The sequence below is a fragment of the Crocuta crocuta genome, unplaced genomic scaffold (genome assembly GCF_008692635.1).
Source record: "Crocuta crocuta isolate KB4526 unplaced genomic scaffold, BGI_CrCroc_1.0 scaffold30, whole genome shotgun sequence".
NCBI lineage: Eukaryota > Metazoa > Chordata > Mammalia > Carnivora > Hyaenidae > Crocuta > Crocuta crocuta.
Genome location: NW_027528345.1, coordinates 6,824,199 through 7,112,556, shown reverse-complemented (window position 1 = coordinate 7,112,556; position 288,358 = coordinate 6,824,199). Strand labels below are relative to the sequence as shown.

The following is a 288,358-nucleotide window of genomic DNA, read 5'->3' as shown; positions in this document are numbered from 1 at the left end:
GATCTACACATTTGGTGGGGGGTGGGGGGTGGTCAGAAGGAAATTGGGATGGAGGAAGATGAAAACATGTCAGCTCACCAGGCATCTTTGTGGAAAGTGTTTCTGGAAATCTCTGTGTTCTGATACGGTGTGCAATTGGAAGTCCAGCAAAGGACTCAGCTGCCATCATTTACAAACTCAGAAGTTCCGACCCTGTCTCGTCTCCGTTTTTCTTTCCTTAAATGTTCTTAGAGGTTAAGTCTGCAACCCAGACTCTTCCTCATTATCATCTAAGTTCACTGTGTTGTGATGTTTCTTATTATTGGACTCAAATTTGCTTCTTACACCTCTTCTGAGTAATTATCAATAATAATGAGCATTTCTTGAGCACAGGTGTTTTTACATATATTGTAAAACCATTTTTCCTTATAACATTGTGCAATGCATTCTTTTGCAAATAAGGACAAGTTTAAAGATGTGTTTTACAAATAAGGAAACTCAGGCTCCGAGAAATAAAGTAACTTGCCCAAGGGCGCACACAGGTCTCTCAGAAATCCCTGGCCTTCTGCTCTATACCGTTGCCTCCAGCTATAATGCTGGGGCATTAATGAAAAAGATTGTCTTTGCTGGTTTTATTAAACTCTACCAGTTCTATTTTAAACTCTATGTACCTGGAGTGTTCGGCAGTCACTCCTGACCTCCACTTAATGGTGCATGGGATTCTAACCATTTCACAACTAGGACACTTTGGTTTCATATTGAAGCCTCATTCCCAAAGCAGTGCAAACCTTGAGGACCTTCAAGTGAGTCATTGATAATATTGTTTAGAATCTGAGCCAGATTTTTAAACATCGTGCTTTCTACACTGAAAATACTAAATTTTTGAGGAGGTTACAGCTTGTGGTGACTGGAAGCATCCATTCTCGCCCGTGGCTTGGGCCCCTTGCCTGGGTGAGCTCACTTCCTCACAGGCTGTGACTAAGGGAGTGAGTGGCTACAGCGGGAGAGCTGGCTGGTGCTGACCGCTTGCTTTGTGGAATTTGGTTCCGCTGCTGCAAATACAGTGTGAGGCATTTCTTTCTTTAATATCCTCTCTTTCACTGACACAGTTCATGAATCTTGCTTCATTCCTGGCTCTAGGAGAATTCAAATTAAAAACAGGATATGACAACGTGAAGCCAAAAAACAAAAAAAGGCAAATTAAAAACAAAAAACCAAAAAAGATACCCATCCTGATTCCTGCAAAAGCTGTACCTAAATACCTTTCACACCTATTGTGGCTTTTTCACATTAGTGCAAGGAAAGTAGGCTCAACTATATGAATCTAAGAGAGCCAACTCCCAAAGCAGTGAGCTTTTAGGTCACAGTGCCACTTTTTAGGAAGCTAGAGAGAATGTTGGAAACAAATGTTGATCTCTCCTTACCTGGCATGTAACTGATAACTTTGCCTGGAAACTCCCCAACAGGATACTATGAGAACCATGTTTTTGGGCCTCCCGGTGGCTCAGTCAGTTAAGCATCTGACTTCTGGTTTCGGCATAGGTCATGATCTCACGGTTTCATGAGCTTAAGCCCTACATCAGGCTCTGTGCTGGCAGCAAGGATCCTGCTTGGGATTCTCTATCTCCTCCCTTTCTCTGCCCCTCCCCAACTTGCACTGTCTCTGTCTCTCTCAAAACATAAATAAATAAACTTAAAAAAAAAAATCATCTTTTTAAGTTTAGTTAAGGGTGTGGGNTCTGGTTTCGGCATAGGTCATGATCTCACGGTTTCATGAGCTTAAGCCCTACATCAGGCTCTGTGCTGGCAGCAAGGATCCTGCTTGGGATTCTCTATCTCCTCCCTTTCTCTGCCCCTCCCCAACTTGCACTGTCTCTGTCTCTCTCAAAACATAAATAAATAAACTTAAAAAAAAAGAATCATCTTTTTAAGTTTAGTTAAGGGTGTGNGAGGGTGATGGGCATGGAGGAGGGCACTTGTGGGGATGAGCACTGGGTGTTATATGTAAACCAACTTGACAAATTATTTAAGGAAAATGAAAATAAAATTTAAAAAGAATAGAGTAGAGCCATTTGGCTATTAGGAGACCTGCCCTTATTCCAGTTCAGTTGTTTTCTTTCATGCCCTAATTTTTGGGTTGTAGTCATGGAAGTCTGTACCTGAAACAGCAAGGAAGTCTGTACCTTTCCAAATGTCCACTAGACCAATAGTGCTGATATTTTAACATGTATATGAAACACCTGGAAACCTTGTTGATCCACGGACCACACTTTAGTGGTAGCAAGCTCTTGACTCTTTCTAGGTGTAAGCTTCTTGAGAGAAAGAGCCATCTTAATCATCTTTGTATCTCTTATACCTTGTAGTGGTATGATATGATAATAGCGCCTGGTAAAGGGTGGATGTTACAAAATATTTGTTAAATAAGAAAGAGAGAGAAAGACATACACACACACACAGACAAAGAACAGTTAGTGCATGGTTTGGATTTAGACTTGTATTGAATTCTGGCTCGATCAATACATCTTGTGCGATCTTGTGCTTTGAGCCTTAGTGCCATCCCTGTGGGACAGGGATAATAATGATGCCTTACCTCATGGGATCGTTGGGGAATATTAAGTGCGATACTGTTATACTGTTTGTAGGTTAAGAATTCAGGCTCTGTATTCAGCCAGCTTGGGTTCAAATCCTGGCTCAACAGTTTTAGTTATTATCAATGTGACTTGGTCAAGTTACTTAATTTCTCTAAAGTGGAGCTAATAACAGTACAAATGCATGTTATTATTGTGAAAATAGAGAAGAAAAGCCATGTAAAGTACTTGGCAGTGTCTGGCAATAGTGAGCCTTTTAGTATGAGAAAAGTCTGTATCAATAATAGTGCAATCCTCTTTCTTTGGCAAGCACTTCTGTCTTCTCCACCCCAAGGAATAACAACACCACTTAAAGTTTTGGATGGCGACTGGTTATTGTTACCTTAAAGCTGTTGAAATATTAAAGTTGTTGAAATATTAGTTGATTATCCTATCTATATCCATGCAAATATTCGTGTATTTTAGTATCTATCTACCATTGTTCTCATCTCATTGTAGAGTTAGTGTTGTTATGACCCCAGAAGCACCTAACAAAATTTGAGTGTCTTATTAAGATTTTTCTTAAAAGAATCTGGGGCAACTCTTGTCACTATATCCTGCACCAGCCTTTGTTTTGGTCCCTCTGTATCTTTCAGAGTTTGTGTACTAAATATGTATCACTTGGAAGGACTCTTGAAAATTTAATTATCTTGTCTAAACCTTAGGAAAGAAGATTCCATAACTTCTTGTGTTCAATTTTCATGTCAGAAGATTCTTTCCTTGCTTTAATGGCTGCTGTTCCAGTTAAAGTCTCGTCTTATCTCGTCTCTTCTCGTCTCTTCTCTTCTCTTCTCTTCTCTTCTCTTCTCTTCTCTTCTCTTCTCTTCTCTTCTCTTCTCTCAGTAGAGTTGACCCATCAAGTAAGGCTTTGTTTACATCTCAGTCTTTTTATTTTTTTTTAATTTTTCATTAATTTATTTTTTAATTCCAGTATAGTTAACATACAATGTTACATTAGTTTCAGGTGTGCAATATAGTGATTCAACAATTGTATGCATTTTGTACATTACTCAGTGTTCATTACAGTAAGTGCACTCTTTGAGCCCCACGCCGTATTTCCCCCATTCCCCCACCCACCTGCCCTCTGGTAACCATCAGTTTGTTCTTTATAGTTAAGATCTGTTTTTTGTCTCTTTTTTCTTTATTCGTTTGTTTTGTTTCTTAAATTCCACATATGAGTGAAATTATGCAGCATTTGTCTTTCTGTGACTGACATTGTACTTAGCATAATACCTTCTAGGACCATTCATGTTGTTGTGAATGGCAAGATTTCATTCTTTTTTTTTTGTGGGCTGAGAAATATTCCATTGTAGATATATACCATATCTTCTTTATCCATTCATCTGTGGATAGACACTGGGGTAGTTTCCGTAAATTGGCTATTGTAAATAATGCTGCAGTAAACATAGAGGTGCATAATATCTTTTCAAATTAGTGTTTTTCATTTTCTTTGGGTCAATACTCAGTAGTGAATTACTGGATCATATGGTATTTCTATCTTTAGCTTTTTGAGGAACCTCCATATTGTTGTTTCCCACAGTGGCTACACCAGCTTGCATTCCCACAACAGTACACAAGGGTTCCTTTATCTTCACATCTTCACCAACACTTACTGTTTCTTGTGTTTTTTAATTTTAACCATTCTGACAAGTGTGAAGTGATGTCTGATTGTGGTTTTGATTTGCATTTCCCTGATGATGAGTGATGTTGATCATCTTTTCATGTGTCGTTGGCCATCTGTATCACTCTTCTCTTGAAATGCCTTCCCCGGGTCTTTCATTCTTTCATGTTTTCCAGTCTCTTTGTTACATGCTTCTTTCCTTCTGTTCTTTTTTTCCTTTTCCTTTTCAATAGATTGTTAGCATTTCAGGGAAGGAACTCACAAAGGTCATTTAAGTTCAACCACTCATCTCTTTTGTGTGACGAATCTTCAAATGAAACACTATAATCTACTAAGGACCTGATTGGTAGAGATTACAATAGGAAGATTATCTTCTTGTTGAACAGCCCATCCTTAATTGGATTGTTGATGTTGTTGATTTATTTTTGGTTTTAAATAACTGCTCTATATTTCTCGCCTCCTTTCACACTACCTCAGTATAACGCCTACATCCTCTTTAAGGCTTTGTCTATTGAAGGTCACCACGACAGCCACTGTAGGTTTTTGTTTTGTTTTGTTTTGTTAGCAGAACAACTGGCTACCTAAGAGTTGGTTGAATTCTGCTTTGTGGGTACAGACCGACCCTGTGGAAACTCTTTTTTAATAATACTTTTATCATCTGACTCCATATGTCAAAGGCAGCCTCACCCATAGTTCAGTAAATAGAAATTTTATTTCAATTTCTTTGCCAGAGGTCAGTGCTTTTTAACACGCAATTGCATTTTTTAAATGGTGAGATAACAGAAACTTGTAATAAGCTGCATGACCCAGTTATTTTGAATAGGCTTTTCCATTACAAAAAAGATTGGTTTTATTTGTTTTTAAATAATAGTGTACAGAAATACAAAGATATAAAAACTAAAGAGGAGAAATATTTGGAACAACACAAAGAGAATAAAGAGGCTCTCTTTCAGTACTTCATTCTTACTGAGCTAGATTTCCCTGCAGCCTAAGCTACTCCATAATTCCTAAAAAGAAGATGCATATTTGGATATGGAGGGTCTTCTGAGTTGCTACTGCACGGGCCAGGTACATTTGGAAGGAGAGGGAGTGAGGACACCACATAACCACTTGGGATGCAAAGTGACCTCATGGCTCAGTCTGTGCCACAGAAAAATAGTAAATAGGTCAGAGTCAGAAAACTCCATTCAGACTAGAGTATAAGAAGACTCATGGAGGATGAGGGCTTTGAACTGGGAGGACAGAGGTGCTTGGGTGGTGCTCTCTTTCTCTCAAAATAAATATATAAACTTAAAAAAAAATCTTTACCAAAAAAATGCATTTTGAATAGGCAGGATGGCACTGGCTGACAGGAGAGTCTCCTGAGGAGAGCGTGGATTCATACTAAAGTTGACCCTCAAACAACAGGTTTCCAACAGGAACTACATGGGTCCAGTTTTTTTAGTAAATACTGTACAGTACTGCAAATAATTTTTTTTATTTTTAAAAAGTTTTTCCTTATTTATTTCTGAAAGAAAGATAGAGAAAGAGAACAGGGAAGGGCAGAGAGAGAGGGACAGAGAGAGAATCCAAAGCTCAAATTGGATTTGAGGGATGGAGGGCTCAAATTCACAAACCATGAGATCATGACCTGAGCCAAAACCAAGAGTTGGATGCCTAACTGACTGTGCCACCCAGGGCTCCCTGGAAATAATTTTCTTAATACAGTTTTCTTTTCTCTAGCTCACTTTAGTGTAAGAATACAGTATATAATACATGTAACATACAAAATATGTGTTGACTGTTCATGTTATCAGTAAGGCTTCCGGTAGGCTATTAGTAGTTAAGTGTTGGGTGAGTCAAAAGTTATACATGGATTTCTGTCACAGATTATGAGTCTGGAGTTCTCTCTTGTCCAGCAAGAGAGTGGATGCAGAATTGAATATGAAAGAGGCTAATATCTGAGAGGAGACAAGAGTTTTGTCTCCATATTTATTGAGCTCATAGGATATTACCCACATGGTGAGCATGAAGAAAACCATATCTCACACACGTGGACATGGAGAAAACAATCAGACAGTAATCATTAACTTGTGTGTGTAAGAAGCAAAGGATCTGGGGGGCAAGTGGAATTTGTGATCAAAGCACAATAGTATATTGGCGTCAGATGGAAAGTAATTTCCTGCAAGTGATATAACAAGTTACTCATGATCCCATTACAATATCTTGCTAGCTAACCTTGGGTGATTTTGCCCTGTGGTGGCGGCTTTCCGCCCTAAGCTTTTTTCTATGTAAGAAATAGAAATTTATGTAAGTAGAACCATTTATGTAAGTAGAACCTATTTCCCCACAGATTTACAACTGCACAGGAGGTCAGCACTCTTAACCCCTGTGTTCAAGGGTCAACTGTACTTGTTTTTCAGTCTCTGTTCTCTTATCTCAGTCCTTATTCCTCTTGGGAAGATCATTTTGAAGAGCAGGGGGAGCTAAGATTGGGACATTGAGACAAAATTAAATTAAGCAGTACAAGGAAACCGTACTTGAAGCTTTTTCAGTGGGGGAGCTAGTGAACATTTTTGAGAAAACCTATTAAGCTTCACCTCTGCAGAAAATAGACTGGAAGAGGCAGTATCAGGGTGATACTTGACACACAATGTTTTCTAATGTGCTTTTTAGTGGTTACTTATTACTGTAACTTACTTAATACTGTAAGTCAGTTTCATCATACTCATCCTGCAGAAGTTCTGCAGAAAAGCCCCAGCAATCATGCAGGGACTTTGTTCTTTATCCCTTTACATTGCAGAATGTTTGACCGTACTGAATGACCCTGGTGTCAAGGTGCCTGCGGCCCATACCTCGCCCACCAGTCCTCTGCCACCAGCTCTGAGGAGTGCCACCAGGCTGGGAACTTAATTCTGCCATCACAGGCTGTTTATTGGTGTTTGGTTTGGTTTCTTTGAAAGTGTTGGGGCTTTTCACTTGACTTAAAAATAATGGAAATTCTTGGGGGCACCTGGGTGGCTCAGTCCGTTGAGCATCCAACTCTTGATTTCTGCTCAGGTCATGATCTCATGATTTGTGAGTTCAAGCCCCACTTTGGGCTCTGTGCTGATGGCGCAGAGCCTGCTTGGGATTCTCTCTCTCTCTGTCTCTCTCTGTCTCTCTCTCTCTCTGTCTCTACCCTGCTCTCAAAAATAAACATTAAAAACAAAATAAATGCCAGCTTTATAGTATCCTTATTACCTAATTATCAGTTAGAGAAAACATAAAAGTTAACTTACATTGTGTATAGTCATTTATTAGTATTGGAACGATTCAAGATTATAGTTCTTTTTGATTTATGGTTCTCTTTGATTTCATTTCAGGATGAGCACCTGCTATTAATAGTGTTTTGTCCAAAGGAGAGTGAGGGGTATAAAAACAAATGAAGCAGTGTCTGCCCTGGGAACACTTAAAGTTTATTTGGTAAAACAAGAGCGTAGACAAGTAACACTGGCATGGACAAAGCAAAACAAAACAGAAAGGTGGTTGAATAGGGCTGTAAACTCTTAAGTAATCAACTGATAACTTTTCCTGTGTGATGTTTTGATTAGTAATAATGTTAATCTTCAGTCATTATTGTGAAATGCAATTATTCTACATGTCTTTACAGCAAGTTTATTTCTGATCGTGAAAGTAGAAGAAGTCTCACTAACAGCCACTTGGAAAAAAAGAAGTGTGATGAATATGTAAGTGTCATTATAAAAAGTCTGCTTATTTGTTTTAATCACATAAGTTGGGACAGGTGTTTTTAATTCATGTAGCATCATACCAAAAGCATAGCTATTTATATTCATCAGGATATTCCATGGATCCTGTTTATTTTCTCCTGAAACACATTTTGAAAAATAACTAGACCACTAAAGAAGTATTTATTGAATTTTATTTCTGCATTGGTTCCTAACAGTGCTTTAAAGGCTTTGACATGATGAACTTTCTTGGGGACAGTTTTGCTTATGTTTGTGTCTGTGTTTAGATTCCAGGAACAACCTCCTTAGGCATGTCTGTTTTTAACCTAAGCAATGCCATTATGGGCAGTGGGATTCTGGGACTCGCCTTTGCCCTGGCAAACACCGGAATTCTACTTTTTCTGTGAGTGTTTACAGTGCCGTGCTTTCCATTTTAAAACTGTATTTTCTGTATGTTCCTGTTCGTGTACAGAAGAAATTGGAAATATTGCCAAGTAGTTTTTATTTCATTTTATGTTTTTACTAACTTGGCTAAGTTGTGAGTACATACTTTTATATTGTTTATTGAAATGATTGTCCAAGTTGCACCTAATGTTTATAAGAAAGTAGAAGGAGAAAATCTTTTCATTAATCAAAAACACCAAAATAAGCATTAATAAAAAGGATTAAAAGATTTCAAAATAGCATTTTTTGGTATTTTTGGATTCTTTACTTGTCACTTTAAATCTCAGCTAAAAGGTCAGAATATTAAGAGGTGTTTAATCTAGCCAGTCGCCACTTCGGTATTTGGATTGCAATGGAACATGTACTATAACCAAAGGTGATCGCAAATTCGTTTGTAATAAAGAGCCAAGAAGCACAGATGAGAAATTAGCATGTACTTTTCTCTGAGAGTTAGTTAAAAGAAATTAGGCAGTGTCGTTTTTAAATAACTTTTTCTCACACTGTTGAATGGGGTTTTCTGCAAATGTACAGAGAGCTTATTTTTAGTTGGAACAAGATGAAAACAGATCATAGAATTTATACCAGGAAAATTCTCACCCAGCCTGATTCCCCTCTCAAGCCTCTAAGGAGCATCAGGGGTGTTTTGCCTGATGAGGCAAGGAGAAAATTCTCTTCTCCCAGCCTTTTCCCCCCAAGACTACACTCACGTCTTTGTTAGCCATGCTGAGTAGTCTGTATCACTGGATCATTTAGATAGGATCATCATTTCCTTGGAAGCAGTGACCAGTATGGCTAGTAATCCTACAAACTGTGTGTATACCTTTAGAATTTAGAAAACTGCGATGAAAGCTCATAGTTACCCATTCCATTATTCAGGGATCAGTGAGTACTGACCATGCTGTGCCATAGTGGTGAGCACTAGGGATTAATACTCCTTATAAATTTTTTTAAAAAATGTTTGTATTTATTTTTAAGAGATAGAGCATGAGCTGGAGAGGGGCAGAGAGAGAGGGAGACACAGAATCTGAAGCAGGCTCCAGGCTCTGAGTTGTCAGCATAGCCTGATGTGGGGCTTGAACTCATGAACCATGAGATCTTGACCTAAGCCAAAGTTGGATGCTCAACTGACTGAGCCACCCAGGCACCCCTAGGGATTAATACTCTTATGTGTAAATCACTAAAGATGTCCTTCTTAGAATGAAAACTCTGTATAGGACAGTGAATTCAATACATTTCTTTATTGTCCACCTAACTCAGTAAATCCAACTGTAGCCTCTTCTCTTTATTGCCCTGGGTGGATCTTGCTATATGGCCTTTTTGCTAATGTATCTTGGGCCAGGTGCCAGGTCTTAGGGTAAAATGATAAGAGTTAGACAAAATATTTCTTTGTGGAACTCTGACCCTCTGAGGCTTGTGTAGCTGTGCTTGTGGTTTTCAGAGCAGTGGCAAGAGACACCTGACTGCTAGTCCCAACTCCTCTTCTAAATGGCTGTGTAACAAGGAAATTGCCCTAGAAAAATCTCAGAACCCTGCCAACCTCTGAAATCCTATGGTTCTGTGACTAATTTTAGTTATTCCAAAGCTGGAAATATGTTCAGCTCAGAAATGTGTTTTACTTTGATTTACTTTTTTTTGGTAGTTACTGCAGTATAGCAAGTAGTTAGTTCTGTGTTAACATAGTGAAGAGTCCGTTCTTTAATGATGGTAACTTAAGAATTCTTAAGTGTTCTCTGCTGAATCCTTGCAAGTCTATGAGATAGGTACTATTACTACTTCCCTGCTTGATGGGTGAGGGAACTGAAGCAGAGAGAACAGACTTTTATTTTGGAATCTGTCTTTGTCACCATTCTGGGAATCCCCTTTACCTCTCTTCCCTGCTAGGTCCCTTGTTCCCCGTGTTCCATTTCTTCTTCTTTCTGGATTTTCTTTCTTACTTTTGTTGCTGAGAAGGAATGAATAGAAATAATTTTTTGAGGCCTCCATGTTTGCAACATACTTTATTCTACCTTCACCCTTGATTAGCAGTTTGGCTGGATATAGAACTTTATATTGGCAGTAATTTCCCTTCAGAATTTTGAAGGTATTGCTCCATTGTTTTCTGGTCTCTTCTGGTGTGAAGTCCCATATCCTCCTGATTCCTGATCTTGTCTATATAGCCAGGGTTTTTGTTTTATTTTATTTTGTTTCTGGAAATTTGTTGAATCTCTTTGTCCTCCATGTTCTGCAGTTTTACAATAATGTGTCTTGATGTGGGCCTGTTTTCATTCATTGTGTTAGGCTGTTGGTACATCCTTTTCTTTTCTTAAAAAAATTTTTAATGTTTATTTTTGAGATAGAGAGACAGACAGACAGACTACATGCAGAGGAGGAGCAGAGAGAGAGAGATAGAGACACAGACTGCATGCAGGGGAGGGGCAGAGAGAGAGGGAGAGACAGAATCAGAAGCAGGCTCTAGGCTCTGAGCTATCAGCACAGAGCCCAAGGTGGAGCTGGAACCCACAAACCACGAGATCATGACCTGAGCGAAAGTTCAAAGTTGGAAGCCTAACCGACTGAGCCACACAGGTGCCTCAGGGAACATTTTCATATACATTATTGTGCTAATGAATTTCTTCCTCCTCTTTTCCCTTTTCACTCTTTCTGGAACTGCTCCCCAGAATCTAGACCTTTCTGGACTTGTCCTCTAATTTTTATTCCTTTTTAAAATTTTCACTTCTATAATTTTTCGCTGTAGTTTCTGAAATATGTGCTCAAATTTTTTCCCAGCTCTTTACTGATATTATTTCTGTTATTATTTTTTTATTTACAGGAGCTTTTAAAAGTTCTTGGAATGTTCCTTTTTGATATTGTATTATTTTGTTTTATGATTTCAGTGTCTTCTCCAAGGATTTTAATGACAGTTTTCCTCTGTTATGGAAAATTTTAAACATAAAGTAGAAAGAATAGTATAAGAGATTCCCATGTTCCCTTCATCTCCTGGCCTCACTTGTTTAATCATCCCCCTCACCTCCATTGTCTCAAAGCAAATCCCAGCTCTCATATCATTTCATCCATAAATATCTTGGTATATTTCTCATTATATATACATATATATATATATGGATTATTAAAACATAACCATAATTTTTCATACCTAAAAATTATCAACAGTTTCTTAGTATCATCAAATAACCAAACAATATTTGAATTGCCCATTTATCTCATTTGAAAAAGACCAATTGGATTTTCCAAATCAGTATTCAAATAAAGTCCATATAGTGCATTTGGTTGATATGTGTTCAATTTCTTTTAATCTATAGGTTCCCCCAATTTTCTCTCTCCTTTTTTTTCTGTGCCACATATTTGTTGAAGAAACTGGGCCATTTGTCCTATAGAGTTCCCCACAGTCTGAATTGTGCCGATTGTATCCTATTAGTGCAAGTTCATTTTTGGTTTGTCTGTTTGCTTTGGACTCTGTCTTTCATTTTAGAAGCTTTCCTCAGATATCAGGTGGTCCTTCTTTGTCTGTTGTATTTAAAAATAAGGGACGGGGGAATCCAGGCTAATCCAAGCCTGGCACATGTGAGTGGGGGGCTTGTTGGCAATAGCTTCACTTAAAGGGTTGTCCACAGCACTTTACTTGGGAAACCGCCAGTGACAGTAACTCCTTGGCTGTTTCAGATCCCCCAGCATCTGCCCGGAAGGCTGAGCATTTCTGCCGTCTTTCTGGGAACCATGTTGGGGGAAGGGGTTGGGGTGAATATCTCAATCGCATGTGTTCACCGAATCCCAGCTTTTGTGACAGTACTCATTCCTCGACAAGCTGTGTTGAGTCCCTCACCCAGAGACCTATATTTTATACTTTCCAGAGAATGAATCTTCAGGTATATACTTCTGCCAGATGGAAGAAGAGCAGTCACCCAGCTTTTCAGAATAGGTGACTGGTCTGGGGAATCCACTATTTCTTAAAGAGCCCCTTTATTCTAGCTCATCCCTTCCAGTGTTCCCTATTTCCAGTAGTGCTATCAGCAGGGCCTTTGGGGAAAGCCCTTTGGTGAAAATTAGATTCGTCTTGACCTTCTCCACTGCCAGTTTAAGGTTCAGCTTTGTCTGCTTTCCAGTTCTGAAATTTTGTTATTATTGTCTCCTCTCATGCTTTTAGGAGGGAACAAGAGTAAGTTCTCATATTCAATCTACCATTCCTAGAATTCAGTTGATTTTTAATTATGGTGATTCAGGGATAATTGATCTCTTGTCTCATGACTCTCTAGTTTCCGACTGAAGCAAGGAATGGGAAAAACTTGACTCTTACAGTTGCAGGAAGACTTCCCCTATATAAAATTATTATACATCGTTCGGTTATTTGCAGGATGCATGAATAGCAGGCACAACAGAATAAACCATCAAGTGAAAGCTCATAAAGGTAGTTGTATAAAGACCCAAACCTACAAGTTTTTCACAAACCTTAGACCTCTCTTGCCTTAGAACAAGACTCACTCTGTGTGTTGTAAAACCAGCTGCTCCTACAGCTGCTCAAAGCCAAGAAGCAGTTGGCAGGATCAAGATATTTCATCTGGTACAAGGCCCTGTTCCAGACTCATATTAGCCAACATGGAAAAAGAGTCCAAGCCTGTCCAAACTTCTTTAGAAAAGCAGCCGGAAGGCTCCTCCGAGTCTCCCTGAGGCTGGGTGCGGAGCTCTTCACTGGGGTCATCTGAAAACTTGCGGGAGTGATTTCTTTTACTTGGAGGAGTTTGGGGCTCATTTTTTTTTTTGACCTAGCCATAATGGCTGTCATCCCTGTTTAACACACATCTGATTCAGTTGGATTCAGTGAACTCTGCCTTAGTGTAAGAATACAGTTCAGCTTTGTGTTTTCCTGAATTCGGAAGCCCTGTAATTCCATCTGAGGAACAAGAGGTATAGGAGTGGGGAATCTTAGGTTACTGTTGTTCTGACAGTAGGTGTTCTCTCTCGAGAACCAAATGGGGCTGTACCCTGAGGCAGCAGTTTGGGAATGTGCTGAGGTACAAGTGTCTCAGGGTAAAATGCACCCATTAAATTGAATTTTCCTAAGATTGGGCATCCAAGGAAAATGCAATGGGTGCTGAAAAATCTTCCACCTGCAATTTCCTTTTCTACTACTGATTTTTTTTTACATACCTTCTCCTTAACTCCATCATAGCCAAAGTGATATCAAAAGTAAATATTAGCATGGAAGAATGGCAGGTTTTATTTTATTTTATTTTATTTTATTTATTTTATTTTATTATTTCACTCCAACCCAAGACAGGAAAGTTACATTTCTTTACTTCCTTTCTTTTTTTTTTTTTGGAAAGTTACATTTCTAAAAATATCTATTAAAGGCAGACATTTTGTAGAAATCTATTCTTTAGAACGTATCATCTCCTCATAGCAGTAGTTAAATGAGAGAGTAGTTAAATGAGTAAGTGTTAAACTATACAGAATCTGATAAAGCAATAAATCTGATAATGCTTTAGGTTTTTCTATAACTTCTTAGCAGGTGTTATTGTTTATTATTATTTTAATAATGTAACCCTTAGGTATAAACCATGAAAAAGGAGTAATTCAGGATACTTCTGAGACCTCAGTGATGTCGTCATTTATGGTAAACAGTGTGTTTTTAAACCATCTGTTTGAAATATAATTCTAAAACAACGTAACAGTCTATATAGACAATAGCTTAAATTTTATTGTGGTTCATTATAATTCTAGACTTTTTTTAGTCTTGTTTTCTATTTTCTATGGCTATAAGGATGAAAAAGATAAATAGCTAAAAACACACTTTGAAAAGTGGCACTCAAGAAGACATTTACTGTACCAACCTCATAGGGCTGCTATGAGAGAGAGAATGTTGTTGGGGCGGGGGTGTTGTGTGTATGTGAGAGAGAGAAAGAGAGAGATGTAATGTAACACCTGGTATATAATACCACTATATAGTAAGTATTTGCTGAAGTATTAATAAGGTAAGCACTAAATAATGGTTAACATTTATTGAACACTTGCCATATTATATCATTTAATCTCCATCAACACTCAGAAGTATTAGCTCCATTTTACAGATGAAGTAACTGAGTCTTAATAACAACTGAGCAAGCTGGGGAACCAGGGTTCCATCCAGGCTTTCTTGACTCTAGTGCCTGTTTGATATAAAACTATATACTATAAAACTAAAAACTACATATTGCTTGGGTGCCTGGGTGGTACAGTCGAAATGTCCGACTTTGGCTTAGGCCATCATTTCATGGTTCATGAGTTTGAGCTCCACATTGGGCGCTCTGCTGTCAGCACAGAGCCTGCTTTGGATCCTCTGTCCTCCCCTCTCTCTGCCCCTCCCCCATTGTGTGCTCTCTGTCTCTCAAAATAAACATTTGAAAAAAGGGATAAAACACTACACTGCCTTTTAGTGATGCTTTCTTCAGAAATCAAATTTGCATTATTATGTACATCACAAGAGAAATTTTATTCTTATCAATAGATACTTACAAATTAATATTTTAGCTTTAAAATCACTTTGTATAGGAGGGCACTTGTGATGAGCACTGGGTGTTATTTGTAAGTAATGAATCACTACATTCTACTCCTGAAACCAGTACTATATGTTAACTAACTTGAATTTAAATAAAATCTTGGAATAAAAAAATAAACAAATAAAGTCATCTTGTTTAATCTGTCAGTATTCCTGGATTATTTTACTCTGTTTCACCAAGAACCATTACCCTTATTGTAATGGAAACAGTTTTCCAATATCAAGTGCACCAAATGGTAGATCAGTGGTGGTCAAGTTCCTGGTCACAGCCAATAAAGTATAGGCCTAAAGTATATTATAAAACCAATATACCTTCTAAACTGCTTCATATTTGTCATATCTACTCCTGACTTGGCCTCATGTGCTATTTATTTTTTTCTTTAATGTTTTTTTTTAATTAAAAATTTTTTTAATGTTTTTTTAATTTATTTCTGAGAGAGACAGCATGAGTAGGGGAGGGTTAGAGAGACAGGGAGACACAGAATCTGAAACAGGCTCCAGGCTCTGAACTAGCTGTCAGCACAGAGCCCGACGTGGGGCTCGAACCCACGAGTCATGAGATCATGACCTGAGTTGAAGTAGGACGCCCAGCCGAATAAGCCACCCAGGTGCCCCCTCATGTGCTATTTAAGATTCCCCACTGTCTTCATGAGCCCTTGAATTCTTCCAGAGATTTAAATTTTGTTACTGAGAGTTAGAAACCAAGTACTAGCAAAGTCAGATAATACCAAGTTCATCATTAGGGAATTGCTTACATAATCATAGTCATTCCATAAAATATTAGACTATTATGTAAAAGAGTAAACTAGATTTATATTTTATACCAGTAAACTGGTATGGAAAAATTTTCCAGGAATATTATTATGTAAAAAAAAAACCCTGAATGTTGGGTGGAAGTAAGCAGGGAGTGAGACCGTGTCAGGACTAGTCAGGAAGGCACACAAGCAAGCTGTCAACAGCGGATATTCTGGAGGGTGACACGGTGTCTGGGGTGGAGTGGAAGTGCAAAGTTTAAACTCTTTGTATTTTCTTTTCTTTTTTTTTTTAAAGTTTTAATAATGTTTGTTTATTTTTGAGAGAGAGACAGAGCGCAAGTGGGGGAGGAGCAGAGAGAGAGCAAGACACACAATCCGAAGCAGGCTCCAGGCTCCAAGCTGTTAGCACAGAGCCTGATGTAGGACTTGAACTCACGAACTGTGAGATCATAACCTGAGCCGAAATTGGATGCTTAACTGAGCCACCCACGTGCCCCTTTTCTTTCTTAAAGTTTGTTTATTTATTTATCCTGTGAGAGACAGAAAGAATGTGAGCAGGGGAAGGGTAGAGAGAGAGAGAATCCCAAGCAGGCTCCAAGCTGTCAGCACAGAGCCTGATATAGGGCTCGAACTGATGAACTGTAAGATAATGACTGGAGCTGAAACCAAGATTCAGATGCTTAACCAGCTGAGCCACCCAGGTGCCCCTGTATTGTCTCTTCTACCATGTGTTTTTGGTGGATGAATCTAGTTGGAAAGACACCTTGTGTGGTAGAGAACTTAAAACCAAGGCAATAAAACTTTTTTTTTTCCCTTTTGACTACAGGAAATTTGAGGAAAAACAGATTTTCAGTATTGATGTTTAGACCACGAGAGCAAAAATAAGCCATTGGTGCTGTACCACCATTCCAAACTATATTTTCAACCCCATCTCCCTTCAGATTGCCTCCCTTTCAGCCACACTAACCACCTTCTTTTCTGTAAAGGCCACCTGCACTGTCCTCGTCACCTTTGTTTTTCTACCTCCCTATTCTCGTGCCCGTCTCTGTGCTTCTGAATCCTGATAGGCTTATAAGGCCTAGTCGGATGCCATCTCCAAAAATATTTCCCCGATCCTCCTACGTGGAGGGGAAGCTCTCCCTCCCTTCTCTTTCCGGTGGAACCTCTACCTTTCTAACTGCAAGTATTACTTCCATTAGTCAGGCATATATTTTACCTTCACTGTTGAACTCTGAGCCCTACAAGGGAAGGATTAATGTCTGATTCTTCCTTGTTCAAATCATCTCCTCTGCCCCAACGAGATCTAGAATAGTTGCTTGCATATAAGGTGATTCTCAATAAATTTTCATTGAAATGAACGAATGAATGAATATATGAGAATTAGATTTTGCAAAACCAAAAACAAGGCTTTAGGGCAGAACAAGGGCTCTCATGATTATTTCAGACTTATCAGAGGGAAAATATCAACCGAAACGCTTAGTTCACCCTTAAATTTGAAGTGGGCTGTGGAGTTGTAATGATAATAACAAGGTTAGCACAAGACTCACCACCAAGTGGTTACTTGGTTACTTTCCTGGGATTGCCTCCTTCATTTGAAAATTCTAAATAGTTCAGAGCTTGTTAAATACTGTAAGAGTTTGGTATTGCATTGCTAAAAGAGCATTTGTTGTTAAATTGCTACTTGCAAAAAGGACAGTAATTGTCATTTTTTGTTTACAGCAATTACCTTCACTTTGTGGTTAAGTGTTTGCCTCAAGTGTAGGTGAATTCTCTCTGTCTGTTTCTTAATATTTACCTTTGTGGACCATTTGTCATTATCCTTCCACCAAAAAGATACAACATTCTATTACCTATAATTACAGTGTTTACAAACAAACCAGTAAATAGCCATGCCAATGAGGGTAAATCTAAAATATAAGGATCTCTGTAAACCAAGTTCAGACTTCCAGGGGCCTTCTCTCTTTAAATTCAGTGTTTTACAATTGAGCCTACATAAGGGAAGACAGAAATGGAATTAGAGCCCTAGACCCATCAGCACAGTGCCCTAAGTCCTGTTCACGTCTTTTAGGTATTTCATCATAACTATCCTGTCACTAAAAATGGGCTTCTCCTGATATCAGGAGGCTTGCATTCTTAAACAAGTGCCTCAGCATAGCTCTGAAGTCTACATCTTTTCCAGCAAATTCTGTGAATTGAGGTGAGATTGCAGCATAGCTTCGCAAATATGTACTCTGCATGTTCAAGAACCGCCATCGCTTTGTTACTTTATGTAGATTCCCAAAAATTCACAGTCACCAAGAAGATCACAGTAACAAGGATGGTCTGTGTGATATTTATCAAGTTCTTCCTTGTAAATGTTAAGCTGTCTTCCCCTGTGCACTCCTAACCAGGCAGTTCTCTGCCTCCTGAGGAAAGACCACACTGGATCTTGTGATATAAAAATGGTATGATTAAAGAGGAAGTCAAGAGGGAAGCCCTGCTCTTCCGGTGACCCTGGGAGGCCCATCAGTATAGTCACATTCATCTACCCTCTTGTCAATCAGTTACTTGTTTTTAAAATTCTTCGAGTTATAGTCACCGTTCCTTAGAAATGATCTGAAGAGAAAATTGTTGTCCTTCAGTTGGCAGGGAAAATCACTGGCATCAGAGCCTCTTGTTTGGGAATAATAATTCTGGAAGGGGAGAAATGGCACATTCAGGCTTGCCAACATTTGAAATACATGTAGAAAGGACAGTGGCAGTGCCATTGAACTCTATTGAAATTCACTGGATTAAGAAGCTTTTTAGAAATAGGGAAATAGGAAAGTGGTTAGTGTTGTGCTTAAAACGAGTGCCTGTTTTCTAAACGGTTGGCAAGCGTAGGAGAGCAGTCCCACCCATTGTTTTTAAAAGTTGAGCGGTTAAACTTAGTTGGTGAGTCATCTAAGATGTGTCTGATAAAGGGTTCCAAGAAGGCAGTTCTTGAGGCCCCAGAGAGGTGGGTGAGTGTGTGTGGCATGCGCATGCACAAGAGCACGTGTGTAGAGTGGGCTCAGTCCTCTAGAGACAGAGTTGCATCCAGTGTCGGGCTGCTACCCAAGGACAAGAGTGTGGTCTCCATTTTGGAGCACTGTGTTTTTCGTAGACTGCAAGAGGCAACTCAAGTATACTAAGGTCTTACCCAGTTTTAATACCTCCACTTTGCACGACTGCCTTTTCGTTCACTTTTCTGGGTTGCAGGAGCTCAGGTGTGTGTCCACGCAGTAGGTCAGCATAGTTCAGAAATTGGGATTTCCGAGTTAGCTTGAACTTTAATTACTTACAGAGTGGTAGTTGATTTAGTAGAGTGGAAGACTGCCCTTGTGTGGGCCAGTTAGATTTGTTTTGTTCTAAGACCACATGCTTTGCCTCCCATCAGGTACCTGGTATCAGTGATCTATTTTTTTTAATGTTTCTATTTATTTCTGAGAGAGAGAGACAGCATGAGCAGGGGAGGGTCAGAGAGAGAGGAAGACACAGAATCCGAATCAGGCTCCAGGCTAGCTGTCAGCACAGAGCCCAACGCGGGGCTCGAGCCCACGAACCGTGAGATCATGACCTGAGCCGAAGTCGGATGCTCAACCGACTGAGCCACCCAGGCGCCCCTCAGTGATCTATTATATCTATACCCAGGAGTTGGCAAATTATGGTGTACTGACCAAAACTGACTGCAACCTTTTTTTGTGTGTGTGGCTTGGTGGCTGAGAATAGCTTTAATTATTTTTTAAAGAGTTAGAAAAAAAAGAAGATAAAGTATACATGTTTCATGGAATCTTTAGAACAACCCTACTTATCATTCCTATTTTATAAGTAAAGAAACTAAGAATTCGCAAGGCTAAAGAACTTGTTAGGATGACTGTGATTGGTAGTGGGGCCGGGGATGGGAGGAGGGCAACAAGCCCATGGCTTAGTCCTCTGAACTCTTCCATCTCTCCTTAACTGTGCATTGTTACCATGGAAACAGAATAGGAGGGGTCCTTGGGTGGCTCAGTCTGTTGAGGGTCTAACTCTTGAGATCCATTCAAGTCATGACTTCATGGTCATGGAATAGAGCCCCACATAGGGCTCTGTCCTGAGTGTGAGGCCTACTTGGGATTCTCTTTTTCTCTCTCTGCCGCTCATCTGCTCACTCCTGCGTTAGAGAATAAATAAATAAACATTAAAAAAAAAAAAGAGCCTGGGGGTGGCTCATGGTCTGTGGGTTTGAACCCCACACTGGGCTCTGTGCTGACAACTCGGAGCCTGGAGCATAAAGCCTGCTTTGGATTCTGTGTCTCCCTCTTTCTGCCCCTCCCCCTCCCTCTCAAATGAATAAACATTAAAATAAAAAAAGGAAATAGAGTAGGAAAATATGAATAAAGCCCCAGATCCATCATTCCTGTTGGAATGAAAGTCCAAAATACCCACCAAGAAGAGCATACTCCTTTATTTAATGGTTATGTGAAATTTTTCTGTCACTCAGGAGTTACATTTTAAGAGTATAATAAAGGGGACATTACTTTCAAAAGTAAGGGTCTAGATTTGAGGGGAAAGGAAGTTAGTTATTCTTGTGGAGTGGAAGGAAAGGAAGGAGGACATGTCAAGTTATAAATGGAGAGCTCATGAAACCCACAGCCCCCTCCAACAACTGGAGGCAAAAACAGGAAGTGGTGGTGGTGCATGGCTTTCTTTCTTACCAGTAAAGCTTCCTCATTTAAAGTCAAGACCTCCTCCTAACTTTTTTACCTCATAAAGCATCAACTAAGCCGATAAATTCTATCTGCATACCTCTTTTAAGTACTTCTTTCTTTTTAGGATTATAGTAGATATAATTTGATTTGGTCATCAGTGAGGCATATTTCTTGCATTAGACAAAACAAAATACTTATCCAGCAGTGAGGTTAGTTTAAGAGTAGCTGTGCACCAAACAATTTAGATTTACCTACAAGGAAAGAAATAGAAGGGATTGTACAAATAATTGATACCTGCCTGTTCCTGGCTCAGCCTTTAAAAACCATCCCTTTCACTCCCTAGTTGAATGTGTAAATATTACAAATAATTGAATGCTACCAGACCTGGTGTGCTGATCCTCTGTCCCTCAGAATGTTGAAAGTTAATCAGGATCTTGTGATAAGAAGTGTACTTTGGGACTGAATAATTAGATGTTTCCTCTCCTCTCCCTTCCTTCCTTCCTTCCTTCCTCCCTTCCTCCTTCCCTCCCTCCCTCCCTTCCTTCCTACCTTCAGAGCATATGAGCTGGGAAGAGGCAGAGAGAGAGGGAGAGGGAAAATCCCAATAGGCTCCACTCTGTTAGCCCAATGCAGGGCTTGAACTCATGAACTGTGGGATCATGACCTGAACTGAAAAAATCAAAGAGTTGGATGCTTAACTGACTGAGCCATCCAAGAGCCCCTCTGCTCCTTTAAAGTATTTTGTGAGCTCTTTATATGAAATAGGGACTATATGGGATTTAAACAAATGCAACTCTTCCCCTCCAACCCCAAGAAAAGTTTGGAATAATAATACTTTCATTTAAATATTTTTCACTTTCAATACTATTATTGTAAAAGTAAGATAATCATTAAAGGCCATTTTGAAAGTGCATAAAATAAATTAAGTGTAAGGAAATCACCCAGAGTCTTACTATTAGAATAGGCTCTGGTAACATTGTGATGTATTTCATTCCAAGTTTTTTGTCTTTGCTTAGGTTTTACTTTTTACACTGTCATTCTTCTGTGGACATTTGACTTTAGCAGACAATATAGCATGGTGGGTAAGGACTTTGGAATCAGACTATGAGGATTTGGGGCTCTGATGCCTGCTATGTGACCTTAGACAAAATACTTAACCTCTCTGAACTTCAGTTTCCTTATCTGTAAAGTAGAAATAGTACTGCTTATCAGTGAAATACTTAATAAAAAAGTGCTTAGTGTGGGCCTGACATAGTGGAAATATGGTGAATTTATTATTAGTAATGATCAGTGAAGTCTTTTAGTAATTATGTTGAGTCCCTATTTAAGTTCTAGGAAATGCATATGTAGGCATAAGATCATTTTGAATTTTCCAAAATATTTAAAATTTTCACTGAATTAGGGACTCAGACACCTCATTCGTCTCTCCTAACTTTCAGAGATGAAAATCTGGGCTCTCGTTAAAAAGACAATCTTTCCTCTCATCTCCTTCTCCTGGCGTGTACCGCCCCACCTCTACAGTTACCCTCCAGACATCCTACTGCTGACCACAACCCCCTCCAGTTCCAGGCTCTTCCCTTGGATATTCCCACTGTGCCTGTCCCCCAGGGTCATGGAGAACCTCTGGACTGTGCTTCCTTTCCTGTCCCACGTAGATGTCACAAACCCTTACCTGAAAACCCCTCTCTTTCCCACATGCAGAAATTCCCTTCTCCACTGGCTTTCTGCCACACTCGCTGGAAACCCCCCAAAACTCAGCTCTATCTAACCACGCAGATGGGTAACACTTTCAATTCCTCCTCAGTTGGGTTCTTCATGCTGCCCAGCCCTTCCCTCATCCCCAGCTAGTGCTCTGCTCTCTGTTTTTAAGTTTTTACTCGCCTCATTTTGATAATTCCCTTCAGAGGAGTTGGCAGGGAGGGGATGGAAGAGTAGGGAGAGTTAGTGGAGATTAGAGATGAGGGGGAAGACAGGAAGGGGGAGACAGTTTGGAAAGGTAGGAGCAAGGAAAGGGGTAGAAGAGAGTGAAGGAGAGACTAGTAATAGAGGATAAGGACTGGGAAAAGATCGTGGGCCAGAAAACAATATGTTTCCTACAGTTTGTCCAATTCCCTTGTACTGGAGTTTTAAATTTTCTTGTAAGTATTCTGCTCAACCAGCTTACATGTCTCTGAGTTTTGGAGAGAGGGGCTGAGATGATGGTAGATAAAAGCAAGACTAATAATAAAGATTACTTTTCTTCCAGTGCTCAGAGTTTTTATATGGACTATTCTAACCATGAGGACAGTAAAAGTTTTAAAATTAAAAAAAAATTAATTAGTTTTGAGAGAGAGAGAGAGAAGGGGAGAGGAGCAGAGAGAGAATCCCAAGCAGCCTCCACATGGTCAGTGCACAGAGCATGATGTGGGGCTCAAACTCAGAAGATGAGATCATGACCTGAGCCAAAAAGGAGTCAGACGCTCAACCGACTAAGCCACTCAGGTGCCCCCAAAGTTTTATACTTTTAACCGAGTTTAGAAGACGAAGAAATTATATAGTGTGGTGAGCCTCAGATCCCTTTTGGAAGGAAAGAGACCTTGCCGGGGGAGTCGGGTGGGGGGATAGGTCTGGCTTTGAAAATCATTTAAAAATATATATGTTGGTGAAGTAAGTGACGCCCTAATACTCTGAGGAAGTTGACCAGACCTTGCATTCACCCTGAGAGCCAGTCAGTGTCCCACAGGGACAATAATGATTCAGCTGTATATGCTTCCCTTCACTGCAGTCTCACCTGGATAGCTGTGGGGGCCGTGTCATAGGTAATCGTGTTGTGGTGTTGGCATGCACCTCACCCACAGTGTGGCAGGTGATGCGGCACTGGTTCAGTGGTTGTGAGAAGCAGAAACCCTAAACTGTGTATGCCACAGGACCAGAGCCTGCAGCTTTACATACGTGCTGGACCAGCAGCATCCACAATACCTGGTAGCTCGGGAGAAATGCAGAATCTCAGGTCCCACCCCACACCTTCTGAGTTAGAATCTTCCTTTTAACAAGATCCTAAGGAGATTTGTATAGAGCATTAAAGTTTGAGGACAGCTGCCTTAAACTTTGGCAAGGGAGGAAGACAGGGAGAGTTATGTGGGGAGGGTTGGGAAGGGTTTCCTTATGTTTTAAGAGGAATGGGTCCTGGAGGAGTTGAAAGCACTCACCTGCAAGGCAGCCCCGAACACCTCCTTCTGCACACCCCCATTGAAGCTATTTCTGGATCAGCAGCAGTGACTGCTGCTTCGTCTCCACCTCTTTCAAGGGCTCTGATGCTGGGTGGGGAGTATGTCATATGATTTCTTGTTATTCAGCTAGGCTTTTAAAAGATAGTCTCTTAAAGTGGTGTGGCATTGGTCCTTTTTTGTTTTCTTTTAGGTATAATTTATATACAATAAAATTCTCCAATGTAAAGGATAGGATTTGATAAGTTTACACAAATACAGTTGTGAAATCACCACCACAGTCATGGGATAGAACGTTTCAATTGCCTTAAATGTTTTGGTTCCATTTATTCTCACAGTTTTCCATTTTTTAAGTATATGGTGCTTTAAGAAATGAAATTTATTTAAGGTTACCCGTGTAATCTTTGGGGAAGTTATGGAAGAGCAAAGAATTACTGCCTTATCAATGTGATTCAAAACAATAAATAAATGTTTTCAAAATAGATGTTTAGATGTTACTGTTTGGTGCAAAATTTTCTTGCACCAAATACAGTAAATAGATCGTGGACCATGGAGAACAGTAGTATTGCTAGAGGACTAGAAATGGGCAAATTTCATCGCAGCTTTCAAAAGTGGTAAAAAGTAGATCCCAAGTAATATTCTAGGGCAGTTTATTAAATAGCTTGTTTATGTGCAAATACTGTAGAAAATATTGCTCCAGAGAGGCCAATAGGGTTTTCCTAAATAGTTGTGTTAAACTAACTTCATCTTTTGAGACAACAGTGAACCAGTAGGTAACAGGACTGTCTTCGGCAGATTTTAGCAGGACATTTGGCATAATCTCACATGACTTACAAATGAGATTCTAATATTTTATAAATGCACTTATCCTTAGCTAAGAGTGTGCTTTCTTTGGTATTGTATGTAAATAGGCGAATAGGATGGGCCATGACTCCAAATTAAACTGTCATGGCCTGTCCAGTAATGGAGGAACATAATAAAGCAATGAAATAAAAAGATTACATGGGTGCTTGTGTGGATGATGGATCATTGGGGGCAAGAAACAGGAGATAGATAGAGATTACTATAGTTGTCAGAAATTATGGGTGATGGTGGGTTGGACTGGAGTAGTGGCCATGGAGATGGAAAAGCATACGGATCTAGGATATGTTTTGGAGGTAGAAGTGACCGGACACTTGCCAGTGAAGTAGGTATGAGAGATGAGAATAGATAGAAGGTCAAGGGTGATTTCCAGGTTTCTGGCTTGAGCAGTCGACTGGAAGGTGGGCTGGTTTCTAGATGGTCTTGTTCTATTCAGAGTTAGTACCAGTGACTTGAATGAAGGCAAATTCAAGATATGAAGCTTGATGAGGTAGTTGGTATGTAAGTAGAAAGTATCAACAATTTTAAAAGATATCACAAGACTGGAAAGCTAAAATGTAATGGAAATAAGTGCAGAGTCCAGCACTTAGGTTTCAAAAAAAGGACATAGGATAGAACCAGGAAGAGTAGCCTAATAGCAGTTTACAGCCGAAGCTCAAGAAGAATGAAGAATATGGCATGGCAACCATAAAAACAAACACCGAAATTGGTTGCCTTAAAGAAAGCATGATGTCCAACTCAAGTTAATAATCTTAACATGCTTTGTACTGTTGGGCCCAAAACTGAGATGACAGCATTGTGCTTTTCTTGGCACACAGCCATTAAAAAGTACAGTCGAGGAACTGGACCATGACTGACATGTAGATCCTGAGCGATCCATCACAGGACGAAAGCTGGAAGAACTGGAGAGGTTTGGGCCAAAGGGTACAGTCTTAAAATGAGTGCCATCAGATGGACCGTTTGGTGGAAGAAGGTTTCAGGTAGATTCAAGTAGGTTCACAGGGTGAAATGAGGACCCAAGAAGAGAAGTAGCAGCAGTAGTTTCAGCTCAGCTTCAGTTCCCATGCATGGCATTTCCAGAAACATGATGGGTTGCATATGGGTCTCCTGTAAGATACTTTGCAGATCTGGATGCCTGTGTGTTGGATGGAGCATAGATGTTTCCTGTGCTGGGTGCAGAGCTGGACAGGGTGGTCTCTGAAGCTGTCTCCCTGATCCAGGAGTCTACAATTGTTTCCTAACAGTCCTCTTTCTTCTCAGGGGACACAAACTCTCCAAGGATGTCCCCGCACCCTACCTTCCAAAGTGTTAATGACACAAGGGTTCTTAGAAGTTCCTGACCACATTCTTTACAAGAGAACTCTCATGCCGCTGCTTCCCCAGTGCCCATGTCCAGCCAGCTACATGTTCTGAATCCCCTTCTCTTCAAGGCTAAATATAAGTCTGAACTATCAACATTGACAAGCACAGTTCCTATTGCTGAGGTGTTCCCCCCAGAACACCTTTTTCAGCATGCAGTTTGTGCCATAACCGTGTTAAAACTTTTGGTCAATGATGACAAGAAGTGTGTCTAGATGTCCACATGAGATGAAAACATTGCATCACATGTTCCCCTTAGAACACAAATTCCAGCTTATATTTCTCTTCCAGCAAACCACAACTGTATACAAATATTTATCTGGACAAATAGAGGCATAATCACAATGCTCAAGACAGGAGAAATGTTCGAATAAGTCATTACATTCTCTCCAAGTCATTCCTCCTACTCTTGTTGATGTTACGTTTTGTGTCTTTGACATCTCTGGATCCCTTTACACTATTCGAGGATCTATTCGAGCCAATTAGACAACTTAGTGTTTATGTCTAAGAACCTAAACAAGAAAGTGTATGTCTCTAAATTTTAATTCTGTGAATACTACTAAATTCTCTTATAGCCTAAAGTGGTCTTAACATTTTACATACTGAATTTGCCTCTTATGACTTGATAGAAGAAGGGTTTTGTTTTATATTAATTTTCAGTGAAGAGAGATCTGTATTTTGGGAGGGATGGAGAAGATGGTCTCTAGAGACTGGGTGGTTAAAGGCAGAGGTTGACAGGCTCTCACTACAGGTCCTTTTTGGGGCGGGGAGGTGCAATGCTATGTCTCTTAAACATGGGAGTTGGAGGGCTGTTTCCTTCACTGTGGGAGGACCTCACTCTGCTGCTGTTAGTGTGGGGAAGAAAATAGGTGAACTCCCTGGTAACATCTTCCCTGACCAACACTTTCCTCCCACTTGCAAAAGAAAAAGAGGTGATAGTGCTCGCTTCAGCAGCACATATACTAAAATTGGAAAAAGAGGTGATAGGAGTTTATGAAGACATCCTTTTCTTGCCAAGGGCCACAGGCTAGCTGAACATCACCTACAAAGAGATTCAACCCAGTAGAACGTGTTAAGAGGCAACCGTGTGCGAGAACCATGTGGTCCCAAGGGCTACTTAGCTGAGTGAACAGATGTTTCCTTATAATGCCTCTTTTTCTAATAAATACCCTGTTCTTCTATGCTTAGGACCTTTGGTTAATCATTATGTAGATGTTGGTAATTCTCTCCCCTGCTAGGCACATAGTTCATGCAAGGTCATGCTCTTTACTCATTAGCCTGGGGCTTAGTGGCAAGATCCCTTCTCCTCCCCAGGTTAGTCCCAGGAGAACAGACCCAATGGGGGACACGGTCACTCCAGCACAGCACATAGCAAATCCTAAAATTACGTCTATCCTATCCCCAACTGGAAGCCCATGCTCTTCTGTGTCACACAGAAATTCTCTGTGGCTTATTGCATGCACCTGTAGGAGTTGAGAGTTTGTGTTCAGTGTCCCAAAAAATATGAGTGAGCTCGGAGTGAATTTCATAGCTTGCTTCTTTAAAATAAATACTGTTTATCTCTTACAATATGAAAGAAAAGTCATACCACAATTGTGTCCTATATCTTCCTATCTGGCAGAGCATATCAAATGATGTTCCATTACCATATCTCAAAACTACTGGATTGATTAATATATACTTGCTTTCAGTTTCTCGAGTCCCTTGGCCAGAATAGATAATAAGGGACTTACCCTCTTAATCACCCTCCTACTCAAGGATCTTAGCTAGGTCAGTCTGTGTCTGAATGCACTTTCTTACAATCCTTTCTTAACCTAAATTCCCCTTTTTATTAGCTGGTCAGTTTGGTCTTCACCTAAAGTGTTAGATTTCTATTCTTTCTCCCAGTGTTTTCTTTTACCTCTACTGAGCTCTGCCCCTCTTTTATGTTTAGTGGCCAGTCTCTGGCATTCCATCTACTCTGCAGTTGACCATTCTGTACTCCCCATTTATCTCCTGATGGCCACTCTGCACACAGGAGAAGCAAAACGCCATGAAAGATATATGACAAGAGAGAGCCACAGAGCTTTCTCCCTGGGGCAACGGAAAGGCCCGAAGGAGGTGACATCTGAGCTGGGCCCAAGGGTAGTGGTTCAGCAGGCGTTGCAAGGGTTGGGAAGAGAGAACCCACACATGGTGTGCCAAGTACCTCTCAATGGCACTTGCTAGAAAAATCATTGCCTCAATTACTCAAACATGGAATCAACTGCAGTAATGTGTTGTTCTAGGGATATATTTCCCTACCTCAGGAAGTGAGTGGTTTCATTTGGGGGACTGGAGTTTTTTTCTTTTCAGTAAATAGGCTTTATTTTCAATTACTAAGTCTGAACCAAATGATTCAGAAATAATCTGTGTAATCTTCCACATCATTTTAACTGTGCTTTTTCTTGAGGAGGGTTTGATAATGAGCCGGATGTACTAAAACAAAAGCATGAGGTTGTCATTCAAAAAAGCCTTTTATTTTTCTTGTCAAAATTTTCCTATCAGTTAAAAGAAGTGCTTATTCTTTAAGAATAAGGTACCAGGTGCAAAAAAAAAAGGTGGATTATCTCTGTGGTCCAGTGTATAGATTGAAAAATAGCCACAGAGTAATTAGAGTAATTGGATGAAAAGTACCTTAGACACAGTTGAACCTGTGTCCATGCTATAGGTAAGGAATCTAGCGATGGGAGAAATTGAGCAAGTTGCCTAAAGTCACATGGTCATTGACCTAAGAGTCACAAAAGCCTTTTCTTAAGCACCCAACCCTACCCTATCCCCGCACCCCTTTCTCACACTTTCTCACTCGGATATAATGGAAAGTGCCTCATAGACCATAAAAGCTTTCTTTCATAATATTGTTTGAAAGTCATCTCAACTGAAATAACCTCCAAGAGCTATTGAGAATTTGAATTATGTAGGTGATTTGTACTGTTCGGGTTACCCTGATTCTAAAGAACAGTTCTTTCTTGGGTAGAACATTTTTATTGAGGATTTTAAAGATGGTGTGACTAACAGTTCCCAAAATTTGGGTACTACTAACAAATAGTATTAACAATATAAACAAGCCTTGGCCCTTTTAAAAAAATGTAAGGTCAGAGTATGTTCTTTTATAGTTATTACAAGACTTATTTTCTTTGCTTTAGGATACTTTTGACTTCTGTGACACTGCTGTCTATATATTCAATAAACCTTCTTTTGATCTGTTCAAAGGAAACAGGTAAGCTAATAATATGTCTATTTTGTGAAAGCCAGGGTGAATGAGTTGCATGGTGATACTGTGAGCAAATGATGCCCTCCTGATTCAGCCACTGGTCATTGAAGAGTATGTTGGCCTGCAGTCACTTGAAAACCTCTAGTGGTATTTACCCAGAGAAACAGACACAGCACCATAGAATTTAAATTGTCGTGAACAATGAGAAAATAGCGTTGCCATTTAAAGTGAACCCTCCCTCAATTATACCTGTTTTTCTAGTTTAAGATGACTTCATTTGAAAGTCTTTGGTTTTTCCTTAGGTCTATATAAATTCAGAACAAGGATCCCATGTTTTGATATAATAGCCTTCATGATTTTAAAAATAAACAGAGCTTTCATTCCTTTTTGTGTATATTCCAGGGAGAAAATGTTACTCCCAAGGCAATGTTGGGAGGAGTGAGGGTGCTGTGGAAAGGCTCCAAGTTCTGGGCAGTGTCCTACCTGAAGTGTTTATTTTCTATTCCTGGGACGGATGGATTCTGTTTGTAATACTGTGACTTTTACATTGGCTAAAACCACATTGGCCAACTATTATTGTACATAGACGACTCTATTTAACTGGGACATTTTGTAATAGATTGAGGATCTACCATTGTCTAGTTTAAACACCAGTCTCATGAAAGATTAAACAAAGGTTTAATTATAGTCTGACCCATATTGCTTTCTGTGAACATTTTGAAAACATGAGCTGAACTGTCATAAAGAAATATAAACATGTTTTTTTAATGAATGGTTTAACAGTTTAGTATTTACTGAGATGAGCCAGTTGAACACTTTAGGATTTTGCTGTAGCCAATTTATTCTTTTGACAGATTTATCTATTGGTCTCTTTTGTGAGTGGCATTTCTTTCAAGTACGTTTTACAAATGATCAAAATTCTGGTGTTGACTATTATATTTCTAAGCCTGTTACTCTCTTTAGGACACTTGATATTACTAAGATAATTCCTTGTTAGCCTAATCAGTTCATGTAATTAATTCAAAAGGAGACTTTTATCCAAGTCATCAGGATTTCTATTTAAATCAAATCTTTATTTTAATGATACGCACTAGACCTGAGAATGAGGTCAGAGTAGAAATTTCCCACCAGTAAAGTAAGAAGACTCTTTGAGATAGTCAAAAATAAGCCTTATGACCTACAGTTTAATTGGAACGCTTTTGTAGCCACTTGAAAAAGGAGAAATAGTGGTCACGTCCGACATTTTAAAATGTCAAGAGGTTGCAACACCTTAACCCTTGCAAAGCCAAAAAGGCCATTTGTGTGATTTTTGAGAAAGACACAGAATAACTTGGGGAATAGTCACTAGAACGATGAGATCTTGGCTTTCTTTAGCTTTTAGAATCCTGTCATTTCTTGTGCTCTCAACTATGATTTTTAAATAGGCTGCATGGTTTATGAAAAGCTGGGAGAACAGGTCTTTGGCACCACAGGGAAGCTCGTAATCTTCGGAGCCACCTCTCTACAGAACACTGGAGGTAAAAAGAACTCACTTTTCTATACATAACTTTGCAGTATGTGAATATTATTATCTTTTCTAATTCTGGTGGTTGAGTGGCCATATGAATTTTAACAAAATGGAAGCAGTGTCCTTCTCATTGCTTAAATGGCACACAGAAAGTGAAGCAGAGAGAGCACTTACTTAAAACCAAGTATACTGAGTATCTAAAACTGTCTTTGTGTCCTGTTTAAGGTCAGTGTAAGAAAAGGCTGGTAGCCTTTTATGCAGCCTGTAACATGAATCTTAGTATCTCCTTTCTGAAAATGTTCTCATTTTCCTCTAGCAATGCTGAGTTACCTCTTCATCGTAAAAAATGAACTACCCTCTGCCATAAAGTTTCTGATGGGAAAAGAAGAGGCATTTTCGTAAGTTACAGACTATTTTCTTTGTCAGATAACTAAAATATTTTTAACTTAAATGTGCACTGACCAAAGTTTTTGCTTTATGAAAACCACAGAAACCCTAGCTTTCCCCTAGGATGTTTTTCTCTTTCTTTGTGGCTCCAGCAAATTTCCCTGGGGTTATGTAAATGAAAGAAGCAAGGAAAGCCATTTGAATATGAACATTTAAAAAGTAGATATATCTGTCATGCTGCAAACCGTAGATACTGCATCTCCCCAAGAGCCTAAAATCTATGTCTGATTTCTAGAAAATAGAACAGATAGGGAGTATTTTTAACACATAAGTATATTTAACACAGAAGTGGAACATGCAACAACACGAAGACCCTAGTCTCTTTCTTGAAGAGGAGAGAAAATTTACATGAACCAACTGGAAGTCTACAGCTGAACCTGACACATCCGTTGTTTTGACTGCCTCTTGTTTGACTGCTCTTGTTGGACTTAGTGTCTCTGTTTTCTTTCAAGGGCAAATCCTAGAAGCCAGAGTTCCTAGTGTCCTAAGCACCAGGACTCAAGGTCAAATACAAGAGATTAGGGAGAAAGCAAGGCCTACCTGTGGTGACTTGTTTTTCAATGGTGATAGCCAAACAAAATAAAAAGGAGCGTCTCCTTAAATAATTGATAAGACATGTTGTAATCTGACAGAATGCAGTGTATGCATTCAGCTTTGAAACCACGTAAATAATTCAAAGGAATGCCACATTTAGCGGACGGGGGAGGGGAACAATCCCTTTCTTCCATCTCGTCGGAGAGACTATAGTAAATGAGGAGTGGTTGGGTTGTAGTGTTTGGATAAACCTGAATAATGATAGAAATTCATGGTAAAAATTAATAATAGTAAAAATTAATTAAAACATATTGTGAAATTTTACATCTGAGAAAAAGTGTTACTTTCTAAGAAAATATGACCTAACCACTTAAACACTTTTTTCAGAGCCTGGTATGTGGATGGCCGCGTTCTGGTGGTGGTAGTTACCTTTGGCATAATCCTCCCTCTGTGTCTCCTGAAGAACTTAGGTAAGGAAAGATCTTGCTTTTACCATAGTCTCTACAGTACCCAACCCAGATGAATCAGAAACCTAATAAAAATGAACAACTTTGCCCTCTACTTTCACTTGTAGGGTCAAGACTAAGTGAATGATAATTACAAGTATTAATCAGGCTTGACTTTAATATGGTATAAAAATGCTGGTCAATATGTGACCTCCTAAGCACTCCTTCTACCGAGCTGTGGAGGGGAGAAGGCAGGTTCCAGGGCCAGCAACACGCACAGTGTCCAGTAGCATAACGTATAGGCTCCTCTGAGTAAAGTTCAGAAAATGGAATTCTCCTTACACAGGATTTTATATATTCTGATTATTTGGATAAGTAGATTTAAAAATCTGATATCAAGATAGAAAGTTGCTTATATTTATCCCCCAAAATATTATGAATCACTCTTAAATTATCAGAGTCTAACCATTTTCAATTATTTGCTTTATTGAGGGGAGAGGGAGAAGTGAAAAGTCAAACACAGTAGATAATCACTATCCTGTCCATTTGGTTTTGACATGATTTTGTGTGTATTCAGAGACAAATGTGCCTGATGTTATGGGAATTTTATACGTTGACTAATGTGTCTAAACTTGTATCTAGTCCAAAATGCATTTCCTTTAATTCTGGGCTAACTCAAGGCAGACATTTATCTTTAAAAAAATGTTTTTTTTAACGTTTATATTTATTTTTGAGAGAGACAGGGTGTAAGCAGGAAAGGGGCAGAGAGAGGGAGACACAGAATCCGAAGCAGGCTCCAGGCTCTGAGCTGTCAGCACAGAGCCTCACATGGGGCTCGAACTCATGAACTGTGTGATTACTAACCAAAGTGTTTTGTATGAAAAATATCAAGCCTCTGTAGCTGTTCTGTAAGATGTATAAATAGATATTTCTCTCTTTAAAATGTTTTTATTTGTTCTAAGAGAGAGAGAGATTGAGAATGCAAACCAGAGAGGGACAGAAAGAGAAGAGAGTGAATCTCAATCTGTTGATAGCGTGGAGCCCACTGCGGGGCTCGGTCTCACAAACTGTGAGATCATGACCAGAGCCAAAATCAAGAGTCGGATGCTTAACCACCTGACCACCCAGGTGCCACGTAGATATATTTCTTAAAAACAATTTTCTGGTTTCGAGGTCTGTGCTTTCTTGGGCTTTTCTGTGTATATAAACATAGCTCTTTATGGTTTAAGAACGGAAGGCCTCTTCTTCTCCAGCGATAAGAATAGTGCATCCTCTCTGAAACTACTTAACTCTGCCCATGTGGAAGTTACAGTTGTTGCGGGATTCCAAGGGGAGCAAGATGAAGATCCCCAGAGGCTCAATTTATTCCTAGAAATCACTTCATCTCCTCTGTGCATGCCCCTTGTCTGGAAAGACAAGTATTATAGCTGATATTCAGTATGTACACAATAGGTGCATAGTAAAGAACTATTGAGTAGACTCAAAGGGTCAAAGAGTAAATAGATTTGATAATAGGAATCCAGCAGAGTATAGCAACAGAGAGCTATGGCCAAATTTGGGAGGCTCTTTTTCCCTGAATCTGGGAATCTGCATCGTGTGGTGTGTCAGCAAAAACTGGAATCAAAACAGTAATATAATGTTTTTATTTAAAGTCACCTTTGTATTGCCAAATAAAGTATCACTCTCAAATATCTCTTGTATTTATATAAGCATATTTGTATATTATTGGAACTATGCTTGAAACAAAGCATTGAAGGAAACAAGGTGATATGTGAAATAATAACAATACATTTTTTCAACTTTTCTTTTAGGGTATCTTGGCTATACTAGTGGATTTTCTTTGAGCTGTATGGTTTTTTTCCTAATAGTGGTAAGTACTGACGAAAACAGTTGGTTTGATTTTGCCATAGTACAATGCTATGCAGCAATTATTCATTGTTTGACTTTATTTAATAAAGTCTATATTGTTTCTCCTATATTTCTTAATACCAGGTCATCTACAAGAAATTTCAAATTTCCTGCATTGTCTCAGAGCTAAATTCAACAATAAGTGCTAATTTAACAAATCCTGACATGTGTACGCCAAAATATGTTACCTTCAATTCAAAGGTAAGTTTCCCTATTTTTTAAATATAAAAAAGAGCATTTTATTGAGGGAATTATATTTGTAATTAAATTGCCTTGATGAAAATATTCATTCATAATAGAATAGCATACCACTACTTCCAAATTCCATAATCTAGAGACCTTTGAGAAATGGACAAATATCATATTTCATGCTCTGTCTTGTCCAGTTTATACATAGGACAGCCTTAAGTTTTCTCTGAGAAAATCTCTCTCTGGATAATTGTCTCAAGTCCTCTCTTGCTTGTAGATCTTTAAAAATGATAAGTAACATACTTAGCCCACTGCATCTTATCTGCTGGTGACAGAAATACAGATACCACCACAAATTGGTACTTAAGAAACTTGCATACTGTTGAGATATTGTTAATAGTATGGGGAACAATGGGCTTGGATCTAAATCCTTAGGCAAATTACCAAGCCCCGTGTGAAAAACAGGATTCTGTTCTGCATCTTACGGGATTTTTTAGAATGTGCCTGGTATGGTGCTTGGGCAGAATTGGAGCATGATATATTTTTCTTCCTTCTTTTTGCATAAGAAGTCTCACTGAGTTTGAGGGTTTTAAAAAGTCTTATCTAAGAAAACTAAGTAGATCGCGCACTCTCTCTCTCAACTCTAATGATACAGCCAAAGTAGTGAATGTGGAAGTAGTTTTCTTTTTAGATGCCATCTTTTATGTCTCATTTGAGACACCCTGCTAAAGCAAAGAGCAGTGACATAGAGGTGTAAGTCCTGGGTGTATCACCTAACCTGTTGGAGGGAGTCAGGAGAAAAGCAGTGGTCTGTTTATCAGTGTTGTTGTAGAGACTCCGTGAAATAACTTAGGGAACATGCTAAAAACACAGTTTACATGTGTGACTGGCCAGCACCATGTAAATATGGGTAGATGCTCTGCCTGAATTATGTGAAATATGCTATAGGTGAGGGGAACCTCAAACCCCTCTGTGCCAGTGCCTAATGTCTCAAGCTAGATAAGCCCTCTTAGAAAAGCTGCTTCTATTTTAGAGATCACAGCCCTCCTAATAACCAAATAATCCAGGGATCTGAAGAGCTGTCAGACAAAAAGCTCAGAAAGGGGCGCCTGGGTGGCTCAGTTGGTTAGGCTCAAGTCATGATCTCACGACGGTTCATGGGTTCGAGCCCTGGGTTGGCTCTGTGCTGACGGCTCAGAGTCTGGGAGCCTGCTTCAGATTCTGTGTCTCCCTCTCTCTCTGCCCCTTTCCCACTCATTCTTTGTCTATCTCTCTCTCAAAAATAACTAAACATAATAATAATTTAAAAAGACAGCTTGGAAATACCAGAGCTGAATAATGTTTATGGTAAAAATGCTTTTTCTTAATGTTTATTTTCCTCTTTCCAATAGACCGTGTACGCTTTGCCAACCATTGCGTTTGCTTTTGTCTGCCACCCGTCTGTCCTGCCGATTTACAGTGAGCTTAAAGAGTAAGAGATTTGTTTTCTCCCCTTAATCATTTTATACATCCTCTCATTAATGGAAAAGTCCTGTATTAAAATAAATAGACTTGTATGATGAACCCCCCTCCCTGCGACAGACTCATCACTCAGCTTCAACATTTACTTTCTCCCATTCTTGAGCAAGTAGTATATTATTTAAAAAAAAAAAAAGAGCAAGAAAAATAATAAAGCTGCAGGATATTTTTGCCATATATATTATAAAGTGGCCAGCTATGTGGACTTTTTTGTTAAATTGATTTTTCAGATACTGTGTTACTTAGGAGAGTTCAAATATTTGTGTTGCTTTATGTAGCTTTATGCTTATTTTACATATGTATAATAATAATCAGATTCATCTGTAAATTGCAAAATGCGCTGTGTCTGATTTGCCTCTTCTTGGTTTAGATGGAAACAAAAGGCTGCTCAATCAGGCAGAAAGAAATTAATGTTAAGGCCACAAACTGGACAAAAGTATATTATTGTTCATTTTAAACTCTTAAGATGATTCTATAGATATTTTTTGATTGGTATTCTTGAGAAAACTAAAGTCCTGCTTAGAAATTCCATCCTGGGTTCTCTTTTTAGTCTACTCTTAGACTTTCCATACAAAAATAGTCATCATGGCATAGTCTTAATTTCAGCAAAGATATACAGTATAGCTATTTCCATTTTGAAACCAAAATAAAATAGATGTCGTTTAGCATTGATTCACTCAGGACTCTTTCTCTTTCATATTTAATTGATATATGGGTAACTTTTGAAATACAGCTACGTATGTGTACATCAATCATAATGTATCTCAATCATACTTTATGATCCTATACTTAAGGTATTTAAATATGTCTTTAGCATTTGTTACGTTTAATAGTCTAGCTTTTAATTTGTAATGTTCTGATGTGTGCACTTCTCAATTCTTCTTGTTTTCCATATTCCCTGTTATGACACAAACAAAAATTAGGACTATTGTGGTCTGTTATTGAGTACAAGTCTTGTAGATTAATTATTTGGGCCATTAAAGCAACTTAAAGGTTCGTCCAAACTCTCAGAGTAAACATGATCTAAGAGTTAGGAGCCCTTCATCATCATAGCTGTGACCACTTGCATACTTATCATTCTGGAAATGGAGACTTCCAGGTGCATCCCTGGGGCTACTCAGTGGAAAAAAAGGAATGTAAACTGCACCTTTAGCAACAGAACACCTGAGGTTAAGTTCCAGCTTTGCCCCTGATCTCTGGGGCTGGGAGAGCAGCATCAGAATTTATTCTGCCCTTCCTCCCCTCCCAACCCCATACATACTGAGTGTAGAAATAATATCAAAAACAAATATTAAAAAATATTCTCTGCCCTTCAGATGAGAACCTGATATTCTTTCAAAAGAATGGGAAAGAACACTCAAGGGATTGTTAGTTCCATGAATCTCTTTTTCTCACAATACCCAGTTAGTATAAAAGAGTTATTCTAAACTGGCATAATTGTAGGGGGCAGGGGAGGGCTTCGGACAGGGAGGTAATTCTATCTGTCCTAGACTCATTGAAGGTTGTTATTATTCTTCAGTATTAACATTGGTGCTTAAATTCAGTAACATGGTTTTTAATTTTTAAAATTTCTTATCTTTGTTCATAGTCGATCACAGAAAAAGATGCAGATGGTTTCCAATATCTCCTTTTTTGCCATGTTTGTTATGTACTTCCTGACTGCCATTTTTGGCTATTTGACATTCTATGGTAAGTGATTTCTGTTAGCACATAGAGGTATTTGTAAATAAATCAGTGAAAATCAATATCCAAATAACTTTTAACGTGATAGCCCAGAAAAGCAACAAACAAACCCATTGATTTTGCTGGTCTTTCCTTCTATAGAAAGCAAATGGTGATGATTCCTTTACATGTTTGTGCCGACTGCATAATAGAATAATTACTGAAACAAGATACTGTATTTTTTTTTCCCTCCTAATACTGTTCTTAAAAGAAATTGCATTTTATAAGCATTCCACCTTTACCAAGGAAAGTTTAAAAGTATACCAGAGGAGGCTTTCCTAATTGCTTTTGCGAATTGGGTCAGATTCCATTAATAGAAAAGAGACAAGAGACAAATTTTGAAAGTGAGAAAGAGCAGGGCGCTACCCTTCTGACACTCGTGTTAATTAAAAATAAAGCGCCTGATTGTTCACTGCAAGTTGGGGCCCTGCAAAGATTTGAAGGAATGGCAGAGAAGGTTAAAAGGAATGAAATCTGAAAAAGAAAACAACTGCATTTCATTTGTAACTTATTGACCTTGTATGAATAGTTTACCTTCTTTTACTAGGCCTTCATCCTCTCCTATTCAAATTATCCTTGAGCTGTATTTAACAGGTTTCATTATCATTATCATTTGGGACCTGATTTAAATTTTAATACATACATTTCACATTGTTCTCTATTAGATAATATTTCTCTGGGGCATGTTTTTTTTCATAAACACAAAATGCCTCAAAATTTAAACACATTTAGAGGTGATTAATTCAGCCTGGAGAGAAAGGCTACCCTGATTATATGGTTGTACTACTGTAATTTTCACAAGCAATGGCAAACAGCATTGTCTGATGCATCCATAAATGCCAGATTAAATTTCTGCATAAAAATGGTGTTTTTAAGTTTCCTGTAGAGTTGTAGTCTTGGAGAGGTGGGTAAATGGAGGGAGGGAGAGCTTCATGTTAGTTGAACAGTCTCACTGTTAATCTTGTTCAAGCTATGAGTTTTCTTTGCAAATCCATTTTTTTCCCCACGTAAAGTAGAATACAAACCCTTTCATACTCTTAGGTTAAAGCAAAAGGTTCAGTTATTTTTAGTTGGTTATGAGTTTTGAATCAAGAAAACTAAAACCAATGAGATTTTTATTATAACCTCGGCTCCCTTTTCCAAAACTGAGACCAGTCTATGGCACAGCACAGAATTGGAAATCCACCTCCAGACTCTTGAGATTGGTTCATTCTAGCTTTGATTGTCTTTGAAATAACATTCTGAAGCTCAGAGTTAAGAAAATATTCAAAGTGGTACAGAAGCTAAATACTTTTTATAAATAAGAAAACCATACATGAAGGAGAATTACTTCCTGATGGTGGTGAAGTTCCATTAGCACCTCTGTTGCTTGACCACTGGAAGTTGCGTGAAAAGAGGAGGGTTTGGGGCGCCTGGGTGACTCAGTCAGTTAAGTGAGCATCCGACTTCGGCTCAGGTCATGATCTGACGGTTCATGGGTTCAAGACCTGCATTGGGCTCTGTGCTTACAGCCAGCTCAGAGCCTGGAGCCTCTCTTTCTGACCCTCCCCTGCTCACACACTCTCTCTCTCTCTCTCTCTCTCAGAAATAAAACATTAAAAAAATTTTAAAAAAGAAAAAAAAGAAAAGAAAAGAGGAGGGTTTGAAAGAGAATCTGTGTAGCTCACAGTCCATCCAGCAAGACTGTGGTGATTTGGCGTTGTTTGATGAGTAGCAACAAGGGAGGGAAAATCTAGATTAAGAAGGGTTTTTAAAGCATTTTAAAACATTTTAAAAAATGTTTATTTATTTTTGAGAGAGAGGGAGTGCGTGTGAGCAAGGCAGGGGCAGAGAGAGAGGGAGATGGAAGATCCAAAGTGGGCTCTGTACTGAGAGCAGAGAGCCCAACGTGGGGCTTGAACCCATGAACCCTAAGATCATGACCTGAGCCAAACTCGGATGCTTAACTGACTGAGCCACTCAGGTGCTCCACATGGGTTCTGTTCTTCAACTGTATGTTTTTTAATCTCAGTTTACATCTAAATTGAATTTAGTATAAATTAAGCATGCCTGCACTGTGTAGCTTCTTTCTAGTAATTTTACTGCAAATTCCTTTTCAAGTTACATATGGACAGGTGGAGCATGTCTCACACAGGGGAGTTTTCTTTTCAACTTTATAATTGTTTTAATAGTTACTTTGACACCCAGAACATTGCTTTCCTTGCCCTTTGGTTTACAGCTTCTTTGATGTTCAGAAAAATTGTCATTCAGCAATGTGCTTTCTTTCTAATGCTGTCTTTTTCTCGGTTTAGAAAATGTGCACTCAGACCTCCTTCACAAGTACCAGAGTAAAGATGACATTCTCATCCTGACAGTGCGGCTGGCGGTAATTGTTGCTGTCATCCTCACAGTGCCGGTGTTATTCTTCACGGTGAGTAAAAGGCCTCGGTGCAATTTGAGAAATGCTGAGGTCTCGCCTTTCCTTCCTGTGTTCAGGAGGCTGTTCCAGAGAAAGCCTGCTGCACGTTAACTATCCTGTGTCACTGAAACTCTATCAGGGAAGGACCCCAAGACTCGGTTGAGGCTCTTCAGAAAGAAAGTAGGATCAGTGAGATTGGGTAGCCTTTGATGGAATGAATCTTAATTCTAATTAATCTATTCCTCCTTTACAGAGAATTGTAGATAGAAAGTTTGAATCTGGATCGTCCATGATGAGAGGACATAAAAGGACCAGAAGAGAACACTTAGTCATAGATAAAAACAGAAATGATCAGGGGCGCCTGGGTGGCCCAGTCAGTCAAGCAACCAACTTTGGCTCAGGTCATGATCTCGTGGTTCATGAGTTTGAGCCCGGTGTTGGGCTCTGTGCTGACAGCTCAGAGCCTGGATCCTGTCAGATTCTGTGTCTCCCTCTCTCTGCCCCTCCCCCGTTTGCACTCTGTCTCTCAAAAATGAATACATGTTAAAAAAATATATTTATCAGGGCATCTGGGTAGGTCAGTCAGTTAAGTTTCTGACTTGATTTTGGCTCAGGTCACAACCTCACCGTTCATGAGTTCGAGCCCTTTGTGACGCTCACACTCCCTCCCTCTCACTCTGCCCCTCCTTCTATTCTCTCTCTCTCTCTCTCCCTCTCTCTCTCTCTCTTTCTCTATCTCAAAATAAATAAATAAACTTTAAAAAAAAACACAGAAATTATTCCCCACAAAAGGAAACTACCTATTTTAAAATAAAAATATCTCTCTGAAATCAAGGCCCCTGCTTGTAATACTGCACAAGGTCTTAGAAAACGTGTCACAGATTCCCATGTACCAGTATGTAGTTTCTGCTGAGAATGTGAGGGCTGCTGTGCTGGAGGCCCTCACAGAATCTTTGTTTTTCTCTCTTGTAGGTTCGTTCATCTTTATTTGAACTGGCTAAGAAAACAAAGTTTAATTTATGTCGTCATGTCTTGGTTACCTTCATACTCTTGGTTATTATCAACTTGTTGGTGATCTTCATACCCTCCATGAAGGATATTTTTGGAGTCGTAGGTATGGCTTTATTTTTCGCTCCTCATTCTACAACAGGTGCTTAGAATGCTACAATTTCAGCATAACAACCTCAAACTTTTTTTTTCTTATTTTACAGGAGTCACATCTGCTAATATGCTTATTTTCATTCTTCCTTCATCTCTTTATTTAAAAATCACAAGCCAGGATGGAGATAAAGGGACTCAAAGAATTTGGGTATGTCTCATGCTGGCCACTCTAATTTTTCTGATTAGTTTTTATTTAAATTTACCAAATAAATAGTCCGTCTCCACCACCTAATCCTACTGTTAGCGACCTCAAAAGGGGCAGCATTTCTATAGTTTTCCCCTTTGGGAGATTTAAAATATATCAGAATCTTCTCTATTCTCTCAAAATGTGTTATTCTTACTGGGCCTTAGCTTTTGCTCTGAGCTAGGGTCACGGCCAGCTGAGAGACTGGACATTTGTCATCCTGTGTGTCTGTAAAGCAGTGCTTTGTCTTTATCAAGACAGGAAAGGGAAAGAGACTCAAAGATTTAATGAAGCCCACTGTTTTCTGTAGAATTTCTCGTCATGCAACTCCTTCCAGCATCCCAGGGAACATAGGACACCTTGATTAAAATGGCTGAGTTAGCTTAAAGAGCTTTATGACTTGACAAAAATACTTTGGAACAACAGACCTGGATTCAGAAACTACCTTTCTATATTGGGATTCTTGTTTCCAGGTCTGGTGAAGTTCAAAGGCATCTTGGAGGTGGTGCACTTGGAGACAGTGAGGGAAGCAGGGTGAAGTGGCTGCTACATGAGTACCTTCTGGAGCACCATTTTGTTTGGCCTCGGAGAAGGCTTCTCAGCTGCCCTCCCAGATAGTGTAAGCGCTCCAATTGCACTTATTACCTGAGTCAGCAGAAATGTAGGCAGGAGGGATCATCCTTGTGCATTTAGGAGAAGCAGCGTTGATACTGGTATAGCATCTACTTCCCCAACAGGATTATCCCTGAAGCCATAAGTCCCAAACCTTTCGAACCCGTCCCAGTAGGGGCTTCACAAGGACAGAGAAGGAGCAGTCACTCTGGCACAGTAGTAAAATATACTCAGATTAAATCAGAAAGTGGTAGAGGCCTATTGCCCATGAATTCTCTGGGCCTCCCCAACTCTGCTCCCACCTTAAAACTGGTAGTGGGATCTACCAGATCGCATTAGACAAAGGTTCCTGTCCATGTGGGACCCCAGTGGGAGCCAGACCAGCCCCTCCGATGTATGGCCCACCATTCGCCTCTTTTCCTTCCCTTAGCTCTGTCCTCCAGGCTCCAGTCCAGCCCCCTTGGCTCTCCTCTTGCTCCATCCTTCTCCCTGCAAAGCTCTCATTGGATATGTTCAGTTTCTAATCTCGTGTTCTCCAGATTGTGGATTTAGTAACCTATCCCCACTCTGGCCTTCCTCAACCCTTAAAATAACTTAGTTGTGGATACTTATTTCCTACTTCACTTGATCAAATCTACTTTGCTCTTATATATCTTTCCCCCCTACATTGTCAAACAGAAATGTTTGCCTGCCAGTGATAACCTAGGTTGGTTGGTAAAAAGTAACGAAATGACTTGTGTGTTTTTAAAGGCCATTATTTCCTTTTAGCTGTAACCTGAGTTTGAAAGAAACTGTAAGGATACCCAGTGAGCTACAGAATGGATGCATTCTGAGGTGACCTGAAGTCAAAGAACTAGAATGGAGAGGATGGCCCTGCATAGCTTAGTTCTTGTTTCCCTACCCTTGGAGAGTCAGATCCATACAGGCTTGGGATGATTCCACAGGTCAGCAATGGCTGTAACAAACTCCAAATATAAGGGGACACAAAAAGAGGAGGAAAGCGTTTCAATTTTTTCCCCAGGTGTATGTGGTTGGCTTCACTGAAAATAACCCTTGCCTTTGTGTTGCTCCAGGCTGCTCTCTTCCTGGGCCTGGGGGTGTTGTTTTCCCTGGTCAGCATCCCTTTGGTCATCTACGACTGGGCCTGCTCATCAAGTAGTGACGAAGGCCACTGAGACCAGCTGAAGACAGGAGACATTTCCAGCCCGCTGCTCGGCCATGTCACCCCACATCAGCAATCTCTCATCACTTCTTTTGCAAGTTTACAGAAGCAAACAGAAATTCACAAGATGCTTAAAATGGAATATCATCTTGGTAGCAAAACAGAAACCAGTTTCTATAATGGTTCCTGTCCCTCTAAGATTCGGATCAATTTAAGGATTGTGGATTTTTTTTTTTAAGTTTCATGCAACTGTATTTCTCTGTGCTCTTCACAGTTATTTTTCACTCTCCTAACTCTATCTTTTGTGACTCCCTGGTCCCTTAGAACTTGGAAAACATGATCGTCAATCATGTTTATTTATTACACATCCAGATTCTGAAATAATTTTCCTGCTGATGTTCCACTCACATCATCTGTACCTTTTTAAAAGAGAAAAGAATCTTGAATTGTATATAGTTATTTTGCTTTACAGAAAAAAAAAAGGTTTCATAAATATTTTGCCTACTTTGGTTAACATAGCACACAAGGATAATTGTAAGAGAGTGACAGGGTGTGTGCTATTGCTGGATCAGAACCTGCCCAATATTTGAGGTGGCTCTGATCACCTGTCAGCCGGGCTCTGGTGGTCCAGTGACCTCACTGGCATTACATCCTGCTTCATGCAGAGACATCCTCCAGTGAGTGTTCTTAGCTGGGAAGGGGGGTGAGAATGATTTCTTAGCTTGGGAAACATATTAAACTACACACTTGGGTTATCTAGCAAATGAAATTTTGTTTCCCTCTTGGCAAATTGTGTCAAAGTTACTCTAAGCTGAGTCACCTTCCACTGAGGGAGACCCAAAACACCTTTGTAATAAATTGAGAAGCAAGAGTATCTCGAAAAGAGTATCCAAAATGCCTAAGAAAATATTCCTCTGATGCAAATAGCCTTCAACCGTACACCTGTATTGTTGAAGGGAGAAAACACATTTTTTTACATTATAAACCCAGCAGCTTTTACTCATGTCCACCAGCTTTTTGCACAGGGAAAAATGTGTATCTTACCAAGGAGATCTAAGATAAGTAATTCCTGTTTTATATTGGGTACTTTAGGGGGGTCTTTAAAAGACTTGTTTTATATCTATAAATTTAGGTTATTACAAATACAAGATTTTTGTACCTTAAATATAAGCCTCATTCCTATTTCTTCTTCATTAACAATCCACCCAGAGTCTTGAAAAAAAGAAAAAGAAAAAAAAAGAAAGAAACATAGAAAGAACCCTCGGAGATAGCCTTTGAGAAGAACTTGTGACAAAAACAGTGTCCCTTCCTCCCCTCAGGTGGGGACTCTGGTGCCTGTGTTGTTTCTTCTTCTCATCCCTAACCAAGGGGTGGGCCATTACTGCCTGCCTGATGTGACGCACACAGGAGAACAGAGTTGCCACACACTCTTACCCCAGCCCCACTGTCTCCTAAGTGGGGTGGAGGGAAAATCCACAGACATTGAAAAAGAAGAGAGCTGGGGACAAAGTACAGCTTAGAAAGTTGGGGGACAGTAAGGAAACCTAGAACCACATGTTCCCTAAGCTGGACCATCACGTGTGGTTGGACTGTCTGTCTGTATCACACATTAAGAAATGTTTGTGCTCTGTGAGCTGGTCTCCTGAAACAGGATTTGTATTTCATTTATATTCTGGTTGAATTTCTCAAACACCTAAATTCACCGAGCACAGATTTCTTATCCAGAGATCAGTAGACTCCAACTGCAGACTCTTAGCAGGATTTCCAAGCACTTAGCTCTGGGTTCTCTTCCTCCTTCACTCAAATCCTCAATGGCCTCTGCTCACCATTCACTGGGAGTAACGAGGAACTGTCCCCTACCCCCTTTACAGACTAATGTCCCATAGAAAAGGCAGCATCAGAGTACCTTGTTGTGATCCTCTTGGGGAAGAAGAAAAAGTTGTTTCCTGCATTTCCTGGTAGGATCATTATAGCTTTAAATGTAATGCTCCAGAATTACATCCACATTAGGTCAGAGTCCAGGTAATTAGATATGAATGCCTACCCATACATGAACACCTAACCTAGTAAAATCCACCGCCACCTCTGTCCCTTTCAGCAGTATCTTCCATAGTAAATGAACATGGAGAGAAACTGAGCAAAGCAAGCCCATTGGCCCTTGGAGGCTTGTCTAGAGCACTGAGTAATGAAATAGCCAGGTAGTGGACTGACCCTCCATAAAAAAATACATAGTTTAGTTTGCAAGCAATATTAGTCTAATTTCTATTTTCCTCATTAATTTATAACAATTCATTTTACACTCACAAAGTCAGTTTAGAAAACTACCATGAACTCTCGGGATGTGTAGTGATATTTTTGGATCTCTGGATTTTATGTATCAGCACAAGGAATTTTTATTATTATTTAAACTATTTATTTAGAAGAGGCATGTTGTTGATGTCTGTGATACCACGGGTTTTTAAAATCTTTTTTGTGTGTTTATCTGAGTTCATTATCAACTGAATATAATAGACTCAGCTGTCATTTATGTCACATACCGCTGATTAATTACATCATTTGTGTGGGATAAGCTGTCAATGTACTGCAATAATTCTTGTTCAGAATAGTGAACTGGTAGCCAAAAATACATGTATCACAGATGTTAGGTAGAATTTAAACAACAGTCAAGTGCTATAGAAGTTTTTTCTGCTAAATTAGTAGACTAAAGAATATTATACCTTAGCCATTGGGAGCAGCACGTTTTCCTTTGGTAGATAGAACCTTAACACTAGTGAACAGTGACAGTTTCATACTTTGGATTTAGAACTGTTCTCTAGTCCTTATAACACAATATACTGTAAATCCCTAATTTACTTAATGTTACTTACTGGGAGTGGCGTAGTAAAGTGTGTACAGAAAAGAAATCTAGTCTTGTTAAACACAGGTCGTCCCCAATTTATAAGCAGGTCATGTTACAAAGCCAGGTTAGTTGGATATTTGCAAGCTGGAATGTATTTTCCTCTGGGAACTAGGTTATACGTGGTGCGTAGGCCCCAAGAGCAGCTAGGAAAGATGGTCTGACCCATCGTTTAGCAGAATAGGAAATGTAACCTGATTGCTAAAAAGCCTAACCACCAAACATAATATTGTTTCTAAGGAGTATTTGTTCGGTGTTGCCAAGAATATGTCCCTTCTGTGAATGGGATCTGGACTGCTCACACCAGTCACACACCAGCTGCTGGATGGTGGCGGTAGAGCCACCACCAGTTAGTGGTGACCACAGTGGCCTGAAGCAGGGTGTCCAGCACAGGATGGGGAGACTGAATCCAGGGCCACCAGAGAGTCTGGTGGTAGAAGGAGGGTGAAAGGATGAGGGGGCCTCTCGTGGGTTGGAAACCACAGGGACGTGCCTCCCCTGCTCTCCTTTCTTTTGGCTGGAGGTCTCGGGCTTGGCCTGACTCTGCTGTTCTTTGGACCTGTTGCTCCTATTGTTTGTCTCCTTTCCTGCCCGTTACAGAACAGGATGTTGCTGCCTAGCTTCTCCTATATGCCAGTCATTGAAGCACACAGCACTTTTAATGGGTTTAGTGCTAGCGAACCATGGTTTTACTGCCTAGTAATCAGATCAGTGTAAAAAAGCTCTCTGCTGACCTTCCTTCTTTACATTTGCAGACCCTGTTGAGAAAGGTGCACATGGGTGATGGTCATGGGGCTGGGGGTGGACAAGAGACTGTGGTAAGATTCCTCAGTGTCTCAGAGGACACATGAGACAGTTGCACTGCAACGGACTTCTTTCTGCAGTTGGACTCAGGCCTTTAAGCCAGTGGTTCTCAAAGTGTGGTCCCCAGATCAGCAGCGACAGCATCACCTGAGGACTTATCAGAATGCAGGGTTTGGGGCCCCACCACAGAACTAATGAAATCAGAAGCTGTCAGGGTGGAAGCCCTCATCGGTCTGGGTTTGAACAAGCCCTCTGGGTGATCTTGATGCACATCAAGTTTGAAAACCACTCCAGGTCACTTTGTCTCTCAGTTTTTTCTCCCCATTAGTCCTACCTCAGAGTATGTTTCCTAGGAAATGCTGGTGCAGGTGCACAATCATAAAGGAAGGCTGCCTACACTCAGGGGGTACCTGGGCTGAGGCACACTAAGATTACGTTTTTTGAAGCTGCGAAGGAAGTGAGGTGTTCTTGTTTTTGTGGAGGATGAGAAGAAAACATGCTTTGTAAATGCATTCTTAGATGGATACTGAATTCGTGTCAGGAGTAAGCTCTCCACAGTGTTGGTGTCTGTTGTGTGATGACCCATCCTGTCCTTTCAAAGTGAATTCTCTAGAAAGGTCTGCACTGTATAAGCATCTCCAAGCTGCTCAGAAAAGGACGTAGAGCTCAGATCCATTTCAGTAGATCACAATGCTGAATGGCACCTTTATTGGGGTGGGGAGGAAGTTGATAATATGATCATATTTTTTATTTTATGCCTTAGAGCAAAAGCCATTAGTTTCTCTTAGTTTATCAATGTAAATGGCTTGAGGCTTAGAAAGGGCATAAACTATAAGAATAGAATTCCTCCATTCTGGTTCACTGTAAACTTATAGCCACTTTCAAAACAAAGAAGGTGCAGAGTATATCATTAAGCAATGCTAATACTTGGTTTTCCTTAAGGGATGGCAGATCTGAGAATGCTTTAGCAAAGAACACACTTCCTCTAAAATACAGTGAATTATTTATGACGACATAGGGCTTTCAGGTACAAATTGGGAATGGGGTGGCTAACAACTGAAAAATATCACTAAATCTAAAGGGGAAAGTTCTTGAAAATTGTAAAATTCACAAGGCTCAGACGCTCTTCTTCTTTAGGGTTTTCTCAGAGGAAGGGCTGTGAACTGGGCCTGGCTGTCTACAAGCTTGAATTTGTGTTTTTAAAAGGAAGAATCTATGCAGCTGAGGTTTATTGTAGGAAATACTTCGTTTGTATGTAAATATGTTGTAAATAAATAGGAGGCTGTATATTTTTGCAGTCGTTGGTCCACACTGAAATAGAAATCTGCATATCAAGAATCTAGTCTCTTCATATCAAGAATAAATGTTGTCCTAGATAGATATTAGTGGATTTGTTTGGGAACTAGACAAATTTACATTCTCTCCCAGGTAACATTGTTCTCTCAGTGTAAACTTGGGATCTAAAAATCTTACTTAATTGTTTAGAAAGCAAAATGTCTGCGAAATAGTTTTATTGATTTCTTATACTGGTATTAAGATCAGTTATTTAAGAGATAATCCTCAACTACAAATAAGGAATATTTAGAACCAAATTATTGTCATATAGAAATAGATACACCCAAAATGACAAATTGTTTCTTCATACTGCTCTTTCACTGTTAACACTGATACAACTATACAGTGTTTATGAAAACAGAAGTTGGGGGGAATTTTCCTTTTCAAAATTGAATTGCTGCCTTTCCCAAACTTTGGGATCTTTGAAAAGGGGGAAAAACCTGAACATTAACTATGAACACAAATTTGAAGGGAACAAAAAAAAAGGAGCATTATTTTATCAAGCTTTTGAAAGTCTTGCATGTTTGCCTTTCATTTTCAGTGTTGACACCAACATAGACTGTCTTAAGCCATTTTTACCCAAAACATTTGAATCTTGATCATTGGTACTTAATCTACTCTCCAGAGTACAGTTGTATTTTAGACTTCATATAAGTCCAATATATGTAGCACACCACTGTTTTATTAATGTAAAAACTTGTAAATGACTTTCAGATGGGTGATAGAAGTGAGTCACAAGTCACAAAACTTTGCTATTCNGATGTGGTGTAAATAAAGAAATATAAGAAGTTCTGTTCTAAATTGCTCTGTTAACATAGTTTTTAAACATTAAAAATGTGAACTAAAAGTATTTTTGAACTTGCCTTCATTCTTTTGGGATGCGATACTAAAATGGGGGGTATTTGATTGTTGGAGACAGATCTGCACACATTTGTCAGTGTTCTAGAACACTATGTTCATGAAAGCTTATATGTACCTACTCAAACTTAAAGTACTTCTGATAGAAATCTATCTGATCTGAAACATTACATATTTCTCCATTCCTCGTAATCAGAGTAGGTTGAACATAATACTTTCTTTTTAAACTCAGGCTCATCTTTATGAATATTAATTTCTGTGCTATATTGTTAACAAAGACTCTACTCTTCCTCTACTTATACTGTAGCCACATAAAACAGAAACTTCCATCAATACTTCCATTTCTCCAGGAACTATTAAGGGGAAAGCTTCTGCAACCTGGCCTTTGCTTTGTCCATCACTGACTCCTCCTTTCCATGATCTTAGGAAAGTTTTATCAGACAAGCAACATGGCCAGAGTCTGATATTCAAATTCCTTTTGTGGACTGTGTCAGTGCAAAAACAACCTGGGCCTTCCTGGTATGACTGGGTATGAGGCCCTTCTTGACTCTCCCTGAGCTGCCTGGGTAATAGCCCATTCAGCAGAGCACATATGGATCTCAAGGTGGAAATCTGGGGCACAGGAATCCAAGCTGTGCGTTCCAATTTAGCTTCATCAGCAATAAAGCTGATATTGTTATCCATATGAGCTTCTTGTCTCTATGTCTTAATTGATCAAAACCCCAAAGGCAAAGGTGTAAGTAATTATTACTTTTCAAACTCAAGCAGTTGTTAAAAGTGTGAACATCCATTGACTGTATGAGCAGGTTTTGTTCTGAATCAAATGGTCTAATCCCCCAGTGCTTTTGATAGTTCTGACTTCTTCCTCTATCCATGAATGTCTGCCAATACTGTTCTATTCTGCCCTATTTTATATATAATTGTCAGGGTAAGGGTTATTCTCTACCTCTCCTATGGAATTAACTTTTGACTTACTAACTTTGCAACCAGAAGACTGTTCGCTTACCTTCTGGATCCCTAATTATATTCTGTCTGAGTACGATAGTCTGGAAGGAGTTAATAGGCCCAAATAACTGGGTCAATTTTTTGTATACCAATGTTTTATCTTTAAATGGTTTACATTTTAGACTAATCCAAATAGGCAGAATAATCTGTTCTTCCTCTGTGGGCTCAGTGCAACATCAAAATAACCTGTCAGATTATCAGAGTATTTTATAAAGCTACCACACTTACAACAGATTTATATTGGTGTGGAAATAAATGAATAAATCATAATAGCACATAAATGACCCAAATAACACCAGAACAATGGCCTTTAAATCAATAGGGAAGTAAGGGTTACTCAATAAATAGTGAGAAAGGGACTACTGGAAGAAAAGTAAAGCTAGGTCCATGTATAACCCCTTATATCTAAAGAGAGCTCAAATATATTTAAGACTTTAAAAACACAACACACAGATTAAATACGTTTTTTTCACAAGTGTAAATCTATGACTCTCCTAAAGCAGCCATGTATTGGAAATTTTATTTACCTCATTATTAATGAAGGAACAAGTAAAATGTTTAACAAAATGGTTCACAAGGAGACTTCAAAGAACAGACACATACATAAGCAATCAGGACCTGAAATGAATTTGCTAATAGATGCAAAACTGGCCTCCACAGCGAAAACAATTGAATTTCCACCAGAAAAATTATTTTATTTCTCTGGGCAATGCTCATTTCTACACCAATTTACTATAATTTGCAGGGCTATAACATAACTAAAAAACAAAAATAAATAAATAAATAAATAAATAAATAAATAAATAAATAAATAAAAAGGAAAAATGTGTATAGAATCAGATAACCCAAAAGAGATATCTGGTATACTATCAAAGTATTCTCAGTAATTTTTTTTGCCCCTTTCAAAGTCTTTCCAATTTTCCTAACATCTTCCCCTTTTATGATCATAAAAATCCCAAAGATTATTTTTGGTAATAAAAAAAGGATGGGCTTATTTGGTTTGGCCTGATAATTTTCATAGGTGCAGCAAGTATTAATTAATCATATAGGATTCCCTGGGTTTGCTTTGAAAATTGAGAGCCATGCAGTATTGGACAGCTACTGAAGCCACAGAATTGCACTTTTAAAAGATTCTATTTGGTAGTTCAATGCTAGGGAAGCAAGCCCAAGAAACTCTACCATGTTTCACTTGCAGTATCTGTAAATCTGGGTGAATTTCCCTCTCCTTGAGTTCCTCAAGAAAGTACCCCCCTACTTCTTACCACCTTGAAGAGCAGTAGTGGGATGGTTTTGTAGGCATTGGCTCCATAAGTAAAATCAACCTTTGTTCCTTAGAGCTATGCGACATAACTGATTACATGAGCATCATTCTCAAAAATGACATTTGCAAGAAAGGCCATGGTTATACAACCAATTTTTTCCAACTATGTACCAGTAGAAAGGAAAATATTATTGTTGAACCTATGCAAATAAGTGTATTGTTGTGAAAAAGTAAGGGAACTCAGAACTTTTTAATTTCGGAGTGGTAGGAAGTTCAATGAGAGCCAGAAAAAAATTTTAATTTCACTTACAAAAGCTGAGTCTATTGGATTGCAGATCAAAAATCTCTTAAGAAGAGTAATGGCCTCCTCATATATCCAGAAAATAGAGCATTGAAACAGCCTCCACAAACTCACAGTAAAATTTCCCTCATCAGCTCATTTCATATTGTGAAATTCTATTCTGTGGGATCTTAGGGTCAGCATTCTGCTAAAGTTGTCTGCTTCTGGAATAGAGTCCTGGATGTCCACAGTCATGCCACAGGTACAGCCTGTAAGTTGTTGAAGCTGTGGCTATTAAAGCTAGTATCCAAGGGTCTATTCTTTGAAGCGTCAATAGTTAAATGTACTTGGTACGGTCCAACTACATGAGATTCTAGGGCAGTCTGTCTTTGGTCAAGAACCAGAGTTTGGCCTGTAGTTAGTTACAGAAACTTAGGCAAAGTTTTGGGAAGCAGAAACCTATTTGATAGAGACAGGATGGCTATGGCTAACATACTATGGTAATTAATGGGCATCCATTCTGTCATAGGTATCCTTTCACACCAGTGTGCCACTGAAGGATAGCCCAGTAATCTTTTTTGCCCACTTCAAGGTCTTTCAAAATTTTCCTGGCACTATCTATCTGTATCTCATATATATAAAATCTTAGAAGAAGGGAAGGCTTTTCTTGGTACAAAATACAGGAGTCAAAAAGAAAGTAACTGACTAATAAATATTTTTAAACTCTCCATGACTTATAAAAGTGCCAAAATGCAAAAACAAAAACAAAAATCCAAGATTAGAGATGAAACACATTTGCCACACATATGCTGCACCTAGTAAGAAGTGACTCTCAAGTTTAAGGTAAAAATCTTCAAAATATTCCCTCGGTCAAATTACCAGACATTTCTTTCTTGATATTCCCACCTATCAGAATACCCAACATCTCTATTTTGATATTCCCACCTCCAAATTGTCTAAAAACCCTTGAGGCATTTGATTCCAGAGCTGCCTGCTTCCGAATTCCAGGTAAAAGAGAACAGGTGAATTTAATCTGTTTACATCAGGCCCCCTTTTCCACTGCAGTGCAGCTTCTGTTGCTGCCACATGGGGTCACTGTTGAACACCAGCCTTGCACAGTTTGTTACATGTGTCTACTACGACAGTGGTGCCCTCATAGTCACCATCCATCACCTCACAGGAAGGAGGAAGGATGGCCTTAATCCATGTGTTGCTATGATAGCTGTCACCTTGAGAGCTCAAGCAATGAATAACTCCTCAGTTTGCCAGAAGTTTGCTCCCAGTTCATGCCCTCCAGGCTGTCTGACTCAAAGGGGGCTCCAGTTAGAGCTGCACATTGTAGCAGAGCCAACCCTTCCCCTTTCCAAATCCATGGGGATTTAAACATGATATTGATCTCAGGTCTTGATTCCAGATGTTCTTATGGTGAGTTTCCCTTTGAGATTCTTAGGACTGTTTCCTGCCCCTTCTGAGATCATCTCAATCTATAAGGTGGGTTTGAAAACTAGTTAAAACTCAAAAGGGAAGGAATTGGGTAGAAGACATAACACTATATTCCCAGGAGATTTCCTGGTGCCTCTGCAAATTTTCCTGACCCTTTCAACAGTTCCTGTGTCAACACACCAAGGGATGTTTGGCTTTGGACAGTCATAACTAAACCACAAAATGTTCCAGTTACATCTTTCCCTGGGGGGATGCCTGCCAGTTTGGCTCCTATATAGAACTTAAGAGGGGCTCCAATTGACTCTTCCTTGCTTAAAGGTGACTAAATTGTCTTCAAAAAAAGTACTGAGAAGTTTAAGGTTTTGTCTACGCAGTCCTTGACTACAGCATAGAGCTAAACTCCTTAATAAATCAAGTTTGAAAAATCACTAAGGAAAAAAAAATTAAAAGCCCAGTAGAAAAATGGGTTCCACAAATATCAAAAGCTAACAGAAAAAGAAACACTTGAAAAGATGTTCAATCTAACAGTCTAAGTGATAGGTAAATATATGGAAATTAGAGGGGGTGCCTGAGTGGCTCAGTCAGTTAAATGTCTGACATCAGCCCAGGTCATGATCTCACACTCATGTGTTTGAGCCCCACGTTAGGCTCTGTGCTGACAGCTCAGAGACTGGAGCCTGCTTTGCATTCTGTGTCTCCCTCTCTCTGTACCAACCCTGCTTGCACTCTCTCTCTCAAAAATGAATAAACATTAAAATATATATATAACAATTAAATGAAAATCAAAACATCTGTGTATGCCTTTTAAAATTATTCCTTTCATATTGGCAAAAATCAAAACAGTTGTTGTTACAATTCTGGTAAGAATAGAAGAAATATCTATTTTCATATGTGGCTGATGGGAGTGTAAACTGTTAAGATTTTTTGGACAGAGCTTGGCAATATCTATTAATATTGTAAATGTTCTTAACTTTTGCCTTATCAATTCTGAATGCAAATTTTTGTAACTCACAAGGTACAAAAATATGTGAACAATATACTGTCAGATTCTCTTCCTATCTCTTTATCTCAATTCATACTCTGGCCTTTCTTTTAACTGTTTCTGTTGTCCTTTGTGCTGTTTCTTCATCTCTTCTCTTAATAAGCCCTAGAACAGTCCATATGTTAACATTCCTCCCAAATAAACCCAGCCCCCTCAGGCTTCCAGTTAGCTTAGTTCCATATCATAGATAGAAATCAGAGACATTTCCTGGTATTATACATCAGAAAATTTTCATCGGTAGATCCCTGTTCAACCACAGCTTGGCTCTTCATAGCCAGTTCCAAAATGGCGGTGGATAGGGTTTTATGTATTTTATGAATTTAGGACAACTTTAAAAAATAATTATGCCAGTATAAAAACTTAGATGGAGAAGGTCACAAACATGGCGGCTGTTAGGATGGGAAAGCTGACAACCATACCTGCAGGTCTGATATGTGCATCTATAAGTGTGCATGCAGCCAAAGAAGAAGAATTGAAAAAGCATCTAGTAAAACCAGAGCAGCTCCCCATATATACCACACCACCTCTGCAGTCTAAATATGTTGAAGAACAGCCTGGTCATTTACAAATGGGCTTTGCATACATTCGCACAACAACTGGTCATTATATTGACTGGTGCAAGGGTGTTTATGTTTTTGTGAAAAATGGGATAATGGATACAGTACAATATGGAAAAGATGCTTATATCTATCTGAAGAACCCACCTCAAGATTTTCTTCCAAAAATTGGAGTGATTACAGTTTCGGGATTAGCAGGCTTGTTTTCAGCAAGAAAAGGTTCTAGGTTTAAGAAAATTGCTTATCCACTGGGACTAGCCACTTTAGGAGCAACTGTTTACTATCCAGTTCAGTCAGTAATAATCGCAAAGGTAACTGGGAAAAAGGCATATACTACAAGCTAGCAAAGTTACGAAGCAGTTAAATCATTGTGGACAAAAAACAACAAAAAAGAGTCACTTTCTAAACTGAAAGAAAAAACTAAGATAGAAGAAAACTCTGCTGAAATAGAAATACCTGCAAAAACAACTTAGAACCTGAAACACTCAGTGCCTTTGCCAAATGAACTCATCTTTGAAACAAAGACAGAATCAGAATCTACCTCAGGTGCTGCACAGTTTATGCCTGACCCCAAGTTCATGGATCATGGGCAGTCCCATCCAGAGGATGTAGATATGTACACCACTAGAAGCTGAAATAGTCTGGATAGAGAACTACAGGATGTGTGAAGTTGAAAATAATGATGAAAAAATCATGTGAAGGGTAACTGTGACACATAGAATATAACCTAAACCAAGTTTTCCCCTTACATCTTCTAATGTAATGTACAATTTGACTAATCACATAAGTAATTAAAGCACAAACTGTGCTTTAACAGCTATATTAGAATGTTGTGTGGAAGGATGTGTTCCCCACTTTTTCATTTCCCAGAGCTGGAATAAAATATTCATATTTTATGACAAAAAAAATTATGCCAGTGTCCTTCTTCAGACCAATTAAATTATAATCTCTAGTAGCATGGCCAGAAATGTTTTAAAAATTACCCCAAATTAAAAAAAAATTACCCCAAATTTAGAAAAAAGACAAAGAAAGGACATAATATTGGACTAGGATATTATTTACCAGTTCCACCCATGTATTATTTAATTATCTAGAGGAATGTACTTTTTAAACTTATTATTATTTTTTTAACATTTATTCATTTTTGAGAGACAGAGAGAGATAGAGCAGGAGCATGGGAGGGGCAGAGAGAGAGGGAGACACAGAATCTGAAACAGGCTCCAGGCTCCATGCTGTTAGCACAGTAATGGATGTGAGGCTTGAACTCACGAGCTGTGAGATCATGCCCTGAGCCAAAGTTAGACACTTAACTGACTGAGCCACCCAGACACCCCTAGAGTAATGTGCTTTTGTTTGACGTGCTGTTTACTCTTGGTTAAAGGCCCAGATTTTGTAATAGACCTATATGTTGTAATATTATATATTGTAATATTTAAATGTAATATGTAATTACATATCTACATATGCGGTTTTTAATATATAATAACATAATTACATATATAATGTTTACATGTAAATATTACATGTTATGATGTGTGAACTTTCCATGTTAAATGTTAACTTCTCCATGTTTTGTCTAATAGAGAAGCAAATGATTTCTGTCCAACTGAAATATAACCTCAAAAACTTCATATCTACTTTAGCAATCTTATTCTATCATTCCTTTTAAAATGCCTATAAACAATCAGTTTCTCAAAATGACCCTTAAATTGATTTAACTATCTTACTTCAGATTGGCTATGTGTTACCTTTGGCTTATTTTTTTTTTTAAGGGAACTATCCAAAGGATGTGAAATTCTCATCTCTGTTGTGATATTTTATATTGCCGTATTCACTATCGCCTAGCATAGGCTAGTTTTTTTAAACAAGGATCCTTTTTTCTTAATTTATTTATTTTTTATGAGAGAGAGTATGGGCACACACACACATACAAGTTGGAGGAGGGGCGGAGAGTGAGAGAGAGAGAGAGAGAGAGAGAGAGAATCCCAAGCAGGCTCCATGTTGTCAGTGCAGAGCCCCACTTGGGGCTCAATCCCATGACTGACGGATCATGACCTGAGCCAAAATCAAGAGTCAGATACTTAACCGACTGAGCCATCCAGGCACCCCAGCATTACTAATTTTATATCTTTGATTCTCAACCTTTTATTCATAATATGAACACTCTGAACATAGAATAAATTGATACATTATTTGGGGGCAAGATATATGGAGACAAATATTACAATTCCAATTTTTAAACACATGCAGCTGAACAAAGCATGTCTGAGAGTAGGACAGGTTCCTGACCACTAGTGGATGCCTTCTTCCTCAGGCAGGCAATTGGCAACCTTGTCTGCCTGAACAGCACAGCACTTGGATATTGGGCATCAGAGAAAGTATTATATACTGTCTATACCTTTTGAAAAGACAGCTCTTCTAAGTAGTTAAAAAAAAAAAAAGCTGTCTTTTTTGCTGGGAAAGCATCTTGCTTTCACTCCTCAAACATCTAAGATGATGTTGAGGCAAAGTTTTATTTTCCTGTGGAAGCATGATGGTTTGGAAGAGCATGAAAGGAAAAGAGAGATATACTTTCCATTAATAGTTTTCAAAGACCTCTATGGCAGTCAAATGATGTCCTTATGCTGGATCTTTTCTCTCAGAGACTTTCAGGGGAGTACACTCTGTGATCTGTGTGCCTGAGGATTTAGCACTTCCTCCCTTCCCACAGCACTTGACCAATGACTGACATAAGGTGTGATGTAAATAGCGCAGCCAACTTGCCTAATGGGGCCAACATGGAGTTGTGCCTACTGTCTGCAGAACTCTCCTGTGCCATGGCAGCAGTTTCCCTTCAGGCTTTCTTGACACTTCATGCTTCCTTGCTTGGTTCCTTCCCTTCCCAGCCTCCCTCTTTGATCTCTTGTAGGTTCTTCTCAGGAACACTCTCCAATAAATAATTTTAACACAAATCAGCCTCAAGATTTGCTTCTGGGGAACCCAACCTAGGACACTAAGTTTGCCTGGGCCTACAATGTGTAAAACATATTTGAAATAATCATTTCCCCCATAATGTTCCGAGCTTTCTTCACAAATCAAAATCCTGGGGGTTTTCTTTGTCTTGTTTGGTTTTGTTTGGTTCAGACCTTAGATAAGTCCTGTGAACGAACCATCTTACCTTTGCTAAAGTCTAACAAACAAACAAACAAACAATACTCCTTGAATAAAACGTCCTTATCAATTTCCCAAGGTTTTTTTCTGAATGAGATAACCACAAAATAAACCACAGGACAGCATATTCTGTCAGCAGGGTCCCTTCAAATGAGGGTGTGATTTCTAATCGCTCAATGGGATCCCACCTGATTGCCCTCTCAGACTTCCCTGAAAACATTCCCAGGCCAATTGAAAATTCTCTTTTCAAATAACGCTCTCAGGAAACACTCACTGCAGCATTTGTGGGTGCTGTATAAAGTGAATGGCAAATACTGTACTACCTTCAAATTTGAAATAACCAACTAATATCCATCATCAGTTAGTAAGTGATATCATGTCATTATCTGTTCAACATCCTCCAATTGGCTTCCCATATCATTCATAGAAAAAGCTAAATCCTTTATTTACATGGTTTTCCCATGATTTCTTCTTCCCGACCACTCCCACCCCAAAATGATCTTCTTCCATGAGTATACCAAACATACTGACCTCAGACACTATTCCCACAGTTATCCACATGGCAGTTAGCCCTGTTGCCTTCAGCTCTCTTCCCAAACATCACCTTATCCCTAAGAGCTTCTCTGACCATTCTATAAAAGCAATTCACTGACCTACAGTACTCACTCATCCTATATTCCTTATCTTGTTTTGTTTTTGTTGATAGAACCCTTATTTCCATCTGAAATGTGTTAGGTAGCTTGTTTATTTGTATGTTTCTAGCTAGAATTTAACTCTGTCAGAGCAGAATCTATGTGTATTTTCTTCACTGCTATATTCCCCAGCACCTGGAACAGGGTAGGTGTTCAAAAATATTTGTTGAATGAATGAGTGAATAAATTAAAGGGTTTATATTAAGTCACTTTCCATCTGTAAGTGGAATAATTAGATATAGGATTCAACATCATGTTCCCAGATTTGTTTTTCTTCCACTTTTTAATTTTCTTTTTAAGGTTTTTTATTTTAATTCCAGTTAGTTAATGTATAGTATTATATTAGTTTCAAGTGTACAGTATGGCAATTAAAACCCTTTTTAATTTTTAGTTTAATTTTAAGATATTTTTCTTTATAGAAAATAATAATTTATAAATTACTTAAACCCCTCCTTGCAACAAGTCAAACATTACAGAGATGTCTTGAGAAACGGTTAATGAAGGGTGCCTGGGTGGCTCAGTCTGACTCTTGATTTTGAGTCAAGTTTCTGACCCTTGATTTTGGCTCAGGTCATGATCTCACAGTTCAGGAGTTCAAAACCCTACAGGGCTCTGTGCGGACAGTACAGAGCCTGCTTGGGATTCTCTGTCTCCTCTCTCTCTGGCCTTCCCCATCTTGTTCTCTCTTTCTTTCTCAAAAATAAAATAAATAAATAAATAAATAAATAAAAAAAAAAAAAAAAAAATGGTTGCTGATTCTCTCTCCCTCTTCTTCTGCCCCTTCCCTGCTCATGCTTGCTCATGTGTGCACACTCTCTTTATCTCTCTCAAAATAAAAATAAATCAAGTCAAAAATTTTAAATGGGTAATAATCTTCTTTCTCATAATCCCACACGTTGAGGTAGCCAAAATTATCACCTTTATTCCCTATGCTCATACAGATCTACATAGATGCAGGACTGGCTTTGTTTCCTTTTGGAACACTAGATGGATACTAAACAACCAAAATATGACATTCAGCATGATGGTTGGATATACGGATTCTGAAGTCAGACTGTATGGATTCAAGTTTATCAGATCTGCAAGCTCAGACATGTTACTTTAGTATCTTAATGCCTGATTTTGCCTTTGTAAAATGGAAGTAATAACAGAACCTCTCCAGAGAATTGCTGTGAGGATTAAGTGACTTAATTAAAATAGGAACAGAAACTCAGAATAGTATATATCATAATGTAAACACTAAGTAAATTATCTAGTTTGTTCCCCATTTAACAATAGATCTCGGATATCGCTCCAACCCAGTACCTATAGATTAAACTCATTCTATGAAGAGATACATTAGCAGTCCCTGGTATGAATTAGTCAGGGATGTATGTTTTTTCAATCTTTTTCCTGTGAAATACATAAGATTTTTACAGTAGATATGCTACAATAAATATCCATGACTGTAGGACCTTATAATTGGTATGTTATTTCTCTAGGATAAAAATCTCAAAACTGAGATTGCTGGACCAAAAGGTCTGTGTTATTGAATTTTAATAGAAATTACCAAATTATTTCTAAACTATTAGTAATAATCCACACACCCACAAATCATATATATCTGCCCCTTTTTCGGCCTCCTCACTAGAAATGAAAGTTGTGAAACTTTTATTAAAGTTTTTGTCAAGTGATGACCAAAAAATGGGATATTGCTTTAAAAAAAATTTTTTTTAATGTTTCATTCATTTCTGAGGGAGAGAGAGAGAGGCAGTGTGAACAGGGGAAGGTCAGAGGGAGAGGGAGGCACAGAATCAGAAGCAGTCTCCAGGCTCTGAGCTAGCTGTCAGCACAGAGCCCGACGCGGGGCTCGAACCCACGATCTGTGAGATCATGACCTGAGCCGAAGTCAGATGCTCAACCAACTGAGCCACCCAGGCGCCTCGGGATATTGCTTTTATTTTATTTTAAATTTCTATTAATGAAGTTGATCATTTTCCCATATATTTATTGCCATTTTCTTTATTATTATTTTTTTACCTATCCATTTTGAAAGACAGTGCATGATCAAGGGAAGGGGCAGAGAGAGAGAGGAAAAGAGAAATCCCAAGCACGCTCTGTGCTATCAGTACAGATCCCAACTGCAGGGCTTAATCCCACAAACCATGAGATCAGGACCTGAGCAGAGATCAAGTCAGATGCTTAACCGACTGAAACACCCAGGTGCCCCTATTTATTGCCATCTTCATTCCTTTCTTACGCTTATTCAAATTCTTTATCTATTGTTCAATAGGATTGTTTGTCTTTTTCTTATTAATTTGTGTAAAAGGGACAAGGAATGCTTTGTTCACAACATGTGTTGAAAATATTAATGTTTCCCCAGTCTACCATGTTTGTTTTGGGACTTTTTGACATCTAGCATCCTTTTATTTTCTGCTTTCATACAGTCAAATAAAACTACCTTTACTGTTTAGGTTTTGGCTTTCCTGCTCCTATATTTATAGTCTTTGTAAAGAAAGTCTCTCTTTGTAGTAATAAACATATCCTCCTAATTCCATTCAACATGTTTATCATTTTATTTATAATATTCAAGGTTTTAATCTATCTGTAGTATATTTGTGTATGTTAGGTGGGACTAGAAATTTTTTATAGATGAATTTGTAATTGACTCAGCACCACTTATTATATAAACCACTATTTGTCCATTTTTCATGAAGTTCCCATAACTGGATATGTTTCTGGACTCTATTCTTCCTATCAATGTTTGTAGTCCTGTGCTAACAGTATGAATTACACTCTTTTTTTAAATTTTAATTTGTTGGTTTTCAAATGTTTTCAATTTACTTAATGTACTTTCTTTTTTCTTTTTAATGTTTATTTATTTATATTGAGAGAAAGGGAGCACAACTAGGGGAGGGACAGAGAGAGAGGGGGGAGAGAGAGAGAGAGAGAGAGAGAGAGAGAGAGAATCACAGGCAGGTTCTGTGCTGTCTATCAGTGCTGAGCCCCGACGCAGAGCCTGATCCGGAACTGTGAGATCATGACCTGAGCCAAAACCAAGAGTTGGAACACTTAACCGCCTGAGCCACCCAGGTGCCCCTCTTTTTTCTTTTCTCAGCTTTATTGTGCTATAACTGACAAAATGGTAAGATATTTAAAGTGTATGACAATATGATTTGATATGTATATACCTTGTGCAAGGGGTCCTCCCATGTAGTTAATTAACAAGTCCATCAATTCACATATTTACCTTTTTGTTGTTGTTGAGAATATTTAATTTCTACTCTCTCAGCAAATTTTAATTACACAATATAGTGTTAACTATAGTCACGGTTGTTTCACATTGTATTTTAATAATTGGTGAGACATGCCCTCTCCATCCTTCTTTTAAATATAATTACTGGTCACTTTTAAAAAATTAATCTTCTATTTTCACTCTAAAATATTTTGTCTAGCTTTTTAAAAACTTATTGAGATTCAAGTTGGAATGCCAATATGTGACTCTTATTTATTTGGGAAGAATAGACATTTTTCTTATAGTGGATCTTCCTCCCATCCAAAACAAAAATGTCTCTCAATTTATGTGAGTCTTATTTTATATCTTTCAGGAAGATTTTCTAGTCTGCCTCATTTAGGTCCTATGCCTTTCTTTTTTAAAAAATAAATTCCTAAGAATTCTATAGTTCCTGTCAGTATTATAAACTGAGTATTTTTTCTGTCTTTATTTCTGATTATAAGCAGAGTCCAGATTCTTTGTTTTATTATGTCAGTTAGAAGAAGCACTTCATTCCCAGAATTGTCAAATTATCACTGACATTCTTTTCTTTTTAGCATTATCATTATTCTAGATCCAAAAATCTATAGTACATTTGGTAAGCTATTTCTGCTTTATATCATGTGCTTTATATATAGACTTTCCTTAACCAGAAAGGTTTCACATAGTGCTTAGTTTTTAGCTATGGACCAAAAGGAATGTTATGTGAACCAAATATTTATGAGAAAGAACTCTGGGTGTGGAGGATTTGGAGTTGGATCTAGGATTCCTCTGGAAAAGACTGTTATATGTCTAGTGCCTGCCACTCTTACTGTGTCCATTTATAGATCCTCCCTTTGATAGTATTCATAACTCAGTCTTCTGACTCAAGGTAAAATGGCCTGATAGCATTATAAACAGGCAAGGAGGTGAAGAGGCTTTGCATGAGGATAGGCTCTTGAGGGAATACATCCAGCTGCCAAAACTGACTCTGAAGGTTTGGGGAGGTGAGGGAGGCCCAGAAGGAGTGTCATACCAGTTTCAGTCATGACCAGCCATCTGTCAAAGCTACAGAGTCCAAGAGGAAAGTGGCCAGGTTCTTCCTAGCAGTGCAACTCTACAACAGGAAGTCAGAAGTGATTCCTAGGTCAGGAAACTATAGGCCTTGGCCAGAAAACTTTTCCAAAGACAACAGAGCCACAGTCAACTTCAGGGCAAGTCTCTAGAAAGGGATCAGAATATGAAACAGGGTACTGGTTGGAACTTAGAAACCAGAACTTAGGCAAAAACCAATGCCACTGGTTGAGGCAGCAAGTGGCAGAGCAACAGGAGGACCTTGCTGTCATAGCTGATAACACCAAGCAGTGGTCTGGGAGTAGCTCTTGAGCCCAGTGGCCACCAATATACCGCCAGATCCTGGGTTTGACCTCTTAGTTCCTTGACCTCCCCACCCTTGATGACTTGGTCTTTTACCCTACTCTAGCCACTCACTCACAGCTCGTGCTGTCATTGTCATTACCTGCAATACCTCCATAATCCCAATTTTTACCTTTTTGAACACCAACCACCTTCTACCTTTACTTCCTGTCTTCACTCCTTCTGTTACCTGGAGGCCAACTATTTTTCACCTTCACCAGATGGCAATTCTGTATTCTCACCATCCCTCATGCCCTTGATGTCCTCTCTTCCCTCTTTACCCATTTGGATTCCATAGGCAACCCTTATAATCACTCCCTTGCATATGGCTTGACTCACTTGCCCCTCTCTCACTCCAGTGTACTCATTTGGCAAAAGCACAATTCTGGTCCAGCTGTGTTTGCTCCTCCAGATCCACTCTCCATCCTTCTCCACTCTGCTCCATCTGCTAGGAGCTGCCCTTTACAGGTGGGTCCACAATGCTCCTTTACCCTTTAGCTACCAGTTAGGTTCAGCCAATGAGAGGTGTCAGCAGGAAAGGGGAGGGGGGAAATGAGAAAGGGTAATTATCCTCTGAACCCTCCCAGGTCAGGCTGCAGTTCAGCAGTGGCTGTTTCTCTAAGGCCACAGCCCTGGTTGACAGGTCCTTCTCCTGCAGCTGCACCTCTCGCAGAGTTCAGATAACTAATCATCTCTTGCCCTTCAGCCTGGAGGTGGTAATGGTTTCCTACTATTGTTAACCCTGATGTGCTGCACCACCCTTGCTGATTTTCTTGACATTACTGGCACTTTTGAAAATTGTCTCTCCATTACATTTTCTTCAATTAACTCCTCTTGAGAGTGCCTTCCCTTTTCTCTCTGGGGTAAATCCAATCATCAGCCTATTCTGTGTCTGCACCTGTGTAGCTAAATATGACTGGAGAAAAACCACAAACTCCTGACAAGTTGCACTTTGACTTCATACCCAGAAACCACAACTGGGCCCCTGACGCCTATAGGCAATCATACCATAGATGTCAAGATCACTCATTCTCCCGCTCAGATAACATTTTCACACCTTCTCTTCTTTTCTTAAACCCCAAAAACCTCATCCCCATCTTCATTCTTAACAGATGGTTTTATTTCCTACTTCACTGAGAAAATGGAAGCATCAGAAGAGAACTTCCCCAAACTCATACCATCTCAGGTACCCAAATGGTATCATCTCTCACATGCTTGGCTTTCCTGCCTATTACCATAGATGACCTACCTGAACTCTCTTACAAAGCCAGTCCCTCTTCCCTCTACATGTGGATTCCTACCCTTTTCATCTAATCAAGGATGGTCTAGCAATTTTACTTTGTCTCTCCCACACTTCAATCTTTTTCTATTGGATCATTCTTATTAGTCTCCCACTTAAAAATGACAATCATAATAACACCTCTCTTAACCCCATATTAGCTTCTGCCCCATTTCTTTTCCTTTCCATTTGTAGCAGGATTCCTAGAAAGAATTGCATATATTTATTTGTCTCCACTTACTTCCCTTTTATTCCATTTGAACCTCCTCCAATCAGGTTTTACCCCCATTCCTCTGTAGAAATTGCTTTCAGCAGCGTCATCAATGACCTTCATGTGGTTAATTACAATGGTCAAACCTCAGACCTTGACCTGTTAGCAGCTTGTGATGCTCTCCCTCTTCGTTAATATTCTCCCAGCATACCACATTCTCTCATTATGTGTCCTGTCTCTCTGATTGCTTCCTTTCTGATGCTGTTTGCTTTGCTTAGTTCATCCTCTTAATGTTCAAATTCCCTGAAGCTCAGAATTTGAACCTCTTCTTTATCTTTATCTTGATGATTTAAATCAGTCCCATGTCTTTAAATAAAAATTATATGCTAATAATTCCCATATTTACATTGCTCTTGAACTCCAAGCTCAAGAAGTCAAGTGCCTACTCAATGTCTCCACTTGGAGGTCTGACATTTCCAAAACAAACCTCTTGATTTCTTCCTATTCCCTAAACTTGCTCCATATCAGCTATCCTGCCCACAGCCCTCCCTCCCTCAGCTGATATCAACTTCAACCTTCTAGCAACTGTCAGAAAAAAGTTGATGTTTTCTTGACTTTCCCTACCATTACTTCTTATTTTGTCTTCTTCTATTAGCCTCTTATTCGATCTGTTTCAGCTACAGTGACATCGTGACTATTCTTTGAGCATGCCAGCCACATCGCTGCCATAAGATCTTTGCCCTAGCTCATCCCTCTGACTACAGTGCTTTCCCCACAAATATCCTTGAACTCCCTCCCACCGTCTAATCCTTACACAATTCTCAATTTCTCAATAAGGTCATCACTCCATGTAGTACTGTAACAAGTGAAAATACGCACACATACTCATGGATGTGCAAACCTCCTGTTCTACTTTTTCATTTTCTCATAGCACTTGTTGCCTTAATTATGTTGTTTGCTGTCTGTCTCCTGTACCAGAATATAAGCTCTACAAGATCAGGGATCTTTCTGCTGGGTTCACTAATGTATCCCAAATGTTTAGAACAATGCCTAGCACATAGTAGGCAGTCAGATATTGAGGAGGCACTCATGTTGTCGAATGAACAGAAGGTGATTTAAATACTAAATCCTGCTGGTTTAGAGTAGGAATCTAAATCTGTTAACATCCTGCTTACCTCAGACAAAATGGGATCAGGAACTGGGCCAGGTCGGAGCTTATAAATGAAGTCTACCTCGACGGATCTGAACTAGAGAGTCTAGTCAATGCAGAAGTAAATATAAGGAAAGAAAAAAAAGGGGGCAGCAGCTTCCTTACACCCCCACAACCTTGGAGAAGTGGAAGTGTTAGCTGAAACGTCCCTTGTCAGTGCTGGTTGGAGTTTGCAGAGTTCTACATGGTCCAGATACGAAGGAAGTAAGAAAGGTCAAAGGTTTATTCAGTGTAAAGAAAACCTTTGCTAATGTTTATTTGCACCTTAGAATATATTTGTAGAAAATATTAATAAGTCTAGAAATTGTAGGGGTGTGTGTGTGTGTGTGGGTGTGTGGGGGTGTGTGTGTGTGTCTGCATGCATGTGTATTATTGTTGCTCTCATCTTTTCCTGGATGTAGTTGATCTAATCCAGAGGGAATGAAGCAAAGGTGGGTTCCCAAGATTCTCTGCGCAGGCTTCTCTACCTGAAGTTTCACTCCCTGAGGAAATGCTGTCTTAGTATCTACAGACATTAATCTTTTCTTGAATAGTTTCAATGTCTTTCAAAGTATGATCTGTGGGTTGCCTGAAGCAGAATAGTTGGTTGTCTCTTAAAAATGTAAATTCCCAAGTCCTTCCCAAATATATTAAATCATGTGGTAAGGCCAGGAATGTGCACACTCAGTCAGCTCCCTACATAATTCTGATTCATACTAAAGTTTGAGAAACACTGCTACAAATGAAGGGAATTATTTTGCCCTAGTTTAATGTGTCTAGGCTGTTTCATTTTTTATTTGATGTTTCATCCTTTTTATTGTGCTTTTAAAAACATAAAAATAAGACTTCATTCTGAAAATAACCCATGTTTGGGATTCATTAGGAACTTAACAGATGAAATTGACTTGATTCAATAATTTCTGTGACCCATTTTATTCTGCCCCACTTACTGTTAGATGGAGGATTAGAAGTGCCAATCCATATACTAACCAGGCATATGAATTACTCTTTTCTTCTGATTGAACTTTTAAATTGCCTTGTCCCCAACTTCCTTTGAATTTAAGGGTTGCATCCTGGAGAAAGGAGACAGCTTCACACCAAATACAAGAACACAGAAGAAACTGAAGCTAAAATATGACTCCAAATATCAGATAACTCAAGACCAAATTATGCTTAGGCAGACTATCATCTGTAACATCATCCATTATTTATGACAAATGTATTCACAAACTGCAGTCCTTGGCTATGTTCCCTTGCAGACCAACCCATGGACTGAGCAGCACAGATACAAGGTCATATGTCAGGAAGCTCCTCCAAAAGCTATCACTTAATTTTATTTTAGCAAAGAATTGGATAATCTTAAGATCCTCCAGAATATTTCTTAACGAGAACTTCAATAGAAGAAATTTAGGTACTGAAATTCCTATCATTCCAGCTTTTCTCTAAAATAAAACAAGTCTGCTTTCATCAAAGGGGTCTTCAAAGGGAGCTTTTTGCCCAATTCATCGCTCTTATCTTTGAAGCTAAAGAGAATTTAGCAGACACTGGGATAATTCCAAACAGACCCATTTTTGGTGTTGAGTTATCTCACTCTCCAAATCATACCCCAACTACCTATGGCAATCAAGCAGAATCCGAAAACCCTTACAGAGAATAGGAAACTTTCATCATACCCTTTTTCTTCAGAACCCACCCAGTTGCCTTGAGAAAGAAGAGTTCTCTTTATCACCAATTTAGAAAAGTATGCTGAAATGTCTGTCATTTTGGAATTCCTATATATTCAGTATGTATGTATGTATGTAATCTTTACACCCACTGTGGGGCTCTAACTTGCGACCCAGAGATTAAGAGTCACATGATCTGCTGACTGAGCCAGCCAGGCATCCCTATTTCTGTATTATTTTTTAGTTTTCAGTTCTCAAAATAGTACTGTAAAAATAGCTACTTTTCCAATTTTCCTGTCTTTGGGGGAGATGGTTGAATACTTTGTAAATGAATTAAATCTAGGCTAGAATTGCATACCACTAGTTACTACAGAGAGGAGTTTGGTAAGCAGGATCTGTCTCACATGGAGAGTTGGTAAAGAGAAGTGTTAATGACAAAGGAGGCTGTCCTCATAAGGTAGGGTCACCTACACATCAGTACTACAATACTGCCTCCAATGAAGCCTTAGATCAAATCTCCACGTAAACTGAGAATAACACAGGAAACATGTCTTCCATGTTGCCAAAGAGGCATCCATCAGACCCTGTTTTCTAGGAAACCGGCTTGAGTCTCCCATTTGGAAAGTCGTTAGGTCCTTAGGTGGTTTGGGTAGGGGAAAAGCTGCATTCTTGGGGTGAAGAGCTGCCCTGAACAAAATGGCATATCAGGACCACCCACCACCAGCTGAGGCTTCAGGAAAGGACTGTCTTTTGGAAAGACTGATGCCCTAAGCAGAGTGGAGACTCCCCCTCAGTCAACTCTGCAAGTACTAATCCCATGTTGGATTGGGAGCAAACCTAGAGTCTAGTGTGTGTGTGTGTGTGTGTGTGTGTGTGTAATACCCGATCTTCTCTTCCTGGATTCCCCACACAGCACAAGGACAAATGTCTTGCCTTGGAGAACTGTACATGGCTTTGACCTCAGACTGACCTTAGCTGGAATCTGGCCTCTACCACATACAAGCTATGTGATTTGGGGCAGGTTTCCTTAATCTTTCTCAGTCTCAATTTCCTCAGCCATAAAATGGGAACAATAATATCCATTCCACAGAGTGGCTGTGAGGAATAGAGGGGACATTGTATGTTGTTCAGTGCAGTACCTGTCACATAGTAAGCCTGCAACAAAGGTTACCTGTTATCACTGTGACAATCTTATCTGTGGGTCTGTGTTCTATGTTTTGGCAGAAACCAGTGAGAAAACTCTACTCAGCAAGAACAAAATGACTGTGTGTACCACATTTGAGGCCAGAAGAAAAGCCAAAAGAATGTTGTAGTTGAGAGAGTCCAAATGCAACCGTAACTCTTCTGGATTCCCAAATGGGCTACTTAAGGTAGAGTTGTCACAGAGCTTGTGACTAGACCGTTGTATAAAAGCCAAACACTGCACGCTTTGAAGGAGCTCTTCTCACAGGGGCAATTGGCAGGGACTGATGCAGTCAAGAGTAAAAGCAAGGTAGATTCTCATCCAGAAAGCGTGCACACAGCAGAGACTCCTGGCAGAGGACAGGAAGCGTTACACTGTAACATCAGATCTGTGGTCTGCTGAGCCATAGAAGCAGGGCCAGAAGGCAAAAGCTTAATGTAAAAATTAATGCCAGTGGAAGTTTATGGACATGAGTCTCCAAGAAGCATGAACAATTCACATGTGCTGTGGGACAGCCTGTTCCTTCAGTGTCTGAGATCACCGTCAGATTCAATCTTTTCCCATAATAATATATTACCTCTATTAATTTACAGATTCCTGGGTGAGATAATATGAAAGTACTAGATGCTGTGCAAATGGCCACTTATCCGTAACTAGAAATTACGTATGTGGTAATTAGTTTGCTGTAACCGAAACCGCGAGCCCCAACACGTCAATCTTGTACTCCATGGCATTAGATGCTTGAGCAGTTTTATTTTTGTTTATTTTTAAAACTGTCTTTGGCAACTGTCCAATAATACTGAGAGTGAAGCAGGGCCCCCATCCCAGCCCCACATTTGGCCTGTTAAACAAGCTCCTTGAGCAGTAAGGGCAGAAGAGTTAAACCTTCCTCCCCTTCAGTTAACCTTTCCTTAACTGGGCAACAATGCATATTTCCATTCCTGACAAAAGAGAAATGCAGTTTTGTTGTTCCGGGAGCATACTATTAAGACTCCAATTCACTTATCTGAATTCTAGCTTCTTGGGCACACAGAATTTCCACCAAAGAAACGAGCTCGCTTAGATATACATACTCATTTTCATACTTCATCCTTCAGACCTCTTGCTAGCTTTTTCAGCAAGCAGATATTTAAAATCATCAGCTCAAATACAAAAACACTCTTAATTGTTTTTTAAAGTTTACTTTTTTACTTTGAAAAAGAGAGAGAGAGAGAGAGAGGGAGAGTGTGAGTGCAAGTCGGGGAGGGGCAAAGAGAGAGGAAGAGAGAATTCCAGGCAGGACATGGAACCAAAATGAACCATGAGATCATGACTTGAGCCAAAGTTAGAGCTTAACCAACCGAGCCATTCAGGAGCCCCAAAAACACTCTTAATTTTTAGACATTAGCCTTTTATTCACCTCAGGGTCATTCAGATTTGTGATTGAAGTAATAGCCAAAAACAGGTATTTGAGTGATTATAATTGCACAAATATTTCTGAAAGAATAGTGAACTCAAGTAAGACATTATTGGTGAACTGTTCCGAATAATTAGTTGCACAGGTGTATTTACAATGGAGAGTTTTTGTTCACTTTCATAGTGATAGTAGATGCTGTTTAAATATCTGGAGTGGATTTGAAGATTGAAAAGTTACAAGCTACTCCATGGACTAGGAACAGGGATTTTTCACACATCTTTTTGTGTGTCTCAGTGCTGACCCAAGATCTGATTTTCATTGGTAAAGAAAAAAAAATAAGAAAATGGAAGACATTATAGTGAAAATGTTTATATATTTGAAATTTAAAGGGCTGACCTTTATTCCAAGATTTTGGTTATCTATCTTCGTATTTCTTTTATTTTTTAATTGTACTTGGCCATGTAATCTACATTCTGGGAACCACTGCTGGAATGTCTAGAAACATGAGAGCCAGTCAGTTGAGAATTGGCTGAGCTCAGTATCTTCATATTGTGCAGGCCACAGAAAAGCTGCCAGCTTTAGGTTAATAACAATCTGGCTGATCTAGCTAAAAATTGCCCCAGATGGAGTCCAGTCTCTTGTCCTTCTCCTGGTCTATTAAATCCACCCCCTCCTTGAATCCTGATCATCACTAGGTGCCTTCATTTAAAAAACAACTTCTTCTTTAAGTTTATTTATTTATTTTGAGAGAGAGAGAGAGAGAGCATAGAAGGGACAGAGAAAGACAGAATCCCAAGCATGCTACACACTGTTAGCACAGAGCCTAATGTGAAGCTTGAACTCACAAACCATGAGACCATGACCTGAGCTGAAATCAAGAATCAGACACTTAACTGACTGAGCCACCCAGGCGCCCCTTAAAATATATGTCACCTTGAACAAAACTCATCCTTTATTTCATTCCAAGAAGAGTAAGTGAGGACTGGGTAAACCATGCTGAAACCTGTATGACAAAATAATCCCTGAATGACAATGGAGGGAAACAAATATCCAAATATTCTCTCCTCCCTAAAGAAAAAACAAAAACAAACAAACAAAAAAAAGAAAACAAAAAAAAATCCCAAAAAACAATGATTGGCTAACATAATAAATCTGTACCCAGGCAGCACCATTTTGATTCAGCTAGACATTTTAACACTAGTAAAGAAAACATTTTGGCAAAGAATTATTTTAACCAAGAAGTAAAACACAGAATTCCAATCTTAGCTAAGGCCATCTGTTATAACCCACATTAAAGCACACTGGAAGGAAATCTCTGTATCCATTGCATTGTAGTATTATTGATGCTCACTGGACCTCTTAACATTGAGCCCTGAAGTAAGTACTGTAATTGTAGCACATCTCGGGCTGAACTGTCTAAGAAACTGCATTCCCTAAAGAAAGGAAGAGCATGAGAATTCTCTGAGGAGAGGGATCCTCGTGGGGACCCTGGTTATGAGTCTAGCCCAAAAGGATTTTAAATTGTTTGAAGTGTTTATGGTTCTATCCAGTTTTTCATCATTGAGGGGGAAAAAAACCCACTACAAAGTCTTCACTTTATAGAAGATATTTTCAAATCCATATTTTAGATAATTCCAAGTTATTTTACACAGAGATAAGACACATATAAAAGTGTCACTTTGAAAAAGTCCTAGGAAAAAGTTAATCTGATTTTATAATCCTATCTACTAGGATTATATCAATGGCCATCCCTTTCCCTCTTCTCCCCCATAACCAATTATCTGCTCTGGTTAAATGAGAATCTTCACAGTGATTCTTTATCTTTTTTCTTTCTTTCTTTCTTTTTTTTTATTATCGAGACAGAGAAACAGAGCATGTGTGTGGGGGGAAGGGAGGGCAGAAAGAGAGGGAGACACAGAATCTGAAGCAGGCTCCAGGCTCTGAGCTGTCAGCAAAGAGCCCGACGTGGAGCTCAAACCCACAAACCGTGAGATCATAACCTGAGCCCAAGTCAGACCCTTAACTGACTGAGCCACCCAGGCACCCTTTACCAGTGATTCTTTTGACTAGATTTTATACTAAAAGGAAAGTAGGGTTTCTGGATTTGACACACAGAAAATCTTAGTTTTAAATAGTCTATGGAATTGAGAGGAGAGATTATAAAACAGACATCTGGGGCAAGAGCTTATGGCAATCTCTTCCTCCCCCATCTTGGCTGTTTTGGTCATTTTGCATTCTCTCCTACTTTCTCATGTTCTTCTCCTTTCTTCATGTAGTACTTCCCACTCCTCCCCACCCCAGGGTCTGAGGAGGCATTATTTAGTGTAATGAATAATGGCTTTTCAGTAGCTCTTTGACAATCAAAAAGTATGTCCACTTTCCTGCCATATTTCATCCTCACAGAACACATGCAGCAGATGATCTTATGACCCTCAATGTCTTGATAAAGAAATTGAGGTTCAGAGATGGGTCACAACACCTATAAAAAGTGGCAGAAGTGGAACTCCCATCAGTTTTCCTAATTTCATATCCCACATTTTAATTAGCATTTGAGGCTAAAGAAGTCAGCACTATATAGTCTGAGGTAGGATCCCAACTTTCTTGGTTAAACATACTTTCTCTTTTTCCTCAAATTTGTGGAGATTTGTAACTCCCTGAGTTCCTAAAACATGCTAAAACAACAACAACAATGAATCTGAGGGGAACAAAGACCTCATCATCCAATTCTCCTCTTGTCTCAGGAAATTTCAGCCAATAACGGGAAAGGGGCAGTGGGCAAGCCAAGGCAGGCTCTGAAAGGTATAGGGAACTGTACAAAATCAGGGCAAAAGTAGTAGTATCAACCTATTGACTAAATCAGAAAGCTATGCCCTGGAGCTGGAGAAGCAGGGGAAGAAACCAAAAAGAGTGGCCTCTAGGGGTGGGAGAAGACAGGCTACCAGCACCAACCTGAACCCCAAGCACATCTTGTCTGTCCCATGCAATGTTTGAACAGAACCGACAAAGGTACTGATTCTCAAAAGACGAACAACCAAGATTATGCAAACATTTGAGGAAAAGTTAACACCTTGCAACAAAGACCAAAATTCAACAAATATAGAATTTTGAAGAATAAGATGTAAGAGACTTCACAAGGTTTCAGAATAAGTGTAAAAACATCTCTGGAAAGGTGTAGGATTCTGTAACTAAAACAGTTAATTAACTGAATATTGTAGAAATAAAAATTTTGATAATTAAAATGAAAGGATCAGTTTGGGAGTTAATAGTAGAATGGACACATAATGAGTAGCATTTTGAAATACCAAGCTGAGAAACTGTCTCAAAACATAGTGGGAGGGGCACCTGGGTGCTGAGTCTGTTGAACATCTGACTTCGGATCAAGTTGTGATCTTGTGGTTCATGGACTCAGGCTCCACGCTGCATCAGGCTCTGCACTGATGGTGCAGAGCCTACCTAGGATTCTCTCTCTCTGCCCCTCCTTCACTTGCTGACATGCTCTCTCTATCTCTCTCAAAATAAAAGAATAAACTTTAAAAAAAACATAGTGAGAAAAGACAAAGAGAATATGAAAGAAAAGTTAACAGAACATAAAGATTGAGTCACAGGTTCCCATAGCCATTTAATAGGGGCTCCAGAAAGAGAACAGAGAATATAAGAGAGGAAATAATTGAGGAATTAGTAAAATAAAATTTCTCTGGAACAAAAATTCATATTGGTATGTAACGGGGTTTTTTTTAAATGTTTTTTTAAATTTATTTATTTCAAGGAGAGAGAGAGAGAGACAGTGTGAGCAGGGGAGGGTCAGAGAGAGAGGGTGTCACAGACTGAAACAGGCTCCAGGCTCTGAGCCGGCAGTCAGCACAGAGCCCGACGCGAGGCTCGAACCCACGAACCGCGAGATCATGACCCAAGCGAAAGTCGGACGCTTAACCGACTAAGCCACCCAGGTGCCCCTGTAATGGGTTTTAAGCAGGATAAATGAAGAAAGAATTTATATCTAGATCCATTCTTGTCAAATTTCAGAACAAAAATAATAAAGAGGGCATTCTAAATTCTCTAGAGAGTTCGTGCACCTGGTTGGCTCAGTCGATGGAGCATGCAACTCTTGATCTCGGGGTTGTGAGTTCAAGTCCCATGCTGGACGTAGAACTAGCTTACTTAAAAAAAATAAATAGAGGCTTTAGAGGGTAAAAACCAGATAACCTACATAGGACAAAGATAATTAACATCAGACCTCATCAATAATACTGAAACCAAGAGGAATTATAACAACTTCAAAGTTCTAAGGAAAACAATTGGTCCCCAAATTTTGACCTAGTCCAAGTATAACTCCACTTTGAAAGCAAAGACATTTTTGTAAATGCAAAGATTCAAAAAATTTATCAACCATAAACCATTTCTGAAAAAAATTAGTAAAGAATGTACTTTCAAACAATTAAAAATAAACCCAAGGAGAAGACCTATAGGATAGATAAAACAAGAAAGGGGGGATGTGTTAAGAAACCAAAATAAATTATACTTAAACCTTAATAATTGTTGGAGGAGCAATAAAAAAATAACCATCAGAAATTAAAATCCCAAATGATCTCAGTGCAGGAGCAGAGGAAACTAGTAAATGAAAGTTCATCTCATCTTAGGGCGAAGTTAAATGCCGCATCATTCCAGATATAGATTAAAAATATGCTGAATAGGGGCGCCTGGGTGGCTTAGTCGGTTGGGCGTCCGACTTTCGCTTAGGTCATGATCTCGCGGTTCGTGGGTTCGAGCCCCGCGTCGGGCCCTGTGCTGACTGCCAGCTCGGAGCCTGGAGCCTGTTTCAGTCTGTGACTCCCTCTCTCTCTGACCCTCCCCTGCTCACGCTGTCTCTCTCTCTCTCCTAGAAATAAATAAAACATTAAAAAAAATTTAAAAAAATGCTGAATAGGCATATTACACATATAAAAGTAAGAAAAGTAGAAATAGATTTTGTAACTTCCAAGCAGCTAGAGAAACTAACTGTAACTGAAACCAAACCAAACAAAGAAACATAAAACTTCAACAATTGAATAAAAGACCAGGAAGAAGAGCAAACAAGCAATGAAAATACAAAACCCACAAAACAAGATGATAGGAAACCCAAATGGAGGTACATTCTAGGATATAACTGGCTAATGCTCTTCAAAATGTCAAAATTGAGGCGCCTGAGTGACTCAGTCAGTTAAGCATCCAACTCTTGGTTTCAACTCAGGTCATGATCTCATGGTTCATGAGTTCAAGCCCCATGTGGGGCTCTGAGCTGGCAGTGCAGAGCCTGCTTGGGATCCTCTCTCCCCCACTCTAGCTGACCCTCCCCCATGTTTGTGTGTGCACACACATTCTCTCTCCTCAATAAATAATTTTTAAAAATAAATAAAATGTCAAAATCATGAAAATAAAAGAAAGCCTAAAGAAATGTTCTGAATTAAAGAATATTAAAGAAACATGACAACTAAATGCAATGCACAATCCTGGAATGGAAGCAGGGGTGGAAGAAAAATTGCCATAAGCATATTACTGGGAAAAGTTTGCAGATGGATTGTAGATTAGAGAATAGTAACAACAATGTTTAATATCCTTATTTTAATAATGGTACCGTGATCTGTAGGATAATTTTCTTTTTCTTAGAATATTCACACTGAAGTATACAGGAATAAAAGGGATATGATCTTTGCAGTGTACTCTCAAATGGCTCATAAATGAAATATAACTATGTATATATGACTATATAATACATACCTATGACATAGGTCTGTGTATATATCAAGAGAGAGAATGATAAAGAATGTAGTAAAATATTAACAGATGGTGAATCTGGGTGAAAAGTATATTGGAAAAAAAAAAAGAAAAGTATATTGGAGTCCTCTGGACTATTCTTATAAGTATTCTATATCGGAGTCCTTTGGACTATTTTCACAAGTATTGTATAAGTATGAAACTAGTACAAAAAATAAATAATAAAATAGTAGGGCAGATAGGAGTATAATAATCATAATAATCTAAATGGATTGAATTCCTTCATTAAAAAGCAGAGATTCTCAGACTGGTCTAAAATAAAGTGAAATAAAATAAAGAGACCTCAACTACATGTTATTTGTAAGAGACACATCTGAAACAGAAAGGGAAAATAAAGTCATTTTCCAGGCAAGTGCTAAGAAATAGAAAGCAAGTACAGCAACATTCATATCAAGCAAAATAGCATTCAAGATGCAATGTACCAAGGAGAAGAACAAGGGATATTTCACATTAGTAGAAAGAACCATTCACAAAGAGGATAGAGCAGTCATAAATCCATTATGATTCTAACATTACAGCATTTGTAAATAAGGGAAAGACTGGTGGGCATGCAAAGAGATGTCAAAAACTCCCAATTATAGTGGAAATCTCTAACATACTTCTCTTAGAGATGGATAAAGCAAGTTGGCCAAAAGTAAACTGCATATGATTTGAACCATGGTTAGAAAGCAGGTCTAATACGTATAAAGACGCTTGTGCTCAGAAAGCAAAGATTATACACTTTTTATAAATTTACCTGAAATATTGAGAGCAATGAAAACAGACCCTTAGATGGACATTTTATTTCAGAATATGTCATCCTAGATGGAGGGACCCTTTGGTCTTATAACTTTTGTTCCAGTAAAGGATAATATTGATCCCAGTCCTATCCAAAGCACCTGCCTCAAAACCAGATACTTGAAAAGTCAGATTACTGTTTTGCATATTTTTACGTTTCCTTCTCATAGAAATCACACCTTCCTATAATATGTTATGTGTGGGGCAGCTCCCAGATCATGCTGCATGCTATAATGCCAAGGAATTATCACAGGAACTCCATGCTACTTTAGAGTTTATATATATGTATATGTGTATGTGCATATACACATGTATACATATATGGTTGCATATATGTTAAATTTTATTATTATATAATTTATATACTACCAAGTGCACTCATTTAGGGTGTACAATCCAATGGCTTTAGTATACTTTCAGAGTTGTGTTGTCATCACTACCACCTAATTTTAGAACATTTCATTGCTCCTGAAAGAAACTTTTCATCCATTAACAGTCAAATCCTACTCTACCCTCTGCTCCTTCATCTTCCAAAGTGGCTACACCATTTTATATCCCCATCAGCAGTGTGCAAGGGTTCTAATTTCTTCATATCCTTATCAAGATCTGTTATGTCTGTCTTTTTTATTATAGACATTCTAGTACATTTGAAGTGGTGTCTTAACTGTGGTTTTGATTTGTATTTCCCTTGTGAGTAATGATAAGATCTTTTCATGTGCTTATTCGCCATTCATGTATCTCCTTTGGAGAAATGTCTATTCCAGCCCTTTGACTATTTTTAAATTGGGTTATTTTTAAAATTATTATTAAATTGTAAGGGTTCTTTTTATATTCTAGATACAAGGGTCTTATTAGATATATGACTTTCAAATATTTTCTCCCACTGTGGTTGTCCTTTAATTGTCCTTTGAAGCATGAATACTTTTAATTTTTATGAAGTCCAATTTATCAGTCATCTAAGATATGTACTTTTGGTGTTGTATCTGAGAAGTCATTGCCTAACCCAAAGTCATGAAGATTTATTCTTGTTTTGCTTTAGGGGTTTTATAACTTCAGCTTTTACATTTAGATCTATGATCCACTAGAGTTAACTAAGTGTTGTCACACAACAGCCTGGGAGCTGGGAAAGGGGCCTGCTGGGTTTGGCTGGGATAATGTGATACCATTCAGCTGTGATCCCTTTGCTTTCTTCCAGCTCTGGTTGAAAAGGTCAGAGAACTGTGAAGGAAAGGTATGTAGTGACCCATGAATACACCTTGTCATGATTCTTTAATACTGTGTCTCACTACGAAAGTAGGAATACCTTAGGATTTGGGGGACAAGCTCCAGTAAAATCCCATAACCCAGGATTTACTGATTCTTTGCTGATGACCAGTTTTCCAATTGATCAAAATCTCTTCTGTAACATTGCTCTTCAACAAAAATTAATTTTCCTTCTGTATACACATCTCATTCTATGAGTAAATAATTCTGATTCCAAAGCAGAACTTTGCTTGAATTCTGATAAGTAAATTCTTATTCTCTTCTTTCCCTAGAGAATGGTGTTGCTAACCAGGAACCTGCCCCTTTGTGGGCTTTTCTACTAGATTCCACAATTCTGCTAATGCTCTCCTTAGTAACTCTCCCCAGTCACTTGGCCTTGATGTTCCTAAATATGATCAGTTTGACATCCTTCTATAAAATGCAAGGTTAGGGGCACCTGGATGGCTCAGTCGGATAGGTGTCTGACTTCAGCGCAGGTCCTGATCTCATGGTTCGTGGGTTCAAGCCCCGCGTCAGGCCCTGTGCTGACAGTTCAGAGCCTGGAGCCTGCTCCGGATTCTGTGTCTCCCTCTCTCTCTGCCCCTCCCCTGCTCACACTCACTCTCTCTCTGTCTTTCAAAAATAAATAAGCATTAAAAAAAATTTTTTTTAAACCCACAAGGTTGAACACTCCTAGGGAACATTTCACTTTGTCAGAGTCTACCTTATTTTTGACATGTCTCAGATGATGAATTTTTTTGAAGACAATGAAATCTACTTTCCTCAAGCTTCATGTGCATTCCAACTACCCATGTAGAGCAACCCCTTATTTGATTATGAAAACTTTGAGATGGTGCAACTGCTTTCTCACAAGGTTCTGGTTGCATCACAGGTTCCTTTTTCCTGGTCAGAATTCAGGCTAGGATGGTCTTTGGAGTCTCCCAAGAGACAAAACTGGTTAGCAAGAGAAGCTTAAAAAGTGTATCCTATTCTCTTCATCATTTCTGTAATATCATGCCTTAGTTTGGATAGGAACACGTCATCTATTCCTTCTACTCCTTGATCTCTGCTACAGCAATTTTTTTCTATTCCTGTTTCTTTTGATTTGATGCTCACCACATGTTTTTCATCATCCTCTACCCTAAAATATAATGTTATTTGACAAATATTTACTGGGAGTCTACTGTGTGCTAAGTACTACTCAGAAAAAACATAAATTTACATATAGATATATTACTATTTCTACCTTTTCACCACTTCAATGAGTGTATTTTTCAATACCCCTTTTGAAAAAGGTTATGTGTCACAATCTTCTCATAGAAGAGAAATGTATATACTTGTTTTTATTTCTCTTGCTAGTCAGTTTTCTCTTGGGAAGCTCAGAAATTTTGACCAACTATGGATATAATATATACCACTAATATGGGCACAACTAATGAGCAACTGCTTTTCTCTTTAAGCTTTGGATACAAAATTATATGAAACTTTAAGAATTACCTACAATCAAGCACTCACTTGCTCTCTCTCTCTCTATCAGATTTATAGCATTATTTTTATGATAATCCTGCCAAGGGGCACCTGTGTGGCTCAGTTGGTTAAGTGTCTGACTCTTGATTTAAGCTCGTCATGATCTCACAGTTTGTGAGTTCAAGCCCTGCATCTGCCTCTGTGCTGATAGCATGGAACCTGCTTAGGACTCTCTTTCTCTCTCCCTCTGGTCCTCTGCTGCTTGCGCTCTCTCTCCCTCTCTTTCTTTCACGCTCTCTCAAAATAAATAAATATTTTTTTTAAAAAAAGAAAGAATCCTGCCCCAAAAATGCATCACCTGGATCTAACCATGAGGCAACATCAGACAAACCCATATTGAAAAATATTGTACAAAATAACTGGCCTACAAACTTCAAAAAGTTTCAAGTCATGAAAGTCAAAGAAAGACTGAGGAATACTGTTCCAAATTGAAAGACACAACTAAATGCAACACACAATCTTGAACTGGATCTTAAAACTTTAAAGAATGTTGTTGGGGGGCGCCTGGGTGGCTTAGTCGGTTAAGCGTCCGACTTTCGCTTAGGTCATGATCTCGCGGTTCGTGGGTTTGAGCCCCGCGTCGGGCTCTGCGCTGACTGCCAGCTCAGAGCCTGGAGCCTGTTTCAGTCTGTGCCTCCCTCTCTCTCTGACCCTCCCCTGCTCACGCTGTCTCTCTCTCTCTCCTAGAAATAAATAAAAACATTAAAAAAAAAAAAAAAAAAAGAATGTTGTTGGAACAACAGATAAACTTGAATCGTTTCTGAGAACTCAGTGGTAGTAATGTATCAGTGTTATAATTTCCTGATTTTGATGGACATATTGTAATTATATAGGAGAATATCTATGTTTGTAGAATAATGGGGCATCATGTTGGCAATTTAAGACCAAAAGGTGGTGGGGTGGAGTTATTATTCTTGCCCCAGCCCTAAATTAACATGTGATGTTGAATATGTGACTCATTAAACAGTCACACCATTATTGATTAATGGTATCTATTACGGGTACAGGATATTTCTACCCATGCAATATATTTCTGATCTTAGTCTATAGACGTGATGACATCAAACAAACCCTATTTAGCAGTGTGGCTGGCCCTGTTGATTGCCTACCTGTCATTCCCTCCTTCAGTTCTTTCCTGTTTAATAAACCCTAATTTCATCGAAATATGGATATCTAGTCCTTTCTTCCCCCAGAAAGTGAAGTTTTTATTGGTCTAAGCCAGTCATGGTTTAGGCATGGACATGTGATATATAATTTTGGCTAATGATATACGATATGTGAAAGCAGGTCTGCAGGGGTGGAAATAGGGGTGCTTTATGGAAAGATTTGCCCTCTTAATGACAAGAGGTCACAGAATGGAATGGCTCCTCTTCTGTGTGATGAGGTCATGCCTACATGTCACCTAGAAACTATAGCAGTCATTTTGCAACCATGTGAAGAACAAGCCTAAGGAGAAAAGCCAAGATAGTGAAGATGACAGAGCAGAAAGATAAAAAATGTTCTTGATAAGGTCACTGACAGCTAAATTAAGCAAGCCAGTAACCACTCTATCCCCTTCCTGTTTTGGGAAATAATAGACTTTGCTTATTATTTAAATATATGTTTAATGTGTGTAATTAACATATAATTAATAAATTTACATTTCTATTAATGTCTTTGACTTAGAATTATAGATTTGGAAGTGGCCTTAGAGGTCATCTATATTCCAGTCCAAACTTTTTATTTATTTGTAAGAACAGCTCAGACAAGTAAGGCACCTTGCCCAAGACCAAAAGGTAGTAGTTGATGAGATTCTAGAAACCAAGTCTTTGGATTCCTCTCTGTGTCCACCATACTGTCTATTCCTCTAAACACAGAAAATAGTTCCAAAACTTTCAGGACATTTTGACTGAAGGAAGGGCATGGGGAATCTAATGTCTGGATAGGGAATGGCTGATTTTCCTACAGCAAGTGTTCCATTCAATCATGTTTATATGGTTTTCTTCTGCCAGGATAACAAATTCCACACTAGACACTAGCCCTTGCCCAGATTCACAGAACTGCTGCAGATCTTTCCCAAGAAACATTTGGCTTTTATCTAATTTAAGTAAATATGTGGTGATATTTCTTCCCTTAAGCATCCACAAGTATTCAGAGAACCACATTAGTTCAGGCATTATTTCATATAGGAAATTTTATAGAAAGAAATTTTCACCTCTTGGGAAGTGACTTTTGAAAATAAAGACATGCAAGCATTTACTTTTCTCTCTTTACGACTTTCACACCAAGGAGGCCAAACTGAAAAACACAACACACAATAACAATAAAGCGTTATCTAAGGTAAAAAAGCATTATTGGCAGTTACATATTGTGTGGCTTTAACATCTGCTTCCTTGTTTGCATTTGAATAGCACTGCCATTTTAACCACCTTCGACATGCTTTTGTCTTGAATTTTGCACCTTTTCTATAGGTTTTTATAGCTTCATAAATGCAGCACTGTGTTTTACAAAGATAAGGGCATTTTCTGGGCATTTTGCTTTTCAAATACAAAGGATAGTGATGCACATTATTACATTACTAGTCACTATAAATAAATATCCCACTGTCTTTTTGCTAAGTACATTACTGATTAATCACTACAGATTAAAATAATCCCATATTGAAACAGTAAATTTTTTAAGGTTAATAGAAACTGTATCCATATGGTATTGTTGTTTTAATAGCTTAATTTGCAAATAAAGGAGCAATTATAATAATTTACCTCTTAAAATAATACAAGATTTATAGAATATTTTCCTTCATGAAAACAGCACCACCATCTGGAACCCTACAGTTTGTGCAATGAAAGAATTAAATTGCAAGGTTTCGTCTTGTTTTGTTTTAGCTGGTAGAAAAGTAATTTGTCTCTTCCTGAGAGATTTTACCAATAAAAGTAATGCAGAAATAGCATTTTGTTATCAAGTAAGAAATAACTGTGTTCTCTGACCGACCCTCCCCAGTCCCACCACAAGAGATTCATGTAGTTTGTGTCCTACAGAAATTTGAATTTGAATGCTATCAGACTCTCACATGGTTTCTTTTTTAGCTAAAGTTATTATAAAATTACCGTTTCAACAAGGATTAATTTTATATGACCTCCTGAATGCATTTTCTTCACTACAGAAAAATAGACTTTTTTCTTTAACCTCATGTTAAATAAGTTTGATGTTCCAATCTTTCTCAGGAGATTAATCTGTACCCATGATGAAAAACAATTGAACCAGCTCTCAAACATTAGAAACTAAAAGAATTTTAAGTACTATACAAGTATACAGAATTATTGTTATCATTATTATATAAATTAAAGGGACCATGAATAGTGTAGCATATATAAGTACATATATGCGGCTCAAATATAGCTCTCTATAATAGCTTTACTAAATAGTACATAAAATTATGCAAACTTTAAGTTCTTCAACAATGGAAAACACTAAATAATGTTTGTTAAAATCCCTACTATTCTCATGAATGGAACAAAGCAGTTCATTCAAGAGTAAAAAATCACATCCAACACTCTAAACAATCATTTTCTTGTATTGTTGGATTAGGATGTTTTAATCAATGGCCTTATTGCCATTGTTTTTTCATAAATCAGCCTTAAAACTGAACACTCCAGTGTTCCATTCAGTTGCCAAAATCAGTCTCATCCTGCATTGAGCCATGTGCATCCTCTAAAGTGGAGCCAAGAACAACTGACAACTGTTTCCTGAAAAACAAAGGCAAAAATTCTCCAGCTATGTCAGATGAACACTATGGATAAACATGCTTTTTTATCTATTCCTAACCCCACTGTTGAATTTCAGCTTTCTAGTCTGTGAATATGTTCCCAATTAGCTCATTTGATCATCTTTTCTCCTATTACGAACATTCAAATGACATTTAACCTAGTGACTGAGTTACAGAGCTACAGTGTATCAACCCTGCTCTAAGTGTTTCATATGTATTCATTCATTCTCATACGATTCTATGACTTGAGCACTATTATTTCCTCCCACATTTAAAGATGAGGAAGCTGAGGCCCAAAAAGTTAAGCACATTTGCCCAAGGTCACACAACTAAGAAGGAGAACACCATGGATTTCAACACAGAAAGTCACATTTCTAAAGCCCTAATTTAAACTACTCTAAGGCCACTTTCTAACCAGTATACGATGTCAGGGTCTTCAGTGATCTTTGACCTTGGCTACCACTCTACATTTTATTAATTTTAGTCCCAGCTTATCTTATTTTGCAGTAAATATCAAATCAATTTGTAAGCCTTTTTTCCATATATATTGTATTTGTTTTCATCTATACATTTTTAAATTGCTCTTTCTTCAAAAGTCTTTCAGTATTCAATCACTATTGAAAGCCAACTATGCAACTTCTAAAATATTATCTAACTTTCAAAAATCTATGGTTTCGCTTGGCATTATCTATCAAAATTCATCATGCATACATACTTTGAACTAGCAATTCTACTGCTATAGCTTTATCATATATATATTCCCCCGTATGTCCTTAAAGACAAATGTATAAGAATGTTCATTTTACCAATGTAAAAACAAAAGTTTGGAAGAAATCTAAATGCCCACCATAGGGGACTGGTTAAATAAATTATGGTTCATCCTTGCAATGGGATATTATAACTTTATTAAAAAGAATGAGCTAGAGCTTTATGTATACATATTAAACTAAGTTCAAGATATATGAATTGAAAAAAGATACTTAGAATATTCCTATTTACAGGTAATAAAATGTACATACATATACCTATATTTAAATAGAAAAATGTCTAATAAATGCTTTTGGAGGGCATTTGTAGAAACAAAGACATATTTCAGTGTTACTCTTGTGCTATTACCATGAGAATATATCATTTTCCAATTAAAATAGAGACTAATCATAGAGAAAGGAATCATTTATGCTTCTATGAGCAAAGCACAGCATTTGGAGCAAATATAGTTAATTCTCTGTCCCTGCCACCAAGGAAAGTGGCATTTGTTTGGAATAGGAGCCATGTACACATGCAGTTTTACTGCCAAGAAGGAATTTAAATGCTGTGAGTAGGAAGATTTCAAGTCAAAGGAGGGAAAGCTTTCCTCACTAGGGAGAGTAGAGAAGGTATGGGGGAAGCAGTGTTAGGACTGGGTCTTGAGGTGTTTCACTGAGGCAGCATAGGTTTAGGTGAGTGGATTCTGAACCTGAGGTCCCTGGATTCCAATCTGGCTTCAGCAATTATTTGCCATATGATCTTGGGCAAGTTTCTTAGCTTCTCTGTCCTCGGTTTCCTTGTTAATAAATTGAGGATAACAATAGTACCTACTTCACCATGTGGTGGCAAGGTTTAAATGAGTTCATATGCACAAAGTATGCAGAACAACTTGTATAATCACTATTGAAGTATTTGCTATAACAATTTAATTGAACAGGAGAAGGGTTAATTAATTTTTAAAGGGGGTATGATAACCAATTTGTATAAAAGTAAGTTAGAACTCTATTTTGTACCTTACCCCAAAATAATTGTCAGGCGGATCAAAGATTTAAATATTAAAAAAAAGGGAGGGTCCAACTCTTGATTTCAGCTCAGGTCATGATCATAGGGTTGTGGGATCGAGCCCTGTGTTGGGCTCTACTCTAAGCATGGAGCCTGCTTGGGATTCTCTCTCTTTCTCCCTCTGCCTCTCTCCCAATAAAGGTATGATAGAAAACATAGGTGCATTAATTTATCATAGTCATGAAATACACCTTTCTAAATATGATCTCAAAAGCCAATACCTTAAAAATATGACAGATTAAACACATAAAAATGAAAAACTTTTTACACACACACACACACACACACACTGCCATAATCAAAGTTCAAAGAAAAACATTGAGAAAATATTTTACCTCACTCATAATCAAAGAAATACAAAATAACAAGAATGATAAAACTCGGTGCTATAGGTTAAATGTAGCAAAATAGGCACTTGCCTACAGTGTTGAACAGAGTAGAAACTGGAAAATTTTCTGGACAAAAATTTGGCATTATGTTTCCTAAACTTTAAAATGTATGTGCCTTTTGGCCTAGCAATTCCACTATTAGGAATTCATCCTAGGAAAATAATTAGACAAGTGCAGAATTCAAGATAGCAATCCCAAGACATGCTTTTATATCAGTGAAAAATGAGAAACAACTCAAAACGTCCATTAGTAGGAAATCAGTTCAATAATTTATAATATATCCAGATAAGAAATCATACTAAGAGAGATGATTCAGATCTATACTTATTAATATGCAAAATGACCAGATTTATTTTAAGTGAAAAAAATCAGGTTGCAAAATAGTATGATTAATACAATCCTTTTTTGTAAAAATATTTGTGGATATGGGTGCACACACACACACAGCCTGAAATACATATTGCTAAATGCTTACTATATTAATTGCTGTGTAATAAGATTCCAGGTGAGTTTCACTTTCTTCCTTATAAATTTCTGCAGTATGTATTCTTTTTTTTTTTTTACAATGATTAGGTATTACTTTCATAGCAACTAAAATTTTTTTTATGTTTTTTATTTATTTTTGAGACAAGACAGAAAGCACGAGCTGGGGCAGGGCAGAGAGGCAGACAGGAACTGAAGCAGGTTCCACAATGACAGACAGCAAGAGCCTGACGCGGGGCTCAAACTCATGAGCCCTGAGATCATGACCTGAGCTGAAGTTGGACACTTATAGCCAACTGAGCCACCCAGGCACCCCACACAGCAATTTTTTAAGCAATATTTTTCACTGGAGAAATAAAAACAGAAGTAAACCTTAAAGGTGGGTATAATATACTCCCTCCCTATTGCTGCCTTTTAGGTCTGTCAGCGATGTTTGTTTATGTTTGGTAGCAGAAGAGTGAAGGCAGAACTAGGGGAAAAATCTATTTTTATTACACATGTAAATACTTGATATGAGGGCTTAACCTCTCAAGGCTAATTTAAATATAACCATCCTAGGGATTTTTTTTTTTCACTAAGGTTCAGCAGAAGAGGGTTTATAATTTCCTTAATCATCAAGTTTTTAAAAGGCTGCTGACTGGAACAATGCTATTTTTGAACAGTGCCATAAATAGGCTCATGAACTCTACCAGACAAGGTCTCTCCTTCATAGATTTAGCCTCTTCACTAAACAAACATTTATTAAGCCCTGACTCTATGCCAGGCACAGTGGATACTAAGTAAGTAAAACACAGTCTCTATTTTTAATAGGTTTACTTTCGAGCAAAAGCCAGACAGAAAAGGGAGCAAATACCATGTTAACTCTGCTAGGTGCTGAAGTAACAGTAACAAATATAGGAGTGCGAAAAAAGTCTACCTGTGCAGCAAGTGTAAAAAGCTTCATAATGGGGTAACTCTTGAGCTGGAGCTGTCAAGATGAAAATATTTGTCTTCAGTCAGGAAGAGGAAATAATGACAGAATATTAACAGCATAATGAAAGAAAGATGAAAAATACACCAGGGTTGGAGTGCTCAAAGAACAGGTTGTTTTAGCTTACAAAAGTAGTATGTGCTCCTAACAAATTAAATATTATCAAAAGCATTTTTTTATTTTTCAAATTTTTATCTAAATTCTAGTTACTATATAGCATAATATTGGTTTCAGGAGTAGAATTTAGTGATTCATCAGTTACATACATAGTGCTCCTCCTAACAACTGCCCTCCTTAAAACCCATCACCCATATAGCCCATCCCCTCCACCCACTTCTCTCCATCAGTCCTAAGATTGTTCTCTATCATTAAGAGTCTCTTATGGTTTGTTTCTCTCTCTCCCTCTTTTTCCCCCTTTCCATATGGGTACATATGTCTCTTAAATTCTACATATGAATGAAACCATATGGTATTTATCTTTCTCTGACTTAGTTTGCTCAGCATAATACACTCTAGCTCCATCCACATCGCTGCAAATGGCAAGATTTCATTCTTTTGATGGCTGTGTAATATTCCATTGTACATATATGCCACATCTTCTTTATCCATTCATCAGTCACTGGACATTTTGGCCCTTCCCAATATTTGGCTATTGTTGATACTGTTGCCATAAACATAGGGGTGCATGTGCCCTTCAAATCACTATTTTTGTATCTTTTGGGTAAATACCTAGTAGTGCAATTGTTGGATTGTAGTGTGGTTCTATTTTTAACTTTTGAGGAACCTCCATACTGTTCTCCAGAGCAGCTGCTCTAGTGTGCATTCACACCAACAGTGTAAGAGGGTTCCACTTTCTCCATATCCTCACCAACATCTGTTGTTTCCCGAGTTGTTAATTTTAGCCATTCTGACACGTGTAAGGTGGTATCTCATTGTGGTTTTGATTTGTATTTCCCTAATGATGAGTGATGTTGAGCATCTTTTCATGTGTCTGTTAGCCATCTGGATGTCTTGTCTGGAAAAATGTCTATTCATGTCTTCTGCCTAATTTCTTCACTGGATTATTTATTTTTTTCTTGGGGTTGAGTTTGATAAGTTCTTCATAGACTTTGGATATTAACCCTTTATCAGATAATGTCATTTACAAATATCTTCTCAAAAACATTTAAATAAAAAATGCAAAGGTTTCATTATTTTTCCTATTCCCATTCCTCCAGTCTCACTTCCTGAGGTAGTAGAGTTAACAGCTTGAGTGTTTCCTTCCACACTTTCTCCAGCAAACACAAGCCACATGCTTGCTTTTGGTTTCTTTTACTTTGGCAAACGTGGAATCATGCGACACACATTGTTGTTCAACTTTTAGAAAATTATCTAACGGGGTACCTGGGTGGCTCAGTCAGTTAGTTGCCTGACTCTTGATTTTGGTTCGGGTCATAATATCACAGTTTGTGAGTTACAGCCCTGTATGGTGCTCTGCACTGATAGTGCAGAGCCTGTTGGGGATTCTCTCTCTCTCTCTTCCTCTCTCTCTGCCCCACCTCATGATAAATAGAATCTTTCTCAAAATAAATAAATAAAGTTAAAAAATTATCTAACAATCTACCCAAGGATATCTCTCCTGGTCAGTGAATATGGATCTGACATATTTTTCAAATAATTGCGTATTATTGCTAAGTGTGGACTGTATTTAATTATGACCCTATTTGTTAGACATTTAGCTTGTATTCATTTCATTCTTTTCTTTTACCCTCCCAATAAAAACAATGATTTTATAACCACCACCCTTTTGTGTGTCCTAACTTTTGTGTGTAGTTTATTTGTATGGGATGGATTTCTGAGTATGTAGTTGCCAAGTCAAAGATTGTGCATACTTTAAATCTTAAAGATATAGCTAAGGGAATAGGTATGTTGGCATCGTTTATTAAATATTTCACCTTTCGGGCACCTAGGTGGCTCAATCAGTTAAGTGTCCGACTTCAGCTCAGGTCATGATCTCATGGTTCGTGGATTCAAGCCCTGCATCGGGCTCTGTGATGACTGCTAGCTCAGAACCTGGATCCTGCTTCAGATTCTGTGTCTCCCTCTCTCTCTGACCCTTCCCTGCTCATGCTGTCTCTCTCTCTCTCTCTCTCTCAGAAATGAATAAAATATTTAAAAATATTCCACCTTTTCCCACTAAATTGGAATATCATCTTTACCATGAATCTATTTCTGGACTCTGTTCTATTCCAGTGAACTGTGTATCTATTCCTATGTCAATATCATACTTTTTATTGCTATACTTTTTTATGACCAGCTTAATAATCTTGAACAGAATGGCATTGTGGTTAAGGACATGGGCTCCTGAAACCAAAAGCCTAGGTTTAGATCAGACTTCACCAACTTTGTGATCTTGAGCAAATTACTTCAATACCTTCATCCATAAAAGGAGGATAGTAACAATATCTAACTTACGAGGTTGTTGTGAGGATTAAAGGACTGATGTAAGTAGAGTGTTCAGAGCCATGCCCAGCTCAGGGTAAATGGGAAGCATTAGCTGTGATTAGGGTAACTGGAAAGGCATGTTATTGATGGGGTTTAGGAAATGCTAGCCCCGCAAATGGCACCTTGGCATATTAAGTATTTTGAACTGAAGGAGTTTGAGAAAACAGCAGAGTCATGGTCACTCTCAACTTCCTTTGCCCTTTCCCACTGAAACAGCTCATAAGACTCTCAAGTGAGAGGTGCCCTCCCTACTCTCAAAAGAAAGAAGCATCCTTATCTCTGAAGACAAAGGGATCTCAAGAAGAATTCTGATGAACAGGCTTGCTGTTTCCCCCAGTTTACTATATTTATCTCATACTCTTTGATTATCCTGTTTCTTTACACCTATCTAATCTTCATCAAAATAAAAAAATACATAAAAATACTCAGGTCTACAGGCACCTCAGTGGCTCAGTCAATTGAGCATCCAACTCCTGATTTTGGCTCAAGTCATGATCTCATAGTTGTGGGATGGAGCCCCACATCGGAATCCACATTGTGCGTGGAGCCTGCTTAAGATTCTCTCTCTCTCTCTGCCTCTCTCCCTTACACTGCTCCTCTGCACTACTCATGCTCTCTGTCTCTTTAAAAAAAAACAAAAACAATTCATATCTAACTGTTTCTCCCAGTCTTCATTTTCTTAAGAGGACTCTTATGTCACATGAAACTGACATTAAATAAATTTGCATGCTTTTTGCCTGTAAATCTGTCTTTGTCAGAGTTTTGCCAGTTTAATTTTCAGGCTCAGCCAGGGACCCTAAGACAGTTGAGAAAATTTTTTTTTCTTCCTCTACATCATCTTTCACTATTCTTACACAGTTTTCTTGTGTCTTCACTGGCTTTTATGTTTCTAAATGAACTTCAAATAATTCTGTCCAGTCCCTCCTCACAAAAGTTTTAGGATTCCTATTCATATATTCATAGAATATGCATTTGGAAAAGATTACAACAGACTTATAATCACAGTTTCCTCTAGGGAAGAGAGTAAGCTGGGACTTCACACAACTGAATTTTTAACATGCATATATTACTTAAAAAATAAAAATATCTTCTGAGTTTTTCTGTTTTATATTAGTATTCTAAGCTTAGTGTTTTAATCTGAATTACATTCATATATATTCTAGACTGGTGTTGTGCCCTTAAATAAGAAATTAGGTGCTCCTGCACACTTGAAAATGGGTTCCTGTGGCTGAGGACTGGAAAGCTTCATAAGCAAGAAACATGTGGTCTAGACCTTGAAAGATGAATGGGTGTCCTCCTGACAGAGAAGAGTGATTAGGACATTCCAGAGTTTGAGAATAGGCTTGCACAGAGATATGAATAAACACTGCATGTGAGGGGGGTGGGAATGCGGGGAGAAGAGAGAACACTGACTTTGAGCAGAAGCCAGGGCTGAGTTCTGGAATCTAAGAATGTGATGAGATGGGAGAAAGTGCTTTTTCCACCCCGTCTCACCCAGGGAATTTCAGGGTGAATTAGAGAAGGGCAGAACAAAGATAGCCAGGACAAGGTTAGGCTGTAATCTCTGTGAAGACAGGACCACACCTGTCCCATTCAGCATTCTGTCCCCAGTTCCTAGGATGGTGCACATAGAGGCCCCCATAAGTATTTGCTCAATGAATGGATAAATGAATGAATGACTAAAAATCACATCTAACACAGCAGTAAATTTTTGAGAAATAAATGAAAGCAAATGATAATTTTGAGTAAATTTTACTTATTTATTTATTTTTTTAATTTTTTTAAATGTTTTATTTATTTCTAGGAGAGAAGAGAGAGAGACAGCGTGAGCAGGGGAGGGTCAGAGAGAGGGAGACACAGACTCTGAAACAGGCTCCAGGCTCTGAGCTGGCAGTCAGCACAGAGCCCGACACGGGGCTCGAACCCACAAACCGCGAGATCATGACCTAAGCGAAAGTCGGACGCTTAACCGACTAAGCCACCCAGGCGCCCCAATTTTGAGTAAATTTTAAAAAGCAAATGATAACATATGATGATAAATGGAAGAAATATCATCTGTTGCATTACTAATGATAAATATGTGATGAATACCTGCTCTATCAATGAATGCACATAATATGGGCATGAGAGCATTAGGAAAACAACTTATTTGAAGGAGATGTTTTTCCATCAAGTTCTTACTTGAAAACTAATACTTGAAAATGAGCTTTTAATAGCTCATTTTCACATATAACTACAATAATTGAGATGGGATGGAAAAGCAAAATTGAGGGACTTTGGACAATAGTCAAAGATGCAGAACTCTCCAGAGAATCTGTTGAGCAACTACTTTATGGTGTACTGTCACCGCTGCCAGGCTGGAGATAACAGGTAAATGAATGAGACGAAGAGGCTGCCTAGTCTGGTGGCAGCAGCTCTTGTGTGGAGCCAGGAAACCTGGGCTTGCATCCCAGCTCTCATGCTCACCCAGCAGCCCCTTTTCTCAGTTCCTCCAGCTGCTTATGTTCTCTAAATTCCCAGCCAGCTCTAATATTCGTTGATGCTAAATCATGAAGGAAAAGGAGAGAAGTTCCACAGGCTGGCAATTGAAAGCTAGAACATTATCCTCTGGCCATTGCAGTCATTTTAGGAAAGAAACATCCATTTGGTCAACAAATGTCTATCTCATAAGGCAGCATGCAGTGTCCAATGATATAAAGTTAATACAGCATAATGCCCACCGTCAGAAGCTTACAGTTTAGTAGAGGAGAAGAAAATAAATATGTAGGAATAAGTAAAATTCAAGGCAGAGGGTATCAGACACCATGGAAGAGACAGAAAATGCTACTGAGCATGTAAAGGCTATTGGGTGAGGCTCCCAGCCACTGTGGAGCAGAGCATGGAGGTGAGTGCTGGGGAGAGGCTGGTGCAGCTCACCCTGCCATTCCTCTACAGCTGTGCCCCCTCAGTTTGCAGACAGCATCAACCTGCGGAGCTGCCTTCCTTCCTAGAGCTTCAGCTGCTTTCAGTGTAAACAGTTCCCAACCAGCAAACAGTTGAATTCCATTCATTAGTTAGATACTTGGGTATTCAGAAGTCACACGTGATTCTTAATTGGTGGTCAAAGAGCAAATTTAAGCCATGGGGTAAGTGAGATATAGTACTGGCAAGACTGTTTTGACATCATTCAACCCCAGACATTCAATATTGTACAAAATGCAATTTCAAAAATAAGAATGTATAATTTCAGGGCAGAACAGCCTTCCCCAAAAGCAGCCCCTAAGGAGATCGTTCCACTTATCTATTGCTGGGGCACAAACTACCTTAAAACATAATAGCTCAAAACAACAACTGTTTTGTTATATCATGATTTTATGGGTGTGAACAGATTTGAAAGAGAAATTTTCTCTGTTTATATAGTTCCTAATTAAAAACTTTCAATTGAAATGGAATTTTTAAATGAAATAAGCCATAATAATTGAGATGAGAAGGAAAGGCAGTATTTTTGAGTGATTTTGGGTTATCTATATGTTACTCATGGTGTTGATGGGGGCCACTCAGTAGTCATCTGGCAGAGAGTAGGTTTGGAGGATCCAAGACAGCTCATTCGCATGGCTGGTGCCTTGGCAGGGATGTCTGCAAGGCTGGAGTCAGTGGGGACTGTCCACCAGAGCACCTACATGTTTGCCTCTCATCAGGGTGGTCACAGTCGTGAGACTTCTTACATGGCAGCTCAAGTTTTCAAGAGACAAGGCAGAGGCTACCATGTCTCTTGTGACTTAGCCTCAGAAGTCACACAGCACCATTTACACACATTTACATCTATTGATTGAGAAGTCACAAATCTCCTCAGATTCAGGGAATGGAACATAGATGTCCCCTCTTAATGGAAGGTGGAACAAAGAATTTGAGGCCTTGTTTTTAAAACTACTGAAGGGATAGAATCCACTGGAGGTTAGAGGCACATATATCAAAGCATAAAAGCTTGCTCATCGTATGTATTGCAGCTCCTAAACAAAGGGACTTCTATTAATGTTTAATTGTAGGGAAAAGGGCAGTTATCCTAATGAGGCAGAAGATTTCTAAACTCTCCAAGTACCTATTAATTCATATGTACCAATTGTTGGTGAAATATGTTAAAGGAAAACTTGGCCTCATATCTCTTCCTTTAAGTACCTCTGACAATTTGAAAATAATTCTACCTATTTTTGAATTAGGAGTGATTACTTAATAAAACAATTTAATTAATATTTCACAGTTCAAATCTTCTTTATATTTGGCAAACACAAGCTGGGTTTTTGTGTGTCATATTTTATTTTCTTTCTCATTGGTGCCTTCTTATCACCCTAAAAATGAAGGTACATATCATAAAATTGTGAAGAAAACATCGTACAATAGGAAATCTTAGCCCTTATTCCTTTTGTTCCCATTTGTATGTTAAGTGATTTATTTCTTACATTTATCACTAGAATGTATTCCAAAGTACTGTTCCTGAACTGGGGACTTGCTTTCATGATTGACAATGTCAGATGTTGTACAAGACGAACAGCCTACAAGAGAGAAGTGCCTTATTTCACCCACCAAAGAATAGTGTCTTAGAATCAGTGATGAAGCTAAGGATGGCCGTCTTTAAAAATGCCACTGACATTATCCCTCCCCTGCTTTCCACAGGCAATGATACGTGTATATCAAGACAATGAATCCTGGCTTTATCTATTTAGGATTACAGTTTGAAAGAGAATTGAGAGAACTAAGCAACTAGTTGATCCAGTATAAAGGGCATCTAGGCAGAATTGGACTGGAACTGGGAAAGAAAGGTAACAAAAAGAAGAATTTGATTCAGGTTTAAATTAAGAGTTCTTCCCAGTTTGTGCATAGAGAATTCATTAATATTCATACTGAATCCTTATTGTGCTAAGCCCCCACCAGTTCATAGAGGAACTCCATTGTGAGATCCTTTGGGAACTTATGGAGGCTTCGAAGGAAAGTCTTTCGATACACTTAAGAATCAGTGTGGGTCTCCATTTTCACTGGTTTCTATAACACCATTTCAGGCAATATTTGTGAGGGATCTTAGACAATGTCTAAAGGTGCAAAACTAGAGAAATACCATGGAGAAGGTGTGCTTCGGCATATGGCTCTCTCTGCTAGCTCTGGCAATCCAAGCCATTCAGTCCTACTGGCCTCACTTAATTCCAAGCTCTGGATGGTCCCTACTGTGATTCAGATTACTGCTCATTGTCTTGACTACTAGTGCTAGACATCTTCACTGTGCTCCAACATCTCTGTCATCTCTCACAAAGAGGAGATGCACTTTATTCTCTGTTGTAGGCTCTTTGGAGGGTCCCACTGTGGAGAGTTCCTTGAACTTCAAAACAAGAGAAATTTTAATTCACACAGAGATCCAGGGATGCTGGAAAAGGTTGAATAAGTACAGAGCCGATTCCCACACCATATATGAAACAAAAACTTCCCTCCATCCCTCAGTCAGTCCTTTTGCTAAATTTGGGTCATCATATCAGAGTCACACTGGAATGTGACTGTATCATGTTCCCTGACACACTTCAAATATGGCATGCACACACACACACACACACATTTGTACCATATATGTTTGCATATATCTATATTCAATTTTAAACACATTTCCAAGTTCTCATCCACTCTTTTGTGCAGATAAAGTAGATTCTGGAGGAAAGAAACGTTGGTTTATTTCATACTTTAAAATTAGCCAGTCTTCAATTTCACCCTAACTAGGATGGCTACTCTGCTCCTATTTTACCATTTCAATTTAGAATCATTACTCCTCCCTTACTTGTTTATTTTCACTTCTAAACTGTGACCTACCATAGGGGAGGAGACAAAGCCAAGTCTCTTGGTCCACAAATACCTTTCTATATTCCCAATACCCAGTGTGATCTTAGGCATAAAATATTTGTTGAATAAATGACCAAGGAGAATTCAAAATGATGCTATATGTCTCCAAATCACAAGAATTTCAGTCCTTTAAATAACTGTCAATAATCTGTCTTCAATAGTAACCATTTAAAACTTTATAAAATGACAATGTATCTTACTTATAATAAGTATGTCATAAAAGATGACAACAATATCAGCTAGAATTCTAAGCACAACCTCACCAAAATGTGGGGTTTAAGAGTCTATTCATCTTTGTATCATCTCTGAAATGTCATTGTTTCACACATATAATCAGAGCCCTTCTTACAAATGATTTTTTGTGTTGGAAGTAAAGAGAACAGAGTGCCTGAGGAGGATTAAGTTCAAGAGATATGGTGCTCAAAGTCTCTGGATGGGAAGGAGCATTAAGATGTGAGGAGGCATCTATGATTTTTTACTATAAATGAGTGACATATAAATTTAATGCAAGTTATATGCACACCAGAGTCTATTATTTCCAATAAACATCCTAAAACTGTATTTCTATAATAAGGCTACTGCAGCAAAATCACATTACTAAAAATAATCTCTCCAAAATTGTAATCAATATGATAGTTTTTCAGTGGGACTTGGGAAACGAGACATTCCCTAAAGTGAAGTCCATCAAACAAATGAAAGGCAAAATGCACTGATTCTCCTAAGTGATGTGTAGGCTTGAGTTTACATTTCATGCCAGAACTGAGGTGCCCTGGTACTGTTCATTTGGGGACCACATGCTCAGGACAACAAGCCTCCTTACAATGGTGTACCAGTGTTTCCTCACCCGGGTGCAGAGATAGAGTGATGATTACCCTGTCCCTGGCCTCCTTCTGGGCCTTCCAACAATGGTACTACTTGGTACCAGCCCTGAGGCTCTGTGGCACTGAGACAGGACCACCTCATTTCCCATGGAAGAGCAAATAGTCTGCAGATGTCCACAGCCAAGTCATCAACAACCTAGGTTGGTTTTAACATAATCTAGAGATCCCCAAAGTCAACCTTTCAAATAGTACATGCTTCTTAGATTAACAACCGTCCTTCAAAGGACATGTTTGTTTGACAAGTCTAATATAAAGATCTTCCGCTTGGTAATTTGACCTTATTGGACCATAAGGAAAAGCCAGGAGACACGCAAAAGCCTGAAATTATCTTAGGCCCCAAAAGAAAATAAAATGCACAGCACAAAGGATAATTTAAATCACAATTAAAAAAACAACAATACTGGATTGTGGATTCTTTTAAACATTTCCATACAAAACTGGAAATGTACACAAAACTTTATTATACTGTGATCTGACAGAGAAAAAGAGGCTGTCTGTATCCACAGGATTAACAACCTCGACAGAACTGATGTCAATTCTCTTAAGCAGCGAGGCAATTCAGATAAACAATGAGTCATTTAAATAAATGCTTGGTCTGATTATCTCTTTTTCAAAGAATTAACTGGTTGCTTGATGAAAGTGCTCAAAGGGGTCTGATATTTTAACATTGGAAGACCTAAGTTGAGAATCTTTGTTAACTTTTTTTTTTTTTTAAGATTTTAAGTTTAAGTAATCTCTACACCCAACTTGGGGCTTGAACTCACAACCCTGAGATCAAGAATTGAATGCTCCACCAACAGAGACAGCCAGACACCACTTTGTTCACAACTTTCTTAAAAAAGAAAGAGAAATCAAAACTACTTACCATATATTTTAGGTGCCTCTGTAGGTAAAATACACCACCATAACCACTACCACTTCTCATAAAAACGATTGGAAAACCTCCCCAACCTTTCACCTCAATTGTTCAATTCAACAGCATTACAGAGTGAAATGTCTGCTGTATGATCAATGTCTGATTTTACTAAATGGCATAGGAAAGAGGATTAAAATAAAATATACTGTAGGCCAAACCATTCTCTTCCACAACAAAGTTCCTGCCTTGGCCCAGTCAGTAGGAGTGTCCTCCCTCTCTTCCATCCCTATCATTGTCCCTGCCCAAGGGAAGAGAAGTGACTCACCCAAGGAGTGTGACTGCAACACCTGGCAAGCAGGACCTGAGGTCGCAGGGGCAGCCTCTGTCTGTCTGTTTCTTTCCGTCTCTCCATGGCTCTGAATGCCCTGACCTGCGGACAAACACATTCTTAGCTCAAACATTCAGGAAGTGGAGGGGGCCTCATAGTCTGTGATGGCCCAGCCCTGCCTGCAACAGGATGTGTGAACTGTGTGTAGAGACAAGGAATTAGGAAGCCCACGTGGGCACAGAGCTATGATGTGACCTCTAATCAGGTTTATTAGTAATTAAGTTGAGATATTGGTCTTCTATCTTTCTGTTGGTTCCAAACTCAGGAGGGAAAGAGAGGGATGTTATTTATTGCCCTTCCCTGAGAATCCAATACATTTAAACTTTAATTATCTATTATAGTAATATTTTGATTCTCCATTTGACCTTCTAATGCTGGCACCAGATTAAACCTGAATAGAAGAATGGGAATGCCTTGAATATCTATCAATGAATATTGATGTGCTGGTAAACATTCAACAACCAGCTTTCTGCATTGGGGGTGGGTGGTGGATGGGGAGGAAGTCCTGGTTTGTCATACTTGATCCCTTTTGTGGTGTGAATACTGCTACCATGACCCATTTCAAGCTGCCAATGTGAGTGACATCACTGCTCACAATGGGCTCTCAGAAACTGGTATTAACCGGCTATAACACCCCATTATCTATAAAGTATGAGGAGTTTCTGTCATATCCTGAAAATTAAATGCCAAGAATTATTGTGCTAATTTTATAAACAAACAACCACTTTATCAACTATGGAAACTAATAAAGTACTATAATACTTATTATCCAGCTATATATTAAAGAAGAATCACCCACTTCAACATCCAGTTCAAATAAAATAACAAGTTGAAACATCCTTCCCTTCTTCTCTACATCATTTTATTTACCTTTCTCCTCTTTCTTCTACAAATCAGGGTGTTTGGTTTTAAGAAGTAGCAGCAGAAACAACCCTCTGAAGGACTATTTGTGGCAACGTTCATGAAGATTAAGAGTGGAGACACATTAAGAAGTATGAATACTTGTGAAGTCCCCTAGCTAGGAGCTCCTGAAGTCTAGAGAAAGTATGGTGCATTGGAAAGAATGGGATTGCAAGTGACAGAGCTGGGTTTGAATGCTAGCTCTGGCGTTTACTGGTGTTGCCACCTTGGCAAGGTGGTTAACAGCAGGCCTATAACACACTCTCTGTCATTCCTGAGGAAATGTCCCTGGGAAAAAAAGAAGGAAGATAATTTGGTCAAACTTCCCTGTAAGCATGTAATACAGACATCCAAGAAAACACACTAACACTGTTCGTAGTGGGAGAATCCTTATCTGTAGAATGCTTTGGGCAGGATGAGCCTGATCTGTCTAAGATTGATTACGAGAGTAATCAGATCTACAATTTATGTAATTTTCCTCCCTAAAAACTGTCATGTAATCCATTTTACTACTGAAATATAACATGGAGATGTGTCACGAAAGAAATGGCTCTCTTCTGTGTAAAGTAATGTGACTGCGTATATCATGTAGGGATCCTGTTTGTTACTTAGGACCAAAACTAGTCCCAGTGCAGCAGGAAATGACCTGGGAGCTGTGTTGGTGGGTCCCAGACTTCTCCCTGCTTCATTAGTGCCTTGAAGTTATTTGTATCCTTGAAACTATTAGCAAAGCCTGCTACTGTGTGAGATATATGATTCTGTGGGCCTGATTTGATTATCTGGACCTTTGTGCTATCTCACACCCTAGCAAGTTAGTTAATCCTTTGATCACCAGTTTTGTCATCTGTAAAATGGGGATGATGATGTTTACCTTCCATAAATGTTAAAAAGAATAAACCAGATATGTACTGATGCATAGCAAAGTACAATAGATGTCTCTAAACCCTCTCACTCTCCACTACTGAAATGATGTTCTTGGGTGTAGGTATTAAGTCTCCAGAACTCATTCTGTGATATTGTGATTTATTTATTTATTTTTTAAATGTTTGTTTATTTTTGAGAGATGACAGAGTGAGAGAGGGTGACCCAGAATCTGAAGCAGGCTCCAGGCTCCAAGCTGATAGCACAGAGCCTGAGGCAGGGCTTGAAACCATGAACCTTGAGATCGTGACCTGAGCTGAAGTTGGACACTTAATTGATGGAGCCACCAAGGAGCCCCTGTGATATTATGATATATAATAAAAAATAGGGCGCCTGGGTGGCTCAGTTGGTTGAGCGTCTGACTCTTGATTTCAGCTCAGGTCATGATCCCAGGGTGGGATTGAGCCCTGCCTCAGACTTCCTGCTGAGTGCAGAGACTGCTTAAGATTCTCATTCCTCTCTGTTCCTCTCTCTGCCCCTCCCCTGATCACTGTCACCCTCAAAATAAATAAACGAACTTATAATAAGGAATTAGGAAGCCCACATGGGCACACAGCTATCCATAAATGTGGATCTTTCTTGACTTGTGATGGGGTTATGTCCCAATAAAATCATCATTAAATTGAAGGTACCATAAATCAAAAGTGCATTTCAAATCCCTAATCTACCAAATGTCATAGCTTAGCCTAGCGTATACTAAATATGCTGAGAACACTTAGCCTACAGTTGGGCAAAATCATCTAACATCACATCTATTTTATAATAAAGTGTTGAATAACTCCTGCAATTTATTGAATACTCTACTGAAAAGTGAAAGACAGAATGGCTGTATGAGTACAAAGTGGTTATAAGTCTATCAGTTGTTTACCCTTGTGATTGTATGTTTGTGACCGGGAGCCGTGGCTTGCTGCCACTGTCCAGCATCATGAAAATTGGACTTAAAATTGGCATCTAAAGTAAGAGGGCCAGTAGTGGTGAGGGGTGGGGAAAGCAGTACTGTGAGACATCCCTTAACCTGTGGGACCTGATGATATTTCCAGACAAGTAGAGATGAGGTTTTGGGGTGATGGTAGGGTTTGGAGCTGATGGCAAAGAAAGAATTCTTGAAGATGTCTTTGGTGCAAAAAGATTATTTTATTAAAGTACGAGGACAGGACCCATTGTTAGAAAGAGCTGCCCAGGGACCACAAGGAGAGACTGATTATATACTTGGGAACTGGGGGAGGCAAAGTCAAGGGGAAGCTTCCAAAGGGATTTTCATATGCTAAAGAAGATTTGTAGGATACTGAAGGCTTAGCTATTGTTAAGCTAAGGTTGCTTTTCCCTCTAGCAAAGTATTAGAATTAAGACAGTAGGGAGTTCCTGGAGAAATGTTCTACTCTGCCTGCCTCAAGTATCTGTTAATGGGCTGCAGGTTATAAGAAAATTTAATTTTACTCCCCTTTCCCTCTTGCCTTTGTTCCCACATCACTATGGAGGGGAAGGTGATACTAGGGACTCCAGGAAACTGAGTCTATAGGTTTCTGGATATTAGGCTATTGATAAGATTGCCTTTTTCTTGTAATTTGCTAAGATATTTGTAAACCATGTCCTGTATGACTGTGTTCTCTATCAGTTAACCATTTGTTTTCTTTCCTTTCCTTTGTTCTTGGGCAGTCAGGAATGTCTGAGGAATATCGCACATATCCCACCTGGGGGTGGGGAGTGCTAGCTTGTATTTTGCCCTCAGCTTGCCTTATGCTCCCTCAATAGGTAGTATCAGAATTGAGTTAAATTGCAGGAAACCCAGTTGGTGTTGCAGTATGCTTGGAGTAAAGAAAATCCCTGAAACATTTGGTATCAGAAGTGTTCAGAGAGTACTGTATATAATGTAAATGAAAACAATAGAGTTTTTCTTTAGAATTAACTGTATTAATAAAGTATCTGATGAAAGAGAAAAAGTGGGTCAATTATGCAAACAGTGGAATATGTCAACTCTTTTCTCTATATTCTCTATTCTCCAAATTATGCACAAATCAATGGGGTGTCAACTGTAAACATACTTTTTTCTTTTCTAAAAAAGAACCCCTGCTCTTTCCAGCTCTCACTGCCTCAGCAAGAGGAGCTGCCTCCACATTCAAGTCTCTACAACAGCTATTCATGGGGAATGCCTCTTGATTTCCAGTCAAGGAGAACAAGCAGACATAGCACCAAACATAGCAATTGGAAGACTCAACCCCTGCTATTAACAGGTGTGATACACCACAAGACTGTGGGTGAGGAGCTAGCAGCCCAAGCCAAAGGTAACCCTGGTGGTCATGAAGTAGAGATCTGGCCAATGAAAGTCAGCCGCCTCCAACTTGGGGATCACCATCAACCAGAACACCCAGGCCACCCTCAGCAGCACCTGGCACATGATCCGCAAGAACAAGTACTGTTCCCCCTCTGTAAACCACAGCCATCTGCAGAATGCATATCATCTGTGCAGCCAGAAGCCAGTGACACTGAAGAGGAAGCAGGTCCACCCACGAAGAACTCCAGAGACCACCCCTTCAACCCTGACAGGAATAAAGATATCAGCTGGCTTGTCAAGGAAGGAAAAGGAAAGGAAGGCAAGAAAAGGAAACACATGAAAAGAAGGAAGGAAGGAAGGAAGGAAGGAAGGAAGGAAGGAAGGAAGGAAGGAAGGAAAAGGAAAGGAAGGGGAAAGGGAGGAAAGAAAACAAAAGAAAAGAAAAAAGGAAGGACGATCCTAAAATACCAATCTGCTTAAAAACTTCTAAATTATTAAAGTAGATTTCTGGATTAAAACTCTGTGTAGCATCACTAAAATTTTTAAATAAAATAGATGATCTGGTAAAAGTAAAAAAAAAAAAAACAAACTCAAAAAACCCCAAAAACAAAAACAAAAACAAAAATCCATTTGTTTCCCTAAGCATTTACTCAAGAAGCATTTATTAAGCACCTCCTATATGCCAGGTACATGCAAAGCTGTGATAACAGAAAGGTGAACAAAACAACATGATTCCTGCTCTTTCATACAGCATTTATAATCTGGTAGAGGAACCATCTTTAAACAAATACCACACAAGTAAATTTATTATTACAAATCCTGTTCAATGTTGAGAAGAAAAAGTATAGACAGTATGAGAGAGTAGACAGGAGGACTATTTTTATATTGAGGCTCAGAGAGCAGGACTTTGAAGCCAGGGCTCTAAGGACTAAAAGCATTAGCCAGGAGGTAGCTGAGGTGTGGGGAGGCAGGAGGAAGAGCCTCCCCAGTTAATTCTAATGTTCAGGCAGGCAGAGAACAACTACACACATAATTTCCCCCTTCTTGGTTTCCTCTTGGATGCTAGGCATCCACATTCTCTGTTTTCCTTATACTTCACTGGCCACTTCTTTTCATGGTTTCTTCTGCTCAATCTGCCTTCTCTACTGATCTCTACATGATAGAACTCTACAGGATTTTCCCATTCTCTCTTCTCTTCTTTCCATTTAAGATTTCATCCACCCATTGCCTTATATAAAATCTATATGCTGTTTAAAAATCAAATATATTTTTAAAAAATTTTTAATGTTTATTTATTTTTGAGAGAGAGAGAAACTGAGAGCAAGTGGGGTGGGGGGCGGAGCAGAGAGAGGGAGACACAGAATCTGAAGCGGGCTCCAGGATCTGAGCTGTCAGCACAGGGCCTGAACGCGGGGCTCGAACTCACAGATCATGAGATCATGACCTGAACTGAAGTCAGACATTCAACCAACCAAACCACCCAGGCACCCCAAAAAATCAAATATATTTTAAAGACTGTATTGTCTTTATTCAATGATTCATGAAATGAGCACCATCCAATCTAGAAGACAGAAAGGAGTGCTGAGGAGCTGTGCAAAATGAAAGACTTTTTATAGGCAGAAGAGAGAAGAAATAAGGAAGTAATACGAGACAAAAAGCAGATTGGTCATTAAAAGGTTACTTTCCTTTAAGGGATGACAGGGGTCTATCAGGCCAATTACCTAGGTAGTAAAGATCAGGCAATTCCTGATTGATTGGCTTAAGATTCCATTTCTGGGAGAGCTGAAACTATAATTAAGTTAAATCTTGGTTTGGTGAGGTGAGGCTTAGCATAAGCAGCTCCATTTTGAGCCTGTTGTCTTGTTTGTACCAATGCTGACAACGTCTGACCTCCAGATCCAAATATTCAACTATGTGCTTCAGTCTCTACCTGAGTACAGGCACAAACATGCCTGACTTAACATGGCAATACTAAGCTCTCATTCCCCACCTGCTGCTCTTTCCTATCTGCGTCCTCTCCTGAGCTCTGCATCCTAGTAAATGGTCCCACCAACCACCAGTCACATATGTCATAAACCTATGAATCATTCTTGACACCTGCCTCTCCCCTCATCCAATCAGTCACTGAATCCTATTGAATCTGTTCTCAAATGCATCTTACTTCTCCCTATCCCCAAGGCTGCAATCTTAGTTCAACTCATTATAATCAAATTATGTTATTCTCCTACTTAAAGCCCCTGAGTACTGCCCATTGTGTTAATAATAAAGTTTCACCCTAGACCAATTAAAACACAATCTCAGGAAATCTTTTTCTCTGGGAAAATATCTGAGGCCTGGATATTTTTTAAAAAATTCTTTCTGGGTGATTCTAATATGTTGGCCTACCCTGTTGAAAAGCTCTTGAAGGTTCCAGTAAAACTCCTCTCACTGGTGTAAGGCCCTTGGTGGCCCAAGCACTACCACCTTCAGTGGCCGGTGGGGATAAAGCTAGAGGGAGTGAAGTGTGAATGAAAGTGAGAAAGTGGTGGCCACTTTCTGGAGGTTGCTCTTTCCAGAAACCTGACTAAGAAGGAGATCAGAGATACTAAATGGTAACTACAGATAGGTTTGGTTTTTTATCTTTGGCATTTACAAAATGTATAGGATCTGCACCAATATATCATGATATAAAATTTTTTTTTTTTTTGAGGGAGAGAGAGAGAAAGCAAATGTGTGTGCACTTGTGCAACCTGGGGAGGGGCAAGGAGAGTCAGAAAGGGAGAGAATCCCAAGCAGGCTCCATGCTGTCAATGCAGAGCCAGACATGGGGCTCAAACTCACAAACCATGAGTTGTGGCCTGAGCTGAAAACAAGAGTTGGATGCCTAACCGACTGAGCCACCCAGACACCCCACACGAGATGAATTTTTAATTAAATATAAAATACAAAATATGGGCAAACTCAAACTGTCCAGCAGAAGGCAGTGCGGGAAAGTCAGAAAGTTCAGAAGCTCTCCAATGACATCCTGGCATCACCACTTTCTAACGATGTGTTCTTGGACAAGTTAAGTTATCAGAGCCTCAGCTTTTTTTCTCTCTAAAATAGAAAACAACACTTAGCTCATAGAAGGTTGTTGTGAGATTTAACAAAATGACCTATACAAAGAATATGCAGCACTTGCGACATCAGTTCCCAAGCTCTCCATAGTACTCTGGTGCCCTCGAGTGGCTTCCTAGACAGCTTAGAGCCCCATAGTGCACCCCACCTTACCACCCTCATGGGCAACTCAATATATTTTGGCACTTTTTGAGCCTCTCCTCTACCACCAAACTTCATAATCTCTTATGCATCCCTACTACACAATCTTAATTGAACTGGACAAACATAAACTAGGTAAACTGATACCCAGAAAGAGATACATCAGCATTGCAGATAGTGCCAGGCACTGCAAGTGAGATATTCCAAACCTGAATAGAAGGATTGCTTAACATGCAAATTTCAAACATTGAAGCCATAAAGAGCTGGTTATTAAACTGAAGGAACTGTTTAGCACCCCCAAAATTGCACCATCAAGTAGTATCTCAAACTCCTACTTTATCTCACATCACAGTTCCACCAGGGTTATTCTTTCTGTGACACATTGGATCACCTTTTTGTTCAAAATCATTTAAAGGCTCTTTTCCTGCTCCCATCCCACCCTCCTTTTCCTGCTTGCCATCCTACACTGGCAGAACATTCCTTGTTAGTGCCCCCTTCCATACCATTGTGGAGCGGAATTGTTAGCACCAAAGAATAGAATATATATTCTCACACTTCTTCCCTTCCTATTTAGACATTAGAGAAGAATCTTCTGCCTGAAAATCTACTGAGGCTCCCTCCAAAAGTAGAGAAAGATTTCTTATCTTTCTCTTCCTTCTTTTACTTGGGGGTGGGGTTGGGGGAGGTTGAGGCAATTTTTCCCTTCTTCATTTTTTACTTTTTTAATTTTAGAGAGAGAGTGGGAGAGAGAGTGAGTGTGGGAGGGGGTGGATGGGGTGGGAGAAAGACAGAAAGAGAGAGAGAGAGAGAGAGAGAGAATCTCAAGTGAATTCCACACTCAGCATGGAGCCCAACACAGGGCTCGATCCCATGACCCTGGGATCATGACCTGAGCTGAAATCAACAGTTGGATGCTCAACTGACTGAGCCACCCAGGAGCCCCACCCCCTTCATTTTTTAATTGGAATTTTTACTGAGAAAATTGTCAATTCAAATGCAGTTGTAAGTCATAATTGAAAGAGAGATCCCCTGTCCAGTTTCCACCAATGGTAACATTTTATGAAACTATAGAATAATATACATTCAACCAGAATATTGACATTGATACCACCTACCTATCTTATTCAGATTAGATTTCCCTAGTTTTACTTGTACTCTTTTGTATCTGTGTGTATTAAGTTCCACACAATTTTATCACCTGTGGGGGTTAGAATACCTACCATCACAGTCAAGATAATGAATAGTTCCAACACCACAAGGATCCTTCATGTTGTCCTTTTATAATCATACACACCTCCATTCCCCCCACTCTCTATTCCTTTTTTTTTTTTTTAATGTTTTTTATTTATTTCTGAGAGAGAGAGAGACGGAGAGAGGGAGAGACAGCATGAGAAGGGGAGGTCAGAGAGAGGGAGACACAGAATCCGAAGCAGGCTCCAGGCTCTGAGCTAGCTGTCAGCACAGAGCCCGATGTGGGGCCCAAACCCATGAACCGTGAGATCATGACCTGAGCCGAAGTCGGAGCTCAACCGACTGAGCCACCCAGGCGCCCACCCCCCCCAACTTCTATTCCTAAAACCTAGAAGTTATTAATCTGTTCTCCAATTGGAAAATTTGCCTCTCATAAATGTTATATAAATGAATCATATGGCATATAACCTTTTGGGATTGTTTTTGTTTTTTGTTGTTTTTGTTTTTGTGGGTTTTTTTGACTCAGAATAATTCCCTGGAGATTTCTCCAAGTTATTGTCTGCATCAATAGCTCAATCCTTCTTATTGGTTAGTAATATTTCATGGCATATATGTACCACAGTTTGTTTAATTAGTCACCTGCTGAAAAACATCTGGATGGATTCCAGTTTTTAGCAAATAACTGTTGCTATGTACATTTGTGTATAGGTTTTTGTATGAACATAAGTTTTCATTTTTCTGGGTCAATGCCCAAGAGTACCATTGCTGAGTTGAATGGTAATTGTATGTTTCATTTTTTAAATAAACTGTCAAACTGCTTTCCTGAATGACTGTACCTTTACATTCCTACCATCAATGTATGTGATCCATGTTTTTACTTTCAGATCTTCTTTATTCCTGGCTTAGCCAAGATATACTATCAGAAAGTAGATAGCTCTTTAATGGCTCTCACTCATAAAGGTTCTGGATCAAACTCTGAAAACAGGAGGAAAAATTGCTGCTGCTCTTTTGGATGATAACAATAGTTGGCATTTATTACATCCTTAACTGTATGCCAGGCACTGTGCTAAAGGCTTCCTGTGTACAAATCCACTTATGATTCAAAACAGCTCTATGGATAGATTCTATTATTTTCCCCAGTTTGGAAGCTGAGGCTCAGAAACAGAAGTATCTTGTTCATGGTTACAGATCTAGTTAGGTTAGGTTAGCTAAATAGGTTCATGGTTACAGAGCTAGGATTTGAATGTAAGGGGCTGTGTTCTCAACCACCATATTATACTTTCTCCTGAATAATAATGAAAGAAACATCCCTATGTTTCCAGAAAGAGCTGTACAGGTTATGTTGTAGTTAGGATAATGTTTTTCTTTTGAAATATAAATGTAGATTTTATCATGTCTGGGAATTAACATATATCCTTGGAGAGAGAGAGAGAAAGGCAGAGACAGAGAGAGAGAGAGAGAGAGTGAGTGATTCAATAGATATACATTGATTTCCCCTCAAAGGCTGCACCCAGTCCCAGCTATGTCTAGTCCCATCCCCTGCACCCCTCTGCATACCTCAGGCAGCAGAAGAATGGTCCTCACCAGCAACTTGGAGGGGACAACAACATATCCTAGGTAGTATAGTGTGGGACGGAACTATCTCAGAGTAAATAGGAGGTCTTGGCAAATGCTTTCTCTGTGAAACATGAAGAAGAGGAAAATAAATGATATGATATGATGATGATGCAAATATACTATAGTGAAAAATAATAATAATTAAAAAAGGGAACAAATAACAACAAGCATATAAAAGGTGATGGATGCAGTCTGAAAGAAAATATGACTCAAAAATTTTAAAAAATTTCCTTCCAATGTTTTCGTATTATATGAAAACCTAATAAGACTTCAAAGACAAAAACGGGTAAAACAGTAGAGGTAGATGGGATAGCACCAAGACTGTTACTTGAGGACCCAAACAACACCATGAGAGAACTAATACATGTGAAAGATAAAGATCAGATAGACTCAGAATGGAATCACAGGTCTGACAGAAAGGGAAGGTGCAGTGTTGTCACTGCACATTCAGAGAAAAAGGATAAAGGATTTTGACAATTAGAGAGGAAGTAACAGATATGAAACAGAGATGGTGATGATCCTATACAAGGATAATTGGTGTCTATGACATAGAGAATAAGACAAATGAAACAGAAAATGGGTATTTTAAGTTTTACTTATTTATTTTGAGAGAGAGTTAGAATTCCAAGCAGGGTTAACACTGAACACTGAGACTGACATGTGGCTCTCTCATGATCGCAATATCAGGACCTGAGCAGAGATCAAGAGTTGGATGCTTAACCAACTGAGCCACCCAAGTGCCCTAACAGGTTTTTTTTTCAATTTTTTTCAATTTTTAATTTTTTTATGTTTATTAATTTTTTTTGAGAGAGAGAGAGAGTGCAAGTGAGGGAAGGACAGAGAGAGGAAGACACAGAATCCGAAGCAGGCTCCAGGCTCTGAGCTGTCAGCACAGAGCCCGATGAGGGGCTCGAACTCAGGGACCATGAGGTCATGACCTTAGCCGAAGTTGGATGCTTAACCGACTGGGCCACCCAGGCGCCTCAACAGGTTTTTTTTTTTTTAAAGCAAACTTTCCAAAAAGTAATGAAGAAGTAATTTTGCAGATGAAATAGGGAGTCTATGTTCCAGGAAAAAATGACATAGAATTATTAAAATAGATACATAGCCTGGTTAGGTCAATTACCTTTGGGGATCAAAAGGAAGAGTTCAAGAAATCCAGTTAGAACAAACAAGTCAGCTATAAGAGAGAACAAAGTTAGACTGGCCAGCCTTCTCCACAACAATCAAGGAGGATAATGTCAATTCTTCATCTACTAAATTCTGATGGAAAGAAAGTATGACTCAGGAATACCCAAATGTTTCTGTTGTTTGAAAATAAAGGCTACTGGTACACATTCTCAACCATGAGAGGCCTTAGCAGATATAGTCCTTCTTCGGAAAAACTACCAGAGATGAAATCAACTTGGATTTGCCAGGGGAAAAGCACTGGTATTCTTTTTAGTATTAAAAGGAGTCAGTGTATGCACTGGGTAATTCAGGAGTTAGACCACCTGAGTTTAAATCTTGGCTCTGTCTATTCTTACTTTTGGCTTTAGACAAAGTATTTATCTCAGTTTCTTTGCCAATAAGATGAAGATGATAATGGTATTGTGGGTAGCAAATGAAATAATCCATGTAAATTTCTTAGTATAGTGCTCAGCATTAGATACTATTATAAAAAAATTAAAACACAATTATTAAAACATTATAGCTTCAAAATTTGATGGCTTTTTATAATCTTTTACAGTCATTTTTCCCTTAATTTTATATTTATTTATTTATTTATTTTATTTCTGAGAGAGAGACAGTGTGAGCAGGGAAGGGTCAGAGAGAGAAGGAGGTACAGAATCAGAAGCAGGCTCTGGGCTCTGAGCTAGCTGTCAGCACAGAGCCCGATGTGGGGCTCGAACCCACAAACCATGATATCATGACCTGAACTGAAGTTGGACACTTAACCGACGGAACCACCCAGGCACCCCTTCCCTTAATTTTAGGAATGAATATTTTTGTGGTAAAAAAATTTTTTTAAACACTGAGCTCTGAAAAGGTGAACCATAAATTGGTTGGTAACATGGATACCTCTGGAGAAGAACACTGGATAGATGAGAGATAGAGTGAAAGGGAGAATTTTCATGGCTTTTCACCCACATGCAACTTTTGAAATTTGTACCACATGAATATATTATTTTATTTTATTTTGGCATTTATTCATTTTTAAGAGACAGAGCCCGAGCACTGGGGGGGTTGCGCAGAGAGAGAGAGAGCTACAAAATCCAAAGCAGGCTCCTGGCTCTGAGCTGTCAGCACAGAGCCTAATATGGGGCTGGAACCCACAAACCATGAGATCATGACCTGAGCCAAAGTTGGACGCTTAACTGACTGAACCACCCAGGCACCTCTATTATCTATTTTTTAAGGCAACTAAAACTAAAGAAACATTTACCTGTTTCCATAACTCCTTCATTTTGATCACAGTTTCTTGTTTTTCTTTTTAAATTCAAGTAAAATTTAATTTAATAATTTATGTAAAATTAGCATGTACTATGGCTCCATTTTTGCAAACCTATTCCTAACAAGACAGCCTTCACCTGTATATCTGCAAAGAAAGGGATCTGAAATGATATCTAATGTTAACAATGATTATTTCCTAGGTGATGTAATTTAAGGTATTTTTTTCCTTACTTTTATTTTTTAGAATGCTTGAATTTTTAACTAAGTATTTATCATTTTAAAAATGTTAATGTTTCAGAGAAAGAAAAATTGTTACCAATTGTTACCTTGGTTGACAAGGAAGAACAAGGGGTTTGTCCCCACCTCATAAGGCTCTGAATGCCAAAGACCACCCTGGAGGGCCCTTAGTCTAGTCCCTTACTCTGAAATTAGTAAATGCATTGGTAGGGGGTTATTATGTACCCACTGTGTGCCTTGCTGATTCCTTAAGTGGTAGCCTAATGCCTTGAGCAACCTTCCTGCCAAACTGGACTATCTGTTGTTTCCTAGTATGCTTTTGCTCCAGACACCTACAAGAGCCTCTACCTTGCAGACCCTTAATTCCATTTGTTCTCCAAAGCCATGGCAGAAACTGCATCTTCCATGTACCTTTCCCTAACCTGTCTACTCGATTTCCCCCCTTGGAAGCCCCATAGCACCTTTTAACAACTATTTATGGCAATTTATTCATTCAACAAATGTTTACTGAACACACCCATGTGCCTTATATTTGTTTGTATTACATGTCTTACCCTCTGACTTAGAATAATTACCAGAGGGCAAGAAGCATGTCACACTCATTTAGTATTTCTACAGCAGCCAGCATAATACCCTTTAAAGAATAAAAGTAAAAAAAATGTTTGCTGGATAATTAAAGGAGCACTATGATATGACAGAAAACATATGTATTGGTTTCTGACCCCAGTTGCTAGCACAAAGCTCCTAAAATCCTTATAAATTCCTAATTGAACGAGCATGAGGAGCATCTTTTGTTCTAATCAGGTGATTCTGGGTATGTCCTGGATGGCTCCTGGATGGGAGCTGGGCATCAGAAACACCAAGCCATGATTAGAAGTTTAGACTTTTCAGCCCTGCTCCACATCCTGGAGAGAGGAGTGGGACTGAAAATTGAGTTGGTAATTGATCAGGCCTACATGAGAAAACCTCCATAAAAACCCAATAATAAGAGGTTTGGATTGCTTGCAGGTGTGGACCTGGATGGTGAGGCACCCAGCTGTATGAGGACAGAACTGCTGCAGTTGGGACCCTCCCAGATCTCACCCTATGTCTCTCTTCATCTGGAACTAGTAAACATTTAAGAGTTTCCCTTAGTTCTGTGCACCACACTAGCAAATTAACTGAACCCAAGAGGAGGCTGTGGGAACCCCTGATTTGTAGCCAAGTCAGACAGAACTTGTGACTGGCGTTGAAACAGGATGGGAGCAGTCTTGTGGGACTGAACCCTTAACCTGTGGAATCTGGCACTATCTGCAGGTAGACATTGTTAGAATTGAGTTAAATTATAGAACACCTACCTGGTGTCACAGAGAATTTCTTTTTAAACTTCATTTTTTTTTTTTTTTTAATTTTAGAGTGAGAGTGGGAGCAGGGGAGGGGGGCAGAGGGAAAAAGAGAGAATCTTGTTTCTTTTAATTTTTTAAATGTTTTTGTTTTTGTTTTTTATTTTTGAGAGAGACAGAGCATGGGAGAGGAATGGGCACAGAGAGAGGGAGACACAGAATCTGAAGCAGGGTCCAGGCTCTGAGCTGTCAGCACAAAGCCCGACACCAGCTCGAACTCACAGACCGGGAGATCATGACCTAAGCCAAAGTTGGCCGGCTAACCACCTGAGCCATCCAGGAGCCCCAGAGAATTTCTTCGTATGGGGAAAAGAACCCACATGTTTGGTGACCAGAAGAGGCAGAAAGAAGTGTTCTGTGTGAGTAGTAAAGGAGACAAAACTGAGTCTTTCCTTGTACAAGCACTTAGTAAGTATTTGTTGAACTGAACTGATTGCCTCATGCTTATACTGTTTTTGAAGTCTGGAAGTCTTTTAGCTTTAAAAACCAAGTGGTTTACATTCCTTCAAAATTATTTTGAGTTTTTCTAAACAGCAAATGTGTTCCCTTTCTCGAAAAACACTGGCATGGACCAAAATCCTTGGAAAGAGATAAGGTACAAAGCGATAAATAATAGATTAGTGATTTTTATTTCCATCTGTTTTGCCCTAAGGAGGTACATCCACAATCCTGAAAACTGACACAGAGAAGACAACTTTTCCCTAGCCCCCTGGTCCCTAATGTCCAACATTTGCTCAGAGATAGCTTTCCAGAACAAGTTCACATTACTCAGGGTATTCATTCCTTAACTGGCTTTTTAATTACAAAAGGCTAATTTCTCAAAACCTAAATAAAGCTAATTTGGTACATACAATCGTGTGTCAATGATGAGATAATGTGAATAGAATTTGAAATAAAGGCATAACAAATACAAAATAATGCATAGAATTAAAGGAATACTTTTATGAGATAATGAAGATTATATATGTAAACTATTTGCCTTTGTTCTAGTTAAGGATGGCTTTCCACAATAGGGTTTGTTGAAAAATAGATTTCCCCCTTTTCCTTCAGTGAACAAAAATAATGTGCTGCCACCTACTGACACCTGAATGAAAATGTAGCTCAGAACACCTAAAAGTAATTTAAAAAACTGCCAAACTAAAACTTGAGGATAGGTGTTTATATTATCTTATTTCAAACACAGTAATTGACACCTGCAAGACTCTTAATTCCAGGGGGGGATAAGCATTATGTATATTGGTTAAACTGAAAAGAAAATCAATGGATGTGTTGTGAATGACCACACAAATTTAAAGGTTAGAAAGCTTAGCTGCATACTTGAGTGGAGGATTGAAATAACAGTTGAATCATTCTGTTAATAAGAAAAGGGGACAAGAGAACATAAACATTTCTAGACTAAGATAAACAAGTGGTCCAGTCTGTCTAACATCATGTCACAGAGGAATTTTGGGCAGGAGTGGATATGGTCATTGGTGAGGACAGGGTAGGCTATTACTCACAGGGAGAGGGATCTGTTTCTAAATAACTCACTTTGCCCTTAATGACCTTTTACATATCTATCGAATGAGCCTAAACCGTTTTTGAAAGCATGCTTCCAGTTGGTCTTCGCTTTGGGTGAGCAAAGTTTCCCAATCAACACACAATGAATGATGTAAACAGAGGAGAGCACGGACCTGAAATTTTAACCTCACCAATAAATGTCCCTACCGCATGGTAGGTACTTTATTAATATTAGTTGAATGAACAAATAAGTAGAGCCTCTATTTCTCTTAAATTTTCTGTGTTTGAGCTCCAAGGAGTACATCAGAATCCAAAGGATCCTATTTATATTTTGCTTTGGTTATTTGAATATTTCTGATGAAAAAAATTAGCTTGGGCCTGAATTACTAAGATAGCTCCTCAATTTTCCACTTCAGTCAACATTATTTATCAATTAAGTTTTTAGTAAATTGTAAACTGAAGTGTAAAACTTGGCTTAGTACTGAAGGTTAACTTTCAATGTGTCACCCAGGGATGACAAAATCTAGGAAGAAGGCTGAAGAAGAGCCTATGTATAATTAGGAGGATTAGAAAGAGCTTTGAAAACAATTTGCTGAGACTTCATGATTAAAAGAAAATTATTTAGTTTCAAGAGGCACTTTCTCTTTTTTAATCCACTAAAACTAGACTCAGATAGCCAAAGTCAAGAAGGGGCCAAGCAATTTTACATTAAATTCATCCCCCCAGTAATCACCTGTTTACATCGGTCAGAAGCCCAACAGTTTGTGGTCTGGATGTCTACTCTATTCGGGGGTCCCCAGTTTTAAAGTGTGCATTGATTAAGAAAATAAATATATAGACACTGGGCAGAGAATATAACACCCTAAGCCATCACAGTTTTTTCTGGGATCTTTGTACCAAACCACCCAACTTAATGCATTTCACAATGCAGGGGTAAGAAAAGAGCTCCTGCCTTAGAAGAGAATGGGATTTAACCAGAACAATAGAAGTCAACAAATGATTATAATACTTGAAGCTTCTTAAGATTCAAGGGAGTATAAGGTCACATCTGGTTGGAGGGTTTGTGAATGATATCATGAAGGAAGCACCATTTGAATAGGTCTTTAAGAATAGGTAGAATTTTGTAGTGTGAGATCATGGTAGGAAAAAAATTCACAAACAACATTTAGGAGACACCAAATACATCTGTGAGTAGGATGTGTTCAATTAGTCTACTAATACCCTAGTCATCACTGCTAAAAAGTGACAACTAAGTTGGGAAAGCAACATAAGGCACAGGCTCTGGAATCAGGTGCCTGAAATTAAGTCCTGGCCTCAACACTTGTTTGCTGTGTGACCTTAAGCAAGTTGCTTAACATCGCTGTTCCTCAACTGCCTTTTCTGTAAAATGACACAGTAGAAGGCCCACCTCATAGAATTGTTTTCAATTTTAAATAAAGAATCCATGTGCTGCAATCTGTGCCTAGAATATAGTAATGTTCAATAAATATTACTTACTGTAATTGTTGAGTTTATACTTGATTTACTAAGCAACAGGGAACTATCAAAGGCTTCTGAGCAGAAGAGCTATATGTCCGAAGCTGAAAACCTTAGAGTGATTAATTTCTCAATGAGAATTAAGAGGAATTAAAGGAAGTTGGTGAAGCTACAATTAAGGTTACCAGATGAAGAATTTTACAATTGTCCAGAGCAGGAGCGACAATCAGAATTACAGGTAAGATGGTAAAAGAGAGAAGGAGGAGGACAGAAAAGAAAGGACAATTTTGAAAAACTTTGAGAGAAAGAATTCATAAGACTGCATGGGCAGTATAAGTGATGGGAAGGAGGCAAGTCAACTCTAAGCCTTTCAACTTGGTACAAAAAAAACTATTCGTGAGGAAAAACAGAGATATGAGGGAAAAGTGCTTCAGAGGAAAGTCACCCAGGTGGAGAGCCAATAGACAGTCACAACTTTAAATATGCACCTTAGAAGAAAAGTCAAACTTAGATTAAGCATCTCCATTTTAAGAGGTGGAAGTGAATCCCTGGATGGAGATAAAATCACTGGGGATGAGAAGGTTGAATCATCTGACTCAAAATTCCTTGTTCTTTCTACCTGTGGATATTACGTGAATTCATATCAACATAGAGAAAGGGGCTTGTATATTTTTAAGTGAGTTTCAGGGGCGTCTGGGTGGCTCAGTCGGTTAAGCCTCTGACTTCGGCTCAGGTCGTGATCTCATGGTTGGTGAGTTCAAGTCCTATGATGGGCTCTGTACTGACAGCTCAGAGCCTGGAGTCTGCTGTTGAATAAATTCAACTCCTGAATTTTCCATCTATTAGCCACATGTCACTCCAGGAATCAGCTCCCTCATCTGGAAAATAAAAACAATGCTAAGATCTTCCTCAAGAGTATGATGAGGCCCTGGTCTCCTTCTGTCAAGTTCAACATGATCGTCCTCAGGTATGAGATGAAACTTCTCTTCCTGAAGGTCCTTAATACCCCGGGCTTATTCCTAAATACCTCCAAAGTCTCTTTCTTTTCTTCACCAGTAAACACTTAAACTCATCTCTCCCAAATCTTCCAAGCCTTGGTCAGATTCTACAGGCTGCTATAGCAACCACTGCTGAATAATTCCAAAGCCCCTTTGTGGGGACCTCTTCTGCCTCACTGCCTCCACTCCCACACAAGTTCAGATGCTTCCACCAAACTACAAAAGATTATTCTTTTAACTTCCTCATTCTCTCCTTTTTCATTGTTTTTTTTCTTTCCTTTTCCATTTCCCTTTTCCATTCTCAGCTCTTTATGAAAATTATAATCCCATAGTCATATCTTATCTTAGCTTATCAGCCTCATAATTATAGCTGTCTGTCAATTAACTTTCACCCCAGTACAAAGTCAGCATTCTCTACATACTTAAATTCGCCACACATACATTCACATGTACATGTAACAAAGTTACCTTGTCCATAGAAAAAATAAGTAGTGATCTCAGAGCAAATTTTCTCTACTCTTTGAACATTGGAAGAGGAGATCTAAAGATACAAATGTGAGTTGATTGGTCCACTGATCCATTCTCCCCTCCCCTCATCTTATCCAACAAATTCTAAGCAAGTAGTTTTTGAATCTGCTTAATTTCATCTTGAGTGGGTCCCAGGGCCTCCATAAATGATATCGTTTCTACTTACAGGACAGCTCAAAAAGGCACCTTCAAATTTATTGCAAATTGCTGCAGACTTGGGATATCTTTCAGTTTCCAGGAAAGCCAGAAGGCTCCTTTCTGTATTCTCTCAGTATGGTGACCTATAATTTCAGAATACTCTGCAGCCTGTATTTTGGTTCCCTGCCCATTCATTAGTCTGACAAATGTCTGTTATCACCTGGAGCATTTACATTCCAAGACTAAAATCAGTCTCCTACTCAGCATCTCTTTGTTCTCTGGAAAGCATCTGGATCCTGCCAATAGATGTTCAAGTAAAAGTACATATTATAGTATATCCAGTACAGTGGGGGCTGGATTCTCACTCCAGAATTCAACACCAGCATCAGGTATAGCCTGGACATGTATCTTGCATCGTGTGATAATCAATAGCATGTGTTATTAGGTGCCAATTATGGGCTCTACACTATTTTATATGATGTGGGAGATTCAAAGTAGAAATAATGCCTGCTTCTGTTTTGAATATGATTATACTTGTATAAGTCCTTGTATAAGTCCTTGGCACATAAGAGATAATAAAAATATCAACTGAATGAGTGAATAGGAGTGCTGAGAAAACTAACATGAGAAGCTATAGAGAATCATGCAAGTTAATTCACAGTTAATGACTCCCTTAGGTGGTGGTGCAGCTATAAGGGATACAGGAATTCAAAGAAGAAAGAAGTTAATATGGACTGAAGCCATTATGGTGTAGCATGCACACATCATTTCAGGTGAAGTGCTATTGGCAGACAGACTAGAAAGACAGCCTGTATTTCAAATGGAAAAAATTGTAAGTGAAAGCCCAAAGGTAAAGTATTGAATCAGTGAAAAAACTGGCTAACTAGACCATGGAGATATGAAGTAGAGTCTAAAAACAAGGTTAGATAATAAATGGGACCATATAATAAAGGCTGTTGAAAGATAGAAGAACTATCAGTAGATCAGGTGTCAAAATTTGTTTTAGAGTTTGTTGTTTATTATTCAGAATATTTTTTCCTATAAAACCAGGAAACAAATCATGATCTAACTCATGAGTAGCCCTATATATACATTCCTGTCTTCATGAGATGACTGGATTAGCCAGATCCATAATTATCAAGCATGTCTGTTCCTTCTTGGAGAATTTGTTTTCATCTTTTCACAGTATTGAAATAAGTTCAGCTAAGCCCCAGGAACAACTCAGCAAATCTTGGAAACAGTCTTTAGTCAGCTCCCCTTCCTTCAGTCCTCAGTAACCATTTCCAACATCAGCAGTCTTTTTAAGATCCTTGCCACTGTGCTTAGTACAAATGACTTGAGCCATCACTCTGTGATTAAATAAAAACCATCAATGTCTCAGCATGGCGCCAAAAGTGTATATATTGCTCTTCTTTTTTATTTATTTCTCTTCCCATACCTTCTATTCTTGATTTTCCCTCCCTGACCCTCCCCTTATTTTCCTTTCCTTCCCTCTCTCATTATCTATTCACCCTTCCATCTTGAGCTCCTCCCCATCCATAGCTCCAACTACAAATATATCAGTACCTCCTAAAATCTGTATCGCCAGGTAATTTTTTTTTTTATCAAGCTCCAGGTTCCTCTTTACCGCTACATATAAGAAGTTTCACTTGCATATACCATAGAGACTTCAAACTCAACTTGTCTAAAATGTAATATGCCATCTGAGGCAGCATAATGGACCCTCAAAGATGTCCACATCCTAAACCCCAGAACCTGTGAATACGCTAGGCTACATGGTAAAGGGGAATTAAGGCTGCTAATCAACTGCACTTAAACTAGAGACACTATACTGAATTATCCAGGTGGACCCAATGGAATCATAAGGTTGTTTTGTTTTTTTTTTTTAATTTCTATGCTCAAAGTGGGGTTTGAACTCAAAATCCTGAGATTGAGAGTCTTACACTCTACCAACAGAGCCAGTCAACCACCTCCAAAAGGTAGTTGGAAAAGGGAGGCAGAAGAAGGGAGTTATAGGGAAATTTAACTAGGGAAGAATGATCAGAGACATGCAATGTTACTGGCTTTGAGGATGTAGGAACGGGAGTCAGACCTAAACCGAAGAATGTGGGCAGCCTTTACAAAATGGAAAAGGCAAGGAAATGAATTCTCTCTTAGAGCCTACAAAAAGAAATACAGTCCTGCTGACATCCTGATTTTAGCCAGTAAGTCCCATGTCAGATTTTTAACCAACACAGCTGTAAAACAATAAATTCATGTTGCTGTAAGCCATTAAGTCTATAGCAATACATCACAGTAGCAATAGAGAATTAATACGTCATTTCTACCCTAAATCTCTGCCCTCAGGTTTTTTATTTGTTTCGGAGAGTAACACTTTGATTGGTCATATTAGTGTTTCCCCTCAGAAGATTTTAGAATGTCTATAAGTTCATAGAATGTCAAAATAAACTCTCTTTATATTGTTAAAATTTCAAGATAAAAATATGAAAATACAATTCTTAAACTTAAAAAGGAGGGGTACAGAAACTTGGTAATATTTCTTCAGAACATTCAAGGTCTAACACTTACACATATCTTCTCTAATAAAATTTTATGCAAGCCTATTTGTTTGCATACAGTAATGGGAATGGTAGCATTCTTTTGATTAGCTAATAGATTTGTAACACAAAGAGTATAAATATTGTTTTCCCCTGTGTTTTGAAATACGCTGGATGAAACTGACACCTTTAACAATATGTTGCCTGAACTGCTGCTTATCTAAAAATCTTTCATAACTGATTCCTTATCATTTTTCAGTGTACTCTTTAATTACCTTTCTGAGAAAATAGTGTATGTTTAAGAGACATCTTTGTTTTGGTGGTTACAGTGTTGAGTGGCTACTCATTCTCTTCATCTCTACATTTGCATTTTTTTTTTTTTACTTATACCTGCTAGTATTTTTGAGGAAAACAAAGAAGTAGGATTGTGGTCAAATTGTAGACCAAGAAGACATGGAGAATTCTTTCTACAGACAGTTAGAAAACAAATAAAAGTAAATGTATATCTGAGCTTGCAGAAAAGGAATAAATTTCAGGTGCAGAATGAAGCAGGAACTGAAAACTGGGGCAGTGGTTACATAAGCAAATGCTGCAATGCTTTGGGGAGTGTTTAATAGTCTCCATAATCCTCTTTGTTTTAACTCTCAAGAAGCAATAGAAGATGAATTCTTCAGGCCCATGGGAGGTGGGGTTGGAACTAAAATCCCTGCATAAAAAGCCAGGAAATTTCAAAGGACTACCCCTCAGTGAAACCACACTCCAGACAAGCAGGGTGCAGGCAAGGAAGCCATCCATTCTCTTTGGTGGAAAAGCACGTCCCTGAGAAATCAAACACCTGGTTCTATACCTTGCATAAGCCCAGGACTGAAACTGCACAACACTCATGGTCAAGGAACTCCCATGCCAAGAAATACACACTAAAACTGTCCCATGCAAGTGCTTCTCTATTTGTGGAGCACACAGAGCTAGTGTGGAGGGGCACTTCTTGAGCACATACTATATGTGATTGTCAAAAAACAAACAAGTCCACAATAAAAAAAAACCAAACATAAGAAAGAACCTACCACTAGTGAGTGCCAAAAGACACACAAAAAAGATATACCCTAAGGACTTGAGATGAAAAAACAGTCAGAAAAAGACTGTAAGACTATAAGACCAGTAAGTCTGAAATTATTAGAATCATATATTGTCAAAATACTAAGAAAATAATACCCTAATATAAAATTTGAGATTTTATAAAGCAATAAATAGAACTTATAGAAAGAAAAAAAATGTATAAATCCTTGAGAACTAGTAAAGCATGCACATTTAACACAGGCATTTATGTCTATTCCTTGAAACCCTACCAAAAGGAAATTGAAGAAATAAAAAAGGTTTAAACATGTAAGGACAAGACAATAGGAGAAAAGATAACAAGTGCCAACAAATTTTACAAGCTGGAACTCGGATCTACAAATAGCAACTGGGTTGGTTATTGGGTTGGAGACAACATAAATCCAAATCTCTGGTGTTCGGTGGTAAGAGGGAGACTGGTGGAGAGGAAGAGAAGCTATAAAGAAGCAAGGTAATTCAAGCCACCTAGCCCCAGGAAGTCTTGGAATTGAGGGCACCAGGCATACTAAAAGGGCCTGAAGGAACAAGGACTGGTTGAAAGCCTTTAAAAGGTAGGATCCAATCCCCCAAATACTCTTCTAACACCCAACTAGCCAAACAACTACTTTTAACCCATCAGGCAGAAGATTTAAAATTAAACCAGAAAAGTTCTGGGCTGGGGGATACCAGGCTTGCTGAGGGCACATCCTTAAAAAAGGAGAATTAAATGAAAGTTTACACACTGGGCACTGAAGCATCCCTTCCCTCTATCAACCAAGTTTATGCACACACTAAAAACAAAGAGAAAACCTTAAAAGTGAGAATAACTAGCAAATACAGGACAAGGAATAAAAATTAGGCACATAATCAGATTTCTCCTAGTCAGAAAATTCCAGACTGATTGGTTTAAAAATTCTACTACTCGGAGGGGCTCCTGGGTGGCTCAGTTGGTTAAGCATCTGACCCTGGCTCAGGTCATGATCTCACAGTTGGTGGGTTCAAGTCCCATGTTGGGCTTTGTGTTGACAGCTCAGAGCCTGAAGCCCACTTCAGATTCTATGTCTCTCTCTGTCCCTCCCCAGCTCATGTTCTCTCCCTCTCTCAAAAATAAATAGACATTAAAAAGAATGTTTTTTAATAAAAAAAATTTCTACTCCTGGGGGAGGGTGAAACTGCATTTAGGTTAAGTATTAAGTCTTGGTGGGGCTTAGCAAAAGTGACTCCATTTTGAGACTATTGTTTCTTTTTAACAATCTGAAACTAATATGTTATGTCAATTATAGCTTAAAAATTCCTTTTAGAAAACCATAAAATAGACCTTAAGGCAAAATCGTTATTAGGAAAATCATCAATAAACATACAAAAAGTTCTTAACTGCACGAGTAATCAGAGAAATGCTAATTAAAACAATGATTAGATACCATTTCACACCTAAGCCTGGCAGAGATTGATATCTGATAACAAGGGTTGGAGAGGATATAAGAAATGGAAACTCTTTTTTTAAATGTTTATTTATTTATTTTTGAGAGAGAGACAGAGAGGGAGAGCAAGCAAGGGGGGGGGGTAGAGAGAGGAAGGTAGAGAATCCCAAGTAGTCTCTGCATTGTCAGCACAAAACCTGATGTGGAACTTGAACTCATGAACCATGAGATCATAACCTGGGCCAAAACCAAGAGTCCGATGCTTAACCAACAGAGCCACCCAGGTGCCCCATGGAAGCTCTTATAATACATTGTTTGGCAGAAATACAGTAGGGAAACCACTTGGGAGGGCAATTTGGCAATAGCTAATAAAGCTGAAGATAAAAACTCTTTTAATCATATACCCTAGAGCAATGCTGTCCATGAGAAATATAAATGTGAACCACATATGTAACTTATAAATTTTCTAGTAGACACACTAAAAGAGTAAAAAAAAATAAGATAAATTAATTGTAATATTTTTATTTAACTCAACATATTCAAAACACTATCATCTCAATATATATAATTAACATTAAAAAGTATTGAAGTATTTATGTATTTTTGTACTAAATCTTCAAGTTAGGTCCCATTCAATTTGAATTTCCAGTGTCCAATAGCCACATGTAACTAATGGCTCCCATACTGGACACAGTATGGGAAATTCTTACACTTGTACCCAAGAGGAAGTATGTATGAGGAGTTTGCAACAACATTTTTTTAAATAAAAGAAAGTGTGTGTGTGTATGTGTGTGTGTGTGTGTGTGTGTGAAATTGATAAATAAATGATAGTTTATCCATACAAAATAATTCTATTCAATAGTTTAAATGAACCACAGCTACATTTACAAACATGTATGCATCTTAAGAACATGACTAGTAAAAAGAGAAAGTTGTAAATAGTCTTGAACTGTAAATCATCATATATATGCAAATTCAAAATACATAAAACTCCAGTATATGTTGTTTTTTTGTATCAATGCATGGGATTGAGATACAACAACTTCAGAAAAATTATTACCTTTGGGAAAGGAGTAATGTGATTGGGCAATAGGACTTTCACTTTAACTGTAATGTTTTCTTTCTTTAGGAGAAAGGTATAAAGACCATAAAGGGAAAATGTTTACATCTATTAAATCTCAACAATGGGTACAGACAGTGGATTAATGGCCATGAATTCTTTGACACTCTTCCCTTCAATAGCTCTGGGTCTCTGTTCCTTCCTCTTGACTCTGGGTGAGCTCTGTGATTACTTTAACAATTAGAATACCGTGAACATAACACTGTATCTGTTTTCAAGCCAAAGCTGTAAGAGACCAAGTTTCTACTTTTGTCTCTTGAGATGTTCCCTCTGGGGAAAACCCAGAAGTTTGACTATTCTAAGATCACCATACTGTGAGGAAACCCAGCTAGCCATGTGGAGATGACGTGCACAGAGTGAGAAAAAGAGGCTCCCCACTGTTCCCAACCATCCTAGCCTAGACACTAAGCTAGTTTGTGAAGAAAACATCTTGGACACAACAGGCCCAGAAGATGTAATGTGAGAAGAAGTGAGGAACCCAGATGAAAGATAAAATTGAGGTCCCAGACATTTAGCCCCACCTAAACTGTTCCAGCTTTCAAAAGCCACCATTACAGAAGCTGAAGCTTCACAAGTGATCCCCTCTGTGCTCAGCCAGAATTCCTCCTGATCCATCATATCATGAGCATAGTTACTATTTTAAGTCTCTATCTTTGGAGATGGTTTGCTGGATAGCAACAGATAACCAATCAGCACACAAATTATGATATTATTTTCTGTACTCCATATTTAAAATAATGTATACTTAAATTTCTTTAAAAAGTTTTTTTAAGTAGACAAACACACCAGATTTTCTGAAAAAGATTAAGAAATAAACCAGAGGCCCAGAACTGACTGAGCCAAAAACACAGCAATCTAAATGAATTATTTAAGACCTTAAACACTGGGTTTTCTTTTTCTCTGTAGACATAGCTTCATTCTCTTTCTTTTCTATAGCTTCAGTTATGTTATTAAAATATACAAGTATTGGTTCTTGCTCAAGTTTTAGTAACTCCACTGGGGAAACAGCCAGAGCTCCAATCAACGTTAATTTCTTTCACAAGTTTCTCTCAAAACTACCATTGCTAAGCCTTCACCATCTATCTGACCCAGGAATTTAAGAACTATCTTATATTCTTCTCTTTCCTTTACCCTTTAAATACAGGGTATTTAAATTATTATTATTATTATTTGCAGATTCTGTATTTGCAAATTTGCCTACTTCCTAAAATTTATTTGTAACCCCCAAATTAATATTTATGGCGCTGTTGTGGTCATTTGTGAATATGTGGTGAGCAGCAAAAAATCTGAATCATCCCATGAGCACATTCCCAGCTGAGGTCAAATAAGGTGGCACTCTGCCTTCCTATTTCAGTTCTCATACTACAAACAAGGGTCTTTTTTACTGTCTATTTAGTGCCATATTTTTCTCTCACACTTTTGCTTTTTGTTGGTGATAACACTGTTTAAAATGGTTCACAAGCATAGCACTGAAGTGCTGTCTCATGCTCCTACCGCAAGGCTGCAATGTGACTTACAGAAAAAAATACATGTTTTAGATAAGCTTTATTCAGGCATGAGCTATAGTGCTTTTGGCCAGGAGTTCAGTGTTTATGAATCAACAGTATATATTAAGTAATGTATCTTTAAATAGAAACACACATAAAACAAGGTTATTTGTTGATCAGTTGATGAAAACGTTGTGGTCTGAGTCTTACAGAAACTTAACCCTATATTTCTCTTAGGAGCGATGGTTCACTATCTGCTCATTGGCTGTTCATGGTGACTTTAAGGAATGCAACTTCTGTAAATGATAAGAACTGACTGTATTTTATTATCAAGGCTCAGAGGACTATGGCTGGGTGATTGTAAAAGATAGAGCTTTCTGGAGATTTGGAGCAATTCATATTTGCATACTGAGGTTAACAGGAACACTTCTAAACTGCACTCACAAGAAAGGGCAGCTGGCATCACATTCTTGCCCACTAGACTGTAAACATCATGAAGACAGACAACAAATCTGTTGTATTATTGTTCAATAATAAGTATCTGACAATAAATATCTGAGTCATTCATTTATTCATTTAAAAATATTAATTAAGCCTCTACTACATGCCAGAACTTATGCTAGACAATGTATACATAAAGCTGTAATAAAATAGGCAACTTTCTTGTCCTCAAAGAGCTTATGTTCTGGTAGTTGAAGGCAGACAATAAACAATGCTGAGAAACATAATATGTCAGGTAATTAAATGAAGAAACATAAAAACGCATTAACAGAATAGGAAGTATGGGGTTTGAGGACGGTTGCTATTTTCTATAACTTGGTCAAAAGGCCTCTCTTATAGGGAAATTTTTGAAAAGGGACCTAAAGTGAGGGAGGTTGTCCATGTGGATATCTGAGAGAAGTGCAAAGAGCTTGAGCCAGGACAGAACCTGGCATATTTGTGGAGCAGCACAGAGGATGTGTTCCATAGTGCCGTGCTTTAAAAAAAAACAAAAACAAACAAACAAACAAAAAAACTCTCAAAAGAAGATGGAAAAGTGTATGACTGGTTCTGTAAAGATACTGAATACTCCTACTTAAAGTCTTTTGTTAAGAAAGTCAAACAGTAATATTAAATAAGAATAGTATTTATTATCAAGTAGAATTATCCATCATGTGAGATGGGGCATCCCTTCTGGGAAGGCAGAAAGGGAGAAACATGGTTTGACTGATATGGAATAAAAATAGAAATAGTCCCATTTCTCATATTATAACCCTACATAATACACAAAATATAATCCCTGGAGGATATTAACTACATAAATCCTTGGATTGTGAGTAACTTGTTCTGCAAGTGTTCGATAGATAAGCACAAATTTCTACTACGTTTAACTTGATAAATGAGTGATGTCTTGCAATACAAATAGTACAGGATGCTGAACGTCACATAATTGAACCAATGGTTCTTCTGTCTCTCTCTCTCTCTCTCTGTCTCTCTCTCTTTCTCACTGTGGGATTGTGGGTAATCATCTCTCATGCTCGGATGCTGGGTCTCAGACCATGGTGTTTCGCAGAAATCAGTGATTTTTCAGAACATTGGAAGGTGCTCACACTGACAATAGTGTATTTTTTGTAACTTCAAAGCACCTAGGGACAGCCCTTTGCTTTTCCATACAAGAGTAAGCTTAGGAATGCTTTGCTTCATTCTAGGTCAGGCTGCCTGCAGATTTAGACCCTTTCCTCTGCTATCTTGTTGCTAGTTACATCAAATACAGTATAGGACAAGAGTTTATTAATACTTTACTGTAATCAACATCCGTGTGAGCATATATAATGTCCCCCATGCAGAAAAACAGTCCACTGGACCAACAGACAGCAGTGATTCTGTTGGTGATAGTGAAAGTCACCCTACACAATAACCCTTCTCTCTCTTGTCTCCCTCACACCAGCCAGGAAGGTTTTCAAAGGTAGGTGCATGTTAATTCATTTATTTTGCTTTATATTTTGTATTTTCTTTATTATTTTGTATCATATTCCAGTATTGTACTCATTTTTATATGAATATTTTTGGGTTGTGGAATGAATCATCTGAGTTTCCATTGTTTCTTACGGGGAAATTCACTTTGATACACAAGTGCTTTGGATTACAAGCCTGTTTCTGGAACAAATTATGCTTGCAAACCAAAGTTTTACTGTGCAAGCCAAATATATGCTTTTAACCTATGACACTTGACTTCTGAGCTAGAGGCTGCAATTGCTGTATTTTTCATAATTTTGTTTCTCAGGAAAGCAAAAATCAAAAAGAAAGTATACAAGGAAAAACAGAGAGCAGTTATAAGCTAACCTTCTGTAATGTTTCAGTTTTATTAGATATACATATCTTTAAGAAAGAAGATATTTCTAGAAGTTGCTACAGCTAATATTTATGTATTGTCTTACCATTTCTAATGTTAATTGATCAAAAAATATGCAACTAAGTAATTATAAACCTTGCCATTAGAGACTATGAGGTTATATTTCAAAGCTATTCACCTTTGTAATGAAAAATTGAAATTTCATTCGTTTTTATAACTTATATCATCACCACAAATTCTATAGTTAGATACAAAATGTTAAAATCTCCATTGAAATAAAAACGGCGAGGCCATAGTATAGTTGTGTAGCTGTCATTTAATCATTGATAAAGCAGTCTACCCTTCTTTGTTTCCCTGAGTCTTTATATATCTCAAAAGAGTAATCCACTAGAGGCCTTCACTTCTGATACATAAGGAAAGGAAAACACTAGCAGAGGGACACTGAATTTTTGGAGAGACAGCACCCAGACATCAGTGCATCCAGCAAGAGCATTCCATTAAAGCACATTACATCTCTGCATATAAACTGCAGGGTAGACTCACAAACACTGAACTACAGCTTTATAGAAATTGTGTGTTCATATTAGTAAATGAAATTGAATTTCAAGCCTCAAGCTAGTAAGTAGTTAAAAGAATTTGGGTCTAGGTACCATAAAAATCTACCTAGCAATTCCACCCAAAGCTACAGGATGAAACCACAATACACCAGACTGATTTCCTATTAGCCAATAGCCAACAGAAATCAATTGCCACTCCACTGTGCTTCTAAAAACATTGTTTTATAAGGGAATGAGTCAACATGGTGGAGAAGTAGTGGGACATGAAGTGTCCTCGTCCCTCAAACACAGCAGTATTGAGGCCAGAAAACTTGGAATTCTAGGAATTCAGGAAACATAGTGACAGAAACATTTCCAGGAGCCTAAGGGGACAGCTTGGCAGGCCACAGGCTTGTGATTGTGAATTGGAAGAGATAAAATGGGCCCTCTAGGCACAGAGGGGAGGAATCCCTTTCTCTGGAGAGACAAAAGGAAGAGAAAGAGAGGCTGTGGAAGTGTAAGATTGTATGTGGACAGGAGAGAAACCATGGACTGGGGAATGGAGAAAGAACCCATTTCTAACTCATTCCAGGGTTACAGGGCTTTCTCTGAACTGGGGCCTGCTTCCCCGTTTGCACACCTGGGGAGGAGGGGAGCCAGCTCTGGGGTTGATAGTGAGCTCAGAAGCCCAGTCAAAGAAAGCAGTCCCCTCCCGTGAGTGCTGTGAGAAGAAGGTATATAGCTGCTCCAAGGACAAAAGACCCTGCAAGCGCCCACCAGCCAGAGGCCCTTTGTTGGCTGGGTGAAGTAGCACTTCCCCAGAACCGAGGCACACAAAGCAGGATCCTTTAGACATTGGAGACTGAATCCCAGCCCAGCAAGGTCCCAGTGACTGGAGCAGGACAAACCGGCTTGCTTGCACCCACATTCCACTGTGAGGATGGCCTAAACAGAGTCGTTTGGGTCACCCAGGCCGGGGAGGAGAGACTGGGATGTCACCGTTTTTCTCCACATCATCAAAAAGGTGAGGCTTCAGGGAACAGATAACGGGCCCACAGTGAACGTAGGACCTGCCTACACCAAACCACCCTCCTTTTCCCTGGTAACTGCATATCTAATGGAGCAAGACTGACACTGACCAAACCAGACAGCTCCTCCTTCAGACCAGCACAGCCACCGGTTCCAACGCACCATCAGATATCAGTCTAGCCATTTTGCATTTTCTGATTTGATTCTTGGTCAATTCTTATCTTTATATAAATATATACATATATATTATAATATACATATAATTCTTATTTTATAAGTATATGTTTATATATATATATTTTTTCTTTTTCTCCCTCTTATTTCTTCCCTTCTCTATTATGGTTATTCTGATTGTTGGTTTGTTTAAGCAGACATTTTTAATCTATTCTTTTCACACCTCTTCTGCACCTCTTTCTTCATTTTCCTCTTTCTCTCTCTGGATTAAGCTCTGATTCTCTGTCTGGTCAACTGTTTTTTTTTTTTTTTTCTTTTCCCCCCACCCTTGTAATTTCTCTATTTGTATGGGATAAGGCTTCTTCCACCACCTCCCTCCTTTTAAAATTTTTTTTCCAGGGTTATTTCAATGACCAAATCTAAGCACAACTGGTGGAAGGTCCAAACCACCATTATGAGGAAGGGGATAAAGCAACCAGAGTTACAACAACAGAGAGCACACTACACGCTCCAAAAACAACTCCTGAAGGGCCAGGCCCTGGACAGTGTATGGCCCCTTTTTAATATATTAGTGCTCACAGGTCCAGGACACATAACAGCTATTAAAACACATAGGGGACAGAAAACTAGCCAAAATGACAAAAAAGAAAAATTCTCAAACGAAATTCCAGGAAAAAATGACAGCTAGACAATTGCTCAAAACATATATCAACAATACATCTGGTCAAGAATTTAGAATAATAGTAATAAGATTAATAGCTGAGCTGGAAAAAAGCATAGAAGACAGCAGAGAATCCATTCTGCAAAGATCAAGGAAATAAGAAATAGTCACGACAAATTAAGAAATGCTGTAAACGAGGTGCAAAATAAACTAGCTGCAGTCACAGCAAGGATGGAGGAAGCAGAAGAGAGAATAAGTAAAATAGAAGATAAAAATATGGAAAATGATGAGGCCGAGAAAAAGAGAGATAAGAAATTCCTAGACCACAGGGGGAGAACTGAAGAACTAAGTGATCCAATGAAACATAATATCCATATCACAGGAGTTCCAGAAGAAAATAGAGAGAAAGGGGCAGAAGGTTTACTTGAACAAATTATAGCGGAGAACTTCCCTAATCTGGGGAAGGAAGCCAACATCCAAATCCAGGAGGCACAAAGAACTCCCTTCAGATTTAAGAAGAATAGGTCTTCTCCATGGCATATTATGGTGAAACTGGCAAAATACAAAATAAAGGGAGCATTCTGAAAGCGGCTAGGGTCAAATGGGTCTTAACCTACAAGGGTAGACACATAAGGGTAGTAGCAGACCTTTCCACTGAAACTTGGCAGATCAGAAGGAAGTGGCAGGATACGGTCAATGTACTGAATAGGAAAAATATGCAGCCAAGAATCCTTTATTCCGCAAGGCTGTCATTCAGAATGGAAGGAGAGATAAAGGCTTTTCCAGACAAACAAAAGCTGAAGGAGTTCATGACCACTAAACTAGGCCTGCAAGAGATCCTAAGGGGGACTCTATGAGTGGAATGCTGCAAAGACTACAAAGGACCAGAGACATCATGACAAGCATGAAACCTACAGATAACACAATGACATTAAATCCATATCTTTCAATAATAACTCTGAATGTAAATGGACTAAATGCTCCAGTCAAAAGACATTGGGTATCAGAATGGATAAACACAAACCCACAAGATCCATCTATATGTGGTCTTCAAGAGACTCATTTTAGGCCTGAGGACACCTTCAGATTGAAAGTGAGGGGATGGAGAACTATCTATCATGCTACTGGAAGTTAAAAGAATGCTGGAATAGCCATACTTATATCAGATAAACTAGATTTTAATCTAAAGGTTGTAACAAGAAATGAAGAAGGACATTATATTATAATTGAGGAATCTACTCATCAAGAAGAGCTAACAATTAGGGGCACCTAGGTGGTCAGTCAGTTAAGCTTCTGACTTTGGTTCAGGTCCTGATCAGGTGGTCCATGAGTTCAAGCCCTGCATCAAACTGTGTTGTGAGCTCAAAGCCTGGAGCTTGCTTCAGATTCTGGGTCTCCGCCTCTCTCTGCCCCTTCCCCGCTCACATTCTCTCTCTCTCTCTCTCTCTCTCTCTCTCTCTCTCTCTCACAAATAAACATTAAACAAAAAGAAGAAGAGCTAACAATCTTAAACGTTTATGCCCTCACTTGGAATACCCAAATGTATAAATCAATTAATCACAAACCTAAGCAATCTTACTGATAAGAATACGGTAATTGCAGGAGACTTTAATACTCCACTCACAGCAATGGACAGATCATTCAGGCATAAAATCAATAAAGAAACAATGGCCTTGAATGATACAGTGGACCAGATGGACTTGACAGATATATTCAGAACTTTTCATCCAAAAGGAGTAGAATACACATTCTTTTCCAGTGCACATGGAACATTCTCCAATATAGATCACATACTGGGTCACAAAACAGCCCACAATAAATATAAAAGAATTGAGATCATACCATGCATATTTTCAGATCACAATGCTATGAAACTTGAAATCAACCACAAGAAAAAAATTGGAAAGCCTCCAAATACATGGAGGTCAAAGAACATCATGCTAAAGAATGAATGAGTCAGCCAGGCAAATAAAGAAGAAATTTAAAAATATATGGAACCACCCGGGTGAGGCTCTCCAGGTTGCTCTATCCATTGATTTATTATTTTGTACTGTTTCTTGGCAAAAAGGGCAACTAATGGTGCTGTTATGAATACACTGGAACAGAAGGGTGCAGAAGCAGATCAAATTATTGATATTTATTTATTTTAATTATTTAATTTTTAAATTTATATCCATATTGGTTAGCATATAGTGCAACAGTGATTTCAGGAGTAGGTTCCTTAATGCCCCTTAACCATTTAGCCCACCCCCGCCCTACAGTCCCTCCAGCAACCCTCTGTTTGCCCTCCATATTTAAGAGCCTTTTATGTTTTGTCCCTCTCCCTGTTTTCCTTTATTATTTTTGCTTCCCTTCCCTTATGTTCATGTTTGTATCTTAAAGTCCTCAAATGAGTGAAGTCATATGATATTTGTCTCTCTGATTAATTTTGCTTAGCATAATATCATCTAGTTTCTATCCATGTAGTTGCAAATGGTAAGATTCGATTATTTCTGATTGCAGAGTAATACTCCATTGTGTGTGTGTATATGTATATACACACATATATACATCTTCTTTGTCCATTCATCAGTTGCTAGACATTTGGGCTCTTTCCATAATTCGGCTATTGTCAATAGCATGGCTATAAACATTGGGGTGCCCGTGTCCCTATGAATCAGCATTCCTGTATCCCTTCGATAAATTCCTAGTAGTGCTATTGCTGGGTCATAGGGTAGCTGTATTTTTAATTTTTTGAGAAACCTCCACACTGTTCTCCAGAGTGGCTGCACCAGTTTGCATTCCCACCAGCCATGCCAAAGAGATCCTCTTTCTCCACATCCTTGCCAACATCTATTGTTGCCTGAGTTGTTCACGTTAGCCATTCTGACAGGTGTGAGGTGGATTCTCATTGTGGTTTTGATTTGTATTTCCCTGATGATGAGTGATGTTGAGCATCTTTTCATGTGTCTGTTGGCCATCTGGATGTCTTCTTTGGAGAAGTGTCTATTCATGTCTTCTACCCATTTCTTCACTGGATTTTTTGATTTCTGGTTGTTGAGTTTGATAAGTGCTTTATAGATTTTGGATACTAAGCCTTTATCTGATATGTCATTGCAAACATATTCTCCCATCTGTCGGTTGCCTTTTAGTTTTGCTCATTGTTTCCTTTACTGTGCAGAAGCTTTTTATTTTGATGAGGTCCCAGTAGTTCATTTTTGCTTTTGTTTCCCTTGCCTCTGGAGAGTAAGGGAAGTTGTTGAGTAAGAAGTTGCTGTGGCCGAGGTCAAAGAGGTTTTTACCTGCTTTCTCCTCTAGAATTTTGATGGCTTCCTGCCTTACCTCTAGGTCTTTCACCCATTTTGAGTTTATTTTTGTGTATGGTATAAGAAAGTGGTCCAGGTTCATTCTTCTGTATGTCGCTGTCTGCTTTTCCCAGCACTATTTGCTAAAGAGACTGTCTTTTTCCCATTGGATATTCTTTCCTGCTTTGTCAAAGATTAGTTGGCCATACATTGTGGGTCCATTTTCTGGGTTTTCTATTCTGTTCCACTGATCTGAGTGTCTGTTTTTGTGCCAGTACCATACTGTCTTGATGATAACAACTTTGTAATACATCTTGACATCCAGGATTGTGATGCCTCCAGCTTCAATTTTCTTTTTCAAGATTGCTTTGGCTATTCAGTGTCTTTTCTGGTTCCATACAAGTCTTAGGATTGTTGTTCTAGCTCCGTGAAGAATGCTGGTGTTATTTAGATTGGGATTGCACTGAATGTGTAGGTTGCTTTGGGTAGTATCAACACTTTAACAATGTTTGTTCTTCCAATCCAGGAGCATGGAATATTTTTCCATTTCTTTATGTCTCCTTCAATTTCTTTCATAAGGTTTCTATAGTTTTCAGCGTATAGATTTTTCACCTCTTTGGTTAGGTTTATTCCTAGGTATTTTATGGGGTTTTGTGTGTGTGTGTGTGTGCAATTGTAAATCGGATCAATTTCTTGATTTCTCTTTCTGTTGCTTCATTATTGGTGTACAGGAATGCAACTGATTTCTGTGCTTTGATTTTATATCCTGCAACTTCCTTGAATTCATGGATCACTTCTAGTAGTTTTTTGGTGGAGTCTTTCAGGTTTTCCGTATAGAGTATCATGTCATCTGTGAAAAGTGAAAGTTTGACTTCCTCCTGGCCTATTTGTATGCCTTTGTGTTGTCAGATTGCTGACGCCAAGACTTCCAAAACTATGCTGAATAACATAGAATAACATGGTGAGAGTAGATATCCCTATCGTGTTCCTGACCTTAGAGGGAAAGCGCTCAGTTTTTCCACATTGAGAATGATACTAGTGGTGGATCTTTCACATATGGCTTTTATGATCTTGAGGTATGATCCTTCTACCTCTACTTTCTTGAGGTGTTTTTTTTTTAATCAAGAAAGGGATGCTATATTTTGTCAAATGCTTTCTCTGCATATATTGGGGGATCATGTGGTCCTTGTCCTTTCTTTTATTGACATGATGTATCACATTGATTCTTTTTGGGGATATTGAACCAGCCTTGTATCCCAGGTATAAATCCCACTTAGTCATAATGAGTAATTCTTTTAAGGTATTGTTGGATCCTGTTGGTTACTGTCTTGTTGAGGATTTTTGCAACCATGTTCATCAGGAAAATTGGTCTGTAGTTCTCCTTTTTGGTGGGGATTATGTCTGGTTTTGGAACCAAGATAATACTGGTTTCATAGAATAAGTTTGGAAGTTTTCTTTCCATTTCTATTTTTTTGGAACAACTTCAAAAGAATAAGTGTTAACTCTTCCTTAAATGTTTGGTTGAATTCCCCGGAAAGCCATCTGGTCCTGGACTCTTGCTTTGGGGGAGATTTTTGATTACTAATTTGATGTGTTTGCTGGTTATGCATCTGTTCAAATTTTCTATCTCTTCCTGTTTAAGTTTTGGTTGTTATATGTTTCTAGGAATTTGTCCATTTCTTCCATATTGTCCATTTTATTGGCATATAATTGCTCATAATATTCTCTTATTATTGTTTGTATTTCTGTTGTGTTGGTTGTGATCCCTCCTCTTTCATTCTTAATTTCACTTTTTTGGGTCCTTTCCTTTTCCTTTTGATCAAACTGGCTAGGGGTTTATCAATTTTGTTAATTCTTTCAAAGAATCAGCTCCTGGTTTTGTTGATCTGTGCTACCTTTTTTTTTTTTTTTTTGGTTTTGATGGCATTGACTTCTGCTCTAATCTTTATTATTTCCTGTCTTCTGCTGTTTGTGGGTTTTATTTGGTGTTCTTTTCCCAACTCTTTAAGGTGTAAGGTTAGATTTTTGTATCTGAGACCTTTCTTCCTTCATTAGGAAGGCCTAGATTGCTATATACTTCCCTCTCATGACTGCCTTTGCTGCATCCCAGAGGTTTGGGGCTGTGGTGTTATCATTTTCATTGGCTTCCATGTACATTTTAATTTTCTCTTAATTTCTTGGTTTTCCCATTCATTCTCTAGTAGGATGTTCCTTAGTCTCCAAGTATTTGTTATCTTTCCAAATTTTTTCTTGTGGTTGATTTCAAGTTTTATAGTGTCATGGTCTGAAAATATGCATAGTATAATCTTAATCATTTTGTACTTGTTGAGGGATGATTTGTGTCCTAGTATCCAATTATTGAATATTTAAAGCAGCAAGTTGCTCTTCTTTTCTTTTCTTAAATTTTTTTTTTGTCTTTATTTTGAGAGAGAGAGAGACAGACAGAGAGTGAGCAGGGGAGGAGCAGAGAGAGAGGGAGACACAGAATCTGAAGCAGGCTCCAGGCTCTGAGCTGTCAGCATAGAGCCCGATGCGGGGCTCGAACCCACAGACTGTGAGATCATGACCTAAGCCAAAGTTGGATGCTTAACTGACTGAGCCACCCCGGCACCCCAGCAAGTTGCTCTTCTTAAGGAGAAAGCAATTTTGCAGGCAATTTTGAGAGGAGAGAAGAAAACTTCAAGTTGAAAATGCTAAATTAAAGAAAGAAATTGAAGAATTGAAACAAGAGCTAATTCAGACAAAAATTCAAAATGGAATGAAACAAATACCATTCCCATCTGGTACTCTACTGCAAGCTAATTCCGGGGTTTCCAAAAAAGTGATACAGTCTATACCAGTAACAACTCTATCTTCTGGTGCCAAAGAAGAGATAACAGGAGGAAGAGCAGAAAATATGAAAGAAAAATTGAAATGAAAGAGAAAAAGGAGAAAAAATAGCAATCAATAGCAGGAGGTGCTGACTCTCAGCCAAAAGATGTTTCTTGTCTGGGTCTTCGTGTTTTTTTTTTTTTTTANGGCTCCAGGCTCTGAGCCGGCAGTCAGCACAGAGCCCGACGCGAGGCTCGAACCCACGAACCGCAAGATCATGACCCAAGCGAAAGTCGGACGCTTAACCGACTAAGCCACCCAGGCGCCCCTCTTGTCTGGGTCTTCGGTAGTTGAATCATCACTGCCAGAAAACATCTTGATACAGATTCTTTGTATGTAGAAGAAGTAGATGTTGGAGAAACAGCCCCAAGAACGGTTGTCAGTAATGGTGAATCATGTTCCTCTTGAACAGATGCAAAATAGGATGGTGATTTTATTTTGTAACCTTAAACTTGCAAAGATGACGGGATTAATATCTAAAGCAAAGGTGATGTGTGCTAGTTCACCTGAGAAGGTTGAAATCTTGGCATCTCCTACAGGGTTTGTTCCCGGAGACAGAATTCTTTTTGATGCTTTTCCTGGAGAGCCTGACAAGTAGCTAAATCCTAAGAAGATTTGGGAGCAGATCCAATGGATCTCGACATTAATGATAAATATGTGGCTACATACAAAGGAGCTCCCTTTAAGGTGAAAAGAAAGGGAATGTGTAGGGCTCAAGCTCTGATCAACAGTGGAATAAAATTATATATATTACATATATATTCATTTATGTATATATACATTAAAATGAAAACATGACAGTCCAAACCCTTTGGGATGCAGCAGACGTAGTTCTAAGAGGAAAATACATTTCAATCCAGGCCTATCTCAAGAAACAAGAAAAATCCCAAATACAAAACCTAACCTCACACCTAGAGGAACTAGAAATAGAACAGCAAAGAAACCCCAAAGCCTGCAGAAGAAGAGAAATGATAAACATTAGAGCAGAAATAAACAATATAGAATCCAAACAGTTAAAAAAACAACAGTAGAAAAGATTAATGAATCTAAGAGCTGTGCTTTTTTGAAAAAATTAAGAAAATTGACAAACTTCTAGCCAGACTCCTCAAAATGGCAGAGGACCCAAAAAGATAAAATCACAAATGAAAGAGAAGAGATCACAACCAACATCACAGAAATACAAACAATTGTTAGAGAATATTATGAAAAAATTATACGCCAACAAACTAGACAATCTGAAAGAAATGGACATATTCCTAGACACCCAGACTCTACCAAAATGCAAATGGAAAGAAATAGAAAATTTGAACAGACCCATAACCAGCAAAGAAATTGAATCAGCGATTAAAAATCTCCCAACAAATAAGAGTCCTGGGCCAGACGGCTTCCCTGAGGAATTCTACCAGAGTTAATACCTATCCTTCTCAAGCTGTTGCCAAAAAATAAATAAAAATTTTAAAAAATAGAAATGGAAGGAAAGCATCTGTACTAATTCTTTAAAGCCAGCATTACTTTGATTCCCAAACCAGACAGAGACCCCACTAAAAAGGAAAATTACAGGCCAATATTTCTGATAAAGATGATGCAAAAATTCTCAACAAGATACTAGCAAGTCAAATTCAACAGCATATTAAAAGAATTATTCACCACGATCAAGTGGGATTTATACCTGGGCTGCAGGGCCAGGTCAATATGTACAAATCAAACAATATGATACATCATATTAATAGAAGAAAGGATAAGAACCATATGATCCTGTCAATAGATGTAGAAAAAGCATTTGACAAAATACAGCATCGTTTCTTAATAAAAACCCTCAAGAAAGTCAGGGTAGAAGGAACATATCCTAACATCATAAAAGCCATGTATGAAAAGCAACAGCTAATATCATTCCTAATGTGGAAAAACTGAGAGCTTTCCCCCCGAGATCAGGAACATGACAGGGATGTCCACTCTCACCACTGTTGTTTAACATAGTGTTGGAAGTGCTAGCCTCAACAATCAGACAATAAAATGAAATAAAAGCATCAAAACTGGCAAAGAAGAAGCCAAACTTTCACTTTTCACAGATGACATGATACTCTATACGGAAAACCTGAAAGACTCCACCAAAAAACTACTAGAAGTGATCCATGAATTCAAGGAAGTTGCAGGATATAAAATCAAAGCACAGAAATCAGTTGCATTCCTGTACACCAATAATGAAGCAACAGAAAGAGAAATCAAGAAATTGATCCGATTTACAATTGCACACACACACACACACAAAACCCCATAAAATACCTAGGAATAAACCTAACCAAAGAGGTGAAAAATCTATACGCTGAAAACTATAGAAACCTTATGAAAGAAATTGAAGGAGACATAAAGAAATGGAAAAATATTCCATGCTCCTGGATTGGAAGAACAAACATTGTTAAAGTGTTGATACTACCCAAAGCAACCTACACATTCAGTGCAATCCCAATCTAAATAACACCAGCATTCTTCACGGAGCTAGAACAACAATCCTAAGACTTGTATGGAACCAGAAAAGACACTGAATAGCCAAAGCAATCTTGAAAAAGAAAATTGAAGCTGGAGGCATCACAATCCTGGATGTCAAGATGTATTACAAAGTTGTTATCATCAAGACAGTATGGTACTGGCACAAAAACAGACACTCAGATCAGTGGAACAGAATAGAAAACCCAGAAAATGGACCCACAATGTATGGCCAACTAATCTTTGACAAAGCAGGAAAGAATATCCAATGGGAAAAAGACAGTCTCTTTAGCAAATAGTGCTGGGAAAAGCAGACAGCGACATACAGAAGAATGAACCTGGACCACTTTCTTATACCATACACAAAAATAAACTCAAAATGGGTGAAAGACCTAGAGGTAAGGCAGGAAGCCATCAAAATCCTTGATCTCAGAGTTGTGAGTACAAGCCCCATATTGGGCTCTAGACTGGGAGTGGAGTATACTTAAAAAAAAAATGTTTTAAACAACAATAACAACAAAAAGCACCCTAAAACACTGTTTACTTGAAAGACATTTAAAAGATCTAAATAGTGACATGTGCCATTTTGTGAAAATAATAATAAGCTAAGACAGACACAAATTCTGATCCCAAATGCAAATTTTACAGAAAAGGGAGTAAGGCCATTTGTATTTTGTTTTGGCTTCTCCCCCTCCTGCTCTGCCAGAATTCTCTCACACTATGTTTGCCTTCAGGGCTCATGGCAGCAGCATCTTTGTGGTCTGCCCTGTGCACATGAATAAAAGTCAGTTTGCCATTTGCTAAATTATTTAGGAGCTCATCTGCTGTTTGGATTTTTTATTGCATAATTTTCAAGTAAATATTTTATAAGCAGCCAGAGGCTACTGGTATTTGATATATTTCAGAAAATTAAAGAATAAAATTTAATTTGTTTGAAAAGACAAAAGGATCACCACGTCTTTGTTGATAGATTGCTCACACTACACACACAGTGGATGGATTCAGGCTTTTTTTTTCAAGAGACTGATTATCAAACCACGCTTTTGAATGTAGATAAATTCTCCTTTAATGGAGAAATAAAAAAAACTGTAGCACTTCAGTTTCTTCTTTGATATTTAGTACGAAGTCAGATTTTGATGTTCTTGGTGCTTTCAGAATTAGATGTGGGTTCTGGGTGCTATTTTGCATCTCAAATTTGCTAGTTTGCATTGCTTTAAAACCATTGCTCTAGTAGCAAATTTTATCAATAATAAATTGCTTACTATTTTCCAACTTTCCTGTATTTTGCCTAAAACTGAAAGTTTGGATTCTTTTTAAAATATGAATCTAGTGTTGGAGTGCCAGGGTGACTCAGTTGGTTAAGCATCTGACTTCGGCTCAGGTCATGATCTCACAGTTCATGGGTTTGAGTCCTGCATCAGGCTCTGTGCTGACAGCTCAGAGACTAGAGGCCGCTTTGGAGTCTGTGTCCCCCTCCCTCTTTGCCCTCCCCTGCTCTTACTCTGTCTCTCTCTCTCTCAAAAATAAATAAGCATTAAAATTTTTTTTAATGTATGAATCTGTGCTTGCCAGCTATAGGATGAAATAAAAAAGATGAAGATCCAGAAGTTAAGTGTCTTTAGAAGCTGACTGAATAAGGACAAGAGAAAAGTCAAATAAAACACTGAGATCTCAAACTGGTCTGTCTGGGAGAATGCTGATTCAGCAGCAGAAAAAGAAACATCAGGAGAGGATTTCACTTGTGGGAGAGATGATTAGTTTATTATCAGGAATATTGAAGATGCGGTGCTGACAGAAAGCTCAGGTTATGTCTAACAAGTAGCTGGTAATGTGGGGCCACAGCTTTGAATTGTGGACAAAATCAATGAATGAATGAAACAGTCAGATCCAGCAAATATTCATATTATCAGCCAATCATGTTGCTGCAAATAATCAGCAAGCATTAGCATTGCTTTCTTTTACTTCTACTGCCCTGGACTGCATAGCATAGCATCTTTCATGATGTGAAATATGTTTAGTTTGTGTGAAACTTTAAGGAAAGTAGTTAGTGTTTGACCTTTAAGCTGATTGTTAACCAAAGGCTATTTCTTCATGTACATTTTAGTCAGTGTTTTCACCAAAAGTATTACATTTGTGTTTATACAAAATGTGGATGTATAATGCTTGGTATTTACATGATCCTTTCAACCAAAGAACAAAAATATGCTGTGTTTATTATTTTCCTGATTACACTACATATTGAGAATTGTGTTCCAGAACTGCAGATCTTTATAGAAATTTATCTTGCGCAGTTTTCCCTTGCAATTTGTATTTCTTCTCTAGAATGTGCCTGCTTCCTAGGCTGTCTTCTCTTCACACTCATAGCCTTAGCCTATTCAACAGACTAGAGACAAAGGTCAGAGTTCTTAGTTGCAAACAACAGAGTCCTTTCTGATTAGTTTAAACCAAAATGATTTTATTAGAGGATAAATAGAAGGGTTGGAGAAATAGACTTGAGACTATACTTCCAGGAACAATCCCAAAGAATAGGTCCAGTGAAAAACCATCACTAAAAGCCAGGGACTCACCTTCACTTAAACAACTACCATTGCTACTTTGGTATCAAAAACTCACCCCTGCAATTGCTGCTGCTACTATACCAACAAAATAGAAGTGTCACACAGCACGCACTCCCTATTATCACTCATTTCCAAGCCGAAGTCTCCTTTGGGGTCATCTATTTGGTGAAGAGTAGACCATCCCAGGTGCATGGGCAGCTGTAATTTATCCTCTGACTTCTGGTTCCTGTCTCCTGAGTCTCCTTTGTTGCTCATGAGACCGAGGATTTGGGGTCCTAGTGATGACTATGGAGTTTCCCTGATAATTCTCTGCTGAGTCACAGCTGCCCCTGCTTCTGGGGCCCACGTGCCCAGGACTGGCTCCTGCCTTCAGAGAGAGGTACTGACTGTTCTTGCTCACTTATTTCCCTAGAGATTGGAATCTGGCCTTTCGATTAGCCTAATGCTTGGAGTTCTGCTAACCTGCCTTACTCTGGCCAGCCTTTTTCATAAAGACCTCGGAACTCCAAGGCACATCTTAAATGTACAATAAATGTTTGATAAAGAAAACATTCTATCAATGAAAAGACCTCCCAGACGACAACTACTTATCTTTCCAAATCCTTTCTACTGGGAATCCTGATAATTCTCATCTAGAACCACCAACCTGATGTTTTGCTTGGACAGGGCACTTCCCCACCTGCTACCTTCCAGCGATTCCTGTCCCCTCAATCAGTAGAGACCTGGCTGTTCCAGAACCATATGATATGACTTTACACAAATCTTTAGTCATTACAGACCTTGTGTTTCCTCCCTACAGGGCAAGAGTTGTCTAGATTAAATGCACAGTTCTTTGAACTAATTTTTTAATTGTATACACTATATATACGGGATATTACTATTAAATAGGACATATTTCTTTTCCTTTCCCCTCTCATATTGTGAGGATCTATGATATTCAATACTATCATAGTTTTTAAAACAGGTACATGGATATTCTTGAACTTACAATAGGGGTGATGTCCTGATAAACCCATTGTAAGTTGAAACTATCATAAGTTGAAAATGCATTTAATACACCTCACCTACCAAACCTCATAGCTAGCTTCACTTCCCTTAAACATGCTCAGAACACTTAGACTACAGTTTAATGAAAATCATCTGACATAAAGCCTATTTTATAATAAGGTGTTGTATATTTCATGTAACTTATTGAATACTGCTATGAAAATGAAAAAAAGATTGGCTGTATGGGTACAACATGGTTGTAAGTGTATTGGCTGTTTATCCTTGTTATTGTGTGGTTGACTGGGATCTGGGGCTCATTACTGCCACCCAGCAACAAGATTGAGTATCATTCTGCATATTGCAAACCCGGGAAAAGATCAAAATCCAAAATGTGAAGTATGGTTTCTACTGGATGCATATCACTTTTGCACCATTATAAAGTTGAAAAATTGTTAAGTTGAACCATTGTAAATGGGGACCATCTGTATTGAATTTTCTCCAACAAAGGGGTGATGCCAACCACAAAGAACCCTGTTAGTTGTAGCTGAAACATCTTAGGACAAGTCCTAACTTCTCTACTCACTAGCTGTGTGTCATTGAGCAAGTTAGTTAAAATTTCTGAGTTATCTTTTAACTCCTGTGAAATAAGGATATTAAACCTGTCATGTTGTGATTTTTAATAAATATATTTTTAGGGTTTAGTCCACAGTTCCAGGCTCACAGCTTCCAAAACCCTTGGATTTTCCTGAGCTTTAAGAACAATGGGAGCATCTTTCATCATATTTGGTCTTTTGTCCTCAGTCCCTGAAATTGCTTCAGATCCCTAAAGATGAAAATGGGTGTCTTGCTGTTCATAACAAGCCCCTTTTTGGGGGTGCCAGGGTGGGGGTGGGGCTCAGTTAGTTAAGCACTCGAATTTGGCTCAGGCCATGATCTCACAGTTTGTAAGTTCAAGCCCGGCATTGGGCTCTGTGCTCACAGCTCAGAGCCCTGCTTCAGATTCTGTGTCTCGCCCTCTTTCCATCCCTCCCCTACTCATGATCTGTCTCTCTCTGTCTCTCCAAAATAAATAAAATGTTAAAAAAAAAAAAAGCCCCTTTCAACTACAACAGAGTTTATGTCAATGACATAACTTCTGGAAAAATCCCTAAAGAAGGAGGCAAGGGTACTGGCTGGCAGGGGAACAACTATGATAGAAGGGTTGGAACTTTCAGTTTCATCCCCTGATTTCTGGGAAGAGGGGGAGGACTAGAGTTTGAATCAATTGCCAATGGCAAATGAATTTATCAATCATGCCTTTGTAATGGGACCTCCATAAAAACCCCAAAGGAAGGCATTCAAGAGACCTTCCAGGCTGGTGATCCAGAATCTTACCACAAGCTACTATGCTGGGCCCTAGATTCCACAGGGATAGAAACTCCTTTGTCTGGGACTTTGTCCCATGTATCTCTTCATCTGGCTGCTAATTTATGCCCTTTAATATCCTTTGTAATAAACCAGTAATCTCGTGAGTAAGCTGGTTTCCTGAGTTTTGTGAGCTGCTCTAGCAAATTAATTGAATCCAAGGAGGGAGGTGTGGGAACCTCTGATTTATAGCCAGTTAGTCATAAGTATAAGTAACAATCTGGACTTGCAACTGGCATCTGAAGTGGAGGGCAGTCTTGTGGGACTGAATCCTTAACCGGTGGAATCTGATGCTATCTCTGGACAGTGTCAGAACTGACTTGAATTGTAGGACACTCATTTGTGTTCGAGAATTGCTTGGAAATATGTGAGGGGAAACCCTACCACAATGGACTTTGGAGCAGAATTATCCACTATCATGCAGTTATTGTGAGGCTCAAATAAGACCAAAATGCTCTATAAATATAAAAAGTATAAAACAAACATAAGATGGTATTATTAATGTTGATGTCAAGAGTTTATAATCATCATATTTCTAAAACTGCCTCCAAAATAGGAAATGAGATAGGCATTGACTTACAGGATAAAGTCTCTCTTTTTAATTTAACATCCATAATTTCTATAAAGGAATCTGAAACATCTACCTTGTGAACCTCCTCATGGAAGCTGGGTTTGGGAATAGTCACAAAAGAACAACTGGGTCCATACAAGTCATGCAATGATTGCTATATACCTATAGATATTTGTCATGAGATGGAAGCAGAATATTTAAATTGGTAGCAGAATTTTCATTGAATTCTCTTAATTAGCTCACACCAGGGGAGTGAACATAATCCACTCTCCCCAATTCCAGAGACTTCCAATGTGTCAGGAGTCTATCTATTTTTATTACACGAATTGCTTTACAAATAAGCACAGTGTGAAGCATCAGTGCTTTATAAAAAACTGCATTAATGCACCAACTTGTTCAGAAACCAAGAAGAGAATAAGAGCAGAGCCTGGAGAGAATTTAATGGGCCCAGCTTGAACTTTTTTCTGGCCAGAAACATTGAACACCTGTTAACAATCACAAAAAAGTTACAGAGAATATTGAGTCTATAAGCACACTGCACTACAGTCCATACTCCAGCAGTGTTGATTTATTTTCTCCTGAGGTTCCCATGACTAAACTTTCTTACCAAAGGTTTATCCTTGAAAAAAACGTATCTCTCCCTACAAGGCTTTCAGAAATATGTAGGATAGATTAAAACTGAAAAGTAACCAGCTCAATAAATTGGGCTATGTTATGAGTTGAGGAATTACATAATAATAAAAATCTTTTGCTTGGAAAGAGACACTATAGAAGTTTTAAAAAATGACAAATTGGGAGAAAATCATTCCAACAAATATCACAGAAAAAAAGTAATGGTCTTAATATGGAAAGAACTTCCTTTTTTAATGTTTATTTATTTATTTAGAGAAAGAGTGTGTGTGTGCATGCACATGAGCAGGGTAGGGGCAAAGAGAGAGACAGCGCGAGAGCAAGAGAAAGAGAGAGAGAGAATCTCAAGCAGGCTCTGTGCTGTCAGTGCAGAGCCTGACTTGGGGCTCAATCTCACAGTGAGATCATGACCTGAGCTGGTCAAGAGTAGGATGCTTAACCCACTGAGCCACCCAGATACCCCCTATGTAAAGAACTTCTAAATATAGGTATCAAAAACTCCACTAACACTAGAGAAAAATGGGCAAGAGCCTGAAAAAAAATGGTTCTCAACCATACTAAAAATGCAAATAAAAACATCACTGAGATATTGTTTCTTAAATATCCAAAAGTATATCCAAAGTACAACAAGGTGATGTTGGAAAAGTGTAAGAAAATAACACATATATTGTAATATCTAGCAAAATTACATATTATATATGAACTTATCCTTTATCCAAGAATCCCATACCTAGGAATCTATCTCAAAGACAACGCTAACAATATTATGAACAGATATATATATATATAAGGGATTCATTACACAGTTATTTGAAATGGAAAATACTTAAAGCAAACCTACTGTACATCAAGAGAGGCATTACTGAATAAACTACAGTCCATTGATTTTCAAACTTTAGGTGCATCAGAATCACCTGGAGATATTTTTAACACACAAATTGCTGGGTCCCAACCCCAGAGTTTCTGATTCAGTAGGTATGGGGTGGAGCCTGAAAATTTGCATTTTTATCACATTTCCAGGTGATGATTGGTGATGCTACTGGTCTCAGAGTCACACTTTGAGAACCATGGCTTAGTACGTCCATACATGGGATATTTTGCAGCTGTAAAAAGAAAGAGTATCTCTATATTTTGCTATGGAGTCACCTTTGGGTCATAGTTTTAGTGAAAATAAGCAAAATGGGAAAAAAGTTTGCTAATATTAAAAAGATAGATCATAAAAATTTTTTAGTGGTTATATCTGTGGGAGAGAAAATGGAGTGGAGTTAGACTTCTTGCTATAGATCTTGTTTTATAAATTTGACTTTGGAGGAATATAAATATTTTAGTTAATTATAAAGCAAAATAAGTTTTCAATAAAATCACTAAAAATAAAAAATGATATGATACAAATGGACTTAAATGTGTTTACAGTTGGTGGCAGAGCTACACAAAGAAATAATTCCAAATAACTTTACAACACAGTTACTTGAATATACAGTTCTAGTGGAATAAGCCTTACAAAAAGATGGGTCCAAAATGAAATAAAATTTCAAACACTTTCCAGTAATCATATTTTTAGCAATAGTGTTGGTATAATTATTCAAAGACTGTTATATCTAACAAAGAAATTGAGTAATTATGGCATATTTTAAGATATACCATTCTCAGTGTCATTAATAAATAGGATCCTTGGCACGAGAGAGAAAGAAGACATGATAAGACATAGAAGAGTCTATCTACAAACAATATGATCTTGAATTTTTTAAAAAGTTTTTAAATTTATTTTTGAGAGAGAGAAAGAGAGAGCAAGTAGGGGAATTGCAGAGAACAAAGGATCTGAAGTAGGCTCTGCACTGATAGCAATGAGCCCGACACAGGGCTCAAACTCATGAACCATATGACCTGAGCCGAAGTCAGAAGCTTAACCAACTTAGCCACCCAGATGCTCCATGATCTTGAATTCTAATTTGAAGTATCAGTGTGAACTCATAGTTCATTTTATCTTTCAAGAAACAACACAAAATAGGGGCATCTGCATGGCTCAGTCAGTTAAGCCCCCCACTTCAGCTCAGGTCATTATCTCACATTACGTGGGTTTGAGCCCTACGTTGGGCTCTATACTGCTAGCTCAGAGCCTGGAACCTGCCTCAGAATCTGTGTCTCCCTCTCTTTCTGCCCCTCTCCCGCTCATGTTCTGTCATTTCTCTCTCTCAAAAATAAATAAACATTAGAAAAAAAATTTAAAACCCACAAAATAAAACATTTCTTAGCTCTGTTGTCTAAAAAGGCAACCCAGACTGGGGTCTCTAACTACCATTTCCCACTAAATGGAAATATGGCTACTTGGAAAAATGGTTGATTTCAGGTCAGAGTTAGATAACATATACGATCTCCAGGAAACCCTCAAACACAACTGGGATCACGCCAAGAGGACTCAGGTCAACCAGAGACTCTTACTATCCAAAGGCAAGATATCTTGAGGCTCAAAGAAAATAACTGTAATGGATTGAAGGACATCCCCTATTATCTGAAAGTAGAGCATTCCTATGAAACTTTTTGTAAGCTGAAATGGCAAAGTTAACGATTATCATTAGTTTATACAGAAAATTTTTGAGCATTCCCAGACTCAAAAAATAACCTCTCTTAGGCTTTCTTATACCTTAGGACACATCTTGCTAACTGACGCACAAAATAAATTGAGATAAAGATAAAGCATAGATGTCCAGACACAGTTCAAAACTATGGCAGCTTGATGCTGAGATGTTAAGTGTAGTTCCTGAGGAAGGAGCTTGGGGCGCCACTCTCACTGCTGTGAAGCATGCTGCTGCTGTAATGGCTGGCTGCAAAGCAAATGCCTTTCTTCCTTTAAAAAAAAAAAAATGTTTATTTTTGAGAGAGAGAAAGAGCATGAGCAGGGGAGGGGCAGAGAAAGAGGGAGACACAGAATCCGAAGCAGGCTCTGGGATCTGAGCTCTCAGCACAGAGCCCAACGCAGGGCTCTAACTCACCAATGGTGAGATCATGACCTGAGGCCGAAGTTGACCGCCTAACCGACTGAGCCACCCAGGAGTCCCAGCAAATGCCTTTCTTCCTAAAAGTGAAAATCCTTGTGGGATTTCTCAGAGTTAGCAAAAACAGGTACTCATGTAAATCTTTTGTAAAAGCAAAGTGGTATAATGTGACCATTCAAAAGGCGATTTAAAAACTGTTAAGTAAAGGAGAAGTATTCAAACACTTATCCTTCCTTACACATACAAACTGTACAACTGGGTTACCAAGTAGATGAAAGGAGAGCTCTATTTATAGAAGTGTTCTACAGTGAATTAGAATTAGAACATCAGCATTTGAACCTGTAATGAAATAATAGACTTGGTAGTAATTATCAACAGCTGACAATATCACCAACGTAGAGATCACCAAATATTATGTGCCTCCTAATGAAATAACATACAACTTATGAAGCAGTCTGGCTAAAAACTGAACCTGAGTCTGATTAAAACTCTGGATCCAACAACCAATTTACAGGACATTGAAAAGACAAAGAAATATTACAGAAATACAACAGTAAAATCCACTCTAGGGAATTACCAGAGAAACAAACTGGATTCTTCAACAAATTGTATGGCAAAAAAGAAAAAAGATGGAGGCGGAATCTACATGTTAAAAGAGATAGTCTCTTAAGACATATCTACTAATTACAATAAGTGGACCTTATTTGAATCCTAATTCAAACAAACTTTAAAAAGAGACAGATACCTAAAAATTTGGTATCTTATGAGCAATTTCATCTTCAAGAATTACTATTAATTTTATATAGTATTATGGTTATGTTAAATAAAAGAATTCTTTGGAGGGCTGAAATATTTATAAATGAAGTAATATCACATCTGGAATTTGTTTCAAAATAATATGGGAGGGAGAAGTGAGAAGGGTAGTGGTGTGCTGGTAAATGCTAGCTTGGGGGTGGGTTTTAAGGAGGCCTGACTTGTAGCATTTGTCCATCTCTGATCACCCTGGTATAAATACTCACACCCTGACTGATTTCAAGCTGTCAAGCTGTGAGACAGAACTTGGTTTGTTGTGAAAAGATGCTCACAATCCACTCTTGAAGAGATATGAGTTGATTCGAGCCTTGCACTAGAGAAGGATACAGATTAAAGAAGGTTGGCCAAGAGTTGGTCAGTTGTTCACCTCAGTGGGGGGTACAAGCAACTTTGTCACCTTATCCCATAGGTTTGAAATTCTCCATAATAAAACATTAAAAAAATTTTTTTACATTTATTTATTTTTGAGAGACAGAGTGAGACAGAGCATGAGCAGGGGGAGGGGTAGAGAGAGAAGGAGACGCAGGATCTGAAGCAGGCTCCAGGCTCCGAGCAAGCATTCAGCACAGAGCCTGACATGGGGCTCGAACCCACAAACCATGAGATCATGAGCTGAGCCAAAGTCAGACACTCAACCGACTAAGCCACCCAGGCGCCCCATAATAAAACATTTTAAAATGAAACTCTTTGCTTTCCTTTCCTCAGAAAATATGCAAAATAGTTAGACCATTAGATACCTAAGGTAATAAAAAAACTCAGTAAGAGTTTTTTTCTGTTGTTAAGCACTGCTTTGGACATAAATTGGGTTTTGGTCATCATCTGAATTAAGTAAAAGATTCTTGCTTTTTCCTAAATCACAGGGATAAGAGTGAAATAGTATTAAAAAAAATATATGTATATATGTATGTGTGTGTGCATGTGTGTCCAATCATCTAAGAGACTTTGAAGTCCTTCCCTTACATACCTGATTTAGGCAATGAGGATTATAGACTACCCTCACAGGTATTTCAAGGTAAACCACGCAGAAAATACATCAAAGTTTCCCAACTAAAAATAACTTGGAATATCTCTTTATGCTACTTTCCCAAGTAAAAAAAGTCAGACAAATACTTATAAAAGTAGAGGACCCTATTATATTTGGGACATACTAAATGACACAGCTTTATTGGAAAGTTAATTGTTCCTTTTCTTCATAAATTCCAAGAACACTTCTCAAAAACTCTGATGTTTTATATTAAATTAAACAGTATGAAATCTAGACTTTTAATCACAAATATAACAATAATGACATTTATTTAACATTTACCAGGTACCAGAAAATTGTTCTAGGCATTTTACACAAGCTAACTAACTTGATCTTTTTCAACAGCACTATGAAGCACGTTCTATTATGATCCCCATTGTACAGATTAGGAAACAGAGAGAGAGAGAGATTAAGGTTATACTATAGCTTGAGTCCCAGAGTTAAGCTGGAGACCCAGTCCTCATCAAGGAGAGAGATTTTTCATAACATTTACATCACCACTTGCTCAGTGGCCAGTTGGGGCAGAGTGGAAAGTGCTGGGGAAGATGTGTCCTGCCTTGAAATGACTGTGTCATTCTGAGCACGTTACTAAATTACTTTGGGTTTCAATTTCTCATTTATAAATTTTTTTAATATTTATTTATTTTTGAGAGAGAGAGAGAGACAGAGCATGAGCAGGAGAGGAGCAGAGAGAGAGGGAGATATAGAATCCGAAGCAGGCTCCAGACTCTGAACTGTCAGCACAGAGTCCAACACAGGGCTCGAATTCATGAACTGTAAGATAATGACCTGAGCTGAAGTTGGATGCTTAATTGACTGAGCCGCCCAGGTGCCCCTCAATTTCTCACTTATAAAATGCAGATCTCTTAAGGTTTTTTCTGGGCTCCAAATTATAATGTAATCAATGGCGATTCTGATGATACTGACCATTAGTACACATTTAGTCTATTTCCAAGATTCAAGTATATTTCTGCAACTTTGTGTATAATGAAATACCAGATACCTCACAGGTCTCTTCTGCAATCTAGAACCTACATTTATTGGACTTCATTTTGCTACTATTTTCCCTCAAAATGTTCCAATGCTCAATTTCAATCCAGTATCTCTGAAACTTAATTTTTTTTAATTGTTACCCAAACAAATAAGAAAGCACTGTCCTTTGGGAAGTTAAATTCTGTTTTATCAATTAACTTACATAGAGTCTTTATTTACAAATTATAATGCTATTGTCATTCAGTTAATATTTTAATGGCCAGATTCTAATTTTCCCTATTTTACAAAGTATATAGGCATCTACATATACTTTGGACCCTTTTGCTTGAGAGGGTTAGGATGCACAGAAACAGTCATCATGAATTTATTTCAAATTTCCTGCCTGACATTATCCAATTGTTTCATAGGCAGATATTCTCAATGAACCATGTGTATCAGGATACTTTATACCACATTATTTACATTAAATTTTACAACCTAAAGGGCAGCCTTTTATTTTCTGCTGCAGTTTTTAATTTCTCTGTCTCTTTTTCCATTTTTCATTTTTTCTTTACATTCAAAACTCCCATGAAAAAGGACCTAATTCAACATTTTATATTGCTATTCCATCACCTACTCTATTACTTAAGATATTAAACGGGGAGAGAGCAATCCCACTCAAACCCCACTTGGAGCTTCACATATTATTACCATGACCTCGTTATCTACAGACTCTCAGCCAGTTTTCATTGACTCATTCCATTTTTGATTGCTCATGTTTAAGTCTAATCTGAGTTATTTAAAATTGCATGAGGAATTGGCAAATGATTTGATAATGTTCAAATATAACTGCTGTCCCATAAGGGAATGATTTCATAATTCTATCAAAACTGCAATTGGTTTTGTCAGAAGCAATTTGTTTTATAGAACTGATTGCTTACTCCAAATTACAATTCGCTCAGCCTTTAGATATTTGCATTTCCTTTTAATGTTTCTGACATTATGTGATGGTGCTGGGCTTAGATTAAAAGGATTTATTGCTGCCCCTCATATTTAAACATGATGGTACACCATGTATAAAAATAGCTGAAAAACCTGAAGGTGTCTGTAGGGTCTGAATGTTACATAGAAAGATATTTATCAACTATTCTCTTTGTGTGTTTGGTTTTGCTCTGAAGGCTGCATAGAATTTGTGCTGGACTTCAGCCACCCAAATCTCCAGTTATAGTATCTCAACCTCATCTGCCTGCTATTATCAATTCCTTGTAATAGTCTACCAAGCTCCATTGCCCATAGTGGTCTTTTTCTTGGGCCACTTGTTTTCATTTACTTTTTTTTTTTTCCACTTACATTTCTGGGACATCTTGTCATCATTACCGCTGTTGTTACCATTTCATTGTCATTATAATCACCATCATCAGGCAACGTATCCTGAACTTCTGTATATGCCAGAGTGGCACATATCACAGAGAAGTCTCATTTTCTGCTCTTGAAAGAAGATGAAATGGCTATATAGATTTTTCTGATCACTAACCTTGTTTTACTAACAACTACCATTCATTATTATGTGCCAGATACCATGTTAAGGAATTTATAAGCATTATTTCATTTAATCCTCAAGATAAGAACTTTAACTGCAGTTAACAGATGATAAATTGAAATTTAGTGAGAGTAGGTAATTGACTCAAAATCATACAGACATGTATTGATGGAGCCCCTCTTTAACTCTTGTGGGTGGAGGATAGCTAGAGATGGAGGGACTTCTGATCACAAGAAGACAGAAGAAGGGAGCTGAAGGGCATCTGAGTGGCTCAGTTGATTAAGCTTCCGACTCTTGGTTTTGGCTCAGGTTGTGATCTCACAGTTTGAGTTAAATCCTCACATTGGGCTCTGCGCTTATAGCATGGAGCCGCTAAGGATTCTCTCTCCCCCTCTCTCTGCTCTTCTGGTGCTGGTGCGCTCTCTCTCTCTCTCTCTCTCTCTCTCTCTCTCAAAATAAACAAATAAACTTTAAAAAACAAAATAAGGGAGCTGAAACCTATGTCACATTTATAGAATGTAAAGTATGAGCAGATTAGAGGCTCAGGGAAGAGAAAGTCTCCTAAGTGGATGGATGGAAAGAGAACAGAATGTATACAGAAAAGAGGAACCTTGTTATAGAGGTCATTATTTCATTAATATAAAATATCCTCCTTGGTTTAATTTCATACATTTCACCTTGAATTCTAATTCATCTTATTTAATGCAATAGTTGAATGAGCTGAGCTTAATAGGATAGTTATAAAGCAATTTTATTCTTTCCCACCACTCTGCACTAAACTTGCTACATCAGACAATCCATTCCCTGCCTTTGGATGAAATCTTGGACAGGTCCCATAGTTCTTTTGATCACTCTTAGGTAATATATCAATTATCTTTTCGTTTTGACCCGTAGAGGACCAAACCAGTGCCATATGAGAATTCCAAACTCCATTTTACCTAGTCTCTCCTTTATACAAGTTTGATTCTGCTCCAGTGTGGAAGTCTGCAATAGGGCAGAGGGATATGGTCAACTTCTCTCTCCTTTGCTTACCTCTTTGCACCAGGTCTGGACCTGGAGGAAAGGGACAAGGTATTATCTGCTTCTGTTGTGATCTGGATGTCCCCAGGCTACTCTTTCTTTTGGAAGCAATTTTGTGGGTTTATCAGAGATCCCCCCTCCCCAGTGAAACATCCCACTGTTGACCTGTTGACACCAGCTGGCTGTTTTCCATTTCATTTTAACCTCGGGGCTCCAATGGATTACCATTCAACTGGGTGCCATCATCCCTCTCAGTGGTCCTTTGGGGCAAGGGACCTTTTCTAGACTTCAGCCCAGTTCCCTCAAACTACCCTCAACCCATGTAGTTCATTTTCGGTCCACAGGAAATATGCAACTTGCCCCAGCTGTCATGCCACCATTTACAGCTATGGCTTGCCCTCCTAAGCAGGCGTGCTGTCTCTCCTCTGCTGCTTCAAGTGAATCTAGCCACAGCTTCTTATATAGCCCATATGCTCTCCTAATCCAGAGACTCCAATCAAACTCTCCAAATGAGAGTTTGGCATGAAGTGAAGAGGAATCACACCCCCCACTTTGTTCATGACGGTGGAAGAAGCACACAGCACACAGCATCCAACAACTCTCTCCAATATACACCTTTCCCTCCTCTACTCTTTTGGAGGCTGAGGAAGCAGTTTTACCATTTCTTAGCATGTCCTATTTGGAGAGTCTTGATATCTCACTTTTAGACTGTTGAGTTCCTAGTACCCACTGCATTATTTTTAGCATTTGGGCCCTTAACCAAAATTGAGACACAGAAGTCACTTCTTCTATTCTCTTACAACCACACTGCTACCCCTGTCTTCTTTTTTGTTAGGATTTGCTCATACAGCTTTTCCTATCCTTTATTTTCAACTTCCCCATGTCATTTTGTTTCAGACATTTCTTATAAACAATTAATTGCTTTTTTAACCCAATATATGTCTCTGAATTTTAATTAGGTACATCTAACTCATTTATGGTGATATTGAATTTATTTCTGCCATCTTTTCTGTTTTCCATGGTTTCTGGTTGTTTCTTCCCTCCATCTTCCCACCCCCCCTTTTTTTTCTTTATTGGCTTTGGATGAACAGATCAAATTTTCTTTGTAAATTTTTTTCCTTAAATGATTGGAAAATTGTACAGTTTATTTATTTTTAATGGCTTCCCTTATTTACATATTGATTTTTTTCTAACAATATCTGGCATTAATCAGAATCTATATCTCCTAAACAATATAAGGACCATAATGAGATTTTATTGCTGTATAGACTTGACCAACCCTCCCTGCCATCACCCATGTTGATTTAAATCTTCTTGGATTTTAATTGCAAATTGTTATTTTTACAACCTATGCCAGTTTCTAGGCTATCAGGCCAATTTTATAATGTCATTTTCCTAAACAGGCTCTTGAGCAAATGATTATTTCCCTCTAGACTCCACACATCTTCTCTCTGCTTTGAAGAATTTCTAAAGCAAACCAGGACAGTTATCATTGGGAGAGGCAGAGAGTAGAGCAGCAAAACCTCTGTGGCTGAGCTTTAGCCCCTGTGCTTGCTTTCCACTGCACTCTTGGAAGGAGTATTTTTAACCTTCCCTTGTTTCCTGAACTGCTCTCATCTGAACGTGATCCTGACCACTCTCTACCCAAGCTCCTACACCTCTACCCAATTCTTAGTCTTTATTTTACTTCTTAGAGCTTGACAGAAAAATACAAAAAATGTATTTAATAATTTCAACATAGGATCCATAAAGGCAGGGAGTTTGCTGGTTTTGTTGTGGCTCAATTTCATGAGATGCCAGCTTTGGTCATTGTCTCCAGGCAGAGTAGCAAGTCACTGGTCTGCTGTACTTTATTTTTTTAATTTTTTAAAATGTTTTATTTATTTCTAGGAGAGAGAGAGAGAGACAGCGTGAGCAGGGGAGGGTCAGAGAGAGAGGGAGTCACAGACTCGGAAACAGGCTCCAGGCTCTGGGCTGGCAGTCAGCACAGAGCCCGACGCGGGGGTCGAACCCACGAACCGCGAGATCATCACCTAAGCGAAAGTCGGACGCTTAACGACTAAGCCACCCAGGTGCCCCTGGTCTGCTGTACTTTAAAGCTCCAGATTCTTTGAGACTCTGCTTGTCCTGTTCCACATGGTCAGGCAGAGCAGTATCTTTCTGGTCTATTGTCTTTGCTTCTTGAGTGGCTAATAATTCTGCAGGCTGTGTAAGGAGAGTACTCTTTGGGCTCCCCAACTTCAGGCTCTGGCACCCTCTAGTGGCCATTGACAGGCTTGTAACATCAGCTCTGAGTTCTAGAGTCTAGCCTCTGAGCTGTTCCAACTGCAGGAGCAAGGATAAGAACGGAAAAGGAAAACTCAGCACACTCTCTTGCCATCACCTCCAATATTATCCTTTATCCCACTATCACTCCTCCTGAAGAAATTCAAGGATAGCTTGGAAACTCCAGTCTTCCTCTTTTAGAAGTGGATTTTATCTCTTTTATCTATAATTTTCAGATGGTCCTCCAGGTCTCCAAAATTGAGTATCTGAAGATCAGCACTGTCTCTCTTTGGTAGTGGACACCCAGAAAACCCTCCTGGCTTCTTCGCAGCATTAACCTGCAGGCTTAGTGTCCCTACCTAGTGATATGAACACTGACACTACCTGTGGCTTTACCAGGAATCTGTCAGCGAACTCTACCCACAAGAGAGATACCTCATCTAAAAGCTGAAAAGGAATAATTTAGTCACGAGGTTTTAGTCCCTAAAAGGACTCCAGTAGGACTGAGTGGGAGGAGGAAATGCATACTGCCAGGATTTTGGGTTTGCCTTCCCTCCAAAAGCCCCTACTCTGCCCCTTGCCCAGGGCTCTAGCTACATGCGGTGTTCTACCCTCTCATGGCAATGTGGTTATCGAGGGGCCTTCTTCTCAGTAGAAAGAGACTCAGAGAGGTTGGGCAGGTCTGCACCTCATGTGACATGAGGCTACACCACTAGAGATAAACACTAACAATGGGTCACCGAGGATGTTGTCATGGGGAGAGGAAGTGCTGCTTTTGCTACTTTGTGGTCCTTGGCCTTGCTTGACTCAAAGCCCATGATCAGTGATCTTCTAGGACAGAGGCTTGGAAAGTATGGCTCCTGGGTCAGATCCAGCCTGCTACCGGTTTTTGTATGGCCCATAAGCAAAGAATGCTTTTTACATTTTTAAATGGTTGAGAAAAAAATCAAAAGAATAACATTTCATGACACATGAAAATTATATGAAATTAAATCCTCCACTCCATAAATAAGGTTTAATTGGAACATGGACATACTCATTTATATATTGCCTATGGCTGCTTTCATGTCACAACAGCAGAGGTGAATAGTTGTGACAGAGACAATATGGCCCACGAAGCCAAAAATGTTTACTATCAGTCCTTAAGAGAAAAAGTTTGCTGACATTGCTCCTAGAAGATCCCTATGTTCTAGTTCATCAGACTGCAGGGGCCTGAGTGGATGGAGTAAGAACATGCATGGAGCCTTGCAGGGAATGAAGATGAACTTACATAGTGAAGGTCCTAACTGAAGATTTTGGATTTAATCCACTTGGCTATGGGAAGACTTTAAAGGTGGTGGCAGGATCAAAGCAGTACATTCTGAAGATTTAACATGGTGTCAGTGGGTAAGAAGGATCAAATGAGAGGAGAATTCTGAGGTAGGGGGACCAGTGGTGAGGAGTAAGAACTGAGGCTTGCAGTAAGGAGTGTCCAGGAAGAAGAACTGGTGACATGTTGGGGACAATGGCCGAGGTATCAGACAGGCTGTGACCGAAGAGGTGGAGACAAAGAGGCCAAGGCCATCAAAAGAATGTAGTCATGAGACACCAATAGCACGTGTTCACAAGACATAGAAACATTTCTGAGGATAATATAGTGTTGCCAATAGGTATCATTCTTAACCAGATGACCCTGCAGTAGATTAGATTTACTTTTGCTTTCCACTAGCATCTTTAAAATGCAACTTTGCACCTTACAGATTATGGACATGGAAGAAAGAGATGAACACATGAGGTAAGCAGTTTGAGAGTGATGGGCATCACTGTATAAATTCACAGGTAGAAATGGCTGGGGAACTCTCCAAGCTAATAAGTCTTTTCCTAATCCCCATAAAGTAATAACGCTTCTGCCCAGATACCTCTGGGCTCCTTGCCATACGTTTAGATTTAGATTGAAATTAATTGGTATGATCAGAGTTATTAAGGAGAAGAAAACATAATTTCCAAAGAAAATAAGGCTGGCATAGTATTTCCTATAAAACTATATCAGAAGATAAACTATTATTTCAGCCTTGAAAAGCTCTGTGAGCAAATTTGTTTACTGTAAGGAAGAAGAAAACCATGAAGTTAATATTTTTAAGAGGAAGCACATTGCAAAATGAAAATAACTTTTTCACATTACATGAACTTGGCATATAGTACTATCTACACTACTCACAACTTATCTTTAGTTTGTGAATGTATTAGTAATTATAAGGTTAAAATTAAACTTTGAGTTTAAGACTTTGGTGAAGCAAACTGTAGTGGAAAGAACAGTTAAGTTTTATCTTTTACATTTCCATTTTAGGGTGGAGGACTTTTTCTACAAGAATGGTTTAATGGCAGCATAGATTTTCAAAATAGATATAAATGGGATTTTTTTAATGGCCATTCATTGTTGTAAAACAGTTACACGGCACAAATTTGAGAGTAAGTCCCTAAAATTTTGTACATGTTTCATTTTCTCTTACCACCTTTGAATTTATTACATTACTCTTAGTTCATCAATTTCCTACTACACATCTTACTCTCTCAAGATACTTTTCAAAGTGAAAAGTTTTATTTAAGAGTATATAAGATAAGAAGACAGATTTTTAGGCACAAAAAGCCAGTGATGCCCATAACATGCCCAGTGCTATACTAGAAGCAGTGATTAGGATCAGATTAAGACTTTCAGAATACCTCAACTACACAGATGTAAAAGAGTCCAAATGACTTAGAAATCATTATTTGAATTATATTTTTTTTATTTAAATTCAGGTTAGTTAACATATAGTGTAGTCTTGGCTTCAGGAGTAGAACCCAGTGATTCATCTCGTACATATGACACCCAGTGCTCATCCTGAAAAGTGTCCTCCTTAATGTCCATCCCCCCATTTAACCCACATCCCCCCACTTACCTCCCCTCCAGCAGCCCTCAGTTTGTTTTCTGTATTTAAGAGTCTCTTATGGTTTGCCTCCCTCTTATGGTTTGCCTCCCTCTCTGTTTTTATCTTATTTTTCTTTCCCTTTCCCTATGTTCATCGGTTGAGTTTCTTGAATTCCACATGAGTGAAATCATATGACATCTCTCTTTCTCTGACTGACTTGTTTTGCATAATAACAAAACATAAACACTTTAAATGTGTATAATAAAATACCACACTGAAAGAGGGAAAGGAGAGGAATTTCAAAATCAGAAAGATATAATAATAAAAGACAAAAACAGGGCAAACAATGAACTATTCTTGATGTTCTTTCTGCCCTGGCCTCTCCCAGCACTGAATGGTTCACATCCATTCTCCTTTCTCACAAAAGGCTGTCAATAAAACTTCTGGTTTCTGGCTACTGTTGGCTATTGGTCTAGTTTGGCTATTGCTTAAAACACAGTTATTTTCTTTGGAGAAAAGCAGATAAGTAAGTCAAAAGTGCCAAGGTAATATATGGGAATTTGAGAGTTCTTAGAAGAGCATTTTACCCAAACTACTATTTTAGAATAATATAACGAAATAGAGTTAAGTGTCCATACTTTGAGGTCAGAGGGTTTTACTCTGAATTCTGTCACTTCCTAGTTCATCTGAATGAGTTAATCTCTCTGAGCCCCAGACTCATAATAGGAAAATACTATGATGTATTATATATTTGCATATAACATATATTAATGAGTGCCATTATAAGATTATTTAGAGGAATAACTGAAGTAAAGTAATAAAGCTTAGCATTGTGTTTTGCATGTAATAAGTACACAATAAATGTAAATTATTATTAGCTTCACTTTTCTGACAACCAAATATAAAGGGTAATGGTGAGGCAACTTGTTACTTTTGCATGATAACAGGGTTTTGTCTCTAATTTTAATAATAGGCACTATAATTTATTAAGCGTCTACTATATGCCAGGTGCCTTATATACTGCATCTCATTTAATCGTCAAAGAATCCTGATAAATATGTATTAACAACCTCACTTTATAAGCTAAGAGCATGAACTAGAGAAGTAACTTTCCCAGAGTTTCATAGATATTAACTGTTAAACCTGGAATTAAACCCAGATATGTCTGATTTCATAGCCCATATTCTACAGCATAGATGGCAAATAGGTTTTAATTCAAATTTTAAATAGAAAATACAAAAAAGCTATCAAAGACTACTGGGTCATGTCAGAAGAACTTAAGATACCTGTTGAGAGGATTCTTACTGGCCAAATATAAGACAACTTCAGGATCAGAAACATTAACAACTGCCTTAAGTTGAAACACACAAGATGTATTATGAGCTCATTATAATCCTTTTCTTTTAAAAAAAGTTTTGACATTTTTGGAGGCTGCTAGAGTACTACCTCATTATTTTGAAAATAAACAAACAAAAGAATAAAGGGAAAGTATCAAGCACTTTTCTTGCTTTCCCAGTACAAACTGTCTGGGAAAGATATGTGAATATATAATGAAAGCATTCCAGGCAAGTGCAAAGGTCCTGGAAAGGAATATGCCTGCCATAATCAAGAGGAGAGAAGCTATGTGGATGGACCCTAGCAAGAGAGGACAAGAGTACTGTAAAATGAAATCAGAAGAGAAATCAGGATTGGAGTTGGTATGTAGAGTTTTCTAAGTCATTGTAAATGTGTTAGCTTTTACTTTTGGAAAAACAGGGAGCCACAGCAGGATTTTGAACAAAGAAATGACATAATCTGACTTTTAGTTTAAGAGCCACTATGATTGGTGTGTCAAGACTACACTGCAGGAGGAACAAGAGTAAAATCAGCGAGGCCAGGTCATTATAACAATTCTGTGTGAGATGATGGTGGCTTGAACCAAGATGGTATCAGGGAAGAAGATGAGGATGGTTGAGTTCTAGATTTATCTTTTTTATTTAAAAAAAAAAAGAAATCCTTTTTTAAAAAATGTTTATTTATTATTTTGAGAGAGAGAGAGAAAGAAAGCGTGCATGAGTGAGGGAGGGGCAGAGAGAAAGGGAGATAGAGAATCCCAAGTAGTCTCTGCACTGTCAAAGCAGAGCCCAACTCAGGACTCCATCTCACAAAGCATAAGATCGTGACCAGAGCTGAAATCAAGACCCAGACCCTTGACTGACTGAACCAGCTGGAATAGCTGGTGCCCCTCTAGATTTATCTTGAAGGGAGATCTGGGAGAAGTTGCTAATGAGTTGGATGTGGGGAATATGAGAAAAAGGAAAGATAAGGATGACTCCTAGGCTTTCGTTCTGAGTATATGGAATTGTGGTGTGTCTTTAGCTGCGATGGAGAAAACCACAGGAGGAGTGGGTTTGGGCAGAAGTTGGTGTGGGGAATCATAGGGGCTAAATTTGGATATGTGAAGTTTGTGAAACTTATTATACATCCAAGCAAAATGACAGATAGATATCTGGATTCATAGGGCCTGAAGTTCAGGGGAGATGTTTGAGTTAGAGATACAGTCAAGAAATTGTTTCCAAAAAAGGGTGTGTCATCTGTGTCAAATCCTGCCAATGGGTAAGAAAGAGGAGGCCTAAAAATTAACCACTCGATTAAGCAACATGGAGGCCTCTGATGTCCCTGTTTAGGAGTGGCTTCATTAGCATGGTGAGACAAAAGTCTGATTGGAGAGAGGTCAAGAGAAAATTATAGGAAAGAAACTGCCAAGAGTCAAGGCATTCCTTTTGCAGAGTGTGCTGAAAAAAAAGAAGGAAAGAAATGGGACAGTAACCAGAGAAGAAGATGGGATCCACAGGGGGGTTTACATTTTTTAATGTTTTTTATTTATTTCTGGTAGAGAGAGAGACAGCATGAGCAGGGGAGAGTCAGAGAGAGAGGGAGTCACAGACTCTGAAACAGGCTCCAGGCTCTGAGCTGGCAGTCAGCACAGAGCCCGACACGGGGCTCGAACCCACGAACCGCGAGATAATGACCTAAGCGAAAGTCGGACGCTTAACCCACTAAGCCACCCAGGCGCCCCCACAGGGGGGTTTATAGGAGAGAAACTGCCAAGAGTCAAGGCATTCCTTTTGCAGAGTGTGCTGAAAAAAAAGGAGGATAGAAATGGGACAGTAACCAGAGAAGATGGGATCCACAGGGGGGTTGTTTGGTTGGTTGGTTTGGTTAAATTTGGTTGTTTTTTTGTTTGTTTGCTTGTTTTTAGATTGGAGAAATAATAGCATGTTTGTACCCTCATGAAAAAAATATATTAGAGAGGGGGAAATTATCAGTGCAGGTGAGGAAAACTGCTAAATGGTGTCACTGAGCAGGTGCTTGTGGACAGGAAAGGCTGGTTTTGCCAGAAGCCAATGGTTCCACCATGATACTGGAGAAGAGGTAAGAAAGTAAGAGACTAGACATATTGTTGCCAATTGCAAGGGGTCTGGATGCATAAAAGGATGAAGCTAAAGATTATAGATGCCTTCCAGAACTTCAAGCAACTACAAATTTCCCAAAAGCAGTATTGCTGTTCTAAAAGGCAGTGCTGTCCTAGAAGGAGGAATCTGCTATCAACTTCAGGTTCCTTCTGGATGTGGAGTCCACAGGGTCAAGCATACATGGCCACCTAGAGTCCGTGTCCACCCCCCCCCCCACTTCCAAGCACCCTCCAGGTACATGAGACTTTACAATTTTCTTCCCCTAAACAAGCCATCTTCTAGAGTCTGTATATGCCTCTTCCTGTTCCTGGAGAGCAGAGGTGTCTTCTCCCACCCGCCTCACCTTACCTCAACAGGTAAGAATAAGAGATGGCCATTGGGTAACTTCTAGGAAGTGAGGAGGAAAGGAGCTTAGACAAGTAAGATAGAGGGTCCATACAGGCCCTTGAGTTATAGAGCAGAGCCACAGAACCTCCATTTACAAATGGATGGGTCTGCTGAAAGGAATAGCTGGTTATTCTTGATAAAGAAGACAATAAAATCTAGTGGTCTCAGCCATCCGTGAGGACAGAGGGTACTATCCTGTAGAGACTCAATTTTACAACAACAGATGATAGGGAAGCAGGAGAGATTATGTTATAATCTATAATCATTATATTAGGTCCAAGCCATCTGACTTAAATTCCTCACTGAAATGAGGTAGGATAAAGGAAGAAGATCCCAGGAGCCTTTGCTATAAGGCCCATCAATCGCTGGAAAGCCAGAAACTGAGGTTAAATGGACCCCCAGGGATTTAAGGGGAAGGGACAGGCAAAAATAAAAATAAAAATAAAACCCTGAGGAAGAGGCTTGCCAGATAAAACATAGTATGTAATATTCACCATATTCTTATACTAAGATATTATTCATTGTTTATCTGAAATTTAAATTTAACTGGGCATCCTGTATTTTAATCCACTATGTCTCATCATCCTTTCTAGGAGAGGCAGCAGGTCTGCTCTGGCGCATGCCTCAGCATTTTACCCTTCCTCTGCTCCCACCATCTCTCCTACCTTATTCACCAAACATGAATAATAGTCAGAAAGGCAGATGGAAAGAAGTGAAGGAGGGAGAGAGAGAGAGAGAGAGAGAGAGAGAGAGAGAAGAGAGACAAAGAGAAGGAGGGGAAAAAAAAGGAAGGAAAGCCAAGGGAAGAAATAAGAGACAAGAAGAAATACAAGGAAGAACTTGAAGTTCTCGAAGGCATCTGTAAGCTTTAGCTTCATCCTTTTATGCATCCAGACCCTTTTGTAATTTTTTAGATGCAAGGCATATATCTAAAAAATGAAAATAAGGGGCGCCTGGATGGGTCAGTTGGTGAAGCATCTGACCTCGGCTCAGGTCATGATCTCATGGTTCATAAGTTCGAGCCTCGCATGGGGCTCTGTGCGGACAGTGCAGGGAGCCTGAAGCATGTTTCAGATTCTATGTTTCCCTCTCTCTCTAACCCTACAGAGCTCATGCTCTGTCTCTCACACAAAAATAAATAAGCATAAAACATTTTCTTAAACAAAAGCAAAAACAATTCCAGAGGTGCTTGGGAGGCTCAGTGGTTGAGCATCTGACTTTGGCTCAGGTCATGATTCACGGTTTGCAGTTTCGAGCCCCATGTCAGCTCAGAGCCTTGAGCCTGCTTTGGATTCAGTGTCTCCCTCTCTCTGCCCTCCTCCGCTCATGCTCTGTCTCTCTGTCTCTCAAAAATAAACAAATATTTTTTAAAAATGAAAAAATAATTCCAGGGAAATATATTTTAAAAAATTAAAGAAATAGCTTCAAAGAAATTACAAACATAACTTTACAATAAAAAGAGCTGGAAAAGGAAGTAAAATAATTCAAAGAAGAGCTTATAAGGCAATAGAAGGAGACAAAAAGTGAGCCAGCAAAGCTTAGGAAAGAAATGAGAGAAAAATTAAAATGTCACTGAGATAAAAAGTCACATTAGAAATAGAATAAACAAATGTTAAATACAGTTCTGGGGAATAGTATGTATAAGAAAATAAAATAGAACAAACAACCGGGATAGTTCTTGTGAACATGTTATGAATGGTAGACACAGCAGATATAAAATAGCTAGTATTTGTATTTCTGAAGCAGAAAGATAAAATGGAAAAAAAATTAAAAATCTAATAATAACATTAACGGTAACAATGATAATTATAATAGCTACTCTTGATTTGAGCCCTTATGTGCCAGGCACTGTTCCAAAACTTCTGACAATTATCTCAGTCAACCTTCATAACAATCCTACTAGCTACTATTGGTCTCATTTTATAGATGAGGTAGTTGAAACAGAGAGAAGTTAAGTAGTTTGCCTAAAGTTACACAGTTAGTGGTAGAGCCAAGATTTAAAACTGCCTTATTTAACAATCTGCACTCTTAAACATTTAAAGTATTTCTAAAATAAGGAAGTCTTAAACTGCAAATCTAAAACGTAAGAGAAATTTGATTCAAGATAAGTAACAATAGTTCATCTCTTGGCAGTGTTTCTAAAATTTAAGGATAAAGAATGATGGGAGCATCCAAGTGGAAAAAAAGCAGGTCATAAGAAAGGGAAAAAATCATATTGACCTTAGACTTCACCATAACAAAAGGCAATGCTAAATGATAGTGGTGCAATGCCTGTAAGGATCTGAATGACAGGGAGTGGTAGATGAAAAGCATATAAGAAGCTGGGTTGTCTTGTAAGTATAAAAGTAATAAGAAATCTTTTCAGCATGTAAAATTTCAGGAAATTCAGTACCAGTTAGCTTGTATTGTTCTTCAGCCTTACACTATTCAAGACTATGGGCTGAAGTCCAAACTATGGTCAGCCTTATAAATTCCTTTACAATCTCTCTTCTATCTGCCTTTTCAATCTCCTATATCTACTCATTCCAGAGTTCTTGCTCTACAGAACATCACGTTCAGCCCTAAACCTTCCTTCAATGTTTTCGACACAACAAATACTTACCAAACGCCTCTGATATTGCAGGCCCTATACTAGGCACTGGGATACAGCAGTGCTGTCCTTAGGCAGCTTACAATCTAGTAGGGAAGTCTGACTAAACAAGCAATTACTGGAAAGTGTGGTTCAACACAGTAACCTAGTAAAACCCCGAACTCACCTCCACCTATGGATACACCAAATCCACAGCTACACATAGGACAATTCTTTTGGAAAAAGACCTGAAAACTAGCTGAACAGCTACTCCACAACAAAGGACAAAAAGACCACATTGAGGTGGATAGAAGAGGCAGAGATGTGATCTTGCCAAAACTCTATCCCAAACACAGTGACCCACAAGTGGGAGAAATCTCACAACTATAGAGTGTATCCTTGAAGAAAGAAGCATTTCAGTCCCACATAAGGCACTCCCAATCCCTAGTACATATACCAGAGAAGTGAACCCCCCGAACATCTGGCATTGAAAATCAAAGTGGCTTATATTCAGGAGACCCAAAGGGATGGAGCAAACTAAGACTCCGCTCCTAAAGGGCTTGTGCACAAACTCATTCCCCTGGGGCCCAGTGCAAAAGTAGCAATTTGAAAAGCACTTAGACCATATGTAAAGAAGATTCATTGGCTAATTGTAAAGTGTCTGCTGGAGGGGCAACAGTCTGATGAAACTCTGTCCAGGGACAGAGGCATGGTGGGCACCATTTTTGTACACTATCTTGATAGTGCTGCTTGCTCTGGTCTAGCAGCACCACCACCCCTGACAGCCCTGCCCCACTAAACCTGGCAGATGGGTCTGCCCTAGCCAATGGCTTAAGTGACCCCACCCTGTTAAATCCAGCAGGTATGACCTGGCCTGGTACCCATGCCCCAAACTGTGGCCCTGCCCCACCAAAAGTGGCAGGCAGGTTTGCCCCAACCCAGCACTCTTCCACAGCCCCACCAAAGCCAGCAGGAGCATGCAGCCCACACAGGGGTCACCCCTTGAATGCCTGGCTCTGTCACCAGGGGGGGGCTTACATTTCTGGGTCTCACAGGACTGAGACAATCAGAGTTCTTGGCAGGCTACAACTCCCTGGGAACTTCACAGACAACAGACAGAAATGCATCCCGTTTCCTGTGACCACTCCTTCAAGACTGGGAGAGAGAGCTGTTTTGTCTAATACATAGAAACAACCACAGAGAATCAAGCAAATGAATCAACAGAGGAATATGTTCCAAACAAAGATCAAGATAAAACTTCAGAAAACAAAACAAAACAAAACAAACAACAAAAAACACACTTAATGAAACAAAGATAATTTACCTGATTAAAAATTCAAAGTAATGGTCATAAATACACTCACCAATCTCAGGAGAAGAATGGATAAACACTTATATAAAGTATAAGAAAGTACCAAACAGAAGTCATAGAGCTGAGGAACACAATAACTGAATTAAAAAATACTCTAAACGGGTTCAACAGTAGTCTGGACAAAGCAGAAAAAAAGATCACTGACATGGAAGAGAAGGTAAGGGAACCTCCTCAAACAGAGCAGCAAAAAGAAAAATTAATTTTAAAAAGTAAAGATAGCTTAAATCAGCTATGGGAAAACATCCATAGGAACATAGTCACATTATAGAGGACCCCCCCCAAAACTTATTGGAATAAATAATTATTGATAACTTCCCTAACTTGGGGAAGGAAATAGATATCTAGATTCAGGAAGCCCAGACAGTTCCAAATAAGATGAACCCAAAGAGATCCACTTCAGAACACACAGTAATTAAAATGTCAAAAGTTAAAAATAAAGAGAAAATCTTAAAAGCAGCAAGAGAAAAATAACTTTTTTTTACACACAAGGGAAAACCTTTTAAGACTATCAGCAGATTTTCAGCAGAAACAGGACACAATATATTGTGTGCCAGAAATGGGACATATAGTCAGAGTGCTGAAAGCAAAAACACTTCCAACCAAAAACACTCTACTGAGCAAGGTTTACCTTACAGAGTGAAAGGAGCAATAATTTTCTAGACAAGAAAAAACTAAAGGAGTTCACCACCACTAAACTGGCCTTACAAGAAGTGTTAAAGGAATATCTTTAAGCTGAAAAGAAGGGGCTCTAATTAGTAACATGAAAACATGTGAAAGTAAAAATCTCACTGCTTAAGTTAAATATATAATAACGCTAGTGAAAGTTAAATATATAATAATGCTAGTGAAAGTTAAATATATAATAATGCTAGTGGATTAATCACTATAAAGCTAGCATGAAGGTTAAAAGACAAAAGTAGTAAAAATAATTGTAACAACAACAATTAGTTAAAGGATACAGAAAATAAAAAGATGTAAAATTTGACATCAAAAACATAAAATGTGGTGGGGGGGGAGAGTTTTAGAATACATTCAAATGTAACTTGCTACTGATCTAAAACAAACAACAGGTTTACATATAGCTGATATATGTAAATCATATAGTAACCACAAAGCAAAATCCCATAGTAAATACACAAAAGATTGAGAATGGAATCAAAATTTAATACCAAAGAAAGGCATCAAACCAGAGGAAAAGAGAGCAAGACAAGAAAAAAAAAAGTTACAGAGAGGTACTACACAACAGATAGAAAACAAGTAACAAAATGGCAATAAGCACATACCTATAATTACTTTATATATAAGTGGCTAAGCACCTCAAGCAAAAGACAGAGTAGCTAAGTAGATAAAAACCACAAAACTTATCTATATACTGCCTACAAGAGATTCATCTCAGGTGTAAGAGCACACACAGGCTAAAAGTAAGGGATGGAGAAAGATGTTTCATGCAAATGGAAACCAAAAGAAAGCCGGGGCAGCTATACTTATGTCAGACAAAACAGACTTTAAAACAAAGACTGTAATAAAAGACAAAAATGGGCTTATATAATGATAAAGTGTCAATCCAGAAAAAAGTACAACATTTATAAATACTTATGTGCCCGACATATAAGTAGCAAAATATATAAAGGGGAGAGTTTTGTGGGATGGGAGAAATGGGAGAAGGGGCTCAAGAGGTACAAGCTTCCTGTCATAAAAAAAAATAAGTCGTGAAGATGTAATGTATAGCATGCTGACTAGAGTCAATAATATTGTGTTGCATATTATATAAATTCAATGGCAAGAGGGGGAACTAGACTTACTATGATCATTTCAGTGTAAACAAATACTGAATCATTGCTCTCAACAAAGCAGGTATAAAGGAGTACCTCAACCTAACAGCGCCCATGTATGACAAGTCTAGAGCTAACATTATATTCAATGGTGAAATGCTGGAAGCTTTTCTTCTAAGATCAGGAACAATAGAAGGAGGACTATTCTCACAACTTTTATTCAGCAGAGAATTAGAAGTCCTAGCCAGAACAATGTGGCAAGAAAAAGAAATAAAAGGTATCAACAATGGAAAGGAGTAAAATTGTCACTATTTGTGGACAACACATTTTGCCCTAAAGACTGCACCCAAAACCTGTTAGAATGAATAAATTCAATGAAGTTGCAGAACACAAAGACAATATACAAAAATCTGTTGCATTTTTATATACTAACAATGAACTATCCAATAGGGAAATTAAGAAAACAATCATACTTGCAATTGTGTCAAAAAGAAAAAAATGACTGTGAATAAATTTAACCAAGAAAGTGAAAGACTAAACTCAAAACCATGAAGACTTTCTTATATGTTTTCTTCTATAAGCTTTATAGTTTTGCATTTTATATTTAGATATATGATATGATTTGAGTTAATTTTTGTGAAGGGTGTAAGGTCTGTGTCTACATTAAATTTTTTGTATGTGGATGTCCAATTTTACCAGCAGTATTTGTTGAAAAGACTATTATTTCTCCATTGAATCGCCTTTGTAACTTTGTCAATAATCAGTTGACTATATTTGTGGTATTCTATTTCTGGGTTCTCTATTCTGTTTCATTGAGTTATATATCTATTATTTTGCTAATACCATCCTGCTTGATTACTGTAGTTGTATAGTAAGTATGGTGGTGTAAGTTCTCCAATTTTAATCTTCTTTTTCAGTTTTGTGTTGGTTACTGTATGTTCAGATCTGTATCTTTGACCTTAATTATCTTTTTCAAACACACCATAACAGAACAACTGCCAGGCATGAGGGGTGAACTTTAAAGTATGTAATATTAGGTAAATGTGTTTGAGAAAGAGGAATAGAGTTATTCCAAGGATCCTTTGCTACACAATCACAAAAAACAAAAGGAAGATGTGTTATAAAGACATAAGGAAGGGCAGAAAACTTACGAGGATTACTACTCTACACCACTGGAAAATATAGTTATTAACACTATGATCTAGATCCCTAGGTTACATATATGATTATCAGTTCAAAGATTTATCGAGGTCAATGTCTGAATTAATGAATCTACTCACTATCACCAAAACCATTTATAACATCTTGTTTGTGACAGAGATCTAATTTTGCTAGAATTAACATATAAAATCTTCCAAATAAGCCTATCCTTTAAAAATAGAATAACTAAGAGTGTTGGATTTTTATCTAAAAGTAATGTCAGTGACAGAAACCACATAAAAGATTGTCTGTAATATTCCATACTAGTTTTTCCAGTGAAGAAATTTTAAAGTGAATTTGTTGCTGGGGTCAACAAGTACCTGCTACTTATTCCTGATGTCTCTGTAAAACTTGAGTAAATCTGAGAAAAAGAGACAATGTGACAGAAGATTCTTCTAAAGGACTGTAAAATGTTCTTAAGCTTAAGGGACAATTCAAGGCTGCCACAGAATTAATGTTCCTGACTCCAAATTAGTCCAAGTACTCAGGATGATGGATTTTCAAACAAGCAAGAAGACTCAGGAAATTTTATTTTTATCACCATTTAGAAAGAAACATAATGCTCATTTCTTCCCTTGAGTAATACAAATTTTAATGTCTTCTCTTTAGTAACTAAGTGTTTCAGAATCTTCAGGAAATGTTAAATGTTAGAACTAAAACAATATGATATTAAAATAATCAGTGGGGATTCCACTTGAAATAGCTTGGTCTCTACTTAAGGAAAACCATCTATCCAATATCTTCCTCAGGAGACAATATGGCAAAATAGCATTATATGGTCAATTACCTAATATCTCGTTTCATTGTTCCTCTAAAACATAGGGGCTCTTTGTTATAGGTTCTGTAATGAGATAACTTTTTCTGTTCGATGCTATTACAATTTCCTTTGTGTGTTTTAATTTGAAAGGAACAGTGTTAATATTGGTGGTCTCTAAGATAGCATTTATTATAAAATGTATTTGTTAGTGGAGTGAGTCATCAATTTTGCTTTAAAAAGTTAGAATGTGTCATTTCTTTAATATGCATTATAAGATGTATTCTAATACGCATTATGAAAATATAAAAGTTCATTCTAAAAATGGCATACTGTGACTTATGGATAATCCATTTGGCTTGCTTTACCCCTTTTGACACTGTCTGTAAGACAACATGATTTTGACTTTATCCTCTTAGCAGTTGAGTGATGACATTTTAGCAGAGGTTCTTTCACTTATTTACTTTATAAACTTATTGATAACAGCTTTAAAGCTGTGAAAAAAAATCTGCTGCTTCTCACTAATGGTAACAAGAGTAGAAAGGGCTTATGTGTCAAGACATTGAATGGATATTAATATAATATAGACAAATTTCACTTGGCATCACAAATTATGTCATGGTTTTATTATGGCACAAATTTTACTTCCTAGTTACTTCCTACTGAAGATATATATCTTCTCTGATTCCTTCCAAAGAGTCCCCTAAGTATTCCTAGGATGCCTCACTTGCCCTAAACTCCCATATTTGTTCTACTGGACTACAAAAAACCTCTCCTACTGTTTCACGTAGCAAAGCAATTCTTTGCTGATGACTCCTGCTGCTCTGTTGAGCACCGGTGGGAACTTAACACCATCACATGTTGTTCCTCTGCATTTTGTAGTCCTCTCTGCAGCTTTGCCAGGCACAGCAGTTTTCCAAAGACAACTACTCTTAAACTCTCAAGCTGCCCAAATGGCATTGCTGTCCATAGCAGGGGTGGGCAGATGGCTCTCCCAGATTTCTAATTTACTCCATAAGTGCAGTGCCAAAGACATTTGGGACTCAGTGGGTTAAAAATTTTAATGAAACAACACTTTTCATTTTTTCTTAAAGCCATTTAGTTTTGTCTCCTTGGGACTAAGAACTGTATTCAGGGGGCTAGACCCAAGATAGATTGAGTAATAATCATTGAACTGTACTAAGAATCCTTATTCTACCACCAGAAAATACGGTCAAATCTCAAGCTGACAATCTACTATGCTTAATTAGAGAGAAGCATCAACAAATTGTCTTTTCTTATTAAATATACAGAGGAATAATGTATTTGCATTGAATATTAATGATATTTGAATTGAAATGTACAGAGGAATAATATTTTTTTGAATTTTAAACTACCTTATGTTTTATTAAACAATTTGTCATGACTCCTTCAGTTTTCTTCATTAAAAAGACATCATGGTACTTCTGGTTTCTAGTCCAATATATAAGGAGCATAGAAGTCACCACTCAATCCTGACAACAAGTAAAAGATGAACAGATTGAAAAACCAAAAACTCTTCTTATAACTGATAAATTTCTGGAAACTCAGTGTGGACAATTCTGATAGTTAAGAACTTCAGGAAGACTCACTCATTGAACGGCTTCATACTTTGGTGAGAACTCCTGGAGCTCTACCCAATTCTCATAGTGAATATCAGAGAAAAATACCCTCATGCTTACAGCAGGGGGAGGGGAAAAGGAAACATTTTTAAATATCCCAGAGCATTCTGTTCTTAACAAGGCCTATCCTCAAGAGAAACTGTTTCAGCAGAGCATGAGCTATTGGATTTCATCAGAGACTAACTGACCTGGAGGAAAGGAAAAACCTAACACCAGTCCGCTCTTCCCACCTAAGGAGGAAATGGGGGCACTGAGAAGCACTTGTGAAGCCCACAGTCCAGAGGGCAATCTTTACTAAAAGACTGAGACCTAATCAGAGTGCCTGGCTGGCTCAGTCAGTAAAACATGCAGCTCTTGGTCTCAGGGTTGTAAGTTCCAGCCCCACATTGGGTATAGACATTACCTAAAAATAAATACTTAAAAAAAGAAAAAAAAGATTGAGATCTAATCACAGGACTATAGAACACTTCCACTCTTCCCTCCATGACTTACTATCATATTCCTAAAGGCCTACTGAAAACAGCTACTTTCACCCAGTATGTCTCAGTCCATTGGGGTGACTATATTTTTGTTATAGTAGCTTATAAACAGAGTGGGTTAGAAACCACAAAAATTTAGTTCTCACAATTCTGAAGGCTGAAAAGTTCAAGATCAAGGTACCTTGTAGGTGTCTACTTTCTGGTTCATAGACTACCATCTTTTGGCTATGTCCTCAAATGGCAGAAGGGCAAGGGAGCTCTCTGGGATCTTTTTTTTTTAAGTTTATTTATTTTGAGAGAGAGAGAGTGCAAGGAGGTGAGGAGCAGAGAGAGAGATAGAGGAAGAGAGAGAGAGCGAGAGAGAGAGAGACTCCTAAGCAGGCTTTGTGATGACAGCTTTGTGATGACAGCCCTGTATGGGGCTTGGCCTCATGAACTGTGAAATTGCAACCTGAGCCAAAATCAAGAGTTGGATGCTTAACCACCTGAGCCACCCAGGTGCCTCTGGAGTACGTTTTATAAGTCCATTTGTAAGGGCTCCATCCTCATGAACTAATCACCTTCCAAAAGCCCTACTGCCAAATATTATTCCACTGGGGGTTAGGTTTCAATGCTTCAGGGGAAAATTTGAATTTAGGGAGAATGCAAATATTTGGTCTATAGCAGAATATATTATAAATGGCTATTAAGAAAAAAATCACAAAGCATAACGAAAGGTAACAAACACAGTCTGAAGAGACAAAGAAAACATCAGAACTAGAACTCGGGATGTGGCAAGGATAATAGAGTAATCTGACCAGGAATTTAAAACAACTAGAATTACTATGCTTAGGGCTCTACTGCATAAAGTAGACACATACAAGAACAAATGGGCGAGGTAAGCAAAGAGATGAAAGTTCTGAGAAACACAAGAAATACTAGAAGTCAAAAATATTGTAATAGAAATGAAGACACAGCTGAGAAAAGGACAGCCAAGCTTGAAGATATCACAATAGGAACTTTCAAAAAATGAAAGGAAAAGAGAACAATAATACTGAAGAAGAAAAAAATAACTCAACGGAACAGACCGTCCAAGAACTGGGGGAATATATGCATATTGGTCTCTTCTTCTAGTTCCTGGTACAGAGATTATAAAAAACCTTATAATTTCCTAAATGATAATAATATTAGGAGCATCTTTTCTTCTACTATTTGGTCTTTGACCCCAGTCAATGACACAAAGCTCCTAAACTCTACTGGAATTCCTGGGTGACAGGAGTGTCTCCTGTTCTAATAAGATAATTCTTGGTGGGCTCCTGGATAGCTTCAGGATGGGAGTTGTTCAGCAGAAATGAACCAGAAATTTCCAATCCCCGTGTCCTGTCAGGAAGGGGTGAGGTACCAGAGACTGAGTTACAGGCTGGTCATACTTACATGATGAAGCCTTCATAAAAACTCCCATAGTACAAGGGTCAGAGAGCTCCCAGGTTGGCAAATACATCCATGTTCCAGGAAGGTGGTGCACCCAACTCCGTTGGGACAGAAGCTCCTGAACTCAGGACTCTTCAGGACCTCACCCAAGGTATCTCTTCATGTGGCTGTTCATCTGTATCCTTTCTCATATCTTTTATTATATAAAAAACATAGAAGTAACTGTTCCCCTGAGTTCAGTGAGCTGTTCTACCAAAAACTGAACCCAAAGAGGGAGGGGTCATGGAAATCTTCAGTTTATAGCTGGTTGGTCAGAAGAAAAGGTGACAAGCTGGGACTTGCAAATGACATCTAAGGTGGGGAGAGCAGTCTTCCGGGACCAAGCCCTTAACCTGTAGGGTTTGCACTAACTCTAGATAGTGTCAAAATTGAATTGAGTTATAGGATACCAGGATGGTGTTGCTGCAAATTGCTTGGTTAGGGGGAGGAAAGTCCACATACCTGGTTTCAAAAGTGAAGTGTGGTAGTAGTGTGAGATTAAAGAAAAACCAAGGATTGTTTTGTCCTAGACAACTACCAACGGTGTAACATACATGTAATGATGTGTGTTTTGAGATTTTTAGTTGAAATATAATAAATAGTGTGATGAATATCAGAAGGAAGGAGAAAAGCAAGGAAGGAAGGAGGAAAGAAAGAGGGAGAGAGAATGGGAGAAGAAAAAAAAGGAAAAGAAAAAAATTTGTGAAGCAATAATGACAGAATTTCCCCCAAATTAATATCTGACACCAAACAATAGATTCAGGAACTCAGAGAACACTAAGCAGGGAAAACTCAAAAAATTTTACAAAAAACCCTATACCTAGGTATAGAAAAAAAACCTGTAGAAAGGTTGAAAGAAGCCAAAGTTAATAACACCTTACCTATAAAAGAGCAAAGGTAAGAATAACACCCAACTTCTCAGAAACTATGCAAGCAAGAAGATAGTGGGGAATGACATTAGTAAAATGGCCAAGTAAGATATGGCTTGCTTGTAAGCACCCCAACAATTTGGTATCCATCCACAGGAAAAAAAAGTTCCATTGTAGGAGCCACAGGATCCAGCACCATACACCAAAGGACCCAGGAGGAGTACTATCCACCCCATGCATTTGGTAGTAGGTATACTGACCTTGGCCTTGGCTATGGATCCTGCGATGGTCCATAAACTAGCTTCAATCCCTCTTGGTTGTGGTCTGGAAGCCCATGAAGAACACTCTTAGACAATCTCCTGCAGAGCCTTTGTGAAAGTCCAGGAGTCTAGCAGACAAGTTGCAGCACACTGCTGGAACAAAAAGATAGAAGTCTGGACACATTGGAGAGGGTAAGAAAAAGTTTGACTTTATTCATGTCAGCCCTCCTATGAGGTAACACAGCTCAGTATCAAGAGAGAACTAATCAAAATGTGATTTCTCCTGCAGGGGAAGTGAGTGTGTATGTGTGAGTACCTGCTTCCTCAGTTGTGCGTGATGCAGCCAAGGTGGTTCATTTCTCTCTCTCCCTACCCAAAGTAGTACTGAGTCGTGAGTTGCACAACTGGCAGATGGGAAGTAGCTGGAAGGATTCTCAGAAGGCAGTAAAGAGACATGGATCCTACTAACAGCATCATGAACTCCATCAAGAAGCCTTCTCATAAGCCACTGGGGATACTTTGTCTGCAGATCACCCCCAACTGCATACAGGTATCACCAGCACTCAACCTGCCTCAACCCACATACCCCATTCTGTGGCTGGCTCCCTATGTGCCTTCTCAACAGCGATGAGAGTAAGCTAGTGAGTACAAACAGAAAGCCAGACTGTAACAGTGAGTCAGAGTGACCACAAACTTGAGCTTTAGCACTGTCCTTGGGAAATCAAAGGGTAGGCTATTGGCGTCTGGCCTGGTGTGTTGCAAGATTGGAAGTAGGCAAAAAAGCTTAAGAATTATGCCATATAATGAAAAGGAAAAGGAAATTCAGCAGGCATATCCATAAAAGGTCTGAGAAAATCTCAGAATCTGTAGCAAGACTGATGGAAGGTATTTCTCTCTCAAAGTAACCCAGTAAGGACTGAAGGAAGTGTGTGAAGACAACAATACAAGACATTGCAGGATATGAAAGTCAAGGTAACATGACACTATCAAATGATCACAAAAATCTTCCAGTCACCAACTATAAAGAAACAGAAATTTGTGATTTACCCAATAAACAATTCAAAATGGCTGTTTTAAGAAATCTCAATTAGCTACAAGAAAACAAAGAGAACACATGAAATTGGAAAAATATATGAATAAAATGAGAAGTTAAGCAAAGAGATATAAATAATTAAAAAGAACAAAACAGAAATTCTGGAGCTGATGAATACAATGGATGAAATGAAAAATGCAATAGATTACATCAACATCAGAATGAATAAAACAAGAAAAAAAATCTGTGAATCAGAAGTCAGAACCTTAATATTATCCAGTCAGAGGAAAATAAAGAAAGAAAATGAAAAAGAATGGATTTCTGACAGTTAAGATGGCAGAGAAGTAGGGGGCTACTGGGCTTGCCACATCCCCCAAGCACAGATGTATTAAGGTCAAATTACTCAGAACATCTTGGAAATAGGTCTGCGGAGTGACAGATAGATCTCCACAGTTGGAGGGAGATAGCTTGGCAGGAGTGAGGTACATGGATGTGAGTTGGGGGGGAGAAAGTGGTGGACCTATGGAGGGGAGGGAACCCCTTCTGTGGAGAGACAAAAGGGAGAGAAAGAGACGGGCTGAGATAGCATAGCATCGAGTTAGCACAAGAAGAAAACCTCTCTGGACTACAAACTGGGGAGCAAGAAGTACTGAGTTTCCCAGTTTTTGAAAACAGCCTCTGGAACTCAAACTCTGAGGTTTTGGAAGTGCATGACTTTCTTCAGAGTGGAGCTATGGAATGCACTCCTTGGGAGAAGGAGGGAGTGCATAGCGTGGTATAGCCATCTTTGGGATGCAGCGGGAGAGAACAATCCTCTTCGTGGAACACTTTTCAAATAGGGTTTATTGCCTCCCCAAGGACACAAGACCCTGTAGGAGCCAGCCAAAGGCCTTTCATCAACAAGGTGAAGGGGCTCTACTCTGGAGCAGGGGAGCAGATCCACACTGCACCAGGTCCTTCAAGACTGTTTTTTTGTTTTGTTTTGTTTTTTTAACTCCAGCCATGCATCAAGTGCATGGGTCCATTAAGACTGGGTTTTGAATCCCAGCCACACACCAAGGAAAAGGTGCAGGATAGTTGTGGCGCAGGGTGAGCTGATAGCCCTCACTATTCTGTGAGGGCTGCCTGAGGAGCTGGGGTTCAGATCCCCTGGTCCAGGGATGAGAGACTGAGGTGATGCCAATTTTCCCTCAACACCAACATGGTGGGTCTCCAAAGAGAAGCACAGTGGCCCCCATTGGAGGCAGGACCCACTCCTCTGTGCCTGGCAACTGCTTATTTACTGGGGCAAGACTGACTCTGAGCCTATGTAGCGGCCTCTTTTCCAGACCAGCATAGCCACCACCCCCCAGGCTCCAACAGATAACTCTTTGTTTCTTCTTTTTTTCCACCTCCTTTTTTTTCTTGTGGAATCAGGCTCAGATTTTTTTTTTTGTCATTTCATTTTATCTTATTTTTCTTTTCTGTTTTTTTAAAATATTTTTAATGTTTTATTTATTTCTGAGAGAGAGAGAGTGTGTGTGTATGTGAGCAGAGGAAGGTCAGAGAGAGAGGGAGATACAGTATCTGAAACAGGCTCCAGACTCTGAGCTGTCAGCACAGAGCCGGATGCAGGCCTGGAACCCACAAACTATGAGATCATGACCTGAGCTGAAGTCGGACGCTTAACCGACTGAGCCATCCAGGCGCCCCTCCTTTCTGTTTTTGAATCAGGTTTTTTTTTCCTCTTTTCTTTTTCATTCTTCTCTCTTTTCTTTAACTGTTTTTTCCCCTTTTTTCTCCTTTCTTTTTCACTGGTACCAGCCTTACAACTTTATGATTCTCTGTTTGGTTTTCTTTTATTCCCTTTCCATCTCTCTTTCTATGAGATCAGCCTTTCCCCTCCCCTTTTCCTTTTTTCCAGGGTTACTTTAACAAACAAATTGAAGCAGACCTAATTAAAGGCTCAAGCACTCCACCACTGCAAGCAAGGAGGAGCTCTGCAGAGGACCAAATAGCGGGAAAGAGCAGCCTAAATGCAACAGCATAGTACACAAAACATACACCAGAAACACTTCCTGAATTATCAGGCTCTGGATAGTGTATGATCCCTTTTTAATACACATGTACTATCAGGTGCAGGAAACATAACAAGATCTTAAAACACATGAAAGACAGAAACTTAGCCAAAAGAACTAGACTGAGGAATTCTCTCCAAAAGAAAAGTCAAGAAGAAATTACAGCCAGGGACTGACTCAAAACAGGTATAAACATATATATGAGCAAGAATTTAGAACAACAGTCATAAGACCACTGGCTAGGCTTGAAAAAAAGCATAGAAGACACCAGAGAAACCCTTCCTGAAGAGATTAAAGACCTAAGAACTAGTCAGGATGAATTAAAAATGTTATAACTGAGATGCAAAATAAGCTAGATACAGTGACAGCGAGAGTTGAAGAAGTAGAGGAGAGAATAGGTGAAATAGAAAATAAAATTATAGAAAATAATGAAGCTGAAAAAAAGAGGGAAAGAAATTACTAGATCACAAGGGAACACTTAGAGAACTACGTGATTTCATGAAACAAAACAGTATCCATATTATAGGAGTCCTAGAAGAAGAGTGAGAAAAAGAGGCAGAAGGTTTATTTGAACAAATTATAGCTGACAACTTCCCTAATCTGGGGAAGGAAATAGGCATCTAAGTCTAAGAGGCACAGAGAACTATCTTCAAAATCAACAAAACAGGTCAACACCATGACATATCATGGCAAAATACAAAGATAAAGAGAGAATTCTGAAAGCAGCTAGGGACAAAATGTCTTTAACCTACAAGGGTAGACACTTAAGGTTAGTAGCAGATCTTTCTACTGAAACTTGGCACACTAGAAGGGAATGGCAGTGTGCTGAATAGGAAAAATATGCAGCCAAGAATCCTTTACTGAGCAAGGTTGCCATTCAGAATAGAAGGAGAGATAAAGACTTTTCCAGACAAACAAAAACTAAGAGTTGACGACCACTAAACCAGCCCTGCAAGAAATTTTAAGGGGAGCTTTCTGAGTGGAAAGAAGCAAAGACTACAAATGACCAGAGAACATTACCAGAAACACCAAATCTACAGATAATACAATGGCACTAAGTTCATAACTTTCAATAACCTGAATGTGAATGGACTAAATACTCCAATCAAAAGACATAGGGTAGCAGAATGGATAAAAAACCAAGATCCATCGATATGCCACCTACAAGAGATTCACTTTATTTTATTTTTTTAAATTATTTTTTAATGTTTATTTTTGAGAGAGACAGGCAGAGACAGAGTGTGAGTGAGGGAGGGGCAGAGAGAGAGATGGAGAACAGAATCCAAAGCAGCTCCTGGCTCCAAGCTGTCAGCACAGAGCCCAACATGGGGCTTGAACCCATGAACCACAAGATCATGACCTGACCTGAAGTCAGACGCTTAACTGAGCCACCCAGGTGCTCTACAAGACTCATTTTAGACCTAAGGACACCTGCAGATTGAAAGTGAGAAGATGTAGAACCATCTATTATGCTAAGAGAGTTCAAAAGAAAGCCAGAGTAGCCATACTTATATTGGACAAACTAGATTTTAAACAAAGACTATACAAAAAGATGAAGAAGGGCATATCATAAATGAGGGGTCTAGCCATCAAGAAGCTCTAACAGTTGTAAATATTTATGCCCCCAACTTGGAAAAAACCAAATATATGAATCAATGAATCACAAACATAAACAAATTCATTGATGATAATACCATTATAGTAGGAGACTTTAATACCTCACTTCCAGCAATGGACAGATAAACTGAGCAGAAAATCAACAAGGAAACAACGGCTTTGAATAGCACACTGGATCAGACATACTTAACAGATATATTCACAACATTTCATGCTAAAGCAGCAGAATACACATTCTTCTTGAGTGCACATGGAACATTCTCTAGAAGAGGTCACACACAAGGTTATGAGTCAGCCCTCAACAGATACAAAAAGATTGAGATCATACCATGCATATTTTCAGATCACAATGCAATGCAATGGACAAATTCTTAGACACTCATGCACTATCAAAACTCAAAGAGGAAGACATAGAAAATTTGAACAGGCCCATAAATAGAAAATGAATTGAATCAGTTATCAAAATCTCCCAACAAATAAGAGTCCTGGGCCAGATAGCTTCCCAGGGGAATTCTACCAGACATTTATTTTTTAAAATTTTTTTTAAGTGTTTCATTTATTTCTGAGAGAGAGACAGTGTGAGCAGGGGAGGGTCAGAGAGAGAGGGAGACACAAAATCTGAAGCAGGCTGCTCTGAGCTGTCAGCCCAGAGCCGGACGTGGGGCTCAAACCCACAAACCATGAGATCATTACCTGAGCTGAAGTCGGACGCTCAACTGACTGAGCCCCTCCCAGGCACCCCTCTACCAGACCAGACATTTAAAGCAGAGTTAATAGGTATCCTTCTCAAACTATTTTGAAAAATTGAAATGGAAGGAAAGCTTCCAAATTCATTTTATGAAGCCAGCATTACCTTGATTGCAAAACCAGACAAAGACCTTACTAAAAAGGAGAATTACAAGCCAATATCTCTGATGAACATGGATGTAAAAATTCTCAACAAGATACTAACAAATTGAATCTAACAGTGCATTAAAAGACTTATTCACCATGATGAAAGTGAGATTTATTCCTGGGCTGCAGGACTGGTTCAATATTCACAAATCAATCAATATGATATACCACGTTAATAAAAGAAAGGTTAAGAACCATTTGATCTTTACAATATATGTAAAAGAAGCATTTGACAAAATATAGCATCCTTTCATGATAAAGAACCTTAAGAAAGTAGGGGTAGAAGGAACATACCTCAATATCATAAAAGCCATATATGAAAGATTCACAGCTAATATCATCCTCAACAGGGAAAAACTGAAAGCTTTCTCCATAAAGTCAGGACCATGACAGGGATGTCTGCTCTCATCATTGTTGTTCAGCATAGTACTGGAAATCCTAGCCTCAGCAATCAGACAACAAAAAGAAATAAAAGGTATACAAATTGGTAAAGAAGAAGTCAAACTTTCACTCTTCTCAGATGACATGATACACTACATAGAAAAACAGAAAGACTCCACCAAAAAACAGCTAGAACTAATATGTGAATTCAGCAAAGTTGCAGGATATAAAATCTACATACAGAAATTGGTTTTATTTCTATACCCCAAAAATGAAGCAGCAGAAAGATAAATCAAGGAATCAATCTCATTTACCACTGCACCAAAAACCATAAGATACCTAACAATAAACTTAACCAAGGATGTAAAATATCTGTACACTGAAAACTATAGAAAACATATGAAACTTATGAAACTATGAAAACTTATGAAAGAAACTGAAGAAGACATGAAGAAATGGGAAAACATTCCATGCTCATGGATTGGAAGAACATTGTTAAAATGTCGATACTACCCAAAGTAATCTATCTATTCAATGTAATCCCTATCAAAATAATACCAGCATTCTTCACAGAGCTAGAACAAATAAATTTAATATTTGTATGGAACTAGAAAAGACCCCGAATAGCCAAAGTAATGTTGAAAACCAAAGCTGGAGGCATCACAATTCTGGACTTTAAGTGGTATTATAAAGCTGTAATCATCAATACAGTATGGTACTAGTACAAAAACAGATACATAGATCAATGGAACAGAGTACAGAACCCAGAAATGGACTCACAGATGTATGGTAAACTAATCTTCGACAATGCAGGAAATAGTATCCAATGGAAAAATTCTCTTCAGCTAATGGTGCTGGGAAAATTGAACAGTGACATGCAGAAGAATGAAACTGGACCACTTTCTTACACCATACACAAAAATAAATTCAAAATGAATGCAGCCTAAATGTGAGAAAGGAAACCATTAAAATCTTACAGGAGAACACAGGCAACAACCCCTTTGACCTCAACTGCAGCGACTTATTACACATGTCTCCAGAGACAAGGGAAATAAAAGCAAAATTGAACCATTGGGACCTCATGAAGATAAAAAGCTCTGCACAGGAAAGGAAATAATCCACAAAAAAAAAAAAAATCCAGAAAAAGGCAACTGATGGGATGGGATAAGATATTTGCAAATGACATATTGGGTAAAGGATAGAATCCAAAATATATAAAGAACTTAACAACTCAACACTCCCCAAAAAATTTAATCCAGTGAAGAAATGGGCAGAAGACATGAATAGACATTTTTCCAAAGAAGACATTCAGATGGCTAGCAGACATAGGAAAAGATGCTCAACATCACTCATCATCAGGGAAATACAAATCAAAAGCACAATGAGATACCACCTCACACCTGTGAGAATGGCTAAATTAACTTAGTAAACAACAGATATTGGTGAGATGTAGAGAAAGGGGAACCATTTTTCACTGTTGGTGGGAATGCAAACTGATGTAGCCACTCTGGAAAACAGTATGGAGATTCCTCAAAAATTTTAAAATAAAATTAAAATACTCTAAGACCCAGCAGTTGCACTAGTAGGTATTTATTGAAAGGATACAAAAGAGCTGGTTCATAGGGGTACATGCCCCCAATGTTTATAGCAGCACTGTCAACAGTAGTCAAATTATGAAATGAGCCCAAATGTCCATCAACTGATGAATGGATTAAGAAGATGTGTTATAAATATATATACATATATATGTATACACACACACACACACACACACACAATGAATATTTCTCAGTGATGAAAAAGAATGAAATCTTGCCACTTGCAACAACATGGATAGAACTAAAGGGTATTATACTAAGCAAAATAAGTTAGTCAGAGAAAGACAAATATATGATTTCACTCATATGTGAATTTAAGAAACACAACAGATAAACACAGGAAAAGGGAAGCAAAAATAAAATAAAAACAGAGAGGGAAGCAATAGAGACTCTTAAATACAGAGAACAAACTGAGGTTTGCTAGAGGGGAGGTGGGTGGGGGGATGAGCTAGATGGGTGATAGGCACTAAAGAGGGCACTTGTAGGGATGAGGACTGGGTGTCATATGTAAGTAATGAATCAATGAGTGTTTAATCCTGAAACCAATACTACATTGTATGTTAAATAACTTGAACTTAAATAAATAAATTTTTAAAAAAGAACAAGAATGAAAAAATTCTAAGTGATCTATGGGATAACACTGAAAGACACAATCTGGATTTGTGGAGTCCAAGGAAGAGAAGGGGGCAGAAACTTATTTAAAGAAATAATGGCTGAGAGCTTTCCAAATTGGGGAGAGATTTGGGCATCCATGTTCATGAAGCTCATAAACATGAGGAAGTTTATCCCACTATAATTGTCTTACTAGAAATGCTGAAAGAAGTTTTTCAAGCTGAAATGAAAAAACATTGAATTAGTACCACAGAAACATAAAACACATGGGTAAAGGTAAAGATATAATCAAATTCAGAATACTTTAATACTATAATATGGTGGTATGTTAATTACTTAACCTTAATATAAAGGTTAAGCAACAAAATATTAAAAATAAAAATAGCTACCATATATTATTAGTGAATACACAATACAAAAAGAGGTATACTGTGACATAAGAAACATAAACAGAGAAGGAGTAAAAGGGTTGAGCTTTTTACACAATCAAAATTAAGTTTCAGCCACTATGGAAGTTCCTCAAAATATTAAAAGTAGAACTACCTCTAGTATATATTCAAATATATTCAAATATATTCAAAGTATATTTGAAGGAAATGAATTCACCATTTTGGAGAGATACATGTACCCCTATGCTCATTGCAGCATTATTTATAATAGTCAAAACATATTCATATTCAGAATATAATACCCAGAATGAATGTTCTGGAATTATGTTTAAACAACCTGATACAAAGATCTCTCAGGAAAAAGTCTCATGTATCTAGGGAAAAGAGCTAGTTTTATATGATGAAAAGAAAAAAAACACCTAAATTATAAGAACTCAACTGATATTAAATTTAGGAAAATTTATTCCTTGAGCTCTTCAAATGACATGATTAGAGAGGCATCAGATAAGATAAACTTATAATTCACAGCTAATGTTTCCACAAATGGCCATAAAATCATCTGGCTTTGATTAAAAACAAAAACTAAAGGGAAAAAAAAAAAAGAAAACCCAGTCCTATTATTTTAAGTTTCCTATTTCATCATGGAACTATTTTCAGTTGACTCTAATGACCCCACCATCCTAAGAAAAGAGATAAGTTACATAAAACTTTAGAGTGTTGTCATAAAAAGTGCTTCATCAGTTTTTTAAATGTTTATTTATTTTGAGAGAGAATGTGTGTGCCCGTGCGTGCACACGCAAGAGAGAGTGGGGGGGGGTGGAGGACAGAGAGAGAGAGAGGGAGAGAGAATCCCAAGCAGGTGGGGCTCAGTCTAACAAACTGTGAGATCATGACCTAAGCAGAAATTGAGTCTGACGTTTAACCTACTGAGCCACCCAGGTGCCACAATCGGTGGTTTTAATAATGTAAAATTCTTTTCTGGGTTTTGATTATTTATAATTGTTTATATTACTCTGTTTATTTATAATACTCTCAGAAAATTCTTTTTGCATGAAGAAGACACTACAATTTCCACTGTAGTAACTCTAATCCTTTGTAAAAAGAAACCCTAATTTTCTTTAACCTAGAAGGATTCTAGATCCGTATTGAGGCTGCTATTCTTCCTTTCTGCTAATCCAGACTAGGGCTGAGTCTGAGCTTGCAAGAACTGAATGGAAATGTTATTTCTACCTTCAAGATATTATCTACCAATGTTCTATATGGATAGTCAAAAATGTAGACTTCTGGAGTTATTAAAAATGTGTTAGATGTATATATGCCAACCTAGAAATCTAAGACATACTAAGCAAAGAAAGCTACATAGTATTAGGTATAGCTCAATTCAATTTTTTAAAAAGGAAAATCCTTTACATTTTAATATAACTGTGTGTGAGTCTGGAGATCTGGTAAGGAGGGAGATAGACTATATTGTTAATAATAGACACTTCCAAGCAGGTGGGAACTAACTAGGAGAAGAAACGGAGGAGTAATTTTTTCTTTGCATATGTCCATGCTTTTTGCAGTTTGAAGAGGGCATTTGAGAAAAAATTTTAAATATATTTCAAAAGAATAAAGTTGAATAGAAAATTATTTAGATTGCTGAGTTAGCTCCTAAAGCACTAACTCTTCTATAGATAAGAGATAAACTTTGGACGAAATACAATAACTTGAAGATTCTAAAGAGTAAGTAAAAAACAACAGGCAGTTTGAGGAGGAAAATTCCAAAAGTAGAAGAGAATGGCACAAGGCAGTTTACATTTTTGGGTGGAAGATGGTTTAGCCTGGTCAGGCCAAAGTTGGGGCACTGTGCAGGGCTCCAATAATCTGTAGCCTTTCTGGCCTGAAGACCCAAAACAAAGTACAGAGTTCAGGGCAGCCTGTATCATTACAAGGTGAGAGTGGAAAGTTAGAAATGACAGAAACAAAGAAGGACTTCTAAATTCTGTTTCTAAAATAAAACCAAGTTTCTATCTGACCCTTGAACTCTGCAAATAACTTAAGATATAGGAACTAAACTGAAATTTGAGCTGTCACCAAAGAGTTTGCTGTCTTAATCCAACTGAATAAATTGCACACTCGAACAAAAAGATCAGCACTCTTTCGATGACTATGACAGAAAACAAAATCTCTACAACATTAAATTCAAAATATTCAAGATACAATCCAAAATTATATGACATATAAAGGATCAGGAAACTGTGATGTGTTCACCAAAGAAAAGCTAATGAATGGAGGCTAATTTAAAGATAAGTCAGATGTTGGTACTAGCAAATTTAAGCCAGCAGACAAGCACTTAATCAAGCTATTATAACTATGCCTAATGAGGTAAAGAAAAATTCATGATAATAAATTAAAAATGGAAAGCCTCAGAGAAGAAATAAAAATTATGAAAAAGAACCAAATGGAAACTCCAACACACAAAAAAACAATAACTAAAGCAAAAAAATTCATTGGATGGTCTTAACAGCAGAATGGTGATAAACAGGGAAAGAATCAGTAAACCCGAAAATAAATCAGTAGTAATGCTACAATCTGAAAAATAGAGAAAGAATGATTGAAAGAAAATAAACAGACATTCATGAACCTTTGGGACAATAATAATGGTCCAAAATTTAAGAAACTGAAGTTATATACAGAAGCAAAATAAAAAGAGGATGAAGCATAAAATAAAGTTTAAAAAGTTATGTCTGAAAATGTGCTCAATTTGTTGAAATAATAAAAAAATACAGATACAAGAAACCTCCCAATTCCCAAGGATAATAAATATGAGGAAAATAATGACTTGGCACACTATAGTTAAACTGGCAAACTATAGTTAAAGATAAAGAGGAATCTTGAAAGCAGCAAGAGAAAAATGACATATAACATATAGATGATACGATTAATGGTTGACTTCTCATCAGAAACAACGGAAGAACACAAAGTACTAATAATAAAAAAAACTCATCAAACCTGAATTCTTTATCCAGTGAAAATACCCTTCAAGAATGAAGGAAAAATTAACAGAGATAAAAGATAACTCAGAAAATCTCCATCAGATTTTCACTGCGAGAAATGCTGAAGGAAGGTTTTTATACTGAAGAAAAATGGCACCAGAGTGTCTTAGATCTTCAGGAAAGAATGAAGATCATTAGAAATGTTAAATATCTGGATAAATACAAAAGGCTATTTTACTCTTAATTTCTTTAAAATACGTGTAGGATAATTTAAAGCAAAAATTGTAATATGTTCTTATGAAATTTTCACTATATGTAAATATAACACATAGCAATTATAGCCAAGAGGTCAATAAGGGAGCAAAAAATGGACCAATACAATTGCAAAGTTTTAATATTTTATGTGAAATGATAAAATATTAATTCAAGGTAGATTGTGAAAAACTAAAGGTATATACTGTAATTCCTAGAGCAACTACTAAAAAAATGCAAAAATGGAACTAACAAGAATAGATAAAATAAAGCCCAGGTAAAAATTTTAAAATACTAGATTAAATGAAATGAAACTTTTAAAAATAATTAAATAATCCAAAAGAAATCAAGAAAGGAGGAAATGAGGAACCAAATAGGGAAGACAATCAGTAAACAAAATAATAAAATGGTAGAACTATATCCAACCATATTGATAATTGTATTATATTTTAATTGACTAAACAATCCAATTAGAGACAAAGATTATCAGAATAGATTTTTATAAAGGAAGACCCAACCGTATGCTCTCTACAAGACACTTTAAATATAATTAACAGATGAGTTGAAAGTAGTTAGAAAAAATACAAATGAAACTGTAAGTACAAGAAAGATGGAGGGCCAAATTAGTATGTTAAATAGCTTCAAATAGTATTTCCAGAGACAAAAGGGGACATTTCAAACTGATAAAAAAGGGCCAATTCATAGGAAGACATAACAATCATAATTCAATAACTGAACTTCAAATTCATTAAGTAAAATTGACAGAATTAAAAAGAAGGATAATACCATAAATACATTTGGAGATATTAATACCTCTTTCTTACCAATTCATGGAACAAATAGGTAACATATCAGTAAGAACATGGCTGAGCCGAACACATGATTAATGGTCTGACCTAATACAGAAAATTATACTCAACAAATGCAGAATAAATGTCCTTTTCAAGTACACATGGTACTTTTTATCAAGATAGAGAAATATACTTGGCTGTAGAAAATACCTCAGTAAATACTGTCTGATTGACTTCACAGAAATTATGCTCTTGGAGAACAGTGAAACTGGGAATTAGTAATAGTAAGATATATACGTTATCAAAGAAAATTTCAAATATTTGGAAATTAAATAACACCCTTTAAACACATGAGTGAAAAGGAAAAGACAAATCAGAAAATATTTAGAATTTGGTAAAACTAAAACCACAATATATCAAAATTTGTGGGATACAGCTAAAGCAGTGTTCAGTGTAAAGTTTACAGCCTTAAAATGTTTATATCAGAAGAGAAGTTAAAACCAATGACCTAAGGATCCCTCTTCAAAAAGTTTTTTTTTTTTAAAGAGCAAATCAGTTCATAGCAGCACTCTCAACAATAGCTAAAACATGGAAAGAGCCTAAGTGTCCATCAACGGATGAATGGATCAAGAAGNAAAAAAAAATAATAAAAATAAATAAATAAATAAATAAATAAATAAATAAATAAAGAGCAAATCAAACCTCAAGTAGAAAGAAGGAATTAATAATAAGCAGAAATCAGTAAAATAGAAAATAACTGAGAAAATTCATAGATGCAATTCTTTTCTTTGAAAAGATCAGTTAAATCACTTAAGTCTTACCTGCACTGATGAGGATAGAAAGACAGCACAAATTACCAATATCAGGCATGAAAGAGGGGTCCTCACCACAAATTTTACAGATATCAGAAGTAAAATAAGAGAAAAACAAATGCCATATGATTTAATTCAGATGCAGAATTTAAGAAAAAAAAAAAAACCAGATGAACATATGAAAAAGTGGGCAGGCAGGGAGAAGAGAGAGAAACAAACCACAAGAAACTCTTAATGATAGAGAACAAACTGTGGGTTGATGGAGGGAAGTGGGTAGGAGATGGGCTAGATGGGTGATGGGTACTAAGGAGGGCACTTGTTATGAGCACTGGGTGTTGTATGTAGGAGATGAGTCACTGAATTCTACTCCTGAAACCAATATTGCATTGTATGCTAACTAAAATTTAAATTAAAAAATAAAAGTAAAATTCTAAAAAAAGGAAAGAGAATATTTTTAATAATATTAGGACAATAATTTCAAAACTTAGACAAAATGGACATCTTCCTTAAGAAATCCAACTTACAAATTTGACACAAGACAAACAGAAGTTATATCTTCTTTTCTAGTTTATTTATTTTAAGAGAGAGAGCACAGAGGCAGGGGAGAGGCAGAGAGAGAAGGAGAGGCAGAATCTCAAGCAGCCTCTGCTCAGTGCCGAATCTCCCATGACTGGGAGATCATGAGCTGAGCCAATATCAAGAGTCAGACACTTAACTGACTTAGCCACCCAGGTGCCCCAAGAAATTATACCTATTATCTAAAATCTTTGTTCCAAAAAAATGTCAGACTCATATGGATTCACTGGTGAATATTATGAAATATTTAAGGAAAAAGTAATACTAACACTATACAAAACTTTCAAAATTCAGAGAGTAAGGAAATACTTCTCAACTCATTTTATGAGGCTAGCATTACTGAAATACAAAATCTGACCAAGGCAATACAAAATCTGGAACAAAACAAAGAAGCTTACTTTTTAAAATAGTTGGAAGTATTTCTGTAAAAAAATATTCACTCCCAAATTTTTGCAGACTCACACTTATGTACCTGTAGGCTTACACTTTTCTACTTAGGTTGACTTATGATAGACGTGGCTGTTTGAAAGTATATACTGGAATGAAATTTAGAGCTAATTAAATAACATGGGTTTTTAGCATATTTATTTACTAAACCCTTTACAAAGCTTTCTTTATTTCTACTTCAATTATCTTTGTATTGTTTTTATATAGCCTCAAATCCTTTTTAAAGTATCTGTAATAGAAACAACACATACATAATTGAAATATTCTAGTAGCTGGAAAGAAAAACAATAGATGATTAAATTGGGAAACATCCTCATAGGAATATTGTGGTAATTTAATTCATGTCAATCAAATGGCAATAACAATAGTTTTATCACATACTAGTACCAGAAAAATAAAATTATGAACACTTAAATTGTAACTATGTGCAATGTATACTATACAAAGAAATATTCAAAGAAAACATGTATAAATGAAAAAATATATTGTATAAGTGAGATGGTGATCATCGATCATTCCTGCTCTGTTGTTGACTGTTCACCATAATTGTTAGAAGGTATGTTCCAATAAGGCAGGTTCTGAGGATGTTTCTTGGAAGTTAAAGCTTAATCAAAGTAAACACTATTTAAAAGTCTTTATTGTTAGGGGCCTCAGTCAGTTCAGTGTCAACTCCTGACTTCAGCTCAGGTCATAACTTAGGGTCGTGAGATCAAGCCCTGAGGTGGGCTCCACTCTAAGCATGGAGCCTGCTTGTGATTCTCTCTCCCTCTCCCTCTGACCCTCCCCCACTTCCTTGCTTGCTTTCTCTCTCAAAAAAAAAAAAATGTTAACAAAGGATTTTGTTGTTATAGAAAGCATAAAGACTAAATTACTCTGAAACCAAATACATCTAAGGAAATGTTTAATTTGGAAAATAACCAATTATTGCTTGCCTATATATTAATAGATTCTTCTGAGAATGACTTCATCTCAGAAATTTGCTATATTATTTTAAAAGTAAATCTATGATATAAAGCAGAAATCAGTGGATCTATTGAATGTTAGTATTCTGTTGCCTTGAGATGTGCACAAATACACTTGTTAAAAATAATAATAGGGGCTCCTGGATGGCTCATTTGTTTAGGCATCCAACTCTTGGTTTTGGCTCAGGTCATGATCTCACAGTTCATAGGATCAAGTCCTGTGTGGGATTCCTTGCTGATAGCACAGAGCCTACTTGGGATTCTCTTTCTCTCCCTCTCTCTGTGCCTCCCCCACTCTCATGTGCTCTCTTGCTCTCTCAAAATAAACTTAAAAAAAAAATAAGCCAAGTTAAAAAAAATAAGAATATAAGATATAAGATTTCCTCACAGATTGTGATAAACAGTAAAATAATTTATGAAGCTTACAAAAGTATTGCTGTCAGCTGAAAATTGGTGTGTAAATAGTTTTTGTATACCAAATACCATTTTAAGAAAGAATATAGCCTTTAAAAAAAAATGATCTGTTTTCAATTGGCTGTAGTATAGGACAGCTCTAGGGAAATGAGAGTTGAGAGAGGTGGCTAGTTTATTAAACTGATGCAAATTTTCCCATATGTTTTCTCCCCATATGTTTTTAAAAGGAATTTCTGAAGGGTGAGTATATATTTGTCCAATAAATCCCATCGTGTCTTTTGGGTTAAAAGTGTTTGAGAGCGTATTTTCTTTTTAGTTTCTAAACGAGCTTCTAGAAAATTGCCCAAATTTTTAAAGGGTAAAAATCTTACTTAAAATTAAAAAAGTATTATTTAATTAGATAAAGTGCTACTCTGTAGGACTGCTTTGAAAAGGACTGCCATCTTCTCTTCTATTCCTAACTTTAATTAGTTGCATGACCATGAGCAAGTCATTTTATTAATCTGGGCTTCAGTTTCTTAATTTTTAATGAATTACAGGTGGAGAAGAAAAGATGGGTAAACATTTATATGATCTTGAGGCCAGAGGCAGTGAGTGGGAGAAGCTTTTCTGAGCATGACACAAAATCTAGAAACCAGAAAAGACTGGAGGTTTTATTTCCTAAAAAATAAAACCAAAATTTTCACTTGGTGAAACAAAAAAAACTCTTTATCATAAACAATGATATGGTGACAAATAACAACCAGGGGAAAGTATTTGCAACAAATATGATCTGTACTAATATTCCCTGTATATAGAGCTTAAAAGTATTTATAAGGGTGCCTGGGTGGCTCTATTGGTTAAGTGACTTTTAATTTCAGTTTAAGTCATGATCTTATGGTTCATGGGTTCCAGCCCCACACTGGGCTCTGTACTGAGTGTGGTCTCTATCCCTCTCTCCCTGCCCATCTGCCACGCAAGTGCGTGCACAGGCATGCGTGCTGTCTCTCTCAAAATAAAGAAATAAACTTTTAAAAATTTACAAAATAACAAGAGAAAGACAAATATTACAACAGGGAACAAAAGTAAAATCACATGCAATTTCCAAAAGAAATGTTAGTCTCCAATTAATTTTTAAAAATGGAATACCCCCGGCGTCTGGGTGGCTCAGTAGGTTAAGTGTTCAACATCAGCTCAGATCATGATCTTATGGTTTTTTGAGTTTGAGCCTCGCGTTGGGCTTTATGTTGACAGCTCAGAGCCTGGAGCGTGCTTCAGAGCCTGTGTCTCCCTCTCTCTGTCCCTCCCCTACTCACACTCTGTCTCTATCTCTCTCAAATATAAATAAACATTAAAAAAAGTTTTTAATAAAAAATGGAATAATCCAATGAATGCAAGTTTTTACAAGTGTGATATGCTTTGTTACATTTCAGATTTGATACAACAAAAGAACGTGGAATATCCAATGTGATGGAATGAAAAAAATTAAGACTGGTTTGTTTTAGGAATAAAAGCTGCTTTTATTTACAAAAAGATCTTGAAAACTTACTTGGGATTGGCAGAAGAAAGCAGAATTAGAAAAAGCCCCTCTACTTAAAAAAAAGAACAGGAATTTTGGGATGTGGTAGGAAGAATTAAAAATAAAGAGAATGGAATAAGGCACTTGTGGAAAGCTGGAGCTGTGTTAGGAGAAATGGCCAAGGTTTTTTTTTTTTAAAGAGAAGTCAAATATTCCATTTTAAATTATTTCCTGTATGGTTCTTTGATGCAATATCTATCATAATCTCCTAAATAAGTAGTACAAATCAAGTAACAGTAATGCCTTGCCTATACTACCAGTTACTGTTAGTAAGAGTGGACTCTGTTTGAATTAATCATAAAGGGATTTAACAGAAGGATATTGGGCAGCTCACCAAAGCACTAGGAGGGCTAGAGAACTAGGCTTGGGACTAAGCAGCTGGTAAAAAACACCCAAGTCATGTCCAAATCTGGTTCTGATAGGGAAACACTTAACAGTGTGTGGAGAAAGAAAGAGCAAGATTGAGAGAATTTAACCTCTTAGTGTCATTAGGTTCCAAATTATATACAAACTAAAGTGTCTCCAATTGATCAGATGCCTCTGCCATAGCAACAAGGGAGGCTGCAAAAGTGAATTGTTTTAATTCCTACAGTGAGAAATGGACTTTGACCCTTACCAAGACTCACAGAGTTCAGATTCTAGGTACCAAAATAAATGAGAAATGATCACTACAGTGATATTTGGAAAAAAATCAATGAGAAACAGCTATGCCCTATATTTGGGCTAATACCTGAACATTGATAAAGAATAAACTACAAAATACAGAGGTGAACTAGTAAAACGAATCCAGCAACACACAAAAAAGGATTGTATACCATGACCATGTGGATTTTATCCTAGAAATGCAAGCTGGTTAATACCCAAGAAATCAATTCATATACCATATCACTAGAATAAATGAGAAAATGGCATGATTGTCTAAACAGATTAAAAAAAAGTATTTGACAAAATTCAACACCCCTTCATGATAAAAACAATCAACAAACTAAAAATAGAAAGGAACTTCATCAATGTAACGGACTTCTATGAAAACTCATAGTTAACATCATACTTAATGATGAAACAATGAATGCCTTCCCCCTAAAGTCAAGGACAAGACAAGGCTGTACACTCATACCACTTTTATTCAACAGTGTCATGGGGATTCTAGCAAGGGCAATTAGGCTAGAAAAGGAAATACAAGGCAACAGATTGGAAAGGAAGAAGTAAAACTATTTCTATTCACAGATGCTATGATCTTATATGCAGAAAATCCTAAGGAATCCACTAAAAATCTTTTGGAACTAATACGTGTTTTCAGCAAAACTTCAGGATACACGATCAATACACAAAAACCAATTGTATTTCATACACCTGTAATGAACAAACTGAAAATGAAAGAAAACAATTCCATTTGCAATAGCATCAGAAAGAATACAATTGGAATAAATTTAACAACAAAAAAAAGGCAAAACCTACACTCTGGAAACTACAAAAACAATGTTGAAAAAATTAAAGATCGAAATAAATGGAAAGGCATCTTATGTACTGGAATGGAAAACTTAATACTGTTAAGACAGCAATAGTCCCCAAACTGATCAATAGATTTAGCCTGATTGCTATCAAAATCCCAACTGCCTTTTTTGCAGAAATTGACACACTGTTCCTAAAATTCATAAGAAAATTCAAGAGAACCAGAATAACCAAAGTAATTCTGCAAAAGAACAAAGTGGAAGGACCCACACTTTCCAATTTCAAAACTTACTACAGAGCTATTTGTAATCAAGACAAAACATGAACAGTCATAAGATCAATGGAATAGAGTTAAGGAGTTCAGAAATAAACCTGCACATTTGTGGTCAATTGGTTTTCAACAAGGATGCCATGACAATTTAAAGAAGAAAGGAAGTCTTTTCAGTAAATGGTATTGGGACAACTGGATATCCACATGCAAAAGACTGAAGTTGTATATACATAAAATTTATGCATATATACATACAAAAATTAATGGATCAAAGTCCCAAATGTATGAGGTAAAATTATTAAACTCTTGCAGGAAAGTATAGGCATATATCTTGGTGATACTAGATTAGACAATTGTTTAGAACACCAAAGCATAAGCAACAAAAGAAAAAATAGATAAATTGGACATCATCAAAATAAAAAAAATTTGTTCTTCAAAGAACACCATCAAGAAAGAAAAGATAAGGGATGCTTGGGTGGCTCAGTCGGTTAAGTGTCCAGCTCCTGATTTCAGCTTAGGCCAGGATTTTATGGTTCATGGGATGGAGCCCTACATCAGGCTCCATGGTGACAGTGCCTGCTTAAGATTCTCTCTTTCCCTTTCTCTCTGTCCCTTCCCCCCCTCAAGACAAATAAACTATAAAAAAGAAAGTGAAGATAATTCATAGAGTGGGAAAAATATTTACAAAGCAAATATATGATAAAAGATTAAGGACTTGTATTTAGAATACTACAAAGCAAATATATGATAAAAGATTAAGGACTTGTATTTAGAATACTACAAAGCAAATATATGATAAAAGATTAAGGACTTGTATTTAGAATACTACAAAGCAAATATATGATAAAAGATTAAGGACTTGTATTTAGAATCCATAAAGAACTTACAACTCAATAATAGAAAAATAGCCCAATTAAAAATGGGGAAATGATTTAATGGACACTTCTCCAAAGATATACAGACAAACTGGTACATGAAAAGATGTTCAGCATCATCATCTGTCAGAGAAAGGTAAATTAAAATCACAATGAGATACAAATTCATACTGGATAGAATAGCTGTAATCAAAAGCACAGAGTTACAAGTGTTGTTGAGTGTGTGGAGAAATTGGAACCCTCATGCACTGCTGATGGGAATGTACAATGGTGCAGTTTCTTTGGGAAAGAGTTTGGCAGTTCTTCAAATGGTTAAACAGAGTTACCATATGGACCCAGCAATTGCACATATAAGTATCTATCCAAGAGAAGTAAAAACATATGTTCACATAAAAACTTGTACATGAATATTCATAACAAAACCATTCATAGTAGCCAAAAAGTGGATACAACCAAAATACCCATCAATTGATGAATAGATAAATAAAATGTGGCATATCTGTATGACAATATCATTCAACAAAATAAATTTTAGACGAACAAAAGAAGTACTGTTACATGCTAGAACATGAATGAATCTTGAAAACATTATGCTAAGTGAAAGCCAGTCACAAGCCCACATTTTTTATGATTCCATTTATATGAAATATCCAGAATAGGCAAGTCCATAGAGGCAGAAAGTAGATTAGTGGTTGCCTAGGGCTAGAGGATTGGGGCTGGGGGACTGGTGAGCTGAGGAGTACTGCTAGTGGGTATAGGATTTGGGGGAAGTGAGTGATGAAAAAACAATGTTCTTAAAACACTGATTGCAGGGATGCTTGCATAACCCCATGAATATACCAAAAACCATTATACTGTATACTTTTTTTTCTTAAATTTTTTTAATGTTTTATTTATTTCTAGGAGAGAGAGAGAGAGAGAGAGACAGCGTGAGCAGGGGAGGGTCAGAGAGAGAGGGAGTCACAGACTCTGAAACAGGCTCCAGGCTCTGAGCTGGCAGTCAGCAGAGAGCCCGTGGGCTTGAACCCACGAACCGCGAGATCATGACCTAAGCGAAAGTCGGACGCTTAACCGACTAAGCCACCCAGGCGCCCCTATACTATATACTTTAAATGGGTGAATTGCATGGTGTGTGAAGTATATCTCAATATAGCTTTTACATACAAACAAACAAACAGAGAAGAGAAAGAGAAGTTAGTTGAGAAATTAAAACTAGAAGTGACTAGGAACAAAGTAAGTTTCTAGAACTTTCAGAATCATGAGGAAGATTCTAGGTTTATCCTAGAGCATAAAATGAGTTTTTTTAAATTTAAGTTTATTTATTTATTTTGAGAGAGACAGTGGTTGAAAGCAGACACACCAGCATGAGCTGGGGAAGGGAAGAGAGAGGAGAGAAATCCAAGCATTCTGAGTGCTGTCAGCTCACAGCCAGATGTGGAGCTCGAACCCACAAACTGCGAGATCATGACCTGAGCTGAAATCAAGAGATGGACGCTCAACCAACAGAGTCATCCAGGTACCCTTAAAATATGAATTTTAAGAAAATTTTATATAGCCCTTATGGGAAGAGTAACCTCTACAGACATCAGGATTACACTGCTGTTGGTGGGTAGTATATGAGGGAACTGGCACTCTCATCTCCTGTTGGCATACAGTAAATTAGTGCAATGTGTCAAAATTTTAAACATGCATACCCTTTAATGTGGCAAAACTACTCCAAAGGATGAAGGCATATAGAAGTTCATTAGTGCATGCTTTGTAATATTGAAAATTGGAATGTCCATCTACAAACAATGCTTCTCAACCCTAGCCAACTCAGTCCCCTTTTTATAATAAATATTTTTAATACTTCCTTTACAGTCCTGAAATGAAAGTCATCGATACCTACAACAAAATATACCTAACTGCAATATTAAAGAGAAATAAAAGGAAAGCAATTAGTAACAATATATGTATTTCAATATGTAAGTACTCTAGACACAAAACATACTCTAGAGGGCAGTACCATCCAGTTAGAACTCATTAGCTACAGCAAGCTAGTTAAGCGATTTATCACATATCCAAACAATGGAATGATGTATATCTAGATTTACTGACATTGTTGAATCAAAAGCAGATTTTACAACAGCAATCTGTTGTAGTTTTAATTATGTAAATAAATAGAAAAAGTTCTAAAAAAGATGTTCACTAGGATGTTGATAATAAGAATTGTCTCTAATGATGAGATTTATAAGGGTTTTTGCTTTTCTTCTTAGGTGTTTGCATATTTGAACTTTCTTGTCTATACAGAAATTTAAAAGTTTATGGCAAGTCCCAATGGGAGAATCACAACATAGATCCCTAGGGTTCTGAAGTGAGGTCCTGTTGTCTGCAAAAAAAAAAATCTTTTTTTTTTTAAGTTTATCTTTTATTTATTTTGAGAGAGAGAGAGAGAGAGAGAGAGGGAATGAGCAGGGAAGGGGCAGAGAAAAAGAGAAAGAATCCCAAGCAGGCTCCACACTCAGCGCAGAGCCCAGCATGGGGCTTGAACCCAGAAACCATGAGATCATGAACTGAGATCAGGAGTTGGATGCCACCCGGGCACCATTGGAGTCTTATCTTTCGTTGAATAGTTTCTTTGGTTGAATAGTTACTGGTCTTTCCCAGGAAGATGCCAAAGATGGTACTGGGGCTAGTTGTGTTACATGGATAGCCAAGGCCATCTCTTGTGTTGTCAAGTGAGCCTGATGGCTATGTAATACAGCCAGGCAGGAAGTTGGTGGTCATGCACTGTGAAGGCATCCACATTTCTAGCAATTTCTGCAAAAACAAGTTGCGGTCCTTGGTCTTCTTCCACAAATGCATGAACACCAACTCATCCTGTGGACCCTACCTCTTCCAGTCCCCTAGTATATCTTTTGGCAGAATGATACAAGGCATTTTGCTACTCAAGACCAAGAAAGGTCCATCCACCCAGGACTGTCTCAGGGTATTTGACAGGATCCCACTTCTGCTCCCATCACCCCTACCTCATGAGAAGAAAAACTAGACGGTGGTTTTTACTACCCTAAGGTTGTGCATCTGAAGCCCACTGGGAAGTTTGCATACCAGGGGCACCTGGCTTGCAAGTTTTCCTGGAAATACAGGCCATGATAGCCATCCTAGAGGAGAAGAGAAAGGAGAAGGCCAAGTTCCATTACAGAAAGAAGTAGTAGCTCATGAGGCAGCAGAAACAGGCCAAGAAGAATGTGGGAAAAAAACCAACAACTGACAAATACAAAGAGGGCCTCAAGACCCTGAAATCCTGGTTTGGATCCAATAAAGACTTTATTTCTCATGCTTGGTTTTCCCTTCTTCTATTGGTACCCTAGGATGTAGGGGACCTAAACACGGCAGTCTCAACGTCCAAGTACCACAGACAGCCACTTAGGAGTGGCCCTGAAAACAGCAGTGAAGAGAATATCTCTCACTGGTCAGAGTTTTGACTTGTGCATCTGGTAGTTTACTTTGAGTGGAAAGTTGTCAATGCTGGCAAAAGGTTTTTCTGCTTGGTCAGTCTGGAGGGAGAAAGACAAGAGAAAAAGAGGTCTGGGAATGAGGCATATGGATGAATCTATAAAAGTGGATATGAGATGTAAAGATCTTTGTTTCATGTGTTAATGCCCAACAGAGAGCATCCGTCACAGAAGAGGGACTAAACAACTACAAGAAACAATAACTTGTCCAGATAACAACACCCAGTCTCTGTCATTACCTACACCAGTGTTTTTCCCACAGGCACACGATAAGAATGGGGACAGGAATGGAGATTATACATGGGCCCAAAAGCATGTGCTCCCACTTACCAAGGCTTATATATCTACTGTCACTGTCAAATATCTGACTTTCCAGCAACAAAGACCAATCAATGGTTGGCCCACAATATGGTACCATCCCTTTAGAATACCTACCAGGTACTAGGTGGCAAATTGTCTACACTGGAATTGTCCAACCCTGGAAGTGGTATCAATCTATCTTGACTGGAACATAAACATATTCCAAGCTAGACCTCCTGCCTGAAGTGTCTGTCAGTACCACTGAGAATTTAAAGTGTTAGATTATGGAATCTACTGATCTTTTATTAAACTAAACCATCTGGACAAACGGCTAGACTGATAGAGCCCTGGAATGACCTGTGGAAGATTCAGCTAAGGTGCTAGGTTGCAAAGGATACCTTATGAGGAGGGACATCATCCTCCAGGACTCAAGGTAAACTTTAAATTGATATTCATTATATGGTACAGGGTTCCCAATAGGGAGACTACATGGATGTCCAGTAGCTGAAGCATACAAGAAAGAATATTTCTGTACACTAATTACCAGAGATCCATTTGGGGATTTTTTTTAACCTTTCCACAGTGGTTAGAGGTTTGGGTAACCTCAGGAAGAGTCTCATTAAACCCCAGCTACTGCCTGGTCACTTTAGGATCTTCATTCCAAGAAACCAGCAGGAAAAGATAATTGACCCTGGTCTTCAGTAGGACAGCTGTTATGCAATAGAGCAGGAAAGAGTACATTTGATACTCAGGTAATCCATTTGGGTGTCTTGGTTTCTACTTGACCAATTTAGATAGTACATGGACAAGTGTAACTGCCACAACTTAAGAAGGACCTGATGATGAAGGGCTGTCCTCTGAGGGAAGAGGATCTAGGTCATTGCACTAAATAAACTACCTTGACAAGCAGAGGGTGAAGGGAATCTAGAATGGATGACAGAGGAAAGAGATGATCAGCTTCAATTATGGCCCCAAGAGCAGCTTCAAGGGCTGTAATTAATCCCACCAACACTTTTTCTAGTAAATTCTTCAGGAAAAGATCCAATAGAACTTTGGAAGAGCTTCTCCTAGAACCTGCTATATATATAAAGGTGTGGATAGTCATGGATATCATGGCACACTGCAGAGATCTCCCCATCCAGGACTGAAATCATTCTACCAGCTCCTAGAAGTATTGGAGGATGATAGATTTCAACTGAATCCTACTTCAGAACTTACCTTTGGCTTAAGAGGGTTACTTTTCTAGGCTAAGACAAAATGACTGGTCACTGAGGTAAGCATAAAGTCCTCAAAACTCTCTGTAGGAAAGGCTTAGGTCTTTGCTGGACTGCATCACAATTCAACTTTTTCCTCTGTTCAATCTTACGTCTTTTGCTCTTTACACAGGTGGTTCCCAAGAGTACTCCCCGATGAAATTTTTGTACCTGAGGCTTCATCTCAAAGTGTGTTTCCTAGGGAATGTGACCTGTGCTAAGTTCCCCTTCCCTGTGTATCTTATAACTCTTAAGACCTTTTGTAATACATCAAAATTTATTAAATAACATAGAGGATTTATTAGCTGCACAGGTATAAGGATTGATTCAGTGGATTAATGATGTCAAGGACCCAGTTTTGCTCCATTTCTCTGCTCTGCCTTCCACAGAATTAGCATTATTCTAAAGCTAGCTTTGTTCACAATGACTGTAGCTGCAGTAATTCCAGGGTTTATATTCTCAGCCCTCATCATCCAAATGAAAAAAGAACAGGCTTTTAGTAGCTTTATTTAAAGAATAAGGAAAAACATCTTTCTCAGAGTCACTAGCAATTCAAGGCTCAGAGACACAGATTGGTCAAAGTCTGGGTTTCCTAAGCCACTTACTGTGGCAAGAGGTATGGGGGTTACCTTGAGTGGTTTACAATAATCAGAGTTCATTCCTGGAATTGTTGGTGTGTTTTAATCTTTGCCTTTTAAAAACGCATGGATGGGGAGGGATGGAAGGGATGTTGTGGAGACAAACTATATTCATTTGCTGTACCCATAGCACAGGGTATCACAGCACAGGGTGCTTAAAGAAGAGAACTCTATTTTCTCTCAGTTCTGAAGGCTAGAAGTCTGAGATTAAGAGGTTGGCAGGGCTGTTTTTCCTGAGGCCTTTCTCATTGGCTTAGATGATCATCTTCTGCCTTTGCATGGTTTTCCATCTGCCTGCACACATATCTATGTCCTAATCTCCTCTGGTTATAGGGAACCAGTTGTACTGAATTAGGGCCTACCCTAAGGACTTTATTTTAACTTAACCACCTCTTTAAAGCCCTTGTCTCCTAATACGATTACATTCTTTTTTTTAAATTTTTATTTTATTTTATATTTTTACAAGTAGTTTATTGTTAAGTTGGCTTCCATATAACACCCAGTGCTCATCCCCACAAGTGCCCTCCTCCATGCCCATCTCCCCCCCGCACACACACCCATCAGTCCTCAGTTTGTTTTCATCATTCAAGAGTCTCTCATGGTTTGCCTCTCTCCCTCTCCCCCACCATTTCCCCCCTTCTTCTCCCTCGTTAAGTTCCTCTNCATCTGGTCCAATGTGTCTTTTAGGTCCATTATTTCTTTAGAGAGTTTCTGTCTGGTTGACCTATCCATTGCTGTAAGTGGAGTATCAAAGTCCCCTACTATTAGCACATTCTTATCTATTAGCTTGTTTCTGTTTGTGATTGTTTTAAGTATTTAGGTGCTCCCATAATCGGTGGATAGACAATTATGATTGTTAGTTCTCCCTGATGGATAGATCCTGTAATTATTATGTNGTTAGGGCCCTTTTCCCTAGCTGCTTTCAAAATTCTCTCTTTGTCCTTATATTTTGCCATTTTTACTATGATATGCCGCGCAGAAGATCAATTGAAATTACGTCTGAGGGGAGTCCTCTGTGCCTCTTGTATTTCAACGTTTACTTCCTTCCCTAGATTGGGGAAGTCTCTGCTATAATTTGTTCCAGGACTCCTTCAGCACCTTTTCTTCTCTCTTCCTCTTGTAGGATTCCTATGATACGGATATTGTTGTGTTTGACCGTATCGCTGAGCTCTCAAACTCTTCTTTCATGTTCCTGGATCAGTTTGTCTTTTTTTCTCGGTTTCCTCTTTTTCTATAATGGTGTCTTCTAAATCAGTTATTCTCCTTTCTGCCTCTTCAATTTGTGGTTTGGATGCCTCCAATTTATTATGTATCTCATTTATCGCAATTTTAAATTCATCACGCCTATTTTTATGCTCCATGTTGCTTGTAGCCATAGTTTCTTTGATGTCCCCTATGCTTTTTTCAAGCCCAGCTATTAATTTTATGATTATTGTTCTAAAATCGTGTCCAGTTATGCTGCTTATATCTGTTTTGAGCAGGTCATTAGCTGTCAATTCTTCTTGGAATTTCTTTGGAGAAGAGCTCTTTCTTTCATCATTTTAGTTGGCTTTCTGTCTCTTGTTAGTTTTAAAGATTTGTTATGCTCTCTGCACCTGTGAGTGCTGCTGTACCCAAGAAGACCCTTTGACTGTCCAGGGTGTATCCTTTCAGAGAGTGTTTTTTGAATGGTATCTCTTGGTCTTTCTTGTTGAGACCTTGGTTATTTTATTTTCCTACTCGTAGTGATATTTGGGACTCTCCACCATGTGTACTTTGGCTTTTTCTTGAGGTAGCCCTTTAGGTCTGCTGTTGGGTCACCACTTGTCGGAGGCCGGATCCAGCAGGTCCAGGGGTCCCTGAAGGATGGACGGTTGGCAAGAGAGAGAGTGAGAGAGCCTGAGATTCTTTCTGATCACCCAGCAGACATCTACAATTACATTCTTAAGTGCTGGGGATTAGGATCTAAATACATGAACTTTGGAGGGACACAATTCAGCCCATAACACAAACTCAACATCAGCACAAATTACATATTGAAATATTTCATTTTTCACTGTTGCATTAAATTGTAAAGTCTTTAAGGGCAAGAACAATATTTTATTTATACCACCTATACCTAGCACAGAGCCTGGTACACACTAGGCAGTTAATACAAGAGAACAACTGGTTTCTGAGGACTAAAAGCAGTTTGTCGCACCTTGCAAATATGAGGTCACTGGTGACTTTTTCCAAGAGCAGTTTCAATGGAGTGGTGGTGACATAAGCCTAATTGTTCTGGGCTTAAGAGTGAATGGACAGGTTTGACAGTATAACAACTATGACTTTTGTATGACAAAAGCCACCATGAACAAAGTCAAAAGATGATTATGATAAAAAATAGTACCTACATATATGGAACACCAAGAGTTAAGAGCTCTGACACAAAGAAATATCTTATAAAAAGATCAGAAAAAGATGAAGACAAACAGTATGAAAACATACAAAGGCTACATACACAACCCAAAAATACGGAGAAAAAAAGTTCAGCCATATCAGTAGTTAGGGAAACACTAACTGAAATAACAGTGAGATAGCATTTAATGTGCATTACACTGACAAAAATGTAAGATTCATGCATCTAGACATTCTTTTGCCTTTTGATCGGCATATAAACTGCAGTAATTCTAGAGGTAATCTGGCAGTGTCTCACTCAGACACCTTTGGTCCCAAGTATGAGAAAACCCAACTCACCCTCCCTCCTCAGTTATTTATAGAGTCACATAACTCAACATCTAGACATAGATAGATGGAATTTTCTTAAATGTTATCATTAGAATCTAGTTTCTTTCCATGTCTTAGTTCTGTCATCCTGAGTGGAAATCATTTTCAGTAAAGGTCTCTCTTCATGAATAGAGCTTATATTCTTAGAGCAACAAGTCTAGCAGAGAAGTCCTTGATCTAATTCTTATTGTCCTGAATTGAGTCATGTGCTCATCCCTGAACTATAGAATATTATAGCTAGTATGATATTATGCTCTTATTGACCAAATAGAAAAGCCAATGGAGGAGTCTGTGCTATTTGTAGCTCTACAGATTAACAGAGGAAGACTAATTCATCTAAAGAAAATGAGGTGCTGTTAGCAGAAAAAGAGGAGATGGATGCTGGGTGTCAAAACAAGCAAACAAATGTACATATATCCTCTACAAACAATATCTATCAAAATGTGCACATATCTTTTGTCTCAACAATCTCACTTTAAGGATTTGATTCTGTAGAAAGAAATTGCACAGTTTAAAAGAGATACATGTATAAGGATACTCACTCTAGCATTGTTTATAATGGTACAAAATCTGGACAAATCTACATTATTTAGCAATAAAGGAATGGCTTAAAAAATTATGGTACATTAATAGTTTATTGTGCAGCTAGTAAAAGAATGAGCTAGGTCAGAGTATCCATGATAAACTTTTCAGTAAGTAAAAGGTGCAGAAAAATATAATGTGATTCATTATTTATAAAAATCAAAACTTCTATTTATTTGTGTTTCTGTAACCATTGGAAAAGTATGGAGAGAAACATTAATTTTTTTAAGTTTATTTACTTTGTGAGAGAAAATGAGGGGGTAGGACAGAGAGAGGAAGAGAAAGAATCCCAAGCAAGTTCCACACTGTCAGAACAGAGCCCCATGTGGGGTTCAATCCCATGAACTGAACCCTAAGATCATGACCTAGGCTGAAACTAAGAGTTGGATGCTTAAGTGACTGAGCCACCCAGGCACCCCAAATCATTAATCTTTTAATATTGATATTACCGAGGATTGGGATGGGGAGAGTAAACTATCCTTTTCTTTATTTGCTTCTGAATATACTGTTATACTTCTGTGTTGTCTGAATTGTTAAAATGAATGCTTATTACCTTTTAAATGAGTAGAAAGTGAAATGAGGAAGTAGTCTTAGATATAAACTATTTTTAGATTTAGAGACAAGAAAGATAAATTCATCTTGGGTAAAGAAGAGATTCAAAATATTGAAGATAGAGTAACCCATAGGGTGGGCCCTGAGGGGATGGAGAGGATCCATTTCAGAGCAGAGTCCCAAAAGTAGCAAGGCTGTAATAGCTTTCCTGTTCACAGGGAAATGCAACAAAACAAAACAAAAAACACAAAAACCCCAAAAAACAAAACAAAACAAAAAAAACCCAGTTCATAAAAATTTAGTTCTTTAGTGTTGAAAGTGCTTGTTTTAAAAAGGAAATCAGGGTGATAAGAGATGGGAGGACTTTGAAAATGTATACTGTTATTTATCAAGATTAAAAGTTTGCAGCTCTGTCAGTTCCTGTTAGAAAAGTTAATGGTCTATAAATCCCAAAGTCTGGGAAAGACAGATCTACAGCACAAGTAGAAAGCTAAGCATTAAGCAGCAGCTAGCACTTCCTCTGTTGTTGAGGAAAACAAGTGTGTGTGTTAGAGGCAGACTTTGTAGGGATAGGGAAAGAAGGTGACGAAGTTAAAGGCTATGGTGAGATCTTTTGCTGGGCTCCAGGTTGAGGGGCTCCACAGCAATGAGTGTGAGGTTGAGACCTGAGGGGAGTGGCAAAAAATGGTAAGAGGTGCTGTGGGAAATGGGAGACCAACCTGAGAGAAACTGGAGTTTTCAATATGGAATAATATCGGACTATATTTTTGTTCAGATTTGGTCTTTTATGAAATTGTCCTTGGTCCTTTTTGTATTCTCTCCCTCATTTGACACTCTTTCCCACCCAGCCCTTTTCTTTTTATTCCTTTTATGACACATATTCTTTCTTAAGCTTGTTTTTGTACTTGTCTTATCTGTACCAACTAAACTATCTCTGAGAATGACATGGGGTCATTCATTCAATAACCACTTCACAGCACCTCTGACACAGTAGACACCCGACTGATTAGTGCTGAAATAAATTTAATTCCATGTAGAAAATGGGTAATCAGTATCATCTTGATTAAAATTCTTCGCAGTTGTGAAAAAAAGGGATAAACCATTTGGCTTTTTTTTCCTTAATTCCTATAAACTTTCCCCCATAGCATATATTTTTCATTCCTTATAAAGATACCGTATATATACATATTCTTTTTTTCCTCATAAGAGTCTTAAACTGTACACCCTTAGAATTCAAACACTCCTGTTATAAAAATGCCACAGAGACCATTAAAATAAAAATCTCCACTGTAATAGATATGAAAAGGAGGACCAAAAACCTTAGGCAATATGTTCAAAACTGCAAAGGTATCAAGTGAGAGTCCATATTGGAGTCATGTTTCCATCTAAATTCAGTGTCTTTACACAGTGATTCCACTTCTTAATTTCAATTTTATTTTGCATTCAACTTATAGCAGTTAAATTAATTATAGAAGTTATCTCTGTTAAAACTCTGTCAAAATCAATACACTGATTACCCTTTATTTTTAAAGATGCCAGTGTGGGTTTCTGTTGCTGTGTGACATGTTTGATATTTTAAGTGCCAGGTAAAATACAACAAGCCATTTGGGCATTCAGTTGAAGGCTGTTTTATGATGCGTATCATTTGTGTTATTTATGGTTATAATCAAATTTTAAACGTTGACAGTGATGGTTGGTATATCAATCTTTACTCCTTCATTTTATAGTTCATCATTTATTTAAAACTCTGTATCTCTTTATTATATTGTAAATAAAATATATTGAAATCACAGAGAGAGTAACAAATTGTCACATGCAAACATAATTAGAAGGATGCTGCATGTACAGGAATACACATAGTCTTCTCCCTGGGGAGGCAAGAGATGGCCTATTACAAACCACCATCCTCTTTTCTATTTGCATATGAAAGGAGAAACCACTCATATGTTAGCATTACGAGTATTTTTCTCTAAAAACATGCTGGCATAATACCTAAGAGGCCAACTGTAAAAGAGTGGAAATTAATTATCTGCCAGAGAATAAATAGATCAAAAGGTTCATGTTGTTCAGTATGGAGCTTACTCAAAAATTAAAAACGGAACTACCCTACAATCTGGTAATTGCACTAATGGGTATTTACCCCCCAAATACAAAAACACTAATTTAAAGGGATACATGCACCCCTATGTTTATTGCAGCATCATTACCATAGCCAAACTCTGGAAGTAGCCTAAGTGTCCTACTGATGGATGAATAGATAAAGAAAATATGGTACATATATACGACGGAATATTATTCAACGATAAAAAAAGAATGAAATCTTGCCATGTGTAACAACATGGACAGAGCTAGAGAATATAAAGTTGAGTGGAATAAGTCTGTCAGAGAAAGACAAATACTATTTGATCTCACTCAAATGTAGAATTTAAAAAACAAAACAAAGGAGCAGATTATAAAGAGAGACAAACCATGAAACAGACTCTTAACTATAGAGAACTGATTGTTACCAGAGGGGAGGTGGGTGAGGATTAAAGAGTACACTTACGATGAAAATAAAATGATAAAGAGGAAATGGCCCCAGAAGGGGGGAAAAACCGATTCATATTGTTTAGTTTTGCTTAAATGTATAGTTATTGTTTTTTTAAAATTACAGTTTTCTATTGGCAGGTATTACCATTTGACCTTTAATTAAATGTAAGGACGAACACTGTTAACAAATAAATAGATTTTCATATAAAATACCCACAGAAGAATGCTGCCCCATTAGTCTCCATCTGAAGTTACATTCCTGGGGGGCTGCATTCTCTCGTTGAAGATGCGCATATGTACATGACAAAGCTACACCCTTATTCTGATGAATGGCTCATCACAGTGCTTGTGGAACAGTGACAGGGAAAGGCGTTTGATAAAAATTTTGTTCCATCAGAAAAAAAAAAAAACATTTTAACTCCTCTAGATCACAGTTCCCTCAAATTTCCCAAACACAGCGAAGCCCATCTAAATCCCCAAACCTCGTACAATTGTAAAACTCCAAAGACTTTGAAACAGAGACAAGGTTGCTATTCATATATTCCTCCAGCAACAGTTACCAAGTTCTTATCGAGTAACAGGCACTGTGCCAGGAGCTGTTGTTATGAAAGTAGTAAGACATTGGCAGTGTGGGGCCGACACGGAGCAGACCGGACACGATGCATACATAGGATGAGGGTGCCATAGAAGCGACCTCACAGTTCGGGGAGTTGGGGGCGGGCAACCGGCCTGGTTTGGGCGAGGGCGGCGGAGACGTGGCAAGCCGGCGGGGTATCGACGAAGCGGGGAGGGTCGTCATTCTGGGCAAGGCTTGGCGTGGTTAGGGGAGCGCACCGCGCACAGAAAAGAAAGGGGAGGGTGTCAGGCTGCAGAGGAAGGTGCGAGCCGCGAGGATGGACGTGCCTGGGACCTGGGGTAAGCCATGTTGGCCGGGCGGCCCCGGGCCAGGGCTGCCTCCCGCGGGAGCTGTTAGCTGGGCGACGGTGCGGCCCCGGACTGGAAGGGCCACCTGGAAGACGAGGGCTGGACGCCGGCGCGGGAAGAGCAGTCAGGGGCGTGCAGAAACTGTACGCCAAACTATGAGGTGGAAGTCAGTGGCTTTGAAAAAGTATAAAGGTGTTTCTGAGGTAAAAACAAAGGATCCAACGACCCGATAGGAAATAAACAAGGCACACGTGTTCCACGGCACGCAGGTCCCGACAAATTATTGAATGATCACGTCATTGCCTGACCACAAAGTGGAGGTCCTCTAATCACAATCAAGTTTTAAATTTTTTGTTGTGGGAATTAGGACAAGGGGATATCCTAGGCTTGATGAGCTACAGGGAAAACCTCTCCCCTAGGCATTTTTTAAATGCCCGCCAGGACGAAAAAAAGAGGTGGGCTTACAAATTACGGGCACTTCAGCCTCCCTGTGGGATGTATTTCAGGTGGGCAACGGTGCTGGGTGAAAACTCAATCCAGCGCCAAACAACACAATAACATTCTTCAATATCAGATTACCATAAAGATAGGGTAGCAAAAGCCACGCAAACCATCTCACGTCCAGGTCCCCAAGGGTCTCCTTCATTATCCACGGCAACTTAGCCGGCTGCGCCGCCAAAGCAGCGCCAACTCTAGCGCCTTACACACGGCGCCTGCGCACAACCGCCGAGTGGGAGAATGACAGCCTGCGAAAGACGTTTCCCAGAAGCCCGCGCCACTCGCTGCCGTCCTCCCTCCCGCTCACGGGCCGCGTGACGTCACTCCGCCCGCCACGTTCCTCGTCGCTAAGGGTGGTTTGCCAGCGCCCCCCAGTGGTCCGGTTGAGCGCTGCAGAGGTACGCGCAGGGCCCAGCAAGCGAGTAGGGCGAGTGCGGCGGCCGCTGCTGCCGCCGTCGTCACCGTAGCGNCAGCCGGTGGAGCCTGCGCCCCAGACGCCCCCGGAACAACTCAAAGCGGACGAAGGAGTCCATGTTGGGGAACTTGGCGTAGTAACTGGGACCTAGGGACCTGCAGTGGGGCCGCCACCGCCGCCGCCGCCGGAGCAAGCGCCTCGACCTCGGCCTGAGGTAAACACGGGCCGACCCCGGGGGCGGATGGGCTCAGGCAGCTGGCGGGGCGAAGTGGGGGCCGTTCCAGGCCGGCGCAGAGCGGAGGAGCGGGCCCGGGGCGACGGGAGGGCGGACAAAGTTTCGGAATTGCGCGCGGCCCAGGCGGCGTCCTGCGCTTGGAGGAAAGTTGGAGCTGCCTCTCGAGGCGGGGGAAGCTGCGGCGGGGAGGCCNGTTCCGCGACCGCGTCGCCACACAGGCACCCCCTCCCTGCAGTGAAAACGTGTCTTGCTGGTCTTCCGGGCGCTCCCCGGCCCCCCAAGTTCGCTTTACTTGGAAGACTTTGCTTTTGTCAGTAGTGTCCAAGCCCGCTTGTGAAACCAAACTTTACTACGTCGTGACCTCTCAGTGCGCGAATAGGGAAGAGCCGGTGCTGCCAGGCATCGGCGTTTGCCCCACGTCCTGAATTTCGAGCTGTTCTCCCACCCCCAATCTTTACACCCGTTTCCTGGGCTGACCACAAAAGGGCCGGATCTAAACTTAGCTTAATGAGTCGCTCTTCCTCACACCTAGGAATTTTGAACCATCAAAGACATTTCTTGCAGATTGCTGGCTGACTTGGCACCCAGATACATTTTGAAAAATTGTTTTTAAAAGTAAGCCCCTGGTTTAATTAGTTGATTAAAACAGTCCCAGATTCAAATGTTGTGAGTTGTAAAAGAACCCCAGCGTTTTTCTGTAGAGTATTTCTGACAGCGTCTACGAGTTGAGTGATTATCACTAATTTTGGATTGCGTTTTAATTAACATCTTTTACCCTACTATCAGTGAACTAAGATATTTAAGCAAAAACTGATCAAAAAGTTTTTCATGTTTGGCTAGTAGATGCTGATGTTAAATTTTTCCAATTTGTGAATTTCCATTGAGTTTTGTTAAAGGCGTATTAATAGATGTATTTTTCATTTTAAAAGTTAATTCAGACATATGACTGCTTATCTCAGCAGAATATTGAAGGCAAAGCATTCTTAAATAACTGCTGTTTTTGTATTTTATTGGTAACTGTATGAAAGTTTTGGTAAGAATCAAGTCTCTTTCCAGACCATTGCTTTCTCCTATTTTTTTGGCAGTTAGCTTAATCATCTCACCTTTTTGCTGTTGGTTAAGAACTGCAGTAAAACGCTTGTGGGACTTTTATTTTTTTGTTGTTTTAATTTATTGAGCAGATGAAATTTTGAAATTGTCTTTGGATTTCTTTTGTTTCATTCTCTTCTTAAAGATTATCTGAATTTACTTCGTATTGTGTTTATGCAATATGGGTTTTTCAAATTTGTAATTCATACTGTGGCTGCACTTTTTCATTATACTATTTTCCAGTGCTTGCAAATATATTAATAATCATTCAGTTTTACTTCAGAGGGTGACCTTTTTGCCTGAGAATTTGAGTACGTTTTAATATTTTTGGTGGGCTAAGATTTGGATGTTTGCTTACTCCTAGTGTACTCACATTATAAAGACATTTCTCAGTAGGTCATGGGGGCATAAAACTGTAGGAAAAAAATAGAAAATTGTTTGTAAATATGCTGCCTGAAACGTATCATGGAGAAAATCTTAAGGGTGATTTTTGAGGTGTGTCTTTATGTGGTGTTAGTGGAGTCCGCGAGATAAGATAGAAATTCTTCAGGGATCACTAAGCTTCCCCATTATTTTTTGGGCACTAGGCAGTGTGGTTAGGCATTTTTCCTGAAAAGCTGTGCTGTTAATTAGAGATAGGATCAAACAGTGCAGTTACACGATGTTGTTGATTCACCATTAGTAGCATGTTTTAGTAGTAGGAGAGTACAGCATTATACTAGTCATTGACTTAACACTGAGCTTTTTAGTTTTTAGGTACACCAGTGAGAGATGTAGTTGTAAACCCTAACTAAAGAGACTGGCTGATGTAGAGGTAATAAAAAGAGTCAATCTGAGAATAATTTTCACTGTAACTTCCCATTAGGAATCTCTGCCACCATCTATCCTTGTCTTTTAGTGATGTTGATTGGATCTTGACTTACCTTGCCCAGTGAAATAAAGAGGCTTAAAACCTAAATTCTTAATTATGCTCTCTGTCTGAAAGAATAAATGAATAGCTTTGCACCTTAGCTTGCATCTGGATTGTACTAACTGGTATTAGTACTGAGTAGAGCTCAGAGTTAAAATCTGGCTTTCCCAAGATTCATCTTTGCGTTGTCATTGTGGTCTTAAAGTTGTGACTTTGCTTTGTAGTACTTAGGTACGTGAAATTTTACAAATATGAAAACAACACTATCATCTCTTACTTGCAAAATTTCCTAAAAAGTCTATGACTTCTGTTTACCTATGATGTTTAACACTCAGCAGCCAGAGTGATCCTGATGAAACCTGTCAAATCAAGTCACTTCTCTTTTCAAATGGCTTCCCTTCTCAGTCATAGTAAAATCCATAGTACTTATGGTCTACCAGGCTCTTAGTGTTTCATGTCTTCTCTTCCTCTCTGACTTGATTACCTCACTCTTTGTCCAGTTAGCTTCTTCTGTTCTACTGAGAGTTTTCTCTGACTGCTCTATAAAACAGCGGACCCCCTTCCCATGTTTCCTACCACTTTTTACACCACATTTTCTCCATAGCATTTATCACTTTCTAATATTGTATAATGTATTATCTTAAGTTTATTGTATTTCTTCTTCACTTTAAGGCAAGTTCTGTGAGAATAGGGGGTTTGTCAGTTTGGGTCATTGTTTTGTCTCCAAACACCTGAACAATGTCTGACACATAGTAGGTGCGTAGTAAATATTTAATAGGTTAACCTACTTTCAGCTGGACACATTAAAGCATTAAAAATAGTAATTGTGGTTTGAAACTTTAAACTATGCAAGTCTCAGTCTTTTGCATAAACTGCTAAGTTATACTTTTATCCATGATTTATGTTCAGGGAACATTTTTAAAGGAGAGGATGACAGAATGTGACCTTGGAACTGATTTATCAGGGTATAGAAGGAACTAAGAATACTTAGCTAAGGGTAGAGTGGTATAACTATCTTACTGTTGTCATTTAGACAGCCAAATTAGACTTATTTTTGGTAGTTGCAAAAAGCAACTAAATGTTGTCATTTAGAAGCTAAATTAGACTTATTTTTGGTAGTTGCAGAAAGCAGAGTTATGGTTATGGTGATTTTTTTTAATAGTTTATTGTCAAGTTGGTTTCCATATAACATCCAGTGCTCATCCTATGGTGATGGGTTTTGAAAGGGAGGGGAAGCAGCAAGAGTGGATGTGGGAAAATTAGTTAAGACTCTTATAGTAGTAGTTCAAAAGAGATGAGGATAGCTTCATTTAGGTTGAGAATTGTGAAGGTGGGCAAAAGTGAATGAGATTTGCAATCACCAGGCCTCTGTTGGGTCCAAAAGTAAGGGAGATAGAAATTTCAGAGATAAACAGCTAGGTTGAAGGTGATACCCCATAAGGACCAAGGTTCTTTTGATTCTGACCTACTGCATTTAAGGTACCCCTGGAACTTTCAGATGGAAATTTCTATAGGCAGTTAGACAATATGGTTCTTGATTTTAGAAGAGAGGTATGGACTGGAAATAGAAGTCATTTATATAGGTAGTTGAAACTATAGGTGGAATTGCCTATAGGAAAGGAATATAACTAGAATGGGATCACAGTGGCCCCTAAATATAAAGGTTTAAGGAAGGAATGTAAGCTACGGAAGAATTCTGTGAAGGTCAGAGAAGTAGGAGTTTAGTGCAGTACTATAGAAAGCAAAGGAAGAGAGCGTTTCAAGGGGAGGGTAATCAGTAGGGTCAATTGTTAATGAGAGTTGAGTAATGAAAGAGCTAAGATTTTTCATTCAGATTAACAGTAGGAAGCTCATTGGCCTTTTTATTAATAAGCAGGATAGTAAGCTTCATATTTTCAAACTGATGCTCCTGTAATTACTTAACTAGATGTAAAAGTACTGAGATCAAAGGTTTAGAAATAATCTGTCCACATTACAGAAGAGATCTAATGTTTGTCAAATATTTGCTATGTGCCAATCACTCTGTTTTAGACATTTTATATACATTTTCATTTGACCTTTTCAGCAGCCTTTCAATGTTGGGTGTATTAATCCATTTTACAGAAAGGAGTCTGAAGCTCTAGAGAAGTTAAATGACTTGCTAAGAAATTCCATTCCACCTGACTCTTAGGCCTTTAGTTACTCATTATATCAGTTTGCCTCTTAAACTCTAGGTCAGTTCTATCTAGTAGTAGACCTTTCTGTGATGATAGAAATACTGTGGGCCTGTGCTGCCAATACAGTAGCTAATGTGGCTGTTGAGCCTTTGAAATAGGACCAGTGGGACCAAGGAACAGAATAGGGGTTATTGTATTCGGCAGTGGGGATATAGATCAAAAGTTATTGAGAATCCCATAAATACTAAAGCAGAGTTTTATAATAAGAAGAGGTGCAAACACATATTCCTCATTTGGAAGGAGTACCATTTTACTTATATGCTAGTTTTAGGTACTATAAATGAACATTGTAGATAATCTTTTTTTTTTAAACAATTTCAAACTTTAAGAAAATTCCCAAGTGCAATACAACTTTTTTCTCTGAGAGTAAGTTGCAGACACCATCCTCCTTAAGTCCCAAGTACAAAGTTTTTTTTAAAACCCTGAACCACTTGAGTAAGCTGCAATGCTTTCTTATCATCCCAAAGATAAGGACTTTTTTTTACATAAAATATATCAAAATCAGGAAATTAACATCACTATATTACTACAATCTAACTCTTCAGACCTCCTTCAGGTTTTGTCAGTTTCCACAGTAATTTCATTTGTTAAGAGGATCCAGTTCAGAATTCTGTATTGCATTTAATTGTAATGTCTTTTTATACTCCTTCAACCTAAAACCATTCCTCAGTCTTTTGTTGATTTTCATGACCTTGACACTTCAAGAGATAAGTTACTTTTTTTGTTAGGTGTCCCTCAGTTTAGATTTGCCTGATATTTCCTCATGGTTGGATTTAAATTGTGTTTTTTGGCAGGAGTGTCTCAGTAATGATGTTGTGTGTTCTCCTTGCATCCTATCCTATGGCATACGATTTCAATTTGTGCCATCGCTGATGATGTATACTTTGATCACTTGAGTAAGATGAAGTCTCCCAAGCTTCACCAAAGTTTTTTTCCTCCCTTTCTTAGTAATTAATAAGTATTTTGTGGGGAAGTATTTTGAGACTTTATAAATATCAGGTTTGCAATTTATTCTCAAAATGTCCCAGTTTGGCCACCAAAAGCCCCTTCCAGCTGGTTTCTGTGTTCCTTTGACTTGCTTTGAGCACTTCTGTACTGTTTGACGCAAGAAAATGTCCCAGGTTCACCTTTTACATACTTTCCCTGCTTCAGCCCTAGAATCAGCTGTTTCTCTAAAGAGTGGTTTCTTAGAGTGAAAGGTATCTATCTATCTATCTATCTATCTATATCTTTGTAGACTAAATCTTATATTTATTTATTTATTTTCTTTCACAGTTTATTGTCAAGTTGGATTCTATAGAACACCCAGTGCTCATCCCAACAAGTGCCCTCCTCCACGCCCATCACCCCCCTTCCCCCCACCATCAGCCCTCAGTTTGTTCTCAGTATTCAAAAGTCTCTCATGGTTAGCCTCTCTCCTTCTCCTCCCCCATGGTCCTTTGTTTAGTGTCTCCTAATACTCCTATAAGTGGAAGCATATGGGNGCCTGACGCCGGGCTCAAACCCACGAACTGTGAGATCATGACCTAAGCCGAAGTCGGACGCTCAACTGACTAAGCCACCCAGGCACCCAGAACCACATCTTCTTGATCCAGTTGTCAATTGATGGACACTTAGGCTCTTTCCATGATTTGGCTATTGTTGAAAGTGCTGCTATGAACTTCGGGGTACATGTGCTCCTATGCATCAGCACTTCTGTATCTCTTGGATAAATTCCTAGCAGTGCTATTGCTGGGTCATAGGGGAGTTCTATTGTTAATTTTTTGAGGAACCTCCACACTGTTTTCCAGAGGGAAAGGTATTTAGAAAACCTAGATTTGGGTACTGTATTCATTTCTGTATCTATATATAGGAAACCATGAGATGGTACCAGTTTTTCCAATTTCTGTATTTGTTTTCCAATGTTTGTTTTCATTTTCTCCCTTTCCAAATTTATAACTCTCTTCTCTTACAAGGAGAAACCTGATTCCCAGTATCCTTAGCGTATTATTTACTTATGGTCAGTCACCAAGATGTAACCAAATTCCTTTTGCCACTGCTGTTTTCTCTCCTGTGTTGGATATTATTTTCACTCTTCTTAGGCTCTGATCTCTTGTGCCAAGATGCATTCCTCACTCTAGGCTCCTCAGATACCTCATACTGAGGATCTCACCATTCTGCTAGAGTTCCAATACCTCACTCTGGGCTTCCTCCCCATCCTTCATATGGACACCTTGCTCATTAACTTGATCTCCAACACCTCCAGGCAGAAAACCAACATGCAGATATGTTTTCTGAAAAACTGTACTTATTGTTTTTATAAGAGATTATCACACTGAAATTTTAATGAAAATTATGATCAGATATGTGCTTACTTTAAAATTTAAACCCTCTTGAGACTCTCACATCTCTGGTGTGATAAGACTAAATTTCCTCATTTTCCCTTTTACCTGAGTTCTCAGATGTACTTTCAGGGGGAGTCTTAATGTAATTTTGACAGTAAGGTAAAAATTAGTTATTTGGGGGGGCACCTGGGTGGTGCAGTCTGTTAAGATCTCGTGGTCTGTGAGTTCAAGCCCCATGTCAGGCTCTGTGCTGATATCTCAGATCCTAGAGCCTGCTTTGGATTCTGTGTCTCCCTCTCTCTCTGCACCTCCCCTGCTCATGCTTTTTCAAAAATAAACATTAAAAAAATAAAAAAAATTAGTTCTTTGGAGTCCATCAGACCCAGCTTTGCATTTTAGTTTTCCCATATACTGATTGTCACCTTTTATTTGTGACTTAATCAGTATCCTCACCTATTTTAAGTAACATTTACCTAAGTCTAGTGATAATAGAAGCTAACTCCATCTCTATTGTCTTACACCCTTAAGTTAACTCCATTTAGTGATTTTTCAAACCCTTTTAATGCAGTGTTACTAGCGTTCAATGTTGGTGGTGTTTAAATTTTTAAAATGTACTGTAGTATGGTATTTTGAGGATTAAATGTGCAAAGGCATGTCAGAATAAATGTGCAAAGATGTAACAAGTGGTTTGGTACTTGAGTATTAAATGTGCAAAAACATGTCACAGTTGATTGCTGGGTAAGCATTTCCCCTACCTATAAACTTGTGCTCCAGGTTTGTTGATACCTATGTGTCTATTAGGTCTGGGAATGAAACATGGCCTTTGCCCTCGAGAGGCTTATTCCTAATTGGCCTTCTTTATTGCTCCCCATTGTTCTTCCATTTTTTTCCTAACTAGTTTTCCATACTTTTCTCTCTTCTCCCACTTCCTGCTGCTGCATTATTTTTAAAACCCCCATTTTAAACATGTCAAACTAGATAAATGTGATAGAGGTGTACTTTTCCTTAGCAATTTCCCACTTTTTACAAAACACAATTTAAGTCCTGCCTTGGACTTTAAGTCCCTTTACATTCTGGCCCATAATTATTCTTTACTCTTATCTGCTATTGCTGTCCTGAATGAATTCTTTCTAACTAAATTAGTCCTCAAAAATGCCTATAGTTCACATTTGGCACTTAGCATATGCTATTCTGTTGTTCATCTTTTGTGTCCTGTTTCTTCAGCTCTACTTTTTGCAGCAGGAAGGGGTGTTGTATCTTAATCTGTCTTTGTATTCCAATGCCATTCCAATGTGGCCAAAGTAGTAGTTCAACAGTTTAAAGTAAGCAAAAACAGAAACAAATATTAAAGAGAGCAGCCATGGCAACACTGCCTTGAAAATTCTCTGGGATCAGTAAAACAGCTTACAAATGATAAATGATCTGTTAAGGTAAATATACTTGTAACACTATTTTGTATGCCTACATCGCCTGTCAAGAAAATTGTTTCCTTAAATTATTGTTCTAATGGGGAATAAATATTAATAACTTAAAAATGTGTAAGCTATCATTCACCTGGAAATCTTATCATAGAAGAGCCTTCAGATAGGACAGCTTTAGTGCATTAAGGCCATATTTCTTTAGGAACTGTAGTACACATGTGCAGTTACTTAGACAGCAACATGAGTAATATGAGGAAGATGCATGAAACAGAAAGTAGCTTTATTGTTTCAAAACTGCTACAAAACAAAATTGCTACAGTAGATTAAAACTGAATGAAGGAGGAACAAAGCCAGTCAAGCCCTTGAGAGAAATTTAAAATATATTTTATATTAGTATAGTTACTCCAACTTTCTTTGACTACTGCTATGGCATATCTTTTTCCATTCTTTCATTTGAACCTATGTCTTTATATTTAAAGTAAAAGCAGACTCAGACCTGTAAATACAGAGAACAAACTGATGGTTGCCAGAGGGAAGGGGAGTGTGGGAGGATGGGCAAAATGGATAAAGGGGATTGGGAGATAGTCTTTCGGTTATGGAATGAGTAAATCAGAGGAATAAAAGGCACAGCATAGAAAATATAGTCAGTAATATTGTAATAACATTATATGGTGACAGATGGTAACTATACTTGTGAGCATAGCATAACATATAGAGAAGTTGAATCACTGTTGTACATCTGAAACTAATGTAACATTGTTAACTATACTCAGAAATGTTTTAAAATTTTTTCTGAGTTTCTAGTAGATAGTATGTAATTTAGTGTTTTTGTAAAATCCAATCTGATGATCTTTTAATTACTGTGTTTAGGTTATTTACATGTAATTATTGATATATACTGTTTTGTTCCCCATTTCCTGCGCTTTATTCAATTACGTGAATATATTTAACGTTCTACTTTAAATTCATTTATTGACTTTTTTACTATATCTCTTTAAATTATGTTTTAGTGGTTGCTTTAGGCCTGCTCTTGACAACTAGAAATGTGGCTACTTTGAATTGAGAGATATGCTGTAGATGTAAAATACACACCAGGTTTCAAAGACTTACTACCACAAAAAGAATATACAGTGTCTCATTTAATAAGTTTTTGTACTGGTTACATGTTGAATGTTAATATTTAAACATACTGGGTTAATAAAATATACTAGATTGACATTTTAACTTTTAAAATATGGCTATTAGAAAATTTAAAATTACATATGTGGCTCACACTGTATTTCTGTTGGACAGTGCTGCTGTAGGGATTAAAATATGTATACCAAGACATTCACAATCTATGTGGAGTTAATATTTTTACTACTTGAAATGAGAGTAGAAGCCAGACAACTTCCCCAGTGACATTTATGTTAAAGTTGTTGCATGTATTACATGTATATGGAATGAAAACCCCACCAGACAGTAATATAGTTTTTATTTTTAGTAATCGTATATTTTTTTAAAAAAGTTACGAGGAGAAAAGTAGTCTCTTATTTTAGCTATTAACTATTTTCTTGTTCTTTGTTAATGAAATTTCTAGTTTCTCTCATATTATTTCTCCTCAACTTGAAGGATTTCCTTTAGCATATCTTTTACAGTAGCCTTGCTGGGGCGCCTAGGTGGCTCAGTTGGTTAAGTGTCCAACTTTGGCTCAGGCTCGTGGGTTCGAGCCCCACATTGGGCTCTGTGCTGACAGCTAGCCCAGAACCTGGAGCCTATTTCAGATTCTGTGTCTCCCTCTCTCTCTGACCCTCCCCCTGCTCGCGCTCTCGCTCTCAGAAATAAATAAAAAACATTAAAAAAAATAGCCTTTTTTTTTTTTTTTTCCTTGACTGAATTCACCTTTTCCACTTTCATTTCTGATAGGTTTCTCTGTTAGGTATAGAATTCTTGGTTGACAATTCTTTTCTTTAGCACTACAGATGTCTTGCTTGGATCCCATTGTTTCTGATGAGAAATTTGCAGTAATTTGAATCATTAATTTTCTCTGTATGCTGTGTTTCCTTATTGTAAATATGTATTTTTTTTTAACCTTCACTTTTTTGCAGTTAATTATGATTTGTCTAAGCATGTTTATCTTTCTTTTGAGTTAATCCTATTTGGTATGTCCTAAAATTTGTGAATTTTGAAATTTGGGAAGGTTTTAGAAATTGTTTCTTCAAAAATTTCTTTAGGTACCCAGTCTCTTTCTCTTATTTTTTCTACAACTCAAATGGCATTAAGTAGAACTTTGGATTTTGTCCATAGGACCCAAAGACTCTTCATTTTCTTTCACTTCTCTGTTCTTCAGATCAGATCATTTCTTTCTCACATTTGCTGACTCATTCCTTTATATTTCCAGTCTGTTGTTGAGGTCTTATTTCACATACTGTATTTTTCAATTCTAAAATTTGTTTGTTTCTCTATTTTTTAAGTATACCTTTTTTAATGTTTGTTTATATTTGAGAGAGAGAAAGAGCGAGCTTGAGCAGGAGAGGGGCAGTGGGAGATGGAATCTGAATCCAAAGCAGGCTTCAGGCTCTGAGCTGTCAGCACAGAGATCATGACCTGAGCTAAAGTCAGAGGCTTAACTGACTGAGCCATCCAGGCATCCTTGTTTCTTTATTTTTTATAGCTACCATTTGTCTCCTGAGAACCTCTGTCTTTCATTTATTACAGAAGTGTTAAAACTATTAATATCTGACTCAGATTAATATCTGTTTTCTTTTCTGACATAGGGCTTGTGAGTTCGTATCCTACTACTTATAACTGGCTTTCTGACCTTAGGTTACTTAATTTCATTGTATATAAGGTGGAGATGTCTTTGCAAAATACTGTAAAAACTAAATGAGGTAACTTAGAAAATGTCAGAAAGTAATAACTAGAAATAGTATGGAAGGCATACCTAAAAGTCCAGCTCCTGAGGCATTTGAAGCATTTATAATAAAATTACATTAGGAAAGAATCCCAATATCTACCCACACCTGATGTGAATGTAAAAGAATGTTCTTTCTTTTTTATTTTTAAAGTAAGTTTTCATCATAAGTAATAACATATTTCCAGATTAGAATAGTAATGTTTTATAGAAGTAGGATTGTAGAATGCCTCAAGTTATATGTGAAATATTCATTAGAGAATACATTGATTATATACCTAGGTAACATAACATTGTATTTACCTGAGATAACTACCTAGCAAGATTAAGAAATTCAGATAATAGGCAGGGCTGGAGTAAAGAGAGTGAATGCCCTGCTTACTACACGAAACAATTGCTTTCTTTTTTCAATAGTTGTTTCACTATAGCAGTTTGTACCAATTTAGAGAGTATTAGAGAGTGGCAATTCCTGAGGAACCAAAGAATGACATTTAACATCTGTATAAATAAGAGACTAATTTCTGGAATTGAAACTGTATAACGTAAGGTTGGTGAAATTTTGTTTAAACAGAACAGAGCAGTATTTCAAGAAGCAGTGTTTTGAACATAGTCCCTTTTTTCCCTGTTGTCATAGATGAAATCCATTTCCATTCTTCTGTAACAAGCATTCATATTCAGTTACTTACTGTCATTAATTCCTCTTCTTTAAATCTTAGGATTTATTTTATTTGCAGGTGTTTCCTGTGCTATATATGTTTTTGGGATGTGGGTAAACGGAGATTGCCATTTCCAGTTGGGAGTCTTTCTAATGTAGGACGAGGGTTAAATTAAAGATATAATTGATAGTGTTTCTGTTTTGGATTAGAAAAGAAGATAAAAAGATACCAGTTCTTCCTCCACTTCCGATACTTCCATCCAGGATGCCTTTCTTCTCTTGGCTGTTCTGCTTGTGAGATACGAGGGTATGGTGTTGATCCCAAGGGCTCCTCTTGAGATAGTTCCCTTGAGTCATTGGTTGTGAGATGAATCTCTTCACACCTCACTATTTTTTGCTTTTTTTTTTTTTTTTTTTTGGCCTTTAATAGGCATAACACTTAATCTTCTGAATGTAAACTCTGCTTTTCCACACTTGTTACTCTTCCCTTCAGGGGACCTGTATTAAGCATTGAGGAATTACTGATGGAAAGAAACCATGTAAGAGCATTAAGTTTGCCTTTACCACTTGAATTAATTACGTCATCGTGTTTTAGTAGATAGGGATGTGAAAATGGAGAGGGGAGTCTTGAAGACCAGTGAAGATTGCAGTCAGCTTCCTATTCCCTCCGCCATACCTTAAACAGCAGTGGAGTTGTTAAATAAGAATTGCATAAATATTAAGTAGGTTTTTTTTTTAAGTGTATTTATTTGAGAGAGAGAGCATGTGCATGCATGAGCAGGGGAGGCCCATGGGAGAGAGGAAGAGAGAGAAAATCCCAAGCAGGCTCCGCACTATCAGCACAGAAACCAATGCAGGACTTGATCTTAAGAACTGTGACAGAATTGCATAAATATATGTATTGAAATTATTGAAAGACATGTGAGATGATACTGCCTTATAATGTTTCTCATTTGGAGAAATAGTGGAAGCCTTTCATTTGATTTATCAAACTCTTTATGATAATGTATCCAGGCACATAGAAAGCACTTATTTTTCTTTTTAAAATAAAGTATTGTGGATGGTTCATTCACTTAAGTGTCAGACTCTTAATTTCAGTTCAGGGCATGATTTAATGGTTTTGAGATCAAGCCCTGCGTCAGGCTCCATGCTGTGTGTGGAGCCTGCTTAAGATGCTCTCTCCCTGTCCCTCTGCCCTTCCCCCCACTTATGTGCACGCTCTTTCTGTCTCTCCAAAGAAATAAAGTACTGCATCGTAGATGTATTCTCGTAGAATGGACACCTGTCACATAAGAGTATAACCCAATTGGGTGTCAACTGTAGTGTTTTTCTTCCCCCAAACGATGAAAAACTGCTCAGCTCCATACCATTAGTAGGGTCTTGGAACTGATCTATTTTTACATCACTGCCTTAGAATTTAGTGGGGTTGTGGGGCGCCTGGCGCCTAGGTGGCTCAGTTGGTTAAGCCTCTGACTAGGCTCAGGTCATGATCTCGTGGTTCATGAATTTGAGCCTTGCATTGGGCTCTGTGCTGTCAGCACAGAGCCTGCTTCAGATCCTCTGTCCCCCCGCCTTTCTGCCCCTCCCCTGCTTGCTCTCTCTCAAAAATAAACATTAAAAAAATACTGGGAAAAAATTTAGTGTTAATTGTGAAATTGTGCTTTTAATCTCTCAGTCTCCATGGGCTATAGAATATATGACCTTTTAGTGTTACAGAAATGTAGGAACCAGAAATAGAAAATTAAAATACCTCCTCTCATCAGTGGTGATAGAACACGGGTGGCCTCTGTGTTGGTGATATTGTAGCACCATTGGAAAGACTGAGACTATGAAGTTGTCAGTGAAACAGTACCTTTGTTGAAAATGTTAACAGTTTATGTTCTAGCCAAAAATTGTTTTCTCATATTAGTCTTAACTTTTAAAACATCTTAAATTTTACTAAATATGTTAAAATTGACCATTTTGGAGGTTTGTAGTTCTGTGACTTTTAATATATGTATTTGTAGTCCTGCCATCAGGGTCAGGATTCAGAATGGTTCCATTACTTCCAAAAAGCTCCCTCATCACTATCTTTGTAGTTAAACCTTTCCCAAATTGTTATCAGGTGACCAGTGATAACAGTTCTTTATCATTACAGTTTTTACCTTTTGTGAATGTCATATAAATGCACTTGTGTAGTATGTGACCTTTTGGGACTGGCTTCTTTCGGTATATTATCTTTAAGATTCATTCAAGTTGTTGAGTGAAGTTCCAGTCCTTTCCTTTTTTGTTTTTTGGGTTTTTTTTTTATTGTTGTTGTTTCGGTTTTTTTTGTTGTTGTTGTTGTTTTGGTTGAGTAGTATTCCATGTATGTCTGAATGCGCCATAATTTATTTAGATTATATCTGGTTTATCAATTCTTTCTTGTACTATCTTTATCCGGTTTTCGTATCAGGGTAGTTGGGAAGTATTTATCTTCCATTTTCTGGAGGAGATTGTGTTGAACTGGTATTACTTCTTTAAATGTTTAGTAAAATTCACCAGGGAAATCATCTGGGCCTGGAGATTTCTTTTTTTGGAGGACTACAGATTTAATTTCTTTAAACAGTACTAGGGCTATTCAGTGGTATTCTGCTTAGTCAGTTTTGCCAGAGGCTTATATTTATTGATTTTTTTTTTCAAAGAATGGGGTTTGGGTTTCATTGATTTTTCTGTTTTTCTGTTTTCAATTTCATTGATTTCTACTCTCTTTATTTCTTTTTTCCCAGCTTTGTACATATTTTTATTTAATTTTAGTTTAGCTTTTTTTTTTTTTAAATTTTTAATGTTTTGTTTATTCCTAGGAGAGAGAGAGACAGCGCGAGCAGGGGAGGGTCAGAGAGAGAGGGAGACACAGAATCCAAAGCAGGCTCCAGGCTCTGAGCTGGCAGTCAGCACAGAACCCGACGCGGGGCTCGAACCCACAAACCACGAGATCATGACTTAAGCGAAAGTCGGACGCTTAACCGACTAAGCCACCCAGGCGCCCCTAGTTTAGCTTTTTAACATAGAAGTTTAGGTCACTGATTTGAGACCTTTTCTGAACTTTCCTGCAGTCATGCTTTTGCTGCATCTTATATATTTTATCTATTGATATATTTGGATTTAATTTTACCATTCTATTTATTTTTATTTTTTGGTTCCCTCTTATGTAACTTCTTTCTTTGGGTTATTTGAACATTTTTTAGTATTCCATTTTGACTTACTGTGTTTTTGCTTGTATATCACTTTTTATTTTTTTATTTTTATTTTTTTAAATGTTTTATTTATTTCTAGGAGAGAGAGAGAGAGACAGCGTGAGCAGGGGAGGGTCAGAGAGAGAGGGAGTCACAGACTTGAAACAGACTCCAGGCTCTGAGCTGGCAGTCAGCACAGAGCCCGACGCGGGGCCCGCACCCACGAACCGCGAGATCATGACCTAAGCGAAAGTCGGACGCTTAACCGACTAAGCCACCCAGACGCCCCTGTATATCACTTTTTAAATGATTGCTCTGAGGATCATAATACATCTATTTATTCAGTTTCCTTAGAATCAATATTTTGTCATTTCAGAATCTTTTAATGTTTTATTTGTTTTTGAGAGAGAGATCACAAGTGGGAGAAGAGCAGGGAGAGAGAAAGAGAGAGAGAGACAGACAAGACAGACAGAATCAAAAGGAAGCTCCAGGCTCTGAGCTGTCAGCACAGAGCCATATGCGGAGCTTGAACCAACGAGCGGTGAGATCATGACCTGAGCCCATGACCTGAGCCGAAGTCAGACGCTTAACCAACTGAGTCACCCAAGCGCCCCTATCATTTCAGATGAAATGTGAAAATCTTTTCACCTGTAGGTCCCTTTAGCCTTTTCTCTGTATGTTGTAATTGTCTTGTGTTAGTTACATTTACATATTGGAAATCTTATTAGAAAGTGTTGTAACATTTGCTTTTAATTTACCAAACATTTAAAAAAAATTCAAGAAGAGGATAGTTAATTATATTTATCCAGATATTTATCACTTCTGTTGCTCTTCCATCATTTCTCGTGTTGTATTTAAGGATGATTTCACTAGATATGAGAATTCTAGGTTTACAGTTCTTTTCTATTTTAGCACTTTAAGAGTGTTGTTACACTTCCTCTGCTATTTAGTTTCTTTTTCTTTTTCTTTTTTTTAAGATTTTATTTTTAATCTCTACAACTGATTTTGGGCTCCACTTTATAACCTCAAGATCAAGAGTTACATACTCTTCGAACTGAGTCAGCCAGGCGCCCCTGGCCAATGTAGTTTCTGATGAGATACCAAGTTATTCATATCATTAACCCACCTTCCCCTCATAATTAATGCCTTGTTTTTTCAATCCGCTTGCAAGATATTTTGTAACTTTTAGCGGGTTGACTATAGGCATGGATATCAGTACCGTTTGGAATTTGTGAGCCTCTTGAATGTAGAGGTTTATCTTACACCAAATTTGGGAGTTTCTGGCCGTTATTTCTCTTTGTCTTCCTTTTTTTTGTACTGCACTCATTTTCCTCTGCTCAGACTCTTGACATGAATGTTAAGGTTTTGTTTCCCACAGGTCCCTGAGACACTGATACTTATTTCAATATTTTTTCTGTTGTTCACATTGGGTACTTTTGATCTGTCTTCAAGTTCATTGACTTTTCATTCTTGCTACTGAATCTGTCCAGTATATTTTCTCTTTTAGTAATGGCATTTTTCAGTTCTAAAATTTTCATTTGATGGTACTTTAGATCTTTTTTTTTCTGTTTGTGTTAAGAATATTTGCTCTTGTGGAGCATTTTTATACCTGCTCTAAAAGTCTCTGACATATAATTCATCCAGTGCTCTAATATCTGTGTTATTTTAGTGTTAGTTTCTGTTGATTTCTCTTTTCCCACAGGAGTGTAGAGATTTTTCTGTTCTCTCTGCCAAGTAATTTTGGGATGTGTTTTGGAGATTTTGAACATTATGATATGAATCTTAGTGTCTTATTTAAATGATATGGAGAATCATTTTTGTTTTGGGAGGCAGTTGATTCAGTTGGCTTTTAGGCCACAAGCTCCAACCAGTTTTCTTTAGGTTGCAGTTTTAATATGTTCTGCTTTCAAAATCTTTGTAGTACTATTTGGATTTCTCCCCTATGTGTACTACTTTGTAGCCAATCTGACCTGCATGGGGGTTTATCTTATATTTTAGTCTTATATTTTATAATTATCTTATATTTTATCTTATATTTTAGAGCCTATGGTATCCTGCTTAGGGTTAAATCTATAGATGTGCAGCTTAGGGGTGAGCTAGGAGTTCATAAACAACTTATACCTTGCTAAGTGCTTTCCCCTCTGTTATGCCCAGGGTATTTTCTAGATCCCTGGGACCTCCTTCCCCCCCCACTTTTTCTGTCCTCTGGCTGGAAACCCCAATCTTCATTTCATTTGTTCCACTGTGGTGCATGGACAATTGCATCTGGAGCCAAGTGACAGAAAACAGGAGAAAAATTGAAAATAGTCCAGTTTCTTCAGTCAGTGAGGATGGTCCCTTTCCCTCAGAGTTTTAGGCTCCTGCTGGCTCTGCTGTTGCCCCTGTTGTAGCTGTCACCGTAAGAGAATTGGGTGGTGGGGAATGAAGAACAGAAAAAAGATGAGATTTCCCTTACCCTTTTTAAGCAATTAAGAGACTCCTTTTCTTCTCTTTGGATAGAAATAGAGGGCTTTTCCTAGAGCTTTCAGTTCCTCTATTGTTACCAACAGCCACTTTCTGGGTTTTAGGCTCCATTAAACACAGGCTGGGGCAAAACTGGATGGGAAAAATTATAAGCTCACTCCCAGTTTGATAATATATCAGATTCTGGGCTCTTCCCCAGTCTACTTGCTATTATTTACTTTCAAAATTTCAATTAGCTGCTCCATTTACTCTGTCTGGGTTTTATAGTTTCAGTCAGTGAGATTAACAAGGTGGAATGTGCTTACTCCATTTTACCCAGAACCAGAACTCCCCAGTTTACTTACTATCAATTTTGGAATGTCATGGCTACTTGAATCTCAATATTTTGGTTAAATATGGTTTGTTAGTTACATTTTTAAAAAATATATGTGTGATCCTGTGTGTAGCAGTGCAAGCTCTGTTGAGATGATGTTACATTAAACGTAAAAAGAAATAGGAACATTAATTTCTCTCTTAGAGCATAGTCTTCATGAACTCTTAATTTTCCATAATTATTTAACATTTGAAAAACTTTTCCTATTTTAAGTTTAATCTATATTTTCTGCCTGAGGATTTCTGGTTTGCCTTTCACTTTGGAGACTTTTAGTCTTTATTCCTTTTAAAAATTATTTGTTTCAAGAATTAGGTTACTGGTGGGGCGCCTGGGTGGCTCAGTCAGTTAAGCGTCCAACTTCAGCTCAGGTCATGATCTCATGGTTCGTGGGTTCAAGCCCCGCATCAGGCTCAGTGCTGGCAGCTCAGAGCCTGGAGCCTCCTTCAGATTCTGGGTCTCCCTCTCTCTCTGACCCTCCCCTGCTCATGCTGTCTCTCTCTCTCTCTCATAAATAAATAAAACATTAAAAAAAATAAAAAAAAAGAATTAGGTTACTGGTCACTGTAGAGCTTAGTATGAGGTGGCATGCCTCATATTAGTTGACTCTTTTGGTTCTCACATGATGTTGTAGACAATGCACAACAATTTCAGAGACATTCTGAAACATATCTTCACTTCCTAGATTGCCTTGTGAAGTTAATTTTGTTATAAGACTGGTTAAGTGTAGATGACTTCCTCTTTTTTATTTTCAGTTTACTTGCTAAGCAACAAGATATGAGATTATTTGTTCATCAGTGAACAGTGCTTGGAAAACAAGCTTTTTTCTGGATAGAGGCCCAGAATGAAGGAACTGAATATGAAAGATTCCTAGAAATTCCTGTTGTTGATCAGCTGCTGACAAGCAACTGAATCACTAATAATCTTCTCAAAAACTGAACCAGAAACTATTTCTAGGGACTGATGTGCAGTAGTAATTTAAAGCGGAGCACATGGCTTCTCTCTTTATGCTGTTGTATTAAAATATCACAAACTGGGTAGCTTATAAGCAATAGGAATTTATTTCTCATAGTTACGGTGGCAGGATGGTTGGGTATGGGACCCCTCTTCCATGTCACAGATTTATCCTTGTATCCTCACCTGGTAGTAGGGGCTTGGGATCTCTCTGTAGCCTCTTTTATAAGACCTTAATCCCATTCATGAGGGTTCTGCTTTTTATGACTTAAGCACTTTTGAAAGGCCCCAGTTACTAACACCATCACTTTTAGGAGTTAAGATTTCAATATTTGAATATGAGTATGAATTTTGGGGGATGCAGACATTCAGACCATAACAGCATGTGAATGAACCCACTAAAACTAAAATTGATTCAAAGTCTTGCATTTCCTATCCATTTCTTTTACTGTTGGTAGTTATAAAGTTTGGGTGAAATTGAAGCTATTGGTAGAAATGAAAATTTTGTTGCTGTTTTTGTAAATTTAAATATCATAATTCTTTATTGTACTTTCTGATCAAGAATAATTTTTACTGAAGAAATGTGATGTTGAAAATACATACATAACTGTTGTGATCATGAAAAATTGGTGTGTTGAAGGAATGAACATTTTATTTATTAAAGGCCTATTATTTTTTTTAATTTATGGTGTTTAGTTAGATAATCAATATACTCAGATAATTGCATTGAAATGTATTATAAAATTTGAAGACAGAACAAAAATAATTCTCTCTGCCAGTATGTATGTCCTAACCATTAATCTGAAAAACTTTTTTGTTTTATAGGATAAGTCTTCACGGTATGGGGTCAGGCACAGTGGTGTCTTTTATGTTTGCCTGATGGTCATTTCCATGTAGGAAGTCCAATATAGCGAGAACATTAACTTACCTATCTGCTCTGATTTGCGTGTATCCTTTCTTTGCTTAAAGAAAAATTAAAATTCTTACTGTCATGTTAAAATTGGTAATTCCAGTTCTGAGTCCTTTAAGGATGGAAATGCTGCAGTAGTACAGAATGGTCAGGGGCTAGACAAATATATTTTTAAATCTTTTGGTCTCAGTTGGGAAGCCTTTTTTACAAATGCACATATGTTGCAAGGATTTGGTATGAATTATATGCTCCTGTTACATCCATCTCGAGCTTACCCCAATTGCAGCACTTGTGGACTGCATCGTAATTGTTGGTTTCTGTTTTCGTCTGGTGTGTCAGTGCAGAAGACCTGATGGTACCTAGAAAATAGGAGCACTGACTAAATACTTATTGAATGAATAAACAAATGAAAGACAAGCTGTAGTAAAGTGGGGAGTGTGGTATAGGGCCTTTTTGAAAAAAGAGAGGGAAAAAGTGATTACTGGTTAAGTGTACTTAAGATCTGGAGTTCAGGAAGTAATTGAATTCTAGTAGTTGTTAAATTACTGTATCTTTTTCTAAATTGTCTTCTCAGGTGATATGACCAGTGCATTAGTTGGGGTAGATTTTTTCTAATTCTTCGTTACGTTGTTTTCAATTGCTTTTTTCCTAGATGCTGAAATGTGACTTTTTGTGCTTCTCTCACTAAGCAAAAATGTTTTTATTATTGTTTTTCTCCATTACCTGTTTGTATCCTCATATTTGAAGGCATAGGGTTAACTCTGTCATACATTCTAAATAAATTGTATTCACATTCAGGGACCTCTGGAATAAATTATTCTTTATATTTTCTTGTTCTCTTTTATTCTAAACCCAAGATTAATATGGGAGTAGCTGGGTGAAAGTGAAGTAAAAGGACTGATTTTCATAATTCCCTCTACAGAATCATTTGATGGAAAACTGATTATATAACCACTTGATCTGAAGAATCTTAAAGGTAAGAGGGCTTGTGAATATTTGTATACTTATTAAAAAAAACTTAAAATGACACTTTTAGGTACCACCTAAGAAATTGTGGTTGTAGCTTTACTTAACTATGACCTCTTTTTTGCTGGAGTTGCCATGCTAAAAGTATTTAGTAGTATTTTATCTCCTATAACTATATAAAATAGGAAATATGATACAAAAATCTTAGTATTATTTTTGGAGTCCTAGTCTTTCTTTGTCTTGCATCAACCTTTTTATTTCCAGATAAATAGGAATTTTGGTGAATACTATCTATGTAGAATAAAGAACATATTTATCCTTATATAAGGTCTATTTGAAAAGCTATTTGACACTTTAAATTTTGTGACCTTTTTACTCTGCACATTCTTTCTATATGTGGATATTTGAAATACAGAAGTTTTTTTAATAATGAAAATCTGTTCTTAGAGTCATATAGGTTTACCAGTCTTATATTGTATGGTATACCTAAGATTTTTGGGGTAGGGTGTTGTTCCTGTTCATGTGTTTGTGCCTCTGCTAGTTGTTGAGTTCTTCTGTGCTAGTCCTGCTGCTAGGCACTTTAAAAGGATTAGTGATTATGTAATTTAGTCCTCACAATGACTGAAGTGGTTATTACTATTATCTCCATTTGATAGATGAGGAAACAGGCTCAAAGAGGTTAAGGTCTTCCAGCTAGGAAGTGGCAGACTAGTTGAAATTTGAACCTAGACAGTTTTATTTTTTTTTTTTTTTTTTAAACCTATACTTGAAGGGCCATTCCTGTCTCTATACTGAACACTTCTGGTGTTAAAGCTCTGACAACAAACATGTTGGTTAGGGATATTTTAAACAAAAACATGTCAGAATAGCTTACTTGAAGCAAAGAAGTCTACTTACAAAGTCTAATAAAATTATACAGTAGAACTCAGGGAGAAAAACAAAACTTTGGGAACGTTTTGTAAGGGATTTAAAAACCAACAGTGACAGAGCAGGACTGAGTTGATTATGTTACAGAGAGACTGGAAAAGAAATAATTATTAAGCTGAAGGAGTTGATTGCCTTAACCCTACTCTGAAGTGAATTAGTTGGAGGCACTAGAGCAAATATCTGTGACAGTTTAAGCCAGATTGATAAAATAAATGTAGATAAATCAACAAAATCACATAGCCTTCAGAGGAGTTTTAAAAGGAACTCAAGGACAACATTGCAGAACCATTGACTCAGGTGTATAATAAGTAACTGTTGTGCCAGAGTACGGGTTGAATATAAATGTAGATAGATGCCTATGCTTAAGAAAGCTTGAAGAGCTCTCTGCAATGAGAGACTGAGCCACAAATGTAAACTTTTTATGGAAAGGGCCAAAACATCATTACCTTAGGCTTTGCAGAGTATATGGTTTCTGTTGTAGTTACTCATCTTTGCCATTGTAGATCAAAAGCAGCCATTTTTTTGACCACTGGCCTACAATAATGGACACTATCCCTTCCTAGACATCAATACAAAATAGCCTTCCTGTGGTTTCTTCAGGTGAAAAATAACATTCTGAAAGGGAGGATCAAATTTTTTATGTAGATGATTGGGTGGCACTTAATGCCTTTATTTAAGACCTGAAATGGGATGGAAGATCCTGCATTTAATAGTAATGGTTCACATTTGAATGCTTATTACTGCTAGATAATGTCATAAGCACAAGTTGGCCTGACACCAGCACCCAAATCATTAATCACTGAAATATACTACTCAGAGTACCTTACTAAAGTCCCCTCTTTTTTAATTGATTTTTTTTGGACAGAGGATTGAATTTGGGGACTGGTTTATATTGGATAAAAGATTAGAAATAAAGTAGAAAGAAATAGAGTAAGGTTCTGGGAGTCACTGGATTCTCTGAATACCTTAGCCATATGAATCAGTGTATTTAGCATTTTCATGAAGATATCCTTGGCATAAGTATACCCAGCACAGGGGAAGTTCTTACTTTTTCCCAAAATCCTTTTCATTCAGACCTGGCTCCCGTTTGTCTTATCTGTGCCCTTCTCTGGTAGAGTCTATAATAGCAGGATTGGGTTTGAAAGTGGGGTAGGAAATAGAGTTAAACTTTCTCATGACTTTTCATATGTCTTCTTTATTTGACCCAGAGGGTCTGATTGTACTTTTTTTTAATTAAACTTTTTTTAAATGTTTATTTTTGAGAGAAAGCATGAGTGGGGGAGGGGCAGAGGGAGAGGGAGACAGAATCTGAAGCAGGCTCCATGCTCTGAGCTCTCAGCACAGAGTCCAACGTGGGGCTTGAAGTCATGAACTCATGATCATGACCTGAGCCAAAGTTGGATACTTAACCAACTGAGCCACCCAGGTGCTCCTGATATCTGTATACTTTTGACAGAATCTTAGTAGACTAGATCAATTTAGTTATTACTTAGAAGTGTTATTTTGTATTTTTTTTTGGTCCTGTATTTGCCTTCGTCTTTCACTTCTGTCAATGGAAAGCAAAGAAATGGGCTATTGACATTTTTATTACCCTTCCCTATTTTTTGTTCTTACTTGCAGTAATAAAAATGATGATAATAACGGCCATTTATTGCATGGCTGTGGAGCTGGGATTTGAATCTAGGTATCTTTAGATACCACGGACTTGCTTGAAGTACAGTAGGGAGGAAGAAAGGAGAGCAAGGTTTGAGGTGAATTGGAGAGGGAAGAAATTCTGTTTTGTAGTAGATGGAAGGAAACAGGTTTTGGAAGAGAAGAGGAGAAGAAGGGAAAATAGGAATTTTAAATGGAGCTAGCCAAAGCCAAAATGTTTGGTTTCCATTATGAGGAACCTCTGGTCCCTTCTCTGATTCCTTAAAACTTGAGGTGCTTCAGCAACTACTACAATAGAAAATACATTGTTAGCATCTCACCTGTAACTTGAAACCATTTTCTTTTATAGAGGATGGTAGTTATATCCTAGAGCTGTGCTATCCACAGTAGCCAGAAACCACATTGGATTACTTAAATTTAAATTAATTAGAACCTAAATAAAATGAAAAATTCAGTTCCTCTTTTAGCCTCATTTCAAGTGCTTGATTGAACAATTCCCTTTTGGGCAGTCCTGTTCTAGAGAACTGAACTCTCTTCTACGCTGCTGTTAACTTGAATGCACTGTAGTGACTGGCCTGGGATTCTCGCTTCCATGTATTCCAGGGTTGGTGTGGGAGAATGAGTTTTGAGTTCCTGAAAACTGATTTCTGTCAGTGCTTTTTTTTTTTTTTTAATTCCATGTCTAAAGGTTGATGGCTTTTATGATAAATAAATTTTTTAAATTAAGTCATTCTTCCCAAACTGCTTATGGACATATTTGGAATAGTATTTCTAATACATACAGAAGCAATATATTATGAAATAAAAAGGGTAACCGGGAAGATATAATTAAGATCATTATGGTAGGGGGACACCTAGGTGGCTCCGTTGGGTGTCCTACTTTGACTCAGATCATTATCTCACAGCTCTCATAGGTTTGAGCCTTGCGTTGAGCTCTGCGTAACAGCTCAGAACCTGGAGCCTGCTTTGGAGTCTGTGTCTCCCTCTCTTTCTGCCCCTCCCCTGCTCACATCATGTCTCTTTCTCCTTAAAAAATAAACAAACAGTAAAAATTTTTTTGTTAAGATTATGTTACAGATAACAAACTTAAAAATACTTTAGCTTGGAAAGGTGGAACCTGGGAGAGACATTAAAGATTGAAATTTGTTAATTAAAGTCAGTGTAAAGTAAACAGAATTAACTTAAAGTCAAGAATGAAGAACCATTCTTTGAAATTTATTTGAGGTAAACCAAAATTAGAAGAAATTCGGTTTAATTTATAGATAATTAATTTACTGAACTTAGCTGAACTCATAAGTAGTCTAGGTAGACTATGACATGATTAAGAGTCATAAATATAGGGGCGCCTGGGTGGCTTAGTCGGTTAAGCGTCCGACTTTCGCTTAGGTCATGATCTCACGGTTCGTGGGCTCGAGCTCCGCGTCAGGCTCTGTGCTGACTGCTAGCTCAGAGCCTGGAGCCTGTTTCAAGTCTGTGACTCCCTCTCTCTCTGACCCTCCCCTGCTCACGCTGTCTCTCTCTCTCTCCTAGAAAATAAATAAAACATTAAAAAAAAAATTTTTTTTTAAAAAAAATAAAAAAAAAGTCATAAATATAGTTAATATCATGAAATAAAGTTATATATAACTTTTTGGGTAACCACAAGGAGGGATAGTCCTGTCCACCCATAGCTTATCTCTTAGGTTTTTTTTATTGACCACAGATTTTACTAGCTTAGGACCATGAGTCTATATTGTATTCCTATGCTCCCTTTACTGGAATTTTAAAGCAAAACATGTATTAAAAACCATGGATCCTTAGATTAAAACCTGGAAACTAGGCAGATAGAACAAATAAACATGAACAAGTTAAAAGTTTGTAAGTTGTTGAATTAAAACTTGTGATTTTTATCTAGTAAAATTCTAAAACCTTATCATTTTGAATGAATATACTGGTAATGTGGCGTAATTATTTTAGTTATGGCAGTAGTTAATTCATGATATATTCAGGAAGCAGCACATTAACTTAAAAGAATTTGGAACACAGTTTTGTAAGCAGATTTCTGACGTGATGAAGGGCAGTCCGTAACTTGATTGAGTGATAAACNTACTTACTGTAAAATTTTAATTATAATTTATATATTAATATAAAAATACAAGCTTAATATTTTTAAGGGAGGGAAGGTGAAAACAGCATAGAATAGACTATCCCGTAGAACATAAATTATTTAGCTACATAAAGCAATGGTGTGTTGCATCTTTTGAGAACTGCCTAGAACTTTAAAATATTGTTTTAATTTTCAAATTAACATTTTATCACATTTAATTAACTCTCAACTTAAATATTTTTTATTCTTAGATATTAAGGATCCCAGGGGAGATGGTATGGTATGAATTTCCCCAAATAAAGATTACACTCAATTATAGATCATACCAGGAATACAGTATGCCTCTAAAATCAGTTAAGTTGGGATGTTGTTTAGAGCAGTGTTTCTTAGGCTTTAACATAGATATGAATCATGTACAAATCTTGATAAAACGCAGATTCTTATTCACTAGGTCTGGAGTGGTGCCTGAGGTATCCTGCATTTGTAACATGTTGTCAAGTGATACTGATGGTGTCCTTCTGAATGAATATCAAGTAGAGTAACCTATGACTATCTGAATATTTTTAAAGTAATCTGTCAGTTTCACTGTTGTGGTTGCTCAGGTCAGAATACTTTAGAATTATTCTGTACTCCTACTCTGTAACACATAGATCATATTCAGTCTGCCTAAAATCCTGATGGCTGTAATTTGAAAATAGCTGGAATTTGATCACTTTTCATCACCATTGCTACTATTCTGGTATAGGCCACTGTCTTCTCCCTCCCAAGATGACTAGTCTCCTTGCTTTTTCCTTGGCCGCCACTGCTACTTAAAACCTGCTACTGGCCTATATCACTCAAGAGAAGAAGCCAGTGTGTTTCCCTTAGCCTTCCTTTAAGGCATTGCATGAACTTAATACCTCTATGTCCTCATCTGCTGCTTTCCTCCTCTTTCATTATATTCTAACTACACTTGCCTGTTTTTCCTTGAACATATCAGACTTGCTCCCCATCTTGCCTTTAGACTTTCATATTTGCTGTTCTTTTCTGCCTAGAATGCAGGTCCTCTAGGTATTCACATAATTTTCTCTCTTCTTTCAGATTGCCAGTTAAAATGCCACTTTATCAGAAAGGTTTTCCCTAAATACTTTGTATGAAATAACAGTTTCTCTACTTTTTCACTTATTAACCACACTAATTGTATGCTTATTATTTTATTTTTCTCAACATCTCAACATACTAGATATTTTAGTTTATTGTTTCTCTCCTACTTGAATGTAAAGGCAGAAATTTCTGTTTTGTTCAGTGCTATACTTAGAGCACTGCCTAGTAGTATACCTATGGCATTCAGTAAATCTTTGAAGTAAAACAAAACAAAACAAAACCCACAAGGAAGTCTTTGGACGTCTACTTGATTAACTTCATTGATTCTGTCTCCCTTCAGGATAGCCCATTCCATTTGAAGGTAACTGTGGACCTTTGCCTTAAGCCCTCTGTTCTTCCAGGCTAAACATTCTACTACTTTACATTTTATGTATGATACAGTCTCCAAGGCTGTCATCTGAAGTTTAGTCCTCTTTCCTGGACATTCATCATTTTGTTGTTTCTAAAAAACAGCATCAGAATTAAAACAAATGTTGCAAATGTAGGCTGAGGGGAAGTTTTCTCTTGTTTTTGACTTTCTGCTTTTGTTAAGGCAGACTGTTATTAAATTAACTTTTTAAAGTAATTCTAATCCTTACTGATTTTTGCTTTTTTAAAATTTACTATAATCTGTAAATCATTCTTCTGTGTTCTTATCTTCTGCTTTATAGTTGGTTTTTGAACCAACGTATGGGTCTTTGCATTTCTCCTCATTTAACCTAAAACAGAATTTTCCTGGGCAATACATACATAATACAAAAATTACTTTATGTAAATATGGGAGAATCATAACTGGTGAGATTGGGAATTTCTTGTGCCTAGATATTGTGAAATGTATTTGAACAGCTTATTGTAATCATGTGTCTTACATTCAAAAAATTCTGAATTGACTTAAAAAAATAATTTTTACCTCCTAAACTTGTTTCCTTTGACTAACAAATTGATTTCCCACGTTTCTCATTTTGCCTCATAACCACCATTTTCTTAGTCCTCCAGGTCAGCAAAATCTTTGACTTCTTCCCTGTGTTTATTTAGTCACCATATCTCAGAAATTCTTCAGTTTGCTAATTCTTTGCTTTTCTATTCACTTCACAGCCAATTACTCTAGCTGTGCAAATCTCCCTGGTTCTAATCTCTCCCTGCTCTAATCCATTTCTGTGCTTTCCTGGCAGATCATTCTTTTAAAATATTCATTTACATCACTTTCATCATGTTCAGAGGAATATATAAGATTGGATCTAAACTTTTCAATCATTGGAGATCATCTGTAATCTGTCTCTATTTGATTTACGTTGCCCTGCTTACTTATTGCTTCACTTACCTATTACTGTAGTCTTTCAGATGAACTTGGCATATATTGCTCCTTAGTACACACACACAGTTTCTCTCTCATACCTTTACATACTTACCTTTTTTGCTTTTGTCAGATTGGCATAGTTAAATGCTATTTTATTCCTTTATACTGTGTTGTATCTTAAATGCGTTAAGCTCCAAACACAAATAACCTATTACCTTCAATGAAAACTCCAGTTCCAATTGATCTCTTTTCCCTAAACTCCAATTATATTTATGCCTATACCACAAAATTTATCATTTAGTCTTTGTTGCTTAATACTTGTATAAGGTTTTTACTTTCAGTAAGATTGTGCTTGAAGGCAAAGAATATAAAAGAGTTACTGTATTATCCATAAATTTTACTGCCTTGGCTTGTACTGTCTTTTATGTGTAATTTCTTACAGTTCTGGGTTTTTGTTTCTGTTTTTCATTGATATTGGGAGAAGGCAAAAATAAAAATTCTGTATTTTAATCCATCCTATAGGAAACCCTTTTTCAAGGAGAAATGAAGAAGAAAACTATATATACCCTAAATGTGGGAGATCAGGAGTATGAAGACATGGAAGGTAACCTTTTATTTTTATAAAGCTTGTGTGTGGGAAAGCAAAACTTAATATTTTAAACTGTTCATTTGTATGCATTTCACAGTATACAAGGAGTTTTTTGTTTTCACTTATTTTTATTATTCTTAAATTCTGAAATCATCTTCCTAAATAAAAAGTGCACACATTTTTACCCCCTCTTCCTATGTCTTATTTGTGATTGATCAAGGTTTTAGGTTTGTTTAAGCTCTTTCTTTTTTTATTTCATACTGGTTTACAATATACTTTTTTTGGTCTTTGTTGTTGAAATCTTTTTTGATTTTTAAAATAGCATTAATCTTTTCTTCTGCTTCTATAATTAATATTTTAATATTCACTCTTAACAGTAAAAGAATCTTAGAACACTTTAGCTCTGACCTTCCTACGCTTGATTTATAGGTTATAGTCATCCACTATTGATTTTTTTCAAGCATCACAAATTAGTTGATATTTTAATATAGATAGTATTTAGGGAGATTTCTTCTCCATGTCTTTTTTTCTTCCTGAAAAATACTTTAAGTTCCTTTAGTGAAAGTCTGTTGGTGGTAAACTTTTAACTTTCTGTATTTATTTTATCTTCTTCAAAACTGTTCAAAGATAGATATATAATTCTGGATTGATATGTTTCTTTTAGCACTTTGAAGATCTTATTTAACCATTTTCTATTCTTTCTTGCTGTCAAGAAGTCTCTTTTCAGGCAGACATCTTCTCCTCTGCTGTCCTGTCTGCTGCTCCCTTGGGGTGTATTCAGTAAACTTCTGTCTCCTTTGTTCTGACTCAGCTGAAACCTTTCACTGCCTTTGCTACTGGCTTCTACCCAGTCACTGCCCCAAATTTGGGGGCCCCCCATCTGATTGGACAGACACCCTGTTTAGATACCACAGGAACCCTAAAGACATGATGAAAGTAGCTCGCAGCACACAATTCCTGTCAAAGCTGGCTAGATCCTGTATTTCCCTATAAAACCCCCAGCCCCTTCCTCAGGCCAGGGTTGAAGGTTTTTTGAAGTCTTAGACTGCTGCGGCCTCCTTTGCCTAGCAAAATAATAAACTATCTTCCTTCTTTATAAAAAAAGAAAAGAAAAAAGAAATCTCTTTTCAGACTAATTGTCAATCCCTTATAGATGACCTTTTCCCTCATTTTGCTTTTTATTTTTTTTAAGCTTATTTATTTTGAGACTGAGCACACTTATGTGCCCAGGGGAGGGGCAAGAAAGCTGGAGAGAATCCCAAGCAGGCCCACCTGGGGCTCAGTCTCAGGAACTGTGAGATTATGACCTGAGCTAAAATCAAGAGTTGGATGCTAAATGGACTGAGCCACCCATGGACCCTGCATTTTGCTCCTAGATCTTGCTTTATCTTTAATGTTGTACATTTGCTACATTTTATCTGGCATGGATTATTTTTATTTCTCTTGGCTAGCCTACATACCTATATGTCCTCTCTCTGTTGAATCTTTTTTGTTTGCTTTCTCATTTCTCAGCCATTACTCCTTTAACTATGGCATATTCTTTATTGTCTTCTGGGCTTCAATTAGTGTGTTAGGTTTTGTTCTGACTTCATTTCACACTCTCCTTTCTCCTTTTATGTCTCTTTTCTCAGATTTCTCTTCCAGTTCACAAATATTCTTTCCTTTTGGGTCTAACATGGTGTTTAATTATTCTGTGTGGTATTTGAAAATTCTGATATTTGAAGCCAGTGGGTATCTAAGTGAATATATAGTAAATGAGAATAATATATAAAATATAAATATAAAAAATAAATCTAAGTAAATTCTTTTTTCTGCTCATTCTTATTCAAGGCACTTTATTTTGTTAGATTTGGTATTGTTTGATTATGAACTCACATTTGATAAATTTAATCTGTAGAATTCTGAGAGCCTAATAAGGAATGTTTTTCTTCAGAGGATTTGTATTTGCTTTTCCTTGAAATCCATGCTTTACTTTAGTCACATTGGGGGTCTTAATATTAAAGTCTTTTAGGATCAGTTCCCCTACCTGGGTTGGTTATAAGGGTTAGTCTCTAAATGTGAACACTAATATGGACAATTGCTTCCAGGATAATCCCCATTCTTCCATTTGCTTTGTGTATATTTGCATTTCAGCTGACCATTTCTTTATTTTTGTTTCATTTTATGTTGAATCTTGGGAGTTTCCTTTAATTACTTGTAAGACAAAATGCATACTCTTGTACGTTGGTTAAATTGCTGGTGGGCATTTAGATTACTACAAACCATAAGGGATATAATTTGACAGTATCTGTTCAAATTACAAATGTACATACACGTTGATCTAGCAATTTCTTTTTTAGGAATTTATCCTATAGATGTGCTGTTAAAAATGTGAAATGACAGTTTTTCATTGCAGCATTGTTTGTAATAGCCAAAGGTGGAAAACAAAGAGAATGTCTATCGGTAGGTTAAAACAAAAAAAATGCAGACTAATGTGTATAGTGGGCTAGTGTTTGTGTGAAGAAGGAGCTTTAAAAGGTATGTCTTAAGAGTTTCTTGTCTATGGATTAAAAAAAAAGTCTTTGGAAGAACTTATAGTTGTTACTCGTTGCATTTCAGTGTGACTGGATGGATGGAGGTAGATTTGAATGGGAGATTGGTCACTATAACGTTTTTTTACTTTTAAAGTCTTGAACCATGTTACCATTACTTATTTTAAAATTTATAAAGAATTCTTTTTCCTCCTTCATTAAACAGCATAGATAAATGTTGGAGGTAATTATGCTTAGGGAGTATGTTTATTACACTTACCTAAGATCTAATTACTTTGTAGTAAGAGGGCCCTTTAGAATATCTGGTTCTCATAACTACCACAAACATCTGTTATTTGGTCTGGAGAACTTAAAAGCATATGTGGCTGCTTTACTTTATAGGTGAAGAAAACAAAGATAATACTGCTACCACTGGTCTGTTGTACAGTGCAGCTGACAGATGTCCTATATGTCTTAATTGCCTGTTAGAGAAAGAAGTTGGTTTTCCAGAAAGCTGTAATCATGTCTTTTGCATGACCTGTATTCTTAAATGGGCAGAGGTGAGTATGGCAATAAATTAAATATTACTGTATTTTAGTTCCCTAAGATGGTATCATTCCACCTAGTCTAAAGAGTTGGTAATGCCTTTTATAAATTATTTCACAGTAACGTATTTTCCCCTTACTATGGACAGATTTTCCTGTATTATTCAAATTGTTAGTATATTTTCTTCTAGTTTTTTTAACATGTATTTTTTGTTCTTTATAATTAAATTTAGGTGCATATCTTTAAAATAATCTTACGAGAACAACATTAAAGTTTTTTTTTGTAGAAATGCAGTAATTCTTTGTTGTACTTGACCCTCTTGGGATAATATCTGCTTATTACTAATACTACCTTCTATCTGTTTTATGTTTTTCAGAGAATTTTAATTAATTAATTAATAACAAATATGTATTATGTATTTAATAATTATTAATGTAATTAATTTTATTTAATTTAGTTAGAGAGCGAGAAAGAGAATCCCAAGCAGGCTCTGTGCTATTAGTGCAGAGCCCGCTGCAGGTCTTGAACTCATGAATTGTGAGATCATTACCTGAGCCGAAACCAAGAGTTGGATGCTTAACTGAATAAGTCATGCAGGCACCCCTTTCAGAGAATTTTTAAATAGATTATTTGATTTCTTCTTTTGTCAGCTTTGTGGGATAAGAGCAGATGTAGTAGTGTCCTTCGTTTTTATGGATGAGGAACTTGATTTTGTATTCTAGAGCAAGACCAAGATTTCATTGCTTAAAGAGGCAGAGGTGAATTTAGAACTGCATTTTCTCATCCCGTTTTTAATATATTGTGAACTAATTTCAGAGTCTGAATTAGAGCTATTACTGAGATTCTTCATAGATATATAGTAAGTGATTAAGAAACAATACATTTTGGTCTTATAATGTGTTACAGTTCAGGCCAAGTAGATCATAGTACTGGTACCTTGAATATGCGTTATAAACTCCATTGTTATGAATTGTGAAATAAAAATTTATTGTCATAGGAATCATACTATATTTTTTGAGTTCGTAGTTTTTCAGTGTGTAAAAATCAGTAAAGGAGATAAATCTCAAAAATATTTTTAACAGCTACATTCAAATTGTTTGATGTCCTTATAAGAACATTGGAATTAATTGCTTATTAAATAGTTGGGGTTTTCAAAGTTCTGTGTTTTAATTACATTTTCATTAATAGTGTAGAAAGGAGAAGGTAACTATATACTGTCTCTGTGACCTAGTTCTGGAAGGAGGAAAAAAGATTTGTTATACGAGTTGAATTCATAGTAGTATACTTGGAAACAGTTCTAATTAGATTAAAGCCTAAACTGTTCTTGCCAAGAAGGGACTAAGGAGAGGTATGAATGTATTTTGGGAAAAATATATTGAGTTTAATTTAATTATTTAATATGTGTAAATCTCCATGTATTTGCAGGAGCACTAATGAAATAGGAATGCATATTTTTCTGTCACCAAATTAAAGATTTAATGCACCTTGGTTTGGTTTGTGATTAAATATTTTAAAACTAGAGACTTTGCTTCCAGTAGAGAAGCAACATTATGAGATGAGTAGAAGGTTTTAATTCAGTGCTTTTATAAGATTGTATTTAATGATCACATAATTGTAAGGTTCAGCAGCATAGTCTGAGTATGTGCTTTTTCTCTTTGAAATTAGAATGTGTCATATAGACCTGATTTTCCATCTTCACACTCTACATGCATCTGTAACACAATCATACAGTTTATCATGGCCTACACTCCAGTTTTTTCTAGGGTCTATATCTAGAAGTGGAACTACTAATGGTTGTGGACTGTACATATATTCAACTCCACTAGACAGTCCTAAACTTAATTATGTTTTTAACTCTTTTGAATGTTTTTAAGTTGAAAATACTTGATAACATGTAGTGTTGCAGTCAGCACCTTTCTTGCATGTAATATTTTTTTTTGTGTTACTGCTTTGGATTTAAAAATTTTGCTAAAGCCAAATCACTTTTAATTAATTAATTAATAACATTTATTTATTTGTGAGAGATAGTGTGAGTGGAGGAGGCGCAGAGAGAGAGGGAGACACAGAATCCAAAGCAAGCTCCAGGCTCTGAGCTGTCAGCTCAGAGTCCCACGCAGGGCTCAAACTCACAAACCCTGAGATCATGACCTGAGCCGAAACCAAGAGTCAGATGCACTCAACTGACTGAGCCACCCAGGCACCCTGAAATTGCTTTTATTTTTATTNAATTGCTTTTATTTTTAATGTATTTTTTTGTTTATTATTTTGAGAGAAAGGGCACATGCATGATGGAGGGGCAGAGAGAGAGAGAGAGAGAGAGAGAGAGAGAGAGAGAGAGAATCCCAAGCAGGCTCCATGCTCAGCGTGTAGCCCAATGTGAGACTCAAAACCAGGACCTTGAGATCATGACCTCGGCTGAAATCAAGGGTTGGTCGCTAAACTGACGGAGCCACCCAGGTATCCTGAAGCCAAATTGCTTTTAGAAGAAAGTAGGGGGAGGAGCGCCTGGGTGGTTCAGTCAGTTAAGTGCATCTGACTCTTGGTTTTGGCTCAGGTCATGATCTCGTGGTTTCTGAGTTCAAGTCCTGAGTCAGGCTCTGTGTTGACAGTGAGGAGCCTGCTTAAATTCTCTCTCTGCCCCTCCCCTGCTCATGTGCTCTCTTTCTCAAAATAAATAAACTTAAAAAAAAAAAGTAGGGGGAGGCGGGGTAGTTGTGGTATTGTTTAGACAAAAATGATTTACCTTGTAAGCAGAAAATAACCAGAGAATATTCTGAATTATTTCGTTGTCCCTAATTGGGATAGCAGCCATCATTAAATTGAGCAGTAACAAGAGCACAATCCAGTAAATTGTTCATTATACATAATCATAATTGAATATTGGTTAATAAAATCACTTAGGCTTTGAATTAAGTTTTCTGTTTGAATCTTTTACTGGTATGATAAAAATTGTATGTGTTGTGAAGTATATATGTGCTTTGACAAATAGAATCAGATTTAAGATTCACTGTTTTTTGTTTTTTTTTTCATGGTCATCATTTGTTAAGCTCTCTCCTCTTATTTTCCTTAGCTGCCTTCTGGTTTTTAAAGAGCTGCATGCAGCTTACTTGGACTTCATGATTAGGATATGTGTATTTGTGTTCAGATTCTGCTAACCAGCCAGGCCCTATACAAAGGCTTTTAAAAATACTCTTTCATTTAAATTACCATGTCAGTGTTTATTTGATATTCAAGGCAAGGATTCTGAACTCTAATTTGCTGCTAAATACTTCAAGGGATACCCGGAAATTAAAATAATTTGAAAAAATTGATCCATTATTTAAAATTTTACCAATGTTCCCTTTTAGTAGAAAGGTAGAAATCAAAGTGAGTTTTATAGTAGTTAGAAATCTACATAATAAAACGGTACAAAATGTGTTGAGAATCACTTCCTAGCTTATGTGTCTTTTAGAAATTCAGCTGAGCTAGCTATTTGTACTCCAGGTTCATTGAAATATGATTTAGACTAGATATCAAGAACCAAAAAGAGGACTCATTTTTTACTTTCACCTAAATATTTTAAGCATTGAAGAAATTTGCCTCTGTAATAAACAAGTAAACTTAAGGTAGTGTAGTGTATTTATTTCAGACACCCACCTGAAATTTTTCATGCTCCCAAAATACCTATAACCAAAGTCAGATATAGCTTTAATGTTTTCAAGCTCTAAAATTTTGGCTCTGTGGTTATTTAAAACAAAAGCCATGTAAGGACTTTAAAAGTGATCAAGTAACTGAGTTCAGTTTGTAGGTATTTTATGTAGTCCACCTTACTCAGGGCAGAAAGATTAAGGATAATGGAACCTGTGGTGGCTTTCATGGCCCATAACCTAATTTCCTGCCCTTGGGGACACTAGAACAAGTTGAAATTAGGCATGCCCACTATGACTATGTTTATGACTGTGTTTAATTTCAAGGAACTCTTACATGGTAGGCCTATTGGTTTGTAAAATAATAATAATGATGATGTGGAAATAGAATACTGAACTAAACAGTAATTGACACTTGAGAAAAGTTGAAATTTTTGTTAAAGCATTAATATTAGACCTGAGAATATGAAATTAAACAAAGAAGACCTTTGAAGTGATAAAATATGTATAGAGCAATACACTAAAATTAACCAGCCACTCAAAAAGTTATTTTGTCTAAATTATCTACTTATATTTTACCTATATTACTTCTATATTTTTTTAAATTTTTTAAAATGTTTGTTTATTTTTGATAGAACACCGGGGGGGAGGAGGAGAGAGAGAGAGATGGAGGTACAGAATCCAAAGCAGGCTCCAGGCTCTGAGCTGTCCGTACAGAGTCCGACGCAGGTCTTGAACCCACAGACCGTGAGATCATGACCTGAGCTGAAGTCGGTCACCCAACCAACTGAACCACTCAGGCGCCCCAATACTTATATATATTTTACCTGTATTATAGCAATACAGTCTAACCATATTGACAGTTTTTACTTTGTGCATAGTTTAACCTTGATCCTCTGAGTTTGCACACTTTATTTATTTATTTAAAAATTTTTTTAAAATATTTTATTTCTGAGAGAGAGACAGCATAGCAGGGGAGGGCCAGAGAGAGAGGGAGACACAGAATCTGAAACAGGCTCTAGGCTCTGAGCTGGCTGTCCGCACATGGCCTGACGTGGGGCTCGAACCCATGAACCGTGAGATCATGACCTGAGCTGAAGTTGGACGCTTAACCGACTGAGCCACCCAGGCACCCTGAGTTTGCATATTTTAAAGTAGATAATTAGAAAGGTAAAGGCTAGAGAAGAAGCCTGACACACAGCTGATGTAGTGACAGCTGATCATAATTGTGATTCCCTACAGATAGTAAGATACCTCTTCCACACACACTGGTAGAAAAATAGGATTTATTGTTTGGCAGATTGTCAAGAAGTTAAAATTTTGGCCCTAAAAAAGTTTAAGGCTTTGGAAGTATTTCATGTTTGAAGTATTTAAATTATTATTATCCTGTTTAAAGGGACATACAATATATGTAATTAGGAGGTTCTGATACCCACTGGGGTTTTTTACTGTAAAGTAATATAAAATATTTCCCTTATCTTTTATATAATTTTGTAATGTGACTAACTTTCCTGCTATAAGCAAATTATCCTTGTTCAACTTATTTATCTCAGTCCTCCATTTCACATCAAATGCTGACAGAAAATAAGGTTAATGAAATCAAAATTGGACAGCTGGTAAAGGTATGTTTTTTCGTGAGACTAGAAATGAAGAGAGTCTTACTGTGATGAGTACAGTTCTTGAAGAAGTCAGACGACAGTGTTCAGTGCAGACAGGTGAGGAATATATTTTTGAATTAATAATACATACCAAAAAATCAGAATATGAACAATTAGTTGACTTATGTCCTGACTACTGATGTATTTTATATACAGATGTTCTTTTATGCAGTGAGGAGAAATTTACTCATTGTGGTGATTAGAATACTTTTAAATAAAACAATCAGCAAAGCTTTGTCTGGATCTCTTCAGTTTCTCCTGGAATTTTAATTTTTCTTTATTCCTAAACCTCTTATGTAGTTCTCTGTGAACAACAATTTAAGCATCTGTAGAGGAATACTATTAGTCTTTATCTTTAAAATTTGTAAAGCATTGTCAAATACATTATTTCATTGTTATTACAACCTGTGCAATAGGTGATTCAGGACTGTCTATCTTCATACTTAAAGTGGATAAGAGAGGTTGGTAGTTCTGAATCCTCCAGAACTTGAATTTGTGACTAAAATTATTCCAAATCACCTATGGTTTTATCTTGTGGATTAATTCTTTGGTAAAAACCTTTGGTAGAGCAAAAACTATTTTACGTTGTGAGCACTCATTATCTGAAGTGAACACTCATTATCTAAAGCATAAATGTAATACATTTTCATTTAATACTATTTTTACCAGTTGTGTAAATTAATATGTATTTTTATATAGTCTAGTTTCAAATGTCAGAATTTTAAAATGATTTATACAGGTAGTTTATGGAGTTTTCTGTTTTTATTTTTCTAGAAAAAGAAAGTATTAACTATTACATGTAAAAGGAAATTAGAATTAAAAGTAATTCTTACCCAACTGTTGTATCTTTAAGAACGTGAAGGGGTTCCCTTTGAGTAGTTAGATAAAATGCTTACTTGGTGTTAGTTTTATTACTGACCGTCATTTGTCCTTTAGGAATACATTCCTGAGAGTTGTTAAAAATAACCACAGTTTCACTAATTATGGATTGACAAGGAATGTATTGAAAGAAGTGGTTAAGTGTGATAGGGAACATGTAGTCTGACTACAGGTGAGCACATTCTTTTGAGGTCCAGGCTAGGTATCTTGGCACCATCAACAAGAAAAATACGTTCTTACAGATTTAAAATAAGCCTCTAATGTTACGCATTCCTAAATCATCTTTGTTTGCTTTTGAACTGTAGTTTTATATAACGTGCTCTGTTTGTTAGAAGGAAAGATAGATTTTTTAGAGATTCCCATGAACAGACAAACCTACTTATAAGCATAGGTACTGAGATTTAGTCTTTAAGCACTTATCTTTAACACTTGCTTCTCTCTCTCTAGGAGGGGCTATCTGTAGGCAGCCTTTGTGATTGAGGATAGAGCAGCAACAGGAAGCAAGAAATATTAGAAATCAAGAATCCTGAATTCCAAATAAGGAAGGTTTCCTGTTCTTACATTTAAATATGGGTTTGTCTGAGCTGGGAATTTACAACGCTTCAGAATACTAGGGTATGTTTTACTGAACTCATTAGGAAGATTTTTTTTTCCTATCAAAATTGCCTCCTTAACTAATATAACCTTAGCACAGAGCACTCACAGTAAAATGTATGCTCTGTCTTTTAATACATATTACGTTGTAAAGCAGTGATCAAATTCTATTAATTTTATACCTGTATCACAAAATTGAATGGTGATATTGAATTACTTTGATTATGAAACTAAATTACTTACAAATTATTGAAATGAGAGTCATATTGGTTTAAATAGGTGATTAATTGAAGACTATTTTTGTTGCATATAAGGAATCAAAATGGTGAACAACCCACAGAGTATTTAATTTGGTTGTATATAAGGAAAATAATTTGGGATAATTTTCTTCAAAATGAAAATCACATTTTTAAGCACAATTAAGTATATTGAACATTTTCTACTTTAGTTTTAAGTGTGTATTTTTATAACCATACAACCTAAAAACAAAATTAGTTATGTTAGTAACAAACTATGAAAACTAAGAGTAAATAAAATATGTGGCATTTTCTGAACGGACATCTGTTGGATATAAGGATGAAATACCCTTGGGAATGCCTTAAAAGTAGAACAATACAAACCATTTTCAAAAACCTGTTTGTAAAACTTATAGTAAAGGTATTTGATCATCATGCTATGTGTAATTTTATGCATTAATACCTGATAATGATGATGTCTTTGAACTTTGTCCTGTGTTAAGGTAGACTTCTACTTTTTTTATAGTATACATTAACAAAAAAATTAAAGATCCACTTAATTTTTAAAAATCTGTTTTGACTTCTTTTTTATTCTTCTTTAGTCTTAATTTATTGAAGTATGCAGTGAAGACTTAACTGAGGATAACTGAATTTCTTTTCCGTTTCCCCTCTGAAGTGTTTGGTTAAAACGCTTCTAAGGTCAGAAATGTATACCATCATTTCTCAATAGCCATAGCAAAGGTATTTTGTCTACTGTAGGTAGCTTCTTTTCTGACCTGTGCTTTCCTTAACTGGGCAGGATAACTTGGTTTTCAGCATTTTTTCGGATGGTTGATCCTTAGCCAAAGAAAACCTATTTACTTATTTTCTAGTAGCAACTAGATTTAGAAACTATAAGTATATACAGATTGTGATAGTATCGGTGGTTTTCCAACTATTTTTTTTTCTGTTTTCTTTCTTTTTGTAATAACGGTAGAACCCGTTCTTTCTTTAAATGAAACCTTAAACAGATCTGTGGCAGTTATGCTTAAGGAAAAAAGAACAAAAACAAAATCATACTCCGAACCCCATTATTTGAAACAGATCAAAATGGAATGGCTCAGGTTGAAACTATTAGTTTGAACACTAAAGGCAAGAGTGCCACTCAGCTGATGTCATCTGAAGAAATTTAATGAGGAAGAAAATAAGGTTATACAATTTCAGAGTTTTTGAAAGATTCAATGCATCTGATATAGAGTAAATTTCTTGAACACAGTGGCTTTCTTTAGATCTTAGTGTTACAAATTGAAATATAGTTAAGTGAAACATTTTAATTTCTATATATGTCATGAACTTTGCAAATTCCAGCAGAAAATCATTAGGAACTCCTGTCTCTCACATGCATGTATATATCATATTGTAGGTTATCTTTTTTGTTAATAAATCAAGCTTTTTTTTGTTGTTGTGCAGTGAAGTTAGTTGATATTTAGAAGACTTTACACAGTGCTTAGTGTATGCCATACACTTAGAAGATTAATTCCATTAATTCCCTTAAGAACCTCAGAGATAAATTCTGTTATTCCCATTTTTCCAAATGGAGTAACCAAGACACACAGAGTCTGTGTAACTTGTTCAAGGTTACATCAGGGCAAGATTTGAAAGTAGAAGTAATCCGGAGCTTCTAAACATCTTTCTTAATAGTTTTTTTTTTTTAAACATGGAAGGAAGCAAATAAACATGAAGGAAGCATTATTTTTATCTTCTTATGAATGTTTATCTAAATTTACCTTTGAAATAGAAATAAGTATAGTCTGAAACTTTAGTTATTTATAAGATGTCAAAGTTTTACTTTTAAATATTCTTTTGAATTATAAGTATATTAATACAACTTCTAGTTTAAGAAATTTCATAAACAACTAATGTAAACATTCACATTGTTGAGTTCTTTGTACTCAATTGCTATTTGCAGTTTTAAAAAGAGATGGACAGCTTTAAGTCACTACTTATTGCAGAGCTTCTTATGGTTGAGTTTTTTGTAGTGAAAGTAATGGCATTCTTATTCCATTGTACTTGGAACTAAGCTGAGCTGGCTTCTACCACTCTGAACTGATTTAATTTAGAAAGGTCACATTTCCTAATTCAGGTGTGGTAAAGAATTTTTTTAAGGCCTACTTAACAGGAAAAGAAAAATTACTTTTTAGCAGAGTAGTAAAGTAACTCAATTTATATTTTGGCTGCTCTCAAAATGATTCACAGGCTCTCAAAATGATTCATGGGCTTTATGAAAACGTATTCTATGATCAGAAGCCACATTTGTCTGATCTGTCTAAACTTGTATAAGCAGATCTTGATATCTTCCAAAGTCCAGAAAGTCAAAAATCACAACATTTTTCACTAGGGAATATAAGATAATTCATCAAAATTCTATTACTATCTTGTGGTCTTTTAAAGTGTTGCTAATTACATTGTTAAAGTCCTGTTTTACTTTTTTTTGGTATTTTCATATTGTAGAAAATCGTCCTTCCTGCCATAGTGGACAATATACTCCATTGTAAATTACTTAAATAGGGGCGCCTGGGTGGCTCAGTCGGTTAAGCATCCGACTTCGGCTCAGATCATGATCTCACGGGTCGTGGGTTCGAGCTCTGTGGCGGGCTCTGTGCTGACAGCTAGCTCAGAACCTGGAGCCTGCTTCACATTCTGTATCTCCCTCTCTCTCTCTGACCATCCCCTGCTCACGCGGTCTCTCTCTCTCAGAAATAAATAAAAATATTAAAAAATTTTTTTAATTACTTAAATAAGATTTTTTAAATATTTAAAGTAATCTTTACACCCAGTGTGGGGCTCGAACTTAGGAGCCTGAGATCAAGAGTCGCATGTTCTACTGACGGAGCCAGCCAGATGGCCCTTAAATTATTTAAATAATATAAACCTATTCCTATACATGTATTTAAATAGTATTAACAGAGAAACTCTTATAGTTGATGCACATTAATTTTGAAAGTACAGGAAAATAATATTTTTATCAAAATAAAGTTTATTTAGAATCATGGAGTGATCAGAAGACAATTTTCCTTCATCTATAAAGAATGCCTACATTTCTATTTGAAAAAGACTTGCAACCTAATAAAAAGGTTAGGCAGAGGGCATGAATAAACAATTTAAAGAAAAGGAACTTTGAAAAGCCCTTAAAAATATGAAAATATGTGCAGTCTTATGTAAAAGGAAATGTAAATTGAAACTGTTACAGCATATCATGCTATTAAGAATGGGGCCACTTAATAGTAAGAATTCTTTTTTTTTTTTTAAATAAATTGTAGCTGCAACATGGGGCTTGTATATATACAATATATATAAACCAATTTAAGGTACATAATTAAGAGAAAAACAAAATTCAGCTTAGCTGTATATTAAAACAGTACACAGCATATATGTATATGCAGTGGATATCTCCTAAAGGATGTATAAGGAGTGACTTGCTGGTGCAACTGTCTATTCAAAATAATTGATTTGGAGGGAAAGTAAGTCATAGAATATTAAAATCTGTAAGGGACCTGCCCAAGGCATTCCTTCTACCGCTGACTTAGAATTGCCTGCCCAGTGCTTTCTTTAGATCACAGAGCTGTTGATTTCAGTTTAGTTCTCCTTTCAATATGCCAAGAGTTCTCAACTGGGCAAGCAGGTCTTAATAGGTATGATCTTGATAACAGATTTTATCTCATTGATCATTGTATTGCACTTAGCCTAGGGTACAGTAGGAACTTGGTAAACATTTCAATGAATTGAACAAGTTTAAGGTATTTATTACTCTGTGACATGATACAAGTGGAAAGTATTTTATCTTTATCTTATAAAGAAGAAAAATTATTTTTCTATTTCCTTTTCTAGTGGAAAACTTACTATAAATGTGTTTCTTATAGTTTAATGTTGATCTAAGAAATGTTTATAAAGTTATAATTTGTTAATCATTTTTCAGATACTGGCTTCATGTCCTGTTGATAGAAAACCATTTCAAGCAGTGTTTAAATTGAGTGCATTGGAAGGTTGTATTAAGGTAAGGCTTATATTTTACTTTGTAAAATGAACTGTATAAACTTAATTGAGATGATTTTGCTTTAATAGATTTTCAGCTTGGGTATATTTATGAATTGTTCAACTTTAGTTTTAATATATGATTATTATTTATCTTCAGCATGTAAAGCCTAGACTTTGCAACAAGGATACAAAAATTCTGAACCTTGTTTTTCTTTCCTTCCTAAAGAGGTCAAATCCATGATGGTCACCTTGTGATTTTCCACATCAGATGGTTTAAAAGAACTTTCACATTTAGTCTTAATTACAAGATATTTAAATTTTTAGAATGTTTTTACTATGAGGACTTTTGTATGTCAGAAACATTTACTGATTAATTGGATTGTGCTTTGAATGCATTTTTCCATAGAAAAGGGGATTGAAAGGGAATATTAGATTAAAAAACCAATGATACAAAAATTTAAATTCGAAATACCCCAAAATTCTTTTTCACGAAAAACATTACAAAGTTTGGTAGAGTAAGCGAGTAAAACTAAATGTAAAATGGTCTCTTGGCTTTTAAATGCTGCTGCTTGAAGGAAAGTGAGTGATTGAAGAAGGATAAAAGAGTTTGTAGGGATCTTGAGAGAGACTTCTCATAGTTTCAGAGTTGGCATGGGCAGATGACTTTATTCTTTTATGAAGTACAATTTTATTGTGATGTTTAATCCTAATCATTTTCATGAAATTCACAAATACGTACCTTGTTGATGTTATTTATTAATGAGCCAAGATTATGATTTGTATTTAGATCTATTTTTAGCTTACAAATAAAAGAAGAAAAAAGAAATAGGAACATATTCCTGAGTAAAAGGTGAAAAGAACAGGAGAGTAGTAAGTAGTTAAGTAAACTAAGTCAGAAAAAGATTTCTTGAGGTATCACTAACAAGTCAAGAATGATGTATAGCTGAAATTACTTTTAGAAATAAGAATTATTGGAGTATGTGGCTGGTTCAGTCAGTAGATCATGCAACTCCATCTCTGAGTTGTGAGTTCAAGCCCCATGTTGCAGCTACAATTTAAAAGAAAAAAAAGAATTCTTATACATACACGTGATGTTGTGATGGGGGGAAAATCTGTTCCCAAGTAGCACTATAAGTTCATAATAGCTTGGTTGCTGTCTTTGTAAGGGGTATGGAGGAAGCAGCATACAATTATCTAAGCATAAGATGTTCTCATTGTAGGTATTTATAATTTGTTTTGATATATTCTTACCAGATGTGTCTCAGTGACATAAGGAACAAATGAGACTGCAATTCAAATAAAATGACATGTAAAAAATGATTTTGCTTGTTGTAATTATATAACTCTGTACATTTATATAAATTAGTATGTCTTAGATAAAAGATACAACATTGTATAAATGTGTAATAATTATGATCAAAATTAAAGCATGGCTTCTCTGAAAGACAGATTCTCTGTATTTCCAGACGGTGTATATTATGTTGCTGAAGATTCATTGCCATAAACTAACTTCCAAAGATATTTTACAATAAAATTGTTGCTTCATGTGAAATACTATTTTGTTGCTTGGAATAGAAATTTATGTTTTATTTAATATTTATATTTAATATTTTACTTAAATTATAAGTTTGGTGTAGTGTTAACCTAATTTGGTTAGACTTAAAAAGTATTTCTTATTGTGTGATATTACCTACATACTCTTAAATATATTCCTTTGACCTTTACTTCTGAATCTTCACTTTATTATCTTTATGCCTTTCAGGCTAAACTTGAATGAGGTATCTGTACTTGCCTACTCCTTCTTCACAGTTGCTTTTCAATTCTCATTGAACATTCACCCCTATTGTTTTATTTTCCTAAAACTATTCTTACTAAGGCTCAGAATAATTTTTTGTTTGTTTTCTGCATGTGGTGCTCTTGATTATCCTTTATTTCCTTTGGTTTATAGGATATCCTTTTATGGATCTTTGTATGTATGCTTGTTTGTTTTACTTACCTGACCTTTCACAATCTTCTTTGCCATCTCTCTGCTTTTTAGAAATAATTTCTTAAATTTTAAATTTGTTTCAATTTTCTGGGGATACTTTCTAAGTCTTGAGTACTCCAGTAGCTTTAAGCTCTTATCTATATTTGTATAGCTTCTAAAATTCTATCATAGGCCCAGATCTCTTTCCTCAGAACCAGATTTATGTTTTCAACTACTTGTAGTCATCCCCATCTATAATACCAGAGGGATGTAAACATTAACCAGTCCAGAACTCATCTGGGAATTTTCCTTTTTTTCTCTCTCCATCATCTTTGCCTAGTCCTTCTGCACACTGTCTTAAATTTGTTTCTTCTTCACTCTTTTGTTACTTCTCTGTAGGCTCTCCTGGCTGTCATCCAGACTGGTTCTGCCAATAGAAATATACTACAAGCCACTCTATAAAATTTTTAATAGCTACTTTAAAAGAGTAAAAAGATAACAGTTAAAAAATAAATTTATTATGTATTTTATTTAACCCAACATATCTAATGTAGTATGTCTACAAATAGTATTTTCAAAGAATTATTATTGAGAGATTTTACCTATTTTTGTTGTTCTGTGTCTTTGAAATCCAGTGTATATTTTACACTTACGGTACATTCAAACAAACCACATTTCAGTGCTCAAGAGCCCCGTGTGGCTAGTGACTATTATCTCAGTATAGATGTGCACAATTGTAAGAGCTTTCTTCTGGTTTCTTGGCTTATTGTCTCTCCTTAACTGGTTCATTCTCCACATCACTGGCAAAGCTTATCCTAAAAACCAGATTTGATCATCTTACTAACTTGCTTTAATAACTCCATTTATTCCCTGGTTCCCATGGAATTTTTTTCTTATTTGAGGGTCTTTATAGTCTGGTCCTAATATATTACATCAAACTTTATATCCTGTTGATACTTTCTTCCCTATCTGTATTGGCTTCTCACTGTTCTTTTCTTCCATTCAGAATATTTTTTCCTTATCTAAATTCCTACTCGTTAAGACTAACTCATAAATTACCTACTCATTCAAGTCTTCTCTGTTATCCTCAAATAGAGTTAATTTCTCAGTCCTACATGTATAGATAGATACGTGCTCATGAGCCCTTTCTCTTTTTATATGTCTCTCACTATTTTGTTTCCCCCAGAGCGTAGCACACTTACTAGTCTTACGATTTAGCATGCTTGCGAGTGAAAAAGCATATGTGTTTGGGCTACCTTTTCATTCAGACAATTTTGTTTCTTTAATTTTTTTATCCTTTCAAAGAAGAATTGGTATGTAATCATTTGTGATGCTGGATTACCAATTCTAAATAAGTGATTTTGCTTTTCTTCTAGGTTCAAGTAAAAAGACCATTGAGAGAAACAGAAGACAAGAAAAATGAAAGCTCTTTTAAGAAACAACTCTTCTGTCATGAAATTTCTAAAACCTGTATGAGGTTAGTGATGAACTTTAGAAGTAGAGCCCAAAAGTGTGGAACCAGAAGATAGCTAATTAAAAAAAAAGGTACTGGTGCGCTTAGGTGTCGCAGTTCTGATCGTCTGACCATTGACTTTGGCTTTGGTCATGATCCCAGGATTCATGGGATTGAGCTCCTCATCAGGCTCCATGCTGAGTATGCAGCCTGCTTGAGTTCCTCTCTCTCTCTCCTTCTGTCCCTCTCCCCCACTCACATTATCTCTCTCTAAAAAATAAATAAAAGTTTAAAAAAAAGTGCTTTTTTTTTTTTTAAAACCATGTGGGGTTTAAATGTATTTAATTACTTCTTTTAAAGCACACACTTGGCAGTTTTAAAAAGGACCAGTTGAAATCTGAGAGTAGAATTTGAATTCTATCTTTGATGAATGTTTTTTGTTTTCTTTTTGTTTCTGTTTTTAGTTTTTTTCTATAATCTGTTTAGATAGATATTTTTGTAAAAAAAAATGTTAAAGCAGTGTAAATTAAAGCTTACTCATTTTTTGTGTATGACAAACCAATAATGAATAAGCACTGGTACACTGACCACAGATTTTGAGTAGCACTACTCTAGTATTTATGGACAAAAAGTAGGAAGTAACTAATGACATAGCACACGTTCTTCATGAGACAGTTACAACTGAAACTGCTTATTACCTTTTTGATTTTGCTTCTTCGTATTGTAGCAGGCACTTGGTACCTACATAACAACCTTTTGTGTTTTAAAAAGTGTTTTAACATGTTTGGATTTATTTCTTTACTGTTTGTTAAAACATAATTGCCTAAATAATGAAGCAACAGGAAGAGAAATCAAGAAATTGATCCCATTTACAATTGCACAAAAAACCATAAAATACCTAGGAATAAACCTAGCCAAAGATGTAGGAGATCTGCATGATGATAACTATAGAAAACTTATGAAGGAAATTGAAGAGGACACAAAGAAATGGAAAAACTTTCCGTGCTCATGGATCAGAAGAATAAATATTGTTAAAATGTCATTACTACTCAAAGCAATCTACACATTCAATGCAATCCCAATCAAAATTGCACCAGCATTCTTCTCAAAACTAGAACAAATTATCCTAAAATTTGTATGAAACCACAAAAGACCCCAAATAGCTAAAGTAATATTGAAGAAGAAAACCAAAATGGGTGGCATCACAATCCCAGACTTTAGCCTGTAGTACAAAGCTGTCATCATCAAGACAGTATGTTATTGGCACAAAAACAAACACATAAACCAATGGAATAGAATAGAGAACTCAGAATTGGACCCACAAATGTATGACCAACTAATCTTTGACAAAGAGGGAAAGAATATCCACTGGAAAAAAGACAGCCTCTTTAACAAATGGGCTGGGAGAACTGGACAGCAGCATGCAGAAGAATGAAACTAGGTCATTTTCTCACACCATACACAAAAATAAACTCAAAATGGATAAAGAACCTGAATGTGAGACAGGAAACCATCAAAACCCTAGAGGAGAAAGCAGGAAACAACTTCCTTGGCCTCCACCGCAGCAAATTCTTACTTGACACTTCCCCAAAGGCAAGGGAATCAAGAGCAAAAATGAACTGTTGGGACCTCAACAAGATAAAAAGCTGCATGGCAAAGGAAACAATCCATAAAACTAATAGGCAACTGACGGAATGGGAAAAGATAGTTGCAAATGACATATCAGATAAAGGACTAGCATCCAAAACCTCTAAGGAACTCACCAAACTCCACACCCGAAAAACAAATAATCCAGTGAAGACATGGGCAGAAGACATGAACAGGCACTTCTCCAAAGAGGACATCCAGATGGCCAGCAGAGACATGAAACGATGCTCAGCATCCCTCATCATCAGGGAAATGCAGATCAAAACCACACTGAGATACCACCTCACACCAGTCAGAGTGGCTCAAATGAACAAATCAGGAGACTCTAGATGCTGGCGGAGAAATGGGCACCCTCCTACCCTGTTGGTGGGAATGTAAACTGGTGCAGCCCCTCTGGAAAACAGTATGGAGGTTCCTCAAAAAAGTAACAATAGAACTCCCCTATGACCCAGCAATAGAACTGCTAGGAATTTGCCCAGGGGATACAGGAGTGCTCCTGCATAGGGTCACGTGAACCCCAATGTTCATAGCAGCACTCTCAACAGTAGCCAAAACATGGAAAGAGCCTAAGTGTCCATCAGCGGATGAATGGATCAAGAAGATGTGGTTTATCTATACAATGGAATACTACATGGCAATGAGAAAGAATGAAGTCTGGCCATGTATAGCAACATGGATGGACCTTGAGGGTGTTGTGCTGAGTGAAATAAATCAGGCAGAGAAGGACAGATACCATATGCTTGCACGTATAGGTGGATTAGGAGGAACTTAATGGAGGACTTTGGGGGAGGCGAAGGGGAAAAATAGTGGGGGAGAGGGAGGGAGGCAAACCATGAGAGACTCTTGAATGCTGAGAACAAACAGGGCTGAAGGGGGTGTGGAAGAGGGGAGGGGAGGTGATGGGCCTGGAGGAGGGCACTTGTGGGGATGAGCACTGGGTGTTATATGGAAACCAACTTGACAATAAACTAAGAAAAAAAAAGATAAAATGATAAAAAAAGCCTAATTGCCTAGAAATATAGTACTTGTTAGTACATGAATTTAATAGGTATTTAACATATTTTTTGAACTAAATTGATTTAATAGTATACTGGAAATTAACTTAATACTTAAATTGTTCTAATACGTTTAAAATTTAAGCCCATTTTGATCTGACATATATGCAGTGCTGTCCAAAAATTGTATCCTTAAGAAATATATATTGTAAAATTCATAACTAAATCTTTGATTCATTAGTACATTTAATCAGAATATTAATTTTTAAGGGTATATTTATTTAATTACCAAAACAGTTGACAGTAGTTCTTATTATCACATTTGTCACATGATATAAATTATGCCACAATACATAATCCTGTAGCTCTTTAGCTCTTTTTGGAAGTTATGGACTTCTTTGAGACTTTACATAAGGCTACAGTCACCTACCTGAAAAACATGTCATAAAAGATACTTTTGTATATGACTTTAAGGGATTCGTGGGACACCCATTCTAAGAGCCCAACCATAAATCCAAGTTAGTAACTGCATTACAGAAATTTTATTAAGATTTTCTTTTAACTGTATGAATCGGCTTTGATTTTTGCATTTTAACTGTATGAATCGGCTTTGATTTTTGCATTTATGTTTAAGTAAAAGATAGGAGCACCCTTTTCCCAGGCACACTGAAGAACTTCTGCAGCTTCATTCTTAATACATCTATCACTGGCTATGACTGTCATGGACATGCATATTTGTGCTTTCTCTGAATTACCCTACCTGAGTGAGAGTACAGTGGTCATTACTGTATGTCCTGTAACAGGGTCATACAGTGGGTCTAACGCAGCTGGGATAGTTCATATGTTTGACTGCTTTTTTTTCTCAGGGATTTGTGGCAGTGGGATGGTAAAAAGAAATAACAGATGCAAAATAATAATTTGCTTTCATCCACCAAGTCAGCTCCTTCATGTTTCCTCCCAAAGTGGAAAGACTATCAGCTATTGGATATAGTTGTTTTTTTTTGAGTCTGTGGATGTTTTTAGCATCTCATTCCGTCTTATATTTCCTACATGTAAACTAGTCTCTACAGCACTTAGATATCCATTCATTGTTGCCTCTCCCTTGTAAAGCAGTAAAAAAAACCCTGACACCTCTCGTTTCCTGATACTTTCTGTCAGTTCCAGGGGAAGAGATTGCCATGGTTTTTTTGTTTCTTGGTTATGAACCTCCTTTGTAAGTCATAGGAGTGGGAGTGGCTGCTAGTCATGGTTTCTTTGCTAGAATTTAAAACTCCATGCATAATTTCATTTTGGTTGACAGTGAATTGAAAATAAGCAGAATGACAATTTTTCTCTTAGTTATTTCACCTCTTTGTTGATATTTACAGAAAAAAAGTCATAAAAGAAGATCTATTACATGCAAAGCTTTATGATTTGAAGATGACTCATAGTAAGTTATTTTTTTTACTTGTATTTTCTGCCTTTTTTGTTTCTTACTTTAATACTTGTGTTAAAGTTCTTAGTAGTTACATTTTAGTTTGGAAAATAGCCATGCACAGAACTCCACTGAGCTCTATACATTGTGTCAGTCCTATATAAACTATTTTCTTCCTGGAGTCATTTATGCTGTTCTCTGCCCTAACCCTTTTTATGCTCTGCTTGGAAGGAGGGAAGAGCTGAGTGAGATTGGGTGGGTGTGTGTGTAAGCATGTTGTCTGTGTATTTGTGTTAGAAAAGGAAGAGTGTCTTCAAATTACTTGATGGTTAGCAGTCTGCATGTGGTGTACGCCACTCATTAGTGCAGAAGTTCTTAGGGGAGATGAGATAAAATACCTTGCAGGCCAGAAACTGTAAGCAATAGCCTTATAGTTGCTGGGAGAATTCTGTGACAGTGAGTAGTTAGTTACAGCCGAAGTTGTGGGTTTGGCCTCTAGCTACATTTCTAATTTAAAACTTTGGAAACAAAGCACCTTTACATATTTATCTACAGGAGCAGTTAAATATTACTGTCTTTTGTTCTTGTCTAGTACATGATTCTCTCATGCAAGCGTTGCAACAGGGCCTGAGAAAAATAGCATGGTAGTGTTTTGTGACTCGTTCTCAGAACTTAGGCTGTTTATTCTGCTCCAGAGAATAACTTACTGAGCTGTTTGTAAACAAGTGGTGAGCATTTATTTTCCAGGTTAGGTTACAGTGAATTTCTATTTATAGATAGAAATAAGTAATGAATTCATTGTTCTTAAATGATAATCAACTTCAGTTTTTATACTGTGAAGTTTGGATGTTGTTACTTTTTCTGATTGGAATTAAAATGACCTCTCAGGTTTATAGGTCCTCACATTTATTGTCTCTGAATTTACTATTAACGTGAATCGCACAAGGGCTTCTGTGGTCAGATATCATTTTTCTTTCATTAAAAACTTTAGATATCAAAACTTTGCTTTTCTGTCATTGCTATAGATTAGCATCTTTTTTTATGGATAGTCTTTGCTTAGTAACTCTAGGATCTGATATAAAATTCACTGCTGAAGAAGATTACATGATGTTATAGATTTTATTTCGGTAATTTGGCATGCTCTCACTATATTAATATTAATTTTAAGACTATTGTAATTTCCTTTAGCGTGTATCTTCTGCCTGGACTTATTTTTATAGAGAAAACTATTTCTGCCAAAAGATTAAAGCCTGTCACTGAGTGCTGTGCCTACTAAGTTAAGATGCCTGAATTATTTGTTTGATTTAGGATAGTCAGAAATACTCACTGTAGTTTATGAGTTGGCACTACAGAAGTACTAACACGTAGGTAATTATGAGGAAATATCTTACAAAACTAAGAGATTAAGTTAAGGTGAAGGTAGAGTTAGTGGCAAGTTGTACAAATTAAATCCATCTTTATTTCTTCACGCAGTTACACTGAACAGGAGCCATTGTGTCGTAAGGGTACTTTAAATCTTTTACAAAAGAACTTGAGGAAATCTTGTCTGTCTCTTTACCTGGGACTGCTTTAAGTAATTTTTTTTTTAATGTTTTATTTATTAAAAATTTTTTCTTAAATGTTTTACTTATTTCTGAGAGAGAGAGAGAGAGGAAGACAGAGACAGCGTGAGCAGGGGAGGGTCAGAGAGAGAGGGAGACACAGTATCCAAAGATAGGCTCCAGGCTCTGAGCTCGCTGTCAGCACAGACCCCAACACGGGGCTCAAACCCATGAACCATGAGTTTGTGACCTGAGCTGAAGTCAGATGCTTAACTGACTGAGCTACCCAGGTGCTCTTGCTTAAGTAAATTTTAGAAGCAACTGAGTTTAGATTCTTTTATTTCTTAAAATTTTTTGAAGCAGGAAGGGGCTGTTCACGTGTGAACTTATGCCTGAAGTTATTTATCTTTATGTTATATGCTACTCAAACTAATGAAAAGAGCATATGAAACTATGAAATTCTTTTATCTGGATTATAAATAACGAATATAACATTAGTAAAATTCTAGCAGGCCTAATAGACAATTTTATTAGAAGTTGGGCCTCTTGGGTTTTGTACTGGTTTTTCTGTCTGTGACTCTAGTAAAATTATGTAAACTGTTTAATTTAGTTTCTTCTTTTAATGAAGATAGTGTTGCCTCACTAAAGATATTGGGAAAGGCTAGCTAACATACCTTTTGACAAATTTGTTAAGGAAATGTCAGTTTTCATTCTTCACGAGTGCTAGATAACGGAGTTGTCATATTTTTAAAATTTTGAACTCCTTCATGTACTTTGTTCTTAGAATGAACATTAATCTTTGGTTTGGGCTAATAGTTTATAATTGATGTAGTTTATAAAAAGTATACCTGTTTCAGGCATTTCTAAATGGAGTATTTCTTTAAGTATATGCTAAATTCATTTAATTCTGTCTTTACTAACTTTGGAATTAATTAATCAAACTGTAATTGGGTACCTCCTAAATACTGGGCTCTAAACTAAGAGCCTTTTTATACTAGTTTGTATTGTAGGAAAAGATGTTTTCATAAAACATCTTTTGAGATTAGCATTTCATGAAACATGTTTTAGGATACGCTGAATTCAAACAAATAAGACAAGCTTCCACCTAAGCATACCAGATTGATAAACATAGCACCTGTTTAATTCTCTAATCATTCCCAAAACCCTACTAAATTGAGAACAAAGGAATGAAAAATTTAAAGCTACAAGACGAAGAACTAGAGAGAAGAGACAGCAGATAAGAGATGTCCACAGAACTTGAAAGTGATTCTGTGGGGTGAATGGTGAGCAGATGAGGCTCTTGTTGGTCCAGTCGGTAGACCATGCACCTCTTCATCTTGGCATTGTGAGTTCAAGCCCCACGTGGCGCATGGAGTTTACTTTTAAAAAAACTGTCTTAGCAGAAAGGTGAAACCTAAACCTTTTCATGGGAAGAGTGGAGTTAAGAAGAAATCAGTTCATATACTACAGAACCTTAGACTGTCTTGAATCTGATGGCTTCCATTATCTTTGAAGGCAGAGATGTGGGTGGTGCCAAAAAACAGAATTGGAAAAATGTTTTAAATGACTTTATCCTGCAGATTCTTGGCTGAACAGGGTAGACGGAGGAGTCTACACCCAGGCAGAGACTGAAGGCTTACTCTCTAAAGTGAGTGGTTAAACCAGATTAAACTCTGGCACAAATGAGGATAGAGGAAACAACCATAAAGAGAGGGAAATTAAGTCAAATGTTAAGGCCTCTAGTTCTCTACCCATGGTCATTTCCCAAAGCACTAGCAGTCTTGCTTATTCCCAAAGTGGGAGGGAGGAGGCATCTTCTGGGATACTGTTTTGTGTAAGAGAAAATACTTAAGATACTGATATTTGGGAGTCTCCGGATGAAAAAGCCAGATCTTTGCTTGATCATCCTGTAGTGAAACCCGTTAGTTGAAAGGCTCTGACCATCCATCACCATTTCCAATCAGTATTTTAGTGTCCCACAAATTAAGGATCACCAGACATTTGCGGAAACCTCCAATATAATAGAGATCAAAACAGAGACAAAAGGAACCTGATAGAACAAACCAAGAGCTGGGAAACAGAATAACTTAAAAATTAATATTCTCAGAGATAAGAGAAGGGATACTTCCTCACTGAAACAGGAAAGACTAAAAAAATAAAACTTTTGGAAGTTTAAAATATAGTAGAGATTTTATAAATTCAGCAGGGATAGATGATAAGCTGAGAAATCTCAGAAAGCGGGATGAGAAGTTAACAAGACAACTTAGAGTATTAGTCTGTGAGGTCCAGTATTGAATAATAAAATTTCAGAAAGGAAAAAGTCCAAAAGGCAGAAAGTTATCAAGAAAAAGAACTAAAAAAAAAAAAAAAAAAAAAAAGAAAAAGCACTACAAAGAAAATTTCTCAGAAGAGTAGTCTGTGAGTATCCAGATAAAGACTTAACCTAACACCTGGTAAATTAGGAAAGAACTGACATGCTTCATAAAATTCTAGAACTCTGCAGATCACAACTTCCTAAGAGGTTCTGGAGAGAGAACAGACCATGTATAAAAGAGTGTTATCAACAACAGATGGAGCACTAGAGTAAAGCCTTGAACATTTTGGGGAAAATAATTACTAACCAACATTCTAAACCCTGTTAAACTGTCAGTCAAGTATTAGGGTAGAATGAAGACATTCTAAAACATGTAGGAACTCAAAAATTGAGGTGCCTGGGTGGCTCAGTCGGCTGAGCATCTGACTTCAGCTCAGGTCATCATCACATGTTTCATGGGTTCGAGCCCCGTGTTGGGCTCTGTGCTGACAGCTAGCTCAGAGCTTGGAGCCTGTCTCAGATTCTGTGTCTCCCTCTCTCTTTGACCCTCCCCTGCTCACACTGTCTCTCTCAGAAATAAATAAAAAACATTTTAAAAAACCCTCAAAAATTGATTCCTAAACACTTCCTCAGAATTCTACTGGAGGATGTGCATGCTTCACTAAATGAGAAAGTAAATGAAGGAACAATGTGAGATTCAGAAAATGAGTTCCAACCCAGCAAAAAGATAAATGGGATTATTAGGATGATGATAGAGGATAGTTGAGAATGACCTATTAAACAACTTTTAGAGTTACCAGTTCAGCCTTGAACAGGACAAAGGAGTAGTATTTCCACGAGAGTAGGAAACAGTCTTGGTGGATGCATAGATGTGTTTGAGTATATTAAGAGGAGACTTATACTTGTAGAGTTAGTTAAATTAATGATAGGTATTATAGACAAAACAGGAGAAGAGAAAACAAAGTAGTTATTAATCCTAGGAAAAGCAAGATGTTGCACAAGAAAATAATAATTTAGTTCATGGTTCAGCTGTGAATAATGTGTATATAGTTATAGTAATGTAATGCTTATATCAAATGTTGATATATCAAAAAGAACATTGGGTGGAAGCACCTAAGGAGGTAGGTAGGACAGTGGTATAAGACTAAAGTCTTGGGGCGCCTGGGTGGCTCAGTCGGTTGGGCAGCCGACTTCGGCTCAGGTCATGATCTTGCAGTTCATGGGTTCGAGCCCCACGTCGGGCTCTATGCTGACAACTAGCTCAGAGCCTGGAGCCTGTTTCAGATTCTGTGTCTCCTTCTCTCTCTCTGACCCTCTCCTTCTCATGCTGTCTCTCTCTCTATCTCAGAAATAAATAAAATGTTGAAGAAATGAAAAAAAAAGAATAAAGTCTTTCTCTGCTATGGTAAAAAATTAGAAAATACTTGAAACCAGAAAAATCAAAGTAGAGTAGTATAAGCATGTTATTTAAAAATAAAGAAGCAAATATTAGAAAAAAACCCTGAAGGGATTTGATGAGTGCTTTTAGGGAGTGGGAATATCTGTAGTTTTTCTCTTTAAGCCTAGAAGTGCTGTTTGACTTCTTAAAGAATGTACATGTATTACTTTGATAATGAAATGTAAAGGAGTGCTTGGGTGGTAAAATGAAAAGGGGTGTCTTGGGTAGCTTAGTTGGTTGAGTGTCCCAACTTCAGCTCAAGTCATGATCTCACGGCCTGAGCCCCGCATCAGGCTTTGTGCTGACAGCTCAGACCCTGGAGCCTGCTTCAGATTCTGTGTCTCCCTCTCTTTGCCCCTCCCCTGCTTGTGCTCTGTCTCTCTCTCTCTCAAAAATAAATAAAACAGAAAGAAATGAAAAGACCTGTTATTGCTGTCCAAAGGCAGGTAGGTGAGTAGAGTGGATTTGTGAAATGGTCTCTGGGAGACCACAATTTAGATAAATCCACCAGTATTGAATGTTTTTGAGATTGGTATTGGAGCTGCTCAGTAATTACCTGAAAATTACCCAGAAATAAGTGAAATTGCATTTGGACTAGCTACTCATATTTAACATTGGCGAGAAAATAAACAGTTCTTCCTGTAGAGAGCATTCTAATGGTGGCTTCCTGAGATAGGTTTCTAAGTGAAGGAATGCTGTGTAAACACAATATACTCAGTAAGTAGTAGGTGAATGAACCTTGAATGAAAAGAACACAATACCTACCCATTAGGGTATGAAAGACACTATATAGCTACAACACAGCAAATCTATGTCTAGTTGAAGGAAATAGTTACTTCTAAGAATGTGGCTGGGTACCTACCACACTTTTTTGTACCTTGCTTCTTTATGCAATTTAAAAATTCATTATCTTTTAAATATGCATTGGAGAATAAGAAAATAAGCTCCTGGAACTCAGCCAGCACCCCTCTTTCCCCATTGTTGAAATTACATTTGTTAGAACAGTGCTGGGTGGGAAATGTGTGAAGGATGCAAAAATACCAGGAAACCACACAGCTGTTGTATATAGTAACTTAAAAGAAAATTAGTATGCTATTAAGTAGAAAGTAGCCTATTACCAACTGGACTGACAGAAGAAACCCCAAATACATATGGTCTTACATTAGCAGGACACAGGCCTCATTAGAATGATTTATTTTTTAACAAAGTCACTAGGCCTTTTGTGAGGCAAGCAAGGCAGGCCTTTTGTGAGGCAAGCAAGGCATTAGATTGAAAAGACCTGTTGTCATTTGCCTTGTACACTTTTTCTAGAGTTCTCAGGCGAGAGCAGTGACAACAGTACCAGCAGTGGTTTGTTGCAGATAAGATGTACTGATAGCTAGAGATGACTAGTAACATAGGCTTTATGAGCGGTAATCTGTAAAGATGTTAACATAATGTTTGTGGTTAGCAGAAACTGTCCTTTATCTTGCTTAATGTGGAAGTGTGTATCCATTGAAATAAATTTCTGGATGTGACAGGTAAAACCAAAGAAACCCAAATCATAAGCCACATAGCCAAAAACAGTGCTATAACAGAGCTATTTTATCAATACTTCTGCTCTTCTTAATTTTAATTATAAAGTTTGAGGAGGAAGGAGAGTACTTGATGTTGGTGCCAGTAGCTAAATGATAATTTATGGTTGACAAGGGCTGATGACCCCATTTCCTCTGATCAGCTCCTACTTGAGGTCAGTTAACAGTGCCTGATTTTTAGGTTATAGCTGGAAAGAACATACTAAGTGTAGTACTGCTATTAAATAATTTGACATTGTGTGTGTGTGTGTGTGTGTATTTTTTTGTAACAAGGTGGTTTAAATTTGCACAGGCTGCCAAAAAATGTCAACTAGAATTTTAATACTAATGCTCTGAGCATGCCTCACACATTTTGTGTTGTGGCCTTTTCTTTGTATCTGCAGCTTAACAAGATTAAATCAGCATTTGGAAAAATTATACAAATGCAGATACTATTATCTTAAATTTAACTTTTCTACATATTTTAACTTTCTCTTGTCATTATGCCAGTATCAGTACTGGTGTACAACCTTTTCAAATAAAAATTAAGACAAGGTAATGGAGTCTTTTTATGTCTTTGTACAGGAAACCCTACACACAGTGAAATGGAAGGAAAGAAAACTGCAACAATAAAGATAAATAAGGTTTGTTCAGATAGGGGCGCCTGGTGGTTTAGTAGGTTAAGTGNCCCCCGCCCCCCCCCCCCCCGCAAAAAAAAAATAAAATAAACATTAAAAAAATAATGTTTGTTCAAATAAAGAAAAATCTTTTTCTTAGGTAATAACACTTTATGGTTGTTTAGTCCATAACTCTATAACTCATGTATATCAAAATGTTTAAATTATAACTATTACCTATCATGGAGGTTTGTTGTTTGCTGTTTCACTAACTTCCTTTTACTTTTCTAGCCTCGAAGATCAAATCAGTGTACAAGTCAGTGCTTCAGAAATTTTTTCTCCAATATGTTTTCTTCTAGTAATCACACTGGAGAATCTTCTTTTACCTGTAGAACTTACTGGTTAGTATTTTCTATTTTTAATGGATGCTTTTATATTTGATCTTTAATTATTATAAGTAACTTTTGGTAAAAATTTAAGTTCTGGCTCAACAAACATAAAGGCTTACCTTGTATTTTGTTTTTGTTTCTTTTGGAAAATAAATTAGTTCATGGAAGGAGAACACCTATTATTTTGTTATCCTCTGTATTATATGATGACTGCCTATGATCTAGTGGGTATTGTTTTCATTAATAATGAATTGTTCTACACAGGTTTTTCATTTTAATAGAGAAGTAAAGCTACTTGTTAAATTGTAATCAAGCAGAACCCTTTTAGAGTAGATCCAGTCATCTTTGAATCTGTAGTGTTTGGTATGTAGATACTAAGTAGGTACTTCTGGAATTTGAAGATTAAGTTGGGGTTTTAAAATCACTTAGCTTTGGTTGAATGAAGAAGACAGGTTAAGATTGTATGATTTAATTTTAGAGGTTGGCTCAAGGTACCAAAGAAAACAGTAACATGTGAGTAGCCTTTTAAAGAAACTGAACTATACCCATTTTTGGTTACAGTAACTATACCTTCCTCTGTTTTTTCCTTTTGTCTTATGCTTAATTTCAGATGGAAAACTGTTGCAGGTACAATTTTTGCTGGCACTGCTTGCAACAGCTTTGGTTCATGGGATAGAAAACAGTGTTGCTTTTTTCTCTGAGTAATAAGGATATTATTCTTATATATCTTTTAAATATATAAAAGACTTTTAAAATACCCTGTCACCGAAGATATAAATTCAAGCATTATTTTTATGAAGCAGATCAATACTATTTTGATTTGTGATGTAAAAATTTTATAGGAATGAATTCATTTTGAAGGTATTTAGGCAAAGGTACTTATTCTTTTAAATGTGGTTTATAATGCTAGTGCTATTCATGATATTAACCCACTTGTTATGCTGAACTTAAATTTCTGGAGTTCTGATGAAAGTCTAAAATTTATCTTTTAGTACAGAATTTATAGAGGTCAATGAAATGAATGCATTGATTAGGCAGAAGAGACAGGAATTGGAATTGTCATGGTTTCCTGCTACATCACCTGGGATTGGAAGGTAAAAAAAAAAAAAAAATTGTTTACCAAAGTGTTCACATGCTCACATGAGCACACGATACCATCAGTACTTAAGCACAGAGATATCTTAATAGTTATGTTTCTAAGAAAGTTTTGTGCAAATTAAACTTGGTGTTTCAAATACCTAAAGAAGATTGCTATTTAAAGAACCCCTTTAAAAGTACCCTTATTTATCTGTTTAAATATTTTAATATTTATTTGAGTCATTTAAAAGGGAGAGCACCAAAATAAGATTCATTATTAATAATTGCATTCAGATCTGTCATCCTTCTGTTCTTCCATTCCAATTTTACCTTTGTGCTGTTAGCTGATGCATTGCTTTTGTCATGACATTTCCCTCTCTAAAAGAGTCTTCTCAATAACTATTTGATCAAGTCTTTGTACTTTGTTCTGCATTCATGACTTTTCTATAATACAGACCCTCCTTAGTCTAAGTCCTGAATCTACTGTCACATGGCTAGTGTATTATATATATACTTAATTCAGGTACCCATGTAAAGATTAAGGCCCTTGCCCGAGTTTTATATTCATTCCTGTAACGTTATACCTTTATCTTATATAACACTGCAGTATAGTTTTGCAGAGGACCTTCACCATCTAGCATCAATAGAAGTAAAAACAGGAAGTCTGGATATATATAATACAAAATCTCAGAGTTTTATATTTTTTGTATGTACAAGTTGCACATTGTTTTTGAAGCTTTTCTCTTCTCCACCTACTCCACAATCTCACTTTATACTGGATAAAGTAGTTTTTTGTTAGGAGACCTGAACTGAACAAATACAAATCAGAAAAAAGCTGAGAGTCAATTGCGTTTGGATGCAGAAACTTAGGTCCATAGGAACATTAGGAGCTAAGGTTGAGGAACTTTATAGTATAATAAAGCAATAGAAATCAGTTCTTTTCTTTTTAAAAATGATTTATTTTGATATTTGTCCTTTTGATACATGCTATGAAACAACTCTAACATAAAATGTAACCATGTGTATATGATATGCTTCAAATTTAAGTTATACCGTTCTGTTTCCAAGTTCTATTATTTATTCATGGACTGATTTCTCTTTAACCTTGCTAATTTCATTAAAACCTTGATTTGATTAACTTGGATAAATTATCTCTTTGGTTGTCTAGAAAGGGAAGGGGTTGGGGCTCAAGGGGCATGAAGGCACTTTCTGGTTGGTGGAAATGTTCTGTTTCTTGGTTTGGGGGGGTGGTGGTGGTTCCACAGATATATATACATTAGTCACAGGTCATCAAACTGTAGACTTAAAATCTGTGCATTTTATCGATCTATACATTTTATTTTCCACGTTGGTTTTTTTTTTTTAGAATGGAGGAGAACAGAAGCTAAAAAATTTTTTTGACAAAATATTACATTATTTAAAAGAAAAAACGTGTTATATACGAAGTTAACCTTCATCTCCTTTTGCCATTAATTTATCAGCAAAACATGCTTTTAAAAGTTTTTTGTAGCCAGTTGACAGCCATCTTTGAACAATGAGTAACCTTGAATTCACATTTTTAGTTACTTTGGCAAAAAATAATTTAAGTACACTGTATTTTAACGTTGCTAACCTGATTTGGAAAAATTAATAATTTTAAATAGTTGATATAATTTTTTAAAACATGTAAACAAAAATGTTTTTGTTTTGTTTTGAATTTTCAGAATTGGTTTTATGCCCTGGAATATTGAAACACAAGTGCTTCCTCTCATCTCTTCTGTGTTGCCAAGAACTATTTTTCCAACAAGTACCATATCTATAGAAAATTTTGGTAAAGTTTGTGAAACGTTTTTCTAGTTTTAAAAAAATTATTAGCTTTTTTCCACTATCCTAAAAAGTGAGTGTTAATGACCTAGAAAAGCTGTAAAAATAATATACAGATAGTAATTTCTGTGTATTTCTGTAAATATGTGGACAGGGACTTCTAAATTATTTCAGTTAGTTAGAATTTTTTTTTTTTTTTTTACTTTAAGACATTACATACATTACATGAAGACATTCCTTCAATACTTCGAGGAACTGGTTAGAAGTCTCCTTTCTGTTTAGGGCTTTGGTGTCCAAAATGTAGATCTTTAGAAGTTGCATCTCCTATTGTGAACAGTTTCAGTCTTTTTTTTTTTTTTTTTAATGTTTTATTTATTTCTAGGAGAGAGAGAGAGACAGCGTGAGCAGGGGAGGGTCAGAGAGAGAGGGAGCTACAGACTCTGAAACAGGCTCCCGGCTCTGAGCTGGCAGTCAGCACAGAGCCCGACGCGGGGCTCGAACCCACAAACCGCGAGATCGTGACCTAAGCGAAAGTCGGACGCTTACCCGACTAAGCCACCCAGGCGCCCCAGTTTCAGTCTTTATATATTTGTGGATGACTTGTTTCTATCGCATTTTGCCTAGGTAATACCAAGATGGCAGTTATCAGACCAAACATATTTTCTTTTTTTTTTTGCCCCCTATAAATTGTCCACATGAATTCAAATTTTATAAGAACTTATTTCCATAGCATTAAAAGAACCAGATAAATACCTGCTGTTACTTAGATGTTAGTAGCTATTCATCATTTGATTCAGAAGTACATTTTGTTTCACTCTTTTATCGACATGTATTTTATACTAATGAAGCCAAACTATTATCATTTTATTGAAACAAACTTACTTTTTACTTTAAAAATATATATCATTAGGTACCTCTTGCAAGGGATATGCATTAGCACATACTCAAGAAGGAGAAGAGAAGAAGCAGACTTCTGGTACATCAAACACCAGAGGATCAAGACGAAAACCTGCAGCAACAACTCCTACAAGGAGATCTACACGTAACACAAGAGCTGAAACAGTCAGTCAGTCCCAGAAATCCCCAGTATCAAATAATTCTGGGTGTGATGCCCCAGATAACAACAATCCATCTGTAAGTGTTTCCTCTTCAGCTGTGTCAGAAAAGCAAACAAGACAGGCTCCAAAACGGAAGTCTGTAAGAAGAGGAAGAAAACCACCTTTATTGAAAAAGAAACTTCGGAGCTCTATACCTCCCCCTGAAAAATCATCTTCCAGTGATTCAGTAGATGAAGAAACAGCAGAATCTGATACACCACCTGTGTTAGAGAAAGAGCACCAATCAGATGCAGAAAGTAGTAACAATTGTACTGTGCAGTCAAATGTTGAAAATGAGTCTGCTAATGGCTTGAGAAGTTGCAGTGAACAGGTAGAAGAAAATGAGGAATATACTGAGGACCGTGATACAGAGGAAGCAGTGGAATCTTCATATTCTGAGTCTCATACCGAAGAACCTCCTGTACTAGTTGGAGAGGAAGAGGATATTCAAAAAGTTGAGAATACAAGTATAGAGGCGAATGTTTTATGTTTAGAAAGCGAGACTCCTAAAAATATTTCTGGAAAAGAAGGTGAAACATTGGAAAGTCAAGACCAAACATCTGGACCTTCAGAATCGGAGGTAAAAGCAGACAAATGTACAGGTCAGCCTCCAGATGATTTTTCTACATGTTCATCTGAAATTGAAGTATACCAACCTGTACCAAGCTTAGGTGAGTTACCAGAGAATTCAGAGTCAGTGATTAATGAAGAAAAAGTTATGGAAAGTCCTATAGTAGAAATTATTGATCATAAAGATTCAGTAGTAAAAACAGAACAGCTTGTAGGCAGCCCCAAATTAGAACCTTCTGAGGGTAGAATTATACAAATAGTGAGCAAAAAATCCATAGAGGACTCAGAGGTTCAATTGCTTGGGCATGTTGAAACTGAAGATAAAGAAGTAACTGCAACATGTAATACTTCAGAGAATGAAAATTTAAATAGTATTCAAGATTCTGAAAATAATTTATTAAAAAATAATCAGAACACCAAATTAGACAAATCTTTAGAGGACAAGACCGAATCTCCTATTGAACATTCCAGATCTACAGAATTGCCTAACACACACATTGAACAAATTCAGAAGCATTTTAATGAGGACGACAATGAAATGATACCTATGGAGTGTGATTCATTTTGCAGTGACCAGAATGAATCTGAAATTGAGCCTTCTGTAAATGCTGATACCACACAATTGAATGAAAATTCTGTGGAGCACAGTTCTCAAAACAACATGCCATCTTCTGATCCTGCAAATGGAAAGGCTGAAACTATATGTCAGCCATCTGAAAGCCCAGTAGACGTGATGGAGAAAGCCAAAAAGCCTCGTACCCGAAGATCTAGATTTCACTCCCCGTCTACAACTTGGTCTCCCAACAGAGACACTGCACGAGAAAAGAAGAGGTCTCAGTCTCCGTCTCCTAAAAGAGAAACTGGAAAAGAAAACAGGAAGTCTCGATCACCATCTCCCAAGAAAGAATCTGCAAGAGGACGTAGAAAATCTCGTTCTCAGTCCCCAAAACAAGATATCGCAAAAGAAAGGAGACGATCTCAGTCTCGATCTCCAAAAAGAGATAGCACGAAGGAAAGCAAAAGATCTGCATCACCCTCCCCCAAAAGAGACACTTCTAGAGAAAACAGAAGATCTCAGTCAAGAGTCAAAGATTCTTCCCCAAGAGAAAAATCCAGGTCTCGGAGCAGAGAAAGAGAAAGTGATAGAGATGGGTCACGGAGAGACCGAGATCGAGTAAGAAGAACCAGGAGATGGTCTAGGTCCAGATCTCGTTCAAGGTCACCATCAAGATCTAGAACAAAAATTAAGAGTTCATCGTTTGGTAGAAATGACAGAGATACTTACTCTCCTCGGTGGAAGGAAAGATGGGCAAATGATGGTTGGAGATGTCCACGAGGAAATGATCGGTACAGAAAGAATGATCCAGAGAAACAGAATGAAAATACAAGAAAAGAAAAAAATGACATCGGTCCAGATGCTGAGGATCCAAATTCTGCTGACAAACATAGAAATGACTGTCCCAGTTGGGTAACAGAAAAAATAAATTCTGGGCCTGATCCACGGACCAGAAATCCAGAAAAGTTAAAAGATTCTCACTGGGAAGAAAACAGAAATGAAAATTCAGGGAATTCTTGGAATAAAAACTTTGGTTCAGGTTGGATGTCTAACCGTGGTAGAGGTAACCGTGGCAGAGGCACTTACAGAGGTGGTTTTGCCTATACAGATCAAAGTGAAAATCGGTGGCAAAACCGAAAACCCCTCTCAGGGAATTCAAATAGTTCAGGGAATGAGTCTTTCAAGTTCGTGGAACAGCAACCCTATAAACGGAAAAATGAGCAACAAGAGTTCTCATTTGATACACCGGCAGATAGATCTGGGTGGACATCTGCATCTAGTTGGGCTGTGAGAAAGACTCTACCAGCAGATGTACAAAACTATTACTCAAGACGAGGGAGGAATTCTTCAGGTTCACAGTCTGGATGGATGAGACAAGAAGAGGAACCAACTGAACAAGGTAATATACTCTAGCAACATTTTTATTTGAGGAAGGGATTATAAATTTAAAACTCCATAGGGGCTCCTGGGTGGCTCAGTCAGTTAAGCGTCTGACTTTGGCTCAGGTCATGATCTCGTGGCCCCGGCGTCGGGCTCTGTGCTGACAGCTAGCTCAGAGCCTGGAGCCTTTTTGGATTCTGTGTTTCTCTCTCTCTCTGACTCTACCCTGCTCACCCTGTCTCTCTCTCTCAGAAATAAAAAACATTTAAGAAAAATTTTAAATAAAACTTTATGAATTGTAATGATCTGTACTTAGTTTTACTATGTTAAATCCCATTTAAAAAGTCACTTTGCATTATATAAATATATACATATATCAGAATATATATATGAATGTATATACATATATGTCAGTATTTACTGCCTTTTTAACTGTCCCTTCCTCCAACCTTGTCAAAGGCTTAACTAGTTTAAGTACAGTTTGCTACAATAGAACTTGGGATTTTTTAAATTTAAATTCAAGTTAACATATAGTGTGGTATTGGTTTTCAGGAATAGAATTTAGTGATTCATCACTTATGTACACTATTCAGTGTTCATCACAAGTGCCCTCCTTAATACCCATCACCCATTTAGCCCATCCCCCCCACCCAACACCCCTCTAGCAACCCTTAGTTTGTTCTCTATATTTAAGAGTCTTAATGGGAGGCACCTGGGTGGCTCAGTTCGTTAAATGTCTGACTTCGGCTCATGTGATCTCACACCTCATGAGTTTGAGCCCCATGTCAGGCTCTATGCCGACGGCTCAGAGCCTGGAGCCTGGAGATTCTGTGTCTCCCTGTCTCTAATAAGAGTCTCTTTTGGTTTGCCTCCCTTTCTATTTTTATCTTATTTTTCCTTCCCTCTCCCTGTGTTCATATGTTTTGTTTCTCAAATTCCACATATAAGTGAAGTCATATGATACTTGTCTTTTTTTGACTGATTTTGCTTAGCATAATACTCTTCAGTTCCATCAACATTGTTGCAAAATGGCAAGATTTCATTCTTTTTGATTGTGTAATCAAACAGGGTTGCTGGAGGGGTGCTGGGTGGAGGAATGGGCTAAATCGCTGATGGATATTAAGGAGGGCATTTGTGATGAGCATTGGATGTTGTATGTAAGTGATGAATCATTAAATTCTTTTCCTTCTTTTTTCCTTCGTCAGTGGATGCACATTTAGGCTCTTTCCATAATTTGGCTATTGTTGATAGTGCTACTATAAATATGGAGGTGCATGTGCCCCTTCAGATGAGCATTTTTGTTTCCTTTGGATAAATAGCTAGTAGTGCAGTTACAGTCAAAGGGTAGTTCTATTTTTAACTTTTTGAGGAACCTCCATACTATTTTCCAGAGTGGCTGCACCAGTTTTCATTCCCACCAACAGTTCAAAAGGATTGCCCTTTTCTCCGCATCCTCGCCAACATCTGTTGTTTCCTAAGTTGTTAATTTTAGCCATTCTGACAGGTGTGAGTGAGGTTATATCTTATGTGGTTTTGATTTGTGTTTCCTTAATGATGAATGACGTTGAGCATCATTTCATGTGTCTGTTGGCCATCTGGATGTCTTCTTTGGAGTAAAGTGTGATCATGTCCTCTGCTCATTCTTCACTGGATTATTTATTTTTTGGATGTTGAGTTTGATAAGTTCTTTATAGATTTTGAATACTAGCCCTTTATCTGATATGCCCTTTGCAGATATCTTCTCCCATTAGTTTTTTTGATTGTTTCATTCATGGTCCAGGAGACTTTTATCTTGATGAAGTCCCAGTAGTTCATTTTTGTTTCCCTGGCCTTTGACAACATATCTAGCAAGAAGTTTGCTCCGGCTGAGGTCAAAGAGGTTGCTGACTGTATTCTCCTGTAGGATTTTGATGGTTTCCTGTCTCACATTTAGATCTTTCATCTATTTTGAATTTATTTTTGTATATAGTGCAAGAATATGGTCGTTTCATTCTTTTTCATGTTGCTGTCTAGTTTTCCCAGCACCATTTGTTGAAGAGACCATCTTTTTTCCATTAGATGTTCTTTTCTATTTTGTTGAAGGTTAGTTGACCATATATATAGTTATGAATCCATTTCTAGGTTTTCTTTTCTGTTCCATTGATCTGTGTGTCTGTTTTTGTGCCAGTGATGATTGATTGCAGCTTTGTAAAACATTAAAGTCTGGAATTGTGATGCCTTCTGCCTTGCTTTGATTTTTTTCAAGATTGCTTTGGCTATTGGGGTCTTTTCTGATTCCATACAAATTTTAAAATTGTTTGTTCTAGCTCTGTGAGACATGCTTGTGTTTTGTTAGGAATTGTATTGAATGTGTAGATTACTTTGGGTAACATCGACATTTTAATAGTATTTGTTCTTCCAGTCCATGAGCATGGACTGTTTTTCCATTTTGTCTCTTCTCCAGTTTCTTTCATAAGTGTTTTATAGTTTTTAAGTTACTGATCTTTTACCTCTTTGGATATTTCTGTGTATCTTACAGTTTTTGGTGCAATTGTAAATGGGATCGATTCCTTGATTTCTCGTTCTGCTGCTTCATTATTGGTGTATAGAAATGCAACAGATTTCTGTACATTGATTTGATATCCTGTGACTTTGATGAATTCATGTTTTGGTTCTGGTAATTATTTGGTAGACTCTTTTGGGTTTGCTACATAGAGTATCATGTCCTTTACAAATAGTGAAAGTTTGACCTCTTCCTTGCCAGTATGGATACCTTTTATTTCATTTTGTTGTCTGATTGCTGAGGCTAGGACTTCAGGTACTATGTTGAACAATAGTGGTGAGAATGGACATCCCTGCCATGTTCCTGACCGTAGGGGTAAAGCTGTTTTCCCCTATTGAGGATGATATTAGCTGTGGTTCTTTCATATACGGGTTTTATGATGTTGAAGCATGTTCATACTACCCCTACTTTGTTGAGGGTTTTTAATCAAGAATTGATGCTGTATTTTGTCATATGGTTTTTCTGCATCTATTGAGAGGATCACTTGGTTCTTATCCTTTATTAATGTGCTGTATCATGTTGATTGATTTGTGAATATTGAACCAGCCCTGCAGCCCAGGAATAAATCCCACTTGATTGTGGTGAATAATTCTTTTAATGTGCTGTTTGATTCAATTTGCTAGTATCTTGTTGAGAATTTTTACATCCATGTCCATCAGGGATATTGGCCTGTAATTCTCCTTTTTACTGGGGTCTTTGTCTGGATTTGAAATTAAGGTAATGCTAGTCTCATAGAATGAATTTGGAAGTTTCTTTCCATTTATTTTTTTCGGGGGGGGGCAGTAATAACAGTTTCAGAAGAATAACTATCAACTCTTCTTTAAATGTTTGGTAAAATTCCCCTGGGAAGCCATCTGCCTTAGACTCTTCTCGTTAGATTTTTGATTACTGTTTCAATTTCTTTGCTGGTTTTTGGTCTGTTCAAATTTTCTTTCTTCCTGTTTCAGTTTGGTAGTTTAGTTTCTAGGAATTTCTCTGTTTCTTCCAGATTGCCCAGTTGGCTTATAACTGCTCATAATATTCTTTTATAATTGTTTGTATTTCTGGAGTGTTGGTTGTGATCACTCCTTTTCATTCATGATTTTATTTTGGTCCTTTCTCTTTTCTTTTGGTAAGTCTGGGTGGGGGCTGTCAATTTCGCTAATTCTTTCAAGGAACCAGATCCTAGTTTCATTGATCTGTTCTGATATTTTTTTTATTTCTATATCATTTATATTTGCTCTAATCTTTATTATTTCCCTTAGAAGAATTTGGGATGTTCTTGTGCAAGATTTAACTTTGATATCTTTTTAAAAAATTTTTTTAATGTTTGAGAGAGAGGGTGAGCAAGTAGGGGGAGGGGCAGAGAGGGAGAGAGACAATCCTAAGCAGGCTCTGTGCTGTCAATGCAGAGCCTGACACGGGGCTCAGTCCCATGAACCATGAGATCACGACCTGAGTTGAAACCAAGAGTCAGATGCTTAACTGACTGAGCCTCCCAGGTGCCCCAAGTTTGATTTCTTGTATCTCAAATGTGCACACTTGTATTTTTTTGATCATTATTCTCATATGAGTAAGTCTAATAATGATTTATCTTTCTTTGGCTGTTCTTATTAAGAACATTGCAAGAAAAAAAGCTTTGTTAAAGATAAAACAAATGGTTCATCTTCTAATTTAGTAACCTAATTAAATTTTATATGATTACTTCTTTAGTAAATTTCTTGAGGTACTGATTCTTTGGTAATGTTGAGAGATGCTATTATGTGAACCTACTCTTAATAATTTTTAGAATTTTTTTTAATCAGCCCACATTATTTATAAATGATAGGATTAAACTAAATGATTGGAGATTGGTTTAGGTGTTCTGAGTCTGTTAATTGCTGTTTAATCTTACTATAACCAGTGGTTCTTAAGAAATTTTAACATGATTTTTTATTACAAGCCGTTTTTCTTTTGATAGATTCTAACCTAAAAGACCAAACAAACCAACACGGAGATGGTTCTCAGCTACCTATAAATATGATGCAACCACAAATGAATGTAATGCAGCAACAAATGACTGCACAGCAGCCGCCTATGAATATCTTCCCGTATCCAGTGGGTGTTCATGCTCCTTTGATGAACATCCAGCGCAATCCATATAACATTCATCCTCCGCTACCCATGCATCTGCACACAGGTGTGCCTCTCATGCAGGTAGCTGCTCCTACCAGTGTATCTCAGGGACTGCCACCACCACCACCCCCTCCCCCACCATCCCAACAAGTCAGCTACATTGCTTCACAGCCAGATGGAAAACAGTTGCAGGTATGTTTTTAGCATCTAAAGTTGAATCAACATAGACGCTTTAAGAATTTAACTGTTAGCAACAGATGTTCAAAAGAGGGCTTCCCAGCATCCCCAAACAATTATTTATTTGATTAGCCTTATTGTAAACCTTCATAGCCCCTTTTCACTGTCCTTCCTCAAATAAGAAAATGAATTGGATGCATATTATTGAACTTGTTTCTGTCCAAAGAGGTTTGTTTTTTCAGGTTAAGACAAAGTTTTGAGCCCAATTAGAATCAAATGGTGGGTGCTTTAAAATAATTCTTGAATTTATTGGACTTTTTAGGGGGTGGGAACTTGTGATGATGCTTCTCTTGTCTTGTTGGGACAAACTGCAGAGAAAGCTGTTCATTATCCATTACCATCTGTGTTTTCATGTTCATGAGTGTACCGTGTTCAAAAAAAAAGTGCCTCTGACGCATACAGAAATTTGAATAATAGTTTGTAAACATTGTGTTCCTAATAGTTCTGTGCCTGCATTTCACAAATTCTAGAATCCTGATAGCAGTGGGCAATAGGGTTCTAGAATTTGGGACCTCTTATCTTTTTCTGCTGTCGGCTCTCTGCAAGCTATTTGACTTCACTGTCTCCTTATCTCCCATCTTTAAAGTGGGGGCACATACTTTAGTTAATTTTCAAAAAGAGCCTTTCAGGAAAGATAACTATTCTTTAAGTGCTAATTCTTATCCTTGTTGCTTTTAGTGTTGCTGTCAGAACATTACAAGTCACATGTGTAATTTAAAAGTCACTTGACATATTTACAAAGGTCTCTGTTTAAGAATGTTACTTATTTTTCTTCAGAGTCCTTTAGATATACATGACATGAAATACAAAGTTTTCTTTAGTACTAAGGTTGACTCACTTTGAATTTTTTTTGTTATTTCTAATATATGACTAAAATAATACAGTAATTCATTAACTGATGATAACTCTTTAAAACAGGGTATTCCTAGTGCTTCTCATGTAAATAATAACATGAGTACGCCAGTCTTGCCTGCTCCGACAGCAGCCCCAGGAAATTTGGGAACAGTTCAGGGACCAAGTTCTGGTAATACTTCATCATCAAGTCACAGCAAAGCCTCTAATGCTGCTGTAAAATTGACAGAAAGCAAAGTAAGTGTTACAGTGGAAGCCAGCGCAGATAGCTCGAAGACAGACAAGGCAAGTTCAAGGTTGAGAGCAACCTACATAATTCTGTATATGCTAAAGATGAAAAAATAAATTATGTATTGTATAATTGGTAAAGGGAATTTACTGTTGATAGTCTTGAATTCCAATGCTGTTTGGAGGGTTCTCTAGATATGTTGATGCCCAATGAGTTACTGGTAATATTGCATAATTATTTTTAGGAATGTTTAGTATGTGTGTTAATAGCTTATATTCATGACATACATGAATATGAATATGAAATATGAAGAATTACTTGCAGTACTGTAAAAGTGAGGTTTTTAATTTCATATTTTTAAAGACATTTTTTGAAATTATGTGGGTAGATAATAATTATACTTTTTCCTCTTACCAGAAATTACAAATTCAAGAAAAAGCAGCACAGGAGGTAAAATTGGCCATTAAGCCATTTTACCAAAATAAAGATATCACCAAGGAAGAATATAAAGAGATTGTACGGAAAGCAGTAGATAAAGTAAGTTCTATATAGAAGTTATATATGTATTGTTTTGAATCATCTCTGTTTTAGTAAAGGAATGCTTAAGTCTAATTAAAATAATAAGCACTAACTTCTAATTCTGGTCTGCCTTTTTGCCTTTCCAGTAAGTGCATATGAGATATAGAACATATAAAAATGTCTGATTATCTCTTTGGGGTTGGTTTTCACCAATCTTTCCATTTTGCTTTAATCCTATTTTAAGTATGAGAAAAATATTCCCGTTCCTTTTTTCGTAGGTTTGTCATAGTAAGAGTGGAGAAGTAAATTCTACTAAGGTGGCAAATCTGGTTAAAGCCTATGTAGACAAATACAAATATTCACGGAAGGGAAGCCAAAAGAAAACTCTGGAAGAACCTGTGTCTACCGAAAAAAACATAGGTTGAAATGGGGAGCACTGTAAAGGACACTATCAAGATATCTGCAAAGTGCAATTTCAACATGTACCTTTAACTGAAAATCATACATAACTGTGATTGAAATTTGGTTTTGATAAAATTATTTTTTTTAATGTAGAATATAAAGTTTTGTTCTAAATAAATATAGTTCTGCACTGCAACTTCTTTATCCTTTCCTCCTCCCGAAAATAAAAGCAAATTCAAGGGAAAGTAAAGGGGTTAAAGGAGTGTGCATTTTTACTAGGACTGTTATAGTATGGATACTGGAAGATGTACAGCTTTTCGATTTTAACAATGGAGTGCATAAATTACAGTCTTCTAGTGCACTGGTTTTGGGAAAGATATATATATAATACATTTATTCTGTCAGGCTAAAAATAAAGTATGATCTTTATGATTTTTCCCTCTATAGAAAGTTAAATAATGTATTACCATGAAGAATATTTCTAAGAATATACCAATTGCAGGGTTCCTAATGCATATTTTTAAAACACACATCTGAATAAATTGCTTAGATAGAAAACAGATTATCACATGAGTAAAATTCAGTGTTCAAAACTTTGGAACACTGTTACTGTATCACCAAATAAAGGTTATGCTGCTTGTTTTTCTTTTGTGCCTTTTTTCCCCCCAGTTGAAACGAAGCAGTTTGATTTGCTAGATTTACAACTTTGGAAATCTAAAACTCTGTTGAATTTAGAAGACCAGTTTGGAAAAAGTGTTGACTTTATAAAAATTATGTTCTTTCATGATTATCTTCTGTCTGTCAGAGAAATGATAAATTATTTGTGCCAACTGGAGAATTGCAGTTGAGTGGTGAGCTTCCCTTGGGACGAAGGTAGAATTATGAGACGCACTTCAGTGGCTTTCATTGGTTCATCTGTGTAATCACTAATGAATTTCTTTTCACAGTTGAGAAATATCCAAATGCTTTACAGCGAATAAAGTGTTAATTAGGTGACCATAAACCATGTTGCAAAATTCTAGATATTAAAACCTGGGTTTTGGAATGGGAGAGGACTTAAATAATGGAGTCTTGGACTTTAGGGACTAGGGATTTGATTGTCTTTTTTAAAATACTAGAATATGTTAATTTTACAAAAGGTAAGTTCAGAATGTTATAGAGCCACTATTTTAATTGGCATCTTAGAAGAAAAAAGTGGGTTGTCCATGATAAACTGTCTTTCATTCAACAATTTTCAATAGATACCAAATAACGAAAGCTATTCAGATAAGATGTTAATGGCTCAGAAAGATATATGCATCAGTGAGACCTATATCAGGGTCAGACAGACTGACCTTTTTATTAGCTAAACTAGAGAGAGCAATACTCTGTAGGACTGTGCTTTTCTGAAGTAAAGGTGATGTTTCTCAAGTTCATGTGCATAATACTTCCTTGGTGCTAGCTTTGATAAGGCAAATATTTTGAACTGTTGGCCCCAATAATGATTGTGCTAGTTCATAATCTTTATTAGATTAAGAGTGTAATTCCAAAAAGTGTTAGAAATATTTCCAAGCAGTTCTTGATCTTTATTCTGCATTTCTGGGCATTTGTAATATGGTATTCTACTGATTTATATATATATTTTTAATTAAAGTTTGTGTTTAGATACGAAGGGGAAAGAAGTTAGGAGTATATTTCTTCTAATAAAATATTAAGACTTTTAAATACCAACACACACCTCCTCATTTGTTTGTTTTGAACTCTAGAAACAGTTTTCAATCTATTTTCAGTTAAAGCTGGTTCACACTGAAAATTTTGTAGCAAATTGCCTAAGATGATTAATCAAACAGTGCATACTTTTCCTACATTTTCTTTCAGTGATGTTTGGGAATACAGTTACATTTTAAAATTTGCTTTATACCGTTTAAAATCTCTGAAGAAAAACTAGGTGGTATGATGGTCAAGAGTTCAAGTCTCACATCTTTGGTAGCAGTGCCATGAATTATTTCCACCCGTTTTGAAAATAGCAAGTGTGTATTCCATATCTGCTTGGGGTACTTGGTTAGACTGCATTTAAAATGCTAATGAATGTTAATGGATTAGAATTCAAACTTTTAAAACTTAGAAATACTTAAGAATGTATTAGAAAGTGCATGCTTTATGTTGAAAAGAAACGCTTTAACATTCCCCATTCTTGCTTTTTTCAGAAATCTACATTAATTTTGCATGTGCACAAACTGAAACAAAAACATTTTGTGGGGTTATAAATTTCTTGTTATTTATTAAGATTCAGTATTAACTTGACCTTTGAAACCTTGGTCCCATTAACTTACTAGTCACATTGACCAACGTTTTAGGCTATAGTGATGCCTAGAATTTTGACTAAAAGTAGTTACTTACTATTTTAACATTCCAAAAGTTTTGTGATTTCTTTTTTTCCTGGTTACCGCATTTTCTCCATTATCTTCCATTAAATGGCCACAGTGTGTACTGTTTGAATGTTCCATCCAAAAGATATAGCTTCAGAAGCACAGTGGTTGCCCCCACGGTCCAGGAGACCTTGTCTGTAGTACAAGGATGGAGTTCTGTCTACTGAAACAAACAATACTCTTAAAACAGAGATGTAGTCTGTCATATTTTCTAATAAATTCTTTTGATAAGCAAAGAAGTGTCTTTAACATTTTATTCTTATGACTCCTGGGAAATGGTGACTTTTGCCTCATTATTAACTCTTTCCAAACAGATGAATTATTTCTTGGATTTGCACCAACATAACTAGCATCATAGTTAAATTAGTTGTAAAGCAAGCTTAGAGTTAGCTCTAAGCATATAGTTTAATAGCATTTTTCCTAATTACAAAATCACTGTTGGAAAGTAGGAAAGCTTTATTTAAAAAAAAGTTGTAGAAGAGGGAAGACACGGGAAAACAAGAAAAATCACCTGTAATCCTACCATTTAAAGGAGACAGTGCCAAACTGGCCAGAACTATGTTGTAACTTACCCTTTTCACTTAGTGATGTATTTAGAAGTTTCCATCTTAATAATTCTACAGCATGATGTTTAATGGCTACATGGTATTCTATTACATATGGTACCGTCACTTAAAAAAAAATTTTTAATGTTTTTTATTTTTGAGAGAGCATGCACAGGCAGGGAAGGGGCAGAGAGGGAGGGAGACACAGAATCCAAGATAGGCTCCAGGTTCTGAGCTGTCAGCACAGAGCCTGATGCAGGGTGCAAACCCATGAACCATGAGACCATGACCTGAGCCAAAATTGGACCCCTAACCAACCGAGCCGTCCAGGTGCCCCTCTTCATTGCCTTTTTAACAGCACTTCATATTTCTTGTCCTGGAGATACAAAACTTTTAATATTGAAGCCATCTTTCTTTAATGCATTTTCTGTTTTCATCCCATCTCCATTCTCTCAAACAATTGCTGTTTCCTCTATATCAAACTGGAATTCCCTTGCAGTAAAATCCAAGTTCCTTAGTTCCCAGAGTGTTGCCATCTGACCAAATCTTTTAAAGCCCCAACTGTGACTTAGATTCTTTATGTACCAGTTCATCATAGACACTAAAGACTAATCTGATAGCATCATTCAACATACAGTGTCCACCTCGTGTGTGTTACACACTAGGGAAGAGTAAGCAAAACAATACTCTTTCTACTCACAGAGCTGTGTAATGTGGAAAGAACAGCTATCTATTTCTATATCTGATAAGGAATGACTGGACTATAAGGTGATCCAAGAACCTGTGATAGGGTAATTGGACTTAACAGTGATCAGTGAGAATCCCTGGGAGAGATGGCACTTAAGAGCTAAAGTAAGAACTAAGCAAGGAGAAAAGAAGTGGCAGACGATATAGAAAACAAATGGTCTGGGGCCTGAAAGTGTGGAGAACCCAAGCCTAAACTGACTAGAGTGAAGACTGGTGGGGACTTCGTAGGGCAATATATTTTGTAAAGAAAACGTTTTGAAATCTTTCAAGCAGGAGAGGTTTGATATGAGCAGATTTGCATTTTGAAAGGTTACTCCTAATCTTTCAGTGGCTCAAACGTGGTTAATAAACATGAAAAAGTGTTCAACTTCACAGTTAAATAATGTTGTAAATGTTCTTTTATCAAATTGATAAATTCTGGCAAGAGTACCGTAGAAATAGACTGGTTGGAATTTGTACAATTTTTCTTTCTAAAAGGCAACTTACAAATAAGTATAAAGAGCCTTAACAGGGCCGTATCCTTTTTCCATGATGATAAAAACACACTGGTTCACATAGTCCTTTCTAGTATTTAATAGAGGAAAATTGGAGGGAATGGTTAATCTGTGGTTCATATGAAGGTGTTTTACAGCTGTTGTAAATGTTTTCAGGGAAAAAAATTACATTAAATGGAGAACAAAGGTCACAAACTGCGGTTGACCAGAGGGGGCTAGGACTCTAGCCAACCCCTGCAGAGTCACAAATCCCCATAGAATGTGTGACTCTCCAGATACTTCACTACCAACAGCCTACTGTTGGCTGAAAGTCTTACCAACAACATAGTGAACATATATTTCGAATGTTATATGTATTATACACTATATTCCTATAATAATGTTAAGCTGGAAAAAAAATGTTACAATCCTTAGGAGGAGAAAATACATATTTATTAAAAAAAAAATCTGTGTATGAGTGGACCTGTGTAGTCCAAATCCATGTTACTTAAGGGTCAAATGTATACCTAATATTCCACCTGAATTTTTTTAAGGCAAAAAATACAGATTATTAATGAGTTATTTCTGAGTGGCAGAAGATCTTTTTAAAATGCTTTTCTTTAGCTTCCAAGTTTACTACAGTGAACAAGAGTTGTATGATCAGAAAAAACTTGAGAAAATTGCAGCCCTTCTTGCTTGGTACATGACAGTGGAGGAGTGGGCAGGAGGCTTTGCTCTAGGCCGAGGAGCTACCAATTTCTCAATTTAGAACTGGACTGGCCTGAACACCTGTGACAGATGTCTGACGGCTCTCCATACTCAGCTCCCCAGCAGGGAGCACAGGCTCCTATGGTAGGTGATGGGTGCTAGTCTGTGAGTAGTCAGCACCCACTGGCTTTATGGGCATTCCTTAGTCATAAAGAAGTGGATTTCCCAAACCATAACTAATTTGGGGATAGTTCTCCCAATCCTTCGATCACTAGAGAAGATAATCCCCTTACAGTTAGTAGGGGTCTTGGTTTTACAGCTCACAGAGAACGGAGGCACAGTTTTATGTGCCTGAGTCACGCTGAGTATGTTACTAAACCTCTGAGCCAGAGTGGCCTATATAAGGGTTTGCTGCCTACTTACCTAGAGGATTAAGTGAGATTATAGACAGGAGAGTCATAATTTCCTGTATATTTACTTGGGAGAATTTCTGCTCTATAATCCAGACTGGTTTGCCCCGTCTCATCTTGGATAATGATGGAAATACAACTTACTTGTACAGTGGTTTGCAATCTGCTGCATATTCAGGGTCACACAGAGAGCTTAAAAATAAAAAAAAAAATTTAAAGCCCCCCAAAACAATACACAGAGACTTCCAGGAAGATGGTGGAATAGGAAGATTCTAATGTTCCATGGATACAACTAGGTAACATGCACATCAGTGTAAATAACCCAGAAGATGATCCAAGGACTGACAGAACACACTCTCCATAACTAAATGCAGGTAAGCGGCCAACATCAAAGAAGGTAGGAAAGGGGGCAGACACAGTGAGGAGCTTAACTGCTCTCGGAGCCAGGTGCTGGAGGGAAAGGAAACTTTGAGAGACTTCAGGAACCAAAGAGCTGGCTGGCACCATTTCCCTCCCCTGTTCCCTGTCCCCATGGACACCTGTGGGAACCAGTGCAGCACAACTCTCTCCCTAACTTGCTCATGACTGTGAACTTGCCCTTGCATTCTCCTGCAGACATGTCCCTCCAGCCAGGCTTCTAGGTCTCTTCCCACAGCAGGCCTATGCAAACCTTACTGACACTGCATGACCCACCCCTGGCTCTTCTGTGGATCCGCCTACCCCACTGAATCCCCCAGGCTTGGTTCTTGGTAGTTCCAGATCCCCTCTTGCAGTAGACCTGCATGGACCTTGCGAACACCACACGCCCTGCTGCTGTGTTCTGTGGATCTGCCTCCAATATGCCCTTGGCCACAGACCACCCAAAGTGGTGCCACGAGCCTGGCCGTGTTCAAGCAGCCTCAACCAGGGCCAGCACCACTTCCAAAGTGACTTGTGCACTGGGGAGAGAGGAATATAAGCACCAGTCCCAGTGCAGCTCCAACAACGGGCTGGGGGCAGCCATCTGGTCTGACCGCAGGCCCTGCCCACCGCTGAAAGCTTCTCAGGGGACAACACAGAAAGCAACCTGAAGTTTGGTGCTACTGCATCTCTGGCAAACACCTGGTCTAACTCAAGCATAAGGTGGCCCCAGACTAGCCCACTAACAACACGGGCCAAACCCTGCCCACACAGGCAGAGAATCACTGCAGACGACTAGACTAAAGGGAAAGGTGGCTCAGTCACACCACCAGAGTGCATGCAACAGACATAAGAGACACCTGTGAAGTGCCCGTTTCTGATGGACAGAGGACATTGCACTGCAGGGCACGACAGGACCTCTTCTTCATAAGGCCAATACTTTAAAGAGCAGGAGATGTAGCTGACTTTCCTAACCCGTAGAAACAGACAATGGACAGTTAGACAAACTGAGGAGACAGGAGTATGTCCCAAATGAAAGAAGAGGACAAAACCACAGCAAGAGAGCTAGCTAAATGAAACCAAGGTAAGTAATATGCCTGACAGAATTTAAAGTAAGGTCACAAAGCTATTCACTAGACTCCAGAAAAGAGTGGAGGACTTCAGTGAGACCCTTGACAAAGAGAGAGAAAACAAAAAGAACCAATCAGAGATGAGAACCTCAACTTTAAAAAGTAAAACTACACTAATGGGAATAAATGTAGACTAAAGGAAACAGAAGAATGGATCGGTGACCTGAAGAATAGAGTAGGAGAAAGCAATCAGGCTGAATAGGAGAGAGAAAAAATTATACTAAAAAATAAAAATAGGTTTAGGGGAACTCAGCTACTGAACATGGGTCATAACATTCCCATTATACGGATCCCAGAAGGAGAAGAGAGGGAAGAGTGGGTGGAAAATGTAATTCAAGAAATATCTGAAAGTTTCCCTTTTCTGGGGAAAGAAACAGAAATCCAGATCCAGGAGGCACAGAGATCCCCCCACCAAAATCAATCCAAGGAAGTCCCCACCAAGACACACAGTAATTAAAATGGCAAAAAGCACTGATAAAGAATTTAAAGGCAGCAAGAAAACAGTTACATACAAGGGAAATTATAAGGCTATCAGTGAACTTTTCAGCAAAAACTTTGCAGGCCAGAAGAGAGGTGCCTGATGTGTTCAAAGTGCTGAAAGAAACAAAAAACAAAAAAACCTGCAGCTACTCTACCCAGCTAGGCTATCATTCAGAGTAGAAAGAGAGGAAGAGTTTCCTAGACAAATAAAAGTTAAAGGAATTTATCACCAGTAAACCACCCCTATGAGAAATGTTAATGGGCTTTTTTGAATGGAAAGGAAAGACCATTAGTAAGAGTAAGAAAAGTAGGAAGAACAAAAACAGCAAAACTATATAAAAATCAGTAAAGGGATTCACAAGATGAAGGGATGTAAAGTATGATACCAATACCTAAAACGTGGGGAGGAGGGAGAAGAGTAAAGAATAGGTTCAAATTTAAGCTTAATTTCAACCATCAACTTAATATAAATTGCTACGTGCATAAGATGTTATGGGGATTAAAAGTACACTGAAATCGATTAGCACTGAGCAATGTATAGAAGTGGTGAATCACTATACTGTACACCTGAAACGAACATAACACTGTATGTTAACATGCGAACTATACTAGAATTAAAATTAATTAGTTAAAAAGGCAATACACAGGCTCCATCTAGCTAATTTAACCAGTCTCTGGGTTTGGGGTAGTTTAAACAAGTGTGTGCAAACAAGAAGCAAAACCACTATGTAACTTTTTTAGATCCCCTATAGATCACAGCTGTTCTGTCAGAACAACATAATTAGATCACAGCTTGTCTTTAAAACCATTTAGATTCTATCCTCCCTTTCAGAGGCAGCAACAGCCCCTGACAGTTTGCCTGCACTCTTTTTAAACCGTGTTTTCAAGTACCACTTTATCTGGGGTTTAGATCTCAGTCAGCAGAGAAAGAAGATCTTGAACATTTCTTGGGTGCTCACACAGTTTCAAGGTGCAGTGAGACTCCTGTAGGAACCGAGCTGTTGGTCAGGTCAGGCTGTGTATGCTTCATTCAACAGGCTTTTATTCACACACTTGCCTAACGGAATTACAGACACTTCTCAAATCAACCATCGTAACATGGCTTTTTCTAAATCGTTATTTCCGGAAGTCTTTCTTTTATACTTTAATAACTGATAACATGTCCTCCTTAGCTCTAGCAAAACCAATTATGATTACCAATCACAGCAGCAGTGACTTGAGTGCTTACTGGCTCTGTGCCAGTATTTTATTGGCATTATGTCCCTTAATTTTTGTAAGAACTTTTAAAGTAGGTCCTATTATTAACCTAAGTTTTCAACTGAAGAAATGAGGATGAGGTTCAGTTACTTAGCCAGGATCACTCAGACCTCAGAAGAGCCTGAGTCCAAAGCCTATGCTTGCTTGTAACCATCTCTCAACGCTGCCTCTTGGCGCATCACAAGATCTACCCAGCCACATGCCCCACACTTACTCTTTCTCACCCAACCTACCCAGTCTGGGCACCAGAAATGGCTTGTCTGTATTTTTATTTCCATTGCCTCCCTCCACAATACATGAAGCTCTCATAATCACTCACCTAGTCAACTGTCTTAACCAAATGGTCCCTCTATCTGGTCTTCTCTCCCAGTTCATCCTTCAGACTTACTTTAACCACTTAATTCCATTAACATTAATTAAATACTTGCCCTGAGCAGAATTCCCATATGCATTATTACCAACAAAATTTTACAGCAGAACACCTTCTAAACAAAATCTCACGCCATTATGAATGGGTGTGCCCAGGCTGAAGGTGAGGCACCCAGTGCCTTTGTGGCATCTATGGATAGTTTCAGGTTCTCTTAGCACTGAATACGGCCTGTATCCATGATTTGCAAAACTCTTATACGCTGTGGTAGTATCTTAGTAGATACTAGATAACTAGACAGCTAAGAAAATGATCAACAGAAGAAGTGCATCCCCATCAAGTACACCAACAGAGAAGAATGTTCATGGTATTATTTGTAATAGCCCAAACTGGAAACATCCCAAATGCCACCAATGTTGGAATACTATTCAGCAGTGAAAAAAGGTACTGCTGTTACTCACAACCATACAGATGAATCTTACAACCAACCTGAGTGAATGATGAAGGAAACAAAAGAATACAATTCATTTTTTTAAAATACTGCATTTCTATATTAAGTTCAAAAATAGACAAAACTATATTATAGCATTTAGAGATCTACCTTCAGGTGATTAAAGAAAACTTAAGAAATTCTAAGTGATTGTCCTTAAAATCAGGATAGGGCCACTGGTGTGGGGAAGGCAGGAGTCGTGACTGGGATGAGACAAAAGCCTCCTGGGAAGGAGCTCCGAGGTCTACGTCTTGATCTGGGCAGTGGTTACAGAGGGGTTTGCTTTACACTACGAAAGCTCTACTCTAATTTTATGCATTTTTGTTACATGCCTCTGAGGTAGGGGTTTCAAAATAAAACTTTGTTACAAAAAAAAAAAAAAATCAAGAGGCCAGCAATTAGCTCCAAACCATTGTTTACATTTGTGATAGGTAGGGATGCCCGAGTGGCTCAGTCGGTTAGGCAGCCGACTTTGGCTCTCAGGTCATCTCGCAGTTCCTGAGTTCGAGCTCCGCATGGGCATCTGTGCTGACAGCTCAGAGCCTGGAGCCTGCTTTGGATTCTGTATCTCCCTCTCTCTCTCTCTCTCTCTCTGCCCCTCCCCCACTCATACTCTCTCAAAAATAAGCTATTAAAAAAAATCTAGATTTGTGATAGTCAAATCTATCCTTCATCTTCTCCCTTCTTTTAATCCAGTCCCAATGGGAAAAATAAATCATATATTTGGGGGGGAAATGCCCACTGGAAGAATTCTGCATTGCATAAAATGTGCTTCTGTGCTCGCTTTGGCAGCACATACACTAAAATTGGAACGATACAGAGAAGATTAGCATGGCCCCTGTGCATAAAATGCGCTTCTGTTTGGAACCAGAAAAACTGAGCAACAAATGTGCCAGTGCCTACTCCGTGCAAGAGGGTGAAGTCACTGTGTGTGTACTTAAAATCGTGCTTTCTGTATTAAGTCGTGGCAGCTTCTGTTCCTTTCTTTCAGTTATTATTTTAACAAACTGTGTCAATTTTCAAAGGCTGCACGACTCAGAAAGTTGCCTATTCCCAGGCAACTGCCCTGGAAGAGTGAATTTGTTGAAAGGGTCAACTCCCAAATTAGTCTTGTTGTCTTTCACGCAGTTCAGTTGCAAACACAGCATCATTGCTGGTCATTCAAATCAATAAACTCTCTCTAAACCAAGGGCTAAATATTTCTCTATCAGGTTAGGGGAACAAAGTACAGTTGAGAGATTCTGAAATCCCAACCCTACACCCAACCAAATGTGGTTCAACCTGTTTGTTATGATTGTTTCCAGACTACACTTCAGGGAGCCCTTTACTTGGTGACCAAAGCATGTCTGTGCTTTAGCAACATCTAACTCACACGGCACCATTTAATCTATAA

General features: G+C 37.6%; 3 protein-coding genes and 4 pseudogenes across 5 annotated transcripts; 6 read left to right on the top strand and 1 right to left on the bottom strand.

Moving 5' to 3' along the window:
* The first annotated feature begins 5,259 nt into the window (after positions 1–5,259).
* On the top strand, positions 5,260–44,043 carry SLC38A1 (solute carrier family 38 member 1). Its single transcript, XM_077753663.1, has 16 exons — positions 5,260–5,295; positions 7,594–7,730; positions 7,859–7,934; positions 8,222–8,337; positions 28,941–29,014; positions 30,433–30,525; positions 30,832–30,913; positions 31,884–31,966; positions 33,754–33,812; positions 33,935–34,051; positions 35,431–35,510; positions 37,146–37,246; positions 39,571–39,689; positions 40,650–40,791; positions 40,889–40,986; positions 42,708–44,043. The coding sequence occupies exons 1-16, from the start codon at positions 5,260–5,262 to the stop codon at positions 42,807–42,809; spliced, it is 1,515 nt and encodes a 504-aa protein (XP_077609789.1). The 3' UTR covers positions 42,810–44,043.
* A 10,059-nt stretch (positions 44,044–54,102) lies between these two features.
* LOC144222848 (MICOS complex subunit MIC27 pseudogene) lies at positions 54,103–54,912 on the top strand (annotated as a pseudogene).
* Positions 54,913–81,201: 26,289 nt separating this feature from the next.
* LOC144222953 (uncharacterized) lies at positions 81,202–206,314 on the bottom strand. Its single transcript, XM_077753661.1, has 5 exons — positions 206,196–206,314; positions 172,637–172,789; positions 96,845–96,949; positions 86,389–86,439; positions 81,202–81,323 (listed from the first exon to the last, which is right to left on the bottom strand). Exons 2-5 carry the CDS (start codon positions 172,668–172,670, stop codon positions 81,202–81,204), a joined length of 312 nt encoding a protein of 103 aa, XP_077609787.1. The 5' UTR covers positions 172,671–172,789; positions 206,196–206,314.
* Positions 130,175–135,079, top strand: LOC144222830 (aminoacyl tRNA synthase complex-interacting multifunctional protein 1 pseudogene; annotated as a pseudogene).
* Positions 195,355–195,952, top strand: LOC144222952 (large ribosomal subunit protein uL13 pseudogene; annotated as a pseudogene).
* Positions 206,315–206,590: 276 nt separating the features above from the next.
* SCAF11 (SR-related CTD associated factor 11) lies at positions 206,591–279,261 on the top strand. 3 transcript variants are annotated; one of them, XM_077753247.1, is made up of 16 exons: positions 206,591–206,743; positions 227,086–227,139; positions 234,737–234,818; positions 237,716–237,873; positions 248,808–248,885; positions 252,209–252,309; positions 256,295–256,356; positions 263,773–263,831; positions 264,096–264,205; positions 265,186–265,287; positions 266,974–267,080; positions 267,984–270,695; positions 275,158–275,504; positions 276,468–276,638; positions 277,048–277,167; positions 277,428–279,261. In XM_077753247.1, the coding sequence occupies exons 3-16, from the start codon at positions 234,758–234,760 to the stop codon at positions 277,572–277,574; spliced, it is 4,335 nt and encodes a 1,444-aa protein (XP_077609373.1). In that variant the 5' UTR covers positions 206,591–206,743; positions 227,086–227,139; positions 234,737–234,757; the 3' UTR covers positions 277,575–279,261. The 3 variants fall into 3 exon arrangements, with proteins under 3 accessions (XP_077609373.1, XP_077609371.1, XP_077609372.1); XM_077753245.1 differs by having other exon boundaries at positions 276,468–276,686; XM_077753246.1 differs by lacking the exon at positions 227,086–227,139 and having other exon boundaries at positions 276,468–276,686.
* An 8,480-nt stretch (positions 279,262–287,741) lies between these two features.
* On the top strand, positions 287,742–287,810 carry LOC144223000 (U6 spliceosomal RNA; annotated as a pseudogene).
* The last annotated feature ends 548 nt before the right edge of the window (positions 287,811–288,358 follow it).

Coding starts and splice junctions, on each gene's coding strand:
- SCAF11 (XM_077753246.1), top strand. CDS start 234,758: ATGAAGAAGAAAACTATATATACCCTAAATGTGGGAGATCAGGAGTAT. Junction 267,081..267,983: donor CATATCTATAGAAAATTTTG/GTAAAGTTTGTG, acceptor ATATATCATTAG/GTACCTCTTGCAAGGGATAT. Junction 270,696..275,157: donor AGAGGAACCAACTGAACAAG/GTAATATACTCT, acceptor TTCTTTTGATAG/ATTCTAACCTAAAAGACCAA.
- LOC144222953 (XM_077753661.1), bottom strand. CDS start 172,670: ATGGACCATCGCAGGATCCATAGCCAAGGCCAAG. Junction 96,950..172,636: donor GATCCATAGCCAAGGCCAAG/GTCAGTATACCT, acceptor GTTTGTCCGCAG/GTCAGGGCATTCAGAGCCAT. Junction 81,324..86,388: donor TTTTTACACTTGCTGCACAG/GTAGACTTTTTT, acceptor TGTGTTTTTCAG/TTTGGCCTCCTTGGTGTGAA.
- SLC38A1 (XM_077753663.1), top strand. CDS start 5,260: ATGGAGGGTCTTCTGAGTTGCTACTGCACGGGCCAG. Junction 8,338..28,940: donor ACCGGAATTCTACTTTTTCT/GTGAGTGTTTAC, acceptor TCTTTGCTTTAG/GATACTTTTGACTTCTGTGA. Junction 34,052..35,430: donor ATGTTACCTTCAATTCAAAG/GTAAGTTTCCCT, acceptor TCTTTCCAATAG/ACCGTGTACGCTTTGCCAAC.